The 235178-nt window shown below is 38.9% G+C and overlaps 3 protein-coding genes across 3 annotated transcripts; 1 reads left to right on the forward strand and 2 right to left on the reverse strand.

The window, feature by feature from the left end:
• Positions 1-15136: 15136 nt before the first annotated feature.
• plpp4 (phospholipid phosphatase 4) lies at positions 15137-196108 on the reverse strand. Its single transcript, XM_062994981.1, has 7 exons — positions 195914-196108; positions 102604-102712; positions 77518-77608; positions 76242-76305; positions 72805-72929; positions 32674-32844; positions 15137-15348 (listed from the first exon to the last, which is right to left on the reverse strand). The coding sequence occupies exons 1-7, from the start codon at positions 196000-196002 to the stop codon at positions 15137-15139; spliced, it is 861 nt and encodes a 286-aa protein (XP_062851051.1). The 5' UTR covers positions 196003-196108.
• A 19199-nt stretch (positions 196109-215307) lies between these two features.
• Positions 215308-219094, reverse strand: lhb (luteinizing hormone subunit beta). Its single transcript, XM_062995867.1, has 3 exons — positions 219056-219094; positions 218774-218960; positions 215308-217054 (listed from the first exon to the last, which is right to left on the reverse strand). Exons 2-3 carry the CDS (start codon positions 218957-218959, stop codon positions 216815-216817), a joined length of 426 nt encoding a protein of 141 aa, XP_062851937.1. The 5' UTR covers position 218960; positions 219056-219094; the 3' UTR covers positions 215308-216814.
• A 2592-nt stretch (positions 219095-221686) lies between these two features.
• Positions 221687-231886, forward strand: LOC134314994 (cytochrome c oxidase assembly protein COX20, mitochondrial-like). Its single transcript, XM_062995868.1, has 4 exons — positions 221687-221804; positions 225614-225728; positions 230204-230267; positions 231620-231886. The coding sequence occupies exons 1-4, from the start codon at positions 221772-221774 to the stop codon at positions 231744-231746; spliced, it is 339 nt and encodes a 112-aa protein (XP_062851938.1). The 5' UTR covers positions 221687-221771; the 3' UTR covers positions 231747-231886.
• Positions 231887-235178: the final 3292 nt, after the last annotated feature.

The following is a 235178-nucleotide window of genomic DNA, read 5'->3' on the forward strand; positions in this document are numbered from 1 at the left end:
GAATCAACAACAAGTGGGACACAATCGTGAAGTGGAACGAAATTTATTGGATATTTTAAACTTTTTTTAGAAATAAAAAACTAAAAAGTGGGGCGTGCAATATTATTCAGCCCCTTTACTTTCAGTGCAGCAAACTCACTCCAGAAGTTCAGTGAGGATCTCTGAATGATCCAATGTTGACCTAAATGACTGATGGTGATAAATAGAATCCACCTGTGTGTAATCAAGTCTCCGTATAAATGCACCTGCTCTGTGACAGTCTCAGAGTTCTGTTTAAAGCGCAGAGGGCATCATGAAGACCAAGGAACACACCAGGCAGGTCCGAGATACTGTTGTGGAGAAGTTTAAAGCCGGATTTGGATACAAAAAGATTTCCCAAGCTTTAAACATCTCAAGGAGCACTGTGCAAGCGATCATATTGAAATGGAAGGAGTATCAGACCACTGCAAATCTACCAAGACCCGGCCGTCCCTCTAAACTTTCAGCTCAAACAAGGAGAAGACTGATCAGAGATGCAGCCAAGAGGCCCATGATCACTCTGAATGAACTGCAGAGATCTACAGCTGAGGTGGGAGACTCTGTCCATAGGACACAATCAGTCGTACACTGCACAAATCTGGCCTTTATGGAAGAGTGGCAAGAAGAAAGCCATTTCTCAAAGATATCTATAAAAAGTCACCTGGGAGACACACCAAACATGTGGAAGAAGGTGCTCTGGTCAGATGAAACCAAAATCGAACTTTTTGGCCACAATGCAAAACGTTATGTTTGGCGTAAAAGCAACACAGCTCATCACCCTGAACACACCATCCCCACTGTCAAACATGGTGGTGGCAGCATCATGGTTTGGGCCTGCTTTTCTTCAGCAGGGACAGGGAAGATGGTTAAAATTGATGGGAAGATGGATGGAGCCAAATACAGGACCATTCTGGAAGAAAACCTGTTGCAGTCTGCAAAAGACCTGAGACTGGGACGGAGATTTATCTTCCAACAAGACAATGATCCAAAACATAAAGCAAAATCTACAATGGAATGGTTCACAAATAAACGTATCCAGGTGTTAGAATGGCCAAGTCAAAGTCCAGACCTGAATCCCATCGAGAATCTGTGGAAAGAGCTGAAAACTGCTGTTCACAAACGCTCTCCATCCAACCTCACTGAGCTCGAGCTGTTTTGCAAGGAAGAATGGGCAAAAATTTCTGTCTCTCGATGTGCAAAACTGATAGAGACATACCCCAAGCGACTTGCAGCTGTAATCGCAGCAAAAGGTGGCGCTACAAAGTATTAACGCAAGGGGGCTGAATAATATTGCACGCCCCACTTTTCAGTTTTTTATTTCTAAAAAAAGTTTAAAATATCCAATAAATTTCGTTCCACTTCACGATTGTGTCCCACTTGTTGTTGATTCTTCACAAAAAATTACAATTTCATATCGTTATGTTTGAAGCCTGAAATGTGGCAAAAGGTTGAAAAGTTCAAGGGGGCTGAATACTTTTGCAAGGCACTGTATTAGATAATACTGTTCACACAGTGCACACTTCAAGTACATTACAGTTATCCAAATTAATCCAATGTATATGTTTAACAACTGAATAGCTCTGCAGTGCTATAGGAAAAAAACTGCCTGCATCCAAGCTATTGCTTAATGTTCTTTTATTTTTACAAAATAAAAGTAAACAAATTTTGTGCAGCATTGTAGTAGTAAAACTAGAACACTCAAAATGAAGTGAAGGTTCTTCTTAGCGGACAGCCGGTTCCTTTTCTCATCATATAATAATAAACTCGCTGTATTCGACTGAGTGTTTATTTTTTAGGTGCCGTATCAAATTGGTAGTAATTGTAGATCGTTTGGTTAAATGATATCTGGTTTGTTTCTTATAAGCCACCGTACTTCTATGTGTGTTGTATTTGTAACAAACTTTTCTGTGGTTGTATTGTGACAATGGTTTGATGGACGTTTCTACGTGAAGTGAGTGTGTTTTGACCCTTTGGGGCTTCCATAGTGCATGGAATAGCGTGCTTGGCTAACGCGATGACTCTAGCTGTCCGCCATTCGGTACAGTAACAGAAGAAGTTAATAAAGTGTTATGCTCCCGACAATTTGTGAATATACCGTGTATTTATTTCTTTATTAAGCAAGTGCATCACTACCACGCTCGGTTACATAATTAAGCCAATCAGAGTGCTTGATACTGAGATGTTGTTCAGTCTTGTAACACGTAAACTCATAAAAGCTGTATGTTATGGTCCCTGAAGTTTTCATACTCGGATTAAAAGTTATTGTTTTGTAAACCTGAGTGATCCTTGACTCACACAACTTTATCAATTCATCAAAAGCTGTTAAATTCAAAATAACAACTGCAGGATTAAAATGATTTACAGAGTTTTTGTTTGTTTAGAATAATTCATTTTTTTGGTCTGCCTTGCTTTCCTCTTATTTGGACCACATTCCTTTCTAACAGATTTTGGGTTTATGGTCTTTAGACATTATTACTTTTATTTCATTGTTACCACATCAACTATATTGTACAGTATATTGATAAAGTGGTTTTGACTATGTAACAGCGAAGACAGTACTGCTGTCATATATACATGCTGTTTCATGATGAAATCTTCAAATCTTCATAGCTTAATAAAGGTTATTACAAAATCCATCTAGTTTCACTGCAACTCGACAAACAAAGAAATACTAGTAAGTAGGAAAATGTTTGACTTTATTTAATTGTACAATACTTTTATTTTACAGTAACAAAGAGAATTTCGTTCTGAAATAAAAGAGTGACTTTTGACTCACCCTGTGTATATACGTATATACAGTATATACAGTAGTGTTAAAAAAAATAGCAGTGATTTCAAAAAACCGAATAAAGCACAAAATCATTATAATAACTTTTATTTCCATAAATGCAAATGCATTGAAAATACTACACTTTCAATTCTAAATCAAAACATTATTAAAATTTAGCCAGTTTGCGTTCATCCTTTACAGAAAATTAAGAAAAATGAATATTAGGTTGTTCAAAAAAATTGCAGTGCCAGCATTTTTCTTAAAAAAACTAAAAAAAATTATCTATAACATGAAAAAATTTTTGAGGTTTCACTTTACTTTAAATTACTGAACTAATATTTAATATAACAATTGTTTCTAAGATCTGTGTTGCATGGAGTCGACCAACTTCTGGCACCTCTGAACAGGTATTCCAGTCCAGGATGATCAGACTACGTTCCACAGTTCTTCTGCATTTTTGGGTTTTGCCTCAAAAAAACATGTTTCAGATATCAGAAGACAAGTTCTCTCTGGGATTGAAGTCAGGGGATTGGGCTGGTCACTCTATTACCTCAATCTTGTTTGTCTGTAATCAAGATGTTTTGGGTCATTGTCATGTTGAAACACCCATTTTAAGGACATTTCTTTTTCGACATAGGGCAACATGATCTCCTCAAGTATTCTGATATATTTAAACTGATCCATGATCCCTCGTATGCGATAAATAGGCGTAACACCATGGTATAAAAAACATCCCCATATCATAATTTTGTACCACCATGCTTTACTGTCTTCACAGTGAACTTGGGCTTGAATTCAGTGCTCAGGGGTCGTCTGACATACTGTCTACGGCCACTAGACCCAAAAAGAACAATTTTGCTTTCACCAGTCCACAAAATGTTAAGCCATTTCTCTTTGGACCAGTCAATGTGTTCCTTGGCAAATGTTAACCCATTCAGGACACGTCTGTTTCTTAACAACGGGACTTTGCAAGGAGTTCTTGCTGGTAAATTGGCTTCACTTAATCATCTTCTGTACTCACTGGTAACTTCAGATGTTCCTTGATCTTTCTGGAGGTTATCATTGGCTGAACCTTTGCCATTCTGGCTATTCTTCGATCCTTTTGAACAGTAGTTCCACACTTCCTTCCGCATCTTTCAGGTTTTGGTTGTCACTTCAAGGCATTTGAGATCATTTTAGCTGAGCAGCCTATCATTTGCTGCACTTCTCTGTATGTTTTTTCCCCTCTAAAATCAACTTTTTAATCAAAGTACGCTGTTCATCAGAACAATGTCTGGAACAACCCATTTTACCCAGTATTTCAGAAGGAAATGCGCTATGACCAACCTGTGCAACATTTGCCACCCTCCTACCTTAAATAAGGGCCAAAATTGACACCCATTCTTCTGCAGAATGAATGACTTCACCAATTGAAATCCTCACTGCTATTATTTTGAACAACCCCCTTTCAATCAATGCTTCGATTACTCTATCACTTCTACTAAAAACAGTGATTTATCAGGTTAATGGTGTTGGACTGCTATTTTTTTGAACACCAGTGTATATATATATATATTTATACAACAGTTAGTTCCGACCGTACAATCTGATTGGTTGAGAAGCCTTCTAACCGTGCTGATATTCGTGACAACAGCACAGGCTTTTCACACCACAACGGTATTACTCCGCTGACGCGTTGCCAGTAACGACAAGCTGCATGCACACTGTTGTAATATGCCTTTAAGACGTTAAAGGGTTATGCTTGATGCCGTATACGCATGCGTGGGTTCAGTTTAAGGATGCAATAAAACAAAGCTCTACTGAACAGTTTATCTCCTGTATTTCTTTCCAATAATACTTCACACACAAACGTGCACGCAGGCGACACAGCTCCCGATCACGTTTTAAATCCGTGATCTGATATACAATCTATCGCACTGTATAGGGAACATAACCAATTGTCTAATTCACTATCTAGTGCACTGTGTAGCGAACATAAATCCGTGATTTGATACACATTCTAGTGCACTATGTAGGGAACTTTAATGTGTTTGTAACGCGAACAGTTAGCATAATAGCCCAGTTAGCAGCTTCTAATAATTCTGTTATCACCCGTATATCCTCTGGTGTGTGCAAGAGGTTTTTTTATTTCTTTTTTCGCCTTCGGCTCGTGCCTGCGACCGAATCACAGCCGTGATGTTATTCGTGATAACACACTCCCTCTCGTGTTCTATTGCTTAAATATATATATATACAACCCCTGGCAAAAATTATGGAATCACCACTCTTGGAAGATGTTCTGTCAATTGTTTAATTTTGTAGAAAAAAAAATAAATCACAGACATGCCACAAAACTATCATTTTTCAAAATGTCAACCTTCTGGCATTAAGAAACAATAAAAAAAAAGAAACAAATATAATAGTTGTGGTCAGTCACAATTGCTTTTTTTAGATCAAGTAGAGGAAAAAAATATGGAATCACTCAAATCTGAGGAAAAAATTATGGAATCACTCTGTAATTTGCAGTTTAAAAACAAAACATCTGCAGCAGATTAGATTTGCTAATTATTCTTCAGTTTAAAAAGAGTGCTTACACCTCGGAGAGCTGTTGCAAAAAGCAGATTGTCATGAATCATGGTTCCAACACAAGATATGTCAGTTGAAACAAATGAGAGGATTATAAAACTCCTTCAAGAAGATAAATCATTGTGGAATGTCGCAAAAGATGTTGGTTGTTCCCAGTAAGCTGTGTTTAAAATCTGGACCAAGTACAAACAAAATGGGAAGGTTGTAAAAGGGAAGCATACTGGTAGACCAAGTAAGACATCAAAGCATCAAGATAGAAAACTTAAAGCAATATGTCTTGAAAACAGAAAATGCACAACAAAACAAATGAGAAACAAGTGGCCGGAAAGTGGAGTCAATGTCTGTGACTGAACTGTAAGAAATCACCTAAAAGAAATGGGATTTACATACAGAAAAGCCAAACAAAAGCCATCATTAACACCTAAAAAGAAAAGAACAAGGTTAAAGTAGGCTAAAGAAAAGCAATCGTGGACTGTGGGTGACTGGATAAAAGTGATCTTCAGTGATGAATCGCGAATCTGCATTGGGCAAGGTGATGATGCTGGAACTTTTGTTTGGTGTCTGTCCAATGAAATTTATGAAGATAACTGCCTAAAGAAAACATGTTAATTTCAACAGTTGTTGATGATATGGGCCTGCATGTCGGGTAAGGGCACAGGGGAGATGGTCTTCAATAAATGCCAAAGTCCACATTGAAATTTTGGACGCTTTTCTTATTCCATCAGTTGAAAGGATGTTTGGTGATGATGACTTCATTTTTCAAGATGATAATGCATCTTGCCATAGGGCAAAGGACGTGAAAACTTTCCTTCAAGAAAACATATAATGTCAATGGCATGGCCTGCAAATAGTCCGGATCTCAATCCATTTGAAAATCTCTGGTGGAAATTGAAGAAAATGGTCAATGACAAGGTTCCAACCTGCAAAGCTGATCTGGCAACAGCAAGAGACAGTTGAAGGCAGATTGATGAAGAATACTATTTGTCATTAGTTAACTCCATGCCTCAGAGAGTTTAAACCATTATAAAAGCCAGAGGTGGTGCAACAAAGTAATAATGGTGCAGTGTTTTCTAATGATTCCATAATTTTTTCCTCAGATTTGAGTGATTCCATATTTTTTTCCTCTACTTGATCTAAAAAAAAGCAATTGTGACTGACCACAACTATTATATTTGTTTCTTTTTTTATTGTTTCTTAATGCCAGAGGGTTGACAGTTTGAGAAATGATAGTTTTGTGGCATGTCTGTGATTTATTTTTTTTCTACAAAATTAAACAATTGAAAGAACATCTTCCAAGAGTGGTGATTTTTGCCAGGGGTTGTATATACTGTATATATATATATATATATATACAGTGTATCACAGAAGTGAGTACACCCCTCACATTTCTGCAAATATTTCATTATATCTTTTCATGGGACAACACTATAGACATGAAACTTGGATATAACTTAGAGTAGTCAGTGTACAACTTGTATAGCAGTGTAGATTTACTGTCTTCTGAAAATAACTCAACACACAGCCATTAATGTCTAAATAGCTGGCAACATAAGTGAGTACACCCCACAGTGAACATGTCCAAATTGTGCCCAAATGTGTCGTTGTCCCTCCCTGGTGTCATGTGTCAAGGTCCCAGGTGGAAATGGGGAGCAGAGCTGTTAAATTTGGTGTTTTGGGTACAATTCTCTCATACTGGCCACTGGATATTCGACATGGCACCTCATTGCAAAGAACTCTCTGAGGATGTGAGAAATAGAATTGTTGCTCTCCACAAAGATGGCCTGGGCTATAAGAAGATTGCTAACACCCTGAAACTGAGCTACAGCATGGTGGCCAAGGTCATACAGCGGTTTTCCAGGACAGGTTCCACTCGGAACAGGCTTCGCCAGGGTCGACCGAAGAAGTTGAGTCCACGTGTTTGGCGTCATATCCAGAGGTTGGCTTTAAAAAATAGACACATGAGTGCTGCCAGCATTGCTGCAGAGGTTGAAGACGTGGGAGGTCAGCCTGTCAGTGCTCAGACCATACGCAACATACTGCATCAACTCAGTCTGCATGGTCGTCATCCCAGAAGGAAGCTGATGCACAAGAAAGCCAGCAAACAGTTTGCTGAAGACAAGCAGTCCAAGAACATGGATTACTGGAATGCCCTGTGGTCTGACGAGACCAAGATAAACTTGTTTGGCTCAGATGGTGTCCAGCATGTGTGGCGGCGCCCTGGTGAGAAGTACCAAGACAACTGTATCTTGCCTACAGTCAAGCATGGTGGCGGTAGCATCATGGTCTTGGGCTGCATGAGTGTTGCTGGCACTGGGGAGCTGCAGTTCATTGAGGGAAACATGAATTCCAACATGTACTGTGACATTCTGAAACAGAGCATGATCCCCTCCCTTCGAAAACTGGGCCTCATGGCAGTTTTCCAACAGGATAATGAGCCCAAACACAACCTCCAAGATGACAACTGCCTTGCTGAGGAAGCTGAAGGTAAAGGTGATGGACTAAACCAAATTGAGCACCTGTGGCGCATCCTCAAGTGGAAGGTGGAGGAGTTCAAGGTGTCTAACATCCACCAGCTCCGTGATGTCATTATGGAGGAGTGGAAGAGGATTCCAGTAGCGACCTGTGCAGCTCTGGTGAATTCCATGCCCAGGAGGGTTAAGGCAGTGATAATAATGGTGGTCACACAAAATATTGACACTTTGGGAACAATTTGGACATGTTCACTGTGGGGTGTACTCACTTATGTTGCCAGCCATTTAGACATTAATGGCTGTGTGTTGAGTTATTTTCAGAAGACAGTAAATCTACACTGCTATACAAGTTGTACACTGACTACTCTAAGTTATATCCAAGTTTCATGTCTATAGTGTCGTCCCATGAAAAGATATAATAAAATATTTGCAGAAATGTGAGGGGTGTACTCACTTTTGTGATACACTGTATATATATAGGTGACATACAGTGACACTGACATGGTGGTGGTGTGTTAGTGTGTTTTGTGCTGGTATGAGTGGATCAAACACAGCAGCGCTGCTGGAGTTTTTACACACCTTACTGTTACTGCTGGACTGAAAATAGTCCACCAACCAAAAATATATCCAGCCATAGTGTAATTTTTCACTAATTTGTTTGGATGATATGACCAATAGTCCGGGGTTTGGTTCTTTTTCTCCTTGGCCTTGGGAACCTTCTTTTTTTAAATGCATTTTCTCCCCTTTTTTCTGATCTTTAGTGTGTCCAATTTTTACCAAATTGTGTTACGCTTCCTCTCTACTGGTACTGACCCTCACCCTGATTGAGGATCAGCTTTGTGTACGGAGAGCCACATCCTGATCAACGCATTATCCCTCAACTCTGCGCAGACGGCATTAATCAGCCAGCAGAGGTTGTAACTGCATCAGTTATGAGGTCCCTGTATGAACAACAAGCCAATCGCTGTTCATATAGCCGCCCAGTCAGCCGGATGGCAGAGCTGAGTTTTGAACCAACGAGTTTGAAATGTCAGCTCTGGTGTGCTAGCGTGTTTAACCGCTGCGCCACCTGAGCTGCGCTCTCCGTTATTTAAAAAAAATTATAATTTGAAATGTGGACTAAAGTATGTTCTATTATGCCACACTAGTAGCCTTAACATAACAAAAAACATGTGATTCAAAAACACAGCTAATATTCATAGTTAAAAAATAAAATCAAGACAATGTCAAATAGTCAAAATTAGCTAACAATCATTTATTGAGAACTCTCCTTATAGTGCAGGTTGATGCATAACAACACAACACAAACCTTTACTGAGCACATACTGTTTGTCATTTACAACACACATCACAAAAATCATAATCAATGCAATCAGATAAAAACAGTACACTATTTTTTATAAGCTGCACATTTTTATTTCTATAACTAAACAAATCAACCAAATTTTGTGGTTTAATCAAAAATTTTCCATATGAATTAGCAGCCTCAGTAGTGCTTGGTTTGCTGAGTGTTACTTCCCACATCTTTACAAAATATTCACAATAATATTTATTTCAATGTTTTTCCATTTTTGGCAACTGTTTGGATCCTCATACAGCTCATAAATATTCTGTTTGTACATATACAATACATTGAACAAAAATAGATCAAAGTGCTTTCAAGGCCTGTACATGCGTCTCCATGTAAAATACTCTCTTTTACAACTACAACAGGCATGCGACACAATAGAACAAGAATTTTATTTCTGGCTTGTAAGACAGCTAGGGCAATATTTCTGTCATTAAAAAATAAAGGTGGATACCAAACAAATCAATAAATAATTTGAAATTTTAATTATAAGACTGGAACAATGGCATTGGCAGGTATGTTAATCTTTTATGGTATTCTTTCTATATCTAAACATATATTAATTTGATGCATTTTTCCTTTTTCTACCCCCTTCTTCGTATTTAATTACCCAGTTGTATCTTTCCTCCACTGCTGCAGACCCTTACCCTGGGTATTTGAGTGAGTCTGTAAGAAATAGTTAGGTTAAGCACTGGCCTAACAGGAGTTTAATGAGGTTGAGGTCAGGGCTCTGTGTAGATGACTGAAGTCTACAGGATATAGTGAAGGATATAATTAATTTTATATAATTAATTCTATAGATGTATTAGAAATATGTGTAACTGAAAAACCTAAATGCAATAAATAGAAGGACTGTTCACAAACTTTTGGCCATAGAGTGTACATGTAATGTATATTTCAGAGAAATTTGAGGCATGTACGGTAGCTTCTATAAGATATGTTGTTATTGTGCTTAGGAAACTACTTGAACCATAAAGCCCTGTAAGATATAGCTATAGGTGGTCCTAACAGTAGAACATGCTTAAACATTATATATAAACCTTATTTTTGTTTATATTGATGGGTTGTGGGTAAGTGTGGATCAAAGACTTGCTTAACAGGACTGAGCAGTATTTGGTGTATATTTTTAACCAGTTGTAAATTTGGAGTCTAAATCTATTCTAAATGACACCAACCATCACATGTTTTTGGAACTGCAGCTTATGCATTACGACTGACCATATAAACAAGCCTGGAAGAGATTTTTAACTGTCCTGGCCATGAACAGGAACTCACAAGTGTCCGCTATTGGCCAGCGTTTACAGGGAGAAAGAATTAGCTGCCCTTCCAACCAGTTCGCCAATTATGTTTTTGGCTATGTTTTGGCTATAAAACTGTCAAAATACAAACTGTAGTAGCTCAGTGGTTAATGTACTGAACTGGTTATCAAAGCAAGTCACTGGTTCAAGCCCCAGCACAACCAAGTTGCCACTTTAGGCACCTGAGCAAAGCCCATTACTTTTAATTGCTCCAAAATTTAGTTTATAATGTAAATCGCTATGAATAAAAGTAAATGTAGAGAACTGACAGTCCTTCACAGGCTGTTTTCTTAAAAAAACTCTAGTGAACTTAACAGCTAAGGAAGTATAATTTTCATCCAACACCATGTGTCAGTGTGTTGTTTATCTACACATTGCTCTTACTAAAAGCAGTGGAGGTGCTTTTTTTCTCAGATACCAAAGTATCTGCAGGATTAATTGTCATAGACAATATTACAACTTTATTTGTTTAAATACAACAAAATGCTCTGAGTTGTAAGAATTTATATACATTTTGCAAATTTAGAATTTGAAACTGATAGATTAGTTGTTTATGACTTTTGGTTTAGTATCTTCAAACATAACAATTTACAATCTAAATTATACATTAAAACAAACAGTATATATACACCTTTAATGCTGCATTTTCAATGTTTTGGCCTAAAATCTAATAATAATATTATTTTTTCATTCACTAACTAATTTTGGACCTCCTGGGTTCAGAGTAGAACAAGCACCAGTACACTGCAGGGCATTACGCACTTATTTATTTACAGTGGCACCTAAGTGTAATTCTGATTGGCAGTTCACTTACTGAGAAAATCAGTGTACCTAAAGGAAAGTCACAAAGTCATGGGGAGAACATACTGTGGAGAACATGGACACAGGTAACAATCTACAAAAACTAAAATCAGAAACCCAAACCCAAGTTTCGAAGCAGTAAATTCAAGACCTGATATAACACTGTGCCTCCCGTATTAAGTCTATTATGAACAAAACCAACATTTGTGAGTACAAAATCCCAAAGATAATACATTCCTTAATAAAATACTTAGTAAAGTGTGGAATAAAACATCAACCCATCAAAACAGACTATGGTGTTTTTGACTCAGAATAAGTATTGGACTTTTTTTTATTATTTCTGACATTTAATCCTAGTAAACAGTCCCTCTCTTTGGTCACTTATGATCACTACTTTTAAGCAAATGAAATGTCAGAATGATACTAGAGACAATTATTTGATTTAGCTTTATTTCTTTCAACACATTCTCAGTGGCTCAGAAGATTACATACACATGGTTAGTATTGGGTAGCATTGCTTTTATATTGTAACTTGGGACATGCCTTTCACAAGCTTCTCACAGTAAGACGTTGGAATTTCGGCCTATTCCTCCTGATAAAACTAGAGTAAATAAGACAGGTTTATAAACCTCCTAGAAATGTTTTTCAGTTCTGCCTATACGTTTTTGAGTTCAGGGCTTTGTGATGTTCACCTCAATACCATTCCTATGTTGTCATTTAGGCATTTTGCCACAACATGGCTGATGTCTTGAGATGTCTTCATCATAGTACCATCTTTGTGAAGTGCACCAGTGCCATCTGCAGCAAAAATGATATTTGTTTTAACAGGACATTTTTCTAAAAGGTAAGATGTTTGTCCCCATGGCTTTTTATTTGGTTTTAAAGCAGTGGCTTATTCCTTGATGATTCGCCTTTCAGGTAATGGAGATATAGTATACTGTTGATTTTCTATATACTTTGGTACGTTTCCTTCAGCATCTTCAAATGTTGTTTGCTGTTGTTCTTGGATTAATTTGTGTTTATCTCACCAAAGTATGTTAATCTCTATGGAAAAGAATGCATCTCCTTCTTTAATGGTAGTTTTCTATTTTTTGCTTATGAACTTGGTACCTTCAGCATATAAAATGGCTACCAAGGGTGTACCAGACTTGTGAGAGTCCACAATTCATGATGTGAAGCAAAGAAGCAAGTAAGCCTTTGAGGTACGCATCAAATTATGTCAATTAGCCTATTAGAAGCGTCTAAAGGTATGATATAGTTTTCTGGAATTTCCCACGCTATTTAAAGGCACAGTCAAATTTGTGTATGTAAACTTCTAATCCACTGGAATTTTTATGATAGTTAAAATGATAATATAAGTTTGTAAACATTTCCTGGAAAATTAGCTTGTGTCATGTACAAAGTAGAACATCTAGCTAAAATAATAATTTGTTGATATAGAATCTGTAGAGGGGATTGAAAAAGTTCAACCTAAGTGTATGTAAACTTATAATTATAAACTGAATAGTATAAGTAGTTGTTAACAATCAGTTGTCATTAGTTAGTAGTAATGTAAATTAATATAAAATATTTATTTGTTTTATCATGTTTATCCACATATTGTACCAAAAAGGTAGATAATAAGCATGGTTCTAAAAACAAATAAATAACAATTTAAATGAATGAAAGCAGTAGCTAAGACTCTGCTTGAAAATTGTTTTACTGTAAATTGTACTGTAAACTGTTAAAACCTTAGCTATAAAAGTAACTGTGTAATTGTAAAAATGTAACAGTACAACACACTATTAAATCAGTGTCACTACTGTGCTGTAAATGGTTCACAACACAAATAATCTGGTCAGTGGTGGTCCTATGCAATGCAATATAGTATTTACTTGTCTGACAGTTTACATATACAAACATAATAATGTTGTTGCTTTTATTTGTTCTCTATAACCACATACAACTCTTTTAAGACAGAAGTGCTAATTAACAAATAAGGGGCATGATAATTTATTGGATATCTGAGTAGCAGACCATATCCAGGCCAGGCATTGCACTTAAGGGCTAAGTAAAAGCATGAAACCTTGTTTCAGTTCTGCACTAATGCACTGAAAGGCAGCATTATCACTCATAATGGAAATTCAGGCTTAGTTTGGGGTTCAAAAACATATCGCTAGCTGCCATCGACCACCCTGCATTAAGCTATCATTCATATTCAAAAACTCTGAGCAGCTCTGACATGAACGCTATTAAATGCATTAAAATGATTTGTCCATTCATTTATTAATTGTCTGTTTTACCACCGCTTTGTCCTGGTCAGGGTTGCGGTGGGTCCAATTAATTTGGGAGAAAGGCTGGACAGGTCCATTACAAGCAGACAAACACACTCACACAATATTAGTAGTTCCAACTGGCATGACTGCCATGAGGACACAGGGAGAACATGCAAACTCCTAACAGGGAATTCGCCTGGCTGTGCAGGATCTGTCCAGGATTAGTAAAAAATATACGATGATAAAAAAGATGAGAAACAAGGCAAAGAAAAGATTATGCAGAGAGAAATATATACAGAAAGAGAGAGAGATGTGCTGTATCCCATAGAATTTTAAGTAAAATAGATTGTTGGAGACACTGAGAATAAACAAATCTGAATATTTTCCTGAAAAATAAGTGAGATTGCATTAATGTTATTTAAAATATTTTTTTTGCCCCAAAATAAAGAACATTTTCCTAACCGCCCCAAAAAAAATCCTGTAAATAAAAGGATCTACTAAAATGACTTTGGGCTATTTATAATACCTGATAATGTACATTCTTTTACATTTAGTCAAACATTCTCAAACATGTAGCTCAAAAAACAGATTATAATATTTTCTCTTTGTTTTGTGCCGTTATTAATATTTCTTATTTATACACTTATGCCAAGTTCACACTACATGACTTTCCAAGTTGTCAGGTCGCTGTACAGTTCACACTACACAACTGGATCTCTTGTAATCGGGAGTCTTTCAAGTCGATGTGTATTTCACACTACACAACTGATCGGCAATTGGGGGTTTCACACTACACCATCTGTCACCAACTGGAAGGCGAGCTTCTCTGGTCTCCCAAACTACGTTTTGTCATGAAAATACACGCGAGAAATGAAGAGGGGTCTAATGATACCACGTCCAAAAATGCACGTCAACAAGTAGTGAGCGATCAAAGTTTGTGTGCTGATGTGCAGCGTAAAAAGAGGAAAAATAAATGAGTGGATTTGGCTACGTGAACAGCATGTATTGTTCTGTAGTCAGCTGGAGGTTAATAAATATTTTTTTGCAATGCAACGTTGGTGTTATGTTTTGTAGAGAACGATAAGGTCAGAAATACTGTAAAACTTGTGTGTGTGCCGATGTATTCTGATAGAAATTATATTATGCCCGTGTCCCACCTTTTTACAACTCCTACCCCACGTTTCCCCCTCACCCCATATCTTGCATTCTCATTGGCTGTTCGACATAGCACTCATTGCCAGTCGGGAAACTCAGGTCCTGATATCTGACATGCTAGAAATCTCCCTTCAGTCGCCGAGCGCCCGGCGATCGTCGAGTGAACACAGAGTTGCTCCCGAGACTGGAAATCCAGGGGTAAAAATCATGTAGTGTGAACAAGGCATTACTCTATTTCCTCCATTCTGATACACTGCAATGTTTTATATTCACTCAAACAAAGTGATTACTTTCGTGGTCTAATATCTTAAATTAGACCACTGAATAGAAAACAATAACACACAAAAAACAGAACCAGTGAAAGAATAAATGGCATGACCCACTGGAATGTAAAAGAGTCAGCCAGTCTGTGTGGGTCATACCAAGCAGGCGGTATGTGAGAGGTGCTCTGTTAGTCATACGGGCCCCTCTGTGATGCCCTCCAGAGGCAGACTGGTGGCGTTGTCCACAGTCTTAGGTGCCTCTTGGGAGAGTACCACATGCTTGGAGGTACACTGTGACAGGCTGGCATAGGGCAGATGGCAGTCTGTATGCAGAAATGACGGGTAGTGCTGCCGGTAGCAGAGGTAAGCAAAGAATAGGCCAATCACGCCACCCACAAAAGCATCTGAGAAAAGAGAGAAGTTGGACAAGTCAGTTTTTGATTACCAGCTATGAATTATCACCTACATCCATAAAATATTTTAAATGTCATCAGGCATAAGAGTTTTGTTATTATTTACTTCTTACTTGCGATACATTTTGACATTTAAAATTTGCATACTGGAAAATAAAAACAAGTGCCTCCTGTGTCCATGGAAATAAAATGCCTCATTGTAAAGATCATACTTAATGACGTCAATTCTTTTTTTAACATTTGCCATGCAAATGTGTCATGCAAATTATGTGAATATCCAATGTATTAGGGAAAGAGCACCTTGTTAATGTGTATAATTTATGGTGTGAATTTACTCTATTTTTTAGATTTACAGTTTTATTAATCATAATATATAAAAAAACTAATCACAGTGAGAACTAAAATTAATAAAAAGTATGTCAATTCTTGGATTAACACCTTCAACAGTCATGTATTACAATTAATTGTAATGGTGGTATGGATTATATATAAATAATCAGCAGCATAAAGTTAAAAAAGCATTTCTAAAGACAGGGTCTTTATAAAGCCTTATGACAAGTTCACAATGACAATCCTTTATCAATCCTTACATGAAAAACTGTCTTTTGGTGGAACAGTGCATTTTTTGCTATTTATCAAATACACAAGTATTCAATTTTTTTGCAACACTTGAAAGGTGAATGAGAACCAAAAAGTAATAGCAAAAGACATACTAACCTTTCCTGATTAATTATTTGTTAGTAAAAAACACTTTAACAAAACTGTTAATGACAGGCCAATGACAGGACATCAAATGAAAACCAACATTTTCAAAACAGTGATGAGAATATCCCCTCCTGAGAATATACCTCTATATACAAGAAGGGTGACTGTTGTCCTGGTACATGTGCTCAGCGTTAAGGTACTGGACTAGTAATCAGAAAGCTGCGGGTTCCGACCATCGCCAAGTTGCCACTGTTGGGCATCTGAGCAAGGCCTGCGACCTTCAATTGCTTTAACTGTATTCTGTATTCAGTCAGAATTGTAAGTCGCTTTGGATAAAAGCGTCTGCTAAATGCCATTAATGTAATTGTAAATGTAAATGTGGTTGGCTGTGCTTCTGTGCATGGGTTACTGGATATGGCACTAGGATACAGGATGATCCACCTTGCAATGTACAGAAGTTGAAAGACCTGCTGGTAATGTCCGATATCAGATACCACAGGATATGTTCAGTTATCTTGTGGAGTCTATGTATCAGCTGGTCAGAGATTTTTGGATAGTACGTATATTGGCAGGTGATCCTAATGTTTTGATCATCTATGTACATCAAACTTCCCTATATATGACAAACACATGCACATGCAAGTGTTTAAAAATTTGCCTTTAAAAAAAAATTCAGTATTATTTTATTGTACTTTAGCCTATAGAATCAAGTTCTTTGCACTGGTGCATTTTAAACGTTTTTTTTTTTTTTATATATATGTTTTGATATGATATGATATGATATACATGTATCTGCCAGGTGACTAAATCTAAATGTGCAACACTGCACAACCCTTTAGCTTAAGATGGAACACTACTATTTGTAATGTGACTCACCTGCTGAAAATGTCGGCAGTGATTCACATTGGGAGTCATGCTTTATTAAGAGTCACATTAAGAGTCCGATTTTATTATTGAGTCATGCTTTTTTATTCCTTTGTGTGTGTGTGTGTGTGTGTGTGTGTTTGTGTGTGTGTTAATGACCACAGTATTGTTCCACCTTGGTTAATCACTCTGCACTTGAATTCTTTTATCCATTTTTGCAGATGCAGGGCTTCAGTTTTACTCACAAGACATGATCTGCCCCGAAGTATCAAAATAATTTTCACATTGCTACTTTCTTGTGGGACTTGACTGCTTTTCATGTTGCCTACCTATTAGAGTTCCTTAAATGTCTGCACCAAGCCTTAAAAAAAAGGTGTGATACAAGAGATATACTTTGATTGGCACTAAAACTACCCTACCATCATCTTAGTTTTTTTGTATAGTTTTATAACCAGTATATATTAGTAGTATGTTAATGTGGATAATTCCTACTGTTTAACAGTGTATGATTTGACCTGTTATCTGGTGTATTACCTAATTAATTACTGTGTCAAGTCAAATTTATTTATATAGCACTTTTTACGATAGACATTGTCTCAAAGCAACTTTACAGAATCCAGGACCAACAGATACAAAAACAAAAACCCCTGTTGAGCAAGCCGAGGGCGACAGTGGCAAGGACAAACTCCCTTAAAATTACAGGAAGAAACCTTGAGAGGAACCAGACTCAGCAGGGACCCAACCTTCTTGGGTGGCCTGGAGAATATACTATACGTATATGCAAAACCAATGAGAATTTCTACGAAGCATCATTAACTTTATATCAATTATTTTATACATGTTGGCAATTGGTGTGAAACTGGCATCAGTAATTATAAAGGGCATCAACATACTTTTGTCAGATTTTTTGTCAGATCCTGAAAGGTTGTACAGTACCATACACTAACATCTTTGTTTTCTCCTTTCTTGTTTGGGTTACCACAGCAGATCATTTAAGCCCTGTTTTGAGCATCTTTCTCCAACCACCTACATGTCCCCCCTTACCTCATCCATAAACTTAATCTCCATCCTCTCATCCTTCTGCTTGGTGGCTTCATCCTTACCACCCTTCTCCCCATATCCCTCCTCTACACGTGATCAAACAATTTCAGTCCCCTTTGTCTCCAAAACATCCTACCTCCACTGTCCCTAACTTTTTCCTAATCCTGTCCTCATCACTCCCAACAAGAAATGAAGCATCTTCATCTCTGCCACCTCCAGCTCCCTCTACTGTCTTTTTGTCAGTGCCATCGCCTCAAAGCAATACAGCATAGCAAGTCTTAATACTGTCTAGCAGACTATCCCTTTCAGTGTGGCGGATACCCTTCTATCACAAATTACTTATCCATTTCTTAAACCTTTCCTGATTCTGACTTCCACTCTTCATCTGCAACATGCACTGCTTCAGCTTCCTCAGGCACTTGTGCCTCCACTACAGCCACATCAGCCTCTCGTTGCAATGGCAGCACTTCCAACTCTGTGTCCATTCTTACTGTTTCTAGCTGTTTTTGAGCTTCTCTGGCAGCCTTTTTCATTTCCAGTTTAGCCTCTTGGCTAGCATATGAGGCTCTCACTTTGGCGGCCTCTGCTTTAGCCCTGGCGCGTGCCAAGTCAGATGCTGATGACAATGCGTTGCTGCTCCTAACGCTGTATGCAGGTGACTTGCTGCTCATTGCCATCTTGACCACTTGGAAGCATCAAATTTTGCCTTTTCACTGTAGTGTTCTCGTGCAGGGTGTCTGACCCTGAAACCAAAATGGAAATGTGTCCACAAGTGGTCTAATTCCATGTGACGTGTTCAAATATGACAGGCCAGTGAGGTAGCCATCTTTTTTGGCACCCTGAATCTAAATGAGCAAATCCCCCAGCTCACGTAGCTTAGTGAAATCCTTGGATGGAATCTTTGGAAAACTGTCCAGCCGATGAAAGAGTGACTTTTCATGATGTCGGGGGCAGCATAACACTCACGTAGCCTCTCCCATGCTTTATGTAAAGCGAGATCAGAATTGCTGACATACACTGAGCGTATGCGTTTCACCTGGTCACCAGATTCCTTTCCTAGCCATTTAGTCATTAGGTACAATTTTTGGGTTGCTATGAGCTGGACCTCGCCACACACTTTATCCTGCCTGTACTTTCTTCTTCACTTCTCTGTCATACTCTTTATTACTTTATACTCTCAGCCCCAAGTATTTAATCAACTCCTTGAAACTTAACCTTTTCACCGCCATTCCTCTCATTCACACATACTCAATTTTACTCCTGTTAACTTTCATTCCCCTTCTCTCCAGTGCAAACCTTCATCTTTATACTTTGCTGGCATTAAACCATATTGCTTTTCACAAATTCTCACCTCTTTTTTCAACCTAACCTCCCTTACTAATTTCCTAGATCTTCATGCTATGTCTTATCAACTTTATGCCTCTGTAGTTGATGCAGTTCTGCACATCACCCGCAGAGGTGGCAGAAGTACACAAGTTCCTTACAAAAGTACTAGTAATCTGGTAGAATAATGACTCAAGTAAAAGTTGAAGTATGTATAAAACTTTTTATCCAGGTAGAAGTATAAAAGTACATCACCGTAAATGTAAAGGGTGGGCCATTTATATGGATACACCTAAATAAAATGGGAATAGTTGGTGATATTAACTTCCTGTTAGTGGCACATTAGTATATGGGAGGGGGAAAACTTTTCAAGATGGGTGGTGACCATGGCGGCCATTTTGAAGTCGGCCATTTTGGATCCAACTTTAGTTTTTTCAATGGGAAGAGGGTCATGTGACACATCAAACTTATTGAGAATTTCACAAGAAAAACAATGGTGAGCTTGGTTTTAACGTAACTTTATTCTTTCATGAGTTATTTACAAGCTTCTCTTTGTTTACAGCCATTGACATGTCGCAGAGGTTAACACGTGAGGAGCGGATAGAAATTGTGTTGATGTCTGGTGAACGCAGTACCCGGGTCATTGCAGCAGATTTCAATGCAAGACACCCTACGAAACCACCCATCTCCCATGCTACAGTTAGCAAACTGCTTGCCAAGTATCGTGAAACTGGTTCAGTGTTGGATTTGCCAAAATGTGGACGCATGAAAACTGTCACTAATGAAGAAACATCAGTGGCTGTCCTAGCTTCATTTAGCAAGAGCCCACAGCGTAGCACTCGCCGCACGTCACTGGAGAGTGGCATCAGTCGAACATCCCTTCGGCGGATATTAGCTACTCACAAATGGCACCCTTACAAACTCCAGCTGCTGCAGCATCTCAACGAGGATGACCCAGATCGGCGCACTGAATTTGCAGAATGGGCAAAACAAAAATTTGAACAGGACCCTCAGTTTACACAGAACATTTTGTTCAGTGATGAGGCAAACTTTTATGTGAATGGTGAAGTTAACAAACAAAACCACCGCTATTGGTCTGACACTAAGCCACATTGGATAGATCCCTCCAAGACTGTTGGAACACAAAAATTGATGGTATGGTGTGGTATATGGGGTACAAAGATAGTGGGGCCATTCTTCATCAATGGAAACCTCAAGGCCACTGGATATTTGAAATTGCTACATGATAATGTGTTTTCCTCTTTATGCACTGAAGCTGGCACGTTTCCTGAGTTTTTCCAGCAAGATGGTGCACCACCACATTATGGGTGTCAGGTCCGAGCATTCCTAGATGAACAGTTTCCTGGAAAGTGGATTGGTCGTCGTGGGCCAGTTGAATGGCCCCCAAGGTCTCCCGATCTGACCCCCTTAGATTTTTATCTTTGGGGTCATCTGAAGGCAATTGTCTATGCTGTGAAGATACGAGATGTGCAGCACCTGAAACTACGGATACTGGAAGCCTGTGCTAGCATTTCTTCTGCGGTGTTGCTATCAGTGTGTGAAGAGTGAGAGAAGAGGGTTGCATTGACAATCCAACACAATGGGCAGCACTTTGAACACATTTTATAAGTGGTCAGAAACTTGTAAATAACTCATGAAAGAATAAAGTTACGTTAAAACCAAGCACACCATTGTTTTTCTTGTGAAATTCTCAATAAGTTTGATGTGTCACATGACCCTCTTCCCATTGAAAAAACTAAAGTTGGATCCAAAATGGCCGACTTCAAAATGGCCGCCATGGTCACCACCCATCTTGAAAGGAAGTTAATATCACCAACCATTCCCATTTTATTTAGGTGTATCCATATAAATGGCCCACTCTGTACTTCAAGTAAAAAAGTAAAAGTAATTTTAGAAAAAATCATTTTAAATTCAGTTTTGTGAACAGGATATCTTTTTTAAGTTGGAGGAACACAAGCACCATCACACAAAAGCAGCTTAGGTTTTACACTTAAGTCCACTCAGTCAAACAACATCTACGAAGACACCCAGAATGTCTTATTTAGTTTCAGAAGTAGCTGATTCTTAAAGTTCTGTGAATTCAACCATGCTCTTAAAATAAATAAATAAATAAAATAAAAAATACATTTGTGGTTTACTTTCGTAAATCATAAGTGGTTCTTGCTTTTGATGAAGATTAGAGCAGAAAACATTACTTCACAGAGCCAAGCAGGGGCACTTGCTAAGTTTGTTAGTAGGATAATCTGCTTTGACTGACAGAAAACTTTTAGCTTCACAGGCAGAATGAGTCTGACTTGGCTACCGCTATGTGGTAATAGCCAGTTTAATTAAGCCTGAGCTTTTTTAAGGTAAGCGAGTCACACAAAATGTTCCAGTAGCTGGTATGTATTTAAAACCGCAACATTTGTTAATAACAGTAAAAACAAAGAGACGTCTGAGAAAAGAAACTTATGCTTTGCTTCATATGAATCGACTCACTTATAGCGATACTGTGTGAACAGAACATCTCCCACTATACGCCTCTCTTAAAGACACACACACACACACGTCCTATAACAACAGTCACCAATTTATCTTTACTGTTAGCCCTGTTTTTTTTCAGCCTGAACTGGATAACATTAAATGTGCATGGGCGTGGTCAGTGTGACTAATCAAATATGTCTCATGTGGGTAAAAAACAAATTGCTTTAGTTTTAGAAGTAAAAAAATCTCGTAATGCCATGCTTCTTGGACAGGTACTCGCGCCCCACAGGTTGAATACTCCTGCTTTTTCAGATTTTATGGTAAATTCTTAAATACCATGAGCTCTTGATACCTAAAAAAACCTACTTAAGTACAGTAACAAAGTACTTGTACATAAGCCGTTTTTCTTAGCTCCTCCCACTTCTATCTTAGTTTTATGCTGCATGTCTTTGTACTCTTCTCTACTTTTTGGAGATCCCAGTTCTTCTTCGACAACCTCTTTCTTGCTAAAACTCAAGTCTCTTTTCTTCCTTCAGCCATCCAGATGTCAAACCAAGTACCTAACTGAGTCTTTTATTTACTTAATACTTTTTTCTATTGTACCTTGAGCTGTTGTAATACTTGACTTTCCCTCTGGGATTAATAAAGTGATCTATCTATCTATCTATCTATCTATCTATCTATCTATCTATCTATCTATCTATCTATCTATCTATCTATCTATCTATCTATCTATCTATCTATCTATCTATCTATCTATCTATCTATCTATCTATCTATCTATCTATCTATCTATCTATCTATCTATCTATCTATCTATCTATCTATCTATCTATCTATCTATCTATCTATCTATCTATCTATCTATCTATCTATCTATCTATCTATCTATCTATCTATCTATCTATCTATCTATCTATCTATTCCCTAACCCCTTTACCACCTCCCTGTGCCCGTCTCATCTCTTCTCTAAATTTCACACCACAGTCTTCTTACTTTAACCTTAATCATATGGTCCTTGGTTCCACCCTCACTCTCTTCCTTCAAAGGCAGCCTACAGAACATTATCTGATACTGTCTACCTACACTCTCCCCTGCCTCTTTAAGTTTCCCCTGCCCTTAAGTCTCCAATCTCTTTCAACCACTTTCTGCTGCATAGGATATAATCCACCTGTGTGCACCTTTCCCCATTTTTTTGTCAGCCTTTTGACAACCATTTTGCAAAATCTACCACAGTCCGCCCTTCTGTATTCCTCTCCTTATCACCATTTCTACCCAACACCTCCTCATCACCTCTATTCCCTTTACCAACATGTCCATTGATGTCATCTTCAATCACAACTCTCTTCTTTGGGTACCTTTTCCACCACTTCTTTTAACACACTCCGGAAATCTTCTCATTTGTGATGCATATGTACTGATGACATTATTCAGCACTCCATCAATTTCCAGCTTCACGCTCATCACTCTATCAGACACTCTTTTTTCACTTCCACTACATTGTTAATGTACTCTGTCAAGATTGCCCCTACGCCATTTCTGCTCCCATCAACACCACGGTTTAAACCCACCTCCAATGCTCCTAGTCTCACTCCCCCTTACTCCACTTGGTCTCTTGCACACGATATGTCAACGCTTTTTTTTCTCCATAATATCAGCCAGCTCTCTTCCTTCAACACTCATAGTGCACACGTTCAACATTCCTACACTCACCTCCACCTTATTACCACTCTCTCTCTCTCTCTCTCTCTCTCTCTCTCTCTCTCTCTCTCTCTCTCTCAGCTGTAGAACATTCTTTTCCTGTCTTTTTCTCATTTTGTTCTTTGGCCCAACAGTAGCATAGTTTCCATCGGTACCCTGCTGACCAACATTACTGGAGGTGGAGGTTGTTAATCAGGGTGAATCCAGTATGTAAGTATGACTTTTGATAAAACAATCCCTATTTACCCAGGTTTGGGACCAGCACTAGGAGTGCACTGATACAATCAAGTCGGAAAGTCTGCACACCCCTCTACCCTTCTCCACGTTTTATTACATTACAGACTCATTCTATAATAGAAAATTCTACAAAAAATAGCTCACAATGACAAAGTGAAAGCAGTTTTTAGACATTTGTGTTAATTTATTAAAAATCAAAATGTAAAATATATGTACACAAGTGTACACACCCTTTGATATGACACCAAAAAGTGAGCTGAGGTGCATTTTATTTTCACTGATGCTGCTTGAGATGTTTCTGCAATTAAATTGGAGTCCACCTGTGGTAAATTCAATTGATTGAACATGATTGGGGATTGCCAACACCTGCTTATATAAGGTCCCACTGTTGACAGTGCATATCAGAACTCCAAGCCATGGGGTCAAAGGAATTATCTGCAGACCTCAGAAACAGGATTGTGTCAAGGCATAGATCTGGAGAAGGGTACAGAAAAAATGCTGCAGCTTTACAGGTCTCAAAGAGCACAGTGGCCACCATCATTCATAAATGGAAGAAGTTTAGACCACCAAAAATCTTCCTAGACCTGGCCAAATTAAGCGATCGGAGAAGACGGGCCTTGGCCAGGGAGGTGAGCAGAAACCTGAGGGTCACTCTGACAGAACTCCAGCATATCCTTGTGGAGATGGGAGAACCTAGCAGAAGATCAACCTTCCAGGCAACACTCCACAAATCACATTTTTATAGCAGAGTGGCCAGACAGAAGCCACTCCTTAGTAAAAGGGCCATGACCGCATGTTTGTTAATCTAATATGGAATGAGTCTGTAATGTAATAAAACATCGAGAGGGTGAAAGGGGTGTGCAGACTTTCCAGCTTTACTGTATGTGAACCAATGGCTAGGTTGTACAAATGGCAATACAAACAATTCAATTTTGTTGATGTTGACTATTAAATTAAAAAGAAAATAAATCATTTATCAAGCTGACTTTAAAAGTGTCTATTAGGAAATAAGTACAAACAGATTTTTACATTGTTGGCGCAGCAGTTTGCATTTCATATAATATACAACACTTACCAATTTGGATTAATATGGAAATTATTGTGGCTTTTTGATCGACTTTTAGTCGTTTAATTTTAGTTTGGTGTGTTTACTAAAACCACCATAGATAGAACAATCACATGCAGGCATATCAGTGATCAGTACAGTGAAAACCATTTGCATTCACATTTACATTTTATGCATTTAGCACACGCTCTTATCCAGAGTGACTTACAGAAGTGCTTAGGTAAACATTTTCCCACTCCAGTTTATGTACTGTTGTCATGTAATCAACAGTCCATGAATACAAATCTGTTTTTTAAAGATGGTAAGAGACTCGGATGTTTAAACAGACAAGGGAAGTTCGTTCCACCACTTGGGTGTAACTAGTAAAGAAAAGAGCCTTGATTCGTGTCTTCCTTGAGTTCTGGGTGGAGGATCTAGATGAGCAAGACTAGTGGCTTGGAGGTTGCATGATACAGAGAGGGGGTGTAATGAGTTCTCTAAGGTAACTTTGTAGTTAAGCATCATTATTTTAAACTACATGTGAGCAGCTACAGGAAGCCAGTGAAGAGAACGCAGCAGTGGGGAGAGTTGTATGGGTTTAATAGTGGACATGCAAACACCTGCCAGGAGGGATTTGGAGTAGGCCAACCATGAGACTACAAGTGATTAGACAAGAATCTGAGTGGCTTACATAGAGAGAAACGGCAGAATCTTCTTGATGTTGTAAAGAAGAAACTGGCACAATCCTGTCATGTGGGCTACATGAGTAGGGAGAGACAGCTAGTTATCAAAGACAGCACAGAGATTTCAAACATTATTAAATTGTTTGATTTGGGAGTTATTAAAAACATGACTAGGTCTTGGGTTGAAGATTGATCTCCAGGAATAAGTATCAGCTTTGTCTTGCTGGGATTATGTTTTAGGTGATAAGCTAAGGGAATGACAGAATGAGCTGAGACCAAATGCATCATTCACATTACTATTATAATATAGTTTTCACTGAATTACTATTGAACCATTCTAATGGTTTTGTTCCACTTTTATGTTGCATATCCATTAGTGTCCCAGAAATGTCTGCCTTAATTCAGTAGGTAGTATATGCCTGTCCTTTTCTTCAGTCACTGAAACCACCCATCATTTTGGTAGCAAACAAATAGGACCCATTTTCAGTTTCTGTCAATCTAAATATTGTGCCTGTTTCCTTTCTCTTGCTTTCTTCATGATGATTTGAAGATTTGTGATCTGATCCTGTGTGCCTCTTCTTGGCCTAAATCCAGCTTGTTTTTGGGCAATCTCTTCTTCAGCCTTGGTTTATATGCATTTCAGGATCTTGCTTGCATGTGAGACTAGTGTTATGGTTATGTATTTGCTGCCAGTTCAGCTGCTATGTCATCTGGACCAGGTGCCTTTTGCTTAGTCAATTCTAGCATGGCACACTTTTCCAATATATGTGGTACTAACCAAGTACACACTTAAACTTATTTGCCAGTAACACACCACTTACAGAGAGTGTAATACTAGTAATAGACAAGACTACAAATATATACATTTAAACACAGTAACGATTTACTTATTTACACATTCGTTTACACTCATAATCACATAATAAGTCATATTAATCTTATACCAAGAGTTCTTCCAAAAGTACGGTGGCCCGCTGAGTCAAAACACGATAACATTTACAAAACAAACAAAAGCTGACAACACAACAACATTAGGGAAAAACGCGAATACAAAAAGAACAACACAACAACATTAAGGAAAAACACGAATACAAAAAGGACAACACAACGAAATTAAGGAAACACGAATACAAAAGGACAACACAACGAAATTAAGGAAACACGAATACAAAAGGACAACACAACGAAATTAAGGAAACACAAATACAAAATGACAACACAACGAAATTAAGGAAACACGAATACAAAAGGACAACACAACGAAATTAAGGAAACACAAATACAAAAGGACAACACAACGAAATTAAGGAAACACGAATACAAAAGGACAACACAACGAAATTAAGGAAACACGAATACAAAATGACAACACAACGAAATTAAGGAAACACAAATTCAAATCCTACAACGGAAATGCTCCCGGTCACTAGAGGGCACCTCTATCATTTTTTATCTGTATGAACATTGCAGCAAAGAAAGCAAGAAGCAGAGCAGCGTAGTGCAGAGAATCTGGATTCGGTTTAACTTTAATGTTCAGTGATATAATTCTTAATAAAATTGAGCTTTTTAGTGTCGGTGGTTTGATTGTATAGCACCTTTTTGTTTTTTAAACATCAGGCAGCAATTAGCTTGCCAAATGTTTTAATATAATTGCAAAATCAACTAACTTGAGCTTTAACCAGACTGTGCCACGCTTTTACAGTTTAACATGTTTTAATGTCATAAACCTTTTAACAGTATATTTACAATGTATTAGTTAGTTATCATTAAGCATTTTAAGCGTATGTATTCATGCCCATTAGTTTAATATTTAACATTCTTTTGACATTCGGCATTCTGGTTTAAATAAGTGCTTGAAAAAACACTTAAGACTTATTTTATGAATTCTTACACATGAAAATAGGTAACATACTTAAAAAGTTATTTCATTTTAATTTTAAGATTACGTCTATTTACTTAAAAAAAAACGAATGGAAAAACTGAGTCGTGTTCATAACATTTTGTGCATTTTTTTCAGAAAAAGGAATCCATTAAAGTGTCATATAATTTGATGTATTAATGTCAAACAAATTTTTATATACACATCGGTTTCTTTCACCTATTACAAACCTTGTACAAAGCATTACAAAAATGTATTTCTTTTATAAAAAAAAAAAATTAATACATCTAAATATTGTATTATTTAATTAGATTAATGTCAAACCATTTTTAGACACAAATGGACACACCTGTAAAATATAATTATCATACAATTATTGATCTTAACTAGAAATTAAAATAAATGATTTAATAATGTAAAGAAGTTTGTAGGTGAGGGGTATGTACTGTATGTGTATATATAAAATAGTTTACATTAATAAATGTAATCATGTCAAATAATTCTATAATTTACAATTATCCTATATGAAATAAGGTAATATATCCGTTATTTGTCATGTATACATATACAGATGTACAGTACAATGAGCATACATTTTTTTATCTTAACTATAAATTTAAAAGAAAATATAACTAAAAATGTAACTAAAAAAAGTTTGTAGTAAATGGGAAACACTGAGGTTTATACTAATAAATAAAATTACGAGACCTGCATAGATTAATTCATCTCCAAAATAAAATGATCAGATTTATTGATCTTTATTTAAAATTAATATAAAATAGTTTGTAGTAGGTGAGAAACATTAATGTGTTTGTATGAAAATGGTTTGAAATAAATTTATCAAAAGCTCAATTTTATTAAGAATTATATCACTGAACATTAAAGTTAAACCGAATCCAGATTCTCTGCACTACGCTGCTCTGCTTCTTGCTTTCTTTGCTGCAATGTTCATACAGATAAAAAATGATAGAGGTGCCCTCTAGTGACCGGGAGCATTTCCGTTGTAGGATTTGAATTTGTGTTTCCTTAATTTCGTTGTGTTGTCATTTTGTATTCGTGTTTCCTTAATTTCGTTGTGTTGTCATTTTGTATTTGTGTTTCCTTAATTTCGTTGTGTTGTCCTTTTGTATTCGTGTTTCCTTAATTTCGTTGTGTTGTCATTTTGTATTTGTGTTTCCTTAATTTCGTTGTGTTGTCCTTTTGTATTCGTGTTTCCTTAATTTCGTTGTGTTGTCATTTTGTATTTGTGTTTCCTTAATTTCGTTGTGTTGTCCTTTTGTATTTGTGTTTCCTTAATTTCGTTGTGTTGTCCTTTTGTATTCGTGTTTCCTTAATTTCGTTGTGTTGTCATTTTGTATTTGTGTTTCCTTAATTTCGTTGTGTTGTCCTTTTGTATTCGTGTTTCCTTAATTTCGTTGTGTTGTCATTTTGTATTCGTGTTTCCTTAATTTCGTTGTGTTGTCCTTTTGTATTCGTGTTTCCTTAATTTCGTTGTGTTGTCATTTTGTATTTGTGTTTCCTTAATTTCGTTGTGTTGTCCTTTTGTATTCGTGTTTCCTTAATTTCGTTGTGTTGTCATTTTGTATTTGTGTTTCCTTAATTTCGTTGTGTTGTCCTTTTGTATTCGTGTTTCCTTAATTTCGTTATGTTGTCCTTTTGTATTCGTGTTTCCCTAATTTCGTTGTGTTGTCCTTTTGTATTCGTGTTTCCTTAATTTCGTTATGTTGTCCTTTTGTATTCGTGTTTCCTTAATTTCGTTGTGTTGTCATTTTGTATTCGTGTTTCCTTAATTTCGTTGTGTTGTCCTTTTGTATTCGTGTTTCCTTAATTTCGTTGTGTTGTCCTTTTGTATTCGTGTTTCCTTAATTTCGTTATGTTGTCCTTTTGTATTCGTGTTTCCCTAATTTCGTTGTGTTGTCCTTTTGTATTCGTGTTTCCTTAATTTCGTTATGTTGTCCTTTTGTATTCGTGTTTCCTTAATTTCGTTGTGTTGTCATTTTGTATTCGTGTTTCCTTAATTTCGTTGTGTTGTCCTTTTGTATTCGTGTTTCCTTAATTTCGTTGTGTTGTCCTTTTGTATTCGTGTTTCCTTAATTTCGTTGTGTTGTCATTTTGTATTCGTGTTTCCTTAATTTCGTTGTGTTGTCCTTTTGTATTCGTGTTTCCTTAATTTCGTTGTGTTGTCCTTTTGTATTCGTGTTTCCTTAATTTCGTTGTGTTGTCATTTTGTATTCGTGTTTCCTTAATTTCGTTGTGTTGTCATTTTGTATTCGTGTTTCCTTAATTTCGTTGTGTTGTCATTTTGTATTCGTGTTTCCTTAATTTCGTTGTGTTGTCATTTTGTATTCGTGTTTCCTTAATTTCGTTGTGTTGTCCTTTTGTATTCGTGTTTCCCTAATTTCGTTGTGTTGTCCTTTTGTATTCGTGTTTCCTTAATTTCGTTGTGTTGTCCTTTTGTATTCGTGTTTCCTTAATTTCGTTGTGTTGTCCTTTTGTATTCGTGTTTCCTTAATTTCGTTGTGTTGTCATTTTGTATTCGTGTTTCCTTAATTTCGTTGTGTTGTCATTTTGTATTCGTGTTTCCTTAATTTCGTTATGTTGTCCTTTTGTATTCGTGTTTCCTTAATTTCGTTGTGTTGTCCTTTTGTATTCGTGTTTCCTTAATTTCGTTGTGTTGTCCTTTTGTATTCGTGTTTCCTTAATTTCGTTGTGTTGTCATTTTGTATTCGTGTTTCCTTAATTTCGTTGTGTTGTCCTTTTGTATTCGTGTTTCCTTAATTTCGTTGTGTTGTCCTTTTGTATTCGTGTTTCCTTAATTTCGTTGTGTTGTCCTTTTGTATTCGTGTTTCCTTAATTTCGTTGTGTTGTCCTTTTGTATTCGTGTTTCCTTAATTTCGTTGTGTTGTCATTTTGTATTCGTGTTTCCTTAATTTCGTTGTGTTGTCATTTTGTATTCGTGTTTCCTTAATTTCGTTGTGTTGTCCTTTTGTATTCGTGTTTCCTTAATTTCGTTGTGTTGTCCTTTTGTATTCGTGTTTCCTTAATTTCGTTGTGTTGTCATTTTGTATTTGTGTTTCCTTAATTTCGTTGTGTTGTCCTTTTGTATTCGTGTTTCCTTAATTTCGTTGTGTTGTCATTTTGTATTTGTGTTTCCTTAATTTCGTTGTGTTGTCCTTTTGTATTCGTGTTTCCTTAATTTCGTTGTGTTGTCATTTTGTATTCGTGTTTCCTTAATTTCGTTGTGTTGTCATTTTGTATTCGTGTTTCCTTAATTTCGTTGTGTTGTCCTTTTGTATTCGTGTTTCCCTAATTTCGTTGTGTTGTCCTTTTGTATTCGTGTTTCCTTAATTTCGTTGTGTTGTCCTTTTGTATTCGTGTTTCCTTAATTTCGTTGTGTTGTCCTTTTGTATTCGTGTTTCCTTAATTTCGTTGTGTTGTCATTTTGTATTCGTGTTTCCTTAATTTCGTTGTGTTGTCATTTTGTATTCGTGTTTCCTTAATTTCGTTATGTTGTCCTTTTGTATTCGTGTTTCCTTAATTTCGTTGTGTTGTCCTTTTGTATTCGTGTTTCCTTAATTTCGTTGTGTTGTCCTTTTGTATTCGTGTTTCCTTAATTTCGTTGTGTTGTCATTTTGTATTCGTGTTTCCTTAATTTCGTTGTGTTGTCCTTTTGTATTCGTGTTTCCTTAATTTCGTTGTGTTGTCATTTTGTATTCGTGTTTCCTTAATTTCGTTGTGTTGTCATTTTGTATTCGTGTTTCCTTAATTTCGTTGTGTTGTCCTTTTGTATTCGTGTTTCCTTAATTTCGTTGTGTTGTCCTTTTGTATTCGTGTTTCCTTAATTTCGTTGTGTTGTCCTTTTGTATTCGTGTTTCCTTAATTTCGTTGTGTTGTCCTTTTGTATTCGTGTTTCCTTAATTTCGTTGTGTTGTCATTTTGTATTCGTGTTTCCTTAATTTCGTTGTGTTGTCATTTTGTATTCGTGTTTCCTTAATTTCGTTGTGTTGTCCTTTTGTATTCGTGTTTCCTTAATTTCGTTGTGTTGTCCTTTTGTATTCGTGTTTCCTTAATTTCGTTGTGTTGTCATTTTGTATTTGTGTTTCCTTAATTTCGTTGTGTTGTCCTTTTGTATTCGTGTTTCCTTAATTTCGTTGTGTTGTCATTTTGTATTTGTGTTTCCTTAATTTCGTTGTGTTGTCCTTTTGTATTCGTGTTTCCTTAATTTCGTTGTGTTGTCATTTTGTATTCGTGTTTCCTTAATTTCGTTGTGTTGTCCTTTTGTATTCGTGTTTCCTTAATTTCGTTGTGTTGTCCTTTTTGTTTGTTTTGTAAATGTTATCGTGTTTTGACTCAACGGGCCACCGTACAAAAGTCTTTTACAGCAATTAAATAATGCAGCAATTTTATATCCAAAACTAACATTGCATCCTGTTTAGGCATTCTACTCTCACCGGCCACTTTATTAGAAACACCTAATAGACATGCTTATTAATTTATCAGTCCAGTCAAATGGCAGTGGCAGCACAATGCATAAAATTATACAGAGGTGTCAAGAGCTTTAGTAAATTGTTAATATCAAACATCGGAATGGAAAAAGAAAGGCTGGTTTGACTAAAGTTAGAATGGGAAAAGCATGAACAAGGAATCTCAAAGAAATTATTTCACTAGAATGGCATACTAAAAGGAACTGAAACATTGCAGAATGCAGAACGTGGGTGGTGGTTTCCTACCCAGCTTCAAACTATGACGCTTCCTTCACCAAGATTAACATTTGGCATAATGTTTTGGTGTTGGCTATGTTAAGAATCCTTTTTATGTATACTTAGTTGACAACAAAGCTTTGAAAATCTACACACTGACATTGATTTCTTGTTTGCATACCATATGGGAAACTGAAGTTTTAATATTGCATATAAAATTCTAATTAATATTATTTGAAATTTAATATTAACATTTTTTTTTAAATTATTTAACTAAAAAAAGTAGACTGTCGCTTTAACTAGGTTGTATTTGAAAAAAGGTTTTATATTGTATTTTTTCATTCGTTTTCACTGACTGCTTCATCCTGGTCAAAGTCACACATTTACTTACTTACTCACACCTAGGGGAAATTTGGAGTATTCAGTCCACTTGCTACATGTTTTGGGGGTAGAAAGCCGCATTACTGCCTGTCTGAAAGTAGGGATTGGACCCACGTCTCCAAAACCCATGCCAATGTGTGGCTCTGATTATACTACTCAAGCCACTGTGCTGCCCTGTACTTATACTAAAGTAAGGACTTTGTGTACTACTGCCACCTGTTGTAGAATGTGTTAATAGGGTGACTATAGCAGTATTTTGGGGGCCTTTCTCACCTTGCCAGTGGTGTTTGTAGTCACAGGTGCGAGACAGGGCAATCATCATGGCACTGTACAGGGGCAGAATCATGGCACAGAGGCGCCAGCTGCGTCCACGCCCACTATCAGTAAAACACTTCAGTTTACCTGCCAGGTAGAAGGAGGTGAAGCCCAGGCCAGAGAAAGCAACTGTGAAAGAAAGAAAAGAAAGCAGGAGAAGATAAGGGGGGACAGAAGTTAGGATGATAGAGATGAACTTATTAAGATGGAAAGATGATAAACAGAAAGAAAGAGAGAAAGGGGACAAATATGACAAAAGAAAAAAAGAGAACAATGAAAGAAAAAATGATGTATTTGCAGATAATAAGAGGGCAGACATTTTCTGTTGTCTAAGGAGAAAAAAACAAATGGAGAGTGAGAAAGATAAATAAGGGAATGAAAAAAACGAGGATAAAAGAAATCAAAGAATGATACTGCCTCAAGAGGCACAACAAAGGATATTTTTAAGGCAGTTGAGAAAGCTCAATATAGTTTAACCAATAAAGGTTGTGTTTAACATATCCACATTCTTCATCACTGTGTGATTCCCCTCCTCCTCATCTTAGTCCAAAAAACATTAAGTAATGGTTTTTGGCTGCCAGCAGGCAGGCCCTAACAAACCATATGCACAATGAAGCTCATAAGCACAAAAGCTTTTTCCCATGTGCTATTTCTAGGGATTAAAATTTTGCCAATTTCTTTTAACCAATCACTGATCATCATTACTTGAATGCTAACCAATAGGTATACATCAACCAGGCATAACATTATGACTACTGACAGGTGAAGTGAATTACACTGATTATCTCTTCATCACAACACCTGTTATTGGGTGGGATATATTAGGGAGCAAGCGAACATTTTATCCTCAGAGTTGACGTGTTCGAAGCAGGAAAAATTAGCAAGTGTAAGGATTTGAGTGAGTTTAACAAGGGCCAAATTGTGATGGCTAGTCAACTGGGTCAGAGCATCTCCAAAACTGCAGCTTTTTTGGGGTGTTCCTGGCCTGCAGTGGTCAGTATCTATCAAAAGTGGTCCAAGGAAGGAACAGTGGTAAACCGTCGACAGGGTCATGGGTGGCCAAGTCTTATTGATGCACGGGGGGAGTGAAGGCGCTACTATAGCTCAAATTATTAAAGAAGTTAATGCTGGTTCTGATAGAAAGGTGTCAGAATACACAGTGTATCGCAGTTTGTTGCATATTGGGCTGCATCGGTGTATATCGTTTTATCAAAACATAACATATCAACAAGTCACAGGTTTTATTGATTATTAAAAATCTTATCCTGGGGTTCCACCTTTATTGTGGGGAATTATGCCCTCTATATTAAAATCTCTGAATGTAGCTGTAAACAGCTAGCGCAAGCACACTAAGGGTGAGTGAGGGTTTGTTGCAAATTAGTTCACACTTCTGTGATAGCAACATTAAAGCAGAATAGTAAATTGAGATTTTAGAGCAACATATGCTGCCTTTAAGAGGGGCGTTCATGCATTTTTCAACAAGACAATGCAAAACCTGCGGAAGAAGAGGGTACGGGTACTGGACTGACCTACCACAGAGAATGTGTGAAAAATTTTATAAACATTGTGACAATGCCAACCACATCTTGTTGCACACCTAACATGTTTGAAGTAAGAATGGGAGAGAATAACAAACAACACTTTATCACTTGGTATTGTAAATATTAAAAAATGAAATTAAGTTAACCAGACGAAATGAGAAATATCTTGGGTTCATACTGTCTGCAATAAAATATAAAACAAAGTTAATATAAGAAAAACTGCATGTCTTTTTTTCACATTTTTCACACTGTCACAACTTTTTGTCTGATTTGTGGGTGTACAATAACATTGTAATGTCCTGCACCAATGTATCTATTATAATAGTCATACGATGCATCTTATATGCAACATAGTGTTTTTATATGTACAATTTCAAGATTCAAGAGTTTTATTGTCATGTGCACAGAAGAACCAGCAGTTACATTGTACAATGAAATTCTTACTTTGTTCGTCCTCCAAACGTCAATATAAGTATTATACATAAAAACAAAAATTAAACTAACACAATAAAAAACTTAGTATAAAAACTTTTTTTAAATATAAACTTAAACTATAAAAACTTTTATATACAATGAGTAAAAATAGAAATAAAAGTAAACTAAGGTAGTAAAAAAAGGCACATAGCAGCAGTTGTTTAAGGTGCAGAAAAATTGTGCAGTGTTTAGGAATATAGCAGCATTTTAAGTTATTTTAAGTATATAAAATAAATATGAATAAATATAAATATAAAATAAATATTAAAAAAATATTAAATATGCATAGCAGCAGTCATTGGATATACAGTTGTGCATTGTATTATGAGGTTTAATGTTCATGAGGTAGGTTGTGTGTGTGATAGTCCACACAAACAACCTACCTCATGAACATTAAACCTCATAATACAATGCACAACTGTATATCCAATGACTGCTGCTATGCATATTTGCACCTTAAAACAACTTAAAAATTACTTAAAATAACTTAAAATGCTGCTATATTCTTAAACACTGCACAATGTTTCTGCATCTCAAACCTTTTAAACAATTTGTAATATCTAATCTGTTTCTGTTCTTGTATGTTAATTGTGCCAAGAAAAATTATTATAAATATGTGCATCACTAATCACATACTGTATTTGCAATGTAAGTGTGTTCCGATTCTAAGTTTAGCATATTATATATGTATATTAAAGTTTTTACACTGAGATTTAAGAAGAAAAGTTTCCATGATTTTAATATTCCAGTTCATGTTTTCAAGCTCTTTGTCTTCCTGTAAATTACTTATTCATAAAATTATACATGGCGCAGCAATCTAATGCGCTAACTTACCTCCGTTGAAATCAAGTTTGAATCTTAGATGTGCTGGCTGGGAGCCTACACAGATAGCCTGTGTCTGTCAGAAGACATGATCAAACTGACTTCTTATTACTACTGAAATGCAGCCTCTGCTGGCTGGTCGATGGCGCCTACACAGAGATAGTGACTCTCCATCTCAAAAAGTAAAAAAATATAAATAAAAAACTTTAAAAACAAGTCCAGGACTTTCTTTTTATTGTTAAATTATAGTAGATCATGTGAAATGCACTGACCTTTTTAAAGAAGTGAAAGCTACACTGTTTACATTAGGCCACCCCTTTCAACATAATCAACAAACTAAAAGGGTCCATTCTTGGAATGGCTATTGTGATATCCATTGCCCCTGTGAGTTGTGGAATCACTTTTACAATGCAGTCCCAACTTTTTCTGATTTAGGATTGTACGAAAATGCCAGAAAGTCTTGTGGTCTAATGATACTAAAGTGAAAATTGGCTTTAACTTATATACTGCACACCAAACTCATTAAACAATACATTTACTTGTGCAAATAAGTACAATCATGCTAAGGCAGAAGGGGCCTTGGCCAAACTGCCCAAACTGCTGCAGCACTTTAGTAAGCAAATAATTTGTAATATATATGTTTATTTATGCCAATTGTAAAAAGCACTGGGGTTGCAGTACCCCTCCAGGCCCCAATAGAGCTGTTCTGCCTGGATTGTACAAATGTTAGTTGCTTTGGAATATAGATATGGTTTAACCAAATGACAAGCAATGCTCAATTTTTTCCAGGTATTGTGCTTGCTCTATTTTTATAATTAGACCAAATTTTTTTTTTCTCATGCAAGAGTAATTTTCATGTCATTTAGCAAACTTCTGGCATGTCTTATGAGCACTGATGTCAGCGTTACTCTAATCTGACCACATTTTTAATGTGGTCTAACGAGTTACTATTTCCAATCCAGTAATCAGATTAAAGTTACTTATCCAAGTTACTGTGCGTTACTATTTTTGTCATTTTCCTTAGTAAAAAGATATATTTTTGCTTTCTTCTTGCATCTCAGGGAGTGACGTCTGGCCTATGCGACAATTAAGTCACGAGCTGCGTCCGAAATCGCATACTTACAGCGTACGTACTAGATTGGAGGAAGTATGCACTACTCGGCCGGTATAAAAGTACATACTTTCAGTACAGAAGTATGCAGTATGCACACAACACCGCTACATACTACATCTGCCATCTTACTGTCAAGTGATGACGTGGGGACGTGATGACGTAATATCACCATAGTTACAGACTCATTACAAACCACACTCGCCAAAATTTTGGATATTTATCATCTTTTTGTTATTTATTTGTCTTTAAAAATTTGTATTTTATTTATCTTACTTACACTTGTGAACAGAGGACTCAGTTTTCCGCTTTTTTTTTTTTTTTTTGATGTTGAGGCATAGTGTTGTCGGCAGCTGCTGAATGTAACTAATAAAGTAACTTGTAATCTAACTTAGTTACTTTTAAAATCAAGTAATCAATAAAGTAACTAAGTTACTTTTTAAAGGAGTAATCAGTATCAGAAATCAGATTACTTTTTCAAGGTAACTATGCCATCACTGCTTATGAGACTTGCATGTGTTTGAAGGTACCACTGATGCAGAGGTATATACTGGAAAATATGCTGCCATCAAGGTGACATCTTTTCCTGGAAAGTCCATGGTTATTTTAGTAAGACTTGTAGCATGTGCTACAACAGCATGGCTTTCTAGACAAAGAGTGTGTTTGCTTGACTGGCTTGCCTGCAGTCTGTATAGTTTTTTCTGTTAAAAATGTGTGCACATTTTAAAGAAGAGAATCAGACAGCGGTGACTACAACTGTTGAGCAACTGAAGAATGAGTCAAAAATCCATATGAAAACTGCAACAATTAGTATTAACAGTTTTCAAATAATAAAAGGTGTGATTAGCAGGAAAGCTGATATAACACTGTGGTAAACATGCCAAACTTTTTGAGTGTTGTTGGCATTAAATTCTAAATTTGTTTATATTTACAAAATACAATTACGTGGGTCAGTAAAAACATTACATAGCTTTTAGAGATAAAGTAATTCCAAATATTATCAATATTATTTACAGATCATGTATATTTATAGTGTATAAATGATCCCAAAAAATACACAATAACAAATGTATATAATGGGATCAGCCACAGTGTGCAATTTCATTAATTCTTCACATTCACATTCACTGTGCTGTTCCACAGATATGATGCTTTCTTGGATGTTACAGATGAAGGCCAGATTTTCCATAATCCTCCCACAACATGTTGCCCTGGAAACTCAAGATGATGTCTATACAGCTGAACATTAAACATTCGTTTTAACCAGCGGTCTAGTCTGACAATGACTCGAGCCAACGCCCCTTTTTTGATTGGTCTCTGGCAAATTACCCATAGCTGCACCAGAGGATTTTAGAAGGCAGCTTGGGGAACATGGTTGGAGACTATTTGACTTCATGTTGGTTTGCCTGTTGGTTTCTTCATGCCTTGTTTAGTCTTGTTTCTGTTTTAGTCTAGTCCCTGTTTAGCTTAGGATTCATGTTAGCTTAGGGTTTAGGTTTAGATAGGTTCCTGTTTCCTGTGCTTAGATTAGCATTAGCATTTAGCATAGGTCGTGTGTTTGTGTCTTGTCTTGTGTAAACCTGTCTTGTGTCTTTGTTATTATTAAATATATTTTGTTATACATCTCTGCGTGTGTGTCCGCCCCCTGTCTCGTCCTAGCCCAAATCGTTTTTTTTTGTACTATCTAGAAATCAGACAAACCTCAAAATTTAAAAGGTGTTTTAAAAACATCTGACATACATTATATGGACAAAATTATTGGGACATGCCTTATATTTTTAAGTCCATGTGTTTCAACAACAACAATTGCTAAAAGGTGTAAAAAAGGAATTATACAGCAACAGTTTAGGGAAGACCTTTTCTCGTTCCAGCATGAAGGTGCACGAAACAAGGTCTATATACACAAGAAACTAAGCTTTGTTTAAGAAACTCTGACAGAGCCATGTAGCAGGTTAAATTTTTTTTCTCTTTCTTATCGGAATTGGTAAACAATAAGACAAATGTAAGGACAGCCATGTACCTTCAGGGGTCTAATACCATCAGCTTACAGATAATTATAGGCAAGACTACCATAAAAGGTTTACTATAAGTTAAAGAATAGTTTTGTGGTGAATCACAAAAAACTTGTAGGTTATTGAGGATGGTGAGTCTATAAACTTTCCAGTTTGATTCACTATAAGCATATGAAAAACGTGTATCTTTGACCAACTAAAAATGTCAGGGGAGGGTGATTGACCTTGTGTCTGTGGGATCTTCAAAACCTGTTGATTAGTGGATTTGGATTACGGCAAGCTGCATCAGGTTCTTTCCACCAAATGCACTGAAGTGCCGATTTATCCTGCATGCACTCTCTTTATGTCTGCAGAGCAATGTTGCAGAGTGTGTTGAAGAACCCAAAGGTCAGACACAAGGTCAGAGAAGGGGTACAGTGCTTCAGATGTAGCCAAATCAAGCTACAGAGAATCCAGACTTACGTTCATTTATTGCAACCGGTGCACTAAACTTAACCAGATTTGACTCTAAACATGAATATCTGCATTAAAGCCAAATGAGACAGTCAATGATTCCTCAGACAAGTTTTCTCATGGTTTTGACTGCAACCATCAGGGTTTTTTTGCAACTCATTAACTGTGAAAAGCTTGCACTCTCCAAAGCTGGACTTGTCTTGTTCTGTAACTCTAACCGTAGAGACCAAATTCAGCTTTTTTACTCACCTGGGTGGACCTAGCTTTTGGTGGGTCTAACCAATAAAGAATAAGCCTCCTTCCCAAATTCTGTCCCACCTACATGCAGACAAGATATACTGTATCTTTCTTGTTCCACCACAAAACATTCACCATTTGTGACCTCTAGCTGGGTATACCAGGAACAGGATACTCATGATATCAGAAACAACCAAAAAACATCTCTTGGAGTGTCTTTAAAAGGGAATAAACCCAAAAGGCTGTACTACTGGTGAGCAAGTTTAAGCTTGTTGGGATTCATTTGAGAGTCCACGATGAAGCTTTGTGCATTGTCCTGTCCTTGTAAACCAGCCATGGGTGCATTTGGGGGTTTTGGGACATTTCAAATTAATCAGTGGCCGGAGTGAATTGCCCTTAACAGTCATGAAAAGGCAATTCGTCAGATGAGATGTCAGATTAAGGAGTCTTCCTGAGACTGGAACCACATCTGTAAATACACAATATGGATTAGCTCAGCTGTGTCAGCAATAAACCAGTAACAAGGGAAGTGAAAACATGGGGGTTTGAGTCTAGTCAAAGAAGATATGAAGAAGATAAATCCTGGATGATTATTGTTCCAGCTGTTTTCACTACAGTTCTGACCTCAGCTCCACTGAACAGCTTAGGATGTATTGGGACATCCCTCTTTAATTATTGAATTCATTTGTTTCAGCTATAACAATTGATAACAGGTCTAACAAATTAATTATATAAATATATGCTTCAAACTTTGGAGCAACAATTAAGGGAAAGCCATTTCATGTTTCAGTATGACTGTGCCCCTTTGCACAAAGAAAGATTTATAAAGGCATGAAGAAAAGCTTGGTTTAATGAAACTCCAGTGGCCTGCACAGAGCCCTGACCTATTTCTGAGACCTATTTTTGGGAACTTCATCTATCCACTTTATGTAGCACGCTGCAGATATTTAAGTTTCTTTAGATTGTTACTTTGTATCTGTTATTTTGGCCACCTTATTTATTTGTGATTATCCCCTTTTTGTTAGTGACAGTTTAGCCCCAGTATCGGTTGAACATCTTACACCTGGGTTCTTTTCCATTCTTGCAGGTGATAAGTTTCAGCTTGCAATTCAATAGCACGGTGTGACCCACCCTGTTACACATACTAATGCCCTTTTGCTTTAATGGGCACAAATGACCACAGGCATACCTCAAGTGTCCAATGACTTTTACTCATATAGTGTATTACATGGTAAAATCATGACACTGGAAACATAAGTGCTTAGAACAGAAACTGCATTTGTGCACTGCTCAGACAGTTATGGACATGTTCACTTACTCTCTCTCATAACCGCTTATCCAATCAGGGTCACGGGAGTGGGGGTATGCTGAAGCCCAGCCTAGCTTTTCAATGGCCGCAAGGCACACAGTAACACCCTGGACGGGGTGCCGGTCCATCGCAGGGCAGACACACATACACACACACACACAGACTCATAAACACACCCATTGACCTATAGGGCAATTCAGTGTCTCCAATTAACCTAACTGCATGTTTTTGGACTGTGGGAGGAAACCGGAGCTCCCGGAGGAAACCCACGGGGACACGGGGAAAACATGCAAACTTCACACAGAAAGGACGCCTGGGGATTGAACCCAGGACCTTCTTGCTGTGAGGCGACAGTGCTACCCACCAAGCCACCGTGCCACCCTGTGTACATGTTGCGTAGACAAAATAGATTTTGTATTAGTTGTTTTGCTATTTACAGTTTAAACTTCTACTCTTGCAATTTTAAAGTCCAGTGACACCATTGTAATTGGTCCACCAGGAATAAGGGGCACAGGTTTTAAAGTCATGTCCCCCTGCCATTATTGCCAGCAGGGAGTATGGAGGTACAGAGGCCTGTCAGGAGCATTTGTTTTAATTAGACAGTCTCTGCATTGATTTTGCAGCTGGAAGGACCTTTTATATGCTGCCTTGTTGTGCTGTACAGTGTCTGTGCCTTTTGGAGACCTGCATGCTCTGTAAGGCCGATACTTTGTTCCTGCTGGTTCTTATGCTGGCATTGTTTGATCTTCTTTCCAAGGAGGAGTGGATCATGCCTTACTATGTTGTGCCTCGCTATGCCTTGTACTTGGGAGGACAGAAGGGATAAACCCAAGGTAGCACAATACTGTGGCTAAAAAGCCACAAATAAAGACAGAAAAAAAATAAAAATAACAGAAGCCAAAATAAGAGGTAATGAAACCAAAAAAGAAAATCAAATTAAAATCTGCAGCTGAAGGCATAGAGGTGAAAGCACAGGCCAGCGTGGTAGTAGAAGTAGGTACAAAGTAAACTCCATAACACTGGTGGCAGCCAAACAAAAAAAAATTGTGGATTGCCACCCCCAGGCCTGACACTACTTGCACACAGGAGGGTTTTTATGTGGCAGTGCATTGGAATGACAAATAGCCACTAGACGAATCCCAAAAAAAGTTCAAAAGAATGCTACTGGTGAAGCAGTCTATGCAGAAGATTTCACAGCACAATTCATCAGTGGTGAGTTAATTTGCAACGTCGGTATTTAAAGCTCCTAGCAGCTGTAGTGCATCACCGCTTAATGAGGCGCAGAGGAGTTGATTCAAGAAATCGACTCTGCCAGTCCTCTGCACCTTAATGTCTCCCTGTAGGTCCTAATGGATTGCAGGTGAGTATGATACTGCAATCTGTGCCCCCTGCTGCTCTACATGGCATGTAGACCAGGTACAGGAACTTTGCTGGTATTGAAATGCTTCTCGGTCATCACTTTACAATGGCACCCTTTTAAGCACTACAGACAGGTCAACGCTGGATGCAGGCTTCATCACTGGGCGAGTCGTTGCTTTACTCCAAACATTCCTTTTTTCTCTTTTGAAGGTAGTAGAGCTGGGCGGTTCCTGAATCACCCGGGTTAATGATTCGAATCTTTGTACTGAATCAGGAATCACGATTTCGAAATCTCAATTAACCCGGATCCTATGAGTCCTCTGACTGGCTGCTGCTAATACACAAGGTGAGTGAGCAGACTCACCAGAAACACAATTATTATTATTATCAGTAGTAGTGGTATAGATTAGTAATGCAGCATATTTTCTTGTAAGCAAAACAACAACAAAATATAGTTATATTATTAAATATTATAAAATACAAATGCTTACAGGCTACTTTAGTACTGTACCACTTAAGGAGTATCATAGCCCCCATGATAATTTATTGACTGTTTGTTTTGGTGCCACTGTGGCTGCCTGAATGGGTGAAGTTACCATGGCAATTTGTCGTTGACCATCCCCCTTGAACCCTTGACCCATTAATATACCCATCTGATTGGTAGGTGAGTCTACCCCCCTCTTCCCCATGATCAAGATTCCACTTCGAAAAAAGTGTCAACTTGTCACTGACAAGAAAAGTGTGAGGTGCCCAGAGAATTAAGAGAGAATGATTTATTTACAGAAGACGAGTGCACTGGTGACAAGTGATATTTGGATGCATGTTCATGCAGTAAATTAATCGCAATCAAGATGTCAGTACAAGTGACTCAACTGACTCAAGTGAACCGGATCACATTACTGGGTGACTCAGATTAACCCGAGTCCATAAAATGAACCTAATTTACCACCACTAGAAGGTAGTGAAATCCAATTTCCTGATTTCTAGGAAAATCTAGCTACATGAAATTTGGTCTCTTAGTTGCTTCATATATTTTATTGTTTTTAATTTAAAATCTTTTTTTTTTTTTTTTTTTTTTCATTTAAAAATCTAGTCTACAATTCTCCACTGATCTTACAACCTCTGCCGCATACATAATACTCATAATACATAATACTCATGCTGTCCTAGGAGGACTACAGGCTTGTTCGGGCCTTCACCGACACATCCCCAACCACAAATAGAAGCTTTTTTATTGTTTAAGATAAAAAAAATGTAACCACCACTTTATAGTGATCATGGTCACGATAAGTCCAGAATGGTTTCTCCAGAATCACTTGGCACAATGAAGTAAGACACCACAGACGGGAATCCATGTCAGAGCCTCAGCCATCCCTCCCCCTTGCCCATTGTTTCTAGTACCAGCCTTTCAGCATTTTTGTGTCTAAACATTTTCTCTCTATTTTGTGCCATAATGAAAACCTCGTCATCATGTACATAATATAATTTCTTGCTGTTTCACATCACTGCTGAGTGCCTTCAGAGCTAATTATGCTATTTAGACTATTCCATTAGACCTGAGTGGTTCCAGTTATTCACTAATATCCAAGAAACAAAAAATAGGTCTAGCATAATTACCACTCATCGTACATATTTATAGCAAACACAAACAGAGAGCTAATAAGAGCACCGGGTCATTAAACATTCATTCAACTGCTATGCCAGTCCCAAATGTTGCTCAACAAATGATGACATAGAAGTTTAAGCACAGAAAACTAGGTCTTCTCTACAGAAGTATGACTGTATGGAGGAGTTTTTCAGGGGGGGGAAACAAGTAGGTGGTGCTAAGTTTTGTTTTTAGCTCTTTGTATTATTACATTCTGAGTCTAAATGAGTTTCAAAATGCTCCTCTGTGGATCAAACAGGATCTAATGTTGTTTACTCGCGCCTTTGAAATTGGTCAATTACGTTAATACGTTTGATATAATTTATTTATTTTTCATTATTTTCCTTTTTATATATACATGACATGTTATTTTACAATAAATTTTTTATTTCAATTCATCAAAATAGAATTTATTTTAAGCATTCCAAATTAGTAGAGATAAACTGACCACATTTGCAGATAAAAGTAAATTACTTAGAAATACTAATTTGGTCATGTAAAGATTATTAAAAAAAAAAATCTTTTATTTTATGTAGCACAACCAGAAACATTTAACAGCAGGGTTTTAATAACAGAGAGGCTAACAGTACCGTTACAAAAATGGAAAATAGGTCATTTAAATGTTTTAGGTCAGAATAGTTTACCATGTCAGGTGGTATAACCCCAAGAAACAAATTTAAAACCTGGCCTTGTGTATTTTAAATTATGTACACAATACTAAGTGTGGGCGGCATGGTGGCTAAGTGGGTAGCATTGTTGCCTTACAGCAAGAAGATGCTGGGTTCGATCCCCAGGTGGAGCACCTTTCTGTGCGGAGTTTGCATGTTCTCCCCGTGTCTGCGTGGTTTTCCTCCGGGAGCTCCGGTTTTCTCCCACAGTCCAAAAACATGCAGTCAGGTTATTGGAGACACTGAATTGCCCTATAGATGAATGGGTGTGTGTATGTGTGTCTGCCTTGCGATGGACTGGCACCCCATCCAGGGTGTTACTGTGTGCCTTGTGCCCATTGAAAAGCTGGGATAGGCTCCAGCACCCTCCTGTGACCCTGATTGAAGACGCAGTTAAGAAAGTGAGTGAGGGAGTACTAAGTGTACTACAAAGACTGATTGAAACTTATTTATCTGTGACTTTTGAGTTTGTTAATATGCTTGTGGAGAGGAACTGGGAGGCAAGCTTCTTCTGGGAATATTTGTTTTCTGTATAAGTTCTCTCTATTTGGGAATAAAGGTACTTACTGTGATTTGCTGGAGTACTTTGGATACTTTTTAATGACACTATTTATTAGATAGATAAATGTACAAACGTATGTATCTTAAACTGACCAGAGCCATTAAATATATACAAAAGCAGTTTGTTTTATATTATTATAGTAAGGTTTACATTTGCTAAAATTTTTAAAAGTCGAGTTTATTCCTTCTAATAATTGATTGTAGGTGTTTTGCCACACCTATTGCTAATTTGTGTATACAAATCCTTTATATAAAATAAATTATACTCTTTCAACATCATGGCAACGTTTGGGAGAGCAGTGCGCCACCTGTGCACAAAGTGCGATGAATAAAGACTTGGCTTAGTGAGTTGGTGTTGAGGAACTGCGCACAGCCCTGCACAGAGCCCTGACCCCAAGCTCATTAGCAACCTTATAACCTTATTCCATAAACTGGAACATTTGTTACAACTGGTTTTGACTACTTAGTGTACTAGCTCTCATTCGGTCAGATTTGTTGTGAAAAATCTGCCCACTCCTTCTGACCTAGTCAATTTTTTATTGAATTTTAGAACAAAGGGTCAAGGTAAAACATTTTGCAAATTCCCAATAACTTGGGTTTTTATACAAATATAGATGGTTTAGGTTTTTTAACACTTTACTAACTTCTGATTATGACTATAATTTAAACGTATTTAGAAAGGATTGGCTACTGTTAAAAACTACAAATAAGACTTTGTGTTTAGCACTGCAAAGCTAATCAACCTTGAAAAGCCCAATCCATAAATCTCCTAATGAACAGTTTAATTAAGCAATGAAATCAATAGCAGATATTTTCTGAGCTTGAGTGACTTTACCCCAATCTGATTACTTCTGAATCAAACCCTAACACATCCAAACTGCCAATGTTGGCCCCTGAAAAAGGAACTTAAACCTTAATTGGTGGCATTGTATTCAGTCTTAAATGTTAGTTGTTTGAATAAATGCATCTGTTACATGCTGTACATGTAAACATACTGGCTGCACCTTATACTACTTATAATACCGTATTAACAACATTTTCTATTGCATTTTAGTCATGTATCTCTGGTAATGATGAATTTTAAGGTGTTACTTTAGTGTTACTGTGTGCAAGAGGGCGAGAAAGGAGAAACAATAGTAATAAATAAATATTGACAGGTGAAAAGTTTGATAGCTATTACATGTACATATTTTTTTAAAGCTTAAATGTGTTGTAATGTCTTTTGTGTGCTATACCAATTTTTATGATTGTAAATTTCTTCCATGTGGAAACTGCAGTATGCTTTCCATACCCTTTCTGTAATAAGTCATTTTTGAAAAAATTTAAGCTGAACTGGCAGCCAGGCTAACAGTGTGATTCAAGCATGTCAGGTTTTATTCTGTGCTTGTAGACAGCACCAAATGGCAAAATGCTTTACATTTAGTACTAGAATCACAATGCACTTATCTCCACTGAAAGAACTGAGTTTGTACTGAAGACTTAGTAAACATAGTACACTTTACATTTCCCAATATCTTTGAATGTGTCTGTGGTAATTAGTGTCTAATTTATCAATACAGCATTTGTTTAAGAATAACTGGTTGGCTAACAGTAATCCCATTCATCCCAAAGTTAATGATCAGCAGTGATGGCATAGTTACCTTGAAAAAGTAATCTGATTACTGATTACTGATTACTCCTTTAAAAAGTAACTTAGTTACTTTATGGATTACTTGATTTTAAAAGTAACTAAGTTAGATTACAAGTTACTTTATTAGTTATATAATGCGGAATATTTCAAAGATATTCCTTTGCAATACTTGATCATTTGGCTGCCAACTTGTGTGTACTGATGAGACTCAATTGAATCCCAGAACATGCTAGTGTGAATGCATGGAAAACAAATTTTAATTTTCTTTCAAGAATATGATACAGACTGACCAACACTATTACGCTAAATCAGCATTGAAAATTGACTTTACTTTTAATAGCCTTCTACAATGCTGGAGCTTCTTAAAACGGAAGATTTTCTTTTAAATAGAAGTGTTATTTACCTGCTATTAAATTGTTTTCCTACAAAATCCGCCCAATTTGGCGGATAATCGCCCAATATGGCAACACTGGAATGCTTTTACCCCCTGGCTCCACCCCTGCCAAGAAGAAAGCAAAAATATCTTTGACAAAAATAGTAACGCACAGTAACTTGGATAAGTAACTTTAATCTGATTACTGGATTGGAAATAGTAACGCGTTAGATTACTCGTTACTGAAAAATGTGGTCAGATTAGAGTAACGCGTTACTAAGTAACGCGTTACAGACCATCAGTGATGATCAGTGTGTTGAGGCCCCTGGAGTTCCTACAGACTCATCATACCACCGTCATGCTGGAACAGAAAAGTGCCTAACATAAAGGTAGTTATGCAATATTTAAAGCATAGTATTGTCTTTATGAATATTATTTTTAACACCTGTTTGCGACAGAGATGTTCACAAGTCACAAAATACGAGTCCGAGTCAAGTCACAAGTCTTTAGGCCAGAGTCCGAGTCAAGTCACAAGTCTTTAGACTAGAGTCCGAGTCAAGTCACGAGTCAATATAATATACACAAAACATATATTGAAAATGTAGCGTATATAACTGTGTGTTGTCTCATTAGAAATATAATCCGTTATTTTGTAAATGTGCTTAAAATTAAAAACCTCCAAACTTTTCCCGGTTGTGAAGTAAAACACAATCATCTGTGTGGCGCAAACTGAATAAATGCAGATAACAACATTTCTTACAAAAAAATTAAATCAGGAGGTCTGATTGGTTCAGAAAGCGGTCTTTTAACCATTATGCCAATTCTGTAGGAGTGTTCCATTCACCCCAGTTGTTCCTGTGAAGTGCACTACGTAGGGTATTCCACCATCTTAAGTGAGATTCCAATCCAAAGGTAACGAAAATGTTCAAATGAACTTCAGACTGTGTAGGGAGTAGGGAGCGACGCTTCATCACTACGCCGGAAGCTGACTGTAACATTTACCCATAAAGGCGGCCGGAGTGTTATTAGAGAGCGGAAAATGACACAATCAGAATGTCAGATCGACGTTTAATTCATCATTAATAAAAACTAGCTGTAATGTAAGAATAACCAGTGAACGTCCAGAAACGCTGTACAATCCACCAAAAACACAAATGTAGCTCATTAACTTTTAATAATAAAATAATAATAATAATACATTTAATTTGTAACGCACTTTACATTTGTTAATCACAAACAATAAAACACCACGTGATGACATCACGATGATAAAATCAGGTTTATTCCCAGATGACATCACAATATGATAGACGGCTGAGCTTCATTCGTTTGATAGTTTAGAGAGTAAAGAAATGCTCAAACGCTTAAAGAAATTTCGGTAACAAAGAAATTTTGGTAACAAGACGCTGTAATGTACATGATGACGTCCTAGGGCGTCTGAATGAATTTGTTTAACCTGCTTAAGATCCCATAGACAAGATCATGTAATCAGTGTGTAGGGAACACAAGGGCACTCAGTAGGGACAGTGTGGCTAAGGACTCTTGTCGTTTATGAGTCATTTTTTTGCAAGTCAAGAGTCAAGTCTGAAGTCACTATGTGTGCAACTTACGCATGGCTGAAACACCTGAACTTAGTAATAAGGAGAGGTGTCCACAATCTTTTCACTATTTAATGTATATTTGCATTTGGTTCAAATTGTGTTAACATTGCATAAGCTATCATTTTTCCATTTAAAACAGTTAAAATAGATGTGTTTGTAAAATCCCATTAATGTTTACCGGTTACAAAAAAGTGATGGCGAAGAAAATATAATAATTTAACACAATAAATTAACACAACTTGGCACCGTTGGTAGAGTGGGTGCTGCATAGAAACATGAGTTCTGTAGATGTGGGTGTTTGTTAGGTCTTCCACATCTTTTCACTGTGTCTGTGTGAGTTTCCTCTGAGAACACCAGTTTCCTCCAACCTACCAACATGCAGAATGTGAACTGGATGCTTAAAATTGACATTTAACAGCATATTAAAAGTCAAGAGAATTGAGAAAAGATAACTGCATTGCACAATTAAGGTAAAGGATACAGAAATACAGCAAAGACACAGATAGCGCTTTTCCACCAAAACAACCATGGTTCTTGAACCAGTTCTGTTCGGGTCTCTTCGAACCTTGGTGTTTTTTAGAGAACCGGCCGCGTTTCCACCAGTTTTTGAGAACCAAGCATGCGTCATCAACAGTAGGCGTTACACAATGAAAGTAAAGAGTAGTAACATGATTGTGGAGCGTGTAGATTACCTGCAAGCATTTGTGCTTTTGTTACAGATGTTCAATTTTATGCAAAAACATCGCTCAACTCTTGCTGATAAGAAGACGTTGACGTGTTTGTCGCCATTGTTGCTTTATTTAGTGCATCACGTGAGAAGCGTTTTGCGCCTTCGCTGTCACTACAGTTCCACCACACAAACACTCATTTGTGTGAAATAACCATCAAATCCACTCTAGAATACAATACATTTATCTGTGTTTAACTGTATTTACTTCACTTGTGGTGTTTATGCAGCTCGGGGTTGTAAATCAGCTTCTTGGGAAAGTCCAAAAAAACCTTAACGTGAAAAGTGCTTAACGTGGATGAATGTACTAAAAGTATGACATAGGAACATTAAATTTATCTCCGTTATTACTTGTTATTAGTGTTCTGTATTGCCGAAATTCATTGCTCATTGTTTTAGTACAACAAGAAATGTTACGCCTAATTTTTTATGGTAAAAGTTTTTCGTACTTTCTGGGTCACTTTTACCACGTCATATCACACAGTTCATCTCTTTTGAGGTGCTTTGAAAATATCAGTGGCAAACTGGATCAAAATTTAATCAGGTGAACTTTAAAAGATGGAAGTGCAGCATCAAGCTCCATATGAGACAACAGCACAGTGGTTTTGCAGCTCCTATGTGAAAGCACCCAAACCTCTACACTTTGACACGCCCACATGTGAGGTCACGGTTTGAGCTGAAAAACCAAGTATACTGTGGTGCCAGATTAGAACTCTAGTTTGCTTTCTGGAACCTCTTTCTTTCGGTGGAAACACGAAAACTGTTACACGTCGGTGGAAAAGGGGTATGAATGCTCCTAGAGATACAGCTGGAAGGATAGTTTACATGTTCAAAGTAAAAGGAACACTGACAGAAAGAGGAAACTATCACTGGCTGCCACCAAATTCTTGTGATGTCAAAAATCAAGCGTGCTTGCAAAAGACCTGCAGCTGGGGCATCACTGGACCTTTTCACGGGACAAGTCCACCAAGGCTTGGTATCAGAAAAGTTCTGGAAGATTATGGAGTGAACGTCACAATCGCTGGACTTGAACCCTATAGAAAATACTCCATTGACTATAGCCCTAATGCCTAATGATCTTTCAAATGTCCTCTTACAATCTTGTATGATTTTTTTTTGTCAACAAGGGGAAATAATACAAAAACTACTATAAGCTAATAGACAGGGTTAACATTTAGATAAACCAAAGACTTGATTGGAAACTGAAAACATCACTGTGCAAAAATTGTTCCATTAAAATGTACAACCTGTGGGGCGCGAGTGCCTGACCAGGGGGTGTGGCGGCATTGTGAGATTTTTTTTACTTCTAAAACTAAAGCAATTCATTTTTCACCCACGGGAGACATATCTCATTAGTCTAACTGACCATGCACACACGCACGTTAGATGTTACACAGTTCAGTCTGAAAAAACCTTAAAAATAGGACGAACAGTGAAGATAAACCGGTGACAGAAGCATTGACGTGTGTGTGCCTTTAAGAGAGACGCTCTGTTCACAGTATCGATATAAGTGATTCATGATTCATTTTATGCGAAGCGTAAGTTTCTCTTCTCAGTTATCTCTCCGTGTTTACTGTTATTAATTAATGTCGTGGTTTTAAATAAACACCAGCTACTACAGAACATTTTGTGTGACTTACATTAAAAAGCTCAATTAAAAAGCTTAATTAAACTGCTATTACCACAGATCTGTAGCCGAGTCAGACTCGTTCCGTCTGTGGAGCTAAAAGTTTTCTGTCAGTCAGAGCAGATGATCCTGAACTATGTATGATGCACAACGTTAATTATGTTATTTTAGGTCGTGAAGAGCTTTCACGATGGTTTCTGTACGATGGTTGATAAATGGTGATGTGATGGTTGGTGCTTTGTAGCTCAAAGTCTGGATCAATCCACTGAGCTGTTAAGCTTAACATGGTCTTTACATATCACACGATCGGATCGGCTACATTTGGGAAATATCGCCGATCGCCGATAGCATGTTTTGATTAAAAATCGGCCTATATCGATCGTTCCATCTCCACCTGTCACAATCACCTTTTTTGACATGACAGTCTACATCTATGGTCATTATTAAAGATTTGTATGGCTTTGAGACTTTAACGGCCATAACTCCTCTAGTGAGGGTTATTGCATGAAAGTGTCTAGAGGAATCTGTTCCAATTTAGCAATAAAGTGTTCATTGGGGTTAAGATCAGGGCTCTGTGTAGGCCACTGGTGTTCCTTCACACCAAACTCATCAAAAGGAAATTATTATGAGCCATGCTTTGTGCACAGGGACCTTTGTGCAAAGGTCCAACCTACCACATCACTCCAAAAAATCTTTCAGAGATCTTGTGACTGTGAAAGCTTTTGCCATAGTTATATCTATTCAGTAACATCTAATGCTATGTGGATGTGGTCTTTTATTCCTGTCAGAATAGAAATAATCTATTTGTTATATTGATTTGATAATTAAGCATAACAAAGTGATTTGTTTTGATTCTTCTACTAGTGATCTTTTTTTTACTAGAGAGCAAATGGAACTACATCTCCCCCGTTATTGGGGTTTAGCTACACACGCACTCCCCCACTAGTCAAGAATATGATATTGAATATTAATTGATTGATTAATTGATTGATTGATCATTGATCCCTGAAGGAAAATTGCAGTGTTACAGCAGCAATTTACAATTATCACAAGCATCACACAATGACACATCAATGTAGTACAGAAAAAAATTAAAAATTAAAAGTAATGTAAGGCAACAATAAGATATAAAAGATCTAAAAATATATAAAAAATATAATAATATATAAAAAAATAAGAATAGCTGTGCAACAAGTCCAGTTGTGAAATTTCCTCACTACTAAATATTCCACAGTCGACTGTCAGTGGTATTATAACAAAGTGGAAGCAATTGGAAATGACAGCAACTCAACCACCAAGTGGTAGGCCACGTAAAATGACAGAGAGGGATCAGCGGATGCTGAGGGACATAGTGCGCAGAGGTCGCCAACTTTCTGCAGAGTCAATCGCTACAGACCTCCAAACTTAATGTGGCCTCCAGATTAGCTCAAGAACAGTGTGTACAGAGCTTCAGCCAAGCCTTACATCACCAAGCGCAATGCAAAGAGTCGGATGCACTGGTGTAAAGCACACCGCCACTGGACTCTAGAGCATTCTCTGGAGTGACGAATCACGCTTCTCCATCTTGCAATCCAATGGACGAGTCTGGGTTTGGTGCTTGCCAGGAGAACGGTATTTGTCTGACTGCACTGTGCCAAGTGTAAAGTGTGGTGGAGGGGGGATTATGGTGTGGGGTTGTTTTTCAGGAGTAGGGCTCGGCCCCTTAGTTCCAGTGAAAGGAACTCTTTAATGCTTCAGCATACCAAGAGCTTTCGGACAATTTTATGCTCCCAGCTTTATTGGAACAGTTTGGGGATGGCCCCTTCCTGTTCCAACATGACTGCACACCAGTGCACAAAGCAAGGTCCATAAAGACATGGATGAGCAAGTTTAGTGTGGAAGAACTTGACTGGCCTGCACAGAGTCCTGACCTCAACCCAATAGAACACCTTTGGGATGAATTAGAGCAGAGACTGCGAGCCAGGTCTTCTCGTCCAACATCAGGGTCTGACCTCACAAATGCGTTTCTGGAAGAATGGTCAAAAATTCCCATAAACACACTCCTAAACCTTGTGGAAAGCCTTCCCAGAAGAGTTGAAGCTGTTATAGGGTGGGCCGACATCATATTAAACCCTATGGATTAAGAATGGGATGTTACTCAAGTTCATATGAAGGCAGAAGAGCGAATATTTTTGGCAATATATTGTATCTCCAAGCTGGGACAAGATAGATACATTTGTTTATTTTTTTATTATTTAATTGTTTCATTTTTATTGTTTATAAATAATATGTTTTATTATTTATTTTATAATTTTTTTCGCTGCTTTTTCAAGGTATAGACTTAAGAGTTGACAGATCTAGAATTTTATATTGAAATTATAATTTATTTGTTAAATACAAATAAAGTTGCATTTTAAATTTTATTTTTAATGTTTGTATGGTGCTGTTAAACAAGCCAAAAATGCTGCTAAATGTTCTGTGTGTAAAAGTTAAAATAAAAACAGCATTTTTGCATAAGTGTGATGTTGTAGGTTCTGTAATTATTCCTTTAGAATATTTGTTTCACAGTCTAAGCATTGTTATTTAGATAGCTACTTTACCCATGGTGCATTGATACATGTATCAGACTGTACTGCTTAGTTGTTTGAGAGGAGTAATGACGGTATCGGATTAATATCGGTATCGGCAGATACTCGATTTGCAGTATCGGTATTGGTATCGGACATAAAAAAGTGGTATCGAGCAAGCCCTAATAAGAAATCTAACACAGAACAAAAACTGAGGGGGTAGGCCCAAAGGTGCAGTTATAGACATTGTGTGCAATTTAAGCTGTGCAAATAAAACAGTACCATGTGCAAATTTGCAAATCAAATAGTACCATTTGTAAGGTTTATTGTCTTTCGTGGGTACTATAGGCTCTGCGTCCTCCTCTTTCACCAGTGAGAGTCATTATAGATTGCCACAGCAGTGGGCAGAAATGACTTCCTGTAGCGTTCTTTACTGCATATGAAAATACAACTTCCCTCACATCTTTGTAAACCAATGTCTATGACTTTTTTGCACTACTAAGAATTAAGATTTCTTCCATACTGATTTGATTGAATTTGATTTAATAAGCATTGAATATAGATCATAATAAGATGTTTATTGCCTTATTGTATCATGCAGTTCACCTGTTATCTGAAATTATAAAGACCTTCCGTTTTCCAGGTCAATATAAAATCTCTAAGTTGAATTATCTGTTATGTACAATTTTGACCCTCTTTGTAACACAGTGAATATCGTCCTGTCAAATCGTGCTAATGACTGGGACTAGAGCCTACACAAATTAGTAAAAATTATTGAGCTTTTAAGCAATACTGTAGATGTAGGAGTAGCTGATTTACAGTAAGTTGAACAAGGCTCTAAGTTCACAGTCATTCAATTTAATGCACTTATTTCTGTCAATATTAGATGTTAGATGTGTGGGAGTGACAGCTTAGTGGATAAAAGCCTGTGCTGGAAGCTATAACGGCAGTGATAAGCTTCCTTACATTTGCATGACCTACAGTAGGAGGTCATGCTGCAATAAAAAAAGTGTACTGTTTGTGAAAACTTTTTAAAGCACAATGTAAAAAAGTACCAAAATCAAGAGCTACTGTGTTGCACTGTCTGTGTACTCATAGGGCAGATGGATATTTACTGTAATGTCAGTGTAAGCAGCCAACAAGGACATTGAAAAATCCCTAAGAATGTAACATGTTTCTCTGTGCATGTTACAGCTCCATGTAGAAGTCTGCTGCTGGCTGGTGAAAATAAAGAGTACTAAATTCAGACATGTCAAAAGACTGGTGCTAGTCGACCAGCATGAATGTTGTGCATGGGGCGAAGATTGCAATATTGCAAAATGCTGTATAGCTGTTTCTTTTATAATGGGTTGTGTTAATATGTTGACAGTTACCATGAACAAAGCATAAATGAAATAATGGGCTTTAATTTGCAGTTTTTCTTTCATTAAGCCATGTCATTAAGCCAAAGACCACAAAATAAATTTAGCCCTAAGTGCATGGGTCAGTATAACCACTTAAAGTTTGGGAGACATAATTACTGCACATTAGACTAAGAATGCAGGCAGGGGGAAAAAATTTAGTTTATCTAAGAGAGCAGGGTAAAGACCAAGATTTAAATTTACAGTGGGTATAAAAAGTCTACACATCTTTGAATCATTCCAGTGTTTCTCCACCCTTAATGTGACCTATAATCTGTACAATTTAGTTTTTGAAACGATTTTTTCAAAGACGGGGATTAAAATAAAAACTTATAATTATGTGCTTGCATAAATATGCACACCCTTAAACTTATACTTTGTTGAACCTCTTAATATTATGACAGCATTCAGTTCATTCTTGGTGTTCTTTGGGTGATGTCCAGTGTTGGACATATTTTTTAAACATATTTAAACATATGGACATTTGAGCTTCATTTGAACAGTACTAAGAGATGGAGCTTTTATACTGTAACTAAACAAATAAAACTGAAAAGATTACTTTTAAAAACAAAAATGGAAATTGGTTGTGAGGAAAAAGTTAGGACACCCTATGCCCTAATAGCTGGTATTTCCCCCTTTGGCTGAAATTAGACATTTCCTATAACCATCTACCAGTCTCTGACATCGACTGGGAGAAAGTTTTTCCAACTCCTCGATGCAGAATTGTTTCAGCTGTGTGAGGTTTGAGGGGTTTCTTGCATGCACAGCCCATTTCAAATCACCCCACAGCATCTAAATAGGATTAAGATTCAGGCTTTGACTTGGCCATTTCAAAACTCTCCATTTCTTTCTTTTGAGCCATTCCTTGATGGATTTACTGGAATGTTTGGGTTGTTGTCATGTTGCATGGTCCACCTCTGCTTTAGCTTCAGTTTTTGGACAGATGGTCTAACATTTTCCTTAAGCACCCTCTAATAGTGAAGAATTCATCGAGGCAGCAGTTTCCTCCTTGCACACCTCCCATGAAAAGCAAACTTGTGCAGTCTCTTTCTGATGGCAGATGCATGTACAGTACCTTGCTATCAACTGTGGCAAGAGCTACCTGTAGGTCCCGTGATGACATTGTAGGATTATTAGAGACTTCTTTACGCATCTTGCGGTCTGTTCTTGGGCTGAACTTGCTAGGACAGCTTGACCTGGCCATGTTGGCAGTTGTTTTAAATGTTCTCCACTTGTAAATTATTTTCCAGACAGTGGAATGGCTGATTTCAAATTTTTTTTAGATCGTTTTAAATCCCTTCCCAGACTCATATACATCTACAACCTTTTTTCTGAAGGTCTCAGAGTGCTCTTTAGATCTCACCATGGTGATAACACTCACTTCATCAAGCAAAAGCAATAAAACTCCAATGTCCTCTAACGACGGTCTAATCATTGCAGTTGATGTGGTGCACCGGATTCTAATTTTAGATTTTTAAGTAGTAATAAATGTGGGGGTGTCCTAACTTTTTCCTCACAATAAATTTCCATTTTTGTTCATTACATTTTACAACTTGTGTTTAACAGTAATTAAAAAATTTTTTGTTTAGTTATATAAGCTCCATCTCTCAGTACTCTTCAAATGAAGCTCAAATGTCCATATGTTTAAATATGTTCAAAAAGACAAAGGGTGTCCTAACTTTTTCACATGTATATAAAATGTGGCCAAAAAGTTCAGCCTTGGGTCATCAGTCCATAACACATTTTCCAACATGCAACATGGCATTGATGTAGGTTTTTGCTAAATGTAATCGGGCTTGGATTTGAGGTAATTTCACTGTTGTGCCATATTTTTGTATTCTTCTCCTGACTGAAGTTGGTACAGAGGCATGTTTACTATTGGATCACATTATTTCTTTTAATTATTAATTTTAATTGTTTAGGAACATAAAACACTGCTTGTTGCAATTTTGCAAGTGGAATTTTTGTCCATTTTTGCTGTACACAAGACTTGAGCTGCTCAACAGTCCTCTTCATGATGCACCATATGTTTTCAACAGGAGACAGATCTGGACTGCAAACAGGCCAATCACATGCACTTTATGTCTATGTTGTAACTCATGCAGGATGAGGCCTGGCATTGTCTTGCTGAAAGAGACCTGGAGAAGTTCCAGGGAAAAGATGTCTTGATGACAGCATATGTCTCTCCAATTACAATATAATCCTCCACATCAATGATATCTTAACATATGCAGATCATTCATGCCTTGGGCACTGATGCACCCCCATGCCATCACAGATGCTGTTTTTTGTCACTTTTTGCTGGTGATAGTCTGGATGTTCATCTTTGAAATGCTAAAACATGGACTCGTCTGACCACAGAAAGTTTCCACTGTCTTTCAGTCAATCTCAGATTACTTCAGGAGAACTTACCGGCATTTTCAAAAAATACCGCCTAAAGGCTCGATTGTTACGTAATTCAGCAGCAGTGTTGCCCTAGGCCAAGATGCACAGAGATTTTCCCTGACTCTCTAAATCTTTTCATATTATTATGAACAGCATATAAATTGCTAAATTCTTTGCAATCTTGCGCTGAGAAGTCTTTGAACTGACAATTCTCTTATAGTCTGGCACATAGTGGTGAACCACGACCCATCCTTGCTTGCAAGGACTAAGCATTTGGTGGATGCTTTAATTCTTAGTACTGTGTTCTGTTACCTTTCCTATTAATAAAACTTTTTTCGTGGTAAACAAGTACAATTCTCCATTTTTGCTTGATACGAGACTTCAGCTGCTTAACCATTCTCACTGTTGCCTGATTCTCCACTTTATGATGCAACATACATTTTCAATACCAGACTGATCAGACAGATCCAGACAGAACCAGACAAGACGGAAACAGCATGTCACTCTAAAATCAAAATATACACATCAATGGTACCATTACACATAGTCACCTATGCCTTCAGCACTGATGTACCTTCATGCTGGCCTTTGCAGCATTCACTGATGGGAACTTAATGACTCATCTGACCAATGGAAATATCCAGTATTTTCTTTTTTCTTTTGTCAGTTAAAGATTCAAGAGAATGAACAAATCACAGATTATTCTCTTTATTGCATTTTGCAAAATGCCCAACTTTTATAGAAATGGGCTTTGTAAGTAAATGTCAAGAAACTCTTGACTTTTTGATTGCAGGTGTGTACTATTTAACATGAGTTTAAATGTGATTGGTTTATTCTGAACACAGCCACATCCCCAACCTATATTATTTTAGTTTCTTATTTTTATTTTTTTTCTAAACATCAATTCTATAAATACATTTTTAATTAAATAGCACAGATTATAGATCACATTGAAGGTGAAAATACAATCCGAAATGATTTATCTTGGTCTAATTTTTAACAGCATTAAAACCTGGCTTTTTAATAGGGGTGTGTATACGTTCTATATTCACTGTATCTGAAAAGCAGGGGACAAATTACTTGTATCTATAAGAGCAGGGGACTGAATTACATTTATCTAAAAGAACAGGGGACAGAATTAAAATTTATCTGAAAGAGCAGGGTATATAATTACATTTATCTGAAAAAGCAGGGTACAAAAATAGGGTACAATTACATTTATTTAAAAGAGCAGGGGACTAAATTACATTTGTCTGAAAAAGCAGGGTACAAAAATACATACAAACTATAGGGAAGAATTGCATTTATCTAAAAGAGCAGAGGACGGAATTATGTTTATCTCTAAATGTGTAAAATAAAATAGTTATTCAAATGTGTGGGGGACATAATTACTTTAATCTGAAAGTGCAGAAACAGAATTGCAATTATCTAAAAGAGCAGGGGGACAGGATTATGTTTAAATAAAAGAGCAGGGGACAGAATTACATGAATCTAAAAGAGCAGGGGGACAGGATTATGTTTATGTAAAAGAGCAGGGGACAGGATTACATTTATATAAAAGAGCGGGGGACAGAATTACATTTATATAAAAGAGCAGGGGTACAGATTTACATTTATATAAAAGAACAGGGGGACAGAATTACATTCATATAAAAAAGCGGGGGACAGAATTACATTTATATAAAAGAGCAGGGGGACAGGATTACATTTATATAAAAGAACAGGGGGACAGAATTACATTCATATAAAAGAGCGGGGGACAGAATTACATTTATATAAAAGAGCAGGGGGACAGGATTACATTCATTTAAAAGAACAGGGGACCGAATTACATTTATATAAAAGAGCAGGGGGACAGAATTACATTAATCTAAAAGAACAGGGGACATAATTGCATTCATTTAAAAGAACAGGGGACAGGTTTACATTTATATAAAAGAACAGGGGGACAGAATTACATTACTTTAAAAAAGTAGGGGACAGAATTACATTAATCTTAAAGAACAGGGGGACAGGATTACATTTATATAAAAGAGCAGGGGGACAAAATTACATTCATATAAAAGAGCAGGGGTACATAATTACATTTATATAAAAGAGCAGGGGGACAGAATTACATTTATATAAAAGAGCAGGGGTACAGATTTTAATTTAAATAAAACACCAGGGGGACAAAATTACATTCATATAAAAGAGCAGGGGGACAGAATTACATTTATATAAAAGAGCAGGGGGACAGGATTACATTAATATAAATAAAAGAGCAGGGGGACAGGATTACATTCATATAAAAGAGCAGGGGACAGAATTACATTCATATAAAAGAGCAGGGGGACAGGTTTACATTTATTTAAAAAAAACAGGGGGACAGAATTACATTACTTTAAAAAAAGCAGGGGACAGAATTACATTAATCTAAAAGAACAGGGGGACAGGATTACATTTATATAAAAGAGCAGGGGGACAGGATTACATTTATATAAAAGAGCAGTGGGACAGAATTACATTTATATAAAAGAGCAGGGGGACAGAATTACATTTATATAAAAGAGCAGGGGACATAATTACATTCATATAAATAAAAGAGCAGGGGGACAGGATTACATTCATATAAAAGAGCAGGGGACAGAATTACATTAATTTAAAAGAGCAGGGGGACAGGATTACATTTATATAAAAGAGCAGGGGACAGGGTTACATTTATATAAAATAGCAGGGGACAGAATTACATTAATTTAAAAGAGCAGGGGGACAGGATTACATTTATATAAAAGAGCAGGGGACAGGGTTACATTTATATAAAAGAGCAGGGGACAGAATTACATTAATTTAAAAGAGCAGGGGGACAGGATTACATTTATATAAAAGAGCAGGGGACAGGGTTACATTTATATAAAATAGCAGGGGACAGAATTACATTACTCTAAAAGAGTAGGGAGACAGGATTACATTTATATAAAAGAGCAGGGGGCAGGATTACATTTAAATAAAAGAGCAGGGGGACAGGATTACATTCATCAGAAAGATCAGAGGGACAGGATTACATCTAAATAGAGGGGACTAAAATACATTCATCTAAAAGAGCAATAGACAAAATTACATTTATCTGAAAGTTCAGAGGGACAGGATTACATTAATCTAAAAGAGCAGGGGACAGAATTACATTTATCAGAAAGATAAGAGGAAAAGGATTACATTTATATAAAAGAGCAGGGGGACAGAATCACATTTATATAAAAGAGCAGGGGGACAGGATTACATTAATCTAAAAGAGCAGGGGACATAATTACATTACTCTAAAAGAGCAGGGGACATTGTTACATTTATATAATCTAGAATTACATTTATAAAAAAGATCAGAGGGACAGAATCACATTAATCTAGAAGAGCAGGGGGACAGGATTACATTTATATAAAAGAGCAGGGGACAGAATTACATTCATCAGAAAGATCAGAGGGAAAGGATTACATCTACATAGAGGGGACTAAAATACATTTATCTACAAGAGCAATGGACTGAATTACATGTATCTAAATGAGCAGGGGACTGAATAACATTAATCTGAAAGAGCAGGGGGACAGGATTACATTTATATAAAAGGGCAGGGGACTGAATAACATTAATCTGAAAGAGCAGGGGACAGAATTACATTATATAAAAGAGCAGGGGACAGAATTACATTTATATAAATACGCTGGGGACTGAATAACATTTTTCTAAAGGAGCAGGGTACATAATTACATTTAATGTATATTCATTTTTTTTACAGGTAATCAGCTCAAAAGTATCAGCAGCTGAAAAGGCTTCCCACTCATGACAACTTTTTCTTTCATGCTTAACCGTGCTAGAGATGCAGTCTTTGAGAACACCTCTCTGGAGCCATAAAATTTAAATCATGAACGATTACCCCCACACAACTTTCCATATACCAAAACAAAGTACTTAATTATTTGTCTGCTGTTTCTCTTAGGCAGCAATTGCTTCTTAACATATTCAAGACAGAAAACCTGCATGAAACAATCTACATAAGAGGTCTGGAACTGTTCCTACAGTTTTGGTAGACAGTATTGTTTTTATTTCTGCATTTGAGGACTGTCAATTGTGCCGCTCATCTCTGTATGACAAGATTTGAGCCTCCTGGGTCCTTTCAGAAAATGTAGTATTTTATATCAAACTTTTCAATCATATTGAAAATTTTACTTTTGTGTATAAGACTATATAAAATACCTTTTAATTCATTTTCATGTCTCCATTTTTTAAAACAATTTACAGTAGCCGAATGTGGCACTGGGCATGGTCAAGGTCTTGAAAGTAATTTTAATAAATCTTGGCAATTTATCATATACACTGATCAGCCATAACATTAAAACCACCCCTTTGTTTCTACACTCACTGTCCATTTTATCAGCTCCACTTACCATATAGAAGCACTTTGTAGTTCTACAATTACTGACTGTATTCCATTTGTTTCTCTACATACCTTTTTAGCCTGCTTTTACCCTGTTCTTTAATGGTCAGGACCCCCACAGAGCAGGTATTATTTAGGTGGTTCTCAGCACTACAGTGACACTGACATGGTGGTGGTGTGTTAGTGTGTGTTGTGCTGGTATGAGTGGATCAGACACAGCAGCGCTGCTGAAGGTTTAAAATGCCGTGTCCACTCACTGTCCACTCTATTAGACACTCCTACCTAGTTGGTCCACCTTGTAGACGTAAAGACAGAGACGATCACTCATCTATTGCTGCTGTTTGAGTTGGTCATCTATTAGACCTTTATCAGTGGTCACAGGACGCTGCTCACGGGGCGCTGTTGGCTGGTTGTCCCCTTGCTCTTTTTAGATTAATTACTGTGTCTGATCCACTCATACCAGCACAACACACACTAACACACCACCACCATGTCAGTGTCACTGCAGTGCTGAGAATGATCCACCACCCAAGTAATACCTACTCTGTGGTGGTCCTGTGGGGGTCCTGACCATTGAAGACCAGCATGAAAGGGGGCTAACAAAGCATGCAGAGAAACAGATGGACTAAGGTCAGTAATTGTAGAACTTCAAAGTGCTTCTATATGGTAAGTGAAGCAGATAAAATGGACAGTGAGAGTAGAAACAAGGAGGTGGTTTTAATGTTATGGCTGATTTAATGTTATGGCTATAATGCTGCATTCACACTAACTTTATAGGCATTCATCAAAGAATGCACAATTGTGCTTTGCTGATGTTTGTGTGCAAAGCTTATTTAACAATAGCACTGGAAAACGTGCATCCTAAATCACATCACTGTTATATAATAATATGGAAAATATTGAGACACTAATGTTTGTTACTTTGTCATGTGGTTGGAAAAGACCTATCTGCATTCCAGTATAATGAAAATGAAAACTAAAAATTGTCATGACTGAGCTTCTGTGCGCCACATCCCCCTCTCCGTGTGCACACTCACTCTCCTGCCATGCCTCTCAGGTGATTGGCTCCCTAAGCTAATCAGCCCCAGCTGCTCCTCATCAAAGAACATTTATAAGGAGAGCTGGGGCAACGGGCAAATTGGGGATTATTTGGTTATTTTTGACTTGTTTGTGTTGGACTCCCTCAGGTGATTACTTTGGTTTCTTTGGACTCTGGTTTGCTCTATGTTTCTTGCATTTGTTTGTAGTCAGTTCCTAGTTTGTGTTCCTAGCCTGTGTTTAGCCAGTGTTCCTAGCCTGTGTTTAGCCAGTGTTCCTAGCCTGTGTTTAGCCAGTGTTCCTAGCCTGTGTTTAGCCAATGTTCCTAGCTTATGTTTAGCCTATGTTCCTAACCTGTGTTTAGTCTGTATCCCTAGTTTATATTCCCAGTCCGTGTTCCCAGTCTGTGTTCCCAGTCCGTGTACCTAGTTCATGTTCCATACTCTTGTCATTCCCTTGTTTAGTTCTTTAATAAATATCTTGCCATACATCTCTGCGTGTGTGTCCGCCCCCTTTGTCTTGTCTTTGTCTAGTCCTTAGCCCCACCGTGACATAATAATCCCCCGTTCTGAGGACACAGCAAGATGTCTGTAACCAATAGATTCCCTGCGTTTGACTCCATGTGGTTCCATCAGACCTTCACACTTAGTAAGCCAGCTACCTATGATGGAAGCGACTCGTGTGTCGGCGGCTTCCTTCTTCAGAGCCGGCTTTATTTGCAGTACCTTAGTGACCCTCAGCCCACTGAAAAACAGCAAGTGTTGTTTATGATGTCTCGGCTGAGTGGTGCAGCTCGCAGTTGGGCTAGGAAGCTCTGGACTGAGAAGGGAGCTGAGCTGAACTCTGTGCAAGAGTTTGAGGGCTTCATGCGAGCTCAATTTTCAGGTGAAGAACCTTACGGGTTTGGTGTGGGGAAGGTTACCCAACCCGTACCCTTTGGAGACGCTCCACGCAGCAAAGCACCCACTGCAGCTTATACCCGGCATCCAGTGCCCACTGGGGAGGTTAAATTTCCCCGGGTGCCCACTGCTGATGTGGTCCGGGTGCCAGTGCCCGCTTCTAATGCTCGTGAGTGTCCCACGTCCTTGTTAGGAGCCAGTCAGGATAGTTTATTTAGTCATGCTCCTTGTAATGACCCCAAAGGCTCCAGGGGTCCTTCTGTCTGTTTGCCGGCTCCAGTTCCGTGTACTCAAATTCGGTTCCGTCTGTTTCCTTGACTCATAGTCAGTCTGAGTCTTTGTCTAGGAAAGTTTATGACTGTATCCTGCCAGTTCGGTCCTGTTCCATGTTCATCTGTCTCTGTCAGTTCTAGGTGTCAGTCAGCAGGTCAGGGTTTCAAAAATGATCTATTTGTACGTTCGGGCCCTCCTAGTCGAACAGTTTCAAGTCCTCTCCAGTTTTGTTTCCTGTTAAAGTTCCAAGCGTTATGTTCCAGCCTGCAGAGTTCAAGCCACAGTCTACTACTGACAATTCTCCTTCAGCTCTGCTGCTGCCGCCTCCAGGTTCCAGGCAGCTGAGTCAAGAAACCTCTTCAGGTTCCAAGCAGCTGATTCAAGAAACCTCACCAGGTTCCAAGCAGCTGATCCAAGAAGCCTCTTCAGGTTCCAAGCAACTGATTCAAGACGAATATTCAGGTTTCCAACAGCTGACTTCTGACGTATATCCAGGGTCCAAGCAGCTGATTCTGGACGCCTCTCCAGTGTTCTCGCAGCTGATTCCAGTGTCTCAAGGGTCCTCGCAGCTGACTCCGGACGCCTCTTCTCAAGGGTCCTCGCAGCTGGTTCCGGACGCTTCTTCTCAAGGGTCCTCTCAGCTGACTCCGGACGCCTCTTCTCAAGGGTCCTTGCAGCTGACTCCGGACGCTTCTTCTCAAGGGTCCTCTCAGCTGACTCCGGACGCCTCTTCTCAAGGGTCCTCTCAGCTGACTCCGGACGCCTCTTCTCAAGGGTCCTCTCAGCTGACTCCGGACGCCTCTTCTCAAGGGTCCTCTCAGCTGACTCCGGACGCCTCTTCTCAAGGGTCCTCTCAGCTGACTCCGGACGCCTCTTCTCAAGGGTCCTCTCAGCTGACTCCGGACGCCTCTTCTCAAGGGTCCTCGCAGCTGACTCCGGACGCCTCTTCGCCAGGCTCCACGCAGCTGACTCCCGAAGCGTCTTCGCCAGGCTCCACGCAGCTGGCTTCTGTTCCTGAAATGGCGCCCCTCAATGGCGCTTCTGTTCCCGAGTTGGTGCCCCCTCGATGGCGCTTCTGTTCCCGAGTTGGCGCCCCCTGATGGCGCTTCTGTTCCTGAGATGGCGCTCCCCGATGGTGCTTCTGTTCCCGAGTCGGCATCCCTGATGGCGCTTCTGCTCTCAGGCCGGCATCTCCGGCGGGTGCTTCTGAACTCTTGTTGGCATCCCAGATGGTGCTTCTGCTCTAGAGTCGACGCCCCCGATGGCGCTTCTACTCTCAAGTCAGCACCCCCAGAGGGTGTTTCTGAACTCTCGTCGGCACCCCTAGATGGTGCTCCTGGCTCCTCGTCGGCGCCCCCCGACGGCGCTTCTGAACTCTCGTCGGAGCCCCTAGATGGTGCTCTTGGCTCCTCGTCAGCGCCCCCCAACGGCACTTCTAAACTCTCGTTGGAGCCCCCCGGCGGCGCTTCTAGATTTCTGTCGACAGCCCGCTTTAGAGCATTTTTGTCATGCCTGCCTCGGAACTTTCTTAACTACTTCAAATTTGCCCCTCAGGGTCCAGGACCTCCTTTTTGTTTATTTTTTTAGGCACTCCAGGAGTAGTGCCTTTAGGGAGGGGCTACTGTCATGACTGAGCTTCTGTGTGCCACATCCCCCTCTCTGTGTGCACACTCACTCTCCTGCCATGCCTCTCAGGTGATTGGCTCCCTAAGCTAATCAGCCCCAGCTGCTCCTCATCAAGAAACATTTAAAAGGAGAGCTGGGGCAACGGGCAAATTGGGGATTATTTGGTTATTTAGGACTTGTTTGTGTTTGACTCCCTCAGGTGATTACTTTGGTTTCTTTGGACTCTGGTTTGCTCTATGTTTCTTGCATTTGTTTGTAGTCAGTTCCTAGTTTGTGTTCCTAGCCTGTGTTAGCCTGTGTTAGCCTGTGTTAGCCTGTGTTAGCCTGTGTTAGCCAGTGTTAGCCAGTGTTCCTAGCCTGTGTTAGCCAGTGTTCCTAGCCTGTTAGCCAGTGTTCCTAGCCAGTGTTCCTAGCCTGTGTTAGCCAGTGTTCCTAGCCTGTGTTTAGCCAGTGTTCCTAGCCTGTGTTTAGCCAGTGTTCCTAGCCTGTGTTTAGCCAGTGTTCCTAGCCTGTGTTTAGCCAGTGTTCCTAGCCTGTGTTTAGCCAGTGTTCCTAGCCAGTGTTCCTAGCCAGTGTTCCTAGCCAGTGTTCCTAGCCAGTGTTCCTAGCCAGTGTTCCTAGCCAGTGTTCCTAGCCAGTGTTCCTAGCCAGTGTTCCTAGCCAGTGTTCCTAGCCAGTGTTCCTAGCCAGTGTTCCTAGCCAGTGTTCCTAGCCTGTGTCCCTAGTTTATATTCCCAGTCCGTGTTCCCAGTCCGTGTACCTAGTTCATGTTCCATACTCTTTTCATTCCCTTGTGTTTAGTTCTTTAATAAATATCTTGCCATACATCTCTGCGTGTGTCCTCGCCCCCTTTGTCTTGTCTTTGTCTAGTCCTTAGCCCCACCGTGACAAAAATGTTGGGTCACACTGTTCGGGTCATTTATAAATATCTGTTCATACTGTAACCTCTTATGTTCAAGTCTAAGGCAAATACTTAAAGTAATAGATTGGGTTTTTGAAAGAGAGCTAAAAGCAGAAAAGTTTTACCTTGATTTTCTTTACTGACTTGAATGGCTAAATATCAATATCTAATTTTTCTAAAACTATTTTCTAAAACAATCTGATTTTTTTTAAAGGATGTCATAATTTTGATGTATGGTAATTAGGATCCCTACATGAATGCATGTAGTTCCCCTGTAAAACCTAAATACACTGTTTAATACGTATACCCCCTCCTTGCAGCAGATAAACACAACACAAAAGCCAGATGGATGATAGACTGCATGTAAACTTCCTGCTGGTTGAAGTCAAGTTTTTAATGATGCAGAGCATCTGGCAAACAATTCTTTGTGAATAAACTGATGTTTTTAATGTGATAAATTACTGACATTCAAATCAGCACAGCAATATTTGAATGAAATTTAATCAGCAGCTGGTGGTACTTCTCTGTGCTACAGAATAATTACCAATTCCCCTTTAATCAATCAAAAATGTGGATTTACTAGCACCATATGTTTAATAGAAAATTTCTATCATTATAAATTAATGTAATTTATGGTATTATTTATACAATTTACTTACCATCTTCCAAAACGAACAGTGAAGAAAAATAATTCTGGTATTACCCAATTCGCTATAACTAGTTTAATCATAACATAATTTATTAATTAATAATCATTAATTAATGTTTGTGCCAAACTTGTGCCAACAAACAGAAACTTTCTCAAGCCATTATTAGGCAAGTTAGTATTCAGGTCTAATAATTGTTTCCATGCACTTTTTCCAACTCTAAGCTCTATAAACTATGGTTTGTGGTAAAACCCCTTATCTTAAGATTTGTATAATCATTAGGCTTTTGATTATACAAATCTTAAGATACCATTTCAATTATACAAACCTTAAGATAACATTTGTTTTTTAAGCAAAATAGGCTGACAAATGTAACTAGGGAGCACTCTTGTACTACTATGTGGACTATTGTGTGTATCACCAAAGCAAATTCCTCGTATGTGTAACATACCTGGCCAAATAAAGTGATTCTGATTCTGATTGATAAGCAACACAGTGGCTTAGTGTCAGGTCCAGGTCCAGAGCGGTCCAGGTCCTTTCTGTGTGGAGTTTGCACGTTTTCCCCGTGTCGGTGTGGGTTTCCTCCCACAGTCCAAAGACGTGTTTACCCATCTGAGTTTGAAGCCTGCAAGTTAAGACTGCTGTGCCAACAATGCTGCTTCTGCTATATGTGATGGTAACCTAACGTGTTTGCACTAAAAATGTCCTGAACTTACTATTGACTATCACAGACTGGACTAAATAATGAAGAACTCAAACTGTTCTTCAAATAATGAAGAACTCAAATTACTTTTGTGTATGTATGGTTTGTGTAAATTCAATTCATTCAAATTAATCCCCAGGCCACCCAAGAAGGATAGGTCCCTGCTGAGTCTGGTAGTCACAGTAAGAAAGGACAATAACTTTATCTGAACAAGATTCAAAAGGCTATGTTTACCGCTTTAGCAAGGGTTTATTGGAAACATATCAAGAAATTAACAGACTCCATGATTTACAGCTCATGGCAATTATTGGAAAAAAAATTAAATGTCATTTTGTGTTACAGTGGTGTTCAAAAAAAAAACAGTCCAACACCATTGACCTGATAAATCACTTTTAGTAGAAATGCTATTTCTACATAGCAAAAATTTTACTTGAAAGTGTAGTAGAGTAATGAAAACAAAACAAACCCCACAATTAGGACATGCATGCCGCTCATTGTGAGTAATCGAAGCATTGATTGAAAGGGGGTTGTTCAAAATAATAGCAGTGAGGAGTTCAATTGGTGAAGCCATTCATTCTGCAGAAGAACGGGTGTCAATTTTGGCCCTTATTTAAGGTAGGAGGGTGGCAAATGTTGCACAGCTTGGTCATAGCACATTTCCTTTTGAAATACTGGGTAAAATGGGTTGTTCCAGACATTGTTCTGATGAACAGTGTACTTTGATTAGAAAGTTGATAGTAGAGGAAAAAAACATACAGAGAAGTGCAGCAAATTATTGGCTGCTTAGCAAAAATGATCTCAAATGTCTTGGTGACGACTAAAATCTGAAAGATGCGGAAGGAAGCGTGGAACTACTGTTCAATTGGATCAAAGAATAGCCAAAATGGCAAAGGTTCAGCCAATGATCACCTCCAGAAAGATCAAGGAACATCTGAAGTTACCAGTGAGTACAGAAGATGATTAAGTGAAGCCAATTTACCAGCAAGAACTCCTTGCAAAGTCCCGTTGTTAAGAAAAAGACACGTCCTGAATGGGTTCAAATTTGCCAAGGAACACATTAACTGGTCCAAAGAGAAATGGCTCAACATTTGTGGACTGGTGAAAGCAAAATTGTATTTTTTTGGTCTAGTGGCCGTAGACAGTATGTCTGACGCCCCTCGAGCACTGAATTCAAGCCAAAGTTCACTGTGAAGACAGTGAAGCATGGTGGTACAAAATGATGATATGGGGATGTTTTTCATACCATGGTGTTACGCCTAGTTATCACATACGAGGGATCATGGATCAATTTAAATATATCAGAATACTTGAGGAGATCATGTTGCCCTATGTCGAAGAAGAAATGTGCTTAAAATGGGTGTTTCAACATGACAATGACCCAAAACATCTTGGTTACAGACAAACAAGATTGAGGTAATAGAGTGACCAGCCCAATCCCCTGACCTAAATCCCATAGAGAACTTGTGTTCTGATATCTGAAATGCGTTCTTTTGAGGCAAAACCCAAAATTGCAGAAGAACTGTGGAATGTAGTCCTATCATCCTGGACTGGAATACCTGTTCAGAGGTGCCAGAAGTTGGTCGACTCCATGCAACACAGATCTCGGAAACAATTGTTATGCCACTAAATATTAGTTCAGTAATTTAAACTAAAGTGAAACCTCAAACATTTTTAGTTTATAGATAAATTTTTGGAGAAAAATGCTGGCAGTGCTATTTTTTTGAACAGCCTAATATTCATTTTTCTTAATTTTCTGTAAATGATGAACACAAACTGGCTACATTTTGTTAATGTTTTGATTTAGAATTGAAAGTGTAGTATTTTCAGTGCATTTGCATTCATGGAAATAAAAGTTATTAGAATGATTTTGTGCTTTATTCACTTTTTTAAAATCACTGCTATTTTTTTGAACACTACTGTACTTGTTACATTTACCATAAGAATTAAAAATGGGCAACTAGGTTAAAGATTTGTTTAAGGTTTGTTTAAGTCTAACGTTCCATAATATTTTTGATGGACTGAGAGCACTGTATGTATTTAGCAACAATAATAACTCTCAAGAATAAAATTTTCCTAATAATAATTGTGTACTCAATGTAATATTGCGAAAAGATTCATAGAATCAGGAGAAATCTCAGTCCATGTAGGGCAAGCCTGGAAACCACTGTGAAATGTGTGTGACCTTCAAGCTCTCACACAGCACTGAATAAGAAACCATCAGTCTACTTGCATAAATATAGCCTCATGGGTTCAGGGGTACTTCAGAAAAAAATGGTAATGGCTTGCATATGTGTGAAGGTGCCACTGGCACAGAGGCGTATATTGTGATTTTAGAGAGAAATATGCTGATATCATTTTGGAAAGTCCATTGCTATTTCAGACAAGACAATGTGAGGCCTTTTTCTACTAGTCCACAAGCATTCTGCAAGTCTACAACAGCATGGCTTGGTAGACATAAAGTGCATGTGCTTGACTAGACTGCCTGCAGTCCAGATCTTCCTTTGTTAAAATATATGAAGAGAAGAATCGGACTCGTATCAAGCAAGAATGGGCAAAAATCTATTCGCAAAACTGAAACAATTAGTCTTCTTAGTTCACAAAGCATTAAAAAGTGTAATTAATAAAGGAAGGTAATGTAACACAGTGGTAAACATGCCCTTTACACCTTTTCAAATTTTTTTACATTTACTTCGAGGAGGACAGTATGAACCCAAGATCTTTAATGTTTTGTCTTCATTTTTTAATATACAACCCCAAAATACAATCTCAAAAAGTTGGGACAGTATGGAAAATGCAAATAAAATAATAATGCCGTGTTCCTTACATTTACTTTGACCTTTATTTGATTGCAGACAGGATGACCCTGAGATATTTCATTTTTTGTCTGCTCAACTTTATTTCACTTGTTAGTATACCTCAATTCCTGCATTTCAGGCCTGCAAAACATTCCAAAAAAAGTTGGGACAGGGGCAATTTAGAGCTAGTAATGAGATGAAAAAACTAAATAATGTTATTCCAAACAGGTGATGTTGACAGGTGATTGTAAACATGGTTTGGTACAAAAGCAGCATCCACAAAAGGCTGAGTCTTTGATTAGCAAAGATGGATCATGAGTTTGTCAACAAATGCATGAGAAAATTATTCAAATGTTTAAAAACAATGTACCTTAAAGAAAGATTGGAAGGGGTTTGCATATTCCTCCCTCTACAGTGCATAATATCATTAAACCATTCAGGGAATCAGGAGAAATTTTAGTGCGTAAAGGCCAAGGGCGCAAGCTTAAGCTGAACACCCGTGATCTTCAAGCCCTCAGACGGCACTGCATCAAGAACCACCACTCAACAATAGCTGATATAACCACATGGGTGAGGGATTACTTTGGCAAATCTTTGTCAATCACTACAATACAGAGTTACATGCACAAATGCCACTTAAAACTTTACTGTGCAAAAAAGAAGCTTTATGTTAACCATGTCCAGAAGTGGCGTCAACTTCTCTGTGCTCGGAGGCATCTAGGATGGACCATCACACAGTGAAAACGTGTATTGTGGTCAGATAAATCAGCACTCCAGGTCTTTTTTGGAAAAATTGGACGTTGTGTGCTCCGGGCCAAAGAGGAAAAGGACCATCCAGACTGTTATCAGCAACAAGTCCAAAAGACAGGGTCTGTCATGGTATGGGGCTGTGTCAGTGCCCTTGGCAAAGGTCATTTACACTCCTGTGATGGCAGCATTAATGCAGAAAAGTACATTGATATCTTAGGGCAACATATGCTGCCTTCAAGACGTCATCTTTTCCAGGGACGTCCATGCATTTTTCAACAAGACAATGCAAAACCACATGCTGCACACATTACAAAGGCATGGCTGCAGAAGAAGAGGGTACGGGTACTGAACTGGCCTGTCTGCAGTCCTGACCTGTCCCCAATAGAGAATGTGTGGAGAATTTTGAAACAAAAAATGTGACAATGATGACCCCGTACTGTTGCACATCTTAAGACGTGTTTGCAGGAACAATGGGACAAAATAAAAGCTGAAACACTAAATCACTTGGTATCCTCGGTGCCAAAACGTCTTTTAAGTGTGGTGAAAAAGAATGGCAGCTTTACAAAGTGGTAAATGTTTTACTGTCCCAACTTTTTTTGGAATGTGTTGCAGGCCTGAAATGCAGGAGTGGATGTTTATTAATAACTGAAATAAAGCTGAGCAGACAAAATATGAAATATCTCAGGTTCATCCTGTCTGCAATGAAATAAAAGTCAAAGTAAATATAAGAAACTCTGTGTTTTTTATTATTTACATTTTCCATGCTGTCCCAACCTTTTCTGATTTGGGGTTGTACATGCATTCCAGGCATGCAACACATTTCAAAAGGTTGGGACAGTAAAGCATTTATCGCTTTGTATTATTGCTGTCCCTTCTCACAGCACTTAAAAGACATTTTGGCAGCAAAGACATAAAGCGATGAAGTGTTTCTATTTTTACTGCAAACATGTCTTAAGCTATGCAGCAGAACAGGTTGTCATTGTTGCAATTTTTGTTTTAAAATTCTCCACACATTCTCTATTGGTGACAGGTCAGGACAGTACCCGTACCCTCTTCTACCACAGCCATGTCTTTTTAATGTGTGCAGCATGTGGTTTTGCATTGTCTTGTTGAAAAATGCATGGATGTTCCTAAAAAAGAAGGTAGTATATGTTGCCCTAAAGTCAGAATGTGTTGCAGGCCTGAAATGCAGGAATGTTTAATGAATAATTAACAAATTAAACAAAGTAAAAGTAGGCTTATGACTGGTCACAGTCTCTATGCAACCTATTTATTCAATATCATGTCAGGCTGTGGTTAAGCCTTCAGATTATTTCTTAGTTTTAATTTTGCATGTTCTTCAGGGCAAAATGAATCAAAATAATGGTTCCAAAAATAAATTTTGTATCAATGCTAATGTTTTGTTTACCCACTCACTGACATTCAAAATTCATATGTATTGATTTACATCAGATTACAAAAATAATAAAGCATCCAAACAGTTGCTTTTAAGTATAAATCATTTTAAAAATATGTCAGCAAAGTAATACAGTTTCCATAGTCATCAAAAATAATCTGTTAGACTTACAGGAAGAGTGACTGCTGGGAAAACTCTTGCGGCCCTCAGACACCAGGTCCGGTTCGCCTGTGCACAACATTTTAGAGTTCACCTGGCCATCAGGGAAACACCGGTGGAAGTAATCAGGCCTTGGTCTATAAAATGTAAAAAAGTCTAAGTACCATGGGTTTACACAAGTGCACTATTTTTTGTCCCAACAAAGCAGTTTAATCTATAATAAGGTCTAATCTAATTAATTATTTAATGATGATGTTAATTAACCTGTAAAAGACAAATTGTCCAGTATTTAACTTTATTCTCTAAACGTAATACTTTAGCGTGCCGTGCAGAACATTTAAAAACTGAGTAAGTAGTGTTTTGTAGATAAAAAAAGGATCTACAACAAAGTGAGCTGGCATGAGTTGTTCTGCAAAGTCTGTAATAAGTGTTTTGTTGAAGGAAACCAGGTTTTTTTTCTGACAGTCATGCAATTCTAGTGTGAAATACTTGCGCTGTGTGTAAAACCACTTACAACCCAACTAAGGAATATGCCTAATTAGTTAAAATTTTTACAAGTACAAACTCCATTTGAAAAATAAGGTAAAAAAAGAAAGAAAAATAATCTGTTATTTGTTTAATCCTTGCAGGCAAGCCTATTCAAGCACACATTATGTGTCCATGGCTATAGAGCATACACAATTATACCTTACAAAATACAATTAAGTTCATCAGTGAAGACATTGGAATTTTTTTTTCTTTTAGTTAAATAAATATTAAAGACAATCAGAGATCAGAGAATCACATTATTTATTGTGTTTTACAAAGTTTTTGGGAATGAGTTTGTACTTGCAGAGTAATTGGATTTAGAATGCAAGCTTTGTTTAAAAACTTCCTCTGCATATAAAAACATAGTAGTAAAAGATCAGATCTGACAACAAATTCCAGTCTTTGCAAAGTGTAGCAAACTTTAGACTCCAGAAGCTAGATGAGCTATAAAAGAAAAGGCTTAACTCAATTAAATAGTTGCAATGACATAAAATTGTATGAATGTAAAATTGTGAACAATTTTCAAATATTAATATAAAAGAAACAATTCTAAGTTACATATTATTCATGATGAATGCTTTAAAAATATTCTACGTTATTAAATACATTTAAATAAATGTTAAATCATGCATTTTTTAATGTGTAATTAAGCTACCTAATCAAAAGCCAATTCTAATTTTACATATTTTATTAGGATCAGAAGAAAAAATGTGGAGCTTCTGGACTGTAGCTAAAACTCTAGTCATATGATAGTGTTTGCTTTTAAACTTTAGAACATTGTGACAGTCATGTTAATGTGAAAAATGAAGTTTTATAAAGAAAAATCCCTATATCCCTATTCTGGAATCATTGCACTATGTTCCAAATTGCATAGTATAATCCAAATAAGCATTGCCTTTAAGTAGTTAACATGACCATTTATCGTGTATTTTGCAGATTGGTTTGCAGTCCTACGTATGTCCTCCAACACTTACATTATTCTGCATTGTGAAGGTTGTGCTGCACATCTGACATTCACATTTTTTCTACAGTTTGCTTGCAATAATTATTTTCTACCAAAGCTGTCTTTAAAGACTTTAAATCTTCCTCAATCTTCTCTAATGTTTACCAATAAGACATGGTAAAACCTTGGGGAATGGAACCTATAAGCTGCGCACTTTCATTAAATATGTAGGTTTTTGATCATGCTATTTTTGTCTATGGCAATTTTTAGAAAACCTGTAAATCAGTAAAACTATGTACAGTCAAGCCGGAAAGTCTGCACACCCCTTTCACCTTCTCCATGTTTTATTACATAACAGACTCTTGTATAATAGATTAAGTTCTTTTTTTTTGCCTCAAACATCTACACACAATTACCAAAAATTACGAAGTGAAAACAGGGTTTAGAAAATATGCAATTTTATTTTACTGACAAAAATGATTTATTTAGGGGTTACATATCTTTACACACCCTTAGCCTAATACTTGGTTGATGCACCTTTGGCAGCAATTACAGCTTCAATGTGTCTTGGGAAGGAAGCTCAGAGCTTGGCACACTTGTTTCTGGACATTTTTGCCCATTCCTCTTGGCATATCCTTGCAAGTTCTCTCAGGTTGAATGGGGAGTGTCGGTACACAGCCATTTTCAGCTCCTTCCATAGATGTTCGACTGGATTCAGGTCTGGGCTCTGGCTGGGCCACTCACAGACTTTCTCCGAAGCCACTCCTTTGTTCTCTTGGCTGTGTGCTTCGGGTCGTTGTCATGTTGGAAGGTAAACCTTCACCCCAGTCTGAGGTCCAGAGTGCTCTGGAGCAGGTTTTCTTCAAGGACCTCAGTGTACTTAGCTGCATTCATCTTTTCCTCTATTAGGACTAGTCGCCCCGTTCCCGCTGCTGAAAAACATCCCCACATCATGATGCTGTCACCACCATGCTTCACTGTAGGGATAGCATTAGCCAGGTGATGAGCGGTGCCTGGTTTCCTCCAGACGTGACACTTGGTATTCAGGCCAAAAAGTTATATTTTGGGTTCATCAGACCAGAGAATCTTGTTTCTCATGGTTTGAGAGTTCTCTAGGTGCCTTTTGGCAAACTCCAAGTGGGCTGTCATGTGCCTTTTACTAAGGAGTGGCTTTCGTCTGGTCACTCTATCATTCAAGGCGTGATCTGTGGAGTGCTGCCTGGATGGTTGATCTTCTGATAGGCTCTCCCATCTTCACAAGGATTCGCTGGAGCTCTGTCAGAGTGACCCTCGGGTTCCTGCTCACCTCCTGGCCAAGGCCTGTCTTCCCCGATCGCTCAGTTTGGCGGCCAGGTCTAGGCAGATTTTTGGTGGTTCCAAACTTCTTGCATTTACGAATGATGGTGGCCACTGTGTTTTTTGGGACCTGTAAAGCTACAGCAATTTTTCTGTACCCTTCTCCAGATCTAGACACAATCCTGTTTCTGAGGTCTGCAGAAAATTCCTTTGACCCCATGGCTTGGAGTTTGCTCTGATATGCACTGTCAACTGTGGGACCTTATATAGGCAGGTGTTGGCAATCCCCAATCATGTCCAATCAATTGAATTTACCACAGGTGGACTCCAATTAAATTGTAGAAACATCTCAAGCAGTATCAGTAAAAACAAAATGCACCTCAGCTTACTTTTGGGTGTCATATCAAAGGGTGTGCACACTTGTGTACATAGGATATTTTACATTTTGATTTTTAATAAATAGGCACAAATGTCTAAAAATCTGCTTTCACTTTGTCATTGTGAGTAATTGTGTGTAGAATTTCGTGACAAAAAATGAACTCAATCTATTATACTGTAGATTAAGTCTGTAATGTATTTAAACGTGGAGAAGGTGAAAGGGGTGTGCAGACTTTTCAGCTTGACTGTATGTAGAGCAGAATTATATTGCATACAAGTCAAAGAAAATCAAACTGTTTATTACCTGCCCACTATTAATTTTATGGTGTTTGTGAAGACCCCATTCAGTGCCAGTGTGAGAGACACAGCTGTGGAACAGAAAACAGCTTTAATACATACATTTGAAGTGGAAGACATATGACAAATGCAAGTGTAGACACTAAAAACTCGTCTCATATTTTCTCATATTTAAACATACCACACACACACACATTTCCCCAATAAACTACCAAACATTCTAATGTTTCACAGGATGCACAGTGCTGTAGCAGGAAGTTTGGATGTTTATGTTTGCTTGATTTTGTTAACATGTTAATTGTGAGTGTGGCTGATTAAGCCAATCCCACTTGTAAAAAGGTGGCAAGAAGTGTTTATGTGCATCAGACTTGTTTATGCTCAAACCATAGTTAGCATTTATAATGATCAAGGTGGTAAGCTTTGCAGATACACAAAAGAAAATATGAAAATTATCTACAGACTGCATCACCATGTTGATTCCTTTTTAGAAATTTTCTTGAGTCTTATCTTACCCATCAATGCACATGCTCAGGCAACTTTAAACATGTGAATTTGATATATCTATGTTTGTCTAAAGTTTAATATTGATGATGTTACTTTTCAAAAAAAATTCAAAAAAATTTAAAAAAAATCTTAAATTACAAAAAAATGCAAAATACAATACAAGACTAACAGTGTTCTTAGTCTTCTGGCACACACTGTACATCCCCCTTTCTTGCAGATTTGCTGCTATTTTATTTTATTGTAGTCTTCCTTCCTTCCTCCATTCTGTCCTTGCAATGTTATTGTTTTAATTAATATTGTGTAATACTTCAATCTCTGAGGTCATGTAAAGAGTAATGATTTTTCGCTCTGTGTAATTGGATTTGTTTCAAACTTTCTCCACTAATGGCTTCTGTTGTGCTTTAGGCTCCAGTGAACCAAGGCATAAACAAGTCAAATCAAAACACAGACACCATGCCGGAGTTGTGCATCACAACATTAAAGAATAGCCATGGTAGGCCATGCTGCAATCAAATGTATGTGTCTTATAGCTGGATGTAGAAAATACTTTTAGAGAATACACTTATTAGTACAAGCATTTGCCAGAGTTTTAATATTTAACTAAAAAACATCAGAAACTTTTTTTAACATTACTAGCGGTCCCCTAAAGCTAGATATATGGCTAAACAATACCAAACAAATACTAAATTACTTCAGTAATGAGAAGAATATAAGTAAGTAACAAACTAAATGTTAGAGCCTAGTTGTGCTTAACCAATAAAATTTAGTTTCCCACTTACCCAGACATGCCTCTTTAATTTCAGTCTTATCTGTCCGTCGTATTATCTTTACCACAAAGATCACTGCCAGAGGGGTCAGGAATGAAATAGCCTGCATTAGAAAAAAATATATATACATTAGAGTCACAGCATGTACATACAGTATATATTACTATCCAAGCTGTAAAGGTACACAGTTCACAAAAATTTTTAAATCTCTAGGTACAATTTGCCTTGATATTTTCATATAAATTTCTAATAAAATGTGGTTGAATCTTTATCCAAATACAAACTGACCAACGCATTATTCACAACCAATAACACAATTTATAATTGTATCACAGTTTAGGCTAGGGAACATATAAGTCTTAAACTAATATTTATTGTTTTCAATTTGGACATAAAAAAAGAAATATATATATATATATATATATATATATATATATATACAGTATATATATATATAGATAGATAGATAGATAGATAGATAGATAGATAGATAGATAGATAGATAGATAGATAGATAGATAGATAGATAGTATGATTGGTTTCCAGTTGATCTGTGACACAGATCTGCTGTGTGATTTCATTTAAAAAAACTTAACTAAGTTTATTTAAAAGTAAGAGAACAAAATTCATTGTTTATTTAATGACAGCAAGTCGCCCTGGCCAGAAATCAACAATGTTTAATCAATGTTATAAGGTTCAGACCCTCAAACTGTGTATGCAGGTTTATTTGTGACTTCCTAAAGAGGAGGTTTCAGACAAAGAGTGATCACAACCCTATTCCCCAACCCCCTCTAGAACTGTATGTTGCATTACAGTTATTAAAAACTTAAAAGGTCCATTGTACCCATTGTGAGAGACAGGGTGGACATCAAATAGTGTACTACTGGCTCATCAAAATTTACAACAGAGATAAAGAAAAGGTAGTAAAGCACAAGTGAGAGACCCAACAACCAGAGAGAGAAAATTCAGAGACGCAAAATCTAAACATCAGACAAGATAGAACAGTGGAATGTGCAAGGAAGACTTAATTTACTTAAGTTATCAAGACTATTATCCTAAACTGTTGTTTACATGCCACACTGCATTTCATTCATACTGTACATTACTGTGATTTCATTTAGATTTTTACTATTTATCTAAGCTATTTTTCTATTTTCTGTATATATACTAAATTCTGTCTAGCGTGTTAAATTTGTACATTATCTGTATAGTCTTGTCTGTATATTGTATTGTTTGTATATTGTAGAGAGATAACAACAGCCGAAAACAATTCCTTACGTGTGTAAACATACTTGCTGATTCAAGCTGATTCTGATTTTACACACCAGCTACTGACAAACAAGATTTGAACAGTTCTACAAGAAGATTGAACATGTATTCGAGGTGACTCAAGCTAAACCTACTTGCATTGAAATCACCAGTAATTTCAGTCAAAAAAGATATAAAAGAAAGTGAGGTCCTTGGAAAATATGGTCATGGTGTGTGAAACAATGCAAGTCAGACACTGTTGGCTTTCTGTGATAAACATTAGTTGGTTATCACCAACATAAGTTGGTTCACACAACTGCCACAAATACACATGAAAGAGTCCAAATCAAGAGAACTCATACTGACTACAATCTGATTAGTCAGCAGTGGAAACAGTCGGTTAATAATGCACACACGACTCAGTGCAGATTGTGACTTTGATATTGTGATTTTGACGATGAAGCTCAGATTTATAAGGAAGGAAGCCACCTCTGTTAAACCTTGAAATTTATTTATTTAGTTAATTTATTAAAAAATTTGAACAATTACAATTACTGACTGTATTTGTGTCCATCTATTTCTCAACATACCTTTTAAGCCTGCTTTCACCCTGTTCTTCAATAGTCAGGCCCACCACAGAGCAGATATTATTTAGGTGGTGGATCATTCTCAGCTCTGCAGTGACACTGACATGGTGGTGGTGTGTTAGTGTGTGTTGTGCTGGTATGAGTGGATCAGACACAGCAGCGCTGCTGGAGTTTTTAAATACCATGTCCACTCACTGTCCACTCTATTAGACACTCCTACCTAGTTGGTCCACCTTGTAGATGTAAAGTCAGAGACAATCGCTCATCTATTGCTGCTGTTTGAGTTGGTCATCTTCTAGACCTTTATCAGTGGTCACAGGACGCTGCCCACAGGGCACTGTTGGCTGGATATTTTTGGTTGGTGGACTATTTCCAGTCCAGCAGTGACAGTGAGGTGCTTAAAAACTCCATCAGCGCTGCTGTGTCTGATCCACTCATACCAGCACAACACACACTAACACAGCACCACCATGTCAGTGTCACAGCAGTGCTGAGAATGATCCACCACCTAAATAATACCTGCTCTGTAGTGATCCTGGGAGAGTCCTGACCATTGAAGAGAGTAAAAGGAGGTTAAGAAAAGTATGTAGAGAAACAGATGGACTACAGTCAGTAATTGTAGAGCTACAAAGTGCTTCTATATGGTAAGTGGAGCTGATAAAATGGACAGTGTGTGTAGAAACAAGGAGGGTGGTTTTAATGTTATGGCTGATCGGTGTATGTGTGTGTATGTACAGTATATAATATGTATGTATAAAATAGGAAGATGTTAATAAGAAGCTGCACTGATGTGTGCATGTGTGGTACCATCAGTCCTCCCACACAACAGCTACACAGTCAGTTCAGATTTGTTGTTGCGTTGTAGAGACAACAGCTTTTTCTACAAGAGTGACAATTAAGATCACTTCTTGCTTACTTTTATGTTAACTTTTGCTAGTCACACTCAGAATGCGCACCGGTAAAATATGCTAGCACACCAGAGCTGACATCTCAAACCGGCAGGCTGGGCACCTACACAGACAATAACTGGCTCGTCCATCGGGGATTCTGCTGCAATTTCAACCTCTGGTCCTGGGGGTCTGAAGTCTAAGCAGTCTGGTGGTCCTATCCACTGGTCCATTTTTTATGATATGTTGACTCATTTGGCTGTGGACTGGGACTCTTTACCCTGGTTTAAGACAAAGGTGCAGGGCTTCAGGGTGTATGCTTATAGATCAGGGATGTTGGGTTGCTGTTGTTTGGCCTCTCACATACTGAACATTGACTGGACAGTGACTGCACTCACAATGTCCAGAAACTCACCAACAGACGTTATTCTACCACTGACTTAACGGAAGAATGATCAACTCTACGTTATTTATGCCTTTTATTATTAAGCTTTGTTAGAAATATTTTCATAAATATCTAGTTTAATCAAATTCTAATTTATTTAAATAATCCTTCAGACCACCCAAGGGGGTTGGATCCCTGCTGTGTCTGATTCCTTTCAGGGTATTATTTGGGGAGATTTTCCTTGCTACGGTTGCCCTCAGCTTGCTCATTAGAGGGTTTTTGGTCCTGTAATCTGAAACACTGCTTTGAGACAATATCCATTGTAAAAATGATTAAAAACTCCAGCAGCGCTGCTGTGTCTGATCCACTCATACCAGCACAACACACACTAACACACCACCACCATGTCCTTGTCACTGCAGTGCTGAGAATCATCCACCACCTAAATAATACCTGCTCTGTGGTGGTCCTGACAATTGAAGAACAGCATAAAAGAGAGCTAACAAAGCATGCAGAGAAACAGATAGACTACAGCCAGTAATTGTAGAACCACAAAGTGGAGCTGATAAAATTGACAGTGAGTGTAGAAACAAGGAGGTGGTTTTAATGTTTTGGCTGATCAGTGTATAAGGAGAAGAAAGAAATAAGAAAGATGTTTTAAGTGGGGGCTGCCAACTAAATCTAAAAATGTGATGTAACAAAATTCAAATGAACACAAACTACACTCAAACAGGCTACCACACACACACACACACACACACACACACACACACACACACACACACACACACACACACACACAGGGGAACAATAATAAAAAAAAAAAACTATGAATTTTCTCCTAGCTGCTGTTACAGGTCCTGAATAATTAAACACTCACTGCATGGCCGCAGTATTATCTCATGTCCTAACTGTGTTTTGACATTCTGCTCTGATAAAGCATCCAAAAAGGAATGTTAGATACAATTTGTGTAATTTTGTTACAGATTGAGAACATTTATTGGACCAGAAATCTTTTAATTTGCTGTCTCAATGTTCTATAAAAAGCACAGCTGTGTGAATTGTTGATGCAACACAGTGTCAGGAAACTGAAACCCTGATTGACTAACCTACTGTTTCAATAATAATAGTAATAGTTATTATAGTAATGAATAAAATAACAATAGATAAACAATAAGTAAAATAACTTTTCCAAACAACTAAAGGAACCACGTTTATCTGTTCAAACAATAACATGCAAGTTTAAACATGATGGGACCACACAGCCATTATACTGTTCATGTGTAAGACACATTCTGTCTCCTAGATATGAACATAAACCGATCAGGCATAACATTATGACCACCTTCCTAATATTGTGTTGGTCCCCCTTTTGCTGACCTGTCAGGGCATGGAGTCTGACACCTTTGTATCAGAACCAGATTATATATTATAGATTATAGATTATATATGGTCATAATGTTATGTCTGGTCGGTGTATGTTGGTGAGAAAAATACAAAATATAAAAATACAAATCGATTAGAGAACAACAAATAACTTTGTGAAGATGCTGAAGGAAACAGTTACATAAGGATGTCCTTATGTAAAAAAAAAAAAAAAAAGTCCTATTTTAACATGACCTGAGACCATAAAAAAAAAAAAAAACAGGTTACAAAGACCTTACCTCTTTATATGAATGTCCTCTGGTCTGATGAAACAAAAATGGAACTGTTTGGCCATAATAACAGTAGCCTAGTGGGTAGAACTTTGTGCTATCAACCAGAAGACTGGCGGTTCAAATTCAGGCTCTGCTATGCAGCCACTGTTGGGTCCTTGAGCAAGGCCCTTAACCCTCTCTGCTCCAGGGGCGCCATATGATGGCTGACCCTGCGCTCTGACCCCAACTTCCAAACAAGCTGGGATATGCGAAGAAAGAATTTCATTGTACTGTACAACTGTATATGTATATATGACAAATAAAGTATATCATTACATATGAAGGAGAAAGAGAGAGGGTTGCAAGCCAAAAAACAAGGGTGGCAGCATCATATTGTGCAGGGTGCGTTGCTGCAGGAGGGACTGGTGCACCTCACAAAATTGATGACATTATGAGAAAGTAAATTTATGTAGAGATATTTGGTGCAAATTGATCTTCCAAATGGACAATGACCTTAGGAATAGCTGTGGCAAAATGGCTTATGGACAACAAGGTGAAGGTAATGAATAGGCCATCAACAAGCCATCACCTTATTTCCAAATGTATAACGCAACGAAGCCTACACACCTGGCTTAGCTACACCAGTTCCATCAGAAGGAATTGGCCAAAATTTCAGCATCTTATTGTAAGAAGCTTGTTGAAGGCTACCTAAAACATTCAACCCAAGTTAAACAGTTTAAAGACAGTGCTACCAAACACTAACCATGTATATGTTAACTTCTGAGCCACTAAGAATGTGGGGAAATAAATAAAAGCTGAAATAAATCATTGTTTCAAGTATTATTCTTAAACTATAGTAGTTATCCTAATTGACATGAGAGGGAATGAGTACTAGGACTAAATATCAGGAATTGTGAAATAAGCTTAAATGAATGTGACTAAGGTGTATGTAAAACTGTACAGTCTGTTAAATACAGCACATGATCAGGGTTGCATAGTAGAGGTATGAGTGAACAAACTGCCACCAAAAATGTAAATCAAATCCGTAAAAAATAGACTAGATAATCTAATTTAGCACACTATTTACTATATAGGATGGGATTTTGCATGCAGCAGCTTGCCTCTGTGCCGTGTTCAGCCTAATATAGCAAGATCCATGCTGATATATTATGTAAAATTAATGCACCCTTATTTATTTCATAGTTTTATAATCTTGTTTTTCAGTTTCAGTCAGCTCCAACAGCCATTCCCTCCTGTGTGTATAAAGGCAGAAGTAATGAAACAGTCCACTAATAAGAAAAAAGCAAGAACTAAACTATGCATGCTTTTTCAGCGTGCATGCAGAACAATGGTAAATTAAATATTTGAATTTAATATCCAAAACCTGCTTTCAGAGGCTGCACACAAAGCAAAGGATGCAGTTTTAGTCAGCAAGCTGAACGGCTGTGTCACAAGCTGCGCTTTATTACTCAATATGCTCAAAATAGTAAGCTCATTATTGGTGGGGGAATAATTTAGCACCATAGTTAGTGCATAGTGTGGTATGCAGCAGCTCTGTGTACATCCTGATACTGTGAGTTTTATAAATTGTTTTATCCTTGTGAACCTGTAGTTCACTTGTCATATTTTAATTATCTTTTACAAGGCCATGCTCAGTTGTTCTTGATGTCTTATTAGCTGTTTTTAATCAGTCAACTGCAACTAGGTAATAATTGCACAAAAATGACTAATTGCTGATCATTTCAAAGATGCTGGAAAATAATAAAGGATCCATCACTGACTGGTGCCTGGAGAAATTAAGACACTGCATGGTGCCTGAGACACTGAGACGTTATGACACTGAGTGGTGCCCCAACACAAGCATCAAAATCAAGCTTTAATTTACTTAAAATAAAAGAATAATAATAAAAAACTACTAAAGTATGTGCATATGTTATCTGCCAAGTATTTTATCTGTATGTTTCTGTTCAGTAGAGGATGGTGGCAGGAGTTGAGCCAAAAAGTGCAAGGCTCTAGATTCTGCATAAAATTTATTTATTTAGTCAGTGTTTATTTATTTAAAAATTTAAACCCAAGTTTTTGTTATGTTTTGTCTGCTCAACTTTATTTTATTTGTTAATATATAGATCAGCCATAACATTAAAACCACCTCCTTGTTTCTACACTCACTGTCCATTTTATCAGCTCCACTTACCATATAGACCAGTGGTGTCCAAACTTTTTTCTAGGAGGGACAGATTTGATAATGTGAAAGTGCCCAAGGGCCAACAGTCCCTAATGATATTATTTTAAACAATAAAATATGCAGGCCGCTCAGGTGGCGCAGCGGTAAAGTACACTAGCTCACCAGAGTTGGGGTTTCGAATACATCGTATCGAATCTCAGCTCTGCCTTTCCGACTGGGCTGGGCGGCTGTATGAACAACGATTGGCTGTTGTTCAGGGATAGGGGTAAGAAAGTCGGATCATAGGTCCTCATAACTGGTGCAACTGAGGCCCCTGCTAGCTGACTGATGACGCCTGCACAGGGCTGAGGAATAATGCTGATGGGGGGTGAAAAAGTTCAATTTTGTTAATAAATACAGTCCGTGTAAACGTTTAGTCCATATAAATATAAGATACAAATGTGTTTTTAAAACACTACAAACATCACAAATATATTTATAACCTGAATAAACTGTAGAGATGAAACATCACACAGCAAACGAGTTTCGCTTCTTTCTCAAACCGGACCGCCCAGCCCAGAGAATTTCAACCAGGGGACAGAGTCCTAATCCTGGTGCCAAGTGCCAACTGTAAGTTTTTGGCAGGGGCCCTACACCATCATGGAAAGAGTAGGTCCGGTAAACTACAAAGTACATCAGCCAGGTAAGCGAACCAGCAATCAGTTGTACCACATCAATCTTATCAAGAAATGGATTGAACCCTTACCGCTGCTTTCAGCTGTTGCTCAAGTACAGGTGCCGCCCCCTCGTGATGTCCTACAGATGAGTGAGGAACTCTCTCCTAACCAAAAACAAGAGTTGAAGGAACTTCTGGATCGCTATGGTGAAGTGTTCTCCCCGGTTCCTGGCCAAACACACCTTATCCAGCACGACATCAAAACCCCAAAGGCTACTGGCAAGTGCCTCTGTCTCCCCAGGCAAAACCCAAGACGGCTTTTTCCACTCCAGCGGGTCACTGGCACTACCGATTTCTACCCTTTGGCCTCCATGGGGCTCCAGCCACTTTCCAAAGACTTATGGATGTGGTCCTGAGACCCTGCACAGCCTTTGCAGCTGCCTACCTTGATGACATGGTTGTCCATTCAACATCGTGGGCAGAGCACCTGGTACAAATGTCACCTAGGTTGGTCCGAAGCTCAGTACCTGGGTTATTCCATTGGGCGGGGTTTGCTAAAAGCACAGGAAAAAAAAGTGGCCGCCATCCGAGAGTGTCCCAGACCCACTACAAAGAGCCAGGTACGTGCTTTTCTAGGGTTGGCAGGATATTATCAATGCTTCGTTCCTAACTTTTCGACTATGGCTGTGCCCATTTCAGACATGACCAAGAAAAGGCAACCTGACGAGGTGCAGTGGTCCACAGCAGCCGAAGTGGTCTTCCAACAGCTCAAGGAAGCTCTCACCACAGCACCCGTTCTCCTGAATCCTGACTTCTCCCAGCCCTTCACCGTCCACACTGATGCATCGGAGGTTGGTTTGGGGGCAGTTCTGTCTCAAGACTTGGAGGGAGAAGAACATCCTGTGCTCTACCTAAGCAGGAAACTAAATGTGACTGAGAGAAGGTATGCTGCCATAGAGCGGGAAGCTCTGGCCATAAAATGGGCCCTACATGAGTTGAGGTTTTATCTGATAGGCCGGCCTTTTACCTTGGTCACGGACCACGCCCCTCTGCAGTGGATTGCAAATGCTAAAGACACAAATGCAAAAATTACCTGGTGGTTTCTCTCCCTCCAGGACTTTAACTTTTCTCTTTCCCATAGACCGGGCTCGTGGATAACGCGGATGGTCTCTCCCGCCTTCCGGTCTTCTGGGTCAGCTCTTGCCGGGACTCTGACTTGGCTCTGGGGAGGGCATATTGTGACAGCAGGCTCCGCTCCCGCCGACACCAAAGGTCAGCCGAGCCATGCCAGTGCCCCAAAGCGTTCACCAAGGAGCTGAAACCCCAAGCAAAACAACCTTCAGCACCAGTATTGTGGACCACAAAACTTGGAGGTGGAGGGCGGGGCCGGCTGATCACACACGGCTGGCTGCAGATAAACAACCCAGCTGCAACGCAGAGGGGAGAGGATAAAAAGGACCGTGTAGAGAGCAGAAGAGGAGAACTCTCCAGGAGAAAGCGACGCACTAACCCTTTATTCTCTCTCTCCCTTTTGCAACAGGCCACACGACAGACTCGGACCCTTAAACAAGTCCCGTTTGACTCTCGCTCTCTGCATGCTGAGCCGTCTCCGAGGCTGCCGCTGACTCTTTGTTTCTTTGCCGCCTCACTTGGGATGTAGTTTTTAGTTAGTTTTTTTATTTACATCCGTTTTTGAACTCCGTGCCTATGGTTGCCAAATTCTGTTTTCTGAGTCTGTAATAAACCTTATACTATCCGACTAAGCCTGTGTCTGGTATGTGTGTTCAGCCCAGATGTCGGTCCCCTTCACAAAATATATATATATATATATATATACAGTACAGGCCAAAAGTTTGGACACACCTTCTCATTCAATGTGTTTTCTGTATTTTCATGACTATTTACATTGTAGATTCTCACTGAAGGCATCAAAACTATGAATGAACACATGTGGAGTTATGTACTTAACAAAAAAAGGTGAAATAACTGAAAGCATGTTTTATATTCTAGTTTCTTCAAAATAGCCACCCTTTGCTCTGATTACTGCTTTGCACACTCTTGGCATTCTCTCAATGAGCTTCAAGAGGTAGTCACCTGAAATGGTTTTCCAACAGTCTTGAAGGAGTTCTCAGAGGTGTTTAGCACTTGTTGGCCCCTTTGCCTTCACTCTGCGGTCCAGCTCACCCCAAACCATCTCGATTGGGTTCAGGTCCGGTGACTGTGGAGGCCAAGTCATCTGCCGCAGCACTCCATCACTCTCCTTCTTGGTCAAATAGCCCTTACACAGCCTGGAGGTGTGTTTGGGGTCATTGTCCTGTTGAAAAATAAATGATGGTCCAACTAAACGCAAACCAGATGGGATGGCAGGTCGCTGCAGGATGCTGTGGTAGCCATGCTGGTTCAGTGTGCCTTCAATTTTGAATAAATCCCCAACAGTGTCACCAGCAAAACACCCCCACACCATCACAGCTCCTCCTCCATGCTTCACAGTGGGAACCAGGCATGTGGAATCCATCCGTTCACCTTTTCTGTGTCTCACAAAGACACGGCGGTTGGAACCAAAGATCTCAAATTTGGACTCATCAGACCAAAGCACAGATTTCCACTGGTCTAATGTCCATTCCTTGTGTTTTTTGGCCCAAACAAATCTCTTCTGCTTGTTGCCTCTCCTTAGCAGTGGTTTCCTAGCAGCTATTTGACCATGAAGGCCTGATTTGCGCAGTCTCCTCTTAACAGTTGTTCTAGAGATGGGTCTGCTGCTAGAACTCTGTGTGGCATTCAACTGGTCTGTGATCTGAGCTGCTGTTAACTTGCGATTTCTGAGGCTGGTGACTCGAATGAACTTGTCCTGAGAAGCAGAGGTGACTCTTGGTCTTCCTTTCCTGGGTCGGTCCTCGTGTGTGCCAGTTTCGCTGTAGCGCTTGATGGTTTTTGTGACTCCACTTAGGGACACATTTAAAGTTTTTGCAATTTTCCGGACTGACTGACCTTCATTTCTTAAAGTAATGATGGCCACTCGTTTTTCTTTAGTTAGCTGATTGGTTCTTGCCATAATATGAATTTTAACAGTTGTCCAATAGGGCTGTCGGCTGTGTAGTAACCTGTCTTCTGCACAACACAACTGATGGTCCCAACCCCATTGATAAAGCAAGAAATTCCACTAATTAACCCTGATAAGGCACACCTGAAAACCATTTCAGGTGACTACCTCTTGAAGCTCATTGAGAGAATGCCAAGAGTGTGCAAAGCAGTAATCAGAGCAAAGGGTGGCTATTTTGAAGAAACTAGAATATAAAACATGTTTTCAGTTATTTCACCTTTTTTTGTTAAGTACATAACTCCACATGTGTTCATTCATAGTTTTGATGCCTTCAGTGAGAATCTACAATGTAAATAGTCATGAAAATACAGAAAACACATTGAATGAGAAGGTGTGTCCAAACTTTTGGCCTGTACTGTATATATATATACTGTATATATATATGTATATATATATATATATATATATACAGTGTATCACAAAAGTGAGTACACCCCTCACATTTCTGCAGATATTTAAGTATATCTTTTCATGGGACAACACTATAGAAATAAAACTTGGATATAACTTAGAGTAGTCAGTGTACAACTTGTATAGCAGTGTAGATTTACTGTCTTCTGAAAATAACTCAACACACAGCCATTAATGTCTAAATGGCTGGCAACATAAGTGAGTACACCCCACTGTGAACATGTCCAAATTGTGCCCAAAGTGTCAATATTTTGTGTGACCACCATTATTATCCAGCACTGCCTTAACCCTCCTGGGCATGGAATTCACCAGAGCTGCACAGTTTGCTACTGGAATCCTCTTCCACTCCTCCATGATGACATCACGGAGCTGGTGGATGTTAGACACCTTGAACTTCTCCACCTTCCACTTGAGGATGTGCCACAGGTGCTCAATTGGGTTTAGTCCATCACCTTTACCTTCAGCTTCCTCAGCAAGGCAGTTGTCATCTTGGAGGTTGTGTTTGGGGTCGTTATCCTGTTGGAAAACTGCCATGAGGCCCAGTTTTCGAAGGGAGGGGATCATGCTCTGTCTCAGAATGTCACAGTACATGTTGGAATTCATGTTTCCCTCAATGAACTGCAGCTCCCCAGTGCCAGCAACACTCATGCAGCCCAAGACCATGATGCTACCACCACCATGCTTGACTGTAGGCAAGATACAGTTGTCTTGGTACTTCTCACCAGGGCGCCGCCACACATGCTGGACACCATCTGAGCCAAACAAGTTTATCTTGGTCTCGTCAGACCACAGGGCATTCCAGTAATCCATGTTCTTGGACTGCTTGTTTTCAGCAAACTGTTCGCTGGCTTTCTTGTGCATCAGCTTCCTTCTGGGATGACGACCATGCAGACCGAGTTGATGCAGTGTGCGGCATATGGTCTGAGCACTGACAGGCTGACCTCCCACGTCTTCAACCTCTGCAGCAATGCTGGCAGCACTCATGTGTCTATTTTTTAAAGCCAACCTCTGGATATGACGATGAACACGTGGACTCAACTTCTTTGGTCGACCCTGGCGAAGCCTGTTCCGAGTGGAACCTGTCCTGGAAAACCGCTGTATGACTTTGGCCACCATGCTGTAGCTCAGTTTCAGGGTGTTAGCAATCTTCTTATAGCCCAGGCCATCTTTGTGGAGAGCAACAATTCTATTTCTCACATCCTCAGAGAGTTCTTTGCCATGAGGTGCCATGTTGAATATCCAGTGGCCAGTATGAGAGAATTGTACCCAAAACACCAAATTTAACAGCCCTGCTCCCCATTTACACCTGGGACCTTGACACATGACACCAGGGAGGGACAACGACACATTTGGGCACAAATTGGACATGTTCACTGTGGGGTGTACTCACTTATGTTGCCAGCCATTTAGACATGAATGGCTGTGTGTTGAGTTATTTTCAGAAGACAGTAAATCTACACTGCTATACAAGTTGTACACTGACTACTCTAAGTTATATCCAAGTTTCATGTCTATAGTGTTGTCCCATGAAAAGATATAATGAAATATTTGCAGAAATGTGAGGGGTGTACTCACTTTTGTGATACACTGTATATAATGATCATATACCATAATATTTATAATGCCACACTGCCACACATAGGCAGAATGTGCATTGGCACTATCCTGCTAAAACAAGCATTGACACCTATATATATACAGTCGAATCCGGTTAATTGGACCACCGGTTAATCGGATCAGCCGCTTATTTGGACCGAATCCTAAAGTACCGAAACAAATCCTATTATGTACGTGTAATGTTATTCGCTTATTTGGACCAAAATTCCGTTTAATCGGACCAAAGAACGTGAGAGCGAATAAGAAAAAGAAGCCACAAGTCGCCACTTAGAGCGGATGCAAAGCGGGTCAGCGAGATATGGGAGGATTCCTGGAAAGGTCAGGAAATCCGAAAAGTTGTGTTGACAAGAGCAAAACCAGCGGGAGGTGAACACGCCCACCACTTTCTTTCCCACAACGAAGCACCCAGTAGCCAGCAGCGTGGTTATTGGATCCATCTGCATCTCCGCTTTTCGGCGAAGTCAAGCGTAAACAAGAGTGTCCAGCAACACGTGCAAGGAATTCCCTCCTGTCAATCACGATTAACGCGTCAGATCACACTGGATAAGTTCTTCAAACGTTGACTGGAATTTAGTAAGAACTTTTTTTTTAATTATGCTTCGCATGCTGAGTACCTACACATTGTGTTGTAGATCAATTCGAAAAACTTGTTTGCAAATTTATTTTTCAATGAACAAAGTTCGTAAGCAACAGTAGTTCTTGTTTGTACGTTCGCTATACGTGTACAGTATATCGCACAATAAAGGTTTAATAAACATTTAATATGTTACATAAATTATAGCATGTCCCGTCTTGTAACATAGGGCATGTTCGTGTAATCGGACCAGCCGGTTATTAGGACCAAAATGATCGCGTCCCGATGTGGTCCGATTAACCGGATTCAACTGTATATATATATACACTGCCCAGCCAAAAAAAAGGTCACACTAATATTTCGTTGGACCGCCTTCAGCTTTGATTACAGCACACATTCGCTGTGGCATCGTTTCCACAAGCTTCTGCAATGTCACAACAATTATTTCTGTCCAGAGTTGCATTAATTTTTCCCTAAGATCTTGTATTGATGATGGGAGATTTGGACCACTGCGCAAAGTCTTCTCCAGCACATCCCAAAGATTCTCAATGGGGTTCAGGTCTGGACTCTGTGGTGGCCAATCCATGTGTGAAAATGATGTCTCATGCTCCCTGAACCACTCTTTCACAATTTGAGCAAGATGAATCCTGGCATTGTCATCGTGGAATATGCCCGTGCCATCAGAGAAGAAAAAATCCATTGATGGAATAACCTGGTGGTTCAGTATATTCAGGTAGTCAGCTGACCTCATTCTTTGGGCACATAACATTGCTGAACCTAGACCTGACCAACTGCAGCAACCCCAGATCATAGCACTGCCCCCACAGGCTTGTACGGTAGGCACTAGGCATGATGGGTGCATCACTTTAGCCGCCTCTCTTCTTACCCTGATGCGCCCATCACTCTGGAACAGGGTAAATCTGGACTCATCAGACCACATGATGTTCTTCCATCGCTCCAGAGTCCAATCTTTATGCTCCCTAGCAAATTGAAGGTTAGCCTCACTGACAAGTGGTTTTCCTAAGGCTACACAGCTGTTTAGTCCCAATCCCTTGAGTTCCCTTCGCATTGTGCGTGTGGAAATGCTCTTACTTTCACTATTAAACATATCCCTGAGTTCTACTGTAGTTTTTCTACCATTTGATTTCACCAAACGTTTAAGTGATTGCCGATCACGATCATTCAAGATTTTTTTCCGATCACATTCCTCGAAGATGATGTTTCCCCACTGTCCTTCCACTTTTTAATAATGCGTTGGACAGTTCTTAACCCGATTTTAGTAGTTTCAGCTTCTCTTTAGATGTTCTCTCTGCTTGATGCATGCCAATAATTTGACCCTTCTGAAACAGATTAACACCTTTTCCACAGCCACAGGGTGTGTCTTTCTGCATCAGTTAGGGTTAAATAACTTGTTGCCAGCTGAAACATAATCACCCATGCAGTAATTATCCAATGGGAGGCTCTTACCTTTTTGCTTAGTTCAATCCAAATGGTGACCTTTTTTTTGGCCAGGCAGTGTATATATATACATAATGATCATATACATAATGCCACACTGTTAAAGCATAGGCAGAATGTGCATTGGCACTGTCCTGCTAACACACGCATTGACACCCCTTCAAATACATCTAGACGAAAGAATATGTTGCAGGAAAATTCATATGTACCCCTAAGCAATATTCAACATGGTCCTTATCTTTTTAGATAAATTACTTTAATTTCCACTCTGTGTCAGTCTAATCACTTCTGGATGTTGTAGATATATGGCTTCCATCTGGTCTAGTAAAGTTTTAAATTGCATTTTAGATGCAGCAATAATTTGTGTTCACTGGCATCTATGTTTATGATCATGTGTGTCTATATTTATTTAAAAAATCATGCAGCTTTAAAAACACTGTCTGAAGAATAGAAGGACACAGGCATTCAGTATTGGTTTTTGGCCTTGTTTATGCACAGAGATTTTAATTTAATTTTAATTTTACTTTTAATAATCATAAAAGTGGCAAACTTCAGCCCATCCTTGCTTGTACTCTGCTCGTACTCTGTACACCAGAGGAGAAGTCACCGAAAGCAATGCATAAGGAAGGAGTTGTGGGAAGCATGCCAGGGTACATGCTGGGCTAAAGGCTGACCCTAGTCGACCAGCTCTACCATTGTTATTCCTCACGAATACATGCTGTTATATTTAAGTTATTCACTGAAATGTGGCTTATGCTGAAATCACTCTGATAGGAACCGTGCCAACATGGAATGGTGCCAATAATTCTGTGCTTGTTGCTGTACTGTTCTCTGCTAATGAAGTTTGTTATTGTCAAGTGAAGACCTTTTTATTTATCATGGGAATTCGCCGCCATGCTTATAGTCATGGTGTATCTTCCCTCGGTGCGAACACAAAGAAGACGTTGTGTGAAATGTTAGGATCTATTAGCCGTCTGCAGAACATTCATCCAGACCAACCGTGTATTATCACTGGAGATTTTAATCATGCAAATCTCAAGACTGTGCTTCATAAATTCTACCAACATGTGGACTTAAGGGGCAAACACACTTGATCTTGTTTATTCAAACATTCTCGGCACAAACAGGCACTCCAAACTAGTTGAGTAATGCATTATGTCACTGTTTCTAAGATAATTATTATGCAACCCAACCACAAGCCATGGATGACAGCAGAGGTGCTGCACTGCTGAGGGCCTAAGACTTCTCTTAAGACTCACTGTAGTCCATATTGCTCTACAAACAATGCCATTGCCACCACTTTTCATCTGGCTCTCACCCATCTGGACAAAAAGGTTTTAAATTTCAGGAGGCTGTTCAGTTCAACATTCAACACTAAGATTCCTAAGCACCAAATTGGAAAGCTGAGCTTGCTGTGTCTAAACACCTCTCTATCTGCATCCGGACCCTGGATTCCTTACTGGAAGACCTTTGTATCTGAGAAATGTAATTATTATCGACCGTGGCTTGTCTTCGTTACTCTCGGAGGGTCTCGGGGTGAGTGGGCGGAGTGCTCTCTCGATATCAAGCTGAGTGGTCGCAGGGAGCTCTAGCATTTCTCGAAGTAATTTCTCTATAAATTCCACCATATTCGGCCCTTCTGTTCCCTCTGGGACATTATATATCCTTAAGTTATCTCTCCGGGATCTCCCTTCCTGATCGATTAGTTTGTTCTCTTGTTGAGTCACTATTTTTATCAGCTTGCCTACCTGTTCAATATTTTGAATGCAGTCCTCCGTCTTCTCAATTCGTGTCTCTGCCTCTGCTATTTTGTGATTGATAAGAGCAAGCTCAGATTTAATATTCGATAACTGCTGTTTTGCGAAAGTCTCGTATTTCTTCCAACACTCACGCTAAACTTGCTGCTTCATGTGATTAAGGGTTAGCATTAGCTTCGTCATCATGTGCGTGCGTAGATTAGCTGTTTTCTGCATTTGCGTCGTTTGCGTATTCTTCAGCTGTGTTTTTTTTTGTTCATGTCCCTTTTTCCCATTCCTGCCCCGCTCTGTGTTATCGAGTATAAGTCAATTTAGATGGTTTAATGGGGCGAGTTATTTGTTTTTCGGAGCAGCTAATATTCTAGACTGCCATTCGGGTAGATGACGTCACCGAAACCCCACTGGAAGACCTTTGGGAGTCTGTCCAGATCAATAATAACATCTTCAGCACCAGCAATTGAGCTCCTCAGGGCTGCCTGCTTTATCCAATGGTGGGTCCCATCAGCAAGAACAACAGGTCAGCATACAGAAAGGATGTGCAATGGTTAACAGACTGGTATAGAGTCAACAATCTGTCTCTTAATGTAGAAAAACCTCACCACATTCTACAGAAGAACTACCATGAGCATCCTAAGCAGCTCCATCAGTCTGGTTTGGAAACTGCACTTTATCCAACCACAAGACTCTTCAGCGAAAAATGAGGACAGCTAAAAAGATCATGATAGTCTCTCTTCCACCTCTTACACATTTACAACAAAAGCAGAATCCGCAAAGCTTACATTTTCAGCATTTAGCAGACGCTTTTATCCAAAGCGACTTACACAATGAGCAATTGAGGGTTAAGGGCCTTGCTCAAGGACCCAACAGTGGCAACTTGGTGGTGGCGGGGCTTGAACCGGCAACCTTCTGTTTACTAGTCCAGTACCTTAACCACTGAGCTATCACTGGCCACTACTCTGTAAGTATGCGATTTCGGACGCAGCTCGTGACTTAACTGTCGCATAGGCCAGACGTCACTCCCCGAGTTGCAAAAATAGTATTTTTGCAGCATCGTGGAGGACCCATCACACCCATCACACGAATTCTTCGCTTTCCTGCTGTTTGGAAAAAGTACCTTAGTATTCAGTGCTGGACTCACTGCTAGACTGTGCAACAGCATTTTTCTACAAGCCATCAGACTCCTCAACTTGTATGCATATGTGTATGTGTGTGTGTGAGTGACCATCAGTTCAGACTTTCACACACACACACATTTACATACATGCACACACTTACACTCATACACGCACACAAACTCACAAACAAACTTACATAAACTCACACAGACATACATACACTCACATACCCACAAATACACACACACACAAGAACACACACTTACTGAACATACACACACATACTCATGCTTACGCACACATGCACACACACACTAACACTAATGTTCACACACTCACACATATACATACACTCACACACACACACATTCATACAAACATTCACACACAGACACTCACTCTCATATACTCACAAACATACACGCAAGATGGCGCCCACCGTGGCAGACGTCTTTGTACCGTCCTCCTTACTCAAACGCTATTTTTTGTTTATTTTAGCTCTTTTGTTTGTATTAAACACAAAGTTTAGTCATGCACAAATTAGGTATAGCAGAGAAGCACTCTGCACCTTATGTAACTGCTGCTATGTGCCTTTTGTACTGCCTTATTTTATTTCTATTTTTTTTCCTCTGTATATAAAACTTTTTTTTATAGTTTAAATTATATATTTTTAAAAAAGTTTTTTCTAGTAATATTCTGTTAGTTTAATTTTGTTTTATGTTTAATACTTATTGATGTTTGGAGGACGAACAAAGTAAGAATTTCATTGTACAGTGTAACTGCTAGTTCTTCTGTGCACATGACAATAAAACTATTGAATCTTGAATACTCGTACACATTCCAGCTCACTCACATTCACACAGGCCCACATACCCACATACACACACTCATGCACACACATATACACACACACTTACACACACACACACACACACATCCAAATGACACAGTCTTGTTCCCTGGACTCTGACAGCTCCAAAAATACATACAATTACATATAAAATTGCATTTTTGTATAGAATTCTTTAATACACTGATTAGGCATAACATTATGAGCACCTCCTTGTTTCTACACTCACTGTCCATTTTATCAGCTCCACTTACCATATAGAAGCACTTTGTAGTTCTACTATTACTGACTGTAGTCCATATGTTTCTCTACATACTTTTTAGCCTGCTTTCACCCTGTTCTTTAATGGTCAGGACCACTGATGTCAGTAACGCGTTACTCTAATCTGACCACATTTTTCAGTAACAAGTAATCTAACGAGTTACTATTTCCAATCCAGTAATCAGATTAAAGTTACTTATCCAAGTTACTGTGCGTTACTATTTTTGCAACTCGGGGAGTGACGTCTGGCCTATGCGACAAATCGCATACTTACAGAGTATGCACTAGATTGGAGGAAGTATGCACTACTCGGCCAGTAAAGAAGTATATACTTTCAATACAGAAGTATGCAGTATGCACACAACACCGCTACAGTACGTACTACACGTGAGGGACGTGATGACGTAATATCACCATAGTTACAGACTCATTACAAACCCCACTCGCCAAAATTTTGGATATTTATCGTCTTTTTGTTATTTATTTGTCTTTAAAAATTGTATTTTATTTATCTTACTTACACTTGTGAACAGAGGACTTAGTTTTCCGCGTCTTTCTTGTTTCTTATTCCGCTTTATTTCGCCTACGCAGCTCCAGTTGCATTACGGCAGCTGCTGAATGTAACTAATAAAGTAACTTGTAATCTAACTTAGTTACTTTTAAAATCAAGTAATCAATAAAGTAATTAAGTTACTTTTGAAATCAAGTAATCAATAAAGTAACTAAGTTACTTTTTAAAGGTAACTATGCCATCACTGGTCAGGACCCCCACAGGACCACTACAGAGCAGGTTTTATTTGGGTGGTGGATCATTCTCAGCACTGCTGTGACACTGACATGGTGGTGGTGTGTTAGTGTGTGTTGTGCTGGTATGAGTGGATCACACACAGCAATGCTGATGGAGCTTTTAAACACCTCACTGTCACTGCTGGACTGAGAATAGTCCACCAACCAAAAATATCCAGCCTACAGTGCCCCGTGGGCAGCGTCCTGTGACCACTGATGAAGGTCTAGAAGATGACCAGCTCAAACAGCAGCAACAGATGAGCAATTGTCTCTGATTTTACATCTACAAGGTGGACCAACTAGGTAGGAGTGTCTAATAGAGTGGACAGTGAGTGGACACAGTATTTAAAAACTTCAACAGTGCTGCTGTGTCTGATCCACTCATACCAGCACAACACACACTAACACACCACCACCATGTCAGTGTCACTGCAGTGCTGAGAATAATCCACCACCTAAATAATACCTGCTCTGTGGTGGTCCTGACCATTGATGAACAGGGTGAAAGCAGACTAAAAAGGTATATAGAGAAACAGATGGAATACAGTCAGTAATTGTAGAACTACAAAGTGGAGCTGATAAAATGGACAGTGTGTGTAGAAACCAGGCGGTGGTTTTAATGTTATGACTGATCGGTGTATAACGGCTGCTATACAAACCCTACGATGGCCCCTATCAAAGTCAACCAAGGTCCTTAGATAATACTTTTAACATACATAATATGAGTGACTACTGTCAGCTTAACATTTAACATATCCCTGATTGTGTCATTAATAATTGTTACATATTAGTCACTGCCATGAACATTGTTGAAGTGGTCCTACTTTCTCATCATACAAAAATGCCATCAATATTGTCATTAACAATGTATTATTTGTATACTATTCTAATGTGGACAATGACTTTAAGACAAGCGTGAACATAGACAATCTAAAATGAGTATGGCGCGAGGGAGCATCTTTTTGTATCTGCAGACATGGATCTAATTCTACCAAAGTGAAGTCAGTCATATACGATTTTTCTTAGTTTAGCCAGGTTGGTTTTGTTTCCCTCTGTAATCTTCATATGTTGTAAGGTTGCCAGCACCAAGACCTTTCCCTGATGTAATGCTGACTATACCATGTTGAAAAGACTGTCCAATAATACAAAGGTTGTTAAAACTTTGTATTGTACTGAAAATAATCAATGCATAATTTGTGACTGTAATGAACAGCCAGCTGCTGAGATGAGATCATAGGTTTGCTGATTGATTACTTGATTCCTAGACTTTCTCTTGAGTTTTTAATATGTTTTCTACATATGTGCAAGATAGCCGTATAACTAACACTACAGGGCTTCTATATTGTGACAGATTTTGGCCACACTTTACCTTGTAGTTAAATTTTAGTTTGTGGCTCGTTAGCCACAGTATTGTTCAGCCTTAGTCCTGCAAATTGGGTTTATCCTCCCTGGTATGCAATAAGGTGGGGCACACCTTGCCACTGAGGCAGCAGATGTAGCCCTGTACCTGAGAGACTGGCAAGGATAAACCCAGAATGCCTTAAAAAGACAGAACCATACAGCCACAAACAACAGAAATAAAAAAGAAGCCAAATAAAATCTGAAGCTCAAAGTGTAATTGAAAAAGTGTCAGAACAGATATTAGTAGAGTAGAAGATATCACACTTCACAGATGGCATTCATGCAATAGGAACATAAACCATATGCTGTCCCCAGCAAACATGAAAAACTCAGGTGGCCATGCACTCCTACCACAGGGACATTGTCAACACACTCCAACAAATGCACAATAACAGAGAATGAAGTATGAAACAATTGGATCAAAGAAAAGGAATGATCACAGCACTAGCTACTCAGCACCAGTATTTAACAGCTCACTTTTTCAGAAAAAAGAGAGATACTTAGTATACACCAGAAAGCAGTTGAAAATGAAGCAGAGCAGCCACTCCATCACTGTAATACAGTAGCTCACGTCCAGACACGGACAACATACAGACGCGAAGCCAGAAAGCAAAAGCCCAACAAGAACAATATTTAAAACGCTCCTCCATCTGGAGCACATTACTGCTAATGAGACAGAGACCGTCTGAATAAAAATAATGCCACAGGGCAGATGGACATGGTTCTGTGATCACAGCCCCTCATCAATCTTAATAGCAGGGTGGACCTGTTACAGTTTATCTGTAAAAATTTCCAAAGCGGTATTTTTAATCATTCCATAAATTCCCAGTTCTGCACTGCCCTTGTTCCAACTTTGTTTTAAATGTGTTGCAAGTTAGCAAACATTGAATATCTCTTCTTTGTGCTGTCCATAAAACAATGTACAAATCAATACATAATTAATTTCCATTTTAAAGCCTGGCCCAACAAAATGTCCACTGAAGAAACACCAGCAACAGATTAATCCATCATGCCATCTTAAAAGCAGGGCGTGTCCTGTCTTAGGTTCTCTCTATAACTTCCGGCTAGAGCTGCACTTTATACAGATCTTCATGGGCATCATTCAATTAATGCCTAGTGGATTTTTAGTCACAACTTCTAGTTGACAAGACTATTACTTTCTGTGTCAGGCTACACACAAATTAAAGCAGAGTCTTTTCTAAAGCTACAGTTTAAGCCTCAGTAGCATAAACAATCTGTTGGCGGTTCATGGTTTGTCCATCCACAGACAACTGTTGTTAGGTACTCACCACAACTGCCTATGGGCATACTTTGCTGTATCAAAGACACATCACCCCAGTCATCTGTTTATAATAATTTGGTCCTTATCAAAGTCACTTAGGTCTTTACAAAATACTGTCAACATTCATCATATGAGAAACTACCAACAGCTTAACATTTAACATATCCCTGATTGTGTCATGAAAAACTGTTACATAGTCACTGCCATGAACATTGTTGGGGGTGGTCCTACTTTGTTTTTTGTTTTCATCATACAGAAATGCCATCAATATTGTATTATCTTTTGTCATGTGGACAATGACTTTAAGACAAGCGTGAACATAGACAATCTAAAATGATTATGGCTACTGGTAGGTTCATTAAATGTTTGCAGGGACAAAAAAATTTAGATGCTTGAAGGAGCTTGATTGCTGTACAATTAATGTACCCACGAAGTTGAGGGTAGCATCTTTTTGTACCTGCAAACATGGATCTAATTCTACCAAAGTGAAATCAGTATATGATTTTTCTTAGTTTAGCCAGATTGGTTTTGTTTTCGTTTCTTTCTGTGATCTTCATGTGTTGTAAGGTTGCCAGTACCAAGACCTTTCCCTGATGTAATGCTGACTATACCATGTTGAAAAGACTGTCAAATAATACAAAAGTTGTTGAAACTTTGTATTCTACTGAAAATAATCAATGCATAATTGGTGACTTTAATGAACAGTCAGCTGCTGAGATGAGATCATAGGTTTGCTGACTGCTCACCATACAGCCACAAACAACAGAAATAAAAAAGAAGCCAAATAAAATATGAAGCTCAAAGTGTGATTGAAAAAGTGTGAGAACAGATATTAGTAGAGTAGAAGATATCACACTTCACAGATTACCCAGAAAAGAGGCATTTATCCAATAGGGACATAAACCATATGCTGTCCCCAGCAAACATGAAAAACTCAGGTGGCCATGCACTCCTACCACAGGGACATTGTCAACACACTCCAACAAATGCACAATAACAGAGAATGAAGTATGAAACAATTGGATCAAAAAAAAGGAATGATCACAGCACTAGCTACTCAGCACCAGTATTTATCAGCTCACTTTTTCAGAAAAAAGAGAGACACTTAGTATACACCAGGAAGCAGTTGAAAATGAAGCAGAGCAGCCACTACATCACTGACATACAGTAGCTCACGTCCAGACACGGACAACATACAGACGCGAAGCCAGAAAGCAAAAGCCCAACAAGAACAATATTTAAAACGCTCCTCCATCTGGAGCACATTACTGCTAATGAGACAGAGACCGTCTGAATAAAAATAATGCCACAGGGCAGATGGACATGGTTCTGTGATCACAGCCCCTCGTCAATCTTAATAGCAGGGTGGACCTGTTACAGTTTATCTGTAAAAATTTCCAAAGCGGTATTTTTAATCATTCCATAAATTCCCAGTTCTGCACTGCCCTTGTTCCAACTTTGTTTTAAATGTGTTGCAAGTTAGCAAACATTGAATATCTCTTCTTTGTGCTGTCCATAAAACAATGTACAAATCAATACATAATTAATTTCCATTTTAAAGCCTGGCCCAACAAAATGTCCACTGAAGAAACACCAGCAACAGATTAATCCATCATGCCATCTTAAAAGCAGGGCGTGTCCTGTCTTAGGTTCTCTCTATAACTTCCGGCTAGAGCTGCACTTATACAGATCTTCATGACAGAGATGGGGACTCAAGCCTGCGTCTCGAGTCCGAGTCACACCTAAGTCAAACACACAGCGACTTCAGTTTCAAATGACTCATGACTCGCAAAAAATGACTCGTAAACAACAAGAGTCCCTAGCGTCAGCATGTGTTAACATTAGTTATGTGTGACAATATATATTTTTTATATATATAAATTATAAAATATATGTTTTTATTAAAGATGAATGAAACGTGGATCCGACATCATTCTGATCGTGTCATTTTCTGCTCTCTAATAGCGCTCAGGCTTAACCCGTAAATGTTACAGCCAGCTTCCGGCGTAGTGATGAAGCGTCGTTCCCTACTCCCTACACAGTTTGAAGTTTACTTCATTTGAACATTTTCGTTACCTTTGGATTGGAATCTCACTTAAGATGGTGGAATACCCTACGTAGTGCACTTCACAGGAACAACTGGTGTGAATGAAACGCTCCTACAGAATTGGCGCTAATGGTTGAAAGAACGCTTTCTGAACAAATCAGACCTTCTGATTTAAATTTTTAGGAAGAAATGCTGTTATTTGCATTTATTCAGTTTGCGTCACACAGATGATTGTCAATGAAACGCTTGATTGGCTTTCTAACGAGTTTTACTTCACAACCGGGAAATGTTTGGAGGTTTTTAATTATAAGCACATTTACAAAATAACGGATTATATTCCTAATGGGACAACACACGGTTATAAATTTAATAGCATCCGGAGGAACATAAGCTAAGGTAAGCAGTGGTTATAATATTTATTTTTTGCTGTGTTTTAGATTTTGGCCGCTGTGCCGTGATTTATCGTGCGCTTTTGTTTTGCAATGAAAACAAATTGTATCAGTTTAAGCTTTTAACTGGTACCTTCTTGTTATGGAAATTATTTGTTTATTTCTATGCTACTTTCCAATATATGTTTTGTGTATATTATATTGACTCGTGACTTGACTCAGGCTCTAGTCTAAAGACTTGTGACTTAACTCGGACTCTAGCCTAAAGACTTGTGACTTGACTTGGACTCTAGCCTAAAGACTTGTGACTTGACTTGGACTCTAGCCTAAAGACTCGTGACTTGACTCAGACTCAATCTTGACTTGACTGTGAGTTGTGAACATCTCTGCTTCATGAGGGGGCTATTTGACCCCAACCTAAAAATTGGACATTTCATAAGTGAGTCTTTCCAAAAACACGACTTACAAACATGACCCTTTTGGGAATGAGGTCCGATTCCACCAGTGGGTTCTTGTAGAGCCACAGCTCCTCGGGTTGAATAACTCTCTCAAATGGCTCGAGGAACTCTGTAAACCTAAAAAAAGAGATTTAGACATTATTCATTTATTTTTAATAACACAACTCAAAACTATGTTTAGATGGTTATACCACAAATAAAATTAGCACTGTTAATAAAGACAAGCATTTGGAAACTCATTACTTTTCTGTTATGGGTTGATCTGTTTCCATCACCTCCACTATCTGTAGGAAGCGCATGACACTACATATCCCATGGTCCACCTCTCTCATTAGAACTACTTGATTCCACCTGTAGTCAGTGATCTCTGATCAGTGAAGTGCTTTGCTAATAAAAGAAATCCTAATAGGATCAGTGATCCTCTCCTTCTTATACACAGCTCTACTCTCTGGCTGTACCAGAATTTTTGTTCTAATCCTAAAATTATTTGCTCAGTGGTAATTAATATCATAGCATACAGTTACACAGTGTTTTACTCTGTTTATTGTAACACCTGCCACTTACACTTGCCACCACCAGACTCAGTGGTGTTTGGTACACAGACTCTGTGTGTGACTTGGCATGTGAAATTGGTTGCTGACAAGATTATTAAAGGGCCGCAGCACCACAAATAATTTCAAAATCTCCATTTGTTTTCACTTTAATTCCGTGCTCTCTTGTAAGCCAAGAGCTAATATGCTTTCTCTCTCCTCTCCAACCGGCTGCCACAGCTGTGCTCGTCTATACAAGAAATATTGTGGCATTTGAAGCAAAATCGTGATATTTGAAGCATGTGGGTTCTAAACTGCCATGTGTTTGGAAATCGATGGTGACCACACACACAATGCCCAGAAACTCTCCAACACCTTTTTCTAACATAGATTGAACTAAAAGATGATGGACTTTTTATACATATTTAAACTATGTATGTTTTCACTTAATTTTTGTTTTTAAAATAATATTATTGACACATATCCAATTGATTTCATCACATTCTAATGAACACCTCTAGACCACCCAAATAGGATGGGTCCTGTTAAGTCTGGTTCCTTTCAAGGTTTCTTTCTTGTAATCTTGAAGTAGTTTTTCTTGCCACTGTTACCTTAGGCTTGCTCATCAGGGTTTTTGTCCTGGAATCTTAAAAGCTTTTTTGAGACAATGTCCACCTTGCTGCTCCTTTATGCAACAGGGCCATTGTACCATTGACCATTTACGTCATAGAGTTCCATATCCTAGTGGCCAATAGCGGGTGCAGCTCTAAGGCATTAACTGTGTCCTTACAGAAGCCCTAGTCAATGGAGGTCAAGGATGAGATCGCCACAATCTATGGGGCTCCTATATTTCCTGGTCATCCAATTGGGCAATCTCCTCTGAGAGCGTAAACTAAGTTACTTGGCAAAGTCCTTCTGGCCCAGCCAGACCTTCCACCTCATTAAATCTGGGGCTACCAGTATGATAGGGTGGACCATTCACAACTGGGTGACTTGGAGCTCAGACAGGGACTATCCCAGAGAGATAGACCTGTGACTGACCACAACTTTGGTCCCTCAGACCTTAGGGGTTTTCTTAAAGGCAACTTTTGCTTGGGGAGTCCAACAAGAGAAGACCTTAAGGGCCTTTGTGGTGTCCAGAGCAGCAGATGTGGTCTCACTGATGACCAACCATACCCAATGATATTCAAATTCTTACCCTCCCCCCCCCCTTAATGGGGGCCTGAGGAAGTCTAAGCGGCACAACACTAAACACACTACATATCCCTGAAGTAGGCATGGCAAATGCCCCACAATTGATTACAGTCCTGTCGCGGGTGGGTTACTGCCTTTACGCCCATCAAAACTGGGGAAACCGGACTTACCGCATCCCCAACCAGAGTAAGTGGTGGTCAAAAATGAGATAAAATGAGATAAAATAACATATTACTATGACATTTCCTATCATGGCAAACTGGGTAATAAATACGTTACAGATTTTCTTGCCTTTTTTCCAGTATAATTAGTCATAACCCAATGGTGTTCATTATCCTTCACTAATAAATGTTTCAGAAAAAAACAACCTTCACTGTTGTGCTTCCAGCACCAAACAGATAAAAGAGTGGATAAAAAGAAAGAGATTTGTGAGACTAATTTGGTAAATCTGCCACAGGGTTTGGCTGCAGTCTTTCATCAAAGGTTTACAGTTGCTTGGGTTTTCTGACACTGATTCCTCTGAGGATAAATGAGCATCCCTGCAGCCCACAGAAACAATATAGAGACCCGAAGATCACAAACAACCTTTTCCATAAATGCCTGATTTGTTTTCATTGAGTTTCTCGTGTCAGCTTTCTCTATCTCTTTAAACCTCAGGGATAACACTTAAGGTAACGCAGAAAATATCAGCATGAGTTACATGTTCATTTTATGTACCATAAATTCCAGAATGGACCTGGCTAATTCAAATAATGCAAATAGCTTCTATTACACATTCTGATTAACAATCGCAATCATGCTCTAGCAATTATAATGGAGCAAGAGGTAATTACTTGTTGCATCAGTCACTGTGGAGAAAGTGGTCTTTTCTAAGCAGAAAATGAGTACTCATAATCCTCTTGGCCAGGCATGGTTACTGTGAATGTTATTCATGCAACATTAATTAAGAACTGCTTATTAGTGGAGACTGGGTTTAATTAATCTGTCATGCGTACCACTGCAGTGCACAATCCACTGGCAATCACAACAACGCTATACATGAAGGCTCTTTTTGTAAATGCCCTTTTTTGTAGCAGCTCTGTTTTTTAATCTTTACTTACAGTATATCCTTATAAGAAAAGATTCTTTTTGACATCCCTCTACAGTACAATCTGCAAACTATGAGGAAAAATTACATATAAAATACACCTCAGAACTAAGTGCAAAAAATAAGGAAGAGGTTGTAGCATAATGTTGTCAGGAAAGCTGGAAAGTGATCATCAGGTGTTAAGCAAATTATTATTACTGTGTTTTTTTCATTAACTTTGTTCTGTTTTGTTTTTAGAAGTCAAATAATTAAGTTATAATAAAACATTATATATAGGTGAAATATACAAAAACAAACCCCAAGAAAACCTAAAATCTGTAATTCTCTTGAACCATTGTTTACTTAAGAAAAGTGCAAAAAAATTAAATGCTGCAACACACTCGAAACATGCTTACCACTGTGTTACATCACCTTTTCTTTTCCTTTAATTCACAAATCACACACACAGACACACAAACACACCTTGTAACTCGGCGCCCCCTAAACTCAAAATCTCTAAAACTCGACGCCCTTTGTCGAAAAAATTGTACCCTTAAATGTGACGTTTCCCTTAAACTTCATGTGTGCGACCGACACTTGTTCAGTGCTCGACCTGTGCGGTGTGGTAAAATGTCATCAAAGTGCACGTATGAGACGAATCTGCATTTGTGTGGAATAACAATCAAATTCACTCTGAAAGCCTCCACATGTATCTGTGTTTACCTGGGTTATCCTGCTGTACCACTGTATCACCGATTTTGCCACTTAACTCGCTAAGGAATACGGTATTCCAAGATCAAGAATCTCCACAATTAAGAAGCATAAGAAAACAATAAAGAAGTAAAGGTAAAGTGCAGGTTTTGATGTTTTTTTTATTGTGTGTAAAAGTGTATTTCAGTGTTTTAATATTATATTTGTGTTATTTTAGTGTGTACGTGTCAAAAACAACCCCATTATTTTACATACGCCTAAAATGTATGCAGTTCCACAGGACCATGAAAGTTTCAAGGTACCACTATACACCGACCAGACATAACATTATGATGTTTTGGGCAATGTTCTGCTGGGAAACCTTGGGTCCTGCCATCCATGTGGATGTTACTTTAACACGTATCAACTACCTAAGCATTGTTGCAGACCATTTACACCCTTTCATGGAAACGGTATTCCCTGATGGCTGTGGCCTCTTTCAGCAGGTTCAGGAATGGTTTGAGGAGCACAACAACGAGTTTGAGGTGTTGACTTGGCCTCCAAATTCCTCAGATCTCAATCCAATCAAGCATCTGTGGGATGTGCTGCACAAACAAGTCAGATCCATGGAGGCCCCACTTCACAACTTACAGGAGTTAAAGGATCTGCTGCTAACATCTTGGTGCCAGATACCACAGCACACCTTCAGGGGTTGCTTGGCAGCAAAAGGGGGACCAACAAAATATTAGGAAGCTGGTCATAATCTTATGCCTGATCAGTGTAAATATATGGTATATATATTTATAGAAGGTTAAGTGGTCTGAAGAATCCTGTTTTCTCCAAGATCAGGTGGTCAGCAAGGCTTGTGTGCATTGTTTACTCCCGGAAAGAAGTTAGCAGGATACACCACAGGACTGCTCTGTGGGTCTGATTCATTGGGCGACAGCCAGGAATCACACCAGACAGGTCGCCAGTCCATTACAGGGAAGACGCACACACATTTAACCTAACACTCACACTTAGCACAATTTTGTAGCTTAAATTGGCATTTCTTTGGACTTGTGAGAGGAAGCCAGAGCACCCAGAAGAAACCCACGCAGAGACGGGGAGAACATGCAAACTTCACAGAGAAATGACTCTAGCTGCCCAGGGAATCAAGCCCAGGTCCTTCTTGCTGTGAGGCAACAGCGCTACCCACTGCGCCACCGGTGCCACCCCATAACTGTGAACTAAACATCCATATAAAACCAAATAACTTTTATAAAACATTTGAACTTTTTATGGACTGGCTGTAATTTTGTGGTAATTAAATGTATGATAAGCATTATTATTCATTCACACCCTGGACAGATTGGCAGTCCATCACAGGGCGGACACACACACTCGCACATATAATATGTAATGTATGATAAGCAGTATTATTGTAGTATAATTTATCACTGTGGATTTTACATCAATGAACTGTCTTACTAAATTACAGTGGCTTAGTGGGTAGCACTGTCGCCTCACAGCAAGAAGGTCCTTGTTTGATCCCCAGGTGGGGCGGTCCGAGTCCTTTCTGTGCGGAGTTTGCATGTTCTTCCCGTGTCCGCATGCGTTTCCTCCGGGTGCTCTGGTTACCTCCCACAGTCCAAAAACATGCCACCTGGCTAATTGGAAACACTGAATTGTCCTATAGATATCTAGCAGCTAGATTGTAAACCAGTGCATTGTAGTGCCGGTCCCAAGCCCGGATGAATAGAAAGGGTTGTGTCAGGAAGGGCATCCAGCGTAAAAACTGTGCCAAATCCCACCGGCGACCCCATCGGGAAGAAGCCGGAAATGCCGACCCCGTAACCGAAAAACGGGACAACGGCTGAGGAACAAGAAGAAGAAGAACTGTCTTACTAAACAAAAAGCATCACTGCACAGTTTATTACTGTTTTCATACAAAATAACATTTTGTCAAAGAATTGTATCAGATATTTTAATGGTTCACTCTCTAAAAAGGTTTTCATATACAAAGAAATTGTAATAAAAATGTAATAATTAAAAACATTAGCATCTGTAAGTCTTTATTCCGATGTCAATATATGAGATATTTTACTAACCAACTGCTTTCCTAAAACGGTCCTGTTTTGTTTCCAGCTGGAATGGCACTTAGTAAGTCTAACATATTACCCTATTGAGTTAGTCCTTTAAAACCATCTATGAAAAAAGTTAAGCAGGTTCACAGCATAGCAGGGGCCATTTGAGCCATATGTGAGGTGTGATCAAGGTCTAGATAGATTTTGATTAGTTTAGGTCCAATATACCCAGTGTACTAATTTAAGCTGAATTAGACTGTTTCTAGCAGAAACTACAGGTAAGGGAATCATGATTGGGTATAATGCACAAAAGTTTCAGGCGGCACGGTGGCTCAGTGGGTAGCACTGTCGCCTCACAGCAAAAAGAAGGTCCTGGGTTCGATCCCCAGGTGGGGCGGTCTATGTGGAGTTTGCACGTTCTGTCTGTGTGGGTTTCCTCCGGGAGCTCCAGTTTCCTCCGGGAGCTCCAGTTTCCTCCCACAGTCCAAAGACATGCAGTCAGGTGAAGACAGTAAGGTAAAACGTGAGTATGTAATTTGTTAATTCTCTTAAATCTTTAACTTATGAAAGTAGAAAGTAACAATTTCCAATGATTTCACTGACCAACTTTATTGAATTTTGTAAATAAAAGCACATTTAGAATTTGATGCCTGCAACACACTCCAAAACAGTTGGGACAGAGGCCTATTTACCCCTCCCTGTGTTCCATCAGCTTTCCTATTAATGACACTTTTTAATGGTTTGGGAATTTAGGATATTAATTGTTGTAGTATTACAACTGGAACACTTTTGCATTTATTTATTAGGATTTTAACGTCATGTTTTACACTTTGGTTACATTCATGACAGAAACAGTAGTTACTGGTTACACAAGATTCATCAGTTCACAAGTTTAATGTCATACACAGTCATGAACAATTTTGTATCTCTAATTTACATTTACATTTTCGGTATTTAGCAGACGCTCTTATCCAGAGCGACTTACAGAAGTGCTTCCATAGTAAACATTACCTTACTCTAGATTAATTCACCTTACTGTCTTCACCTGACTGCATGTCTTTGGACTGTGGGAGGAAACTGGAGCTTCCGGAGGAAACCCACACAGACACAGGGAGAACGTGCAAACTCCACATAGACCGCCCCACCTGGGGATCGAACCCAGGACCTTCTTTTTGCTGTGAGGCGACAGTGCTACCCACTGAGCCACCGTGCTGCCTGAAACTTTTGTGCATTATACCCAATCATGATTCCCTTACCTGTAGTTTCTGCTAGAAACAGTCTAATTCAGCTTAAATTAGTACACTGGGTATATTGGACCTAAACTAATCAAAATCCATCTAGACCTTGATCACACCTCACATATGGCTCAAATGGCCCCTGCTATGCTGTGAACCTGCTATGCTGGTTTACATGTAGTCGCTTTGTTCGGATTATCGCCCAGAGACGCTTTACTCTCTGCTTCACAAACTAATGTAGTAGCCTTCTCTACACTCTTAGCAAGGCGTCTAATCTTACTTAGATGGAAATGCCACTCCACCCACATATACTGTAACTATTGGTTAAGGGACGTCGCACAATTTCTCTACCTAGGTGCACAATGAAAACCAGCACAGGACGCTTCTCATATACTTGCGTTCCTGGAGTTTTTCTCCAACATCACCTCTCTTGATATTCCAGACACTCCTTGAACTATTTACAGTACTACAGGTGTTGTGGTGGTCTTATGTGCAGGTAATCAAATGTCATTTCTTGATTCCAATTTTCCTTCTTTTCTTTCTTCCCTTTTTTTAATAAGTGGAGGGGAGGTTGCTGAGGTAGGTCTAATTGGGAATTAGGGAGTTGTGGTGTGACAACTTTTATTAATATGTAAATGCACCATGTTGGTTGTTTTTTGCATTGTTTTTCTTGCCCTGTCACCTGTAATGCAAAACCTGAATAAAAAGAATGTTAAAAAAATTTCCCTCACCTGTTACTAATTCACCTGCTTATTGTGAAACTATAACTTTAATAATTTGTATAAACCTTTCACTCTTATTTTTCCTCTGTCCCAACTATTTTGAAATGTATTGCAGGCATCAAATTCTAAATGTCTTTCTGTTAACAAAATAAAATGAAGGTGATGAGTAAAAACATTGAAAATCTTTTCTTTTTAATTGTGTCAGTTAAATAAACATTCAAGAGAACAAATGGGGTTTGTAATTTAGTAATTATAGTCTTAATTTCCTTTGAATGTGTGGCTTTAAAGTAACTGGTTTGTTCTGCTGCAGTTGGGTTCATCCTTTAATATTTCAGGTGCAGGCAACAGCAGGCACCTTTGTCAGCTACGTGCAAAAGCAACAGCTGTGTATAAGATCAGTAAATTGTAGCCAAAGAGTTGCTTTCACTGCACTAAAAAGTAATGTACTGTACTTGCATGTGCATTATTCAGTTAGTTTACTTCTGAATGATTAATTGTCTTAGGCTGCATTTCTTTTGTGAAGACTTGAATGAAGACCCAGACGTTTCTGAATTCAGCCTGAGGGAAAATGAGACAAGCAGGGTGAATGAATTGCAGAAAAGGTAGAAAAAAGACAGGAGAAGTTTTCTCAAGAAACCTCTAATCTATTCACCTAGATGTCTGGCATCTTTCTGCAAGACAAGCTGATTCACAGACAGGTTCACCGGAGGCTCAGATATCTAGCTAACGACTCGGCCACAAATTTGGACAGGCTGCAAGTAGCATCAACCCTGCTGTGTCATTCCTCGGTGGGAGTGGAATTCCTCATTTGGCATATGGGAAAGTAAACATATTTTAAAATAGCAGCACTGACCACATTTATTGGTCCAAAGGTTGCACAAACAGATGTATCTTTTTTCATTAACTGCTTTATCCTCGTCAGAGTGGCAGCAAGTCCAGTTGCTGAAGCACCATGGACAGCTACCCCGAGAGACTTATGCCAAGTTCACACTACACATTCCAAGTTGTCAGGTCGCTGTACAGTTCACACTACACAGCTGGATCTCTTGTAATCTCTTGGAGTCTTTCAAGTCGGTGTGACTTTCATACTACACGACTGATTGGTGATAGGGGGTTTCACACTACACGATCTATCCCCAACTGGAATTGCAGGCGAGCTTCTTTGGTCTCCCAAACTACGTTTTGTCACAAAAACAAACGTGAGAAGTGACGAAAGGTTTAATGATACCACGTCCAGAAATGCACGTCAACAAGTACTGAGCGATCAAGTTTGTGTGCTGATGTGCAGCATAAAATCAAGGAGAAAAAATTAATGAATCTGAGTGGATTTGGCTATGCAAACAGCATGGATTGTTCTATAGTGAGTTGGAGGTTAATAAATATTTTTGCAAAGTTTTGTAGAGAACGATCAGGTCAGAAATACTGTAAAACTTGTGTGTGCCGATGTATTCTGATATAAACTATATTATGCCCCTGTCCCATCTTTTTATAACTCCTCCCCTGCGTTTCCCCTCACCCTGTATCTTGCGTTCTCATTGGCTGTTCGACATAGCACTCATTGCCTCAGCTAGCCTTTCGGATCGAGTAGTTGAGCAGTTCACACATAGTGATTGAGAGCCGAGTTTCGATCGCAGAGCGAACGCCAAATTGCTCCCGAGCCGGGAAATCTAGCGCCGACCAGTCACCGAGCAAAAATCAGGGCAAAAATCGTGTAGTGTGAACTAGGCATTAGCCAATCATGTAGACAGCTATCTGGCCCTGTAATTATATCCAAACCATTATTACAGCTTATGTCAATATTATCAATAAAGACTACTACAAGTGCCCAGGTGGCGAAGTGAGATATTCTGCTAGCACACCAGCGCTGAGATTATGAACATGCCGGTTCTATTCTCGGCTCTGCTACCGGTCGACTGGGCGTCATCTAGCGGTCACAATTGGCAGTGCCTGCAGCAGTCACAAATTGGCCACCATGTCTGCTGGGTAGGGAAATGACCAGACTAAGTAGGTGGGGTCTTCAAACGCTGTGCAAGGACCCTGGTTAGCAGACCGAGGCGCCTGTGCAGAAACATGGGCGTAAAAGAAGGGGTCCACTAGGACTGCACACGCGTCAGAGAGCTTGTTAGCAGCAATATAGCTCATATATTCCACAGCAGCGGAAGACAAATTGACTACACTAAATCAAGAGAAAAAAGGGAAAATGCATAAATAAATACATTTTTAAAAAAAGCACGACAAGCTAGCTTTAGATGCATGTGTGAACCTTGTGCTCAATATCCAGATTTTTGTGATTATGATTCATTAAACATCATTTGATTTGATCCCAGTCATAATTATAGACACAAATTAAAATAAAAAAAATTGCAAATTTGCAAAACACCACCTGAAAGTTTTTAAATACATGTAGCAAAATGTTTTGAATATACAGTGTATCACAAAAGTGAGTACACCCCTCACATTTCTGCAAATATTTTATTATATCTTTTCATGGGACAACACTATAGAAATAAAACTTGGATATAACTTAGAGTAGTCAGTGTACAACTTGTATAGCAGTGTAGATTTACTGCCTTCTGAAAATAACTCAACACACAGCCATTAATGTCTAAATAGCTGGCAACATAAGTGAGTACACCCCACAGTGAACATGTCCAAATTGTGCCCAAAGTGTCAATATTTTGTGTGACCACCATTATTATCCAGCACTGCCTTAACCCTCCTGGGCATGGAATTCACCAGAGCTGCACAGGTTGCTACTGGAATCCTCTTCCACTCCTCCATGATGACATCACGGAGCTGGTGGATGTTAGACACCTTGAACTCCTCCACCTTCCACTTGAGGATGCGCCACAGGTGCTCAATTGGGTTTAGTCCATCACCTTAACCTTCAGCTTCCTCAGCAAGGCAGTTGTCATCTTGGAGGTTGTGTTTGGGGTCGTTATCCTGTTGGAAAACTGCCAGGGGATCATGCTCTGTTTCAGAATGTCACAGTACATGTTGGAATTCATGTTTCCCTCAATGAACTGCAGCTCCCCAGTGCCAGCAACACTCATGCAGCCCAAGACCATGATGCTACCACCACCATGCTTGACTGTAGGCAAGATACAGTTGTCTTGGTACTTCTCACCAGGGCGCCGCCACACATGCTGGACACCATCTGAGCCAAACAAGTTTATCTTGGTCTCGTCAGACCACAGGGCATTCCAGTAATCCATGTTCTTGGACTGCTTGTCTTCAGCAAACTGTTTGCGGGCTTTCTTGTGCGTCAGCTTCCTTCTGGGATGACGACCATGCAGACCGAGGTGATGCAGTGTGCGGCGTATGGTCTGAGCACTGACAGGCTGACCTCCCACGTCTTCAACCTCTGCAGCAATGCTGGCAGCACTCATGTGTCTATTTTTTAAAGCCAACCTCTGAATATGACGCCGAACACGTGGACTCAACTTCTTTGGTCGACCCTGGCGAAGCCTGTTCCGAGTGGAACCTGTCCTGGAAAACCGCTGTATGACCTTGGCCACCATGCTGTAGCTCAGTTTCAGGGTGTTAGCAATCTTCTTATAGCCCAGGCCAACTTTGTGGAGAGCAACAATTCTATTTCTCACATCCTCAGAGAGTTCTTTGCCATGAGGTGCCATGTTGAATATCCAGTGGCCAGTATGAGAGAATTGTACCCAAAACACCAAATTTAACAGCCCTGCTCCCCATTTACACCTGGGACCTTGACACATGACACCAGGGAGGGACGACGACACATTTGGGCACAATTTGGACATGTTCACTGTGGGGTGTACTCACTTATGTTGCCAGCTATTTAGACATTAATGGCTGTGTGTTGAGTTATTTTCAGAAGACAGTAAATCTACACTGCTATACAAGCTGTACACTGACTACTCTAAGTTATATCCAAGTTTCATGTCTATAGTGTTGTCCCATGAAATGTATAATGAAATATTTGCAGAAATGTGAGGGGTGTACTCACTTTTGTGATACACTGTAGATAGGAGGAAATTAACCTTTTTGACAAAATCCACAAGTCTGAAAAAAGACACACTCACCAACAAGAAGATAACACCAGAGATTGGAGATTGGAGAGTCGCACATAAGTCGCAAAAACAGCAAAAGTCAGTAGCATGTGTTAACATTAGTTACATGTGACAATTATATATGATACGACATCATTCTGATCATGTCATTTTCTGCTCTCTGATAACGCTCCGGCCATTTTAACCCACAACGCACGCAATGGCTAAATGTTCCAGCCAGCTTCCGGTACAGTGATAAAGCATCGCTCTCTACTCCCTCTTCTGGATTAGATTTTCACTTAAAGTGGTGGAATACCCTACGTAGTGCACTTCACTGGAACAACTGTTGTGAATGAAACGCTCCCACAGAATTGGCGCTTATGATTGGAAGAACTGCTTTCTGAACCAATCAGACCTTCTGATTTTATTTTTTAGTAAGAAATGCTGTTATTTGTATTCATTTAGTTTGCAGCGTCACACAGATGATGTGTCAGTGAAACACTTGAGTTAGTGTTTTACTTCACAACTGGGAAAAGTTTGGAGGTTTTTAATTATAAGCACACATTTACAAAATAACGGATTATATTTCTAATGGGACACACTTATTAATTTAATAGCATCTGGAAGAATACAAGCTAAGGTAAGCAGTATTATGGATTTTTTTTGCTGGGTTTTGGATTTTGGCTGTTGTGTCTGATTTATCATGCGCTTTTGTTTTGCAATGAAAACAAAACATCAGTTTAAGCTTTTAACTGTTACCTAGGAAAGTAAAGGCACTAAGTAAAATGGCAAAATACAGTCGCTAATCTTTTGTTGTTGTTTTTTATCTGAACTTACATATTATTTGTTAGTTAACTTGTGACTTGACTCGGACTCTAGCCTAAAGACTCATGACTTGACTTGGACTCTAGCCTAAAGACTCGTGACTTGACTCGGACTCTAGCCTAAAGACTCGTGACTTGACTCGGACTCTAGTCTAAAGACTCTTGACTTGACTCGGACTCGTATTTTGTGACTTGTGAACATCTCTGTATAACACTGCAAGACATTTTACAGGATAATTTCAAGGCAGAGGTAAATAAACTAAAACTTAATAGGGTTTTTTTGTAAATAAACAGTGGTTTTAAAAGAATGTAAAGCTCTGGCTTTTTCATAGTTAATTGCGGTGATGATTTGATTTTGAATTACGAAAATGCCATTATTACCTATTGTAACCGAGCTTTCTAGAGGGTTCGTTTAACCACATAAAAGTTAGTAACAGAATGAGCGCACACGGACACAGAGTGAACATGAACCAGCACGAACTTTACTTTCTTCTTCTCTCCTCCTTTTCACACACAAACAATAACATATTACAGCGCCCCAATAGGGCATTCAATATAACCCATTCTTACATAAAAGTCTTCTACATACGTCCCCCCCTCAACTATAAACGTCCTCGTTTATACCATGCTCATTACTAAACAAAATCACAAACTGTAGTAAAAAAAAAAAAAAATACTAAACACTAAATATTAGTGCATCATTAACAAAATCCCTAGTGCACCTGAGCATGTCACCTGTAGTTTGTCCACTTTTGTTCTTTTTTTTTTTTTTATTATTTATTTATTTATTTTTTCAAGAAAACAAAACATGTACATTGAAAACATACCAAAAACTGGGCAGAAAAGTGGCAACAGCACATAGCCCCAATACAACCCCATATATTCAACCCTACTTAATACATAACAAAGTCCTGAAAGCGAGATGGGGCACGCAGGACACGTCCAGTGCGGGACATAGCAGCCCTGGACTCTGATAATCCCAGACCATCCTGCAGAACATTAGATAAGCCACCTAAACCTGGAAGAGCTGGCTGTGTGGCAGGAGCCTGGGCCGCTGGGGACGAATGATTTGGAGAAGAGGGCACAGAAGGCAGAGGCAGCGTATATGGCTTTAACCTGTTATGGTGAACCACCTGAACATGTTCCCCCAGGTCCATAGGGTTAGTAATAGTGTAGGTTAGGCCGAATTCCTCACCTGACTCCATCACCTGTGTAACCTGATAAGGGCCCTTCCAATGTGGTGCCAACTTAGTACGACTCTCTGTGGGATTATTTAACCAAACTAAACTACCCACTACATACGGACGGTGCCGGACCCCTTCATCACAGTACACTTTCTGACGTTCTCGAGCCTCAGCCAAATTTAGCCTAGTCGTCCCAAAGGCCCTCTCAAGCCGCTGCACCAGAGATGATACGAATTGGGTGTGGGACCCGAGCCCCTGAGACCCCAGCAACGTGGATGGTACCAGCACATCAACAGGAACCCGTGCCTCACGGCCATGCATCAGGAAGAAAGGGCTGAAATGAGTGCTGCTGTGTTTGGACGTGTTGTAAGCGAAAGCAGACTGTTTCAAAAAATTGTCCCACTCACCCCCACAAGAAAGCAGCTGCTTGGCTAACTGATCAATCAGCGTTCTGTTATGGCGCTCCACCATGCCATCTGACTTGGGATTATAGGCCGTGGTGCGGGTTTTCTTAATCCCCAACAACCGACAGAGCCCTTGAATTACCTCCGCCTCAAACTGACGGCCCTGATCGCTATGCAAGGTTTCTGGAACACCGTGTAACAGAACATAGTCATCAAATAGACATTGGGCCACTGATTGTGCTGTCTGGTTTGAGAGTGCGTACAGATTTACAAACTTGGTAAAGTAGTCCTCCACTACAAGAACATACCTATTACCCTTGGATGTCACTGGCAGCTCTAGAATGTCCGCAGCCACTCTTTGCAGAGGCCGACTAACAGGCAACCCCCCCATAGGTGCCCGATGTTGTGGCACAGGGGATTTACGCGTCTGACAAGCCTCGCACTGTTCACACCAGCGCCTAATGTCACGTAGCATGGAAGGCCAGTAGCATGTTTGTCGTGCTTTTTCCCACAAACGCTCAGCTGAGAAATGGGCAGAAACAGGTCCACCATGTAGGTGTTGGAGCAGTTGGGGCACCAGGACCTGGGGAATTACTACCTGCACTTGCTGCTCGCCTGTTGGAGACCCACGCACGGTACGACACAACAACCCGTCAACAATAGACAGACGACTAAATTCTGTCCACAGTTTTCGAAGGTTGAGAGAACCTCCTTGTACCCGCCGACGTGGTGGATGCCCAACACCTCTCTCAATCCAGGCTAACACTCTGGCAATATCCGGGTCCTCCCGCTGTAATGAGCCCATTTCTGAGCCGTCATGGGAAAGTGAATAAATCAAACTTCTGTCCAAACCTGGTTCTGCATCAGCCAAGTGACAGTGTGGGCTGTCATCCACAGAATGTACACCAGTCGTCTGCTCCTTCAATGTTGGTCTGTCTGGAGTCAGAGGACGGCGAGACAGTGCATCCGCATTCATGTGGCGGGAACCATCCTTATGGACCATGACCCAGTTAAATGGGTCCAGCTCCAGCACCCATCGGCCTCGTCGCCCAGTTGGGTCATTATCGATGCTCATGCTTCGCAAGCCCAGCAGAGGGCGATGATCCGTAATGATGGTAAATTTGGACAGCCCCACATAATGTTTAAACTCTCGGACAGCCCATACAACAGCCCAGAGTTCCCTATCAAAAGTGGACCACCGCTTTTGCACTTGAGTGAGTGTCTGGCTGGCGTAGGCCACAACATGTTCTCTCCCATTGATGTCCTGTGCTAACACCGCCCCCACAGATTCCTTAGAGGCATCTGTGTGAATTTTAAAAGGGATAGAAAAGTTGGGTAATGTCACCAGAGGAGCAGAGGTGAGCACCCCTTTAAGGTACTCAAATGCTGCAGCACACTCCCCAGTCCATACAAATGGCACATTTTTCCCTGCTAAGTGGTGCAAAGGCGCTGCATGCTTGGCAAAATTTTTCACAAAACGCCGGTAATATGAGCACAATCCCACCGCTGCCACCAATGTAACCGAGCTTTCTAGAGGGTTCGTTTAACCACATAAAAGTTAGTAACAGAATGAGCGCACACGGACACAGAGTGAACATGAACCAGCACGAACTTTACTTTCTTCTTCTCTCCTCCTTTTCACACACAAACAATAACATATTACAGCGCCCCAATAGGGCATTCAATATAACCCATTCTTACATAAAAGTCTTCTACACTATCAACCTACACCACATGTCAAATTCAAGGCCTGCGGGCCAAATCCAGCCCGCCACATCATTTTATGTGGTCCGCGAGAGCTTAAAAGACGTTTGATTGTTGTGATGGTTTGAGTAGTTACAGAGACATACTTAAAATGTAATGGGACACCAGCTCCTTTAAGCGTAGTCATGGCAACTAACTTAGACCTTTGCTAAGAAGCCATGTCACTTTTACGCTTTACCAGCAAACGAATGCAGGGTAAAGTCAGTAGCATAAAAGTAATAAATAGAAGTTAATCCTCTTGCAATTCAATACAGAAACATCATCTGTTAGTAGTAGACATTTATATTCTTGGTTTTTTGTAAATGTTTAGCGAGTATGTTACAGTGTTTCAGTTACAAAGTTCAGTACAGGTCATCGCAATCTACTTTTTAAAAAGGTTGGCCTCATTTGTAGCAACCTCAGAGGCCCCTTAAATTCTGGCTTTACTGACCAACTCTCCACTGGCTCATTGTGTGTGTCCTTCAACCTGCATGCCTGCTGGCTTAATACCTTTTGAATTTTGCCTTTACAAGTATTCTACCCTGAATGTGAGCTGCCTCCAGTGGGGTCGTGGTTTCATTACCATTTATACGGCCGCCACGTAAAGTCCATGCAGGATGCAGATGTCAGCAGACCATCCTTTTCCCTCTCTTTAGCTGCTTTTTGGCTCTTTCATTGTGAGCTTGCGGAGTGTGTTGATCTCTATTCTGACTAACGTGCTCACCTATCTGTTCTATTTTCTTTCTGCTTCAGTTGCAGATTTTGGTTTGGTCGTTTTTGTTCTATTTTGGCTATTTTGTATTCTATTAATCTACACCGATGAGGCATAACATTATGACCACCTTCCTAATATTGTGTTGGTCCCCCTTTTGCTGCCAAAACAGCCCTGCAACTGCGATGCACTTTGTATTCTGACACCTTTCTATCAGAACTTCTTCAGCAATTTGAGCTACAAAAGCTCGTCTGTTGGATTGGACCACACATTCGCTCCCCACATGCATCAATGAGCCTTGGCCGCCCATGACCCTGTCGCTGGTTTACCACTGTTCCTTCCTTGGACCACTTTTGATAGATACTGACCACTGCAGACCGGGAACACCCCACAAGAGCTGCAGTTTTGGAGATGTTCTGACCCAGTTGTCTAGCCATCACAATTTGGCCCTTGGCAAACTCGCCCATCACAGAGACTCGGCCATCACGCCCCAACATAGCTAATTTTAGCTGTATTTACACACCCAATAGCATGGCTGGGGATTCAAACCCTTGATCATTAGCTTAATTTACCACTGAGCAACTCAAGCGCCTTAATGGACTCATGTTCTGCTTATTTTTGCTGAATTAACTTCAGAAATTCGTTGTCCTGTCAGCAACAAAGCTCAGCCAACAGTTTATTCTGTATTTTCATTTACCAGCAGTCATAAACCAGTCATTTTTACAAGCAGATTCAAACATTATTTTAAACCATTATTTCAAAGCCATCAGTGGTGTTAAATTGACCCCTGTGACCCTGTGCATATCGGAATAACAATTTCACAACGTGTGCAGGCTTTTATCGCTGATTTTATTAAGGACTTTATTGCCATTTTGTTTTTTTATATAACAAGCAAGCATGCACTACTCTATTGCCTTTTTATTAATAAATGTGGTTTTACATTATTCATTAGGCAAGCAAATGAGAGACGAGTGAATCTAAAAACAAATAGGCTAAAGGTTTTACATCCCACTAGGAGGGTTTAGTGAGGCCAGAACCTTAGTGAAAACAAACCCAATTCAGAAAAAGTTGGGACAGTATAAAAATGCAAATAAAAATGCAGTTTTTGTCTGATCATGTTTTTTTTGCAACATAATCCAAAAAAGTTAGGACAAGGGCAATTTAGGGCTAGTAATGAGTTTAAATAAACCAAATACAGTAGACCCTTGAGTTACGAACGGTTTACCATACGAACATTTCGGGTTACGAGCGATCTTTTTCAACTTAACGTGCGAACAAATTTCGGATTACAAACCGAAATTCGCGAAACACGTGACGTCACGAACAAGTTCACTCCAACCATCTCTCTCTATATATACAGTGAGCAGAGAGCGGACTGTTTTTTTCTGTGTTTTCTTTATATTTTGTAAAATTCTATATTAAAATGGCCTCAAAGAATGAATCTATTTCAGTGGACCCTTTAGTTATGAACGGTTTACCATATGAACATTTCAGGTTACGAACGATCTTTTTTAACTTAATGTACGAACAAATTTCGGATTACGAACAGAAATTCGCAAAACACGTGACTTCACGAACAAGTTCACTCCAACCGTCTCTTTCTCTATATATACAGTACAGTGAGCGAACATTCGGACAGGGGACGGTGTCCCCAAAAAATGTGCAGAGAAAGCGTGGTAAGAAAATGAAAAAATCACTATTTGTTGTGTTGTATAATTACTCCTGCCAGTAGCTGTCACTGTGTATGAGGTAGCTGTCACTGTGTATGAGACAGCTGGGAAAGTGAGTGAGAGAGAAGAAGGAACTCAGCTCAGTAAAGTATTCTTTCTTTCGTGCAATTACAAAATACAACACTATCGAAAAAAAGAAGGAAATAATAGAGAATTATGAGAATTGTTGTTTCTGGTAGATACATTTTATATAAAAAGAAGGAAATTTATTACGGTGTATGGTACAGCACACGTACTGTACTGAAATGTGATGTGTGTTTATGTACAGTACTACTGTGTATTGTTGTTTATTATTGTTTGTTACAGTAATGTCTATTCTATAATTTAAGATTTAAAGGAAAATATACTTGTATTTATAACAAAAAAGACCATTAAAGACATTAGAAAGGTTAGGTAAGGGGGTGGTTTGGGAGGTCTGGCACAGATTAATTCTATTTACATTATTTCTTATGGGAAAAATAGGTTTAACTAACAAACATTTTGACTTAAGAACAGCCCTTCTGAACCAAATAAATTCTACTGTAATGATGTGATTTTAAACAGGTGATGTCAACAGGTGATTGTATTCTTGATTTGGTACAAAAGCAGTATATGCACAAAAGGCTTAGTCTTTGAAGAGCCAAGACAAGCTGAGGATCTTCATTTTATCAACAATTACATGAGAAAATTATTTAAATGATTAAAACCAATGTTCCTCAAAGAAACATTAGAATATTTTTACATTTCTTCCTCTACAGTGTATAATATAATTGAACAATTCAAGGAATCTTGAGCAATTTCAGTGCAAAGGGCAAGGGCACATGCCTAACACCTGTGATTTCTAATCCCTCAGGCGGCACTGCATCAAGAATCATCATTTATCAATAGCTGATATAATCACATGGGCAAGGGATTACTTTGGCAAACCTTTGTGAAGCACTACAGTATGAAGTTACATTCCCAAATACCACTTAAAACCTAAGACTTAGACAAGGGTATGGGAACTGGACTGGCTTGCCTGCAGTCCTGACCTGGTCATGCAATAATAGATGTATTTTAACAAATGAAATAAAGTTGACCAGACAAAAAATGAAATATTTCATTCATGTCTGCAATGAAAGAAAGTCAAAATACATTTAAGAAACACTTTTTCCCTTCTTTTTTACATTTCCCATACTGTCCTAACTTGTTCTGATTTGGGGTTGTACAAGCTATGAGACCCATTAAAAAGTGAAGAGTAAAACAAGTCATGTAGCCAAAAATAGGATATAATGATATATATAATTTAGGGTAGCTGGAATGCATTTATTTGTCATTTATACATTTACACATGTACAGTACAATGTAAATCTTTTACCACATATCCCACATATATGTCTAAAGTTGGGGTCAGCACACCTAGGGCTAAGAGGGTTAAGGGTCTTGCTCAAGGGCCCAACAGAAGCAGCATGGTCAAACTGGGATTTAAATCCACAGCCTTCCAATTACAACCCCAAATCAGAAAAAGTTGGGACTGTATGGAAAATGCAAATGAAATAAAAATGCAGTGTTCCTTATATTTACTTTGATTTTATTTGATTGCAGACAGTTTGAACCTACTATTTATTTGAAAATTAATATAGATATGTTCTGTCTGCTCAACTTTATTTTACTAGTAATGAGGTGAGAAAACTAAATAATGATGTGATTCCAAACAGGTGATGTCAAAAGGTGATTGTAATCATGGTCTGGTACAAAAGCAAATCTCCAGTTTGTCAACAAATTAGTGAGAAAATTATTAAAATGTTTAAAAACAATATACCTCAAAGAAAGATTGGAAGGGATTTGCATATTTTCCCCCCTACAGTGCATAATATCATTAAATGATTCAAGAAATCAGGAGGAATTTCAGTGCATAAAGGTCGAGGGTGCAAGCTTAGGCTGAACGCCTGTGATCTTCGATCCCTCAGATGGCACTACATCAAGAACCGCCACTCAACAATAGCTGATATTACCACATGGGTGAGGGATTACTTTGGCAAACCTTTGTCAAGCACTACAATACAGAGTTACATGCACAAAATGTCACTTAAAACTTTACTGTGCAAAAAAAAAGCCTTATGTCCAGAAGCGGCATCAACTTCTCTGGGCTCGGAGGCATCTAGGATGGACCATCACACAGTGCAAACATGTATTGTGGTCAGATATATCAGCATTCCAGGTCATTTTTGGAAAAAATGGACACTGTGTGCTCCAGACCAAAGACGAAAAGGACCATCCAGACTGTTATCAGCAACAAGTACAAAAGCCAGGGTCTGTCATGGTATTGGGCTGTGTCAGTGCCCTTGGCAAAGGTCATTTACACTTCTGTGGCATGGCAGCAGTAATGCAGAAAAGTACATTGAGATCTTAGAGCAACATATGCTGCCTTGGAATTTACATGATATTTGATAAAAAATTACGTGCTATCTGTCTCTCTAAGAGGTTGAACCATCTTTGCTTTGATTTCTCTGTATATCTCTGGCATTACCATCTGGCTGAAGTGCGTGCATGGCAATTGGCAATTTTCGCTCAGGCGGTGATGAATTGAGCTCACTGCTGTGCTGACATACTGTAACATGTTTGTTGTGCTATTTGTTTAAGTCATTAACCTCATATATTTTTGTCTTGTATGTGATTTTCTCACTATTTTCATTTGTAAACACAGAAAAGTGCAGAAAAGCTGCCACACATCAGTCATGTCCCTCGTTCCGTCTAAACAGCAAACCAACAACTGAATGTTTCTTAAGACGTAGAACACATAGTGACATCTGACAATGAACAAGTGAAATCAAAGTTAGATTATGGCCTATGCTGTTTTACAATAGCATCACTTTTTGCAACATTTTTTTAGTATCTCAGTCATCTTTTATCTTGCGTACATATATAATAAATTATAAATAAAATATAAATGTAACAAAGCACCCAGAAAAAACCATGCAAAACAGAGAGAAAATGCAAACTTCATACAGAACTCCAAGCCGAGGAATCAAGGCCCTTCTTGCTGTGAGGTGACAGCGCTACCCACTGCACCACCACACTGCCAACAATTTACATCTTATTTTGCATTTTTTGGCTGCTCCCATATTCTTGTCAAAGTTTAATCAAAATGTAGATTTGTTTATTTGTTGCTATTTTCTTTTTTTGAATACCTGGACAGCTACTATACCTATTTACATTAATGGCATTAATCAGATGCCTTTATCCAATAATTATTATAATAATTATATTTTTCACTGAATACATTGCAACCAATTAAGAGTTAAGGGTTATGTTTAGGAGCTGTACAATGGGCACTTAATAGTGGTGGGGCTTGAAGCAGCGACCGTCTGATCACTCAGCCAGTAATTTACCATTGAACTACCACTTTCCTGTGACTTAATAAATCTTTATGTTTTCTTTTCCTATATTGCTGTTTTTAGCCTTGTTGCACAGGTTTGGTTTCAGTTTTAGTTCTACTTTTGTGTCTCTGTAATGACCCACCTGCCATACCCATGGTGGCTGATAGAAAATTGAGGCCCAGGTTGACAGAAAGTGTAGTTCTCTTTGAACTACACTTCAAAGCATTTCCTGAACCTCATCAAACATTACTCGCTACATCTGAGAAAAACACATTAGAAGGGTTCCTGGGATTCAGCTCTGGGCCAGATCCTTTGTTTGTTTGTCTGTTTGTCTGTCCGACCTGTCTGGCTGACTGTGAGACCTTCCTACATGTCTGGCTTGTGATGCTGGCCCTCCTGCTGAAATGTATCTGTTTTGGTTTCCAACAACCCAGCTAGTACACAGTGCAGAATTCTGTTCTATAGCTGCCATGGGCACCTTCCTGTTTCTGCGTGGCAGCTTTCTTTGTTCTTTGCTGCTTCCTGTTCGCTGTGTTCCACAGCCTAGGTCATTTGTGAGTGTTTGAATTGTAACTCGCTAAATGACTGAATTTTTGCACCCAAAAATGCATCTGTCATGAGAGATTCTGAGCAAAGTTGCCAAGGATGGTTGTATAACATCCAGATAAATAAAATTGCTTAAGGTGAATTATACTATTAGTGCAAAACAGATATACATTTTAAAAGTGTAACATTTTATGTGTCTTACACAACTCCCTTTTAATTTTATATTTCTTTTCCTATTCCAATTTTGCAAACCATGTTTGGGACCAATACAATGGGGGGCTAAAGTGGGTGTCATTTTTTTTATTTAGGGTGGAGCAATCCTTTTAGGAAGCAAATCCTTGTAGTATAGACTGCTAGCAAAGGTTAAGAAATATCATTTTCTTAAACCTGCTTAAATAAATGTAACATAAAAAATATAGAAGTAAAGAAATACTTCTTGTAAAGAAGTATATTTAATTGTTTAAATACATATTTTGTTTTGATTTATGTTTTAAAACTGTGTTTTCATGTTTGTTGCCTAAAGGCAACATTGTGCAATTGGGCTACTTTTTAGAGCAATACTTACAGAAAATGGACACAGGGTCATTCTACGATTGAAAGGAGTCTATGGTCATTCCTTCAGACAGTGAGGATAATGAGTTTGACGAAAGTTACAGCGAGGGTAAGTGCACCCCAGAATCATGTTTGGAGGGAGTCAGTCAGTCAGTACACAGCAATGGACGTGTAATGATAACAATTATAGGGTAACATAAGGTTACCCTACAAAATGTTGCACTTCAGCAACAATCCAGACAGTCCAGAAAAATTCTGATCCACTCTATAGGCTCTGTCCACTAGTTACCCGTCTTACCTCAAAACTGAAGACAATTACAGTGGTTGAGAATCTATCCGTAGATGAGCAGATGATCCCATTCAATGGAAGAAATAGACCAAATCCCATCAAAACCAAGGAAACTGGGCAACAAGGGATTTCTCTTGGCTGGGTCTGATGGTATCTCACACAACTTTGACATCGATACAGGGAGAGTTGTACAACCCCTTGAATGACCAGATGTGGGAGAAAGTGGCAATGTTGTTCTGCGTCTGGCTAAGAAGTGTTCCCAAGCATAAGAACTATAAGCTCTTCTTTGACAACTGGTTTACAAGTATTCTTCTGGTACTTACTCTGGCTCGACATGGAATTCATTGCATTGGTACGTTGCAGCAGATTAGGCAGCAGCATGATGTGTGATATAGAACTAAAGAAAACAGGACGAGGATCTTTTCAGGAGAAAACTGCCATAATTGGTGAAACCAAAATGCATGTGGTCAAATGGCATGATAACCACTCAGTGACACTGTTAAGTGATTACACTGGAGCACACCCAGCCATTGAGGTTGAGAGGCAAGATGGCAAGCAAAAGCTGCCTGCTGTTGTCAAAGAGTACAATAAGAATATGGGTGGGGTGGATCTGCTTGATTCACTGATTGCACTGTACCAGATCAAAATCAGGTCCAAAGACATACTCTGTCTTGATGGAATACATTCCGTATCCTTGAAAGTTTCCTGTTCTTCTTCTCAGACATTCACACAATCAATACAGATGAGATCAGATTGATGTTCTGATGTTCCAGTTTTATACTGTGGTTGATTTATTTTTGGTTGATGTTTGATATATTAAATAATTTCCAATGCATGTATTGGTTGTTTTTACCCCGTTTAAATGATTGTATATACTGTAGAAATCCTTGGTGTTTTAGTACACTTGTAGCACACTGTTGCCCTGAAGCAACAAACTAATATTTGTTTTTGGGGGGTGAGGGTGACAAAGTTCTAAGTCACATTCTCTAACCTTAATGGAAATAAAACAACCAATTATAATATTAACTATTAATGAAATTTCCCATTTACATCTTCATTTATTTATTCATTTATTGTTTGTTTTACTACGACTTTAGGGTTGTAAAGGGTAGGTCTAATTCATTGGGTGAAAAGCAGTAAACACCCTGGAAAGATTGACAGTCCATTATAGAGCAGACACACACACACACACACATTTACACTTAGGGCACTTCAGTATTCCAGTTGGCCTGACTGCAGTCTTTGAACATGTGGGAAGAAACCCTTGCGAAAACAGGGAGAACATGCAAACTTCATTCAGAACTCCAAACCGAGGAATCAAGGCCCTTCTTGCTGTGAGGTGACAGCGCTACCCACTGCACCACCACACTGCCAACAATTTACATCTTAATATCTGCCATGAGGTAATTCAGTTACACTTTTACTGATTACTGCTGTTTCATTCTTATTCGTATTGCAAAAATATTACACTTATTTCACAATACCTGTTGAAAATAATTAAAACTGCAGTATTAACACTGCCCTTATTTCTGTGCAGTACTTTCCATCATATCACGCCACAAAAGAAATTCAGCTTTCCAGCTTAAATGCCAATGGCCTTCAGGACATTGGGTAAATAATACTGTTTCTTAGTATTTCATCAAGTATTAATGAAAAATATAACCTTAATTATCTGCTTTATTGCCATGAGGTTTCTTTTGTCAGACAGAGATGTTCCCCATGCAAAGAAGCCAGCAATCTTTAAGATCAACAGTACAATTATGTTCCTGGAATCCAGAGCAGTGGGAGCAGTTACAAGATATTAAAAGATCCATTTACAGTTCACAGAAACAATTCTTTTAATCAACCCTCCTCTGGGTACCACCACTGTAGCATTTAATGCAGATTAAACACTGTGATGCAAATTATATCCCTGAGCTTCAGTCACTCTGATGACATGTCAATCAATATTAATGGACTTGACACTTGAGTGGATTAAGCATGACTGAACCATTAAAGAAAGAAAACTTTTAAAAAGTGAAACCAGGAAAGGATAATTACACATTAAAATGTAGTACTGAGGTGCACAATTTTCATTAAGTAACATTAACATCATATAATAAGCAATTGAAAAGTACATGAAAAAATAGTTGATCAGAGCACAGCGGTAAAATTACACTAGCCCAATACCAATAAGATCCAGGGTTCAAATCCCCAGCAATGCTGTAAGCTGATCTGGCATCTTTATACAGACATAAATGACTCGGAGATGACCGAGGCTGGCCCTGCAATGGATGGCCCGGAATGCAATAAAAAAATATATGAAATTGATTTGATAGATAAAATAAGGCCTGCTATTGTCTTGCTAAAGTAGCCACAGACTTCCTGTAAAAGACATATGCAAGGCACCCATGCCATGGGCACTAATGTACCCCTGACAACAGTCTGGATAATAATTTTAATATTTAGCGCAAACAACACAACATCCAATTTACCCAAAACAAGCTGAAATGTGGACTCATCTGATCACAGTATGTGTCCACTGTCTTTTGGTCTGTCTGAGATGAGCTTGTGTAATTCATTGTAGGTTGCATTTCTTGATGCAGCGTTAGGTGCCAAAGACTTTCTAAAGCACTTTTGAGTCCATGTGTTGTATTTTATAACAGTAGCAAGAAGGTTTGCCATATAGGGGCTTAAAGGTCATAAACATTTAAAAGTATTTTCTGGCCATGGCTTGCATTTTTAAGATTCCCTAAATCTCTTTACAATATTATGCACAGTATGTGGTGAAAGACCTAAATTAATTGCAATGTTGAATTAAGAACTGCTCACCTTAAACGGATAAAGAAATGTTCTCTTTAAACTGATTGATTAAGTCTCTAAAGTCTAAAGTTTGGTACTTAGGGGGAGCTATGACCTATCTTTGATTGTAAAGCCTTAAGTGGATCCCTTGTTTATTCAGCTGCTTTTTGTGAAATGTTTTTTGTGAAATCTGATCAATCATTAGATCATTCATCAGATTTACCTGGTAAAATACATGGTTTGGATAAGTGATCAGCTCATTAAAAATAACTAGCTATATGAGAATATTTATAAAATACTAACAAGTTGGTCAACCAAAACTAACAAATCAATTTCTTCATACCTTTGTTAGAGATCAGCCCATTAGAATAACCAACCAGGTTCATTAGCCTCTATCTCACATCATTTGCAGTGGTTCTTATTACCTAATAAAATAGATTGTTTCCTGCATATTACACTACTAGTAGTGCATGATAACAAATAATTTATCATTGTTAAAAGTTAGAAAACATACTAAAATATATCAGTTGCTTTAACTATTCCTCTGAGAAACATTCAGACTAGTGAAAACTCTATGGCACCACCAATACCTTGTTTATACACTGTCTGGCCAAAAAAAAGGTCACACACTGTAATATTTCGTTGGACCGCCTTTAAGTTTGATTACGACACGCACTCGCTGTGGCATCGTTTCCACAAGCTTCTGCAATGTCACAACATTTATTTCTGTCCAGAGTTGCATACATTTTTCCCCCAAGATCTTGTATTGATAATGGGAGATTTGGAACACTGCACAAAGTCTTCTCTAGCACATCCCAAAGATTCTCAATGGGGTTCAGGTCTGGACTCTGTGGTGGCCAATCCATGTGTGAAAATGATGTCTCATGCTCCCTGAACCACTCTTTCACAATTTGAGCCCGATGAATCCTGGCATTGTCATCTTGGAATATGCCTGTGCCATCAGAGAAGAAAAAATCCATTGATGGTGATAACCTGGTGGTTCAGTATATTCAGGTAGTCAGCTGACCTCATTCTTTGGGCACATAACATTGCTGAACCTAGACCTGACCAACTGCAGCAACCCCAGATCATAGCACTGCCCCCACAGGCTTGTACGTTAGGCACTAGGCATGATGGGTGCATCACTTTAGCCGCCTCTCTTCTTACGCTGATGCACCCATCACTCTGGAACAGGGTAAATCTGGACTCATCAGACCACATGACCTTCTTCCATTGCTCCAGAGTCCAATCTTCATGCTCCCTAGCAAATTGAAGCTGTTTTTGCCGGTTAGCCTCACTGACAAGTGGTTTTCTTAAGGCTACACAGCTGTTTAGTCCCAATCCCTTAAGTTCCCTTCGCATTGTGCTTGTGGAAATGCTCTTACTTTCACTATTAAACATATCCCTGAGTTCTTCTGTAGTTTTTCTACCATTTGATTTCACCAAATGTTTAAGTGATCGCCGATCACGATCATTCAAGATTTTTTTCCGACCACATTCCTTCCTCGAAGATGATGTTTCCCCACTGTCCTTCCACTTTTTAATAATGCGTTGGACAGTTCTTAACTCGATTTTAGTAGTTTCAGCAATCTCCTTAGATGTTTTATCTGCTTGATGCATGCCAATAATTTGACCCTTCTGAAACAGATTAACATCTTTTCCACGACCACAGGATGTTTCTTTCGACATGGTTGTTTAACAAATGAGAAGCTACTCACTGCATTAGTTAGGGTTAAATAACTTGTTGCCAGCTAAAACATAATCACCCATGCAGTAATTATCCAATGGGAATCTCTTACCTATTTGCTTAGTTAAATCCAGGTGGTGACCTTTTTTGGCCAGGCAGTGTATTTAGCCATCCATTCAGTCTGAATGACCAAGCCAGAAGATTATTAAGAGTCCAAAGAAAGCTACCTAGAGAACAATGGCAACTTCAAAGAACTTAGAAGTCTTTCTACAGTTGTGGTTGACACTAATAGCACCCCTAAAGATAAATAAACCCTAAACTGATATGTTTGATACAAAAAAGCACAAGCCACACTTACATCAAAATAAAAATTTTATAAAATTGCAAACAATGCCAGGACATAATAAATGGCACCCTTTGTTTAGTTTGACACAAAGGACAAACTCAGACTAACCTGTGATGAATTTGAAATTACATTCACCAATCCCCACCTTGTCAATCATCACATGACTTAGCCCACGAATTATGGCTTTGGTTCTTAAAATGTCAGTTTTATTACCTGTTTCTTTTTTACAATGGCAAAGACAAGAGAGACAAGCAAGTACAAGTTTAAGAGGCACAAGACTATCTCCAAAGGCTTTGGCACTCTGCCTTCAACATGTTCAAAATGTTCACGAAAACCAGATTGGAATGAAACTACAGTCAAGCCAGAAAGTCTGCACACCCCTTTCACCTTCTCCACGTTTTATTATATTGCAGACTCATTCTAGAATAGACTGAGTTCTTTTTTTTTGCCACTCAAGGACATTCACAGACTTTCTCCAAAGCCACTCCTTTGTTCTCTTGGCTGTGTGCTTCAGGTCGTCGTCATGTTGGAAGGTAAACCTTCACCCCAGTGACCCCAGAGCGCTCTGGAGCAGGTTTTCTTCAAGGATCTCGGTTACATAGCTGCATTTATCTTTCCTTCTATCAGGACTAGTCGCTCTATCAGTCCAGCTGCTGAAAAATATTCCCACATCATGATGCTGTCACCGCCATGCTTCACTGTAGGGATAGCATTAGCCAGGTGATGAGCGGTGCCTGGTTTCCTCCAGACGTGACACTTGGTATTCAGGCCAAAAAGTTCAATTTTGGTTTCATCAGACCAGAGAATCTTGTTTCTCATGGTTTGAGAGTTCTCTAGGTGCCTTTTGGCAAACTCCAAGCGGGCTGTCATGTGCCTTTTACTAAGGAGTGGCTTCCGTCTGCTCATTCTACCATAAAGGCGTGATTTGTGGAGTGCTGCCTGGATGGTTGATCTTCTGATAGGTTCTCCCATCTCCACAAGGATACACTGGAGCTCGGTCAGAGTGACCCTCGGGTTCCTGATCACCTCCCTGGCCAAGGCCCGTCTTCCCCGATCGCTCAGTTTGGCAGGGTGGCCAGGTCTAGGAAGATTTTTGGTGGTTCCAAACTTCTTCCATTTATGAATGATGGTGGCCACTGTGCTCTTTGGGACCTGTAAAGCTGAAGCAATTTTTCTGTACCCTTCTCCAGATCTATGCCTTGGCACAATCCTGTTTCTGAGGTCTGCAGTTAATTCCTTTGACCTCATGGCTTGGAGTTTGCTCTGATATGCACTATCAACTGTGGGACCTTATATAGGCAGGTGTTGGCAATCCCCAATCATGTCCAATCAATTGAATTTACCCTAGGTGGACTCCAACTGAATTGTAGAAACATCTCAAGCAGCATCAGTGAAAACAAAATGCACCTTAGCTCACTTTTGGGTGTCATATCAAAGGGTGTGCACACTTGTGTACATATGATATTTTACATTTTGATTTTTAATAAATTAGCACAAATGTCTAAAAACCTGCTTTCACTTTGTCATTGTGGGCTATTTCATGTAGAATTGTGTGACAAAAAATGAACTCAATCTATTATACTGTAGAATGAGTCTGTAACGCAATAAAACGTGGAGAAGGTGAAAGGGGTGTGCAGACATTCCAGCTGGACTGTATAAAGAAAAGTGCACCCTGCGTATCGTGAAACATGGTAGGGCTGATTTGCTGCCTCTGTGACTGGAGGCCTTGAACATCAGAGCATTATAGAACAAAATGTGCTTTAAAGTCTACAGTCTACATTCAAGACAGGATAATAAAATATTGTTGTTAACTGTTACAAATGCAGCACTGCATCAAATACAGCCCTTAGATCTAAGAGAAGTAAAATGTTAATAAAACCTGCAAAGAAGATCAATGATCACTCTTAAAAGAGCCATTTTATACTATGACTGACTGAAAATACGCAAACAAGTTATTGTTATGCATCTGTCATTGCATTTGAGCAGCCACTACATTTTCTAGTACATTTGAGATTTAGGGCAGATTAGACATGGGTCAAGAGTTACCAAAGTAAAAGTGTAAAAAGTAGTTTAAGAAATGTGGTAAAAGTGTAACAGTGGCAGTTAACTAATCAGTTCATGTATATACACCAACTAGGCATAACATTATGACCACTGCCAGGTGAAGTGAATAACACTGATTATCTCTTCATCATGGCACCTGTTAGTGGGTGGGATATATTAGGCAGCAAGTGAACATTTTATCCTCAAAGTTGATTTGTAAGAAGCAGGAAAAATGGGCCTCCCAGTAAGACAGACAAGCAGACCAACAAATAAAGGGCATTGTCATCAGCTGTGTTTCAAGGCCAATTATAAAGTGCCACCCCCAGGTGAAATGAGTAACGCAGAAAGTACTTTTAAAGCGCATCAACCATTTAAATATCCAGTTAGTGTTAAGTTCATCAATGGTTATTTATCATCTTAAAAAAAAAAAAAGAGGCCAGTTTTAGTTGTGCTGTATACATATTTCTGACCAAGCAAACTGTCTTAGCTGAATTCATTTGTCAGGTTCTTCAAAAATCCTAAATAACTTATGAAGAACTCAACACTATATAGACAAAAGTATTGGGGCACAAGCCATCCATGACCAAGAGCAATGCCAATCTTCAAATAAAGTGGTATTAATCAGGCCACCACTGGATTCTGGAGCAAATGTTATGTGTTCTGTGAAGTGACAAATTACAGTTTTCTATCTGGCAGTCTGATGGAGGAGTCAAGGTTTGGCAAATGGCAGGAAAACATTACCTGACGGATTGCAATGTGCCAACTGTAAAATTTGGTGGAGGAGGGATTATGCTATTGGGTTGTTTTTCAGGGGTTGGCCTAGGCCCTTTGTTCCAAAGAAGGAACATCTTAATGCTTTAGCATACTAAGACATTTAAAAAAAGCAAGTTCCATAAAAGCATTGTTGTGTGAGTTGGTGTGGAAGAACTTGACTGGCCCACACAGACCCCTGACTTTGACCCTTTTGGAACACCTTTGGGATGAACTAGAACTGAGATTGCAAGCCAGGCTCTCTTATCCAACATCAATGTCTGGCTTCACAAATGCTCAAATATATGTAAACTCCATTTCCAGAAATGATGGCACATTTTGTAAATTGTAAATAAGAAGAAAAATCTGTGATTTGTTAATCCTCTTAAATCTGTATTTAACTGACAAAGATTTCCAATGTTTTCACTGATCAACTTTTGAAATAGAGGGTCTTTTATCATCTACCATTCATATTACTGGTAAAAAAAAAAAAAAGTTCACAAAATCCAGAAATGACGATCCCCAGCAGCAGAAGACAAACCGACCACACTAAATTGGGAGAAAATGGGAAAAATATATTTTTTAAAAACCCAGAAACATTCCGGTCCATGTAGGATCAGGTCAAAAACCGCTGTCAAGCCCTCAGACGGCATAGCATGAAAAATTTCATGCTACTGTGATAAATATAGCCACATGGGCTCAGTAGAACTTAAGAATCAGTCTCCCACAGCAACAAGAAATGGAACCTAAAATTCTATTACACAGACAGCAAACAATACATCAATTCTAAGTAGAAACACTGCTGAGTTCTCCAGGCCCGAACTGAAAGACAGTGAAAACGAGTGCTGTGGTCAGATGAGTTTATGTTTAGTTTGTTTTTAGGAAAACAGAGAATGAAAAATACTATCATTAGTAAAAGGTGAAAGGACCAACATCTGTCATGATATGGAGACACATCAATGCCCACAGCTTGAGTGACTTGCATATGTGTAAAAGTATCATTTACATGGAGGATTGGGATTTTAGAGAGACTTGTACTGCCACCATAGCAAGTCCGTTTCAGCTATTTCAACAAGACAATGCCAGGCCTCCTCTGCTTTCGTTACAATAGTGTGGCTTCATAGATACAGAGTGAGTGTGCTCTGTCCCAACTTTTTTGTATGTAAATGTTTTTATATTTACAAAATACAATGATCAGTAAAAACATCACATTTTTTTTTTTTACTCATGTTAGTTAAATAAAGATTCAAGAAAATTAACAAAGCACAGATTTTTCTTTTTACTGGATTTTACAAAATGTCCCAACATTTTTGGAATTTTTTTGTTTTTAGCAATAGCATAATGACAATATATTATTATTTCTCAATCTCTTTATTAAAATACAACCAAAAATGTTTTTTTAAACATTTGTAAATTTCTTTTGTAAAAAAAAAAAAATATATATATATATATATATATATATATATATATATATATATATATATATACAGTGTATCACAAAAGTGAGTACACCCCTCACATTTCTGCAGATATTTAAGTATATCTTTTCATGGGACAACACTGACAAAATGACACTTTGACACAATGAAAAGTAGTCTGTGTGCAGCTTATATAACAGTGTAAAATTATTCTTCCCTCAAAATAACTCAATATACAGCCATTAATGTCTAAACCACCGGCAACAAAAGTGAGTACACCCCTTAGTGAAAGTTCCTGAAGTGTCAATATTTTGTGTGGCCACCATTATTTCCCAGAACTGCCTTAACTCTCCTGGGCATGGAGTTTACCAGAGCTTCACAGGTTGCCACTGGAATGCTTTTCCACTCCTCCATGACGACATCACGGAGCTGGCGGATATTCGAGACTTTGCGCTCCTCCACCTTCCGCTTGAGGATGCCCCAAAGATGTTCTATTGGGTTTAGGTCTGGAGACATGCTTGGCCAGTCCATCACCTTTACCCTCAGCCTCTTCAATAAAGCAGTGGTCGTCTTAGAGGTGTGTTTGGGGTCATTATCATGCTGGAACACTGCCCTGCGACCCAGTTTCCGGAGGGAGGGGATCATGCTCTGCTTCAGTATTTCACAGTACATATTGGAGTTCATGTGTCCCTCAATGAAATGTATCTCCCCAACACCTGCTGCACTCATGCAGCCCCAGACCATGGCATTCCCACCACCATGCTTGACTGTAGGCATGACACACTTATCTTTGTACTCCTCACCTGATTGCTGCCACACATGCTTGAGACCATCTGAACCAAACAAATTAATCTTGGTCTCATCAGACCATAGGACATGGTTCCAGTAATCCATGTCCTTTGTTGACATGTCTTCAGCAAACTGTTTGCGGGCTTTCTTGTGTAGAGACTTCAGAAGAGGCTTCCTTCTGGGGTGACAGCCATGCAGACCAATTTGATGTAGTGTACGGCGTATGGTCTGAGCACTGACCGGCTGACCCCCCACCTTTTCAATCTCTGCAGCAATGCTGACAGCACTCCTGCGCCTATCTTTCAAAGACAGCAGTTGGATGTGACGCTGAGCACGTGCACTCAGCTTCTTTGGACGACCAACGCGAGGTCTGTTCTGAGTGGACCCTGCTCTTTTAAAACACTGGATGATCTTGGCCACTGTGCTGCAGCTCAGTTTCAGGGTGTTGGCAATCTTCTTGTAGCCTTGGCCATCTTCATGTAGCGCAACAATTCGTCTTTTAAGATCCTCAGAGAGTTCTTTGCCATGAGGTGCCATGTTGGAGCTTTCAGTGACCAGTATGAGAGAGTGTGAGAGCTGTACTACTAAATTGAACACACCTGCTCCCTATGCACACCTGAGACCTAGTAACACTAATGAGACACATGACATTTTGGAGGGAAAATGACAAGCAGTGCTCAATTTGGACATTTAGGGGTGTAGTCTCTTAGGGGTGTACTCACTTTTGTTGCCGGTGGTTTAGACATTAATGGCTGTATATTGAGTTATTTTGAGGGAAGAATAAATTTACACTGTTATATAAGCTGCACACAGACTACTTTTCATTGTGTCAAAGTGTCATTTTGTCAGTGTTGTCCCATGAAAAGATATACTTAAATATCTGCAGAAATGTGAGGGGTGTACTCACTTTTGTGATACACTGTATATATATATATATATATATTCATTGTTGGCGCTTTTGGCGGTAGGGGACTGGTCTGTAGCTATGCAGCCCCATATGCAGCAATTTGCGATGCATTGTATATTCTGACACCTTTCTATCAGAACTAGCATTAACTTCTTCAGCAATTTGAGCTACAGTAGCTCGTCTGTTGGATCGGACCACACGGGCCAACCTTCGCTCCCCATGTGCATTAATGAGCCTTGGCCGTCCATGACCCTGTCGCCGGTTTACCACTGTTCCTTCCTTGGGCCACTTCTGATAGATACTGACCACTGCAGACCGGGAACACCCCACAAAAACTGTAGTTTTGAAGATGCTCTGACCCAGTCGTCTAGCCATCACAATTTGGCCCTTGTCAAACTCGCTCAAATCCTTACGCATTTTTTAGCTCCTAACACATCAACTTTGAGGACAAAATGTTCACTTGCTGCCTAATATATCCCACCCACTAACAGGTGCCGTGATGAAGAGATAATCAGTGTAATTCACTTCACCTGTCAGTGCTCATAATGCTATGCCTGGTTGGTGTATATTCAATTATCATGATATACTGCATTACTTAATACTGTTATGTCTAGTTATGAGCAATTTAGCAGCATTTATGAAAAAATCCATCCATTTTGTATATTTTGGTTCCTCCTTATTTTGTTACCCAATGATTAGCTGTACTTTTTCAGAAGGGGAAGATGTGCTAAAGCTCACAACGATTGAAATGAAGATTAGTGGAAAAGCGTATTATTGAGTGATGAATCCAAGCTTGAAGTTTTTGAGTCCACTCGTCGTGAGTATGTGAGAAAAGGAGTTGGAGCGAGATGAAAGAAAGAGTGCTTGTGGCCTTTAGAGAAACATGATGGATTTAGAGCTGCATTTCTGCCAGTGGTGTTGGCAATATTGTCCAAATTGATGGGTGCATGAAAGCTGAAAAGTGCAGACAGGTTTTAATTCATTATGCCATTTCTTCTAGAAAGCACCTCATTAAAAATAGTTTTATGGTAACCATTTCAGACACATTTCAACCATTTCAGTAAAATCATATTTGGAGAGAAAAACAGCTCATAAAACCCTGACAGCCATGGACTGGCCTCCATTATAGAGTCCAGACCTGAATATCATAGAGGCATTATGCAATCGCCTCGACAAAGAAAGAAATAAGGCAGCCTTGATCTAAAAAGGAACTCGAAGATATTCTGAAGAAGCCTGGTATAATAATATACCAGATAATTACTTCAGAAAAATTAAGGACAGTCCCCCCAAAAGAGTTAAACTGACTTTTGCTTGTAGAAGCAATTTTAATGTGTACATATTTTCTGTATTTTCTGTTTGCATCGTAATAAAGAGACCAAAAAAATAAATATGGTTAGTCATTAAAACTTAGCTAAAGGTAGCCTAATACCTTTGCACAGTACTGTATATGGACAAAAGTACTGGGACCCCTGCACATCACACATACAGAAACAATGATCCAAAACACACATGCAAAAATAGTACAATGGACACAGAAGCTTTTACCATGGTCACCACAGTCCCCTTAACTAATCCATGTTAAAACCTCTGTAATAAAACTAATAAAAAAGTTAACAAAAGAAGACCTGGGAGCTTTGAGAATCAGAAGAGGTTCTGTATAGAAAGGGCTCTTAGATTGCTCCATATTTTAAGGAGAGGGCTATTATGTTGGCTTGAAGAAAGTAGTAAATGTCTGATTTTTTAGGGTTTTTATCTGCATGAAATATATGTATTTTAGTTAAATTTTTTCTGAAGTTCACATGTAAATAGAAAGATAAGTACAAAGAACAAATATTGCACGATCACGGGAAAAGGAGTAATAAACAACAAAAATACACAATAAATAAAAAACAACAAATAGAAATGAACAAATAGAAATGAACAATGATACAGAGGCTATGCTGTAAACATGTTGAGTATTTTTATTAAGCATTTAATTTATATTAAAACAATAATATAAAGTTTAGTATAATAATAATAGTAGTATTATATATATATATATATATATATATATATATATATATATATATACGTATATATATATATATATATATATATATATATATATATATATATATATATATATATATATACATATATATATACATATATATATATATATATATATATATATATATATATATATATATATATATATATATATATATATATATATATAATATAATAATATATATATGTAATATAAGAAATGAAGAGTTAAGGGCCTTGCTCAGGCCCAACTTGCTTGTGCTCAACTTGCTATTACTGCTCATATACAGTAGACCCTTGACTTACGAATTTAATTGGTTCTAAAGGGCTGTTCTTAAGTCAAAATGTTCGTTATTTTTTTCCATAAGAAATTATGTAAATAGAATTAATCTGTGCCAGACCTCCCAAACCACCCCCCCACCTAACCTTTCTAATGTCTTAAATTGTCTTTTATGTTATAAATACAAGTATATTTTGCCTTAAATCTTAAATTATAGAATAGACGTTACTGTAATAAACAATAATAAACAACAATACACAGTAGTACTGTACATAAAACACACATCACATTTCAGTACAGTATGTGTGCTGTACCATACACCATAATCAATTTCCTTCTTTTAAAAAAAAAATGTATACCAGAAACAACAATAACTCTCATATTTCTCTATTATTTTCTTCTTTATTTCAATTGTATTTGTTGTATTTTGTAGGTGTAATTGCATGAAAGAAAGAATACTTTACTCAGCGGACTTCCTTCTTCTCTCTCACTCACTGTCCCCTCTGTCTGATACACAGTGACACCTACTGGCAGGAGTAATTATACAACACAACAAATAGTAATAGATTAATTTTCTCACCACTACGCTTTCTATGCACCATCTTTGGGACCATTTTAATATAGAATTTTACAAAATATAAAGAAAACACAGTCCGCTGTCCGAATGTTCATTCACTGTATATATACAGTATATACAGTATATACAGTGTATCACAAAAGTCAGTACACCCCTCACATTTCTGCGAATATTTCATTATATCTTTTCATGGGACAACACTATAGACATGAAACTTGGATATAACTTAGAGTAGTCAGTGTACAGCTTGTATAGCAGTGTAGATTTACTGTCTTCTGAAAATAACTCAACACACAGCCATTAATGTCTAAATAGCTGGCAACATAAGTGAGTACACCCCACAGTGAACATGTCCAAATTGTGCCCAAATGTGTCGTTGTCCCTCCCTGGTGTCATGTGTCAAGGTCCCAGGTGTAAATGGGGAGCAGGGCTGTTAAATTTGGTGTTTTGGGTACAATTCTCTCATACTGGCCACTGGATATTCAACATGGCACCTCATGGCAAAGAACTCTCTGAGGATGTGAGAAATAGAATTGTTGCTCTCCACAAAGATGGCCTGGGCTATAAGAAGATTGCTAACACCCTGAAACTGAGCTACAGCATGGTGGCCAAGGTCATACAGCGGTTTTCCAGGACAGGTTCCACTCGGAACAGGCTTCGCCAGGGTCAACCAAAGAAGTTGAGTCCACGTGATCGGCGTCATATCCAGCGGTTGGCTTTAAAAAATAGACACATGAGTGCTGCCAGCATTGCTGCAGAGGTTGAAGACGTGGGCGGTCAGCCTGTCAGTGCTCAGACCATACGCCGCACACTGCATCAACTCGGTCTGCATGGTCGTCATCCCAGAAGGAAGCTGACGCACAAGAAAGCCAGCAAACAGTTTGCTGAAGACAAGCAGTCCAAGAACATGGATTACTGGAATGCCCTGTGGTCTGACGAGACCAAGATAAACTTGTTTGGCTCAGATGGTGTCCAGCATGTGTGGCGGCGCCCTGGTGAGAAGTACCAAGACAACTGTATCTTGCCTACAATCAAGCATGGTGGTGGTAGCATCATGGTCTTGGGCTGCATGAGTGTTGCTGGCACTGGGGAGCTGCAGTTCATTGAGGGAAACATGAATTTCAACATGTACTGTGACATTCTGAAACAGAGCATGATCCCCTCCCTTCGAAAACTGGGCCTCATGGCAGTTTTCCAACAGGATAACGACCCCAAACACAACCTGGGCACAATTTGGACATGTTCACTGTGGGGTGTACTCACTTATGTTGCCAGCTATTTAGACATTAATGGCTGTGTGTTGAGTTATTTTCAGAAGACAGTAAATCTACACTGCTATACAAGTTGTACACTGACTACTCTAAGTTATATCCAAGTTTCATGTCTATAGTGTTGTCCCATGAAAAGATATAATGAAATATTTGCAGAAATGTGAGGGGTGTACTCACTTTTGTGATACACTGTATATATATATATAGAGAGAGAGAGAGAGAGAGAGAGAGACAGTCGAAGTCACGTGTTTCGCAAATTTCGTAATCTGAAATCGTAAATTTGTTCGTATGTTAAGTTGAAAAAAATCACTCGTAACCCAAAATGTTGGGATGGTAATCGGTTCATAAGTCAACCGTAAGTCATATATATATATAAATATATATATATATATATATATATATAATAGTGATAACAATAAAAATAAAAATGATTTTACAATAATAATAACTATAAGTAATGAAAAACTTTCAAAAATAAAGTAAGATTAAGTGGATAAGTGGTGTAAATTCTAGTCAAGCAACAAGAGGTCAGAGCTGCCTCGGCTGTAGAGAGACTTGTTGAGTCAGATGGCAGTGGGTAAAAATGACCTCACATGCTGCTCTTTGGCTCAGTGCAACTGTTTCAGCTGGTTGACAAACACACTGCCTTTACTATAGAATAGAGGGGTGTATATTTATAAATAGTAATGCAACTCTTTTGCACTTCCACTAAAGCAATTGGAGTCACAGGTTTATCTACATGTGTCTGTCTATATATGTATGAAATTATTCCACAATAAAACACATTTTTTTAAAGTTTGAACATTTGTTAGAAAATTAGCAACCTGATAATTGCAATGGTAATTGCAATGTCCTAACTTAATGAATGACCCCAAACTTAAGCAGTTGCGTGAGTAAATGAGTTGTGACATAGTTAGTTAGTGAATGAGGTGGTAAGTAAAGTAGTAAATTGGTGAATAAGTTAAAGGCAACTCTTTAAAGTTTAGTCTAAGATGGTCAAGGTGGTTGACTTGCTGAACTTCCAACTGGACCAGGCAAAAACAAACCCTATGCTGTTATAGAGTAGAATATAATACAACAGAACTCTTAATTCTACACTGCTTTGTTTAAAATGGGGTGTTATTTCGTTTAGAAATAAAAAACTCTAAAGTAATAAAACAAAAATATTCCAAAGATATGTGCCTTGATGATCATTTAGTCTAATTCTAGGATAAAACAATAATTCAAATGGAGCCAAACTTTAAAAAGTCAGCTTCTCCACCTGTGTACGTTTCAAAAATGGTAGCATAGCCATAGCAACGTAATAAATTTTTTTAATGGTTTGGGAACTGAGAACACTAACTGTTGCAGTTTTGCTGCTTAACAGTCTGTGGTTGTTCCCGAGCCCATGTGGCTATATTTATTACAGTAGCATGACAGTTTTTCTTACATTAGCCACTGTTGCATGTACCATTACTATTATTCACCTTTTAGTGGAACATTTAAAAACACTGTAACTTTAATATTCTACGACTTTTTACTCTTAATTTTGGAAAACATTAAAAATCATTTATTTCTACATTTGTCTGTTAAATAAAGATTCAAGAGAATTAACAAATCACATTTTTCTTTTTATTGCATTTTTCAAAACGTCACAATTTTTCTGGGAATGGGGTTTATATACAGTTGAAATGCTAGCTAAAGTGTTATTATGCAGATGTAGCAAATTTCTTAAATAGGGTATAAGTCAAGCCAAGATCTGGTTATTCTGTTCATTCTTGTGCAAAAAACAAATAATTTACCCAGTTAAATTTAAAGCATGCAGCTTAAACTACTTATATTTTGCCCTGTTTTATTTATTTACTTATTACTTATTTTTAGTAAGTACTGCACATATTGCCAGGCATAAAATGTAATTTCTGAAAGATCAACTCAAGGCTGAGCAGAACAGAAGATAACCTTATTAAACAAACAATGAAAATACTAAAAGAAGAAAAAATTACATTATCAGGTACAGCTGACAAGGAGAGCAGAATTTATTTAAAGGCTAATTCATTTAAAAAAGGATAAAATCCCTTGTCCAAGTAACCACCTTGGTTCATATATAGCCAACATTAGATTCTCATTCTATTTGTAAAATGTCACCGCATCCAAATCAGGGGCTTTGTGAAGTCATGGAATGGCACCAATGATAAACCTTAGTTACTCTTTACAGTAAGAAGTACAATATTAACATGCAGTCAGATTTAAATAGTCATTTAAATAGTATGTTTACAAATTTATGCTGCCCTTAGTCCCTATTCCTAATTTTACAACTGACTGTAACTTTATATGTTGTACTAGACACCAATCAGGCATAACATTAAAACCACCTCCTTGTTCCTACACTCACTGTCCATTTTATCAGCTCCACTTACCATATAGAAGAACTTTGTAGTTCTACAATTACTGACTGTAGTTAATCTGTTTCTTTACATACTTTGTTAGTCCCCTTTCACCCTGTTCTTCAATGGTCAGGACCCCCACAGGACCACTACAGAGTAGGTATTATTTGGGTGGTGGGTCATTCTCAGCACTGCAGTGACACTGACATGGTGGTGGTGTGTTGGTGTGTGTTGTGCTGGTATGAGTGGATAAGACACAGCCACGCTGATGAAGTTTTTAAACACCTCACTGTCACTGCTGGACTGAGAATAGTCCACCAACCAAAAATATCGAGCCAACAGCGCCCCATGGGCAGTGTCCTGTGACCACTGATGAAGGTCTAGAAGATGACCAACTCAAACAGCAGCAATAGATGAGCGATCGTGTCTGACTTTACACCTACAAGGTGGACCAACAAGGTAGGAGTGTCTAATAGAGTGGACGGTGAGTGGACACGGTATTTAAAAACTCCAGCAGAGCTGCTGTGTCTGATCCACTCGTACCAGCACAACACACACTAACACACCACCACCATGTAAGTGTCACTGCAGAGCTGAGAATTATCCACCACCTAAATAATACCTGCTCTGTGGTGGTCCTGTGGGGGTCCTGACCATTGAAGAACAGGGTGAAAGCAGGCTAAAAAGATGTGTAGAGAAACAGATGGAGTCAGTAATTGTAGAACTTCAAAGTGCTTCTATATGGTAAGTGGAGCTGATAAAATGGACAGTGAGTGTAGAAACAACAAGGTGGTTTTAATGTTATGGCTGATCGGTGTACTTAAATACACTATTCTTCAAGTGTAAATCTTTCATAATTGTTGTTCTGTCTATCTGGAATACAGCAGACCCTTGAGTTACGAACGGTTTACCATAAGAACATTTTGGGTTACGAACGATCTTTTTCAAGACACAGTAGTATGTGACTACATGTCTTATATTTGAGACTACAGCTCCCTAATCTATTACAAATCCAATTTTGTGTTGTGTAGGTTCAGTATTACTGCCTAGTATGTGAGTGAATAAAACTCCCTTACAGTTTTCTCTTGTCCCAGCAGTTTTTAACATAAGTACATTTAGCATAAAATGTGTTCACCATTTTAATTGTAACATTTCACTTAAAAATCCTTATTTTCTATAACATTTACACAGATTTATTTTTTTTTAATGCGATTAAAATTTTTTATCGTTTGACAGCCCTAATATATATACAGTGTGGGGTGTACTCACTTATGTTGCCAGCTATTTAGACATTAATGGCTGTGTGTTGAGTTATTTTCAGAAGACAGTAAATCTACACTGCTATACAAGTTGTACACTGACTACTCTAAGTTATATCCAAGTTTCATGTCTATAGTGTTGTCCCATGAAAAGATATAATGAAATATTTGCAGAAATGTGAGGGGTGTACTCACTTTTGTGATACACTGTATATATATATATATATATATATATATATATATATATATATATATATATATATATATATATATATATATACAGTGAGCAAACATTTGGAAAACGGACAGTGTTTTCCGATGTTTTCTTTATATTTTGTAAAGTTCTAGAGAAGGTACAGAGGAAGCGCAGTTTTTTGTTGTTGTATAATTACTCCTGCCAGTACAACACTATTGAAATAAAGAAGGAAATAATAGAGAAATATGAGTTATTGTTGTTTCTGGTAGATACATTTTATAAAAAAAAGAAGGAAATGTATTATGGTGTATGGTACAGCACATGTACTGTACCGAAATGTGATGTGTGTTTTATGTACAGTACAGTACTACTGTGTATTGTTGTTTATTATTGTTTATTACAGTAATGTCTATTCTATAATTTAAGATTTAAGGGAAAATATACTTGTATTTATAACAAAAAAGACCATTTAAGGGTTAGGTAAGGGGGTGGTTTGGGAGGTCTGGCACGGATTAATTCTATTTACATTATTTCTTATGGGAAAAATAGATTTAACTAACAAACATTTTGACTTAAGAACAGCCCTTCGGAACCAATTAAATTCATAAGTCAAGGGCCAACTGTATATGAATGTACTGTATATATAATGTTGTTACACATTAAGCTGACATTTTACAATTTCCACTAAATTGCAATACATAATATACACAAAAGAGATTTGAAACAGATACTTCTGAGGCCAAGCCTAACTTCCATTATGTGAGAGGTGCATTTTTCTTAACAGCATAGTTTTAATCAAAATAAAACTTTGGTATTTTTAACCTGGACTCTATTGTCCCATGTTGTTGAGTCCATTTTTTTTTTTACCAGACTCGTGTTTACATCAATTACACTCACCGGTACACCTCCATGTGTCTATACACATTGTTCATTTTATCAATTCCACTTACCATATAGATACACTTTGTAGTTGTGCAATTACAGATAATGAATTTGTTCTCTACATACTTTGTTATTAATCTTTACTCTGTTCTCAGCTATTTTGCAGTTTTCATTTTAATTTAATACTGCCTCAATTTAGACTAATCGATTTCCTGATGAAAACAAACAAAAGGGGTGATTGATGTTTGATTGATGTGCCATACCTGTGTTTGCATTTTCTTAGACTCAATAGTGTTTTCTCTGCATTTATTTTGCCTCCTTGTTTTTACACTCACTGTCCATTTTATCAGCTCCACTTATCATATAGGAGCTCTTTGTAGTTCTACAATTACTGAAGAACAGAGTAAAATGAGGTTTAAAAGCATGCAGAGAAACAGATGGACTACAGTCAGTGCTTCTACAGTGTATCACAAAAGTGAGTACACCCCTCACATTTCTGCAGATATTTAAGTATATCTTTTCATGGGACAACACTGACAAAATGACACTTAGACACAATGAAAAGTAGTCTGTGTGCAGCTTATATAACAGTGTAAATTTATTCTTCCCTCAAAATAACTCAATATACAGCCATTAATGTCTAAACCACCGGAAACAAAAGTGAGTACACCCCTTAGTGAAAGTTCCTGAAGTGTCAATATTTTGTGTGGCCACCATTATTTCCCAGAACTGCCTTAACTCTCCTGGGCATGGAGTTTACCAGAGCTTCACAGGTTGCCACTGGAATGCTTTTCCACTCCTCCATGACGACATCACGGAGCTGGCGGATATTCGAGACTTTGCGCTCCTCCACCTTCCGCTTGAGGATGCCCCAAAGATGTTCTATTGGGTTTAGGTCTGGAGACATGCTTGGCCAGTCCATCACCTTTACCCTCAGCCTCTTCAATAAAGCAGTGGTCGTCTTAGAGGTGTGTTTGGGGTCATTATCATGCTGGAACACTGCCCTGCGACCCAGTTTACGGAGGGAGGGGATCATGCTCTGCTTCAGTATTTCACAGTACATATTGGAGTTCATGTGTCCCTCAATGAAATGTAACTCCCCAACACCTGCTGCACTCATGCAGCCCCAGACCATGGCATTCCCACCACCATGCTTGACTGTAGGCATGACACACTTATCTTTGTACTCCTCACCTGATTGCCGCCACACATGCTTGAGACCATCTGAACCAAACAAATTAATCTTGGTCTCATCAGACCATAGGACATGGTTCCAGTAATCCATGTCCTTTGTTGACATGTCTTCAGCAAACTGTTTGCAGGCTTTCTTGTGTAGAGACTTCAGAAGAGGCTTCCTTCTGGGGTGACAGCCATGCAGACCAATTTGATGTAGTGTGCGGCGTATGGTCTGAGCACTGACAGGCTGACCCCCCACCTTTTCAATCTCTGCAGCAATGCTGACAGCACTCCTGCGCCTATCTTTCAAAGACAGCAGTCGGATGTGACGCTGAGCACGTGCACTCAGCTTCTTTGGATGACCAACGCGAGGTCTGTTCTGAGTGGACCCTGCTCTTTTAAAACGCTGGATGATCTTGGCCACTGTGCTGCAGCTCAGTTTCAGGGTGTTGGCAATCTTCATGTAGCCTTGGCCATCTTCATGTAGCGCAACAATTCGTCTTTTAAGATCCTCAGAGAGTTCTTTGCCATGAGGTGCCATGTTGGAACTTTCAGTGACCAGTATGAGAGAGTGTGAGAGCTGTACTACTAAATTGAACACACCTGCTCCCTATGCACACCTGAGACCTAGTAACACTAACAAATCACATGACATTTTGGAGGGAAAATGACAAGCAGTGCTCAATTTGGACATTTAGGGGTGTAGTCTCTTAGGGGTGTACTCACTTTTGTTGCCGGTGGTTTAGACATTAATGGCTGTATATTGAGTTATTTTGAGGGAAGAATAAATTTACACTGTTATATAAGCTGCACACAGACTACTTTTCATTGTGTCAAAGTGTCATTTTGTCAGTGTTGTCCCATGAAAAGATATACTTAAATATCTGCAGAAATGTGAGGGGTGTACTCACTTTTGTGATACACTGTATATGGTAAGTGGAGCTGATAAAATGGACAGTGTGTGTAGAAACAAGGAGGTGATTTTAATGTTATGGCTGATCAGTGTATGGGCTTCATAGCAAGTGTTGCAGAATATTTTTTGAAATAAAAACATACAGTGTGTAGATACTACTTTTCCAGTATTTCAGTCATTCATATCTAACATTGTTCTTATTCCTTTTAAATTACTTATTAGTATTAAAGATGTTCATTAGAACCATTACTGAACAGAAACACAGTTACAGAAATATTTAAATCGCTTCACATTAAAAGGTATTATGGTAATGTGTATAGACAGCAAGAAAATCTCAGTAAACAGAGAATATTTACTCATAACTAGTAGCAATTTATAGAACAGGTTGAGATATTTTTAGTATAAAGTATAAATGAAAAACATCTAGTTCTCTTGACAAATGTCCATGTTATTAAACCCACAGCCTTTGTACTTGGTGAAACATTCTTCTGCCTTAATAACCTCTAAAAATAATTTCGATAGGTGCTAACAAGCTTGACACTTCTGTGAAATCTTTGTTCATTCTTCTCATGCAAAAGCTTCCAGCTCATTAAGGTTTGTAGGCTTTTGTGCTGTAACTGTTTTCTTTTAATTTCAATCTTGAGACTGAGAAGGCCACTCCAGGATATTACATAACTGATTCCTTAACTAGGCATTGGTTGACTTGGAAGTGTCCAATTATCACAAAGGTTCAGCTTCACCACAGAAGGCATAACAACCCTCCTCAAAATGCCTTTGTATTTCTGTAAATCCATGATACTAGTAACTTTCAATATTGTCACTTCTTACTGCAAAAGAACTTTCTCAAATCATTACTGTTTCTTCTCCATGCTTGACCATGTGGATAGTTTACTTCTGGTCATAAGCCTCACTTTTCTTAAGCCAGACAAACTGTTGATTCATTTAGATAGAAACTCCATAGAACTCCATCTGTCATATTTCAGTCAACCCTTCCTGTGCTTCTTCATTATTAGTAGAGTAAATTGTGGAGTCCAGCTTTGAATACCTTGGTAATCTAGGGTAATCTAGGGACGTTGTAGCCTAGTGGTTAAGGCACTGGACTAGTAATCAGAAGATTTCTGGTTCAAGTCCCACCACTGGCAGGTTGCTGCTGTTGGGCCCATGAGCAAGGTCCATAACCCTCAATTGCTTAGACTGTATACTGTCACAGTATTGTAAGTAGTTTTGGATAAAGGCGTCTGCTAAATGCCGAAAAAGTAAAGTAATGTAATCTTCTTATGGTTGCCACTAAAACATTCATCCCAGCCTTTAGATCATCCTGTAAGTCTTTTGAATTAACATTGGGGGTGGAGGTTGGGTTCCTTGTTATCCTCATAAGATTGCTAAAGCCTCTGCATTAGATTTTGGGCTTTCCCCCATGACTAGGCAGGTTTGCTGCAGTGCCACAAGTTTGGAACTTCCAGAAAATACTTCACTCTCACTAGGAATAGGCAGGTTCTAGGACAACCTTTTACATTCACATTCAAGGAGCATGTTTGGCTTCTTTCTCTGTGCTTGTTTTTTATTTTGCCTTACACTCTTATTCTGTGCAGATTATAGCATTCTTAGCCAATGTATGAGTTCCTAGAATCGCACCTTCAACCAATCATTTCTGCAGTGACCTGTGTAGAGACCTCACATATAAAAGCAGTGCCACTGGACAAAAAGGTGTCATTCAACACTAACACACGCTGAGGCACACACCAGGTGGAGAAGAAAGTTGAAGAGAGAGAGCAAGTTGAAAATAGAAAATGACAAAAAGCTGTTTGTTATGTTTGTGTGAAGCTATAGTTTTCTAACACCAATCTGTGTTCTTTGCAAGTCTGATTGTAGCTTTGAAGCACTTTATGTTTGGTTATCGGATAAAGGTTCTCTTTGTTTGGTTAAATCATTTGTTTGATACTGTTGTGGGAATTTAAAATAACCCTTAAAGATTGACACAGACAACCGGAGTAATAGTAAAAGCAAATAATCAATTTATTACTCAGCTGAGGACCCATCTCATAATGCAAACACACACATGCCTTTACAGCAGTGGTGTCCAAACTTTTTTCAAGGAGGGCCAGATTCAATAATGTGAAAGTGCCAGAGGGCCAACAGTCCCTGATGACATTATTTTAAACAATAAAATATGCATATAATAGCTGTTATTTAATCATTTTATTTTCACACAGCGAACAACAACCAAATGTAATCATTCAGGTGCCAAACATGGTTTGGGTTTAAACTATAACAATGCATGGCTACCTTTGGAGTATTTCCTGGAATACATAACCATAAAACAAAAGAGAAAAAAAGACGTTCATATTGAACAATCCTTGTGCTTAACACTTAACACTGTGCTTAAGTTATCTGGCTAACTCAGAAATCATGCTTTTCAAAATATTCTGATCTAATATTATGCATCAAAAATGCATCAAAACACAGATACGATTATTTCATAGATCTATTAAGAACACCTTTTAATACTGTAATGTGCAGAAACATGACTGGGAAATACTGTTCTAAATTACCATTTAAACACCTGTATAGACCTGAAACAGTCAAGGTACCAGACAATATCTTTACTTTGTAAATCAAGTTATTGACTGTAGCTTTGAAAATGTTCAATTGTGTTAATTAATACAGTCCATGTAAACGCTTAGTCCATATAAATATCAGATACAATGTGTTTTAAAAACACTACAAACATCACAAATATAAATAATAAACATCACGCAGTAAACGAGTTTCACTTCTTTCTCAAACAGTAGCGGAGGGGAAGGAGGCTGAGATATGCGGTTTGATGGACAGGTCTAGCAGCCAATGGAAATACTCGTTATTGTGTGATTTCATTCATCTTTTCATTGGTCATTCGGATATACGCTGCTATGGACAGATTTATACCCACAATCAACACATGTGAAAAAGTGAAAACTGCTAAAAGTGTTTTTAATCAGACAGCGACAATCATTTATTTATTTTTCTGTTTGACTGTGCTGGCGGGCCACAAGTGATGCAGTTTAGAACAGAAGACGCGGGCCGTATGAAATCCGACTGCGGGTCGGACTTTGGACATGCCTGCTTTACAGGATAGAAGGGTGTCTAAATACGCCCTATCGCAGTATTTATATCCCACTTTACTGTCCCTTCAGGCTAAGTCTGCTTAGCGACCCAGCTCAAGACCGACTTTGCACATCAAACTTGTTTACCATTTTACAAGAATGGTCAGTTTGTTAGAAACATGGCTTCACACCTTCCCAAAGAGTCTTCTACCTCTGCTAATTGTACTAAGAAAGAGTTTAATGCAAATAACTAATAAAATATAACTTTTCCAGTCACAATACTCAGTGTATGCACACTACACGCTACGAGTTTTATATCCTGTTAGACACACTAGGTATGGAACGCTTGCAGATTCTGTATTTTGTCAGTTTACACTTGGTTAAGTAGGGAAGTAATGTTCATTTCTTTCTTTGATTTGGCACAGTTCATTTGGTTCACGCTGTAGTTCCGGGTTATTGGAAATTGTGTTTATTATCCTTTTCTCTTTGGCACCCGGCTTATTGTATATACACCACTATTATTTGGGTTTATTGCTGAACACACTGTTATTGGATTCACTCTAAGTAACTGTACATTTACTTCGCGTATGGTAGTATGTCTGCATTAAACATCTTAAAAGAAGTTATTGTAGTCTGTGCCCCTTACTGTCCACAGATCCACACATTCTTATTGTTACCTCTTTTATACCTCTAGCGAACATTCTTATTCATACCATACCCATTGCTCCTATGGTGTAAAGTTACCTCTACTCTCAGCTTATGACAGCTCCTTCATTTTCACCAGTGTTGCAAAACAACCTAAACACATCTCAGTGTGGAGTTTTTGTAACACAGTACAGCTAAAGAATCGAAATTTAGGTCATACAGACTTGCAGTAGGTTTTCAGTTTAACAGTATTATGTAGTTAAAAAAATTTGACACTGCAGTATTAACAAAAAAAAGTCAATTTATTCAAAAGTCATTCATTTTCTTTCTTCGTTGGTTGATAAACTTAATTGCAGCAAAATGCAGCTCTGCAGAAATGTTTTGAATTAGGGGTGCTTGGGTGGCGCAGCACGATAAGTCGCTAGCACACCAGCTCCGAGATTCTAAACTCACAGATTCGAGTCTCGGCTCTGCTACCGGTCTGCTGGGTGCCCTCTTGCAGGCATAATTGGCTAATGCCTACAGCAGACAAATTGGCCTCCAGTCTGCTAGGGTGAGAAATGACCGGATTTAACAAACGGGTGGGGCTGTGAAAGGAACCAGGTTTCCCAGGGCGCTTGCACAGAGGTTGAGGAGTGCAGAGGTCAGGGCGTGGCTCTCCGTGTGTGAAGCCGGCCTCAAACCAACCAATGTGTGGGTGTATAAGAAGGGATCAGTAGACTGTGCACACATCAGATGGAGTGTATGTCAGTCAAGTCACACCCTCCTTGGGCTCCACTAGGGGTCCCCAGCAGCAAAATGACTACACTAAATTGGGAGAAAAAATGCAAAACAGAAAAGAAAGGAATTTTTGTCTTGCAGTAGACAGGTGCCCTGGGGTCTGGGGTGTGTTCATGCCTTGCACCCAGTGTTTCCCGACCCTGACCAGCATAAAGCGTTTGCTAAACACAAAAAAGTGAAAGAAATCCTTATTTTGTTTGATGGGGTGAATCTTTCTGATTGCAACTGTGTACCAAGAAATGAAACGTCTGAATAGTTTTATTTTTATTTAATTTTTTATATATTTATCACCTCTTTGTTATGGTCAGGGTCATGGTGAGTCTGGTGTCCCTAGAATCACTGGGCGTAATATCACAACAAATGTCTGTATGATGTACTTTAATTAATCCTGTCAATAGACACTCAGATTCTGTATGTTGTATGTAAAAATCTGTATAACACCCGTTGTTAACACCTGCTACTTCCCACTTTCACAACTTGTGTTGTACTTGTGTAACCTAACAGAGACAAATATATTTAAAGACAGATATAAATTGTCTCCAAGAGAGTGGATCAGAACCCATCTATATTCAAAACCATATAGCAGGTGATAGACCAGGTGGTATGACTAAATATACTTTTAACAACTTTACTTACTCATTTGATCAAATGTACAGGGGTTGGACAAAATAACTGAAACACCTGGTTTTAGACCACAATAATTTATTAGTATGGTGTAGGGCCTCCTTTTGCGGCCAATACAGCGTCAATTCGTCTTGGAAATGACATATACAAGTCCTGCACAGTGGTCAGAGGGATTTTAAGCCATTCTTCTTGCAGGATAGTGGCCAGGTCACTACGTGATGCTGGTGGAGGAAAACGTTTCCTGACTCGCTTCTCCAAAACACCCCAAAGTGGCTCAATAATATTTAGATCTGGTGACTGTGCAGGCCATGGGAGATGTTCAACTTCACTTTCATGTTCATCAAACCAATCTTTCACCAGTCTTGCTGTGTGTATTGGTGCATTGTCATCCTGATACACGGCACCGCCATTGGATGCACATGGTCCTCCAGAATGGTTCGGTAGTCCTTGGCAGTGACGCGCCCATCTAGCACAAGTATTGGGCCAAGGGAATGCCATGATATGGCAGCCCAAACCATCAGTGATCCACCCCCATGCTTCACTCTGGGCATGCAACAGTCTGGGTGGTACGCTTCTTTGGGGCTTCTCCACACCGTAACTCTCCCGGATGTGGGGAAAACAGTAAAGGTGGACTCATCAGAGAACAATACATGTTTCACATTGTCCACAGCCCAAGATTTGCGCTCCTTGCACCATTGAAACCGACGTTTGGCATTGGCACGAGTGACCAAAGGTTTGGCTATAGCAGCCCGGCCGTGTATATTGACCCTGTGGAGCTCCCGACGGACAGTTCTGGTGGAAACAGGAGAGTTGAGGTGCACATTTAATTCTGCCGTGATTTGGGCAGCCGTGGTTTTATGTTTTTTGGATACAATCCGGGTTAGCACCCGAACATCCCTTTCAGACAGCTTCCTCTTGCGTCCAGTTAATCCTGTTGGATGTGGTTTGTCCTTCTTGGTGGTATGCTGACATTACCCTGGATACCGTCCAATTTGTCCTCTTTTGAACTCTGGTATGTCACCCATAATGTTGTGTGCATTGCAATATTTTGAGGAAAACTGTGCTCTTACCCTGCTAATTGAACCTTCACACTCTGCTCTTACTGGTGCAATGTGCAATTAATGAAGATTGGCCACCAGACTGGTCCAATTTAGACATGAAACCTACCACACTAAAATGACAGGTGTTTCAGTTATTTTGTCCAACCACTGTATATTTAACCTACATTTGTGCTGAATCAATTTATTTCTAGAAAATTTGAATCAAACAAAACACAGTTCCTTTTCAGTGGATTTCATCGGTTTTCGGCTCATTTGCTGCCCACACAACACTATATATTAAAGTAACCTGAGAGTATTCAACCTATACACCCACACTGATGATCTGTGCATAATCAAACGTATTATGTTATAAAGGGCCTTTAAAATGCTGGTAGATCATATTACACCTAAAACGACAACACTGTTCATAAGGGCAACATTAATCTCTTCTGAGCTCTGTTTACTCATCCATGTTTGTTGTTTGATATGGTTTTTAAGCTTTGCATTAAATATGAATTAACATTACTGTGAAAGAAACAACAACAATGCAATTTCCTCCAGCATACCACAATCAGACCTCTACTGTAGTCATGGTGATTATAGCACTAGAGGTTAAGGTATCAATTTAATTGAATTTAATGTCATGACATGACATGAGATTGTTCATCTATGTGCAGCTGCTTAAAAAACAAGCAAAAGTCCAAAAACACACTAAAAAAAAAAACACAGGTTAAGAGGCAAATCAAAAACCAAAGTGAATGTACACAGTAAGTACGTTCACATGCATACTAAAAAATTTAATTAGGTTCTGACAGTTCTCTGATTATTTAAATGGTCATGTAAACAGCATGCTTTATCTTAATCTGATTAGACCAGTGATGGGCAAACTACGGCCCGCGGGCCACATACGGCCCATTAGGCTGTTTAATCTAGGGTGACCATATTTTCATTTGGGAAAACCAGGACACCTTGGAGCCGGGGGGGGGGGGCACATATACTGTGGCATGCACTCACTTAACATAGGCCCACGTAATCCTACAATAACATGATATTTACAGTTGGTTTATTAAAAATGCTTTTCAGTAAAAGTCAACAACAAAAACTCCAATAACAAATGATAATTTTATTCAAAATGCTTAAGTTAACATTTCCTGTAATGAATGAATAGCACAATGAAAGAAATAATGTCTCATCTAAACATCCCTCACTTAACAACAAAAGTTAACAATAACTCTCAACTCCAAATAACACATGATACTCAGTTACCCTCAGTAATGAACGAAATATTGTCTGTTCTGTAGGCTATTGGAAAAAAATAAATTAACAAATGAACTAATTAACAATCAGCTATTGGAAAAAATAAATTAACAAATTAGCCAATTAACAAAAAAATACCTCTTGTGTATTAGCAAAAATACAAAAAAAACACAGGTTAAGACGCAAATCAAAAACCAAAGTCAATGTACACAGAAAGTACGTTTACATGCATACTCAAAAATTGTATTAGGTTCTGACAGTTCTCTGATTATTTAAATGGTCATGTAAACAGCATGCTTTATCTTAATCTGATTAGACCAGTGGTGGGCAAACTACAGCCCGCAGGCCACATACGGCCCATTAGGCTGTTTAATCTGTTTAGGCTGTTTAAGACCGTGTTAGCTCAGTGGTTAAGTTACTGGACTAGTAATCTGAAGGTTGTCGGTTCGAGCCCCACCACTACCAGGTGGCCACTGTTGGGCCCTTGAGCAAGGCCCTTAACCCTCAATTGCTCAAAATAAATTGTGTACAGTCATAATTGTAAATTGCTTTGGATGAAAGCGTCTGCTAAATGCCGTAAATGTAATCTTTTTCCTGCACTAAACTTGCGTTTCAATTGATTCCACTAGATGGCGCACGCCAGGCAGTTAGGGTTGCACCTATAAAAAATATAACGTGTCTCACACCGTCATAGGAACATTGATTCGGCTGTTTTTTATTATTTTTATTCTTTATAATAATGAACCAGAACCATGTTTTAGGCAAAACAACATCCATAAAGAACATCATGTAATCATGTAACAACAGTGCAACAACATTTTTACATAATCCATATAGCGCCGGCCCTGCCTGCGTTACTTTAGTTTGGTCCTAAGCCGGATTCGAACCTAGGGCGGAAAAACATGAGCGATGCGCTCTGCCCACTGCGCTACTCAAACGCGGTGTAATAAATAGGTTGTTATGCTGACATAACCTGCGCACACACGGCGTTACTAAGACTAAAAGTGATCACTACTTATAATAATAACCAAACGCTTTCTAATTCCCAAGACAGCAGCAGTTTCCTTCTGTGTCATACATATCGCCCTGTCTTAGTCTAATCTGCTGCATTTCTCTGCCACTGATAAAAAATACAGAACAAAGCGCGTCCCGTATCAGTTCAATACGGAACGCAGCGTTTAGTTTCCAAATAAGGATAGATTCCGTATTTTACGGGACGGTTGGCAACCTTACTATCACCCCAGCATGATCAAACCACTTGACTGGTTTAAAACGTTATTAACTTATGTTGAAAGTGCTGCTTTAAAGGCTGAATTGGTTTTGTTTAGAAGGCGATACACCAAGTAGAAACAAAGATAAAAATGATAAAAAATACATTTAAAAAAATCACATTCACGCATGTGTTTTATTTATATTCAAAAATTCATCCTTTAATCATGAAAATAAAGGTTTAAATGTGAATTTATATTAGTTGCAAACCCCCACCTCCACACCCACCTGGCCCGTCTGTCAATTTTTAAAACCCAGTGTGGCCCTTGAGCCAAAAAGTTTGCCCACCCCTGGATTAGACCATATTCAGATTATGAGTAATTTAAATAAAATACCTGGATTTCTTCAAGGTAATCAGGTTTTTCAGCTTATGTATACAGAGTATTCAGATTACCATCAGTTATCAGCAACTGTGCAAATGAGAAAAATCGATTGCTTGCCCAAGTCTTATTGTGTTTAAACAAAGTTCTATGTAGATTTTAGTAGGGCACTAAAAAAGTTTAATGGTCTTGGTTTTTAAAAAAAGTGAATGGTCTTGGGTTGGTGCTGATAAAATACATATTGCACTACTTTTTTATTTAAGATGCTGCCTCAGTCGAACACATAAAGAATGCAAGTATGCACACTTCCACAGAGAGAGAATCGTTCTTTACGCTTTTAATCACACAACAAGAAATACACAGCATGATGAATTATAGAACATATTATGCCAAATAACAAAATTAAATGACACAATTGTGCAGTTGTCAATGAAACAGTTTAACTAATTGTCATTGGATTATATAACAATGGCTGACTAACTTCATTGTATTTATTAAGTATAAACACATTTAGAAATTGATGCCTGCAATACACTCGAAAATGTTAAGACATGGGCAAAATTATATTATTTGTAGCCCATTCATTCATATATTTATGTTTTTAATTTAGGATCTGTTTAAGTTACACTGTTTTGAAGCATTTAACAATAATCTGATAAATTGGTATGACCTGAAGGAATCATGATTAGGTATAAAATGAGGATCCACCACAGGCTTATTTTTGCAGATAATGATAGTTTGTGAGGAAATTATTAATGTTAGTTAAAAAGAACATTTCTCAACACACAATTGTAAACAATTTAGGTCTTTCACCATCTACCATACATTATATCGTGAAAACATTAAGACATTTAGGAAAAATCTCAGTCTTTGTATATAGCCGACATGCAACCTGATGCAAAGAAAAAGACATACATAAATTCTATGCAGCAATGTCGCTGAGTTCTCTGGTTCCAAGTTCCCCTCAGATGGACTAAAAGACAGTGGAAACATGTGCTGTGGTCACAGTGAGACCAAGTTTCAGTTTCCTGGGAAGTCTATGATTATTTTAATAAGGCAATGGCAGGCCCTATTCTGCAGACGTAACAGCAGTGTGGCTTTGCAATGTGTGAGCTTGACTGGCCTGTTTGGAGTCCAAATACATATTTTGCTGAAAATTCATGGCTTATCATAGAAGAGACTCAGAACTTTTTTAATCTGCTTATATTTATAAAATACAATTATGTTGGTCTGTACAAACAACAGAAATCTTTTCTTTGCACCTTTGTCAGTTAAATAAAGGCTCAAGAGAATTAACAAACTACAGATTCATATTCTTATTGCATTTTACAAAATGTCCCAACTTTTCTGTCCACATGTCAGAGCCATGATCTGTGCACCACTGATACACTTGGTCAGTAAAATTGTTTACTCATAAGTTTTTTTATTATATACATAAGTTTTTATATTATTATATACAGGCATTTATTATTTGGTTTAAAAAAAACTAGCACTCCATGATATCTATTTCCCCAACGTTATGACTAAAATAAACTGTTTTCCAGTATTCATAGGGCCTGTCAAGTTGGGCCCTTTGCTAAGTCTCAGTGCTGGATCATCTGGGTGAGAAAAAAAAACTCTGCATCTAGCACACTTGTCAGTTTAGCTCTGGAGAAAGCAGATAGAAGGAAAAGAAACATTTCACTGTCAAATCTCCCAATGGCATTCATCACATTGGTACTCAGTGGCACTATTATTATTTACACAGAAAATGGTGACAGCAATGAATTACAGACCGTCCATTATGTAAAATGAGACATATGCCAAAATAAAAAGTATCCTGGTTGTCCATATAAAAGTCAACCAGGTTCTAACAAACACAGGTTAGATTCTGAAAGGAATGCAGTGTGACCGTTTTGAATGTTTTTTGGTAAGATGTTGCTGCATTCATTAAAAAGAAAAGAATTAGGGTTTTAGAGGGAGGAATGAGTTGAAGGTTTACTTTACAGTCCTTACGATTAAACTTCCTATAAATGTTCAGTGATGCCTGAATCGGATGATTGGGGAGAAGCTTGGAAGGTGTTTGACTAACCTGATGTTCATCAAAAACCTTTTACAATTTTTAGCAGCACAAGGGTTTCATTATCCTGCAATATGGGAACTTTTCAAAAAAAAGATGCACCACAAGTTGAGCTGGTCCTGTGATAGTAGCTCATTTGACTAATATACAATCAAGCAAAGCAAATATGTTTAAATTATTTTTATAAAGCAGTTGCTTATACCATTATGGATGCCTGATTGTACTCGGCAGGAGACACCATGGGTTGAAGACATCCTTTGGCTAAAACATGTACGTAAGATGGATTTTAATAGTTATTATTGACAAAAAGTAATGGTTAGATTAATGCTGTCAATCATTTAAATCAATTTCTTAGTAGCTATGCTGGTGAAAACTCACTCATTAGACCATAACATTGTGTTACACCAGCTTTGGTTTGGTACAAAAGCAGCATCCAGGAAAGGCTGAGTTTTTAATGAGCAAAGATGATCAGAGGATCTCCAGTTTGTCAACAAATGCGTGAGAAAATGATTGAAATGTTTAAAAACAATGTACCTAAAAAAGAAAGACTGGAAGGCATTTGCATATTTGTCCCTCTACAGTGCATAATATCATTAAACAATTTAAGGAATCAGGAGGAATTTCAGTGCGTAAAGGCCAGGGGCGCAAGCTTAAGCGGAACACCTGTGATCTTCAATCCCTCAGACGTCACTGCATCAAGAACCGCCACTGAACAATAGCTGATATAACCACATGGGTGAGGGATTACTGTGGCAAACCTTTGTCAAGCACAACAATACAGAGTTACATGCACAAATGCCACTTAAAACTTTACTATGCAAAAGAGAAGCTTTATGTTAACCATGTCTAGAAGCGGTGCCGACTTCTCTGGGCTCGGAGGTGTCTAGGATGGACCATCACACAGTGGAAATGTGTATTGTGGTCAGATGAATCAGCATTCCAGGTCTTTCAAGCATCAAGCAGCATTCAAGACATGAGAACCATGGACCATCCAGACTGTTATCAACAACAATCCAAAAGCCATGGTCTGTCATGGTATGTGTCACTGCCCCTAGCAAATGTAATTTGCACTTCTGTGATGGCAGCATTAATGCAGAAAAGTACATTGAGATGTTAGAGCAACATATGCTGCCTTTAAGATGTCATCTTTTCCAGGGATGTTCATGCATTTTTCAACAAGACAATGCAAAACCACATGCTGCACACAATACAAAGGCATGGCTGTGAAAGAAGAGGGTACGGGTACTGGACTGGCCTGCCTGCAGTCCTGACCTGTCCTTAATAGAGAATGTGTCAAGAATTTTGAAAGGAAAAATGCGACAACGACGACCCCATACTGTTGCACATCTTAAGACGTGTTTGCAGGAAGAATAAGACAAAATAAAAGCTGAAACACTAAATCACTTGGTATCCTCGGTGCCAAAACATCTTTTAAGTGTGGTGAAAGGGAATGGAAACATTACAAAGTGGTAAATGTTTTACCATCCCAACTTTTTTTTTAAATGTGTTGCAGGCCTGAAATGCAGGAATGGATGTTTATTAATAAATGAAATGAAGTTGAGCAGATAAAACATGAAATATCTCAGGTTCATCCTGTCTGCAATCAAATAAAAGTCAAAGTAAATGTAAGAAACTCTGTGTTTTTTATTATTTGCACTCTCCATACTGTCCTAAATTATTATTCTTTAAAGTTACTGTAACAGGCCCGTCTGCCATACTCCTCTGAAGAGAGGCATGGATTACAGTATCAAGGTCATGTCAGATGGGACAGTGACTGATAGTGCCGGTTTCTTTAATCAGCATCTCTGTGCTTCAGCAAGCGGTAATTTGATGTAGCTGTATGAGTCCCTTTATAATCCTGGCCTCCCTATTAGCAAACCTCATATATAAATTCATGCTGGATGCAAGCAGCGTCAGTTGATGGAGTGACTGCTCTGCTCTCTCTGTTGCCTTTTTTATAGTCATTGCTGGTTCATACTGAGTTCCGTCTCTTTATTCTTTTTTTGAGAACTTGTAATGTCACTGGCTGGTGCATCAAGCAGCTGGCACATTTGTGACAACCGGTTGTCAGTCTGTCTCTATCCCTTTCCATCCTCTCTTCGCTTCGGGCTGCGGTTTTTGATTTGGTTTTCTTTTGCTACTTTATCACTAAAAAAAACGTGCAAAGCCTTTCCAATATAATATTTCCCAAGTTTTAGGTTTGGACTTTCTTTCTTTTTATATCTCTATGAATGACTGTTAAGCTTAGGATGCTTAACGCCTATACTATTCTCTAAAATTCTGTTAACTCTATTAATTCTATTGTCTATTAACAATGCAAATGAAGTAACAAATAATACCAGTTAGGTGCAACATGGTAATAAACCATGCCTAAAAAAAACCTTGTGACTTGAAGAACTGTTTGTTTAGAAAACACAAAGCAATTTGTTTTTATAGCATGTCAGCAGTTACTGTGGTGTGGGAGCAGTACAAAGAATCATAAACTTTACTGGCATAACAAAAGCTTTGTATCAGCTCCACTTACCATATAGAAGCACTTTGTAGTTCTACAATTACTTACTGTAGTCCATCTGTTTCTTAACATGCTTTTTTTTAGCCTGCTTTCACCCTGTTCTTCAATGGTCAGGATCCCCACAGGACCACCACATAGCAGGTATTATTTAGGTGGTGGATCACTCTCAGCAATGCAGTGACAATGACATGGTGGTGATGTGTTAGTGTGTGTTGTGTTGGTATGAGTGGATCAGACACAGCAGTGCTGCTGGAGTTTTTAAATACAGTGTCCACTCACTGTTTACTCTATTATACACTCCTACCTAGTTGGTCCACCTTGAAGATCTAAAGTCAGAGACGATCGCTCATCTATTGCTGCTGTTTATGTTGATCATCTTCTAGACCTTCATCAGTGGTCACAGGACACTGTCCATGGGGCACTGTTGGCTGGATATTTTTGGTTGGTGGACTATTCTCAGTCCAGCAGTAACAGTGAGGTGTTTAAACAGCATTGCTAATTATCCACTCATACCAACACAACACACACTAACACACCACCACCATGTCAGTGTCACTGCAGTGCTGAGAATGATCCAACACCCAAATAATACCTACATTGTGGTGGTCCTGTGGGGGTCCTGACCATTGAAGAACAGCATAATAAGGGGCTAGCAAAGCAAGAGAAAGAGATGGACTACAGTCAGTAATTGTAGAACTATGTTTTGTGTGTCAAAATTCTAGATCTGTATATTTTAGTATACACTAGGCTTTGCAATAAAAATACCAAATTCACAAGAAATTGTGATAACATACTGCAGACAGTTCTCTAAAAAATCTTTTTAGATTTAGTCTTTTTTTCTACCTTATCTTCTATAAGAACTGAAAACATATAGATGTCCTAATGAAGAGCTGCTGATACTCTCTGTATTTTTAAAAACTATTGTAAAAGAAATTAACAGCAAAGAACAGAAAATCCAAAATTGGGTCTCTTTTTGCTTAAAAATTCAAAATTCAATTAAAAATTCAAAGCACCTTTACAAAGTTTACACCAAAAACTGCCATTGGTCCAAATGAAGCTCATTTTCTGGAAGTTGAGGAGAGAAAGTAAAAGAGAAATACTGGTACAATTAACGAAAGTAATTTTTTATACACACAGGAACTTCTTCGGAATAGAGGAGATGACTTCACCATCACAATAAAAGTCATTGTCAGATTAAGCTTAATTTCTGGGATGTGAGCTGGAGGCCTTTCAACCAATCTACAAAGTACATGTTAATTCAGTTACCCACAAATAATAGGGTCACTGTAAACATGGCACCTTGCCACTTCTTGTGATTTACCTCCATACACACTGCAATGTAAGACATAAGTGGATATCAATTGTCAATGTAACATCACTTTGTTTAATATCTGTATATATATATATATATATATATATATATATATATATATATATATACAGTGGGGGAAATAAGTATTTGATCCCCTGCTGATTTTGTAAGTTTACCCCCTTACAAAGACTTGAACAGTCTATCATTTTTATGGAAGGTTTATTTTAACAGAGAGAGACAGAATATCAACAAAAAATCCAGAAAAAAAACATTAAATAAAAGTTATAAATTAATTTGTATTTAATTAAGGGAAACAAGTATTTGATCCCCTACCAACCAGCAAGAATTCTGACCCCCACAGTTATGTGCCCATGAGGCACACAAATTAGTCCTGTCCCTGTATAAAAGACTCCTGTCACAGAATCAGTTTCTTCCATTCAAATCTCTCGACCACCATAGGCAAGACCAAAGAGCTATCAAAGGACGTCAGGGACAAGATTGTAGACCTGCACAAGGCTGGAATGGGCTACAAGACCATCAGCAAGAAGCTTGGTGAGAAAGAGACCACTGTTGGTGCGATAATTCAAAAATGGAAGAAATACAACATCACAGTCAATCACCCTCACTCTGGAGCTTCATGCAAGATCTCACCTCATGGGGTAAGAATGATTCTGAGAAAGGTGAGGTCAGTCCAGAATTACATGGGAGTTGATGCCAAAGAGCTCAATTTTGGTCTCATCTGACCATATCACATTCTCCCAAGCTTTCTCTGAATCATTCAGGTGTTCATTGGCAAACTTCAGATGGGCCTGTACATGAGCCTTCTTGAGCAAAGGGACTTTGCGGGCACTGCAGGATCTCAATCCATTACGGCGAAGTGTGTTACTAATGGTTTTCTTGGTGACTGTGCTCCCAGCTCCCTTGAGATCATTGACAAGCTCCTCCCGTGTAATTCTGGACTGACCTCACCTTTCTCAGAATCATTCTTACCCCACCAGGTGAGATCTTGCATGGAGCTCCAGCGCGAGGGCGATTGACTGTGATCTTGTATTTCTTCCATTTTTGAATTATCGCACCAACAGTGGTCTCTTTCTCACCAAGCTTCTTGCTGATGGTCTTGTAGCCCATTCCAGCCTTGTGCAGGTCTACAATCTTGTCCCTGATGTCCTGGATGGTGGACGCTGGCGCATCTGGCTGCCGCTACCGTTATCGTATTTTATCGTATTTTATCATATTTTATTGTATTTTTATCATATTTTTTTTTTCATTTTTATCTTTTTACACACTCATTTTATTACTACCGCTCCTGTTGCTCTATTTCTTTTTCATCGGATAATCTCAGCGCCTGTTGGATACTAAAAGACTGTGGTGTGTGTGTTGGATCATTTTAAAACACGCGGACGCTGGTACGTTTTCTTCACATCCTGAAACGGTCTGGATTACAATTTACAGCTACGTGGTGAACGGTGGGTGAGTTTTCCTGCGATCGGCACAATGTTGACCTATTCTGCTGACCAGCTGATGAAGTTTAACAGTTACACTACTACATCGTGTATTCTAGTCATCAAACAGCTTGGGCTCCTTCACCGGCCTCGTTGTATTCACAGGGGCTCCCGGAGAAAGCTTGTCCAAGTGAGAAGGAACTGCTCGGATGGTAAAGTGGGGTTTTCTCGGCATGCGCCATATACTCCCAATGGCCAGAACTCCCGAGCAGTATCTCCGTGTAGTCTCGAACCGTGTTACACCTGGCTGGTACCTGTGGTTCCTGATCAGCCCGCTACACACCTCCAGCCACGGCAGAGACTCCGAGTCAGAAACAGAGGAGTTAACACTGTCAATCTCAGAGCACTGGAATACACACCGTTACCCCAGTCTCATTCTGTGTCAGTCCATATGGCACTGATAAATGCGTGCTCTGTCCATAATAAGACGTTTATTTTAAATGACTTTTTCACTTCTCATGGTTTGGACCTGTTGTTTTTAACTGAGACATGGGCTACAGGTGGTGAATCGGCTAGCGACTCCGCCACCTTCTTGGAACTTTGCCCAGTAGACTGCGGTTTCTTCAGTTTACCTCGGAATACGGGTAGAGGCGGAGGAGTTGCGGTGGTTTTTAAACAGCGTCTGAGATGCCAAATGCTAAATATTGGGACTTTTAAAAGTTTTGAAGCACTGGTCTTTAAATCTCACTCTGTTCTTTCATTACTCTGTGCAGTAGTATACAGACCTCCAAAACCAAACAGCGACTTCATCACTGAGTTTGCTGAATTCCTTGCTCTGATTGTACCGGTGTCTGACAGCATTCTGCTTCTTGGTGATTTTAATATTCATGTCTGCTTCCCTGATAAATATCAGGTGAATGATTTTAATCAACTACTGGACTCTTTTAGTTTTATTCAACATATTCATAAGCCCACCCATATGCAAGGTCACACACTTGATTTGGTGTTTTCATCTGGTTTTGATATTGACAAACTAGATATCGAGGAGGCTAGTTTCTCTGATCATATGCCAGTAGTCTTTAGCTCAACTTTAACTGCGCATTTCCCTGCTCCTGTTTTAGGGCACTGGTCAAGGATTATCACTTCGTCTACATCTAACGATTTTTCCAGAGCCTTTTCTGACATGTTAAAATTGCCCAACTATGGTCAGACTCATGCTAATGTGGATGAGTTAGTTACTTCTTTTAATTATAACTGTTCAGCTGTTCTGGATTCTCTTGCCCCTATGAAATTTAAACGCTTAAAACCAAAAGTTCAGCCCTGGTTAAATGCATCCACACAGGAAATTAGACAGGCTTGTAGAAGAGCAGAACGGAAATGGAGAAAGGACAGATTGAAAGTAAGTTTGGATATTTTTAAAGGTTGCCTGGAAGACTATCAGCTAGCTGTTAAGTCTGCTAGAGAGGCATACTTTTCAAGCATAATTGCCAAAAATTACAACAGACCTAAAGTACTGTTCAGTACAATAAATTCTTTACTTAAATCATCACCCGAAGTTGGAAATGTTCCTTCTCCTAGGGTATGTGAAGAGTTTTTAAACTTTTTTGTGGAAAAAACTGAAACAATTAGGTCTGGCATTACTTACTTGGGTATAGATTCTCCACTTCCACCGCCGTGCCCAGGTGTGTTTGAAAAGTTTGAGGCTGTTTCAATCTCCGAATTAACAGATTTGGTGCTGAAAACAAAGCCAACAACCTCCCCACTTGATGTGATGCCCCCACAGATAGTTAGGGAGACATTTGATATATTAGGACCTTTTGTCCTGGATATCATTAATACTTCCCTAGCCACTGGTACTGTTCCAGCATGCTTTAAACATGCTGTAGTTACACCTCTGCTCAAAAAGCTTAATCTTGATGCTACAGTGGTTAGTAACTATAGGCCGATTTCTAAATTACCATTCTTGGCTAAATTGCTGGAAAAGGTTGTATATTCTCAGCTTTTACCATTTTTGAGTAGAGATGGTATTTTTGAGATTTTTCAATCTGGCTTTAAGTCTATGCACAGCACTGGATCTGCTCTTCTGAAGGTGACAAATGACTTGCTACTTACTGTTGATGAGGGAAATTGTGCCATCCTCATTTTATTGGACCTTAGTTCTGCTTTTGATACTGTTGACCATGACATACTGTACTTGTTGGTCACCTGGAAAAGTGGGTGGGGTTACAGGGAGAGGCCCTGAATTGGTTCATATCTTATTTTAAGAATAGAACCTTTTCAGTGAATATTAGCAGCTATTTCTCTTCTTCTGCTGATGTCTCTTGTGGTGTTCCACAAGGGTCCATACTAGGGCCCCTCCTTTTTTCTCTCTATATGCTGCCATTGGGTCAAATAATTAGGAAGCACAATGTCAGCTTTCACCTGTATGCTGATGACATACAGCTTTATCTTCCCATTAGACCGAATGACAAGGGCTCGTTAACGTCTCTTAGCAGTTGTCTTGAGGACATAAGGAGGTGGATGGCTGACAATTTTCTTCAGCTGAATGAAAGCAAGTCAGAGGTTATCATTTTTGGGGGTCCTCATCACATCAATAGTGTCTCCAATAACCTTGGTCACTTGTCTACATGTGTCAAAACATCTGTGAGAAATCTTGGTGTTATCTTTGACTCTGACCTCCGATTTGATAAACAAATCAACTCTGTGGTAAGGAATAGCTTCTTCCAGCTCAGAAATATTGCGAAGATTAAGCCTTTTCTCTGCTATTCTGACCTGGAAAAAGTTATTCATGCATTCATTTCTGCAAGAGTTGACTACTGTAATTCTCTGTATATTGGGATTGGTCAGTCTCTGTTGCGGCGCTTACAGGTGGTCCAGAATGCAGCAGCAAGGTTACTGACTAATACCAAGAAAAGAAACCATATTACACCCGACCTTGCCTCACTACATTGGCTGCCTGTTCAGCACAGGATTCAGTTTAAAGTGCTTTTATTTGTTTTTAAAGCGCTTAATGGTCAAGCCCCGGCTTATCTCAGTGGTATGCTTTCTCCCGCAACCGCACAGCGATCTTTAAGATCAGCCACTCAGAACTTGTTGACTGTTCCTAGGGCTCGTTTGAAGCTAAAAGGTGATCGTGCATTTGCAGTTTATGCTCCGAGGCTATGGAACACTCTACCTCCTAATATTCGACAAGCACCTTCGGCCGCTGTTTTTAAATCACTCCTAAAAACATACCTTTATAAGCTGGCATTTGAAGAGTGAGGAGCCGTGGTAATTATAATTGTTTAGTCTATTAAACATAATGGTGTCTTATGTATGCTTGTTCGATGTACAGCACTTTGGTCAATGTAAGTTGTTTTAAGTCAACTTTATTTATATAGCGCTTTTTACAATAGACATTGTCTCAAAGCAACTTTACAAAATCCAGGACCAACAGATACAAAAAACCCCTGTTGAGCAAGCCGAGGGCAACTGTGGCAAGGAAAAACTCCCTGAAAATTACAGGAAGAAACCTTGAGAGGAACCAGACTCAGCAGGGCCCATCCTTCTTGGGTGGCCAGGAGGATACTTTAAATAAATACACGATTTACACAGAGCATACGAACACAGAATTAAATGATCTAAAAGTTATAACTGGTAATAAATAGATAAATAATAATAGAGTTGTTCTTCGGTGTAGTCTTCAATAATGTCTGTAGTTTTAAGAGTGCTTTATAAATAAAATTTACTTACTTACTTACTTACTTTGATAGCTCTTTGGTCTTGCCCATGGTGGTCGAGAGATTTGAACGGAAGAAACTGATTCTGTGACAGGTGTCTTTTATACAGGGACAGGACTAATTTGTGTGCCTTTTGTGCACATAACCGGTCTGTGGGGGTCAGAATTCTTGCTGGTTGGTAGGGGATCAAATACTTATTTTCCTTAATTAAATACAAATTAATTTATAACTTTTATTTAATGTTTTTTTTCTGGATTTTTTTGTTGATATTCTGTCTCTCTCTATTAAAATAAACCTTCCATAAAAATTATAGACTGTTCAAGTCTTTGTAAGGGGGTAAACTTACAAAATCAGCAGGGGATCAAATACTTATTTCCCCCACTGTATATTCTTTATGCATTTTCTCCCCTTTTTCTCCCTTTTAGCGTGTCCAATTGCCCGATTGCGTCATGCTTCCTCTCCACCAATGCTGATCCCCGCTCTGATTGAGGAGAACGAAGCTAATCCACGCCCCCTCAGACACATGGGCAGCATGCCGTATGCATCTTATCACCTACACTTTGACGAGTGCAGTGCAGCTCAGCGTTGAGTACGGAGAGAAACACCCTGAAAGCACTCTTTTCTCATCTCTGTGCAGGCGCCATCAATCAGCCAGCAGAGGTCGTAATTGCACCAGTCATTGGTGAGAGACCCCATCCGGCTTAGTCCCGCCCATATCTGAACAAGAGGCCAATCGTTGTTCATGTGGCCGCTCAGCCTTAGCTGGCAGGCAGAGCTGAGATTCGATACGATGTATTCAAGATCTCAGCTCTGGTTCCAGCGTGTGTTTTTACCGCTGCGCCACCTGAGCGGCTGATAAATGTTTTCTTAATATAATAAAAATATTTTTTGTAGTGGCCATATTTTAACCATTGTACAACCATGTGTAATTTTGTAATTTCTAGAACTTGCCTTTTCCTAGGTGAGAAACAATACAAATATGCAAGTGGTGTAGCTAATTATTCTGGTAAACTACTAATTTTAGGTGAGTGAAATAGAGCAGTTGGTTAAAGTTGAGATGGGTCTGAAAGGAGAGCTAATTACAGACTGCCTGCTTTGTTTACTGCTCTGCTGCTGTTTATTATACAGTATAATCATTATAGACAACAAGGTGTAAACTGTAATATGCTGAGTGCCTGAATTTAAAAAAATTAATTTCCAGCTTAATTTCCTAACACTGCTTATCAAAACTTATTAAAGATTTATGCAGTGTATGATGAAGCCAGAATGGAGAATTGAAGTGATTTTAAGGTTATTAAAATCTAAAAAAAAAAATCAGTCTATATGTAGTTCTCAAGAGAATCTTGGGTAGTCTGTAGACTATTCTTATTTTTATGCATGTTAGTTTAGCAGAATGATGCTGGCATGTTTCATTTCATCTATTACCATTTCCAGCTAGTTGCTATTATTTCGGCAGGAATGCAGAAATAAGTGTGCTGATACACTATATTGCCAAAAGTATTCACTCACCCATCCAAATCATTGAATTCAGGTGTTCCAATCACTTCCATGGCCACAGGTGTATAAAACCAACACCTAGGCATGCAGACTGCTTCTACAAACATTTGTGAAAGAATCGGTCGCTCTCAGGAACTCAATGAATTCCGGCGTGGTACCGTGATAGGATGCCACCTATCCAGGTGAAATTCCAGTCATGAAATTTCCTCACTACTAAATATTCCACAGTCAACTGTCAGTGGTATTATAACAAAGTGGAAGCGATTGGGAACGACAGCAACTCAGCCACGGCGTGATAGGCCACGTAAAATGACAGAGCGGGGTCAGCGGATGCACTGTAAGCCCGGACTTTATATTTAATCAAACATTTTTAGTACAACATACATAAATTATTTAAGTTTTTTTGCTCTACTATAAAATGCAGAGTACATTGTACTAATTTGAGTACACATTTAAATGTGCTAAAAGATTTAAGTTTACTAAACAAAAAAAATTACTTTTCTATCAGATTAACTTAAAAAAGTTAAGTTAAGGTAATAAAACAGAAAAACGCCACCATTTACATGCAAGTCCGCCTTTTTTCAGCTTGCTGTTGGTGAATCAGGCAGCCATTTGTTTTAACTTTTGAAACCTGTTGTTGCAAATTACTTTTTACTTTTCATTGAAGGCTTTTTGCAAAAGTAAACTTGTCTTCCTGAAATGTCTTTTGTGAAGTGGAACCTTTGTTAAACTAAGTGGACAAACATTTTCTTCCTCATTATGCTATTTTTGAGTAGCATGTACACCAGTCTGATGGGACTTTTTCATCTTCCGTCTAATTTTGGTAAGTGTTGTACTTTACTTAACACTAAATAAATAATCAAACAGCGCTGCTTTATTTGCCGTATTTAGGCTACATGCTAGCATGTTAGCATGCTAGCCTTCATATGAAGCAAAGAGTGTACTGGCTTGCTTTATTTTAATCCTTAATTAATGCTATTAATGTTGATTTTAATACTTCTGTTTCTTGTTTCTTTTTGTTGTTTTACAGGTTCATGGTTACTGTGAGGAGCTGTTTGTGTTTCATCAGAACTTTATATACAGTTTGTACAGTTTTAAAGATGTTTTCTTGACATGTTGTATTTTAAGTAAATACTTCTGAAGTGAAATAAAGAAAAATAATTTTATAATTGTGTCTGTTTATAAACATTTGTAATTCATATTTAAAATGTAATTAACATGAAAACTAAGAAGAAATCAATAGTTTTTTCCATTGAGCTCAAGATAATAAGTAGAATTATTGGGAAAAGCAGTTGGTATAACAAAAAAAAGAAAGTTTAATCAACTTGCCTTTTAGGTGTAATAACTTAATGTTTTAAGTTATGCTAACTCAAGTTTTCATTATACATTACTTAACTTTTTTAAGGCAACCGGTTTCCTCAAATTTTTTAAGTAGATTGAACTTATCCGGGCTTACAGTGTGCTGAAGGGCATAGTGCGCAGAGGTCGCCAACTTTCTGCATAATAATCGCTACAGACCTCCAAACTTCATGTGGCCTTCAGATTAGCTCAAGAACAGTGTGTAGAGAGCTGCATGGAATGGGTTTCCATGGCTGAGCAGCTGCATCCAAGCCTTACATCACCAAGTGCAATGCAAAGCGTCGGATGCAGTGGTGTAAATCATGCCACCACTGGACTCTAGAGCAGTGGAGACGTGTTCTCTGGAGTGATGAATCACGCTTCTCCGTTTGGCAATCCGATGGACGAGTCTGGGTTTGGCGGTTGCCAGGAGAACGGTACTTGTCTGACTGCAGTGTGCCAAGTGTAAAGTTTGGTGGAGGGGGGATGATGGTGTGGGGTTGTTTTTCAGGAGTTGGGCTCGGCCCTTTAGTTCCAGTGAGAGGAACTATTAATGCTTTAGCATACCAAGAGATTTTGGACAATTGCATGCTCTTGACTTCGTGGGAACAGTTTGGGGATGGCCCCTTCCTGTTCCATCATGACTGCGCACCAGTGCACAAAGCAAGGTCCAAAAGACATGGATGAGTGAGTTTGGTGTGGAAGAACTTGACTGGCCTGCACAGAGTCCTGTGCTTTTGGCAATTTAGTGTAGTTGACTACCTTTGTCTGTTTCATCTTAAGGCAAGAAGCGCAAATCGACTATCTGTAGTCCTAAACAGAGTACCAGTGCAAGTAGTTGTAGTGCTAATGAGCTCTATTATTTTGCAGGAAATTATTCAGGAAATTGGCCTGTGTACTTTATTGTAGATTGCTCTGTATTATCACCAATTTTTGGCATTCATTGTTTACATTAAACCCGTTTCTGCTGCTGTTTTCTGCAGCTTTGTAAAAGTGACAGAATCCAAAGCTTCTTTAAACCAACTTCTTGCTTTTCATCTCAGTTTTCTGCCACTTTAACTTACTGTAGGGACAGAAGCCTCGAGGCCACAACACAATGACGGGTTGCCGTTTAGTGAAGACTGTAGAGTGTTTATCTTCAAGGCTCTACAGTCTGGCATCCAATCAATCTGGTACAATCAGATTTTATTACTTTATTGTCTATTTTTACTGATTCTGTGCAACCCTTGTTCTTGGGTCTAGAATCAACCTGGTGGTAAGTCTCTGCCTGATGATCTCATGTCCCCTGTTACAATACGAGTGAAGTGATGCAACATTTCATATCTAAGGATGTAGTTTTAAACCTATTTTTTACTGGTTGGTGTAAAATGCAAGAATGTTTGACTATGTTTCCATGCAATAAAAATGAAGCCCTGTCTTCAACTCACCTTATCCCTTATCAAAAGGAAATGGTTAGCAGGAAATAAATCAATACATAAAAATTTAATTATTGAGTAAATAAATAAATGTATCTAATATTAAAACTACACATAACCATGTTCTTTAATTTTTCTTTAGTAAAAAGTTGGCTGAATAAGAAACCTTTAACCTTCAAAATTAAACCACTTCAAATATGTATTTTTTATTCTTTCTGATTTCTATGCTGTTTAATTTACAATTACATGCACATTTTGTTTGCAGACACTTGACATTTAGCCATACTAGTTGTTTCAAAACACTAAATACCTTTCACCAAATTGAGTTTCCTCTTGATTTAAACTTCTTCAACACATACTGTGTAATATTTTACTTGAAATTTAACAGAAAATATACTATTTACATACAGTATATGTAAAAGAATACTGACACCATCAGGACAAACACTGAAGAGCTTTAACTTTATTATTATAAATTTTGTAAATGAGAAAAGACCAGTGGGCAGCATCCTGTGACCACTAATGAAGGTCTAGAAGATGACCAACTCAAACAGCAGCAATAGATGAGCGATCGTCTCTGACTTTACATCTACAAGTTGCACCAACTAGGTAGGAGTGTCTAATAGAGTGGACAGTGAGTGGACACGGTATTTAAAAACTCCAGCAGCGCTGCTGTGTCTGATCCACTCATACCAGCACAACACACACTAACACACCACCACCATGTCATTGTCACTGCAGTGCTGAGAATGATCCACCACCTAAATAATACCTGCTCTGTGGTGGTTCTGTGGGAGCCTGTAACCCCCTACAGAGTAACAAGGATTTTGTGTCTGTGGGGATAGCACAGGGATAGTGAAGAGATCAGACCTGGATGTAGCGATTTTGTGAACGACGGTTCGCTCCTAAACCAAACTCTACAAAGTAGGACAGGGAAACTTCCCGGTTAGGCCCTGGGTGAGTTCCCTGACCATACACATTTCCCTTGCATCACAGTGGTGCTTTTCTAGGGCAAGTTACACTTCCGGAAACTGGGACATTGCACCACTGCTTGGGGCTTTCTGCTTTATCAACACAAGCACGCAGGAGGCCCAAACCACTGAAACTGGAGCAAGTTTCCAAGAAAATAAATATAATTCTGATATCCATTGTCAGAGAAAACCGCATGGTCCAGCAACACTGTTTCAAGACAAAAGGTGTGCCAGGTAATGCACAAACAAATAGGATAGAGAAAAGTTGTGATATATAGGAAACCTAGCACCTAAAGTGCATCACTGCTCACGAGTCACAAGTGACTGACATTAAGAGAATGATAGCTAAAACTGTGACTCTGTGCTTCCTCTATCAGAGAAGGACAGCTTAAACTGTGACTCTGTGCTTTCTCTATTAGTCAAACTAGGTCATAGAGAAAGACATGGTTCTGAACAAGGTTCATGCATTCAGCATCCACTTAATTACAATAGTAAAGGAGTATCAGTTTAATGTGGGATTCAGTGTAGTATAGAGGGTAGTGGTTATTTTCCTGTAGTGAGAAGCTTAGAAAAGTAATTTATGTAGAGAAAAGCTGCTCCTAGTACTCATGTACCTCCTCCCAGAAGGTAGGGGATTATACAATGTGTGGCTGGGGTGAGAAGAGCCCCTAATGATTGTGTTCTCTGCATAAACAGCACTGGTAGTAAAAGTTTTCAATGTCAGGGAGCTGTGCACCTTTGATGCGCTGAGCAGTCTTTACTACCCTTTGTAACCCCTTCCTGTCAGTCACCGAGGAGCTGTCATACCACAGTGTTAAGACGGAGAAAAGGTTCAGAAAAGTCAGGAATTTAGCGGATATTGCAGCATAAAGCTTCTTAGCAACTGCCACAGGAAAAAAAATGGCTTAAAGCCAAACTAATTGAGATTCTACTGCCGAAAACTGTAGAAAGCAACGTCAAGGATTTTTGTCAAAGAAGAAAAGAAATTGATGGGCAACTGAAATGAAGACATTAATCTAATATGTAATACCCAAAATTAGTTAGTACAACAAATTTTCCCCCAATTTTCCTTCTAATCAAGTTGTATCCAATTACCTGATTGCATTTCACTCCTTCTTAACTGGTGCTGACCTCCAACACTGACCGAAGAGAGCCGTGACTATCACACGCCCCCTCCGACACATATGCAGTAGCCGACTGCTTTTTTTCACCTGTGCGAGGCAAGTTCACATGGCACTCAATACAGTGGTACCTTGTAACTCTACGTCCCCTAAACCCAAAATCTTTAAAAATCGATGCCCTTCTTCAAAAATGTTTACCCTTTAACTCAACGTTTACCTTAAACTCAACTTGTGTGTGACTGCCGGCTTGAGCAGTGCAGTAAGATGTCATCAAAGTGCGACTATGAGATGAATCTGCATTTGTGTGGAATAACTCTAAAAGGGTCCAAATGTATCAGTGTTTAGCTGGATTTTCCTCACTGTTTTGCTGTGAAACTTGTGTTATAGCTCGGGGTGCTGAGAAAATGTAAGAATCAGCTTTTCCAGCTTTTTCGTTAAAAAAAAAAAAAAAAAAAAAAAGCTGCAGCTCAGTTGGCACAGTGGTAAAAACACACGCTGAACACCAGAGCTGGGATTTCGAATACACTGTATCGAGTCTCAACTCTGCCTGCCGGCTGGGCTGAGCAACCACATGAACAACAATTGACCTGTTGTTCAGATAGGGGCGGGATATTAAAAGCCCGATAGGGACTCTCTCATAACTAATGCAATTATGACCTCTGCTGGCTGATTGATGGCGCCTGCACAGAGACGGGAAAAGAGTGCTGTCAGGGTGTGTCTCTCCGTACACAGTGCGGATCTGCATTGTACTCGTCAAAGCGTAGGTGACAACAATGCATACGGCTGCTGCCCACATTTCATTTTCAGCATTTAGCAGACGCTTTTATCCAAAGTGACTTACACAATGAGCTGAACACGATGAGCAATTGAGGGTTAAGGGCCTTGCTCAGGGACCCAACAGTGGCAACTTGGTGGTGGCGGGGCTTGAACCGGCAACCCTCTGTTTACTAGTCCAGTACCTTAACCACTGAGCTATCACTGCCCACATGTCAGAGGAGGCGTGGGTTAGCTTTGTTCTCCTCAAACAGAGCAGGGATGGGCATTGGTGGAGAGGAAGCATGACACAATCGGGCAACTGGACGTGCTAAAAGGGAGAAAAAGGGAAGAAAATGCATAAAGAAAAATACATTTAAAAAAAACCTTAACATGACTACATGTATTAAAAGAATGACATTGTGAAAAGCTATTGTGCCGCTTATCATGTGAATGCACCTTTACTGAATGGAATTTGGTATTCCAAGATCAAGCATCTCAAAGGTTAAGAAGGAAACAATAAAGAAATAAAGGTAAGGTTTTCAATTTTATTTCAGTGTTTTTAATATTATATTTGTGTTTTTTTTAGTGTATAAGTGTCAAAAACAACCTCACATTAACAGGTTTTCCATACATCCTTATGAGGAAAAAATAAACTCCACACCTTTTAAACTGAATGCCAGAACCAATTGACGTTAAGTTTTAAGGTACCACTGTATTATGTTCAGAAAGTCTCAAGTCGTAATTGCACCAGCTATAAAAAATTTCCTTCTGTTCCACCCACAGCCGAGCCAATCTGTATAATCCGAGCTGAGATTTAAACTCGTGAGTTTGAGATGTCAGCTCTGGTGTGCTAGCGTGTTTTACCGCTGCGCCATCTGAGCGTGCTCAATGACTGAGATTAAATGATTGATTTAATCCAAGTATACCCACCACTTCACAATGGACCTCACTGGTCATTACAACTATATTATGATATAATAAATTCAGCTAAACAGCTATAGAAAACTGAACAATGGTTCCTGTAATGATGATAGTACCAGTTATCTCAGAAGTGCAACATATGATAAGCTTTGAGAAAAGCTTAATAACTGGAAAAATGTAGTAATCAAATAATGCAACTCATAGCAGAGGACTGTTTTATTCTCCAGTCCCATTGTTATCTTCCAATTATGGCACCTGGCAAAAGATAAAGTAGCACAAAGCTCATTATCCTCACTGCATAAGCGACGCTAAACTGTGCATGATTTATAGCAGCCCTTATTTTGTCTGCCACCATTGTTCTTTCGCATTGTCTTTAAATGATACATCTTCATTTTGCTATAAAATGAGCTTGGATAACACAATAAGGCTCTTTTCAGGGCTGCGATTGCCACCAATCCAGTGACAGTTTTTTTTTTGCAGAGCTGATGCAACGCACCATTCCAACAGAGGAACCCGTGACTTGTGTTTGCGTCTCCACAACTAAATATTCAGAACCAGCTTTTTTATTTTTATTTTATCACTTTTTCATCAACTGCTTTATGCTGGTCAGGGTCATGGCAGGTCCAGTTCCACTAGTAAACACATGACACAAGGCAGAAGTACCCTGGACAGGGCACCTATTCAAAGGAGAACTTCAGTCACCCACCGACCAGCCGATAGGAAATCCCAAATGTGCTGAGACTGAACCAGGATCTTGGCGGTGGAGGGCTAGCATAATAGACCAGTGCACCACTCGTTTAGTTTTAACAGCTCTACATAATTAAAGTAAAATGTTTAGAATTAATGAAACTGAAATACAAACAGGTGACTAATAAAAGGAATTGTCAACACAACACAAGGCAAATTTGTAAATGTACCCATCATGTCTCCACCCAGGTGACCAAATGGCTGATAGAACCGCTGGGGATTTGAACCCCGATTCCAGTGGTAGTGATAATTTACTTCCATGCCACCTGAGCAACTTCTAAAATGTGATATTACATGTAAATAATTCCTCACAGCCACTAAAACACCATATTACACGTCATGTAATGGATGTAAGTGCACAAAGTAGGGATGCAAATTTTAACAGATCATTAAAAGTTAGTCATAAGTCAGTGGCTAACCATTAACCAACAAGCTCACAATTTGATATCAAATTATGAGACCATCAATAAATTTTATATTGTGGCAAGCAGCCATCCCGCTGTCATGGGGCGTGTTCGAAAACCTAGGAAGCTCTCTACATAGACAGCATTTTACGTCATCCTACGCACGCTCCTGAGAAGTAGGCTGTTCAAAATCCTAAATGCCTTAATATGCTTACTAGTAAGGTATCTTAAAACTTCAACAGTATTTTGACTCAAGAATGAGTGAGCATCCGATGCTGCCTTAGTGGCAAAGGCAATCCCAGCATTCAATGCGGCAGAACTTTTCTCACAGAAAAAAAATAAAACATGGCGGACGGTGCGGAGAAACGAGTTATTTTCAAACGTAAATAAATTATCATTGATTTTTAATTTGTGTAAAGGCGTACAATTGTCATTTATTTGCAAATTCGGGCTTGTCAGTGACAATTTAACCGTTTTCGGTAGACGTACGTTGTGCCACCTTATCCCACTGGTTTGAATGGCATGATGCTAACTGTGTTAGCAAAAAGTAAGCAAAACCCGATGTTATCGCAGTAGTGCATTCGAATAAACCTGCCTTATAAGTCAATGACTTATTACAATCCTCTCTACTTAGGCAACTACTTATGTAGGCAGTAAGACAGCAAGGCAAGGTTTTCGAACACACCCATAGAAAGGATGCCCTGGCTGCTTACGTCATTGGCCGTGGGCATGCTACGTCATAGACTACAGTATCAAGAGAAACAGTAATAAGGGTTAAAACTAGATTGTTTTAGGAACGTTTGTGTAGAGTGAAATGTGTTCGAAGTGATGTAGTACATAGCACCTTTTGTGTTTATGTTGTAATGAGTTAGTAAAGTCATTTATTTTCATTAAGTGTGTTGTATATAGTGACCTTTGTGTACATTTTTACTTGTTTAATGAGTGGGAGGGATCTGCAGTACATCAGCTCTGGCCTCTTTTTCCACACCCTTGTAATTCACACAAGAGCTATTTTTCCTAAATAAAAGGGCTATTCTCTTAAGAGAAAGAGTGTTACGTTTCCTTATATCTTGCGGACGCCACAAAATTTCATGTTTTACTAAAAAAACAGCTCAACATGGCTGTAATGCAGAAAAGTATTATAAGCAGCTATAACTAGTTATAAGTGCTAATCAAACAAGCCAATAACAAAACAGGTGCAACCTGAATTTCAAAGCTTTTCCTGACAAGACTCATTCATATATTCATTCACTGTCTGTTTTACCAACGCTTTAACCTGGTCAGGGTGCAGTGGATTTGATTGTGTGTATGTGTGTCTGCCCTGTGATATACAGGCGACTTGTGTGTTTCCTGCCCAATCAAACACCTGACTTGGCCTGACTGCATGTCTTCGGCACAGTGGCTAAGTGGGTAGCACTGTCGCCTCACAGCAAGAAGGTCCTGGGTTCGATCCCCAGGTGGGACGGTCCAGGTCCTATCTGTGTGGAGTTTGCATGTTCTCCCGTGTCTGTGTGGGTTTCCTCTAGGTGCTCCGGTTTCCTCCCACAGTCCAAAGACAAGCAAGTGAGGAAAATTGGAGATACAAAATTGTCCATGACAGTGTTTGATATTAAACTTGTGAACTGATCTTGTGTAATAAGTAACAACCCTTTTTGTCATGGATGTAACCAAAGAGTGTAAAAACATGATGTTAAAATCCTAATAAGAAAAGAAAGACAGAAAGGACTCTGGCCATCCTGCTCAGGAATCTAACCCAGAACTGACTCGTTCTGTGAGTGCTACCCACTATGCCACCATGCTGAATAAGTAATGAAATAAATTTAATAAAAAAGTAAACAGGCAAATAAAAATCAGTAGGCTACTACACACGTGTTAGAGGGGGCTCGAACATGGTAGGGGTCTGCAGAAGTAAAGAAGATACAAATGAATAATTAAAAACCACTATATTGGGGGGGGGGAATGCAGAAATAACATTTAAAAAATAATAATTGTCGGGCACCCATGTGGCGCAGCGGTAAAACACGCTAGCACAACAGAGCTGACATTTCAAACTCGTCGCTTCGAAATCTCAGCTCTGCTATCCGGCAGGCAGGGCGCCTACATGAATCCCCAGATGAGGATTCCTCATAACTGAGGCAATTACAATCTCTGCTGGCTGATTGATGGCGCCTGCACAGAGATGAGGGATAATGTGTGATCAGGGTGTGGCTCTCCATACACAAACCTGATCCGCATATGAACTCGCCTCATGCAGGTGAAAAGATGCAGTCAGCTACTGCACTCGTGTTGGAGCGGGCGTGTGTCAGTCTCGCACTCCTCAAACAGGGTGGAGGTTAACATCAGTATAGAGAAAGCATAATGCAATCGAGTAACTGGACACACTAAAGTCGGGAGAAAAATGTATAAACAAAATAACAAAAAAATACTAATAATTGTCTACTCATGCTTTTTATTTTCAGTGGTTTATACTAATTGCAAACAATCCACGTTTAAATTCGTGAATTTGTAACAATCACTTGTGCCCACATTTTCAATCCTTTTTGCAGTGTTGTTTTTTATGTTCAAGAAAATTGAGACAGGGGCATGTGTACAAATTTTTCTTCATGTTTCCTTTAACAAATGTTCTGTCATTGTTTGTGATCTGAAGACAAATATACTTGTACTTGTGAAAGTATGAAAGTGTTGTTTTTTTTTCATTCTTGCTTGATAAACTTTCCAGCTGCTCGAAGATTTGAGGTGTCTGTTGTAAAATGTGCTTCATAGTGTACCACAAGCTTGTAATGGGAAACAGGTCTGAACTGCAAGTCTTATTTGAAGTGAGGCCAATCTAACACCTGCATGTTCTTTCTACAAAGCCACACAGTTGTAACACATACATAATGTGGCTGGCAATGTCCTGCTGAAACAAGTCTGGACGTCCCTGTATAATAATTTATTTTAATACATTTTCTAGTGTCACTTCGCTGTCACTCTTTGCGATGGTTGGCTGCACAGATGGGTCAGCTTTCTCCAATGCCCTCTGTCTCATATTGCTTGTAGAAGACTAGCTCCTGATAATGCAATGCATCTTATGATGTTGTCATTCCAGCTTATTCTTGGTCTTCCTCGTCTTCTGAGTATTTCTATAAGTCCTGTCATAACACTGCCTTCAATGTTGTCATGTAGGTGCCTCATCACATGCCCAAAGTACTGTAAATTGCTGGAGTGTGGTTCAGTAGCTCTATTTCTGTTCTGGCCATCTTGTTTAGTGGTCATCATGTTCCTCCAGGAGACTTTCAGCAGTTTCTGATGCACTTGTTCTCAAAAGCCTGAATGTGTCTTTTCCTTTTTCTTAAATGTTCAGGCATCACATCCATATATGGCTACTAACCAGACCAAGGTTTTTATCAATCATAGCTTGGTTTCCAATTTTACTTCACCAGCACATTCTGCTGTATTTTATATTCTACTTCACAAATATAAGGAGTCCACTTGTTCTAAAATTCCAAACTTCTCCCAACATAATCTCCAGTATTCAAGTGTTCATTATTACTTTCGATTTTGCTGCATTTATCAGCATGTTATATCTAGGGCTGTCGTTAATCGCAATTGAAAAAAATTAATGGAGATTAAAATTTTTAATCAAACTATTTTTATTTGGCTATGTTTTATGTGCCACGTAAATATGTGTTACTGTGGTAATTTGCACTGCTTTAACACAGCAACATTGTGTTTATACTGTTACACCAGTCTTTCTCCAGTTTGCGTTGTGAGTTACAAATTACTTAAGCTGCAGCTGCTACATATTGCAAAATATTGGGTATTTTAAATAATCATTTTCAAAAAGCGTGAGAAATCATCACTAGACAAAATTACAGTTATTAATTGATGCTTTAATATCATCTTTGGTCAGAGCGCATTTGTCTTGTCGGGCATCTGCGCGCATGGATACGCGTTACAGGCTAAATGAGCTCAGACTCAGTCTAACTGAAAGTCCATGGACTGTACACGTTGTGGGAACATTACAAACACTGGTGTTAAATGGATCGCAATGGACTGTATAAACGCTTTAACATAGTAAACAATGTGGGTCAACATGACGTTATACGTGTTGCACAGGGGCGTAACTACAGGGGGGCGGGGCAGGTGCACTGGGGCCCATAGCAGGGGGGGGCCTCCACAACATGAACTCAACCACTCACCTCACTGCCCCCCCACCCTGGCTGCACTCGCCAGGTTGTTATTATTATATTACAATATTTTCATTAAGTAAAATTAAAATAATTAAAACTGTGCATTAAAAATACCAGAGGCAGGAATTTGAACTTGAAGTGTAACTTCTGAGTGAGTACTTTTAATTCATTCTGATCAGCTATCAGCATATGCAATTTGTTGAGGGGGCCCAACATTTTTTTTTACACTGGGGCCCATGAGCTCCTAGTTACACCACTGGTGTTGCATCTAGATATGGTTCATATTATACCTGAACCTGTTTTCAGTGGCAGGGTTATGAACAGGAAAAGATCCTCACTGTCACGCTTGGAGCCTGAGTGTGCTCTGAAGCTCCTGTGTGCCACGCCCTCCTCTCCATGAGCACATTCAGTCTCCAGCCAGCTCCCACCTAGGAGACACTACATGCAGCAAAGCGCCCACTGCAGCTTATACCCGGCATCCAGTGCCCACTGGGGATGTTAAATTTCCCCCGGTGCCTACTGCTGATGCGGTCCGGGTGCCAGTGCCCGCTACTAATGCTCGTGACCGTCCCATGTCCACGTTAGGAGCCAGCCAAAAATCTTTTGGTTCTGTTTCTTGTTTCGACCCCAAGGGCTCCGGGGGTCCTTTTGTTTGTTTGCCGGCTCCAGTTCCGTGTACTCAAGTTCAGGTCAGTCCTCTGCCAGTTCCATCTTTTTCATTGACTCCTAGTCAGTCTGAGTCTTGGTCTGGTAAAGTTTATGTCCGTCCTCTACCACTTCAGTCCATGTCCTGTTCGCCAGTTCAAGCTCGTCCCACAACTATGTTGAGTGCAGTTCATTTTGTTAGTCCTTCGATCTTGCCTGTTCCTAGTCAGTCTTTACAGATCTGTCCTGTCTCTTTGCCTGATTCAATTAGTCAGGGTTTGTGTGATCAAGTTTGTTCTGTTGGTCAGTCTGTCATGTCTTGTCCAAGTCTGCCTGTCCAAGTCCATCCTGTTTCTTTGTCAGATTCTGTAAGCACTGATTTGTCTGATCATGCTAGTTCATTCATTCAGCCTGTTCTGTTTTATCCATCTATCCAAGTCCATCATGTATCTTCATCTGTTTCTGTGAGTTCTGATTTGTCTAGTCAAGTGTCTGTGTTGCAGTCTGTTGGTCCTGGTCCATGTTTGTCTGTCTCTGTCAGTCATAAGTGTAAGTCAGCAGGTCAGGGTTTCCAAAACGGTCTGTTTGTACGTTCGGGCCCTCCTGCCACCCAGACAGAGTCGAACAGTTCCAAGTCCTCTCCAGTTCTGTTTCCTGTCAAAGTACCAAGCTTTACGTTCCAGCCTGCAAAGTTCAAGCCACAGTCTACTACAGACTATTCTCCTTCAGCTCTGCTGCTGCCGCCTCTAAGTTCCAAGCAGCGGATTCAAGAAACCTCTTCAGGTTCCAAGCAGCTGATTCAAGAAACCTCACCAGGTTCCAAGCAGCGGATTCAAGACGTCTCTTCAGGTTTCAAGCAGCTGATTCAAAAAGCCTCTTCTCCGGGTTCCAAGCAGCTGATTCAAGACGCCTCTTCAGGTTCCAAGCAGCTGATTCAAGACGCCTCTTCAGGTTCCAAGCAGCTGATTCAAGAAACTTCTTCAGGTTCCAAGCAGCTGATTCAAGAACCCTCTTCAGGTTCCAAGCAGCTGATTCAAGAAACTTCTTCAGGTTCCAAGCAGCGGATTCAAGAAACCTCTTCAGGTTCCAAACAGCTGATTCAAGAAACCTCACCAGGTTCCAAGCAGCGGATTCAAGACGTCTCTTCAGGTTTCAAGCAGCTGATTCAAAAAGCCTCTTCTCCAGGTTCCAAGCAGCTGATTCAAGACGCCTCTTCAGGTTCCAAGCAGCTGATTCAAGACGCCTCTTCAGGTTCCAAGCAGCTGATTCAAGAAACCTCACAAGGTTCCAAGCAGCTGATTCAAGACGTCCCTCCAGGGTTCAAGCAACTCATTCAGGACGCTTCTTTAGGGTCCAAGCAGCTGATTTCCAATGTTTCTCCAGCGTTTTCGCAGCTGACTTTGGACGCCTCTTCACAAGGGTCCTCGCAGCTGGTTCCGGACGCCTCTTCACAAGGGTCCTCGCAGCCGACTCCCGAAGCCTCTTCGCCAGGCTCCACACAGCTGACTCCCGAAGCCTCTTCGCCAGGCTCCACGCAGCTGACTCCCGAAGCCTCTTCGCCAGGATCAACACAGCTGACTCCCGACGCCTCTTCGCCAGGCTCCACGCAGCTGACTCCCGACGCCTCTTCGCCAGGCTACACGCAGCTGACTCCCGACGCCTCTTCGCCAGGCTCCACGCAGCTGACTCCCGACACCTCTTCGCCAGGCTCCACGCAGCTGACTCCCGAAGCCTCTTCGCCAGGCTCCACGCAGCTGGTTTTTGTTCTCGAGTTGGCGCCCCCTGATGGCGCTCCTGTTCCCGAGTTGGCGTCCCCTGATGGCGCTCCTGTTCCCGAGTTGGTGCCCTCCGATGGCGCTCCTGTTCCCGAGTTGGTGCCCCCCGATGGCGCTCCTGTTCCTGAGTTGGCGCCCTCCGATGGCGCTCCTGTTCCTGAGTTGGCACCCCCCGATGGCGCTCCTGTTCCCGAGTTGGTGCCCCCCGATGGCGCTCCTGTTCCCGAGTTGGCGCCCCAAGATGGCGCTCCTGTTCCCGAGTTGACGCCCATGATGCCGCTTCTGCTCTCAGGCCGGCACCTCCAGAGGGTGCTTCTGAACTCTCGTTGGTGTCCCAGATGGTGCTTCTGCTCTCAAGTCAGCATCCCCAAAGGGTGCTTCTGAACTCTCGTTGGTGCCCTTCAACGGCACTTCTGAACTCTCGTTGGTGCCTTCCGACGGCACTCCTGAACTCTCGATGGCACCCCTAGATGGTGCTCCTGTCTCCTCGTCAACGCCCCCCGACGGCGCTTCTGAACTCTTGTTGATGCCCTGTGACAGCAATTCTGAACTCTCTTTGGCACCCCTAGATGGTGCTCCTGGCTCCTCGTCAGTGCCCCACGACGGCGCTTCTGAACTCCCATCGGTGCCCCCAGAGGGCACTTCTGAACTCTCGTTGGCACCCCTCGACGGCGCTTCTGGATTTCCGTCGGCAGCCTGTGTTCTGACATTTTTATCACACCTGCCTAAGAACTTACTAAATGACTTCGAATTTGCCCCTCAAGGTCCAGGACCTCCTTTTTGTTGTTTTTTGTATTTGGGCACGCCAGGAGTCGTGCCTTCGGGAGGGGGCCTACTGTCACGCTTGGAGCCTGAGTGTGCTCTGAAGCTCCAGTGTGCCACGCCCTCCTCTCCATGAGCACATTCAGTCTCCAGCCAGCTCCCCTCTCTTGATTGCTTAGCTGGGGCTAATTACTCTGTTTGGTTTGTTCCTCTGATACCTGAAGTTCCGTCTGAACTATTCTGCCTTGCTCTGTTCCGTCCCATCCGGTCTGTTTGTTCTGTTCATGTCTTGTTTGTCATATGTTCCTGTCTAGTTAGTTCATGTTCCTGTCTGTTTAGTTTATTTAGCTCCCTGTATTATCCTTAGCCCTTTGTTTGTTAGCTCTCTGTGTTAGCCTTTTGTTAATTAGCTTTAGTTTTGTTAGTCCCTGTTCAATCCTGTTTAGTTCCTGTTTAGCTTAGTCTTTGTATGTTTAGATTAGTTAGCATTTAGTTTAGTTCCTTTTGTGTTTAGTTTAGCTTGTTAGCATTTAGCCTGTTTAGTCTTTGTTTAGTTCTGTTTTGTCTGTTTAGCCCCGTTAGCCTGTTTAGCCCTATTAGCTTTGTTTTCCCTGTTAGTTCTGTATGTTTGTATTCCTTTGTCTTGTCTTTATTATTATTAAATATAGTTTGTATCATACATCTCTGCGTGTGTGTCTGCCCCTCCTGTCTGTCTAGCCCAGTAACCGTTACACTCACTTTTGTCAGATAATGTGAACAGACTTGTCATTTTGAATTACTGGCTGAAAGATGGGTAGCTGTTAACAACTCTATATAGGCATTGACTGGCTTTCTAAAAATTATTTAGATTTAATAATTTTATCATAATTTTATTATGTTTTTATTGATAGACATGATCTTGAAGTAAAAACGTGCATAACTGTTCAAATTGTGCTTAGTTATTAGTAAGTGATTAATTGCGATTATTGAGGTTCTTTAATCGCGATTAATCTCGATTAAAATTTGTAATCGCTTGACAGCCCTAGTTATATCTTTTCACAGTCTACTTAATACAACATACACCGATTAGACATAACATTATGACCACCTCCTTGTTTCTACATTCACTGTCTATTTTATCAGCTCCACTTACCATATAGAAGCACTTTGTAGTTCTACAATTACTGACTCCATCTGTTTCTCTACATACTTTTTTAGCCTGCTTTCACCCTGTTCTTCAATGGTCAGGACCCCCACAGGACAACCACAGAGCAGGTATTATTTAGGTGGTGGATGATTCTCAGCACTGCAGTGACACTGACATGGTGATGGTGTGTTAGTGTGTGTTTTGCTGGTATGAGTGGATCAGACACAGCAGCGCTGCTGGAGTTTTGAAATACCGTGTCCACTCACTGTCCACTCTATCAGACACTCCTACTTAGTTGGTCCACCTTGTAGATGTAAAGTCAGAGACGATCGCTCATCTATTGCTGCTGTTTGAGCTGGTCATCTTCTAGACCTTCATCAGTGGTCACAGGACGCTGCCCACGGGGCACTGTTGGCTGGATATTTTTTTGGTTGGACTATTCTCAGTCCAGCAGTGCAAGTGAGGTGTTTAAAAACAGCATTGATGTGTCTTATCCACTCATACCAGCACAACACACACTAACACACCACCACCAGTCAGTGTCACTGCAGTGCTGAGAATGACCCACCACCCAAATAATACCTACTCTGTAGTGGTCCTGGGAAAGTCCTGAACATTAAAAAACAGCATGAAAGGGGGCTAACAAAGCATGCAGAGAAACAGAAGGACTACAGTCAGTAATTGTTGAACTACAAAGTGCTTCTATATGGTAAGTGAAGCTGATAAAATGGACAGTGAGTGTAAACTCAAGGAGGTGGTTTTAATGTTATGGCTGATCAGTGTATTTACTCCTGTAATATTTCTGGTGATGTGACCAATAATAAAACGGCATCAGCATATCTAAGATTGATTAAGGTCTTTCCACTAATCCTTAATTCTTTGGGCAAATCCTTGTAGCGCCTTTCTTACAACTTCTCCTCTAAGTATGTTAGACATGGTAATCCTTGTCAAACTCCCTTTCCTACCCTGAACCATGCTGATGTGTGATTGGCAGCAGCATGTTGTTGAATATACAGGTGTGTGGGGAAACCCATCTCAAGCATGGTTACCCATGTCTATGTCAAATTACTACCATTACTATGTCAAATGCCTTTGTGAAATCAATAAAACGTTAATATAGTGACTGGTTCCTTTCTCTTGCATTCTCCATGATGATCCTGAGGTTTGTGATCTGATCCTGTGTGCTTCTCTTTGAGCTTGTTGTGCATTTATTTCAGGATTACTCACAACAGGGTCTTGCTAGCATGTAAGACCAGTGCAATAGTCTTGTAGTTGCTACAGTGGAGCAAATCACCTGACAATGGAATAAAGTGTGTGTCTATTCGTCTTGGCAGATCCCTGTCTTCCATAACCTGCAGACCGTATACAGCATGTTTGGATTGATTTCTCTGAAATACCTGAGCAAATCAACTGCTATGTTATTTGGACCAGGTGCCTTTCACTTCTATCATAGAAGCCAGTTCTATCATAGCACACTTGATCTCTTTCAGTAGTGGCAGTTCCTTTTCTTAAATATCAATCTGTGTGTTTTTTCTCTACGCTACTGTACAATTTGTCACAGTAGTCTTTTCATCTTTGACCCACCTTATTTGAGACAGTTTTGGCTCTAGTGTAAGACTGGAATGGTTTTGTGAGCTTCTTCACTATCTGAAACACAGGTCTGCTGTTGCCTTTCCTGGCATTTCCTTTTAGCTCACTGCATAATGAATCCAACTCCGCTTGTTTATCACTTCTGAGCATCTTCTGCACTGCACATCAATGTTTTCTGTATTTATCCCTTCACTTCTTTATTTTCCACTCAAGGCTGTCACTGGAAATCCAGTTCTTGCATATGTTGTTTTTTTGTACTGTATCCTTAGCAACTTTCAGCATAACATCCTTTATCTGCTGCCAAAGCCTGGAAACCTGTTTACCCTCTCGAGGTTAAAGACTGCAAGTCGAGACTGCAGTGCCAACAATGCTGCTCCTACTAGATGGGATGGGAACCTGGCGTGTTTGGACCAAGATGTCCAGAAATTACAATGGACTTGATTACAGACAGGACTGGAAAATAAAGAACTCCAATTATTTTTGCTAAATCCTATTTATTTAAAGTATCCTCCAGGCCACCCAAAGAGGATGGGTCCCTCAAGGTTTCTTCCTGTAATTTTAAGGGAGTTTTTCCTTGCCACTGTCGCCCTCGGCTTGCTTAATAGAGGTTTTTTTGTCTGTTGGTCCTGGATTCTGTAAAGTTGCTTTGAGAATGTCCATTGTAAAAAGCGCTATATAAATACATTTGACTTGACTTGACTTGACACAAAAATCTGCGAGCATCAGTACCATTTAAAGACACACATTTCGCGGGGAATAGATCCATTTGTGTTAACATAATTTTGACTCACCCTGTACATGTCTGGCAAAAAAAGCAGTTTGTACAGATGAGATTGGTGCCACTTTGTTAACCATGGGTTGAGAATTTAAGCGGCTGAGCAGAGGGTCCAGACTAATCGGAGCTGCTTCACTGTAGCAAGCATCATCCGGATATGCCGAAATGAGAACAGGTAAGTAGACCTATCGTCTATACCATACTACTGAACTCACAGAACGGAATTGTGTATACTACTGTACTACCGTAGTGTAGTACCATTCAGTAATTACAGTAACTTACAGTAACATTTTATTTCATGCTGTAAACCCATTAAAATATCAAATGAACAGTTTTTTTTCCATGACAACTACACACTGATGTGATTAATGGAAAGCACTACAAGTCTGTGTTTTTGAGTTGTCAGAGCAGTCTGCTGTAAAAGTCTGTCACAGTACTTATACATACAAGACTTTTTACAAATACACAGTCTATTTATACATATTCAGTACATATACACCATAAACAGTTGAAAGAAAAACACAGGGTTTTCAGTGTTGAATGATGTGTCTTAAGTAGTAATGAGTGATGAGTGTAATGAGTAGAATGTGCTTATGGTTTATTGCACCAGGTCAACAGTTAGGCAACATGAGTTAGTGATTTTGTTAATTGTGCTATAAGTACCAGTTTTTGGGTCTTAGTGACTGCAAAACACTGTAATCATATTGGTCCTTTCCTTCTTTGTAGAAGGTTGTTGTTGATATACACCGATCAGGCATAACATTATGACCACATCTTTGTTTCTACACTCATTGTCCATTTTGTCAGCTCCACTTACCATATACAGTGTATCACAAAAGTGAGTACACCCCTCACATTTCTGCAGATATTTAAGTATATCTTTTCATGGGACAACACTGACAAAATGACACTTTGGCACAATGAAAAGTAGTCTGTGTGCAGCTTATATAACAGTGTAAATTTATTCTTCCCTCAAAATAACTCAATATACAGCCATTAATGTCTAAACCACCGGCAACAAAAGTGAGTACACCCCTTAGTGAAAGTTCCTGAAGTGTCAATATTTTGTGTGGCCACCATTATTTCCCAGAACTGCCTTAACTCTCCTGGGCATGGAGTTTACCAGAGCTTCACAGGTTGCCACTGGAATGCTTTTCCACTCCTCCATGACGACATCACGGAGCTGGCGGATATTCGAGACTTTGCGCTCCTCCACCTTCCGCTTGAGGATGCCCCAAAGATGTTCTATTGGGTTTAGGTCTGGAGACATGCTTGGCCAGTCCATCACCTTTACCCTCAGCCTCTTCAATAAAGCAGTGGTCGTCTTAGAGGTGTGTTTGGGGTCATTATCATGCTGGAACACTGCCCTGCGACCCAGTTTCCGGAGGGAGGGGATCATGCTCTGCTTCAGTATTTCACAGTACATATTGGAGTTCATGTGTCCCTCAATGAAATGTAACTCCCCAACACCTGCTGCACTCATGCAGCCCCAGACCATGGCATTCCCACCACCATGCTTGACTGTAGGCATGACACACTTATCTTTGTACTCCTCACCTGATTGCCGCCACACATGCTTGAGACCATCTGAACCAAACAAATTAATCTTGGTCTCATCAGACCATAGGACATGGTTCCAGTAATCCATGTCCTTTGTTGACATGTCTTCAGCAAACTGTTTGCGGGCTTTCTTGTGTAGAGACTTCAGAAGAGGCTTCCTTCTGGGGTGACAGCCATGCAGACCAATTTGATGTAGTGTGCGGCGTATGGTCTGAGCACTGACAGGCTGACCCCCCACCTTTTCAATCTCTGCAGCAATGCTGACAGCACTCCTGCGCCTATCTTTCAAAGACAGCAGTTGGATGTGACGCTGAGCACGTGCACTCAGCTTCTTTGGACGACCAACGCGAGGTCTGTTCTGAGTGGACCCTGCTCTTTTAAAACGCTGGATGATCTTGGCCACTGTGCTGCAGCTCAGTTTCAGGGTGTTGGCCATCTTCTTGTAGCCTTGGCCATCTTCATGTAGCGCAACAATTCGTCTTTTAAGATCCTCAGAGAGTTCTTTGCCATGAGGTGCCATGTTGGAACTTTCAGTGACCAGTATGAGAGAGTGTGAGAGCTGTACTACTAAATTGAACACACCTGCTCCCTATGCACACCTGAGACCTAGTAACACTAACAAATCACATGACATTTTGGAGGGAAAATGACAAGCAGTGCTCAATTTGGACATTTAGGGGTGTAGTCTCTTAGGGGTGTACTCACTTTTGTTGCCGGTGGTTTAGACATTAATGGCTGTATATTGAGTTATTTTGAGGGAAGAATAAATTTACACTGTTATATAAGCTGCACACAGACTACTTTTCATTGTGTCAAAGTGTCATTTTGTCAGTGTTGTCCCATGAAAAGATATACTTAAATATCTGCAGAAATGTGAGGGGTGTACTCACTTTTGTGATACACTGTAGAAGCACTTTGTAGTTCTACAATTACTGACTGTAGTCCATCTATTTCTCTGCATACTTTTTTAGCCTGCTTTCACCCTGTTCTTTAATAGTCAGGACCCCCACAGGACCACTACAGAGTAGGTATTATTTGGGTGGTGGATCATTCTCAGCACTGCAGTGACACTGACAGGGTGGTGGTGTGTTAGTGTGTGTTGTGCTGGTATGAGTGGATAAGACACAGCAATGCTGATGTGATTTTTAAACACCTCACTGTCACTGCTGGACTGAGAATAGTCCACCAACCAAAATATCCAGCCAACAGTGACTGATAAAGGTCTAGAAGATGACCAGTTCAAACAGCAGCAATAGATGAGCGATCGTCTCTGACTTTATATCTACAAGGTGGACCAACTAGATAGGAGTGTCTGATAGAGTGGACAGTGAGTGGACACAGTATTTAAAAACTCCAGCAGTGATGCTGTGTCTGATACCAGCACAACACACACTAACACACCACCACCGTGTCAGTGTCAATGATCCACCACCTAAATAATACCTACTCTTGCATTTGTAGATGCGGTGAGAAACTATTGTTACTGTCTAACAATTGTTTTCTGATATGTTCTCAAGCCCATGTGTTTATTGCAGAAACATGTATTGCCATCCAAGGATTTAGTTAAAAAGTCAAATGTATTTATTAGTAGGGTAAGGTTGTAAGGTTGATAAGGTTGATAAGGTAAAGCATTAAATATCTCTTCTTTGTTCTGTTTGTAATTTAATACCTATAAATGACAAATTACCTACTCTCCCAACTTCCAGAATAAGGGTATTACACGTAATTATATAATCAAAGAAATAATTAATATTTTAATGAACTGCACATTTTTTTAGTTGCAGTCAATACTGCATTGCCTAAAAATGTAGAATTTTTATAGCAATTACAATCCAAAATCTATTTCTGTAATTTTGTAACTGTGCTAATATGACAAATGTAAAGTTAAATTAACATAAATGTTGTATGAATTTTAATATGACTGTTTAGTCTAAGGGCGGCACGGTGGCTCGGTGGGTAGCACTGTCGCCTCACAGCAAGAAGGTCCTGGGTTTGATCCCCAGACGGGGAGGTCCGGGTCCTTTCTGTGTGGAGTTTGCATGTTCTCCTCGTGTCTGTGTGGGTTTCCATTTTCAAATAATGGACCATACAAATATTAAAAATAAATATTTTCTATTTTAAATGTTTTCAAGGTTTTAAGTATTAGTGATTTTTTTTGTTTGGCATGCACACAAAAACCAGCTTGTGAAAAATCGAGTAGTGTTATTTAAAAGGGGCTCTTTAATGTTTTAAAATTTGTCCCCCACCCTCATTTGTAGCTATAATAGCCTCCACTCATCTGTGATGGCTTTTTACAAGATTACAAGTGTCTAGTCAAAAAAGCATTTGTGAGGTCAGACACTGATGTTAGAATCAATTTTCAATGTGGTTAGGATCAGGGTTTTGTGCAAGCCACTTGAGTTCCTTCATACTAAAACTGTCAAACCATGTGTTAACTGACATGGTGCACGCGGCGTAGCCAAGCTCTAATAACAAAAGAACTTTCCCAAACTGTTGATAAAGTTGAAAGCATATACACCCATCAGCCATAACATTAAAACCACTTCCTTGTTTCTACACTCACTGTCCATTTTATCAGCTCCACCTACCATATAGAAGCACTTTGTAGTTCTACAATTACTGACTGTAGTCCATCTGTTTCTCTGCATACTTTGTTAGCGGCCTTTCATGCTGTTCTTCAATGGTCAGGACTCTGATGAAGGTCTAGAAGATGACCAACTCAAACAGCAGCAATAGATGAACGATCGTCTCTGACTTTACATCTATAGGTGGACCAACTAGGTAGGATTGTCTAATAGAGTGGACAGTGAGTGGACACGGTATTTAAAAAGTCCAGCAGCGCTGCTGTGTCTGATCCACTCATACCAGCACAACACACACTAACACACCACCTAGAATGATCCACCACCTAAATAATACCTGCTCTCTGGTGGTCCTGACCATTGAAAAACAGGGTGAAAGCAGGTTAAAAAGGTATGTAGAGAAACAGATGGACTACAGTCAGTAATTGTAGAGCTACAAAGTGCTTTTATATGGTAAGAGGAGCTGATAAAATGGACCGTGAGTGTAGAAACAAGGAGGTGGTTTTAATGTTATGGCTAATCAGTGTAATTTCCTTTATATAATGAATGTGCCATACCTGTTTACAATAACAAGTGTATAGAACCTTATCTAGATGCAATTTCCCTATTAAAAAAGCAAAATACCTCATCAAGGACTCATTTAAACAATTACCACCATCACTTCTATATATCAGGTCTGTTTCCCTCTGCCTAAAAAAAAAAGTCACAGCTGTGACCAAAAGTAAATAAATTCTTTGCACCCAATCAAATTCTATAACCCTCCATTCACGACTATTCCTGGAAATGTCAGTTGTATCACCTAGCATGCTTAAATCATACACTGTATTTCTGTTGTAATTGCTTCGTGCAAGATCCATCTAGCAATCTTACTAGTTGTATTCATCAGCGACGAATAAAGATTTGTCTAAAGAATAAAGACTTGTCTTTTGAATGCTAAGGCTATAGTTTACACTACACAATTTTAGCCCTGATTTTCCACTCGCCGAAAGGTTTTGGAGATCACCAACAGATGCTCCCGCTCAGAGGCAAATCTGCCCTTGCTCGGGGCTCAGAAATCGGCTCTTGATGGCTATGTGTGAATTGTTCAGTCACATCTCAGCGGTTTGCCGAATGCTCACAGCCTTCTGAAAAATATTTAGAATGCTAAATATCTGGACCTGTAAGTGAGTCCAAATCCTGTAGCATAAAAAGTGTTGTGACCAAGTTATGACTGGTAGTAAGTGCGGTGTCTAGCTACAGCCAATTAGAATGCAAGATACGGAGTGAGGGGAAACCCAGAGGAGGAATTGTATAAACGTCAACAAGCATGGCAACAGCAAAATATAGTTTCTATGGGAATACATCGGCATACACACAAGCTTTCCAGTATTTGTAACCTTATCGTCCAAACCACAATATCTACATTTTCATTGCAAAAACATTTATTTACCTCCAACTCTCTCTGCAGAACAGAATCCCTGCTGGCAGCATATCCCAATCCCCTTCTTCACCCACATACTTTTCATTTCCCCCTTGTTTTTTGCTGCATGTCAGCACACAAACAACTTGGATCGTTTCTTGGAAGGAAAAAACTTGGTATTGCATTATTCACCTTGTCACTTCTTGCATGTGTTTTTATGACAAAACATAGTTTGGGAGACCAGACAGACTCGTCAGCGATTCCTATTAATGAAATATCGTGCAATGTGTGACCCCCTATCACTCATCAGTCATGTAGTGTGCAAACCACAGTGACACCTGATTACAAGAAATCCACTTGTGTATTGTGAACCGTACAACGATCTGATTACTTTTAAAGTCATATAGTGTATCTGTCACGTAAGGCATGCTACAGGTAAACAAAACCAAAACAGCATTTGTAGTAGGTAGTCACAGTGGTCAAATGATTGGCGCTTGGTGCTTTTAGGTATAAGCAGGTCAAGCCAGTGCGGTGCTTCTTGTGTTAAGCTCAATTCATAACAGTTAACAGTTGACTCATGACAGCTGGATCCCTTATTCATAACATCCTTTTTGTAACTAATTCATCTTGATCAGGATTGAATTAGGTTAAGAACCTACCAAGAATTACTGGGGCAAAGTCGTAATAGTCACTGGAGAGGGCATCAGTTTATGCACGCACATATTTATTAACTCACACCTCCAAACAAACTTTTCAAAGGTGAGTAGAAACTGGAGCACTCAAATACAAGCCTTACAGACACAGAAAAAACTACTCACAAGGACTAGGGCAAGCTTCCCCTGTAAAATTTCCTGTATATAATAGATTTATTACACCTGTCAGCAGCTGTTGTGGCTGAAACATAATTTTGTGGCTGAAACACATAATTCAAAAATTAGAAGAATGAAACTATGATGACACTGCATCAAACTGTCATTCTAAACTTAGTCAGGGAACAACAAGAGAATTTAGTTAGAATGGTACCAACAGTCACTCGCAAAAGTAAGTGTCTAAGACTAAAGGTAATGTTCATGGGTTATCATGTCTATCCTGTTGCACCAAATAGCCTTTATGGAGAAGATGCAAAAAAAAGAAGACCTTACTACAAAATGCATGTCCTAAGTTGGAAATGATTTACAAAACAACACTTGAAAAGCTTCCCAGAAAGCTAGCAGAAAGTCTTGTAGTCTTGTAGAAAGTCTTCAAGCTGAACTTTTGAATTTGAATTTTAAGTGGCACATGAGGCATTAACATAACAATACTAATCAGCCAGGTGAGGTCAAGCCAGCTGTAAAATGTGGTAGTGGAATCACTATGTTACAATAATATTTTTCAGCAGCAGGTTTAAATGTAAAGCTGGTCAGAATTCATTTAAAAACGGATGATGAATAGAGAGAACTTAGATTAAAGACATTACTGCCAAAAACATGTAAACCTAAAATGAAGTAAATATTTATGAATTTGAGTAAATCGGAGTAATCGGAGTCTTTCAAGTCGGTGTGGCTTTCACACTACACGACTGATCGGTGATAGGGAGTTTCACACTACACGATCTATCACCAACTGGAATCACAGGCGAGCTTCTCTGGTCTCCCAAACTACGTTCTGTCATGATATTTGACATGCTAGATATATTTCTTCTCGGCAAGCCGCTCGGATCGAGTTGTTGAACAGTTCACACATAGCGATTGAGAGCTGAGTTTCAATCGCCGAGCGAACACCGAGTTGCTCCTGAGCAGGCAAATCTGGCACCGACCAGTCAGCAAGCAAAAATCAGGGCAAAAATCATGGCATTAGTCAGAGTCATGATATTTCTTTAACGTATATGGGGACACTCTAATAAAGTGGCCACTATAATAAAGTGAAGTCAATATTAATATTAATATTTATCATACTACAGATTGATGCTGATGTGCCAGGAGAGTGAGTATTTCTTTATATGTAAAACCGAAAAGTCTAACTCCTAAAGTACTGCAATGTTATTTTATGGAATTACTATTGTTCAGAGAATTTCTAGCTGGCACAAATCTTCCTAATGACAATAGAGGGCGACAAAGGGGCTTCTTTAATCTAACCCTTCAAATTCCAACACAAATTGAATAGGCTGTATATATATATATATACAGTATATATATATATATATATATATACCGATCAGGCATAACATTATGACCATTCTAATATTGTGTTGGGGCTTCTTTTGCTGCCCAAACAGCCCTGACTCGTCGAGGCATGGACTCCACTAGACCCCTGAAGGTGTGCTGTGGCATCTGGCACTAAGACGTTGGCAGCAGAGTCCTTTAACTCCTGGACAGGGGTCAGCTTTCAGCAATTTGAGCTACAGTAGCGTCAGTAGGATCGGACCACACTGGCCAGCCTTCAGCTCACCACGTGCATCAATGAGCCTTGGCCACCCATGACCCTGTCGCTGGTTTACCACTGTTCCTTCCTTGGCCCACTTTTGATAGATACTGAACACTGTAGACCGGGAACACTTTTTTTTTTTTAAAGAATACCCTAAAAATAGCTGTACACTACAACTAATCTGACAGAATATTTAAAAATTGACCAAACAACTGAAGCGTAGAAGTCGAAGTACAAATTGAAATTCTTTATTACATTGTGAAATTTTGTTTCAATGTCAGTATAGCTTCTTTTTTAGTAGGTTTGTATCTGATTAAATATTTTCATTCTTATACAAATAACAGGTTGATAATGTGCGATAAATACTTTTTGAATCAATCCTACAGTGTCCTGTGGGTAATTTTCCAGCAGGTCAATTCGAAATAAAATCGGACTGTGATAACAGGAATACAACAACCTGTTAAGACTGTTGCATTATAGAGCACAGGTAGAGAATACTCCGGTTTCAAAATCAGTGCAAATGCCTGGACTACAATAACCACGACTGATAAAATGTACATTAGGGATGTTAATTCAGGATATTACAAACCTTAATGCGCGCTGTCACATCTATTCTGAATAGAGTAAAATATAGTAAAATAAAAATGAAGCAGAGGATCATCAATTAGGCTACATGCCGCGATATTCAGAGGTGAAAAACATCCTCTTTTAATAGCTACCCAGTCTTTTAGGTCATCATCTTGCAAAACACTTTTATTCCGATGTACAAAAATAAGGTACTCACACAAAAACTCCGAACAGCAGCACTCGGATCCCGATCTCCAGCGCCAGGTCGCGGATGTTTTTCCTTCGGTCTGGAGGAGACATCTTCATGATCTTCTCTTGATTGATTCTTCTTTCTCAGCAAATACAGATGTAATACCAAATCAGTGGAAAACTCATTTGCGGTCCGTTGGCGTCCTTTACCGTTTCAGTATCGCATCCGCACAAAGCTCGACCTGATGGAGAGGATAATGCGCCCCTGCTTCCTCGCCTAGATGCTGCACCTGCAAGAGTTGTTCCGTTTATGAGCTCTCATTCAGTCCATGCTGTTCATTATCTTCCAGTTATTTTGTACATGATAAATGTAACTCTATTTAAAATATGTCAGTAGTTAAAAAGGGGGAAACAAGGTGTGTGACTCGAGTTTGTATTTTCTCACAGACTCAAGTTCATATCTATGCCAGAGATTCCGCTCAAAAACAAAATATTATTTCATAATGATGTGCTATTCGTGTACCTACAGCTAAATACAATAAGGGTAATCAAGCTATTACTTCGAGATTATAATCATTTTACCAGTCTAATCTAAACACTGCACCCTTGCTTGCGCCACTACTGCCTTGAACTCGGCTCGGTTCAGTTTATATAGTCTTTTGTGCGCACGAGCCGGCACGTGCCTTGCGCGCATGATGACGCAAGAGCGCGCCAAAGAAAACAATTGGTGCCTCAGAGCAGGCGGACATTTAAAACCCCTTTAAACCACACAAACAACCCGCCATGAGTATTTAATACAGACTTTTACCCCTGCTATATTTTAAATTGCTATATTAAGTGATTGAGGAATGGGTGAGTAGGTTGGACTGGTACCCAGAACAAGGTGCATAAAGGTCCTATGGTGGAAATCTTTGGCCTATAGTTTCCAAGTGGCCAGGATGAATGAGTTAAATAAATAATTGAATTGTAAATATTCATAGAATGTATAGACTAGTCTGCATTGCGATGGACTGGCACCCTGTCCAGGGTGTTACTGTGTGCCTTGCGCCCATTGAAAAGCTGGGATAGGCTCCAGAAGCCCCGGTTCTGGACTGCGTTGCTTGGGGGGGGCAGTGAGAAAACTTCATCTTCAACTTCATCTTGGGGGGGCAATGTCCACCCCAGCACCCTTAAACCGGTTTCGAACCTAGGGCGGAAAAATAGGCGCGCCGCGCTCTGCCCACTGCGCTACTCAAACGGCAGTGTATTAAACAGGTTATTATGCTTATATAACCTGCGAACACACGGCGTTACTAAGACTACTTAAAATAATAACCAAACACTTTCTAGTTCCCACGGTAGCGGTAAAAGCCGTTCACCCTGTTACAGGTTCAGAGATAATTAAAAAAAAATAGCCTTTGCTTGCGTTGCACTGGGGGGGTGGGTTCAGTGAGAAAATCTGGGGGGGCAATGTCATATATATGTGTGTGTGTGTGTGTGTGTGTGTGTGTGTGTGTGTGTGTGTGTGTGTGTGTATAAAACTGTCCTTATTGTACTTTTTGTGCACTGCTAGCAGCTGTGTAAAAGTCAAATTCCTTGTATTTGTGAGCATACTTGGCCAATAAAGTCGGATTCGGATTAAGATCTTTGCTGGGGGAGAGGGTTTGTTGAGGGTGAGGATATAGTTGTTTGTTTTAATAATTCTGTCCTGTCTTTTGATTGTGAATCATCTGCATCACCAATCATCCCTGCAATTTCCATGACACTTTTTTTGTATGGCAAAAATGGGGAGTTTGGTTAGAGAAAAATGAGTTGATAATGAGTCCATGATAATAAATGTTGGCCAACTCTTACAGCCGATTGATTGGAGCAGGTTTCTCCAACCTCCTGTCTATGTGAAGTAGGAGCCAAAGTGTTGTGTTAGGGCGATAGAAGGCACAGGTGATTGTCACAGGTGATTGTCAATTATAACAATTATTGTCAATTATGACAAATCAACATGCTTCTGCACTTTTGTACACCCAAATGCTGGCCAAACTAGAGGAACAGAGGGACACAGCTTGTGTGCGTACACAGCATACGTACATGCAATTTTCCATGTGCACTGTTATTTAACCACATTTTGATAAGTGCCAACAAGCTTCTGACACCTCTCTTGTGGAATATTTACCCATTGTTCTCGTACAACAGCTTCCAGCTCATAAAGGTTTTTATGGTTTCCGTTCTGCAACTGCTTTCTTTATATCCCAACAAAGATTTTAATGTGGAGATTGAGAAGGCAGATAGTATACTCCTGCTAATAAGCTTCGTGTTTTTTTTCTGCTGATCCATATGTTCAAACAATTCCGGTTTTGATTATCACTCCATATAACTGTGTCCCAGAACACAGGTTTAGATGAATTACTTCTGGTGTATTCCAGCCTACCCTACCTGTGCTTTGTGGAGTCTGGCCATGAAGTTCTTGGCTGTTAAGTGATCTTCTTATGATTGCCTCTAAAATGTTTGAAAAGTACAAATTTAGTTGTGTGCCAAGGTCAAGAAAACAATTGTCACCTTATATGGTCTGATCTAATGCATGGACAAGAAAAAAGCAAGAGGCAAGAAAAAGAGGCCAAAGTGACGTCACTGCCAGAAAACCAACACATTTAGCTCATTCAAGGCAGTTGTAGCCTAGTGGTTAAGGTACTTGACTAGTAATTAAGGTCACTGGTTCAAGCCCCACCACTGTAAAGTTGTCACTGTTGGGCCCTTGAGCAAGGCCCTTAACCCTCAATTGCTTAAATAATATACTGTCACAGTACTGTAAGTCGCTTTGAATAAAAGCATCCGCTAAATGACGAAAATGTAAATGTAAAGTCAAGAATAGTTCAATTCTGCAGGAAAAATGGTCAGAGATCTAACCATAGTTGGGGCATTATTTGAATCACCTTTGAGTGACCAATAACATTGTATACACTTTTCTGTTGTGCCACATAGGACCCAGGTTTACATTTATAATATTGTATATAATTTTTTTTATCCTCTTACACCTTTTTTAGAAGGTTAGATTAGACTGACTATACATTAATGAAGATACAATGACAGAGTTGTTATTTTAGCTTTGGGTGCACACAAAGCATTTGATCTGGTTGAGTGGAAATAGCTGTCATAGAGGATTTTGGTTTTTCAGTTCTTACCAATAGAGACTGGTCACCCCCATTCCCAATTTTATGAGGCACACGCCAAGGGTGTTCATTAAGTCTATTCATTTTTGCCAAAGCTCTGGAGCCTTTGACAGTAGCCATTAAAATCACTCAAAATGAGTTGTCAAGCTTAAAAGCAATAAAAGAATGCTTAAAAAATGCTTCCACTTTTGCTAATAATCTAGCTTTAATCTACCTCCAGCACCAATGTTATGCCTAGTTCACACTACATGATTTTTGCCCTGATTTTCGCTCGGCGACTGGTCGGCGCTAGATTTGCCGGCGAGATCAACTCGGCGTTTGCTCGGCGATCAAAACTCGGCTCTCGATCGCTATGTGTGAACTACCCAACAACTCGATCTGACCGGCTCGAATCGAGATTTCTAGCATGTCAGATATCTGACCTGAGTTGCACAACTTGCAGTGAGTGCGGTGTCGAACAGCCAATGAGAACGTAAGATACGGTGTGAGGGGAAACGCAGGAGAGGCGTTTAAACAGGTGGGACAAAGGGATAATATAGTTTATATCAGAATACATCGGCACACACACATTTTACAGTATTTCTGACTTGATTGTTCTCTACAAAACATAATACCAACACTGCATTGCAAAAATATTAATTAACCTCCAACTTACTATAGAACATTCCATACTGTTCGTGTTGCCAAATCCACTCAGATTCATTTATTTTTCCTCTTTGATTTTTTATCTCTCGCTACTTGTTGACGTGCATTTTTGGATGTGGTATCATTTAACCCCTCGTCACTTGTGTTTTTGTAAAAAAAAAAAAAAAAAACTGCGATTCCAGTTGGTGATAGATCGTGTAGTGTTAAATCCCCTTATTCGCGATTAGTCGTGTAGTGTGAAATACACACCGACTGAAAGACTCCCGAGTGCAAGAGATTCAGTCATGTAGTGTGAACTGTACAGCGACCCGGCAAATCAGAAAGTCGTGTAGTGTGAACTTGGCATTAGGCAACTACTGCAGGAGTTTTCATTTATTGGAGGAGTGCATATCCTCATTAGGTCTCCACCACCACCCCCGAGTGGCTTGCTAAAGAGCAGAATATAGTCGATTACTCTCTGCTCTCTTTGCTTTTTGCAGGTAGGAAGCCCATTGGGGCTACTAAGAAAAATAACCATATGGTTGCAAAGCACTCGCACTCCATAAAACTATTATTTTGGTCCCCATTGCTTTTAATACATTTTTGATTATTACTATAGATAATTTATAGATAATATTTTTTCTTCATTCTTCCATTCTTACTCACTTTACAAATACGCAGTTATGTAAATATTTCCGATTTTAAAGTATTCCAGCCCCTGAAGAATGATTATTTTTTCATTAACTCACATCTATATGTGAAAGGCTTTATGTCAAGGTTTACAAAGCAGTTTTAAAACACAGCCATTGAAACACTGAATTCTCAAAACTTCACATCCTACATCATGTGCAGTTTATTGGGACTGTGCAATAACTTTCTTTAGAAAATGCTTTTTAAAATTCACACCTGTATTTTATCAGCTCCACATACCATATAAAAGCACTTTGTAGTTCTACAATTACTGACTGTATTCCATCTGTTTCTCTAGATACTTTTTTAGCCTGCTTTCACCCTGTTCTTCAATGGTCAGGACCCCCACAGGGCCACTACAGAGCAGGTATTATTTGGGTGGTGGATCATTCTCAGCACTGCAGTGACACTGACATGGTGGTGGTGTGTTAGTGTGTGTTGTGCTGGTATGAGTGGATCAGACACAGCAGTGCTGCTGGAGTTTTTTAATACCGTGTCCACTTACTGTCCACTCTATTAGACACTCCTACCTAGTTGACCACCTTGTAGATATAAAGTCACAGACGATCGCTCATCTATTGCTGCTGTTTGAGTTGGTCATCTTCTAGACCTTCATCTGTGGTCACAGGACGCTGCCCACGGGGTGCTGTTGGCTGGATATATTTTTGGTTGGTGGACTATTCTCAGTCCAGCAGGGACAGTGAGGTGTTTAAAAACTCCAGCAGCACTGCTGTGTCTTATCCACTCATACCAGCACAACACACACTAATACACCATCACCATGTCAGTGTCACTGCAGTGCTGAGAATGATCCACCACCTAAATAATACCTACTCTGTAGTGGTCCTGGGAGAGTCCTGACCATTGAAGAACAGCATGAAAGGGGGCTGATAAAGCATGCAGAGAAACAGATGGACTACAGTCAGTAATTGTAGAACTACAAAGTGCTTCAATATGGTTTGTGGAGCTGATAAAATGGACAGTGAGTGTAGAAACAAGGAGGTGGTTTTAATGTTATGGCTGATCGGTGTACTTAAGGAGATGCTCAAAAATTTCGTTGTACACTGCAATGACAAAAAGGCAAAGGCAAAAAAGGCAAGTTTCAAAAAATGTGTGCCCCTTCTGCCCACAACTTAAAAGAGTTATGGGAAAATTACTTGGAAATAGAGATCTCAAATGACTCATTAATAGAAGCACTATAGGGTATTCAGTCATGTTTAATTAATTCAATTCAGAATACACTACTCCCAAAGTAACACCCTTTATATTCATCTGTATCGCCTCTATGTATTAAATGTCAGAGCTATGAAGGAACTCTGGCTCATTCATTCTGGTCTTGCTCCAAATTACATAAGTTCTGGTCAAAGGTTTGGTTGTTACTCGGATGTGTATAAAATTTACCTCTCGTCAGACCCTGCCCATCCTAGGTTGGGTACCATTGTCATAACATGCTGGATCACCTGGATCCTACAGTGACCTCTAAATCACATTAAATACTTAATTAAATGTTAATGCTCTGGAACAAAGAAACTGTATCCCAAGTTTGAAACCAGGTTGAAAGACCTGATATGAACATGCTGGAAAATCTTTTCCAGACACTTGGAACCCTCTCCTTGTCTATCTAGATGGTTGGCAAGATTAAACAAGTACTGACTGAGGCATAAGTGGATTCCAACATGTAAAATAGAATATGCTGCATTTTTTGCCCTTCTTGTTATCTGGCACAGCTGATGGGATGTGTGGGAGTGGGTACAGTTTACATTTATTGTTTGTTATGTTGTAAAAATCTAAACAAAAGAAATCAGTAGAAACATTTACAAATATAACAATATCACCCAGATATGCTATTCAGTTAAATATGGTCTGGATATTTTCAAACCTATTTTTACATTTAGTTTCCAGCTTGAACACCTACACATATAAGACTAGCTCCCAGTCTCCCACAGTGGCTCTCAAATAAGATTAATTTATTCTTTCTTTTGTGGTAACTGCCAGGAATGTCCTTCCAGGAAAGATGTATGACAATGGCAAACACTTAAAACAAAAACAAGCACATTTAGAACAAAACTAAAAGGTTTGTATTAAAGCCAATCAGAAGATCACAACCTAAAACGAATGCATTCTAAAAATAGAATTCATCACAGCCAGTAGCTCTTTATAGCATATATGCAAAAAGAGAGAAAATAAAGGCTGGGGAAAAAAATAACTGTCATATTCATATGTGTTTTGTATATATTTATTATTTTATTATTATTTAATTTATCAACTGTCATATTCATTTTTTTTACGCATCTTGGTCAGGGTTGCGGTGGTTTCACTACCACCCTGGACCAATTTAGCACAGGGGTTTTTAGGGGTTGGCCTAGGCACAATTCCAGTTAAAGGAAATCTTACTGCTTTAGGACACAAAGACTGTTTGTGGGAACAGTTTGGGGAAGGCCCTTTTCTGTTCCATCATGGGCCCAGTGCACAAAGCAAGGTCCATAAAAGCATGGATTGGGTAAGTTTGGTGTAAAAGAACTTAAGTGGCCTGCACAGAGCCCAAATTCCACTGAACACCCTTGGGATGAGCTAAAACGGAGACAGTGGGTCTGTTCGAAAACCTAGTGAGCTGCCTTGCTGTCTTACTGCCTACATAGGCAGCTGCCTAAGTAGACAGGATTCTAATAAGTCATTGACTTATAAGGCAGGTTATTCGAACGCGCTACTTAGACACAATTCCATCAGTTTTCGCTTACTAAGCTAATGCAGTTAGCCTCATGCCATTCAAACCAATGGGATGGGGTGGCACAGCGCGCTAGAATGTCAACTAACATCTCCCACCGTGTACCGAAAACGGTTAAATTCACTGACAAGCCTGCATTTGCAAATAAATGACACTTGTGCAATAATAATTTATTTACATTTGAAAATAACTAGTTTCTCTGCACCGTCCGTCATATTTTTTATTTTTCTGTGAGAAAAGTTGTGCTGCACTGAATGCTGGGATTGCCTTCACCGTTAAGGCAGCATCTATGCTCCGTTCTTTTGTCAAAATACCGTTCAGATTTAAGGTGACTTACTAGGCAGCATTTGAAGGCATCTAGGAATTCGAACAGCCTCTTTCTCGGGAGCGCGCATAGATTGACGTAAAATGCTGCCTACATAGAGAGCTCACTAGGTTTTTGAACACACCCTGTGAGTCAAGCACTCTTGTCCAAGATCATTGTCTGACCTCACAAATGCTCTTCTAGATAAATGACACACTACAAAATCTTGTAGAAAGCTTTTCCAGGAAAATGGAAGTTAGTGTAGTTGCAAAGGGGGGACCAACTTTAACAGCCTATGGATTTAAAATGGGATGCCATAAAAGCTTGGCAGGATTTTGAATCCAGGCCTATATTGGCAGAGGTGGAAAGAGTACTAAAATATTGTACTCAAGTGAAAGTACTATTACTTTAATGATTTTTTACTTAAGTACGAGTAAAGTTACTAGTCTAAAAATCTACTCAAGTAAAAAGTAACTCGTTTAAAATGTACTCAGAGTAAACGTTACTTTTTTAGCAGGAGGGCGTGTCTCTTCTGTGTAATGCAAACAGGACAGTTGGATATAAATCTCACAATAGTTGTTTTTAATTAAAATATAATAGAAAAAAAACATGTTGATACAACATTTAAAACATTTAGGAATGTGTAATGTGTAATTTTAGTCCCATAAAACTTTTTCAAACTGTATAACCACTAGTGATGTGTCGTAGAATGATTCGATTCTATTGAACGGCCCTTTAAAATGAAACAAAGGAACCGAGTCGCGCCTCTGTGAGTCGTTTTATATATATACGGCTCTTTAAAAGGAACCGAGCCATAAGATCCGGTTCCCCATCGCAGAATTCACTGCAGCAGTTTCCCAGACGCGATTTTTTTAGCGTTTTTTTAACTCAGTGACGGATGTTATTTAAAATGTAGCGGATTACAATTCTTAATACAAAACATACTTAAGTAAAAGTAAAATTACAGGCTGTAAAATCAACTTTAAAAGGTACAAATACACAAAAAAACAACTCAATTACAGTAACGCGAGTAAATGTAACTCGTTACTTTCCACCTCTGTATATTGGTTGAGGATTTTGCTTTCCACCGAACGTTTTATATTATTAAATTATACAGTTTATATCAGTAAAGATTTTCAACTTCAGTCCTTCGTTTATCGATATCCGTAATCCGTTGTGATTTAAATGTTTTTAAACAGTGTATGTTTGCGTCCTACAGGGCTGACGGTAACTGTATTTGTGAGAGTCTACTGACATCTTGGGGTGATTAGTGTGATTTCCCCTCATACACTATATGAGGGATTAACGCCAGGGGATCTGTGGGCCAATCAGATTAGCCTTGTGCTTCAGTTTAAGCCTGTATAGTTGAGTGAGCAGCCTATCACTACAATGTCCGTTCTAGCTTCTTTCTGCAAGTAGAACATTTTATGATGCTGTTCAGTCTAAATTGACGCATATTTACTAAACAAGGTAAGTGCAGTTCTATAATGCATACATGTGTGCTTTCTGTAATACCGCAGTTTCGTGAAAGTTCTGTATTAGAAAAGTAGTGCAGTAGCTTAACCGGAAATGACTTTTCTTCGGACTACATGGTAAAAAGTTTACTAGATTGGGAGTATATACAATCCACTTCCACTTCAGTTCTCTCACTACTCTGATGATTTCCTTGTGGTTTTGTATTTAATGAACATTAAATATGTATATACATAAATATATATAAACATTTTTTAATAATACATTTAAGAACATTTAAGTTATCCACATAACTTTCAGGTCTATTTTTTTACATTTTCTGCCTGAAGAACTCAGATTTTTACAGATTTTTATTCAGAAAGTTCATAAAAGGAAATTGCTCAAATGATAATTAAAAACTTCCAAAAGGCAACTTATTTGTGAGTATAAATAGAAGTGCAGATATATCACCATACCAAATTTTTACTTCTAACAAATTCTAATCTTGAGTTATTAAAGTTGGAGTAAAGATTGGCCACATTGTCCTCAAGAGGTCTTTCCAACTGGAGATAAAAAACAGACTATACTGTACTGCAGAAAAATATGTAACATTAATCATCAAATGTATTTTATCATGTAAAAGTAGCTTCTGAATACAAATTTTTAAATGCTCATTGATATGAAAGCGAAATGGCCAGTACAAATGTGATTGTGAGAGTTCTAGTTTGTTTAATATAAAAAGTGTCAATATTGATACAAATACAAGCTTGTAAAATTACAAAGTATAAAAACTAATTTATCAGAATGTTCATGTAGGTATAACTCGAACAAGCTAAAATTATTTACATCACTGAAAAGTATGGTACTGATGTAGTAATTAAAAAAATGTCTTTAAAATCTTGTAATTAGAAGAATATTACTAAACCCTTATATTATAAGAAGTCAAGCTTAGAATTAGTGATGTAATGATACACTCTACCCGCGATGCGATTTACGATTTACGATTTACGATACTGGGTTCACAATATGATTTTTTTCTAGATTTTTTTTAAACTAAAATTGAAGACAACTTATGACAAAGTTTTCTTTTTATTATTTCTCTTAAAAAATAAAATAAAATACTGTATTTGTGATTATCTTTTATTTATCTAAATAATGAATGCCCTTTTATTTCTGAGGTAGGTACAGACTATGCAAAACAGTTTTGAATTAAGCCCAATTTGGCTGAAAAACCCCGAATTTGGCAACCAGGTGTATAGCGCCAGTGATGTCAACCAGGTGAGGTGTATAGCGCCAGTGCCCTCTACTGTTTAAAGTGAATATCAATTCATTTTACATGTCAAATCGATTTGAATCATGGAATTTTTGAATCGGTTATTAACTGTATTGTGGTGCATCATTACATCCCTACTTCAAATAGATATAGGCCTAAAATGGAAAATTCCCAAACTAGGGATGTCCCGATCCGATCTCAAAGATCGGAATCGGGGCCGATCAAGGCATTTTTTAACTGATCGGTATCGGCTTTACTAAGGCCGATCCTACGCCTGATCCTATGTTTTACGTCAACATGTCAGCTGTGTGGAAATACTATAAACTTGAAAGTGAAACAAGTCCAACAGCAAAGTGTAATGTCTGCAATGCGAGCGTTTCACAAGGCAGTAGGAGCAGAGCTGCTTTCATTACTGTAGAATTTTACTATTTATATGGTGTGTGAGTCAAGGATCACACCGGTTTACAAAACAACGTAGTAATGCACTTGCTTAATAAAGAAATAAATACACGGTATATTCACAAATTGTCGGAAGCATAACACTTTATTAACTTCTTCTGTTACGGTACCGAATAGCGGACAGCTAGAGTCATCGCGTTAGCCAAGCATGCTATTCCATGCACTATGGAAGCCCCAAAGGGTCAAAACACACTCACTTCGCGTAGAAACGTCCATCAAACCATTGTCACAATACAACCACAGAAAAGTTTGTTACAGTTACAACACGCATAGAAGTACGGTGGCTTATAAGAAACAAACCAGATATCATATAACCAAACGATCTACAATTACTACCAATTTGATACGGCACCTAAAAAATAAACACTCAGCGAGTTTATTATTATATGATGAAAAGAGGAACCGACTGTCTGCTAACAAGGCAGAGATGCTGATTTTCCTCAGAAAGAACCTTCACTACTACAATGCTGCACTAAGTTTGTTTACTTTTATTTTGTAAAAATAAAAGAACATTAAACATTATTTTCCTACAGCACTGCAGAGCTATTCAGTTGTTAAACATATACATTGGATTAATTTGAATAACTGTAATGTACTTGAAGTGTGCACTGTGTGAACAGTATTATCTAGTTCTTATCTAGACAATATCTAGAAAATGCAAGTATCGGTTTGAGACTCTGTATCATAAAACGTGATCGGGACATCCCTATCCCAAACCTCTGTGGTCTTAGCTAGAAAGCCAGGATGCAGGATCTGCCTGATGGTGGGAGATAACCCTAAATAATAATGTGTAGAAAATACCTTTTGGATATAATAGTGAGTAACCTGAGGATTGGAGTGTAAAAAAGGAGGAGCGATTACCTCATCCCCCTAGAAACTCTGTAAAAATGCAAGTTTGTGAACATTGGGCTGAATTTGAATTTAACTGAAACCAGTTTTTGGAGTTTTGTTTAATAGTTTTTGCACTAGTTTAATAGTCTGGCATTAGAGATTGGAGTCTTTGCACCACAACAGTACCTTGTTTTCAGAGACTGTATATGTCAATGATACAGAAATTACCTTAATTTGCACATTGACCAAAGTCTGGTACCAGGAACGTAATAACTCGAAAACAAAGAAATTGAAAGAGACCACATTTTCATCACATTCAGCCCTGTTAAAGAAGGGCAGGCGTGAGCAGTGTTTCTGTCATGTAGTGGTTAGTACCAGCCTAACGTGGTCCAATCCATTGAGGCCCTGCTTCAGGATTTTCTGACAGAGAGCAGAATTCATGGTTCCATCAGTTATGACGTCACCACCATGTTTTTGACTTTTTGTATGATCTTATGGTGGAATGTGGTGTTAGCATTACGACAGATGTAACAGGGCCTGTAAGCCCCATATACAGTATATAAATGGATCAGCAATAGCATTATAACCACCTTCTTGTTTGTACACTCACTGTCCATTTTATCAGCTCCACTTACCGTATAGAAGCACTTTGTAGTTCTACAATTACTGACTATAGTCCATCTGTTTCTCTGCATGCTTTGTTAGCCCCCTTTCATGCTGTTCTTCAGTGGTCAGGACTCTCCCAGGACCACTACAGAGCAGGTATTATTTAGGTGGTGGATCATTCTCAAGACTGCAGTAACACTGACATGGTGGTGGTGTGTTAGTGTGTGTTGTGCTGGTATGAGTGGATCAGACACAGCAGCGCTGATGGAGTTTTTAAACACCTCACTGTCACTGCTGGAATGACAATAGTACACCAACCAAAAACATCCAGCCAACAGCGTCCCATGGGCAGCGTCCTGTGACCACTGATGAAGATAACCAATTCAAACAGCAGCAATAGATGAGCGATCGTCTCTGACTTTACATCTACAAGGTGGACCAACTAGGTAGGAGTGTCTAATAGAGTGGACAGTGAGTGGACACGGTATTTAAAACTCCAGCAGCATTGCTGTGACATAGTGCTGGACAATAATTCGATATCGATATATATCGCGATAGAAAATGTTTCAATAACGGTGATATGATTTTTAAACAAATTCGATCGATATGCATTACGTCAGTGCGCTTTGCCCGTGTTACTTTTTTGCGGAAGCATTTCTGCACACAGGTGTTCCCACAGGGACGCAATTCAACAGCGCACCTCAAGCGAATAGTTCTCCATCAAAACAGTGCAGTTACACACTCAACATAAATGTCAACCACCAACACAATTACAGAAAAAGTACTACTGAGTACTAATACCAGTTATTAATATTACTTCTTATTAGTTGTGGCGCGCTACGAATAAAGGCACCAACGGGATATTCGCGTTCCACTGTTGCCAGATTGGGCTGTTTTCCTCCAAATTGGGCGTTTTTTTTTTTTAAAAACAATTTAATAGCATTTAAATAACACTTCTATTGAAAAGAGAATATTCAGTTTTAAGAAGCCCCAGCATTGTAGAAGGCTATTAAAAGTAAAGTCAATTTTCAATGCTGATTTGGCTTAATAGTGTTGGTCAGAATGTATCATATTCTTGAAAGAAAAGTAAAATTTGTTTTCCATGCATTCACACTAGCATGTTCTGGGGTTCAGATGAGTGTCATCAGTACACACAAGTTTGCAATCAAATGATCAAGTATTGCAAAGGAATATCTTTGAAATTCTGTTAAGGTTACAGGCTATATTTTAGTTTCTCACAGGGAAAATGAGAAAAAATAAAAAGCTTATTATGCTAGGCTTGATGTAATTCTACATGGTACTCACTGCCATAGGTAAACGAGTGAGTGACCAAAACAGTACTAGATCAACAGCTACTTGCCACATACAAAAATAAGGTATCAGACAGTTTCTGTGCCACCCCTGTGTGAGCAATGGTCTCAGTCTGGCCACCCCTAAGGAAATTGTCTGGCTCTGCCACTGTCCACAGTTGAAAAAGAAGCAGATGAAATAGCTGATAAGAGATGAAGGACTAATTCAGTCGTGTATTCAGCTTGTATTTCTTGCCAGAAACCAGAAAAGAGGTTTGCAAGTACAGCCATCCAATTTTGGTGTTTTTTGATATCATATCGATATCGGAATTATATCGTATCGACCGAAATTAGGAGTTATATCGTGATATAAATTTTAGCCATATCGTCCAACCCTACTGTGACATGACCACCATGTCATTGTCACTGCAGTGCTGAGAATGATCCACCACCTAAATAATACCTGCTCTGTGGTGGTCCTGTGGGGGTCCTGACCATTGAAGAACAGGGTGAAAGCAGGCTTAAAAAGGTATGTAGAGAAACAGATGGACTACAGTCAGTAATTGTAGAACTACAAAGTGCTTCTTTATGGTAAGTGGAGCTGATAAAATGAACAGTGAGTGTAGAGGTGGTTTTAATTTTATGGCTGATCAGTGTATATACACACACATTTTTAAACTAGATTGTATGAATTATCAAACTATTTCTTAAGGTATTGCATCACTAATTTACCCTTTTATTTCTTTGCTTTTACATGTGAATTTTTTAGACACCCAGTGAGCGAAGGTGAGATCAACACCCATAAAGAAACTACTTACATCTCAGTATGGTGACATTTCAGCCAGAAGCTGCCAGAGTTACAACTGAGTTAACTCAAGATCTCTTCCACTGCAGTCAAAACCCTGTGAAACATCTGTTTTCAAACAACACTTCTGATGCGCTGCTATGTCAACTAAAGACTGAGATAAAAGCTGAAGAACGTTTATATGATGCTCATTCAAAAGATTATAGCTGCTTTGTACAAACAGCATTAAAGTCACCAGGGAAGGAGCTTACATTCAGTTTGGTCTCAAATAAGACCAACTCTTATCAAAATCTTAACACCATCACAACCTCTGTAAGCTTTCAATCAGCAGAGATTAATGGGTATGTAAAAGAAGAAAGCATCGAGGCAGAAATTGGTGTTCAGCAAGTTAAGGCCAATAATGATCATTTCTCAGAAGAAAAGAAAGAATCATGCTGCACTAAAGCAACTCTAACCTCTGCAAATATATCAGCTGATGATGTTCTCCACACTATCTCATCCCCAGGTAGTGCTCACAGAAAACAGAATCAAAAATGCACAAAGGCAAGGCTTGATTTTCACAAAAATATGGATAAAAGTGTAATAAAGGCAAAAAGAAAAAAGCCAGCAGTTACCCAGGGCCAGATGTGCACTCTCTGTGGGAAAAGCTTTACCCGTCCAGATAATTTAAAAATCCATATGCGTATCCATACAGGAGAAAAGCCCTACAAATGCACAGAGTGTGACAAATGCTTTGTTAGATGTGGAGAGCTGAGTGTTCACATGAGATTCCACAGAGGTGTGAAACCTCATGTCTGCGCCAAGTGTGGTAAACACTTTAGCTTATCCGCACACCTAAAGGAACACGAGTATACTCACACTGGCATAAAACCTCATGCCTGTTCTCACTGTGAGAAGAGCTTTGCCCATGCCGGAGACCTGGTCAAACATCGGAGGATCCACACAGACGAAAGGCCGTACCCCTGCATGGAATGTGGCATGGCTTTTCGCCGCATACAAACCTTAAAAAAGCATGAAAAAAGGCACACAAGATCAAAGACGTTTGACTGTGTCCAATGTAAGAAAGTTTTCAGGTTTGAAGGGCGTCTACGACAGCACATGAGGAGCTGCAGAATGCTTCAGATGGAAGAAGATAGTTTGTAAGTGTATTTAAGTTATGCACCCATGGGTAAAGACAAGATCTTACTTGTTTTATGGAGTGCAAAACCAAATTGAGCACCAATTTGAAAACCACTACACACCACAATGTGAACATATCGTTTATAATGTGCCTTACATTTTTCAGTTTTTACTTCTGCTTTAAATTTGTACTGAGCTTTTTTACTTAGAATTTTAGTTTTATAACATAAATATTCATGTGTAGGGACTTTTATCATAATCAAACATTTTGTTGGCTTAATATAACTACTACAGAGACAATTGAATTAAAAAGTTTACATATGCTTGTGATGGACATACACCGATAAGCCGTAACATTAAAACCACCTTCTTGTTTCTACACTCACTGTCCATTTTATTACTGACTGTAATCTCTTTGTAATTTCTGTGTCTCTGCATGCTTTGTTATCCCCCTTTCATGCTGTTCTTCAATGGTCAGGACTCCCAGGACCACTACAGAGCAGGTATCATTTAGGTTGTGGATCATTCTCAGCACTGCAGTGACAATGACATGGTGGTGGTGTGTTAGTGTGTGTTGTGCTGGTATTAGTGGATCAGACACATCAGCACTGCTGGAGTTTTTGAACACCTCACTGTCACTGCTGGACTGAGAATAGTCCACCAACCAAAAATATATCCAGCCAACAGCGCCCCGTAGGCAGCATCCTGTGACCACTGATGAAGGTCTAGAAGATGACCAACTCAAACAGCAGCAATAGATGAGCGATCATCTCTGACTTCACATGTACAAGGTGGACCAACTAGGTAGGAGTGTCTAATAGAGTGGACAGTGAGTGGACACAGTATTAAAAAACTCAAGCAGTGCTGCTGTGTCTGATCCACTCATACCCGCACAACAGACACTAACACACCACCACCATGTCAGTGTCACTGCAGTGCTGAGAATCATCCACCACCTAAATAATACCTACTCTGTAGTGGTCCTGTGGGGTTCCTGACCATTGAAGAACAGCACAAAATGGGGCTAAAAAAAGTATGTAGAGAAACAGATGGACTACAGTCAGTAATTGTAGAACTACAAAGTGCTTCTATATGGTAAGTGGAGCTGATAAAATGGACATTGAGTGTAGAAACAAGGTGGTCATAATGTGATGCCTGATCGGTGTATAAGAAAATCTTACATTTGTCATTTTATTTTTAGAAAAAATCATTAGAACCCCAAGACATGCAGTGGCATCAGGAATAAAGGGGCATGGTGGGGCAGGTGCCAAAGTGCTCATTAACCCTGAGGACTGGTTGTTGATCTTTGCTCATGTCATTCACTCTCTGAGAAGATGCAATTTGTTCCTTTGCCCAGGTGAATTTTCTCAGCTACTCTGAATGTAAATGATTAAGTAATGTAGAATGACACATTGATTAGGACACTAACCAAATTACACATTCAAAGTCAGTGTTTCCTGCTGGCACTGAACCTACCATGACCCTAAACCAGAATAAAGCTGTAAATGAATATGAATAAATAAGAAATTAGGATTATTTCATGCATAAGACAATGACAGTGGTAGCCTAGTGGGTGGAGCTGTGGGTTACCATCTAGAAGATTGTGGGTTAGAATCAGGGCTTGGCCATGCAGCCACTGTTGGGCTCTTGAGCAAGACCCTTAAACCCTGTACTCTGACACTTGCTTCCAAAGAAGCTATGATATGCCTATGTAGAATTTTATTGTACTGAACATGTGTTTATGTATATGTGACAAATAAAGGCTTACCATATGTCCTGGATTATCCCTTTTGTTATATTTAAGTCAGAATTCATGGTTTATAAATGAGATATATTTGATTACATGTTACCTTAATATCAAAGGATCAAGTTATGAGCGTAGTGCGAGTTTGGAAATTACAAGTCACAAGTATTGTTGCTGGCTCTACAGTATGACTGTTAAAAAGCATATTATGCATACTTCAACCACATGTTTTTTTGTACATTAATATTTTGCTTTAATATTTTGCTATTGCTTGCATTCACTTTAAATTTATGCTGTGCCTTTTAATATTAATTACTCACAAGAAATTAATAACACTAGTACTGTTTTGCTAAGCAGTTGTTGGCAATTACAGCTTCAAATAGTTATTTGCAAAATTGCAGTTTTCTACCATTATTCTTGTCGAATTATCCTTTGCCATTTTGGGGCAAAATGGGATTTAAGCCAGATGATTGGCTAGGCCTTTCTCCAAGCATTTTCACCATTATTTTTTTAAACTTAAGTCTTAAATATTTTGGCTTTACATTTGAATTACGTTTAGTTTCCTCTTGATGACTTGTAATGCTCTAACACTTGCAGAGAAGCAGCTCCAACCTTCATACTTTACATTGGGTATGGTGTGTCCGGGATTACACTCACAATTCATCAGTCTGCAAACATGCAGAGCTAATCTATTGATTTGACCAGAGGAGGTTTGTGTGGGGTGTAGGAATAGAGATGCTCGGTGTAACTGTTGTTCCTGCTGTGTAAGATTTTGTGCACCCATCCAGGGATGTTTTGTGGACATTTCATGTGCAGATAAATCAATCAGGTGAACCATTAGAAATGTTTAAGATGTATGATAAGGCTCTGTAGCTCTTTCCATTCAAACGTTGTTTACTAATTTTGTCCCCAGGAACTTAAAGAATTTCACAGCAAGATTTGCAGCATTTTTATCTACCATTTAATTAGGAAAAAAATTTTCATATATACATTTTAATACAATTGCTCCTTTTTCCTCTTCAGCATGTTTATTTTTAATGTTTCATTTATGCTTTTACATAAATGTTTTTGTCCATATTTACATTTTTAATATGCCTCCAGGGCTGTCTGCATAGCATTCTGCTGTCTATAATGTAACATTTGTTTAACAGCGACTTCTTTTAAATATTGTGTCACTGTCCGCTCTGTTAGACACTCCTACCTAGTTGGTCCACCTTGTAGATGTAAAGTCAGAGACGATCGCTCATCTATTGCTGCTTCTAGACCTTCATCAGTGGTCACAGGACGCTGTCCACAGGGCACTGTTGGCTGGATATATTTTTGGTTGGTGGACTATTCTCAGACCAGCAGTGACAGTGAGGTGTTTAAAAAATATAATCATCAGCATTGCTGTGTCTTATCCACTCATACCAGCACAACACACACTAACACACCACCACCGTGTCATTGTCACTGCAGTGCTGAGAATGATCCACCACCCAAATAATACCTACTCTGTAGTGGTCCTGGGAGAGTCCTGACCATTAAAGAACAGCATGAAAGGGGGCTGATAAAGCATGCAGAGAAACAGATGGACTACAGTCAGTAATTGTAGAACTACAAAGTGCTTCAATATGGTAAGTGGAGCTGACAAAATGGACAGTGAGTGTAGAAACAAGGAGGTGGTTTTAATGTTATGGCTGATCGGGGTATATCTGGTGCTTGTCAGGGCTACTTTGCAGTACTTCAAAAAGTTACTTTGTTGTTTAGCCATTTACAACACCAACCATCTACACTACCTTGTTATACTGTACAATGACTAGTTCTCATTTCTGCAATTACTGTGGCAAAGGTGTTCAATCTTCTTCACATAGAAATGGTGTGTCTAGTTTTTTATACCAACCAATCACAAGCTACACCTAATTTACTTCTTTAAGTAATTGATCACTTGTATTAAATTAGCTCCTGTCTGGCTAATAAGAAAAGCCTGCAGGCACATTGGCCCTTGGTTAAAAGACTGAATGACCCCACACACAGGGGTATCTGTCAGATGCTTTGAGAGCCTGTTATACAATAGCTCACTAAAACACTGAGATTCCTGCTGCATTAAGATAAAAGCTGGCTCAGCAGGGGATCTGGATAGTTTTAACAAAAGGAGTAAATAACACCCTCAGAGACCATAATTTGGAAAACCATGCAGGATCAATAAAGTTTGGACACTCCTGGTCAAATTCCATGTTTTAATATTGTAAGTGGAAATAAGTAGGGATGTAACGATGCACCACAAAACAGTATTATTTGCATTATTTGGCATAGTTTGTACCCACTTCAGAAATAAAAGGGCATTCATTATTTAGATAAATAAAATATAAGGACAAATACAGTATTTTATTTTATTTTTTAAAGAGAAATAATAAAAGGAAACTTTGTCATAATTTGTCTTCAATTTCATTTTGTTTTAAAAAATCGGGAAAAAAACGTATTGTGAACCCAGTATTGTGAATCGTATCGCATCGTGGGTAGTGTATCATTACATTTCTAGAAATAAGATAACACACCCTTTAACAATTGGAAACCATAAAACAAAGTAATTAATGTTTAATGTAAATGTGAAATTTTATTACTTCAATACAAGTGGCTAATGAGAATGTATATAACACCTGTTAAACTCCACCATATGTCTGCTAATATTCCAGATATCTGTACTAAGTGTATGAATGAAAAAGGTAATCTTTTCCACTGCTTATGGGAATGTACAAAAATTCAGAGTTTTTGGAGAGATGACATAAACTGTTTGTCAGAGATGTTTAGTGCCAAAATCCCTTTAAATGCCAAACTATGTTTGCTTGGGATATACCCGAAGAACTTTTTACGAACACCGAAACAATATCCGGTTCTGGACTTTGGACTCCTACAGGCCACATTTTGGCTATTGCGCTGTGCTGGAAGGGCATGCAAGGTCCTACATTGAAAATGTGGATAAGGGAACTCTCAAATTCTATTGGACTAGAGAGACTAACATACATTGTAAGGGGCAAACAAAGAGAGTTTACCAATCTCTGGGAACCGTACATGATTATAATGACAGATGAAAATGCTAATCTCACTGAATAAGAATCTGTAAACTGTGAACATTGTGAAATGTTTGGCATTGTATGTGTATGTATATTATTTATTTAATTTATTATTATGTATTCATTTATTTTTATTTATTTTTATTATTATTATTATTGTATCTTTTAATTGTATTTATGTATGATTTATATTGGAAGGGTGGTGGTGTATGTGTATATGTGCATCAGGATAATGTACTGTTGTGTCTGTTCGGGAAAAATAAAAATTACAATAAAGATATTTTGAAAAAAAAAAAATGTGAATTTTATGTTGATATTAGCATGAGGAAAGCTAAAATGATATTCTGGGATTGTTTGACTGCTGTCCCTTAATAGAATGTAATGATTAACTGGTTGTTATCCACTTTTCATGGCAGCCAGTGCTTACTGAACATAGCTTTAGATGTGGCATTTAAGAGAGGGGGTGGTATGTTGAAAACTTTATAGATGAAGTGAAATGTTTTCATGGTCAATAAATGTGTCATATACTGTGTTTGAAACAGTAATGCAAGAGTGCAATAATTATGATCTATTTATAGTCATTTGTCAGCTTTGAAATTTAAATAATTTCTATGGTCGGAGCAGATTCTAAATAAATGTTGTTACATATAAATCTATGGAAAAAACATTGTCAATATCTTAAAGCCAAATTTTGTATTGTAAGGAGGCTAATAGTACATTTAGTTATAACAAAGAGTTCAGACTGATTAGTCATGAAGTAAATTGGCATATTAGATGTGTAAGTATATGGTGGTACACACACTGAATGTGATTCAGTAGTCCAGAATAAATTCTCTTTGTGTCAGGCAGAAATCTGGATTAAGGCTTTCGATGGTACAATCTGAGGTGTCCATAGTGCACAGACTGCAATCACAGCTAAGGGCGACGGGATATGTAATGTGAGGATCCACGCCAGGAGCACAGTCTGGGAGGCGGATGGTTTCATAGCGAACATCCCTGTAAGTGCACACATGCTGATAGATGGTGGAGAATGGGCTCTTGTACACCGGTTCCTGTAAAGCACAATTATTATCAATTATGTAAACAATCACATTTGGCTAAGTTTTGTTTAAGTACAAATATGTGTAAGAGGTTTGTCAATCATCATCATCCAGTGTGACCATGATCTGTGCAAATTAATTAGAAAATCCCATTGTGCTTTGTAAAGATAGCTGCTAAAATAGCCGACATAATTAATATAGTTCCCGGCTTTAATTTTAAATATAATACTTTAAATTTTCCAATATAATGATGGATCTTAATTGTATTAATTTTTTTAAGCGTGTCCGATTTTTACCCAATTGCATTACTCTTCCTCTCCACTGGAGCTGACCACCACCACGATTGAGGAGAGCAAGACTGTCATAAATTATAAATTAATGTCAGAATAAATTAATTATAGATCTTTAAGCTACAAAAATCTAAGAACAATGAGTTATTTATTAGTTTTGTTTTGGTGAAATGAAAATCCCATTGGACATTTATTTAACCTTTATTTAACTAATAATAGTTAATAGTGGCTCGTTGGGTAGCACTGTCGCCTTACAGCAAAAAGGTTCTGGGTTTGATTCCCAGCTGGAGCGATCCGGGTCCTTTATGTGTGGATTTTGCATGTTTTCCCCATGTCTGCGTGGGTTTCCTCCCACAATCCAAAGACATGCAAGTGAGGTGAATTGGAGATACACAACTGTCCATGACTGTTTGATATTAAAGACTTGAACTGATGAATCTTGTGTAACGAGTAATTACCTGTCCTGTTATGAATGTAACCAAAAAATGAAAAACATGATGTTAAAATCCTAATAAAATAAAATAAAAATAAGATGACATGCACGATATAGCAAAAAGGTACATGATCATCAAGACTCCTTCTAGACTCTTTAAGGGCCCTCCCCTGCCTTAGGCCCTGGTTACTCAGTCCCACTTTTCACCCGACTACGACGCCCCTGTGTATGAGAAACCATCATGCTACAAGTATAGCCACATGGGCTTAGGCATACTTCAGAAAACCATTGTCACTTCACACAATCTGTAACTACTCTGTGAAACTTGCAGAGAAAAAGTCAGACATCGATTTTATGCAGTTATGCAGCAGAGTTCTCTGGACCCAAGCTCATTTCAAATGGAGCAAAAGACAGTAGAAACATGCTGTGGTCAGATGACTCAGATGATTGTAGAGTCACTTATGCTGCCATCAAGGTGATGTCTTTTCCCTGGAAGTCAATGTTTATTTCAGCAAGACAATGCCAGCATTCATTCTGCATGTGATACAGCATGACTTCATAGCCACAACATATTTGCGCTTGACTGGCCTGTCTACAGTCCAGATCTGTTTTCTATAGAAAATGCCACATCATGAAGTGAAGAATCAGACAAGACAACAGTGACCACAGACTGTTGAGCAGCTGAAGTGTTGTACCAAGCAAGAGTGGTCAAGAATTCTACTAGTAAAACTGCAACAATTCGTGTCCTCAGTTCCCAAACGATACCAAATGAGTGGCATTAATAAAAAATAAAAAAAGGTTGTGGAACACAATGATAAATATCTCTGTCACAACTTTTTTTTATTGTTGCAAGCAACTTTTAAATTTGGTCGTATTTAGAAAATACGATTAAGTAGGTCTGTGCATTGGAAAAATTTCTTTGTACTTTTTGTTAGTTAAATAAAGATTCAAGAGAATTAACAAATCCAGATTTTTTGATAGAAATGACACTTTATAAGAAACACTTACCTTGGTGAAGCAGTGTCCACTGCAGATGGCGGTTTGAAACACCAGGCATTTTGGGCATCCATCTTTCTCCACAGAGACTGTCTCATTGACAGGTTCACAGTGTGCCAAAAGATAGCTTTGAGCAGGGGAGAGAAAGCTGAAGAAGCAACAAAGCAGAAGAAAAGAGAAAACTGGAACCACAGTCATCCTACGAGAACACAAAATATTTACAGTTAAGTTACAATATTGATTTAAAAACTGCAAAATAGCATTATGCATCAAATTAAATTGATCATAAATTACTTTTAAATGCTGTGTTTGCTCAGCCAACCTCTGTGCAGGGTGGTGCAAATGTTCGCATAAAATGGATTCTTAAACTTTTATACAGATGCAGAACTGAAGCCTTGAATATGAATGACCTTACATGGATCACATTAATCTCTGGGGGATTATATTTAAGTGCTTTAATCTTAATTGCTTACCAAGTTTCATGGATAAACTGATGCAACATAACACTAGAAACCTACTGTTCATCTTACCCTCTGTAACAGCCAAACCACATTTTGCCAAGAAGATTAATAAACTTCCTTTTTTTTGTCTTTTTTAAATTATGTTTTCAGTTCATCATTGTCTATTTATAATCTTAAATAGTCTATTAAGCTCCTCAGATACTATAAGGGAGATTAATTGATTGTATTACTTGTTACTAAAAGTTACCAAGTAATAAAATTAATTAGTTAATAAATGTTACTACCCACCTTCAATCATCATAGCTTTATCATGACTTAGCTATCACCATCTCTATTAACATATAGTCTTTTAATAGAAACATTTTGGGCGGCACAGTGGCTAAGTGGGTAGCACTGTCGCCTCACAGCAAGAAGGTCCTGGGTTCAATCCCCAGGTGGGGCGGTCCGGGTCCTTTCTGTGTGGAGTTTGCATTTTCTCCCCGTGTCCGCGTGGGTTTCCTCCAGGTGCTCCGGTTTCCTCCCACAGTCCAAAGACATGCAAGTGAGGTGAATTGGAGACACTAAATTGTCCATGACTGTGTTCGATATAAACTTGTAAACTGATTAACCTTGTGTAATGAGTAACTACCATTCCTGTCATGAATGTAACCAAAGTGTAAAAACATGATGTTAAAATCTAATAAATAAACAAACAAACAAATAGAAACATTTTATCTTCCAGCATTACAAAATATTGACTATTTCATTACATTTATTACTAATAAAATTATAATAAAAAATAATGAATTATTTTGATTAACATGAAATCTAAAAAAAAAAAAAAAAAAAAAAGAAGCCAAACTGTTGTTGAAACAGCTCCATATACATTTACAAATCTAAAAAAAAAATTTGCCAGTACCCTCTACTTTCACAGCCATACCTTTGTAATGTGTGCAGCATGTGGTTTTGCATTGTCTTGTTGAAAATTGCATTGATATCCCTGGGAAAAAATGTCATCCTGTAATCAGCAAAAATTACTCAGTGTTCTCTTCTGCATTAATGCTGCCATCACAGAAGAGTATATTATTTTTGCCAAAGGCACACTGACACAGCCCCATACCATGACAGACCCTTTTTTTTTGGATCTACTGCTGATAACCGTCTGGATGGTTCTTTTTGTCTTTGGTACAGTGCACACAGCATCAATTTCTTCCAAAAAAGATCTAAAATACTGATACAATACACATTTCCCAGATGCCTAAAATACTTTTTTATTGCACAGTAAAGTTAAGTGGTATTCGTAAATGTAACCCATATTGTAGTGCTTGACAAATGTTTGCCAAACTAATTCCTTGCCCATGTGGTTATATCAGCTATTGAAGAATGATGTTTCTTTATGCAGTGCCGTCTTGAGGGATTAGAGGTCATGGGTGTTCAGCTTAGGCTTAAATATATACAGGATAAATAAATATATACAGGAGAGTCACATTAATCTATTTGAAACTACCCATAGCCTGTGATGGGTCTTTGGGATTGGACAAATATTTGATTTGCTCTCCTCAAGTTCAATGGATGGCGACTGCTGATTCAGCTGTATTCCACTGAAACAGACCCAGGTGAGGAAGCTCCCACCACCAATTTAGCAGAAGTAAACCCACTACATCAACCAAAATCAGAAAATACCAAGCTATATAGCCACACCCTTTCTCATCCTTGCTGAAAGTGTAAGAATAATTTCATAACCTGAGTATATACAAATATAAACATTTATATTACAAATATGAACATATAATAAAATATAGCAGTTACTGTTGACGAAAGAATAAATAAAATAATGAATGAGTAAATGAAGTAAGTTACAGTCAACAGCATTTTTATCCTTTACTTTTAGGATTGTTTATGTGTTTCAAAACACTTTGTAAACTTTTTCATACATTGGTATTATTATTTTCTCATTTTATTTTTTTTATTATTATTTTTATTATTTTATTATTATTATTTTATTATTATTATTATATTATTAATATTTTATTATTATTAATGTCAGTAGGTAATCTAATACGTGTCATCAGGATTAAGTGAATAGAGATACACACTTTATATATTTGTTGTTCTAGTTTGTTTATAAGATGTTATTTTTAAGGCTAATTACTAATTACTAATGAACGAAAACTTACTTTTTTATGCAATTATTTTCTCATTTATTATTCAGTTTGTAAAGAAGCTTTGACAATACAAATGTGAATTTTTGTCATGCTAATAAAGCACCTTGAATTGAATAAATAAATTATGATACATACAGCAATGGCTAACTTATGATCAAAACTATTTTTGAATCCACGTATAATATTTGAGCTACAGAAAATATTGTAATTATTATAAAATATTATAGCTATAAAATCACTTCGAAAACGCTTAACAAGGCGGTACTAAAGACTGGAGTAGTGTTGCCGTCAGGAACATCTAGTGAAGGACCATTACGTTGCTCATGTGTATATTTGCGCACAATGTCATTCAGGCTATTATAAAATCACTGAGATGCGCAGTTATAACACAACCTGCTGATTAGAATGACTGAACAGGAGCCTGACACCAAGAGCCAGGTCTGTAATCTAAGCGTGTTTACTGTGTTTTAGCTCCTCGTAGCAGATAGAGCAGTAATTAATATAAGCATCAATAATACAGTGCTTAGCTGTTTAGTGTATGTGATGTAAGCAACACCGCGATCGTGCTGAGTCGATACACGCAAACTTTAGGATCATTCGCTTAATATGCTCTTAAAACAGCTCTGACTCGCCGAAACATGGACAACACAACACATATGAAGGAGACATGTAGTATCTGGTACCAGGACATTATCAGCAGGTCCTTCAGTTTCTGTATGTTGCGAGGTGAAGTTCATCCTGGTGCCATCATTTCTGCAGGTCAACCACATGCACACGTTCAGGGGTCGTCTGCTTAACCACCTGACCTGTCGATCTTTTTCCATTGCTTTAATTGACTGCGAGCCCATTGTTGTTGCATTCTATGGTGGACAGAAGCACTGACACTTTGCTGGCCTGAGTCTATGCAGCACCATAAACAAAAGGATTTGATGCCCTGTGTGTTGTGACACATTCACCCCAGCCTAGTATCTGCAGTTTGAGACACAGTGGTCTTTTAGTTGGTCAGTACCAGACACCATTGTCTTAATGTATTGATCTGGCACTTATCAGAATAACTTATTCCTTATTCTTCATTCCAATTATTACAAAATAGCATTCTTGTGGGGTGATGTTAAACCCAACTCTAAATCAAGCACCTGTTATTGGAATGCATCATTTACAATTGGGAAAGACATCAACTCCTGACAGCATAGACCACAAAGGACATTTCTAACAACACCAAGGCAGATCGAGACACTTTCTCACCATAACAAAACTGAAATTACAGATCGGGTGGCATGGTGGCTCAGTGGGTAGCACTGTCGCCTCACAGCAAGAAGGTCCTGGGTTCGATCTGTGTGGATTTTGCATGTTCTCCACGTGTCTGTGTGGGTTTCTTCTGGGTGCTCCGGTTTCCTCCCAAAGTCCAAAGACATGCAAGTGAGGTGAATTGTAGATACTATATTGTCCCTGACTGTGTTTGACATTAAACTTGTGAACTAATAAATCTTGCGTAATGAGTAACTACTGTTTCTGTCATGAATGTAACCAAAGTGTGTAAAACATGACGTTAAAATCCTAATAATTAAATAGAAATTACAGATCCAGCCAATAGTACAAGGTTGTTAAGTAATGTAGAACTGGAATAGACTTTTACTAAAAAATGAAATATTTGAACACTACCTTTCCTGCAATAGAGATAGCCCATGGGCTAGCATGGAGTAAAAAGATGAAGAGAATCATACTGTGGCTACAGTTTTATACTGTGAAAAGTAACAGGTCCCATGTCTTCTTTGCTCGAGTATGGCCATAGCTTTATGGCCAAAAGTGGTTTAAGTTCAGGAGTTTTAGCCATGCTCAGTGCTAACAGATGTATAAAATCAGTTATGTACAAAATGTATATGCTTCCAACTTTATGGTAATGATTTAGAAAAGACTTCTGTGTGTAATGTGAGGTCATTAAAGATTTGGTTTGGAGGTCAAAAAGTCGCTTGCATAAAGTAAATTACTGGGTAAATTACTTAACCTGTATGTACTGAATACAGTAGTGTTCAAAAAAATAGTGATTTTAAAAAAGTGAATAAAGCACAAAATCATTATAATAACTTTTATTTCCATAAATGCAAATGCACTGAAAATACTACACTTTTAATTCTAAATCAAAACATTAACAACATTTAGCCAGTTTGTGTTCATCCTTTACAGAAAATTAAGAAAAATGAATATTAGGCTGTTCAAAAAAATAGCAGTGCCAGCATTTTTCTTTAAAAACTCAAAAAATGTATCTATAAACTGAAAATGTTTGAGGTTTCACTTTACTTTAAATTACTGAACTAATATTTAGTGGCATAACAATTGTTTCCAAGATCTGTGTTGCATGGAGTCGACCAACTTCTGGCATCTCTGAACAGGTATTCCAGTCCAGGATGATTAGACTACATTCCACAGTTCTTCTGCAATTTTGGGTTTTGCCTCAAAAGAACGCATTTCAGATATCAGAACACAAGTTCTCTATGGGATTGAAGTCAGGGGGTTGGGCTGGTCACTCTATTACCTCAATCGTGTTTGTCTGTAACCAAGATGTTTTGGGTCATTGTCATGTTGAAACACCCATTTTAAGCACATTTCTTCTTCGACATAGGGCAACATGATCTGCTCAAGTATTCTGATATATTTAAATTGATCCATGATCCCTCGTATGTGATAAATAGGCATAACACCATGGTATGAAAAACATCCTCATATCATAGTTTTGTACCACCATGCTTTACTGTCTTCACATTAAACTTTGGCTTGAATTCAGTGCTCGAGGGTCGTCTGACATACTGTCTATGGCCACTTGACCCAAAAAGAACAATTTTGCTTTCACCAGTCCACAAAATGTTGAGCCATTTCTCTTTGGACCAGTCAATGTGTTCTTTGGGAAATTTGAACCCATTCAGGACGTGTCTTTTTCTTAACAACGGGACTTTGCAAGGAGTTCTTGCTGGTAAATTGGCTTCACTTAATCATCTTCTGTACTCACTGGTAACTTCAGATGTTCCTTGATCTTTCTGGAGGTGATCACTGGCTGAACCTTTGCCATTCTGGCTATTCTTTGATCCACTCAAACAGTAGTTCCATGCTTCCTTCTGCATCTTTCAGGTTTTGGTCACTTTAAGGCATTTGAGATCATTTTAGCTGAGCAGCCTATCATTTGCTGCACTTCTCTGTATGTTTTTTCCCTCTAAAATCAACTTTTTAATCAAAGTACGCTGTTCATCAGAACAATGTCTGGAACAACCCATTTTACCCAGTATTTTTTACCCAACATTTGCCACCCTCCTACCTTAAATAAGGGCCAAAATTGACACCCATTCTTCTGCAGAATGAATGACTTCACCAATTGAACTCCTCACTGCTATTATTTTGAACAACCCCCTTTCAATCAATGCTTCGATTACTCAGAATGAGCGGCATGCATGTCCTAATTGTTGGGTTTGTTTTGTTTTCAATACTCTACTACACTTTCAAGTAAATTTTTTGCTATGTAGAAATAGCATTTCTACTAAAAACTTTGATTTATCAAGTTAATGGTGTTGGACTGCTATTTTTTTGAACACCACTGTACATGGATACTTATGTTACACTAAACCGAGGTCCTCTGTGCTGTTTTGATGAGGTGCTGGAGTGACTTTTTGTTCTTAGAGGTGCCAGACTGGGATGCAGTATTTGGTAATGGACTCAGTAATGCATCTGTAGAGGTTTACCAGCAGCTGTTGCAGGAGTTGTGCGTTTCTCACGCTTCTTAAGTAGTGAAGCCCCTGCGGTCATCATTGAATCTGAAGCTGCAAACTGTCCCTGCCTTCTCACTGTTGATGGGTTAGTAGTCTTCATCCAGAAGTCCTGAAATAGTTATTTGGTTTTCTTGTAGTTAAGGTTAATTGGTGTTCAGGCTTCAGCTCTTTGGGTTCCCAATCTCTTTGATGTAGGCTGATTTGTTGTTATTTAGGATAAATTCATTTGGAAGGAAACTCATTTGGAACACCAACTGCAAGGCATTTTTTTATCCAATGTTATCCAATGTGTTATCCTGATCTCATAAATGCTCTGTTGACAGCATTGGCACAAACATTTCCACAGACACACTTCAAAACCTTGTGAAAACCCTCCCTAGTGGAGTGGACGGTGTTCTAACTGCAAGGGGAAAGAAGGGTTGGTCTTAATTTAGTGTAGCTGTAAATAATAAACTTGTAACTAAGTGTTTATTGCTGTTTTAAACTTTGCAGAGTGTGAAGCTTTTAGGGATTCTGGACATTGGGAAAACTCCTTGTGCAAGAGATGCTGTTCTTCATGGTGCAGGAGGATCTGCCATCGCCGGATTAGTGCACTTTCTGGCAACTAGTAAGTATTTGACATTATACAGATATACATTCATTAATGTTTTGTCTGTTTTGCCACCTGTTTTTAGCCAATTCAGTGTTGCAGTGGGTACAGTTCATAAGATGCGTGGTCGGTAACACCCCGGACAAGTCACCAATCCATCACTTGGCAAACACACACACATTCACAGCTAGGGCAATTTTAGTAGCTTCATTTAACCTCAGTTCATGTCTTTGGATTGTGGGAGGAAACTGGAGCTTCTAGAGGAAACCTACATGGATATGGGAGAACATGCAAACTGCACACAGAAATGGTCCCAGACCGCTTCAACTGAGAATCAAACCCAGGACCTTGCTGTAAGGTGACAGTGCTACCCACAGAACCACTGTGATGCCCTACAAAGATACATTTATGTATATAGGAAATAATCTGACATTACATGATTTTTGCACTGCCACTATATTGCATTGCCACAATATCTTTTTATTGATCTGACTCATGGAGGGCATAATAATTATATAATACGCTAAATTAAGTGAGTTAAAAAATAGGTAACTGGCCCCCAGAACAATAGTTAAGAAACTATAGATCAGAGGTCACTAACAGGCGGACCGCGGTCCAGGTCCGGACCCAGAAGCTGTCCCATACGGACCCAGAAGCTGTCCCATACGGACCCGGACCTACAGCCAAAACAGAACGTTATTTGAAACCTGACGGAGCGCTTCTATTTTAACCGGCGCAGCTTTTGTAGTCTTTACGGTAGCGGTTTAGCGGATGAGAAAACGCACAGACCAATCACGTGACACCACTCAGCCAATCAAGTCTGTGCATTCCAGCCGGTAAACACTGCGACTCTACAGTGCAGACAGATGAGAGAGTTAGAGGCGAGTTACATGTGAAAAGACGGTGGATAGAAAAAGAAAGATAGCGAACGTAGAAAAAACGAAGGGAGAGATACAGACGACTGTGCAGGAGAAAGTTGAGAAAAAGACGAGTGAGACAGGAGACAAATGGCGCTCTCCAAAAAAGAAACGTGTACAGCGAAAATACAGCATTTAATCCGTGATGGAGAGACTCATTTCTGTTCTTACTTCCCACTGGAGCACAATTTATTTTTATTTTCTCTTAATTTGATAAGAGAAAGGTTTGATAAGGTGGGGCGGTCCGGGTCCTCTCTGTGGAGTTTGCATGTTCTCCCCGTGTCCGCGTGGGTTTCCTTCGGTGCTCCGGTTTCCTCCCACAGTACAAAGACGTGCAAGTGAGGTTGCCACTGTTGGGTCCCTGAGCAAGGTCCTTAACCCTCAGTTTCTCATCGTGTTCAGCTCATTGTGTAAGTCGCTTTGGATAAAAGCGTCTGCTGAAAATGTGTGTATATATATATATATATATATATATATATATATATATATATATATATATATATATATATATATACACAGTGCTTAGCAAAAGTATTCGGCCCCCTTGAACTTTTCAACCTTTTGCCACATTTCAGGCTTCAAACATAACGATATGAAATTGTAATTTTTTGTGAAGAATCAACAACAAGTGCGACACAATCGTGAAGTGGATATTATTGGATATTTTAAACTTTTTTTAGAAATAAAAAACTGAAAAGTGGGGCGTGCAATATTATTCGGCCCCTTTACTTTCAGTGCAGCAAACTCACTCCAGAAGTTCAGTGAGGATCTCTGAATGATCCAATGTTGACCTAAATGACTGATGGTGATAAATAGAATCCACCTGTGTGTAATCAAGTCTTCGTATAAATGCACCTGCTCTGTGATAGTCTCAGAGTTCTGTTTAAAGCGCAGAGAGCATCATGAAGACCAAGGAACACACCAGGCAGGTCCGAGATACTGTTGTGGAGAAGTTTAAAGCCGGATTTGGATACAAAAAGATTTCCCAAGCTTTAAACATCTCAAGGAGCACTGTGCAAGCGATCATATTGAAATGGAAGGAGTATCAGACCACTGCAAATCTACCAAGACCCGGCCGTCCCTCTAAACTTTCAGCTCAAACAAGGAGAAGACTGATCAGAGATGCAGCCAAGAGGCCCATGATCACTCTGAATGAACAGCAGAGATCTACAGCTGAGGTGGGAGAATCTGTCCATAGGACAACAATCAGTCGTACACTGCACAAATCTGGCCTTTATGGAAGAGTGGCAAGAAGAAAGCCATTTCTCAAAGATATCCATAAAAAGTCTCGTTTAAAGTTTGCCACAAGCCACCTGGGAGACACACCAAACATGTGGAAGAAGGTGCTCTGGTCAGATGAAACCAAAATCGAACTTTTTGGCCACAATGCAAAACGCTATGTTTGGCATAAAAGCAACACAGCTCATCACCCTGAACACACCATCCCCACTGTCAAACATGGTGGTGGCAGCATCATGGTTTGGGCCTGCTTTTCTTCAGCAGGGACAGGGAAGATGGTTAAAATTGATGGGAAGATGGATGGAGCCAAATACAGGACCATTCTGGAAGAAAACCTGTTGGAGTCTGCAAAAGACCTGAGACTGGGACGGAGATTTATCTTCCAACAAGACAATGATCCAAAACATAAAGCAAAATCTACAATGGAATGGTTCACAAATAAACGTATCCAGGTGTTAGAATGGACAAGTCAAAGTCCAGACCTGAATCCCATCGAGAATCTGTGGAAAGAGCTGAAAACTGCTGTTCACAAACGCTCTCCATCCAACCTCACTGAGCTCGAGCTGTTTTGCAAGGAAGAATGGGCAAAAATTTCTGTCTCTCGATGTGCAAAACTGATAGAGACATACCCCAAGCGACTTGCAGCTGTAATCGCAGCAAAAGGTGGCGCTACAAAGTATTAACGCAAGGGGGCTGAATAATATTGCACGCCCCACTTTTCAGTTTTTTATTTCTAAAAAAAGTTTAAAATATCCAATAAATTTCGTTCCACTTCACGATTGTGTCCCACTTGTTGTTGATTCTTCACAAAAAATTACAATTTCATATCGTTATGTTTGAAGCCTGAAATGTGGCAAAAGGTTAAAAAGTTCAAGGGGGCCGAATACTTTTGCTAGGCACTGTATATATATATATATATATATACAGGGGTTGGACAAAATAACTGAAACACCTGGTTTTAGACCACAATAATTTATTAGTATGGTGTAGGGCCTCCTTTTGCGGCCAATACAGCGTCAATTGGTCTTGGAAATGACATATACAAGTCCTGCACAGTGGTCAGAGGGATTTTAAGCCATTCTTCTTGCAGGATAGTGGCCAGGTCACTACGTGATGCTGGTGGAGGAAAACGTTTCCTGACTCGCTTCTCCAAAACACCCCAAAGTGGCTCAATAATATTTAGATCTGGTGACTGTGCAGGCCATGGGAGATGTTCAACTTCACTTTCATGTTCATCAAACCAATCTTTCACCAGTCTTGCTGTGTGTATTGGTGCATTGTCATCCTGATACACGGCACCGCCATTGGATGCACATGGTCCTCCAGAATGGTTCGGTAGTCCTTGGCGGTGACGCGCACATCTAGCACAAGTATTGGGCCAAGGGAATGCCATGATATGGCAGCCCAAACCATCACTGATCCACCCCCATGCTTCACTCTGGGCATGCAACAGTCTGGGTGGTACGCTTCTTTGGGGCTTCTCCACACCGTAACTCTCCCGGATGTGGGGAAAACAGTAAAGGTGGACTCATCAGAGAACAATACATGTTTCACATTGTCCACAGCCCAAGATTTGCGCTCCTTGCACCATTGAAACCGACGTTTGGCATTGGCACGAGTGACCAAAGGTTTGGCTATAGCAGCCCGGCCGTGTATATCGACCCTGTGGAGCTCCCGACGGACAGTTCTGGTGGAAACGGGAGAGTCGAGGTGCACATTTAATTCTGCCGTGATTTGGGCAGCCGTGGTTTTATGTTTTTTGGATACAATCCGGGTTAGCACCCGAACATCCCTTTCAGACAGCTTCCTCTTGCGTCCACAGTTAATCCTGTTGGATGTGGTTTGTCCTTCTTGGTGGTATGCTGACATTACCCTGGATACCGTGGCTCTTGATACATCACAAAGACTTGCTGTCTTGGTCACAGATGCGCCAGCAAGACGTGCACCAACAATTTGTCCTCTTTTGAACTCTGGTATGTCACCCATAATGTTGTGTGCATTGCAATATTTTGAGCAAAACTGTGCTCTTACCCTGCTAATTGAACCTTAACACTCTGCTCTTACTGGTGCAATGTGCAATTAATGAAGATTGGCCACCAGACTGGTCCAATTTAGCCATGAAACCTCCCACACTAAAATGACAGGTGTTTCAGTTATTTTGTCCAACCCCTGTATATATATAACATTCCGGACTTTTGCTTCAAGAAATTTTCTCTAACTGGACCTCTTTAAATTTTAGTTGAATACCCCTGCTATAGATTCTTTAGGACTTATTAGCATGGTTGCTCTGTCATGGTTTTAAATAAAAGCATGATTCTCTCTTTTTCTCACCATCAGGCAGAGTAAAGCGTTCATTTGATGTTGGGATGGCTGGATTCATGTTGACTACACTGGCTTCATGGTAAGTGACCACACTTCTGAACAGCTGAATTATTGTTAGAAGTAAATCAAATTCTAAAACTAATTGAAGGATGATTGCATCTATTTAGTTTGCTTATTCCTAACTTAATTAGTCCAACTATATTTCAGATATTTTTACTGAAGCTGTTGCTATTTATTTGCTCATATAGGTTTTAAGAAATAATTGAGAATGTAATTATTTTTAAATATCATAAAAGGTGCTATACAAATAATTTTTATTTAGTAATGACTGTCATTTTTAGTTTTCAAAGTTTCCTTCTGTCATCACACCAGTGTAAAACAAATAAGAATGCAAAGTATACCTTAATGTAGCATTAATAACACTGATGCTATCATGAGCAGTCCTCCACCAATGTCTGCATATTACATACGGTAGATTTGATTTTGAAAGGATATAATTGCCATTTTTACATGAACATCTATGCTTAATTGCCCATAATAACAAAAATTCAGTTTTAATTAATAATGTAAAATATACAAATAATTTTAAACTATTAAAAAAAACAAAATAATTTAAAAATATTAATTTAATTAAAAAATTAATGAAAAATTAAAAACTGAAATCTCTTTTCTCCAAACTTTGTAAAATTCCCATTGGTAGCAATTACAGTTTTCTTAGATACATCTCCACAAGTTTTGCCCACCTGGATTTGGGCTGTTTATCCCATACTACATGGCAAATCCTCTCAATTTATGTTAGATTGGATGGCAAACATCTGTCTTTACACTTTTTTGAGATTTAAATCTGTGCTTTAGATCGACCACTTAAGGACATATTTAGATTTGCCCCAAAGCCACTTCAGTGTTGTTTTGGCTGTTTGCTTTGGGTCAATTCTGTGTTCAGAGGTGACCTGTTACCCCAATCTGTGTTTGAATGAGCTCTGAATAAATTGTCTTTAAGGATTTTCCTGTATTTGGCTGTATTTCTGCTCATAATTTTTTTTTTTTAACTTATGACAAAGAGACCATTGTTCCATGTACTTAATTGTTTGTACAGATTATCATGGGGCCTAAAGACATGTCTGATAAGTGTGAAACTGCTATATGCTTTCTAATATCTGTACAAAGCCTTTCCAGTTGTAATGCTTGCGGTTTAGACTAATTGGTACAGCCAAACTAACCATATGTTTATGGGCTCAGAGAAGTCACCAGCTTTTGTCATTCATTATCACTAAAGTGATTAGTCATTTAATAAGTGATTATTAACTGATATTGATGAATGCCATAACACATTTTCCTTACAAGTGTATGTCAACTTTCTATATGTCTTTACAATAAATCACTGTTGTAGGTCTGTATATAGTATAACTGTATTTTTTATGTTCACTTCAGGTTCTACTGCCGGTTTAACAATGCAAAATTGCGGGCTCAGCAAAAGATTATTCAGGATGGAATTAGGAATAAAGCTATTTATGAGGGGACGAGTCTTGATCCTACACGAAAAGCAAAAGATGAGTAAAGACTGAATGCTCTTTGCAGTGACTTTTATGTTGCCCTTTCCCTTAATGCAGGTTTGTTCATTGTATGTATAAAGTTATATTTGTGTTTATGATGTAATGATTACTAATCCAATATAAAAACTTAAACAGAAACAAAAGACGTAGTGCTTTTGGGGTCATTTTTGTATGTTGGTTTACAAAGATTTTCAGCATTTTCAGTATTTTTTTTTAAATCTTTCTTTCTTTCCTCCCCCCTTTATCTTCCAATAAAGTAATTTCTGATGCATTTATGTTAATTATCTGCTGTCTGTACAACCACTGATCTGATCTATGAGAATGGGATGTACATTTTAAGGGCTTCATTAGTTGCATCATGTGTGCATGAGGTAAGACACATACAGTACCTTAACTGGCTGTGACATTTGATTGCATGTTAGAAATATAGGTAAGTGAATATAGTTGTACAAAGAGCACAAAGAAGTCAGTTCCAGTATGCTTAAAACAATATTAAAAAGCCTATGGATCAGTGGTATGCCTGAAGAAGGAACAATGAAGCATACACTGAAAAAGAACACACTCTACGGTGAAGCATGACAGTGGCTTGGTGATGTGCTGGAGCTGCTTTGCTTCCTCTGCCACTGAAAGACAAGCATGTGGAGGACCGGATGGATTCAATCAAGTATCAGGAAATCCTAGGAGCAATCATCATGCCTTTTGTGCCCAGGAAGAGGACGCTTGGTTGTCATTGGACCTTCTGACAGGAGAGTGTTACCAAGCATACCTCAAAGTCCACCAAGGCTTGGTTTCAGAAGAAGTCTTGGAAAATTTTGGAATGGGATTGTGTGAGTGTGCATGTGTTTGGTACGGTCCTCTTTGATCAGGGTAGGAGTCTGCAGAAGGAGAGGAGACACAACAGGGTAATTGGATATGTCTAGATTTGAAGAAAAAAAGTGTTGTGAATATTTTTAAATGTAAGAACTACATTATGTAACAAATAGGGCTGTCACGCGATTAAAATTTTAAATCGAGATTAATCGCGATTAAAGAACCAAATTAATTAATTGCGTGCAAAAATAACAAAGCACAATTTGAACAATTACACATTTTTATTGCAAGAACATGTTTACCAATAAAAAAATGTATAAAATTATGATACAATTATTAAATCTAAATTATTTTTAGAAAGCCAGCCAATGTTTATATAGAGTTGTTAACAGCTACCCATCTTTCAGCCAGTTAATTAAAATGACAAGTCTGTTCACATTATCTGACAAAAGTGAGGATCTTTACCTGTTCATAACTTTGCCTTTGAAAACAGGTACTTATAATATGAACCATTTCTAGATGCAACACCAGTGGTGTAACTAGGAGCTCATGGGCCCCAGTGCAAAAAAACAAATTGGGCCACCTCAACAAATTGCATATACTGATAGCTGATCAGAATGAATTAAATATTAATGGTATTTTTAATGCACAGTTTTAGATATTTTAATTTTACTTAAATAATATAATAATTTAATATAATAATGACGACATGGCAAGTGCAGCAAATGGGGGGGTGATAGTGAGGAGAGTGGTTGAGTTAATGTCGTGAAGGACCCCCCCTCCTGCCATGGGTCCCAGTGCACCTGCCCCACCCCCCGCCCACCCTGTAGTTAAATCGTTAACTATGTTGGTGTTTATACAGTCCATTGCGATCCATTTAACACAAGTGTTTGTAATGTTCACATGACGTGTACAGTCCATGGACTCCATCCAAATTAATCTGAAATAAAGTTCAGAGTCCATTTAGCCTGTGACCCATATCCGTGCGCGCAGACGCCTGACACAAATCCGTGCTTTGACCAAAGATTATATTGAAGCGTCAATTAATAACTGTAATTTTGTCTAGTGATGATTTCTAATGCTTTTTGAGAACAAAAATCATTATTTAAAATATTCTATAATTTGCAGTATGAAGCAGCAGCAGCTCGAGAAAGAGCCGTTATCGCTACCTGATTTAACACAATATTACTGTGTTAAAGCAGCGCAAATGACCACAGAGACACAAATTTACGTGGCACAAACAGCCCAATGAAAATTGTTTGATTAAAAATTTTAATCTCGATTAATTTTTTTAATCGCGATTAAGATTTTAACGCGTTAATTGCGATTAACGACAGCCCTAGTAACAAATGAATGTTTTTTATATTCTACAGGCAAATGTCGTATTTTGATTCATCTTGACTAGGGATGTAACGATGCACCACAAGACAGTTAAAAATCAAAACGGTTTACATGTATAATGAATCAATATTCACTATAAACAGCAGAGGGCACTGAAGCTATTTAGCTTGCCTGGTTGACATCACTACAGGGTTGCCAGGTTTGGAATTTTCCAGCCAAATTAATTCATGTGAGTATACTTTCTTTATTTGTATTATTCATTATTCATGTGGGATTTGTTGGATTTCATTTCAGTTTTTTGTTTTTTTTACACAAAAAGGGAAATGTGCAGCATTGTTTTGCATAGTTTGTACCTAACTCGGAAATAAAAGGGCATTCATTATTTAGATAAATAAAAGATAAGCACAAATACTGTATTTTATTTGATTTTTTTAAAGAGAAATAATGAAAGGAAACTTTGTCATAATTTGTCTGTAATTTCATTTTGTTTAAAAAATCGGGAAAAAATTGTATCGTGAACCCAGTATCGTGAATCTCTTCGCATTGTGGGTAGAGTGTATTGTTACATCCCTAATTCTGACTAAAGTGCATCTTTTATGATTTAAATTTCCCAGCATTCTCATTTCCAATTGTAATTACATAAATACTTAATTTTTTTACTAAACATTTTAATACATTATTTAGATATTTACATATAATAGCATCTAGGTTTAGTTAACTATAAACTTTACTTGATTAAATGTGGGATTTGCGGTCAGGGTTTTTTGTACAGAGTGCCAGGGTAACAAGAGCAGTAAGGCAGATTTTTAAGAGATAAAGCAGAAATGGATTATGTTGCTACTGGCACTTTTGAAATTCAGACCGATAATATCACTGTTTTACCTTGAGTTCTGATTTATTTTAATTGAGGAAGGAATCATTAGTGCACAGTGACATTTAACAGCGTGACCTTTCTCAGCCAAGGTAAGTTTTTATTGAGGATTAAGAGAAAAAAGAAAAAAATCATTCGTCATAAAAATTTAACTGCATTTCATTATGCATGAACACTTACTTTCCCATGGGAAAAGGCGCAGCCACAGGTTTGTTGACTGCCACTATAGAAAAAGCCTTAAGATTAACAAATAACTTATTTGAACATTAGCACCAGACAGTGTAATGTCATACAAATGCTAGGGTCTCATGTTTAATGTTTGAAGTTTAGCTTGTTCTACCTATAGCGATGTGGGATTTATTCTAGCTGTGTTAGTAGATGTTAGAGGGTAGTGGAGGCAATTAAAGTAATAAAG

The sequence above is a fragment of the Trichomycterus rosablanca genome, chromosome 5 (genome assembly GCF_030014385.1).
Source record: "Trichomycterus rosablanca isolate fTriRos1 chromosome 5, fTriRos1.hap1, whole genome shotgun sequence".
Lineage (NCBI taxonomy): Eukaryota > Metazoa > Chordata > Actinopteri > Siluriformes > Trichomycteridae > Trichomycterus > Trichomycterus rosablanca.

Coding starts and splice junctions, on each gene's coding strand:
- LOC134314994 (XM_062995868.1), top strand. CDS start 221,772: ATGACTGAACAGGAGCCTGACACCAAGAGCCAG. Junction 221,805..225,613: donor AGCCTGACACCAAGAGCCAG/GTCTGTAATCTA, acceptor TAAACTTTGCAG/AGTGTGAAGCTTTTAGGGAT. Junction 225,729..230,203: donor AGTGCACTTTCTGGCAACTA/GTAAGTATTTGA, acceptor TCTCACCATCAG/GCAGAGTAAAGCGTTCATTT.
- lhb (XM_062995867.1), bottom strand. CDS start 218,959: ATGACTGTGGTTCCAGTTTTCTCTTTTCTTCTGCTTTGTTGCTTCTTC. Junction 217,055..218,773: donor GTGGACACTGCTTCACCAAG/GTAAGTGTTTCT, acceptor TGTGCTTTACAG/GAACCGGTGTACAAGAGCCC.
- plpp4 (XM_062994981.1), bottom strand. CDS start 196,002: ATGAAGATGTCTCCTCCAGACCGAAGGAAAAACATCCGCGACCTGGCG. Junction 77,609..102,603: donor TTCCCAAAAGGGTCATGTTT/GTAAGTCGTGTT, acceptor TTTCTAATGCAG/GCTATTTCATTCCTGACCCC. Junction 32,845..72,804: donor TCCCAGCAGTCACTCTTCCT/GTAAGTCTAACA, acceptor TTTCTTTCACAG/TTGCTTTCTCTGGCCTGGGC.